The 288,358-nt window shown below is 44.9% G+C and overlaps 1 protein-coding gene across 5 annotated transcripts; it reads right to left on the reverse strand.

Moving 5' to 3' along the window:
• Positions 1-59,708: 59,708 nt before the first annotated feature.
• On the reverse strand, positions 59,709-179,559 carry LPIN1 (lipin 1). Of its 5 annotated transcripts, none has more exons than XM_073674145.1 (22): positions 179,172-179,559; positions 177,664-177,844; positions 170,292-170,373; positions 155,467-155,667; positions 150,470-150,565; positions 145,396-145,712; positions 131,931-132,050; positions 126,131-126,260; positions 122,976-123,282; positions 119,092-119,185; positions 117,871-118,061; positions 109,725-109,818; positions 106,299-106,368; positions 100,597-100,689; positions 97,559-97,641; positions 94,047-94,188; positions 86,849-86,997; positions 85,281-85,367; positions 81,702-81,854; positions 79,982-80,096; positions 78,561-78,664; positions 59,709-66,430 (listed from the first exon to the last, which is right to left on the reverse strand). In XM_073674145.1, exons 3-22 carry the CDS (start codon positions 170,331-170,333, stop codon positions 66,271-66,273), a joined length of 2,748 nt encoding a protein of 915 aa, XP_073530246.1. In that variant the 5' UTR covers positions 170,334-170,373; positions 177,664-177,844; positions 179,172-179,559; the 3' UTR covers positions 59,709-66,270. The 5 variants fall into 5 exon arrangements, with proteins under 5 accessions (XP_073530246.1, XP_073530244.1, XP_073530247.1 ...); XM_073674143.1 differs by lacking the exon at positions 179,172-179,559 and adding an exon at positions 178,293-178,417; XM_073674146.1 differs by lacking the exons at positions 170,292-170,373; positions 177,664-177,844.
• Positions 179,560-288,358: the final 108,799 nt, after the last annotated feature.

Consider the following 288,358-nt stretch of genomic DNA (forward strand, 5'->3'; position numbering starts at 1 on the left):
CACACAGCGTCCCAAGCCAGTGGCCGCGGGCCTTGTTGAGCGATGTCCTGTCTGTCCCCTTTGTCCTATATGGCCACCTTTTCAGCGAGTGTGTGTGGATTTTGGCTATGGCACATGAAGATACCGCAACCTCCGGTTTTCTAGCTGAGTCTTGCAGTCCTCCACTAGTCTGGGGCCGGTCCCCTACTGCGGCCTGATCCCTTCACGGTCAGCGTGAACTCGAGTGCACGGGTGGACTCCGCACTTCCCGTGCCCCTAGGATCCTTTCTCTCTCTGGAGCCTTTCTCACTGCTCCGGTGTTCACTCCTCACTCTCCTACTGGGCCCCTTTTACTGGGCCCTACTCCTCCATGGTCCTAACTTACTGAACTCCTGCTCCAAGGACTGGAACCAGGAATGGACCAGACTGTTTCTAGATGTTTCTACCCTTCTTTTTATACTCTTCCTTCAGTGCTCCCCTAAACTACTTCCTTCACCCACCATCTCTACTTAGTTCCATCCCCCTGACAGGGACTAGGTCTGTGCTCTCCCTTAGGAGCTATCTGGACCTTCCCTAATGGAGTGATGTAGTGTTGGATGTGAGTAGTTGGGTCCCGGGTAGTGTTCCCTCCTTATCTGAGAGTGGGGTACCACACCTCTGGCTGAGATGCAGTACCTTTGTGGCAACTGGACCTGCAGGGGCGCCACATATGCCCATATTATAGGTCAGATAAGTGCCAGGGGGTGACAGATTCCCTTTAGCAATGGTAAAGATATACTGGGAGTTGTTGTTAACAGACACCATCAGACTGTGGACCATACAGTAACCATAGTACTGATGAGATGTTGTAAATATCACAAATAAACATTTACATCCAGATACCTTATACAGTGCCTACAAGTAGTATTCAACCCCCTGCAGATTTAGCTGGTTTGATAAGATGCAAATAAGTTAGAGCCTTCAAACTGCAAACGAGAGTAGGTTTTATGAACAGAAGCATCAATCTTACAAACCAAAAAGTTAGGTTGCTCAGTTGAATTTTATTAAATTTTAAACATAAAAGTGTGGGTCAATTATTATACAACCCCTATGTTTAATATTTTGTGGAATAACCCTTGTTTGCAATTACAGCTAATAATCGTCTTTTATAAGACCTGATCAGGCCGGCACAGGTCTGTGGAGTTATCTTGGCCCACTCCTCCATGCAGATCTTCTCCAAGTTATCTAGGTTCTTTGGGTGTCTCATGTGGACTTTATTCTTGAGCTCCTTCCACAAGTTTTCAATTGGGTTAAGGTCAGGAGACTGACTAGGCCACTCCAACACCTTGACTTTTTCCCTCTTGAACCAGGCCTTGGTTTTCTTGGCTGTGTGCTTTGGGTCGTAGTCTTGTTGGAAGATGAAATTACGACCCATCTTAAGATCCTTGATGGAGGAGCGGAGGTTCTTGGCCAAAATCTCCAGGTAGGCCGTGCTATCCATCTTCCCATGGATGCGGACCAGATGGCCAGGCCCATTGGCAGAGAAACAGCCCCACAGCATGATGCTGCCACCACCATGCTTGACTGTAGGGATGGTATTCTTGGGGTCGTATGCAGTGCAATCCAGTCTCCAAACGTCACGTGTGTGGTTGGCACCAAAGATCTCGATCTTGGTCTCATCAGACCATAGAACCTTGAACCAGTCTGTCTCAGAGTCCTCCAAGTGATCATGAGCAAACTGTAGACGAGCCTTGACATGACGCTTTGATAGTAAAGGTACCTTACGGGCTCGTCAGGAACGGAGACCATTGCGGTGGAGTACGTTACTTATGGTATTGACTGAAACCAATGTCCCCACTGCCATGAGATCTTCCCGGAGCTCCTTCCTTGTTGTCCTTGGGTTAGCCTTGACTCTTCGGACAAGCCTGGCCTCGGCACGGGAGGACACTTTCAAAGGCTGTCCAGGCCGTGGAAGGCTAACAGTAGTTCCATAAGCCTTCCACTTACGGATGATGCTCCCAACAGTGGAGACAGGTAGGCCCAACTCCTTGGAAAGGGTTTTGTACCCCTTGCCAGCCTTGTGACCCTCCACGATCTTGTCTCTGATGGCCTTGGAATGCTCCTTTGTCTTTCCCATGTTGACCATGTCTGAGTGCTGTTCACAAGTTTGGGGAGGGTCTTAAATAGTCAGAAAAGGCTGGCAAAAGAGATCTTTAATCCACACATGTGAAGCTCATTATTCTTGGTGCCTGAACTACTTCTTAATACTTTAGGGGGACCAAACAGAATTCTTGTGGTTTGAGGGGTTGAATAATAAATGACACTCTGTATTAACTTTTAACGTTTTAAAAAAATAAATAAATAAAATAAAAAAAAAATATTTGCTGCAGTGCATTTCCCACTTTCAGGCTAATCTACAGTACAAATGTCACAATGCCAAGTTAATTCCGCATGTGTCAACCAGCTAAATCTGCAGGGGGTTGAATACTACTTGTAGGCACTGTATGTGACACCTTCGCTGATGGTAGTCGTTATCTTTTTTTTCTTCTCCATGTTGTGCAGACATCATGATAATAATAATTTTATTTATATAGCGCCACCATATTCCACAGCACTTACAATTAAGCAGGTACATGTACAGACAATAAGTATAATACAAAGTAACACATAGTTCAACAGTTACAGGAGGAGCGAGAGCCCTGCTCGCAAGCTTTCAATCTATAAGAAATTAATGATGACTTTTCATATCCACAGCTTGTCTTTGCAGACTTCCATATTCTTCATCTTCTGCAGCACATCCTGACATAGTTAAAAATAACAGTGTCATTATAATGCTACTAAACAAAAATATCTGCCCTATATTTTGTCTGTGCCCCTGACTAATTGCCCCTCGCTGTGTTGCTTGCACAAAATATGACCCCTACACTGTCTCTCCTATGGTACCTAGCCTACATACTATCCTCTATGTTGATTTTCGAGCCCCCTCTTCACACTGTTTCCTCACACTGTGTCTTCTCCATACTGCCCTGTCTCTATACTGTTCCCCCTCCTCACATCCCCACCCTCCCTCTATACTGTTCCCCATGGTGCCACCTCTCTATACTATTCCCCACACTACCCATTCTCTATACTGTGCCCCTTCGCACTTTTCTCTCTCCATATAGTCCCCTCACACATCCCCCATAATGACCCCTCAGCCCTCCCAAACTATCTGCTCACATATCCCCCAACCCATACTGTCTCCGCACACATTCCCCTCTCCCCATAGTATCTCCTCACACATTTATACCTCCTCACAGTGTTCTCTCCCTGTATTGTCATGTCACAAATTCTCACCCTCCACATATTGTCTCCCCACACATTCCCACCTCCCCATACTATCCCCGTAAACATTTTACCCCTGTTCCCCTTACTGTCTCCTCACACTCCTCTCCTTCCGATACTGTCTCCTCACACATCCAACTCCACTTCCCATACTGTCTCCTCACACATTCCTCCTCCTCATACTGTCTCTTCACACACTACCCCCTTCTCATACTGTCTTCTCACGCATTCACCCCTCCCCATACTATCTCCTCACACATGTCTTCCACCTGCCCCTAAATATGCTGCTGCTTCTATGGATGCACATACATATGAGTCCAGTGAATCCATACGAGTTCAATCCTGCTCAGTGATTAACTGCTCTCTCTTCATGGGAAGTCTGTCAATCCCTGAGTAGGACCACCCACTGGACTCATATCTATACAAACACCAGGGATTTCAATAAATAAAATACAAAAATTGCTGAAACTTTTACTATAAAAATGTATATCGATCTGATCAGCTCCTCCTGCTCTACAATATCCTGCCTGCAATTTGGATATCATTTTCAACATGCTAGATTCCTTTTAAGAGAGCTGTGCATAAATGAATGCCCACAACCTTCAATGATCTTAAAAGGAATCTGTCACAAGGTTTTTGGCAACTAATCTAAGAGCAGCATAAGGTAGAAGCAGAGACCCTGATTCCTGCTATGTGTTATTTACTGAGTAGATTGATGAAGCTTTGATAAAATCAATGATTTGCCAGCAGGAGATCATCTCTAGATGATTAGTAAACTTGCTGCCATGTAATTATTCATATTCATGAGCTCTGTATAACCCTGCCCCCACCGCTGATTGCACAGTGTACACAGAAAGTAGCCAATCAATGGTGTGGACGGGGTTATACAGGGCTCAGCAGTCAGAGAACTGCTAGATTTGCAGCAGATAAAGCAGTGATTTTATCAAAACTACAACAAGCAGCCCAGTAAGTGACACATCACTGGAATCAGGGTCTCTGCCACCAAGTCATACAAAATATGATTACTTCAAATTATTGCTACTAAAGGCGGTTATGCCAGCTATTGATTCAAAGGGTGTACTTAATTTTTCACACACTACTTCTTCATTTTGTTCTATTTTTTGTTAAATAAATAATGACATGGTGAGATGTGTCGTGTTATTGCTCATCAGAGGATGTATTAGACCTTTAAAATGCGAGATGTTTTTGGATTGTGTCCTCCTGATATGTAAACCATAGACTTCAAAGGGACTGTACTTAGTTTTTCTCATTGACGCGCCCCCTGGGCCGTGGGGTACCCGGAGCCGGGCCTGTAGATGCTGGGGGTTGTAGTCACCGTGGCGGTGACCCTGTCCGTGACCCAGGTAGTCAATCTAAGGGTAGTTTATGTATATCTGTTATGTATAGTCTGACTACGCCACCTGTGGAATGCGGTTATTGGGAACTGCCACTGCGGAGCAGTCCGCTGAAGCTGGTGGTACGTGCAGCAAGGTGATGTAACTCCCCACAGGAAGAGTGGAGCTTCAGGGCAGCGTGTATGGATGATGGTGGTGGTAGTGCAAGGTATCAGTAATGACAACACGGAGTCTTTGCAGTGCAGTCCCAGGGTCTTTACTGTTGGCAATTATATGGGCCCCAACGGGAGTACCGGCTAGTGATGAGGGCCTGATCAGTCTGGGAACAATCCTAGAGTCCTCCTGGCCAGGTGAAGTTGTAGGCCTGCCGTTCTGACTATACTCCTTGGCTATCCCGCTTATAGTCGTGTTGTAGCCCACGTTCCTGAGTGTAACGTGCTGTGCTCACCCGTATGGCTGGCGACTCAGGCCTTGTGTATTCCTCGCTCCTCTGTGGCGGTACGGGTCCTTTCGAGTGGCTGAGCCTCCGGGCTTCTGTTGGGCCAGGAGACCTGCAATCCCCTGCCCTGCGGTATCTGCTGCTGGGTATGCAATCCACACAGCCTCGGACTCCGGCGTCCGGTCCTCTGTGGATACTATCCAGGACGAGCTACCTCCAGCTCCAGTCCCTGGCTCTTTACTCCTTCGTGTCCTACTTGACTCCACACACTGAGCTCTAGACTCAGACTCCGACTTAGACTGACTAACCCCGCCTCCAGATCCAGTTATAAAGGGCAGGATCCTCCCCTTTCTGGTCTGGGGCAGGAGGTGTTGCATGTAATGTGTTCCTGACCAGGAAACTCCTGTTTTGCTCCCAGACATGGTATTACTACCACTGTGGCAACCAGACCCTCTGGGGTGCCACATCATGACTGTAGATAGATGGATATCTGAAAGACCCTGACATTATATGTCTGCATGTGTGGCACCCCAGGGGTCTGGTTTCCACAGTAACGGCAATGTTATGTCTGAGAGCAGGTGGGAGGTCTCTTGGTCAGGGATCCTGTGCATGCCACACCTCCTGCCCAGTCCTGGGAGGGGAAGAACTTCCCCTATATAAACCTAGGGCTGAGACAGGGTTAGTGAGTAGAGAAGAAGTAGAGACAGAGAAGAGAAGCAGCATAGGAAGAAACAACAGGAGCTCTGTGGGAGCAGTACTACAAAGAGTCAGGGGCTGGCAGCTGCAGAGCTCGCCCTGACTGAGAAGCTATCACCGGACCCGGAGTCCGAGGCTGTGGGGACTAACTCCTATCCAGCAGCAGAAACCGACCGGCAGGGGATTTCAGGTCCTCTGGCCAAGAAACCCGAAGGCACGGTTGCACGCGTGGGACCAGCACCGCCGTCGTGGAGCGGAAGCTACTAGAAGGCCCCGAGTCACCGGCCATACGGGTGAGCACCACACGGTACACTCAGGGACGTGGGCTACTTATACCCGCCTCTAGCAAGGTAGCCAAAAGAGTACAGTTAGTTTGGGAGGCCTACAACTCCGCCTGGCTAGGGGAGATCCCATCTGCTCAAGGACTGACCAGGCCCCAATCGCTAGCCAGTACTCCGGGAGGGTCTATCTTTGTCACCAGTAAAGACCCTGAACTACACCGTACCGTCTCCGAGTGGTTCCTGCTACCCCCATCATCCACGTCGGCTGCCCTGAGGCCATACCCTTCCCGTTGGGGGTGATACTATCACGCTGCACAATCCTACCACCGGCCTCAGCGGTCTGCCCTGCAGCGGCAGCTCCTTCGCTGCATTCAACGGGTGGCGTAGTCGTACAACATCTACCACTAATACAGCGCCACTTAGTCTGACTCCCTGGGCACGGACCGGGTCACCGCCACGAGACTACAACCCTCAACAGATCCGGCTCCGGGTAAGCTCCCGCGTGCGCAACGCTGCGCGACACAGGCCCAGGGGTGCGTCAACTTTTGGCGTAGTCAGCAGGATTTCGTGCCCGCAACCACCGGGTACTGCGTGCCTGAAAAAGACTGTTCAAACTTACCAGTGGTGAAGATTCCCGCCATCCGGCGCCATCTTCAGCCTTCTTCCCGCCATCGGTGAAGATTCCCGCCATCCGGCGCCATTTTCAGACTTCCTCCCGCCTTCCGTGGAGTTTTCCCGCCGTTGGACGCCATCTTGAAGACGCCGCGCGGGAAGAAGAGGGGCGTGGACTCCAAAAGCGCGCGAGAACTGAAACCCCGCCTCACGTCCAGACGTCGCGTAAGGTCCTGGAAGGAGCCCAGCAGACGCTGACGTCACAGGAGCGCGACGGAAGGTCCTCAACCCTAACGATCCACTGCGGAGCCGCGGCCTACGGAAGAGGATCATCGCAAGGTAGGCCACAGTCCACTAGGGGGGAGAAGGATGTCGGATACGGAGGAGAGCTTCACCGCTTCAACCCCCGCCAGCGCCACCGCCGTTGCGGTCATGCCTTTCACCATGCCCTATATCCTGGGGGCAGCCTGGCTACCCCAGTACTCAGGGGAGTCACATACCCTGCATGACTTTAGAGAAAAGTTGGATAGCCTCTTCCAGGTGTATCCCCTCACAGAGGAGCAAAAAGTGAGCATCCTGGTGGCCCAATTAACCGGGGCAGCCCAAAGGGAGGTAAAGTCCTGGCAACCTGGGAGGAGGACTGTCGCAGAGATACTAACCCGGCTGAGGGACACCTTTGATACCCGCACCTCAGCCGAGATCAAGCTTAGATTCTACGGGTGCAAACAGCGGGCACATGAGAGTATAAGGGACTATGCCCTGAACCTACAAGAGGCCCTGAGAGCCATTAAGCAGACCGACCCTGACGGCGTGGGAAACGAGGACAGGCTGTTGACTGAACAATTTATAGAGGGTTTATATTGCAATGCCCACCGAACCCAGTTGCGGGCAATGGCCTTACAGGACCCTCATCTGGGATTTGCACAGTTCAAGGACAGAGCCATCCGGGTGCTCCGAGAACCAGCACCAGGTGGCGTTGTGACCCACAGACGCCCCACTACCACTTACCACCACGAGGCGGCGCCCTTGTCGGCAGGGCCTGTGGGAGCTGATGCGCAGGCTTTGAACAATGACCCGGCTCCAGACCTGCACCATCAGGTCCAAGAGCTAGCTAAAAGCGTTGCTGCGCTAACCCGAACTGTGCAGTCTTTACAGGTTTCCACTCCAGGGAAGATCCAGCTGGCATCCGGACCGGAGGACATCCCGTGGCGTCGACCAAGGAGGACCCCACCGGCCAGAGGAAGACCCAGCGACCGATACAACGAGGACGGACGACCCATCTGCCGCCGCTGCAATCAACCCGGACATATGGCAAGCTACTGTCCTTTAAACTGGCACAACCTGGGGTAGAGGGCCAACCCCCAGGAAAAAGATCATCAGGCCCATCGAACTGGCGCGACAGATATGTGGGAGGACGTCCAGTCTTGCCTGTGGTACTGGATGGCATCCCTATGAGTGCCCTATTGGACACCGGGTCACAGGTCACCACTATCCCGTACGTGCTCTTCAAGCAGTACTGGAATGACTCGGATATCACCCGCTACCCTGACGACGACTTGAGTATCATCGCCAGCAATGGTCAGCCCGTGCCACAGATTGGATTTAAAGAGGTGACCATTAAAATCGGTAGAGTCGAACTGGCAGCACAGGGACTGATCATTGTAGACATTGACAAACATGAGAGTCACCCAAAGATAACTCTAGGAACTAATGTAATTGAAAATTGTCTTGCAGAGGTGATTTTCCTTTTACAACAGGTTGCCAAGAACGCCAGCTCTGGCCAGCAGCGAGTGCTCCAGAAAGAGATCCGGGCACTGATGCGACGGCAACAGATAGAACTCTCCGGTGGTGAGATTGGTAGCGTAAGAATGTGTGACCCTTTCCCTATTGTCATGCCCCCAAAAAGTGAAATGATGATTTGGTGCCGGGCAGCTATTGGTCTGAGAGGTAGAGATTACCAGGCAATGGTAGAACCAGTTTACTCAGACAGTAGGCCCACCATTTTGACAGCACGGGGGGTGGTCAATGTACGCCATGGGAGGGTGCCCGTTCGCATAATAAATATCGGGAAGAGGGAAGTGTACCTGCCCCGGTATGCCACGCTAGCCAAATTGTATACCATCAATCAAAATTCCATACAGTCCGTAGAACCCTTGCCTCCATCTTCCCCGAAGGAAGGTAACGGCTCTAAGGAAACAATGGAGGACTGGTGTCAGCAACTACATTTGGGTACTGACTCCACTCCCTCACACCAGAAACAGGGAGTCTATCGGGTGGTTCAAGAGTACGAGAGAGTGTTTAGTAAACACCCGTTAGACTTCGGGCGAGTCAAAGGGGTGGAACACCACATCCCCACGGGAGACCATCTTCCCATAAAAGAGAGGTATCGACCCGTACCCCCTGCACACTACCAACACGCCAAGGGGATGCTTAGGGACATGAAGGAGGCTGGGGTGATCAGGGATAGCTGTAGCCCCTGGGCAGCTCCACTAGTCTTAGTCAAAAAGAAAGACAACACCATGAGGATGTGTGTAGATTACCGGAAAATTAACCGTATCACACACAAGGATGCGTACCCCTTACCAAGGATAGAGGAGTCTTTGGCTGCTTTAAGATCTGCTAACTTCTTCTCTACCTTGGATCTCACTAGCGGGTACTGGCAGGTTCCTGTAGCAGAGGCGGACCGGGAGAAGACCGCATTCACCACCCCGATGGGACTTAGCGAGTTTACCTGTATGCCGTTCGGACTCTGCAACGCACCGGGAACCTTCCAACGATTAATGGAGTGCTGTCTGTGCCACAGAAACTTCGAGACGGTCCTGTTGTACCTGGACGATGTCATCGTATATTCCAAGACTTATGAGGACCAAATGAAACACCTGGCGGAAGTGTTCGAAGCTCTGGCAAGCTACGGCTTAAAGGTAAAACCCTCCAAGTGTCACCTCTTGAAACCAAAGGTGCAGTACCTGGGACACGTGGTGAGCGCTGACGGAGTGGCTCCCGACCCTGATAAGATCACCGCAATTAAGGAATGGCCAAGTCCCTCCAGTGTAAAGGAAGTGCGGCAGTTCCTCGGGTTGGTAGGCTATTACCGCAGATTCATCCCCGGTTTCACCAAAAAGGCAGCTCCTATGCAGGACCTCCTGATAGGCCAGTCCCGGAAGGCCAAGAACCAGAAGCCGCCCTTCAAATGGGAGAAGTTAGAAAAAGAGTCCTTCTGCCAGCTGAAGATGGCCCTCACGGGGGATGAAATCCTGGCGTACCCTGATTACAGCCAGCCCTTTATCCTCTACACCGACTCAAGTAACATCGGGCTAGGAGCCGTACTGTCCCAGGTCCAGCAGGGGAAAGAACGAGTAATCGCTTACGCTGGCCGAAAACTGCGACCCACCGAAAGAAACCCTTAGAATTACAGCTCATTTAAGCTAGAGTTCCTGGCAGTGGTGTGGGCAGTCACCGAACGCTTTAAGCACTACCTCGCTTCTTCCCGGTTCACCGTGTACACGGATAACAACCCGTTGACACACCTGGACACGGCAAGACTCGGTGCCCTAGAGCAGAGATGGATGGCCCGTCTGTCCAACTACGAGTTCACAATCAAATACCGGGCAGGACGCTCCAATACCAACGCGGACGCCCTGTCCAGGATGCCAAACCTACCGGACGTAGGAGAAGATCCAGAGGGACTGGAAGAAGTCGAACTCCCCGCGTTCCACCGTCATGGGACTATCCAGTATTCCCATCGGATAAGGAGTAAGCAAGCCGCTACGTTTAACCCCTTGCCTCACTACAACTGGGAGGAAACGCAAGACAGTGACCCTGCCGTCCGGCTGGTAAAGGAGATGCTGACTCGGCCAGAGGCTCGCCTTGACCCAGACGCTCCGGAGGAAGCCAAGCAACTGTGGGCTGAGAAGAGTCGACTGTTCCTTTACAAGGGGAAGTTGTGCCGCAGAATGGTTAACTCCCGGACGCATGAACTAATCTGGCAAGTAGTGGTGCCACGGAGAGACGCAGCCATGGTGATGGAGGCATACCACGACGGGGCTGGACACTTCGGATAGAAGAAGCTGGAGTTCCTGCTGCGTGGGCGGTTCCACTGGGTAGGCATGAGGGGAACCATCGAGAGGTGGTGCAGAGACTGTGGCCCGTGCAACCTAAGAAGGAAGGACCGTGCCAGCCAGAAGACTCCCCTGCAGTCCATCGTCACCCGGCAGCCGTTGGAACTGGTAGCCTTGGATCATGTAAAACTGACCCCAAGCAGAAGTGGCTACGTCTACGCGTTAACCATTGTGGATCATTACTCCCGGTTCTTGGTTGTCGTCCCCGTTAAGGACTTAACGGCTCAAACAGCAGCTAGAGCCTTCCAGCAGCACTTCTGCCGTCCAAACGGGTACCCGGACCAAGTGCTGACGGACCAGGGACCTACCTTTGAAGCGGAGGTCTTCCAGGAATTCTGCAATCTGTATGGCTGCCGGAAGATAAGGACGACACCCTATCATCCGCAAACTAATGGACTTTGTGAGAAAATGAACCAGGTGGTAATGGATCTCCTGAAAACGTTGCCCCTGGAAGAACGCAGTCTGTGGCCTGAGAAGCTGCCCAATCTGGTGGACCTATACAACCACATCCCGGTAGGTTCCACCAACTGTACCCCGGCTTACCTAATGAGGGCGAGACCTGGTAAGTTACCTGTTGACCCGGAAATGGGAGTCCTGACACCCGAGGACACTTCACCAGAAGCAGACTGGGACACAGAGAGGCAGCAGCAGTACCGGAAAGTACAGGAGAGCGTGGAGCGAAGTCTCTGTCAGGCTAGGGAAAGACAAGAGAAAACTTACAACCAGTATGCTCCCGCTGTTCCCCTGGTACCCGGAGAGCAGGTCTTGAAGAGGAAAAGACGGCTCCACAAGTTGGACGACCAGTGGGAGAAGGACCCGTACACCGTACTGCCCTCAAGCCACGAGAACCCGAAAGTCTGTACCATCAGTAAAGACGGAGGGGAGACCATAGCCATTGTATCCCGGGATCACCTGAAGAAGTGTCCTGAACAGCTACGGAACCCTGAAGAGGAACAAGAAGACCATCGACCCGTAGAGGAAAGGGAGGATATGGTTAGTACTGTGCTCGGAGACTTCCCTCGGTCCTGGACTCAAGTCAATGGTGCAGTTGCGGTACCCGTCCTCACGTTCCTCCAACCAGCATCCCAAGTGCCTACGGAGCAACAGGTAGAGCTGGAAGAGCAGCCGGTCCAGGAGGCAGAAGACTCCACACAAGCAGAACAGGAGGATCAACCCTCTGCTTATAGTGAGCCTGCCGTACCCCTAGTGAGCCAAAGAGCCGGTAGACAGCTGCCCAGTTTACCCTTGACAGCTCCTACACCCTGTAGTTCAGGGCTAGACAGTCAGCTCCGTAGGTCCACTAGGGCCACTAGAGGCCAGTTACCCGCACGTTGGAGGATTTGAAGTGTATAAATTGTTTTATTTGTGGTTACCTGTTTTTCTTGTTGCTTGTGTATAATTATGTGTTTCTAGTTATTTATAGGAGTCCTTGGTGGATTTACCGGGAATCCTTGTACATGGTTGGAGCGTAACCTAGGAATGGACTAAAGACTGTTAAGGACTCGGGGCAGGACAGACCCCTACCTGGTTACGTCTCCCTGTTTTGGTGAAATGAACACCTTGCTTTTCTTCAAAGACTGCACCCGGTTGCGGACACGCCGTAACCATCTTTATGTGTTTTTCTTATTGTATTATTATTGTTTATACCTTGTTATGTTTTTCTAAAAAATATGTTTAGTCCCGGAGTACTAAATTTCACTAGGGGGGAATGTGGCACCCCAGGGGTCTGGTTTCCACAGTAACGGCAATGTTATGTCTGAGAGCAGGTGGGAGGTCTCTTGGTCAGGGATCCTGTGCATGCCACACCTCCTGCCCAGTCCTGGGAGGGGAAGAACTTCCCCTATATAAACCTAGGGCTGAGGCAGGGTTAGTGAGTAGAGAAGAAGTAGAGACAGAGAAGAGAAGCAGCATAGGAAGAAACAACAGGAGCTCTGTGGGAGCAGTACTACAAAGAGTCAGGGGCTGGCAGCTGCAGAGCTCGCCCTGACTGAGAAGCTATCACCGGACCCGGAGTCCGAGGCTGTGGGGACTAACTCCTATCCAGCAGCAGAAACCGACCGGCAGGGGATTTCAGGTCCTCTGGCCAAGAAACCCGAAGGCACGGTTGGACGCGTGGGACCAGCACCGCCGTTGTGGAGCGGAAGCTACTAGAAGGCCCCGAGTCACCGGCCATACGGGTGAGCACCACACGGTACACTCAGGGACGTGGGCTACTTATACCCGCCTCTAGCAAGGTAGCCAGAAGAGTACAGTTAGTTTGGGAGGCCTACAACTCCGCCTGGCTAGGGGAGATCCCATCTGCTCAAGGACTGACCAGGCCCCAATCGCTAGCCAGTACTCCGGGAGGGTCTATCTTTGTCACCAGTAAAGACCCTGAACTACACCGTACCGTCTCCGAGTGGTTCCTGCTACCCCCATCATCCACGTCGGCTGCCCTGAGGCCATACCCTTCCCGTTGGGGGTGATACTATCACGCTGCACAATCCTACCACCGGCCTCAGCGGTCTGCCCTGCAGCGGCAGCTCCTTCGCTGCATTCAATGGGTGGCGTAGTCGTACAACATCTACCACTAATACAGCGCCACTTAGTCTGACTCCCTGGGCACGGACCGAGTCACCGCCACGAGACTACAACCCTCAACAGATCCGGCTCCGGGTAAGCTCCCGCGTGCGCAACGCTGCGCGACACAGGCCCAGGGGTGCGTCACATGTAACATAAATTACCTGCAAAAATCATAATTTTTGTACTTCATGGTGAAAACCCTGGAAGACATTTTTTGCTTGAACTTTTCCTTCTAATGAACTTTTCCTTCTATAAATTGGCAGGGCAGGATACAAATTTACATTGTGAGCTGTTGACCAGTCTTGCTGCTTTGTTAAAATAATTGTACTTTACAGCTTATCGATTCTTCAATTAATGTCCCCGTCAATCTGAATGAAGACTGGACTCCCAGGGAATATGGCCAGGCATGAGCACTAAATATCCTGTATACATGAGACAAAGGACAAGATGGCATTACTGCTCTGCTGCCAAAATAGAGCTCCAACAGGAACAATAATGATATTTAAATTGTGTTTTTCTCCGAGGGATCCAGGCTGGATGCCGTCATTTACAGGCAATGTCATGAAGAACATTGCATTCAGTCATCGAAACATAAAATGGAAGAAAATCAACCCGGGGAAACATGTCACATCGAATTTTCTAAATCTGCATCAAAGTAAACTCATGCATTTTGTCTTTTTTATTATTATATGTCAGACAAAGTATCCATACAATAATACTAGTTACAGTAGTGTCAGTCACACAATGCCTAATAATAAGGGCAAGTACAGTGTGTGCATAATGGTGAAAGCCATCCTGACCATGTTGTACGATCAACCATATAACAGTGCTAGCTCCAGGGGTCCTGTCCTGTCACTATAATAGTGCCGAGCTCCACAGTGCCTCTGTAGCACTTACAACTATGGTATCCATCTATTAAAGTTAGCCATAGTGTCCTAAAGGGAACCTGTCAGCAGGATTTTGCTAAGTAAACTACAGGCATTGTCATGTTGGGGCTGCTGCACTGATTAATATGATACCTGAGGTGAAGAAATCCGTCTTGTGGTTCTTATGTAATCAGTGTTGGAAGTTTTGCGTTAATGATATGCTCGTGCTCTGGGGCGGGACTGTCGGCAGGGTCTTATCCTGGTGCTCTAGGCCAAATCAGCAAGAAAAGACCTGTCCCTGCCGCCCGGAGCACAAGTGTGTTCCTCATCATAGAGACAGACAGAGAGTGAGACAGACAGAGAGAGACAGCCAGAGAAGGAGAGCCAGAGAGGGAGAGAGTCAGCCAGCGATAGACAGCCAGCCAGAGAGAGAGAGACAGAAAGGGAGAGAGACAGTTAGACAGAGAGAGAGAGACAGCTAGCAATAGAGAGAGACAGCTAGAGAAAGATAGAGAAATAGACAGCCAGCCAGAGAGAGAGAACCAGAGAGGGAGAGAGACAGCCAGCCAGAGAGAGACAGATAGCCATAGAGAGAGACAGCTAGATATAGATAGAAAGAGACAGCCAGAGAGAGACAGTCAGAGAGAGACAGCCAACCAGCCAGAGAGAGAGAGAGAGCCAGCCAGAGAGAGAGCAAAACAGCCAGAGAGAGACAGCCAAAGAGAGACAGACAGCCATAGATAGAGACAGCCAGAGAGAGACAGTCAGAGAGAGACAGCCAGCCAGAGAGAGAGAGACAGCCAGCCAGAGAGATCCAGCCAGAGAGAGACAGCCAGCCAGAGAGAGACAGACAGCCAGAGAGAGAGAGCCAGAGAAAGAGACAGCCAGCCAGAGTGAGACCGCCAGCTAGAGAGAGAGAGACAGCCAGAGAGAGACAGCCAGAGAGAGACAGCCAGCCAGAGTCTGTCTGTCTCTATGTCTGTTTTTCTCTCTGTCTCTGTCTGTCTCTGGCTTGCTCTCTCTATCTGGGTGCCTGTCTCTCTCTGGGTACCTGTCTCTCTCTTTCTCACTGGCAGGTTGTCTCTGGCTGCCTCTCTCTCTCTCTGGCTGTATCTCTCTCTTTGGCTGTCTCTTTCTCTCTCTGGCTGTCTCTCTCTCTGGCTGGCTCTCTTTCTCTCTGGCTTGCTATCTCTCTGGGTGCCTGTCTGTCTCTCTGGTTGGCTCTCTTGCTGGCTGGCTGTCTCTGGCTGTCTCTTTCTCTCTGTCTGGCTCTCTCTCTCTGTCTGGCTGTCTCTCTCTCTGGCTGTCTCTATGATGAGGAACACACTTGTGCTCCGGGCGGCAGGGGCAGGTCTTTTCTTGCTGATTTGGCCTAGAGCACCAGGATAAGACCCTGCCGACAGTCTGGCCCCGGAGCACGAGCATATCATTAACCCAAAACTTCCAACACTGATTACACAAGAATCACAAGACGTATTTCTTCACCTCAGGTATCATATTAATCAGTGCAGCAGCTCCAACATGACACTGTCTGTAGTTTACTTAGCAAAATCCTGGTGACAGGTTCCCTTTAATTCATTATCAGCCTCAGAGCTCCTCTACAGTGAGAGCTACATAACTCTTGTAATAGTGACATCCACAGAGCTCCTGTATTAGTGACGGCCTCAGAGCTCCTGTAATAGTGACAGCCCCAGAGCTCCTGTAATAGTGACGGCCACAGAGCTCCTGTAATAGTGACGGCCCCAGAGCTCCTGTTATAGTGACGGCCTCATAGCTCCTGTAATAGTGACGGCCTCAGAGCTCCTGTAATAGTGACAGCCCCAGAGCTCCTGTAATAGTGACGGCCCCAGAGCTCCTGTTATAGTGACGGCCCCAGAGCTCCTGTTATAGTGACGGCCTCAGAGCTCCTGTAATAGTGACGGCCCCAGAGCTCCTGTAATACTGTAATAGTGACGGCCCCAGAGCTCCTGTTATAGTGACGGCCCCAGAGCTCCTGTAATAGTGATGGCCCCAGAGCTCCTGTAATAGTGACGGCCCAGAGCTCCTGTTATAGTGGCGGCCCCAGAGCTCCTGTAATAGTGACGGCCCCAGAGCTCCTGTTATAGTGACGGCCCCAGAGCTCCTGTAATAGTGACGGCCCCAGAGCTCCTGTAATAGTGACAGCCTCAGAGCTCCTGTAAAAGTGACGGCCCCAGAGCTCCTGTAATAGTGACGGCCCCAGAGCTCCTGTAATAGTGACGGCCCCAGAGCTTCTGTAATAGTGACGGCCCCAGAGCTCCTGTAAAAGTGACGGCCCCAGAGCTCCTGTAATAGTGACGGCCCCAGAGCTCCTGTAATAGTGACAGCCTCAGAGCTCCTGTAAAAGTGACGGCCCCGAGCTCCTGTAATAGTGACGGCCCCAGAACTCCTGTAATAGTGATGGCCCCAGAGCTCCTGTAATAGTGACAGCCTCAGAGCTCCTGTAAAAGTGACGGCCCCAGAGCTCCTGTAATAGTGACGGGCCCAGAACTCTTGTAATAGTGACGGCCCCAGAGCTCCTGTAATAGTGACGGCCCCAGAGCTTCTCTATTAGTGACAGCCCCAGAGCTCCTGTAATAGTGACGGCCCCAGAACTCCTGTAATAGTGATGGCCCCAGAGCTCCTGTAATAGTGACAGCCTCAGAGCTCCTGTAAAAGTGACGTCCCCAGAGCTCCTGTAATAGTGACGGCCCCAGAACTCTTGTAATAGTGACGGCCCCAGAGCTCCTGTAATAGTGACGGCCCCAGAGCTTCTCTATTAGTGACAGCCCCAGAGCTCCTGTAATAGTGACGGCCCCAGAACTCCTGTAATAGTGATGGCCCCAGAGCTCCTGTAACAGCGACAGCCTCAGAGCTCCTGTAAAAGTGACGGCCCCAGAGCTCCTGTAATAGTGACGGCCCCAGAACTCTTGTAATAGTGACGGCCCCAGAGCTCCTGTTATAGTGACGGCCCCAGAGCTTCTGTATTAGTGACAGCCCCAGAGCTCCTGTAATAGTGACAGCCCCAGAGCTCCTGTAATAGTGACAGCCTCAGAGCTCCTGTAATAGTGATGTCCCCAGAGCTCCTGTAATAGTGACAGCCCCAGAGCTCCTGTATTAGTGGCAGCCTCAGAGCTCCTGTAATAGTGATGTCCTCAGAGCTCCTAGAATAGTTTCGGCCCCAGAGGTCCTGTAATAATGACGTCCCCAGAGCTCCTGTAATAGTGACATCCCCAGAGCTCCTGTAACACTGATGGCCACAGAGCTCCTGTAATAGTGACGTCCCCAGAGCTCCTGTAATAGTGACGTCCCCAGAGCTCCTGTAATAGTGACATCCCCAGAGCTCCTGCAACACTGATGGCCACAGAGCTCCTGTAATAGTGACGTCCCCAGAGCTCCTGTAATAGTGACGTCCCCAGAGCTCCTGTAATAGTGACAGCCCCAGAGCTCAAATAATGGTGTCAGTCACAGAGGATATATTATAGTGGTAAGCACACCTGTCCGGTGTTACTACAATAATATCATGCCATTGCAATGGTATATGTTTTGTGTATTTATTGTATGTATTGTGGCATTGTTTTGGCTCAAGGTCCTGGTGGGCACACGAGCCACGGCCATCGGTGCAGAAGGTAGATGAGGCACGCAGGAAACAGGTAGGAGAGTTGCTGGAAGCTGCAGGCAGACAGGACTCAGGAACAGTAACAATCCTAATACAAAGACACAGGTGTGTTTTTGGAGGACCTCACATAGGTCCAGGCAGATGATCACACAGGAGTATGCCGGGCCACTTGCAAAGCCCGACATGCAGCACAACAGAGTTCAGCGGACCAGGGTGAGGGGAGCAAAGCCCAGATCAGGTGTATAACAGGTGCATGCAGATTTTGTTGTAGACCTTTGATTTGCTTAGAATGTGATCCTATTTCATTTAGCAAAGGGTGAAATTTGTAGTGGACATCTAGGGTTTTTCCATACAAGAATGAGCATGATGCAAATTATTAAATCAGCACAACAAATCCACAGAAAATCTGGCGTGTCTGCATTCACCATAAAGGGAACGTTTATGTTTCACTTTGAAATGCTGAAGTGTTTTACATAAAATGTATTTTTAAAAGCTGATTAATCTGAGACAGTTTCTCCCTGCGCTTCTCCCCTAGGCTAACTGGTCTCTACCTCCAAACATACATAGTGCTGGGAGAAGCCGCGGGGACCTGCCTCTCGGACCTGTCATCCTAGTCGCATCGTCCTTGGCTGCCGTTTCAAACATACATCGATGAAATAACGGAGCCAGTCTGATTCATGCTGCCTGTGGTTCGGGAAACTTAAACCAGCTGACAGGTTTCGTTTAATGGGGCCAACCTCAAGGTAAGGTCCCAAAACAAGCGCCAGTCACATTGTCTCTGTCTATGTTATACAGATTCTTTATACTAGTGCCAGTTACTGTGTGCTTCTACAGTGGGGAAAATAAGTATTCGATACACTGTCGATTTTGCAAGTTTTCCCACCTAATAAGAATGGAGAGGTCTGTAATTTTTATCGTAGGTCCACTTTACCTGCGGTGTGTGCAAACTTGGTCAAGAACTACAGGAAACGTCTGACCTCTGTAATTGCAAACAAAGGTTTCTGTACCAAATATTAAGATCTGTTTTTCTATTGTATCAAATACTTATTTCATGCAATAAAATGCAAATTAATTATGTAAAAATCATACAATGTGATTTTCTGGATTTCATTTTTAGATTCTGTCTCACAGTTGAAGTGTACCTACGATAAAAACTACAGAGCTCTCCATTCTTTGTAGGTGAGAAAACTTGTAAAATCAACAGTGTATCAAATACTTATTCTCCCCCTGTATATTAAAGCCATCCATAGTGCCCATACGTCACTGCTCTTACTGCCTCTACCACCCATAATTTTAAATTGAGCGGGCTGCCCATCACTATATACGTGCACCCACCAAGACAGACACCCCAATACACCCACCCAACAGTAAAGGGCCCAGCTACACACTGCAAAAATTGGAAAAATTATGGGCATCATTAATAGCTTGTAAGCCAGACACTGTGCATCACACCTATCTGTGTGACTGGCGTCCTATACAGGCTGCAGTTTTGTGCATTTATAATTAGAGATGAGCGTTGTTCGACTCGAACTGTTCGCCAATCTCAAATTCGAGCTGTTTTGGGCGGTGTTCGAGCCGTTCGGCGAACACGAACGATTTGAGAAAAATTCGGCTGTTCGAGGTTATGTTCGATAACTGTTCGTGCACCAAAATCATAACTGGATTTTTTCTCAGTAATGATGAAAATTAATGTTAATACGCAGTTTGAGTGTACAGCGGGGTGGGGGGAGGGGCAGGGGATGGATCTCTGCAGGAATAATGAAGATCTCCATTTTTTTTTCTCTTTCCCGCATTTACAGTGGGGAGGTGCAATCTGTCAGCCTATCAGCAGCGCACACACGGAGCGAAGTGCTTTTTTTCACACAAGCAAGGGCATGTGTCATTGGCAGTGTATGTCACATGTCCTTGCCCTATAAGACCAACCCATTTTCCCCATCGCCACCATTTTCTCACTGCTGCAGCTGCGTGTTAGACGGCACCGATGTTGCTGTGTGCGCTATACCTTGTTAATTTCAAGCCAATTTTCGCACAAATCTACAGATAGCTTTGGAGTAGGGAATAGTTGTGATTGCAGTCCTTTTAAGGACTAGGTTACAGCATTTCCTACGACTTTTATCAGGCAGGTCTGTGCTCTTAAATAGATAGATTGTGGGAGTAAAGACTAATTGTAATTGCAGTCCTTTTCAGGACTAGGTTACATCAGTTCCTATCAGTTTTTGCCAGGCAGGTCTGTGCCAGTGCTGTGCAAGTTTTTTTCACAGCATTTAGCTGAATCTAGCAAAGCTAATCCTTTTTGGCCTATTGCAGAGTGTGTTAGTCAGTGGAGTAGCCTATCTGTGTTGCAAGATATACCACCTGTGTATAGAATACCAATTTTTTTACTGCACCTAGTGAAGTAAAATCTTTTGGGCATAGCATCATTCTATTAGTCCATCTATACTGACCTCCATCAGGTTGCAAATTGAATATAATTTTTTTCTGCATCTAGCTCTGAAAAAATATTTGGGCTTCTAGCAGTGTGTGGGACTTGTTCTATTAGTCCATCTATACTGACCTCCATCAGGTTGCAAACTGAATATAATTTTTTTCTGCATCTAGCTCTGAAAAAATATTTGGCCTTCTAGCAGTGTGTGGGACTTTCTCTATTAGTCCATCTATACTGACCTCCATCAGGTTGCAAATTAAAAATAATTTTTTGTCTGCATCTAGCTCTGAAAAAATATTTGGCCTTCTAGCAGTGTGTGGGACTTTCTCTATTAGTCCATCTATACTGACCTCCATCAGGTTGCAAACTGAATATATTTTTTTTCTGCATCTACCTCTGAAAAAATATTGGGCTTCTAGCTGTGTGTGGGACTTGTTCTATTAATCCATCTATACAGACCTCCATCAGGTTGCAAACTGAATATAATTTTTTTCTGCATCTACCTCTGAAAAAATATTTGGGCTTCTAGCTGTGTGTGGGACTTGTTCTATTAGTCTATCTATACTGACCTCCATCAGGTTGCAAACTGAATATAATTTTTTTCTGCATCTAGCTCTGAAAAAATATTTGGCCTTCTAGCAGTGTGTGGGATTTTCTCTATTAGTCCATCTATACTGACCTCCATCAGGTTGCAAATTAAAAATAATTTTTATCTGCATCTAGCTCTGAAAAAATATTTGGCCTTCTAGCAGTGTGTGGGACTTTCTCTATTAGTCCATCTATACTGACCTCCATCAGGTTGCAAATTAAAAATATTTTTTTGTCTGCATCTAGCTCTGAAAAAATATTTGGCCTTCTAGCAGTGTGTGGGACTTTCTCTATTAGTCCATCTATACTGACCTCCATCAGGTTGCAAATTCAAAATAATTTTTTGTCTGCATCTAGCTCTGAAAAAATATTTGGCCTTTTAGAAGTGTGTGGGACTTTCTCTATTAGTCCATCTATACTGACCTCCATCAGGCTGCAAATTAAAAATAATTTTTATCTGCATCTACCTCTGAAAAAATATTTAGCCTTCTAGCTGTGTGTGGGACTTGTTCTATTAGTCCATCTATACTGACCTCCATCAGGTTGCAAACTGAATATAATTTTTTTCTGCATCTAGCTCTGAAAAAATATTTGGCCTTCTAGCAGTGTGTGGGACTTTCTCTATTAGTCCATCTATACTGACCTCCATCAGGTTGCAAATTAAAAATAATTTATATCTGCATCTAGCTCTGAAAAAATATTTGGCCTTCTAGCAGTGTGTGGGACTTTCTCTATTAATCCATCTATACTGACCTCCATCAGGTTGCAAATTAAAAATAATTTTTGTCTGCATCTAGCTCTGAAAAAATATTTGGCCTTCTAGCAGTGTGTGGGACTTTCTCTATTAGTCCATCTATACTGACCTCCATCAGGTTGCAAACTGAATATATTTTTTTTCTGCATCTACCTCTGAAAAAATATTTGGGCTTCTAGCTGTGTGTAGGACTTGTTCTATTAGTCCATCTATACTGACCTCCATCAGGTTGCAAACTGAATACAATTTTTTTCTGCATCTAACCCACCCAATAGTTTTGGCCTAATACCACAGTTTGGCCACTCAGCTCTGCTCGGTTCCCATCCATTGTTTTTTTGTGCAAACAACTCCAGAGTTGTAAATTAGCTAACCACCAAAATGAGTGGAAAAAGGCCTGCTGGTGGTGGAAAGGGGAATAGGCGTGTTGGGAAGGGGAAAAAAGGTTGTGTCCGTGGGGTAGGTGTTAAAGCAAGAGTAACATCTGCAGAAGAAAGACCATCTTCCAGCCAAACTAAAATGTCTACTTCTTTTAGCGGACAATGTGATAAGATCCCTTTCTTACGGCCACGCCAATCGCTACAAATTCCAGATGAGGCACAAAAACAGCAGGTGCTTCAACGGATATCAAGTGCTCCTTTAAGTGGGCTCTCCTCCACATCAACTTCAACATCACAAATACTCCAGTCCTCAAAGGTGTCACCCCAATCGCACTTGCTTTCTCACAGCTCCCAAATCTCCAGCTGCCCGTCTGAGTATGAGGTAGAAAAGATGGTTGAGTCTGCAGAGCTGTTTACTCATACTATAGCCTGGGAATCAGAGGTCGACTCCAGCGCTTCTGTGAATCCAGACGAGGAAATGATCTGCACTGATGCCCAGAATCTTTATGAGTCGGATCCAGGACCAGACGCAGAAGGTTCTGACCATAATGTAGACCCTCATTCCCAAACTGTAACTCCTGTTGGTGGAGACAATGAGGAAGACGATGATGAGACTCAAATACCTGATTGGAGCGACAACTTTAGTTTTTTGTCAGGGCAGGAACAGGTTGGCTCTGAGGACGACGGGTGTGATAACGCACAGGGTGATGATGATGAGGTTGGAGATCCCACTTACTGTCAACCCACAGTCAGCCAAGAGATGAGGTCAGCAGAGGAGGTGGAGGAAGATGCTAGTGACGACGAGGTCAGGTTGCGCCTTCCTGGACAGAGACGTAGTACTGGAAGAACGTCAACAACTGCATCCTCAAACACAACTCTGCCTCTCACTACAAGCCGTGGTGGCTCTTCAGGTCGCATGGGTGCTAAGCCTTGCATAGCCTGGGCATTTTTTCAGATCGATAAAGATGACCCAACTCGTGTTATCTGTAACATTTGTCAGCAAAAGCTAAGTAGAGGCCAAAAAATACATAGTTTGAGTACTTCATGCATGAACCGGCACATGGACATGAAGCATAAGTTGCAGTGGGAAGCTCAGTGTGCTACAATGCAGCCTAGCCGGCCGGGCCAACCACCGTCTGCCATATCTTGTGCATCCGCGGCCTCTTCATCCTCTGTGACTGGGGGGACAGCAGTCACACCTGTTTTGGGGCGCAGACCTGCCACCTCTTTACCCGCAACAGCCAGCGTGATTGGCAGGTCATCATTTTCTTTGGAGGTGGTAACACCAGCTGGTGTTGAGCGCTGTCCGACATCGATAGCACCACCTTTGGATCAAGGCAACCTAACATGTCCGCCTGCATCTTCCTCACAGACCGGCAGTTTGCCGGGGACACCCTTATCAACCCCGTCTAAGCACAATAGCCAGCCCTCGGTCCCTCAGATGTGGACAAGTAAAAGACCATTTCCTCCTAGCCATGAGAAAGCTAAGAGGTTGAATTTCACCATCTGCAAGCTCTTGGCTACAGAAATGCTGCCTTTCCGCCTGGTGGACACAGAGGATTTTCGAGACCTTATGTCCGTCGCAGTGCCCCAGTACCAGGTGCCCAGTCGGCACTACTTCTCAAAGAAAGGTGTGCCTGCGCTCCACCAGCATGTCGCACACAACATCACCGCTTCTTTGAGAAACTCTGTGTGTGACAGGGTGCATTTCACCACAGACACTTGGACGAGTAGGCATGGACAGGGGCGTTACATGTCGCTGACTGGGCACTGGGTAACTATGGTGACAGCAGGACAAGGGGCTGCTGTCCAAGTCTTGCCGTCCCCACGAGTTGTGCGTCAATCCTCTTTATGTCAAAGTTCCTCCACTGCTTCTGCCTCCTCAACCTCCTCTCGGTCTTCCACCTGCACCCAAAGCCTGTCTGGTCATGCCACAAGCTTTCTAACTGCGTAGAAGGGATCCTGCACACCTCCTTACTATGCTGGCAGTAGGGCTCAACGTCATCAGGCGGTTTTTACTTTGAAATGTCTGGGAAATGTGAGTCACACAGCTGAGGAGTTGTGGTCAGCTCTGCAGAACCAATTTCATGAATGGTTGTCTCCACTGGACCTGAAACCAGGGAAGGCCGTGTGCGACAATGCTGCAAACCTGGGTGCGGCCCTTCGCCGGGGCAATGTCACACACGTGCCTTGTATGGCTCACGTGTTGAACCTGGTTGTCCAGCAATTTTTAGCCCACTATCCCAGACTAGATGGCCTTCTGCAGAGGGCACGGTCGCTGTGTGCTCACTTCCGCCGTTCGCATCCCGCAGCTCAGCGACTTACATCTCTACAGAAGTCGTTGGGCCTGCCACTTCACCGGCTAAAATGCGATGTGCCTACCCGGTGGAATTCAACTCTGCACATGTTGCAGCGACTGTGGCAGCACCGACAAGCCCTGGTGCAATACGTTCTGATGTATAACCTGGGCCAACGAGATCCAGAGGTGGGGCAAATCACGCTGGAGGAGTGGTCTCAGATCAGGGACCTATGCACCCTTCTGCACAGTTTTGAAATGGCGACGAAGATGTTTAGTGCTGACGATGCCATTATCAGCATGACTATTCCGGTGATTTACATGCTGGAGCACATGTTAAACAGAATTCGGAGTCACGTGGTGGCACAAGAGGAGGTGGAGGAAGTAGAGGAGGAGGAGTTGTATGCGGAAGGGCTAACATCTGCAAGGTCCAGACGGTCGGCAGCACCAAGGCGGCAGGCATGTGAGGGTGGGGGAGATGGTTTTACCAGGGTGCATGGTAGCAGCCAAACTAGTGAGGAAGGTGCAGGAGCCCAGGAAGAAGTGGAGGACGAACTGATGGAAGACTCATCAGATGAGGGAGACCTTGATCACATTTCTGTTGTGCGAGGTTGGGGGGAGAGGACAGAGGAAGGAAGCATGATTGTTACCTCGCCACCAACACAACAGGGACTTGGTGCTCCTGGATGCGCAACACACATGAGTGCCTTCTTGCTGTACTACCTGCAACATGACCCTCGAATTGTGAGAATTAGAAATAATCCTGACTACTGGGTTGCCACACTGTTAGATCCCCGGTACAAAAGTAAATTTGCAGAAATTATTCCTGCCATAGAAAGGGATGCATGCATGCAGGAGTATCAGCAGAGACTGTTGCAGAATCTTACATGTGCTTTTCCACAAAACACCAGTGGTGCACGTAGTGAATCTCACAGTTCCAACTTGCCAACCATGGGACCGTCAAGTGTTCAGCACTCAAACCGTAACAGAACCACAGTATCTGCTGGTAACATCAATTTTGCGGAATCATTTCACCACATTTTTAGCCCATCCTTTGCAAGGCCACAGGAGACAAGAAGTCTGACACATAGTCAACGCCTAGAGACGATGGTACAGGAGTATCTCCAAGTAAACATTGAAGCCATGACTGTGTCACTGGACCCTTGCTCTTTTTGGGCTTCCAATCTGGATAAATGGCCGGAGCTAGCCACTTACGCCTTGGAGATCTTGTCATGCCCCGCAGCCAGCGTTCTGTCTGAACGTGTGTTCAGCGCTGCTGGTGGTGTGCTGACAGATAAGCGCACGCGGCTCTCCACTGATAATGTAGACAGACTCACGTTCATAAAGATGAACAAATCATGGATCCGAAACGACTTTTTTACCCCTGTGTCATCCTGGGGAGAGTAAAAGCTTGATGATTGGTTAAAATCACCCTACCAACCGTTTTAAGCTTTCAAATTACTAATCATGTTTATCTGTATCTTGGCTGGAAAATAATTTGGGCTTTGTAGCAGTGTGCAGCACTGATTCTATTAGGCCATCTATAATAAGCTCCACCAGATTTAAAATTACTAATCATGTTTATCTGTATCTTGACTGGAAAATAATTTGGGCTTTGTAGCAGTGTGCAGCACTGATCCTATTAGGCCATCTATACTAAGCTCCACAAGATTTAAAATTAATAATAATTTTTAGCTGCATCTAGCCCGGAAAATAATTTTGGGGCTCCGAGATGCGCAAGACACATAAGTGCCTTCTTGCTGCACTACCTGCAACATGACCCTCATATTGTCAGAATTCGAAGTAATCATGACTACTGGGTTGCCACACTCTTAGATCCCCCAAACTTTTCGATCAACCTTTTAATTTTAATAAAGACCAAAAAAATGGTCATTTTTGAAATTATAAGCATTAGCAGGTTATTAGAAACTGAAATCAAACAGTTTTCAACTCAAAACTTTATTCTAGGTGATGTTACATTTTCACATAGGACCCCTTGTTCGAAAGGAGCTTCTGAACTCTCTCGTCCATTTAATTTGTCAGGTTTTGGATGGTTTCTGCTTCAATTGTTTTGCATGAGGACAGAATACCCTCCCAGAGCTGTTGCTTAGATGTGAACTGCCTCCCGCCATCATAGACACTCCTTTTGATGATGCTCCAGAGGTTCTGAATGGGGTAGAGGTCAGGGGAGCATGGGGGTCACACCATAAGTTTGTCCCCTTTTATGCCCATATCAGCCAGAGATGCAGATGTTTTATGTGCAGCATGAGATGGTGCATTATCATGCAAAAAAATGATCTTGCTGTGAAATACACGGTTCTTCTTCTTGAACCATGACAGGAAGTGCTGTTTGAGAAAATCCACATACATTATGGAGTTCATCTTTAGCGCCTTCAGGGATCCTAAAGGGGCGGACAATCTCTCTCCCCATGATTCCAGCCCAAAACATTACTCCACCTCCTCCTTGTTGGCGCTGTAGCCGTGTTTGCGTGGGGTGTCCATCAACCAGCCATCCTCCACTCCATCCATCTGGACCATCGAGCGCTGCATGGCACTCATCCGTGAACAAAACAGTTTTGAAATCAGTCTTCATGTAATGTTTGGCCCACTGGAGCCGTTTCTGCTTGTGTGAAGTGGATAGAGGAGGTCGACAGGATGGCGTATGCACAGCTGCAAACCTCTGAAGGACCCTGCATCTTGTTGTTCGGGGGACGTTGGAGGCACCAGCAGCTTCAAAAACTTGTCTGCTGCTATGACAAGGCTTTTTTGCCGCTGCTCTTTTAACCTGACGCAATTGCCTGTAGGAAAGAGTCCTCAATTTGCCCTTATCAGCACGCACACGTGTGTACTGTGAATCAGCTACATACTTCTTGATTGCCAAGACACTTCATCTTGATCATCGCACAATGTTGATTGTAGTCATGCCTTGACCTAAACACTCCACAATTTGTTGCTTCTCAGCAGCCGACACATCCTTTTTCTTTCCCATTTTGGCAGAAAATGTAGGCTGCTTAATAATGTGAGACAGCCTTCTTAAGTAGTCTTGCCTTTCATTGGACACACCTTCCAAACTAATTATCACAGGTGTCTGCAATTGCTTACAGTGATATAAAGAGCCCTGACACACATCACCATCAATGAGTTTAACAGACAAACAAACAAATTCTTCCCTTATCACTCCTAAACACTTTTTGCATAATAATTTGGAACACAGTGTACATGTGCTTTTCCACAAAACACCAGTGGTTCACGTAGTGAATCTTACAGTTCTAACTTGCCAACCGTGGTCTGTATGGAGTTGTTCAATAAAGGGCCCAAAATTAAGATAACATAGATGGGAGAGGTCTCTATGAATAGGAATTCCTAAGTATTTGATACCCTGTGAGGTCCAGGCAAAGGGAAAGTTGGACTGGATGGAATCCTATATGGATTTGGGGAGGGAGACATCGAGGGCCTCAGACTTCGCTGCATTGATTTTAAAATTTGACCATGTAACAAAGTGATCTATTGCAGCCATAACAGCATGGATGGATATATGTGATTGAGTGATATATACTAGGACATCATCAGCAAATAGAGAGCACTTGTACTCGGTGCCTCCCACCTCAATCCACCTAATATTGGGGTTATGGCGAATTGATGAGAGCAGGTGCTCCGTCACTAGGATGTATAAGAGAGGGGACAGAGGACATCCCTGCCTTGTCCCATTGGTGATTGTGAAAGGTGATGAAAATGTTCTGATGCACCCCCTGGGCCTTGGGACACCCAGAGCCGGACCCTTTTTGGTGGATGCTGGTGGTTGTAGTCTTCGTGGCGGCGACCCGGTTCCGTGGCTCAGGGTGGTCAAACCAGTGGCGGAACTATTTATGTGGTTTTGATGTTTAAATGTTCGACTACGCCACCCGTGGATTGCGGTCAGAGTGAACCGCCGCTGCAGGGCAGACCGCTGAGGCTGGTGTTGTGGGTGCAGCAGAGCGTAGCATAACTCCCCACGGGAGGAGTATAGCCTCAGGGCAGTGTATGCGGAGGATGGGGGTGATGGTGCAGGGCAGCAGCAGTAACGACACGGAGTCAGTGATGCAGTTCAGGGCCTTTACTCACAGTTCTTATTATCCAGACCACGTCTGCAGGTAACGGATGCCCACGTCGTACTGTGCTCACCAGGTGAGGGGCTCAGACAACTCCCAGATAACTTTGGAGCGCTTCACAGGACCCCCTTTGTGTGTCCTTTGTCTGGCCTTTCTTACCAACCCTTCTGTCCGGCTGCCTTGGGCCTCCTCTTGGTAAACTTGTCGCCAGTTTCCCTGACCCTATGTGGTGCCTTCCTAGCGGGTGTAGCGAGGGGCTGCGCCACATAAAATGTCACAGCCTCCGGTTTCTAGCTGAGGGTCGTTTCCTGCCTCCACTAGTTTCGGGGACCGGTCTCCCCCTTTGGCCTGACCCCTCCACGCAGGTGGATTCGGGCGTGCGGTGGCGACTCGCCCGTCCGCACCCCTGGGATCCCTTCATTCCTCGTTCCTGGAGCCTTCTCCGCTCCTCTTCCTTCCTTCTCCCTCTTCCAGGCCTGGGCCTCTGTTACTAGGCCCGCCTCCAGAGCAGAGCTCATGCAGAGCCCCTGCTCCCTGCCACTTCTGCTCAGACTTCTCTGCACTGAACTAAGATGGTGCCCACCTTTTATACTCCCTTCTCAATGCACCCAGGAACTGCTTCCTCCCTGCTCCTGCACTACAGGGTTCCCCTTCCTCAGTGTTCCCTCCCCCCACTCCAGCCAGGGACAGGGACTGTCGTGCCCATCTCAGAGGCATATTGGTCACCCTGCCCCACGGCAATGTGGTGTAATGCATGCAGGTGTCGGGTCCTGATCCACACTCCATCCTTACCTGAGAGTGAGATATCACACCTCTGGGTGAGGTGCAATACCTCTGTAGCAACCGAGCCCTCAGGGTGCTACAGTTCCATTTATCTTCAGCCTAGGTGACGTATTGTGATACAGGGCCGTGATTTTGGCTATAAAAGGGTCCCCTAGACCCCTACCCCAAGCTTTTTAAGAGAATCATATATGGCGTGCCAGGAGACTCTATGGAATGCTTTCTCAGCATCCAACGAGAGTATCTAATTACAAATTTTTAACTGCATCTAGCCCAGGAAATACTTTGCGCCTAGTAGCAGTGTCTGCTAGTCAGCGGATTATCCCGGCTGTTAAGCAAGCTACACCACCTGTAGTTTGGACACTTAATTTTTTCAAAGGAAATGCTTCGGGACCACGGGATACTCAGTGAAGAGCATCAGGAGGCACCCCAAGGCATAGGGGCTGGGACTGGCAGTAGGATGCCTTGCGGTGGACAGCCGAGCTCGATCCTTATAAAAGCTTTTTAACTGCAGCAGCTTTAGTGGACGCTACTGGAGCTGGAATTACGCGGCTGCTGGCATGAGACTTGCCCTCCAATAGATCCTTGTAAATGGATTTAAAGTGTATTCATTCAAATTAGAGAGACAATTTAAATGAAAAAGCTTAGAGCTGCCTCCACCACAGGGGGGCTCGCTCGACCCACCAGCGGACAGGCACCAGTATTGGGAGAGGGGGGCTGGCCGTCAGGGTTCACCGCGGCTCTGGCACAAACCCGGCGACACGGAGGTGGCACGGGCAGGAGCGGACTGAACGTGTCGGCTTCTCACTTTTTGGATTTTAGAAGGGCATGACATGCCTATATCTGTGTCTCCCCCTCCTTTTACTCCTCCACCTCTTTTCTTTTCGCATGACTATATGTACTTGTCACTTTTCCATGTGTTAGTTGTGTCTTCTGAGCAGTTTGTCAGCTTTTGGACACCTTTGAAGGTGTTTTCTATGTGTTTCTATGCGTTTTTGTTTGCCTGCCATTGGTTTTAACGGTGTTCGAAGGTGTTCGAAGAACAGTTCGGCGAACACACGGGTGTTCGACGAACCGAACCGAACTCGAACACTACGGGGGTGGCTCAACACTATTTATAATACTACACAGCCACTCACATATTTACCAATTCATGGAGCGGGTGGCTGTTGCATCAGTATTTTGCTCCTGTGCTGCCCCCGCCTTTATCATGGGGGTCTTCCGCATCCTGCAATGCATTGATAATTTGACCTGGTGTTGGTAAGGCTGTTTTTTTCTGTGATGATTTTTAAATTCATGTCCTTTTTCTGTGAGTCGTTTTTAATTTACTGCCTCTACCTCTATCATCTTCTCTCCTTATCTCAGCAATATTTTTCGTTTGATTATTTAAAGGGATATTTTAAAGTTTGGAAGTTATTTGCTATCCATAGGAAAGGGAATAACTTCTTGATCATTGGGAATATGACTGCTAGGACCGCCCCTGATGCGGAGAACCGGGGCACTAGTGCACAAGGCATTTTTGCATGCAAACAGCTAATTTTTTCATATGGTTGACGCCATGTACTTCCTTTTTTTTACCAAATGTTGCAATATTTTGATTAGTTATTCTCCCCATTTCCTTTCTAATATCACACACAGGTCTTATCTTGTCTTGTCTTTCTCCATTTCTTCCAGAGAAATAAATTTAGATGCTATGCGAAATGCAAATGACATGAAAAGAACCATCTGATTCTGGTGATTTCCCATTTGTCAGTGATTTGATTGAAAGAGATACTTCCCCGGTTACAGCAGCAAATTCATAGCCGTGTTTAGCCTCGGGCTCAGGCCTTGTCACATTACATGTACTTAAAAACAGTTTGATTTTTCTATATCTGTGCCAGAAATAGCTCTTCATTCAGCAGAAAGGAGGAGACCTGTAGGAAGCACTTATGGTACTTGGGAATTAAAACATTGTATTCTTCATCTCTGCTGTAGACATTTATTTAAAGGGCACCTGTCGGTAACATTTTCGAGGTAGTGCAGGGTAGAACAATGTGCAACAATTGTAACAATACAGATTTCCATGTGATTTCTTGCTCACCGGAAACAAAGTTGTCTTTTTATGCATATTACATTGAAAATGCAGTGGGGTCATATTGAATCATTTGCAGTCCATGTCTCCTCGTCACTTCTCCCAACCAAGCACCGCACAACGCTGTTTGATTGACAGATTAAGAAAGCCACTGCTGCTCTGATGTAATGAAATCCTATGCTGACGCTCTTTATTTGATCAATGAAGCACAATACGCTACCATGTGTTGTCCGAATTCTCAGGATCTGTGCACATGTTGCAGGATTGGCGCGTTTTGGTCTCTTTTTTTTTCTGCGCAGTTTTGTTACAAAACCTGAAAGGTTTCCTGATGCCCGCAAAGTGAATGAGATTCCTGAAGTCTCATGCACACGTTGCTTATTCCTTTCTTGCAGATTTAAATCTGCAGCATGTCAATTCTTTCAGCGTCTTTGCTGCAGATTTCACCTATACTAATGAGTGGGGAAAAATCTGCAACAAAAACATATGTAAAAATACGGCAAAAATGTACCTATTTTAGGAAGTGTTTTTCCTGCCAAGAGATACAAATGGTGCATAAATTTCTGCTGCAAACTATAAGGCTATGTTCACACATTACATTTTTGCTGCGTTTTTTTTCTGCACAAATCGTGATCTCTTCCCGGGAAGGTTTGCTCAGGATTTTTCTTGCTTATCTGCTTGTTTTTGGCTGCCTTTTTTCAGCATTTTTTGCTGTGTTTTTTTCACTGTCCTTTTGTCTATTTATGCATGTACATAAAGTTCAGTGAAAATAAAAAACTCTCATCAGGTTTTGGCACAGAAAATGCTGAAAAAACTGACACCTGTGTTTTTGGTGCGTTTTTTCACCACTCATTATTTCCAAGGGGTGAAAAACGCTGAAAAAACGCCAAATGAAGTAACATGCTCTATTCTGCAAAAAAAAAAACATGCAAAGCACAAAATACTGATGAAAAAAAAACCAAGATGTGTGCATGAGATTTCTGAAATCTCATAGGCTTTGCTGGTACTGTAAAACGCAGCAGAAAATTTGCATAAAAAAAGCTCAAAAAACACAATGTGTGAACATCGCCTAAGTTGCAAACTGAACATGCGCCAGCCAAAAGGAAAGAGGCACATGCGCAAGTTTCAGCCATAGCCCACGTTCACACTTTCAGCATTTAGTCAGCATTTGCTGACTGCTTGCTGCAAAATTCCTCTGCTTGCTGTATTTCTGCCATGCCATCTGTTGCATTCCATTCAATACTCACTGATACATGTCTGTCCCTCCCTCACTGCAGACATTATCTGATGACAGAAGGTGTTACTCTGTGAAGCCTACATGGTCTTTGCTCTGACTTTGACCATCGAGCCATCTCCTGGTGTGCTGATCAGCTGCTAATCTAGCCACAAGCAGTTCCCACAATGACCCTCACCTAATGCTATAGTCTGCCCTACAAAATCAGAAGTTGCCCAAGGGGTGCACACATGTGAGTTAGTGGCAAACGTCTTCTTGTGCAAAGTGTCTTCAGCGATAAGTGGCAGTTATTTCAGAGTCAGGGCAGGAGTCAGGTAACCCACATTTTGAATGCTTACTCTCTTTTAACTATGTTTTTGTTAGTTTCCACTCTTTACCCTATAGTCCTCCACTTTCTACTAACCCCCTTAATTCCTACACCTAGTAGTGAACTCTTCATCTCTCCATCCATCCTCCCCATCCATCTCACCTCCTCCCCAGAACTATTCCTCAACATTCAATTCTGTGTCTCCAAACACAGACAACCACCTCATGCCCTCTCATACTCCCACCTACTAACACTTTCTCTGCTCCTCCTCACTGCCAGCGACATCTCTCCAAATCCTGGTCCTCCTCACCACATCCCCACAGTCACTTGTACCTCCTATCCATGATCTACCACAAACTCTCGCAACCTTTCTAACCTCATACCCATCCACTCAGTCCCTGCTTCCCCTGTTGCCCTAACAGGATCTCTATGGAACACTCGCTTCGTCTGCAACAAACTTTCCTACATTTATGATCTTTTCATTACTAACAAACTTTCCTTCCTCGCCATCACCAAAACCTGGCTCACCACCTCTGACTTGGCCTCTCCAGCCGCACTTTCATATGGCGGATTCCACCTTTTCCACACCCCCAGGCAAACATGGTGGAGGCGTAGGTTTTCTCCTGTCCGATACCTGTACCCAGGAGTGGGATGGGCCAGGGGGCAGGGTGGCAAATGCCCCCCAGGCCAGTGTCCCAAGCAGCTGCTCAGGGCCGCTGGGAGACGGCCCTTTGAATTTGCTTAGCTGCGGTCCCGCTACATGGCAGAAATGCAGACTCGCCCCCTGCACGCTGTGTGGCTGCATCTGCTGAGGTGACGTCACACACAGCGTGCCAGGAGCTGCGGGATCGGAGACCTCAGTGACTCAGTCTGGGCTCAGGGTCTTTATAGCTCACCGGGGTCCTGCTGCTGCTGAAGATCCCATTGGGCCACAGAACCTGTCTCCCCTGCAGCTCTGCAATAAGCTCCACCTCTCCCAATGTGTGGGGCAGCACACCTTCGCAGAAATCTCAAACACCTCGACCTACACTCACTCTTTGAATCCCTCTTCCCTCTTACAGACATAAATTCCTTACACGACACAGATGGTGCTGCTGCTTTACATAATGCCACAACAGCTGCAGCTCTCTATTTGGTCACCCCACTCACACATACCAAAGCTCACACATTCAATAGGCAACCGTGGCACACCAACCTGACTAACTGCGACGGGTCTCCAGGGTTGCTGAGTTAAGATGGAAAAGGTCTCACTCCAACGAGCTCTTCATCGCATTCAAACAGTCCCTCACTATTTTCAAGTCCGCACTCACTGCAGCAAAACAAACCTACTTCTCAGCTCTCATATCCTCCCTGTTCCACAATCCCAAACAGCTATTCAACACTTTCAATTCTCTCCTCCATCCCCCAGCGCCTCCTCCCTCTCCTCTCATCCCAACTAAAGAGTTTGCCTCATCCTTCAAGCAGAAGATCTACAACATCAGACAAAGTTTTTGCCAAATGTCCCCTCAGCCCCTCCTCATATCTAATCAACCCTCCTCCTCCAAATCCAACTTCTCCACCATTAGAGAAGATTCCTCTGTATTCTCCAAATCACACCTCACCACCTGCGAACTTGACCCAATCCCGTCCCACCTCATTCCTAACCTTACCACAGTTTTCATCCCAATCCTAACCCACCTCTTCAACCTGTCATTAACAACCGGTGTCTTCCCCTCATGTTTCAAACATGCCTCAATCACACCTATCCTCAAAAAGCCCTCCCTCGACCAATCCTCTCTGACTAGCTATAGCCCCATATCACTTCTCTCCTATGCCTCAAAACTACTGAAACAACACGTCCATCTTGAACTGTCCTCCCACTTCCCCTCATGCTCCCTCTTCGATCGCTTACTGGCTTCCAACCACATCACTCCACTGAAACTGCCCTGACTAAAGACGCCAATGACCTACTAACCGCCAACTCCAAGAGACACTACTCCGTCCTCCTACTCCTGGACCTGTCACCTGTCTTCGACACAGTGAACCATTCCCTCTTACTACAGAATCTCTCATCTCTTGGCATCACAGACTTGGCCCTATCATGGATCTCTTCATACCTAACATACCGGACATTCAGCGTCTCCCACTCACACACCACCTCTTCATCTCGCCCCCTATCTGTCGGTGTCCCCCAAGGCTCAGTTCTAGGGCCCCTGCTCTTCTCAATCTACACCTTTGGCCTGGGACAGTTCATAAAGTCTCACGGCTTTCAGTATCACCTATATGCTGATGACACACAGATCTACCTCTCTGGACCCGATATCAACTCCTTACTATCCAGAATCCCACAATGTCTGCCCACTATTTCATCCTTCTTCACTGCTAGATTTCTAAAACTTAACATGCATAAAACTGAATTCATCATCTTTCCCCCACCTCACTCAACCCCCCCCATCTGACCTATCCATCAAAGTTAATGGCTGCCCACCCTCCCCAGTCCCACAAGCTCGCTGCCTCTGGACTCTGATCTCTCCTCAAACCTCATATCCAAACCATCTCCACTTCCTGCCGACTCCAACTCAAAAATATCTTCCGGATCCGCACATTCCTCAGAAAAGACTATGCAAAAACACTAATGCATGTCCTCATCATCTCCTGCCTCGACTTCTGCAACCTCCTGCTCTGTGGCCTCCCTTCTAACGCTCTCGCGCCCTTCCAATCTACCCTTAACTCTGCTGCCCGACTAATCCACTTGTCCCCCCGCTATTCCCTGGCATCTCCCCTCTGTCAATCTTTTCACTGGCTCCCCATTTCCCAGAGGCTCAAGTTGAAGACCCTGGCATACAAAGCCATCCACAACCTGTCTCCCCTATACATCTGTGACCTAGTCTTCCGATACTTACCTAGACGCAACCTACGATCTTTACACGATCTCCTTCTCTACTTCCCTCTTATCTCCTCTTCCCACAATCGTATGCAAGATTTCTCCCGAGCATCCCCCCTACTCTGGAATTCTCTATCCCAACACATCAGATTCTCGCCTACTATGGAAACCTTCAAAGGGAACCTGAAGACCTACCTCTTCCGACAAGCCTACAACCTGCAGTAACCACCACTCCACCACACCGCTGCATGACCAGCTCTACCCTCACCTACTGTATCCTCACCCATCCCTTGTAGATTGTGAGCAGTCGTGGGCAGGGTCCTCTCTCCTCCTGTACCTGCCGCTGACTTGTATTGTTCAAGATTACACTGTGTGCAGAATTATTAGGCAAATGCGTATTTTGATCACATGATACTTTTTATACATGTTGTCCTACTCCAAGCTGCATAGGCTTGAGAGCCAACTACCAATTAAGTAAATCTGGTGATGTGCATCTTTGTAATGAGGAGGGGTGTTGACTAATCACATCAACACTCTATATAAGGTGTGCTTAATTATTAGGCAACTTCCTTTCCTTTGGCAAAATGGGTCAGAAGAGAGATTTGACGGGCTTTGAAAAGTCCAAAATTGTGAGATGTCTTGCAGAGGGATGCAGCAGTCTTGAAATTTCCAAACTTTTGAAGCGTGATCACCGAGCAATCAAGCGTTTCATGGCAAATAGCCAACAGGGTCGCAAGAAGCGTGTTGGCCAAAAAAGGCGCAAAATAACTGCCCATGAATTGAGGAAAATCAAGCGTGAAGCTGCCAAGATGCCATTCGCCACCAGTTTTGCCATATTTCAGAGCTGCAACGTTACTGGAGTATCAAAAAGCACAAGGTGTGCGATACTCAGGGACATGGCCAAGGTAAGGAAGGCTGAAAAACGACCACCTTTGAACAAGAAACATAAGATAAAACGTTAAGAATGGGCCAAGAAATGTCTTAAGACTGATTTTTCAAAGGTTTTATGGATTGATGAAATGAGAGTGACTCTTGATGGGCCAGATAGATGGGCCAGAGGCTGCATCAGTAAAGGGCAGAGAGCTCCACTCCGACTCAGACGCCAGCAAGGTGGAGGTGGGGTACTGGTATGGGCTGGTATCATCAAAGATGAACTTGTGGGACCTTTTCGGGTTGAGGATGGAGTGAAGCTCAACTCCCAGACCTACTGACAGTTTCTGGAAGACAACTTCTTCAAGCAGTGGTGCAGGAAGAAGTCGGTATCGTTCAAGAAAAACATGATTATCATGCAGGACAATGCTCCATCACATACATCCAACTACTCCACAGCGTGGCTGGCCAGTAAAGGTCTAAAAGAAGAAAAAATAATGACATGGCCCCCTTGTTCACCTGATCTGAACCCCATAGAGGACCTGTGGTCCATCATAAAATGTGAGATCTACAGGGAGGGAAAACAGTACACCTCTGGGAACAGTGTCTGGGAGGCTGTGGTGGCTGCTGCACACAATGTTGATCGAAAACAGATCAAGCAACTGACAGAATCTATGGATGGAAGACTGTTGAGTGTCATCATAAAGAAAGGTGGTTATATTGATCACTAATTTTTTTGGTTTTTGTTTTTGCATGTCAGAAATGTTTATTTCTAAATTTTGTGCACTGATATTGGTTTACCTGGTGAAAATAAACAAGTGAGATGGGATTATATTTGGTTTTTATTAAGTTGCTTAATAATTCGGCACAGTAATAGTTACCTGCACAAGCAGATATCCTCCTAAAATAGCCAAATCTAAAAAAAAAACACTCCAACTTCCAAAAATATTAAGCTTGGATACTTATGAGTCTTTTGGGTTGATGATCATAGTTGTTGATCAATAATTAAAATAATCCTTGAAAATACAACTTGCCTAATAATTCAGAACACAGTGTATTGTAATTGTTTTTGCTATGCATACCCCTTTTTCACATGTAAAGCGCCATGGAATAAATGTTGCTATAATAATAATAATATTTCACATTAGTATTTGTACGCCTAAACTAGGAGTGGGTGATAAATACTGAAGTGGGGATGTGTTTCTATTATACTTTTCCTCTGTTCCACTCGTGGTTTTGGCTTACAAATATTGGTGTAAAATACTGACCAAATAGTTAATATGTGAATGTGGTCATAGGCAAAGACTCTGTCTCCACTGTTAGTCAAGCAGCGGAGGACTGCTCTGGGTGAGGAGAAGTGAAGGGCAACCATGGACAGCACTTGTATCAATACCACCCCCTGTGCACTTGCAGTCTAATTTGCATATGGATACAAAGATGAATTTCACAACAGTGTAACTGGTATTGTTGCAATTATTGTACGTTGCCTTATCCTGCACTACAGAAAATGTTGCAGACAGGTTCCCTTTAGGTAGTAGCTTACACTTTGCAGTTGTCTGTAGCGATCTAGTTATCTAATGTTTGTGTTAGGGCTCGCTCTCACTTGAGATTAAATTGGACGAATGCAATCTGATTAAAAATCGGATTGCATTCGTACCAATTTAATCCTATGCTTGTGTTCTCAATAGAATTATTTTTTACAGCTCTGATGAAATCGCATCAAATGTGATATGCTAGTGTGTATCCGGCCGTACCAGAACTGGTCCTCTATATAACGTATTGACTGTCATTTTTTTAGGTTAGGGTGATCAGTAGCAGCAGCTACACCTGGACCCTGGTAAACAAGGACGGCTGAGACATACGACATGCGATCCAATTGCAATGCGATTTTAACATGAGCTTTTACAGAAATACTCTATGTCATTTAAAGATTGTTTTAAATATTCTTAAAAACAGATAGATAGAAATATGTGAGATATATAATCAGTGCTTTGCATGTATAGCTTACTGTACATGTATTTCAGTAATAAATAAATTAATGAAAAAAAATGTCATGGTGTACCACATAATTTTTATTAACCAGCTGAGGGAAAGCTGACAGCTGTGGGCTGATGTTTATAGCCTGGGAATGGGGTAATACCCAAGGAGCTTCCCAGGCTATTAATATCAGCTCACAGCTGTATACTTAGCCTTTACTGGTTATTAAAATGGGAGATCCCCCCAAAATATAACATGAGGTCCCCCCCATAATTATTAACCAGCAAAGACTAGGCAGACAGCTGTGGGCTGACATTAATGGGCTAGGAAGGGGCGCCAATTTTAATGCTTAGCCTCCGCTCTTCCCACTTGCCCTGGTGCATGGTCAAGTGGGGTAATAGGGTTGGGGTTGATATCAGCTTTGTAATGGCAGCTGACATCAAGCCCAGGGGTTAGTAATGGGGAGGCGTCTATAAGATGCCCCAATTACTAACCCTATAGTCATATTGTAAATAAAAAAACGCCCAGATTCAAGTTCTTTATTTGAAATAATGACACTGACTCCTTTATTGAAATAAATACTCCCTGTCTCTCTTTTACCCATTTATTATGGAAAAAGGAAAAATAATAAGCACCCATATTCTTCACCAGTCCTACTCGAAGATAATCCACTGAAGCTCATGTCCCCTGTGAAAGACAAAAAATAAAAAAACACCATATTTCACACCTTTCAGAAGAGAAGATAATCCATTTGTCCCACGACGAGTCTAGCTCTGCTACACCTAGGTGCCTTGCTGAATGGTTGCATGATGCGCGAATCAGATGACAGGTTCCCTTTAATTATAGTGAGCTCCTATAGCTACAATTTAACCATGTGAATGCTGTTGGCAATCATTGATACTGAAATTGAAATCATGTCATTACCGATGCAATGAGATCATGGGGAGTTGATGGGTTTACATGGGAGCCTGCTAAACTTCCCCCTCATGTGAAGCACAGCCACAGACTGAGCTTCATAGAAGAATCGCGATTTTACCATTTACGGCTATACTGTAGTATGGCAGTGTATAGAACAAGCGATCAAATGATTACAGGTTCAGATCCTCTAAGCCTAAGGGGACCAAAAAATGAAGTAAAAACTAATAAAAATGTTTAAAAAAATATATAAAGATTTAAATCACCCTTATTAGAAAAATAAAGAAATTATTCTTTTAATAAGCATATTTGGCATCATTGGGTCCTAAAGAGTCCAATCTACCAAATTAGAAAATTATTTAAACCATATTGAAAACGTACAAAAGGAAGTAAACTCAAAACTCCAGCATTGCCAATTTTTTGGGTTGCCATACGTCCCCCAAAAATGTACAAAAAAGTGATAAAAATTTCTCATGTACCCCAAAATTGTATCAATAAAAACATCAGCTTAGCATGCCAAAAACAAGCTCTCACCCAGCTCCAAAAACAGAAAAATATTAAGAAATGGTGACAAAAAGTCACAATTTTTTTAATTAAAATATTTTAAAAAATCCTTGCAAGTTTAGTATTATTGCAGTAGTTCTGTGCTGCCCAATAATATTATTAACTGATGAATGAACGTCATAAAAAGAAAAAGAAAAACAATTTTTTCACAATTTTACCCTACTTAAAGTTTTTTCCCATTTTTCAGTACATTATATGATGAAATGGATCATGCCATTCAAAAACTAAACTCATCCCGGAATAAAAAACAGCCCTCATAAGTCTAGGTCGATGGAAAAATGCAATAAAAAGGGGAGGAGAAAGCAAAAGCGCAAACACCAAAAATGTCTGGGTCCTTCAACAGTTAAATGTAATATAGTTTTAGGTCTGAACTTTGACCACCACGGCCTCGTTTTTTGCCTTGTTTTACTAGTATCTGCATTGTGCCACACTTTGTTATTTTCCTATAGAAATAAAATATCAGGATTTGGAATTCCAGGCACATCGAGATACAAAACCTCAGAATTGCGTTTCCAGTAGCAGCATGAAACATTTACTAAATGAGTTCTTCCATTCTGGCATTTCAGACTATGTGCTGGAGTACTGTTGGGATTATAATATTTTGGCAATTAGATGCTGTATGCTGTTAGCGCTCACAAATTATTTAAAATGTTTCACCGATGTGTTCACTGGAGCAAGCAGAAGCTCATGCAGTGGAAAATACTCTGGGAGAAAAGTAGGCTTTTATCTGCACTCTTCTCATACTGAGTTATGGCGCTGGTAATAAATCTTAAAAATCACACTTTGTTCTTATTTATATAATACTGATGTAGTTAAATGATAATGTAGGTTGTCAGCCCAGGAAAATGGACAACCTGAAATAAAATTCTTATACCATTAGACACGCACTGAAAATCAGAGGCTAGTTACATTGTGTTTAAAAGAAATGTCCACCTACAAATATTACATAACTGTAGAATTTAACATCTGAATATATAAGAAGTCATAATTTTATTATAGAGTCCACTGTATGCAAATTAGTTCTATCCTGGAAGAAAATGAATCTTTCTAACTCAATTTAATATAGGTACAGTAGTGTTCAAAATAATAGCAGTGTGTTCAAAAACATGAATTAAGCACAAAATCTTTATATTAGTTTTTATTTCCATGCATTGGGAACATTGTGCACTGTTTTTCTAATTCAAAACATGAAGAGAAATGTATATAATTTTGAACTACTTTACAGAAAATAACAAAAAATGAACATTGGGATGTTCTAGCATTCCCTGTGAATCACTAGCCTAATATTTAGCTGTATACCCACAGTTGTTTAGAACCGCTTCACATCTATGTTGCATAGAGTCAACCAACTTCTGGTACCTGTCACCTGTTAGTCTAGCTCAGGATGCTTTGACTACATCCCACAATTTTTTGGTATTTGTTGGCTTTGCCTCAGAAACGACATTTTTGATGTCACCCCACAAATGTATCGGATTAAGGTCCGGAGAATGGGCTGGCCACTCCATAACCTCAATTTTGTTGGACTGCAACCAGGATTTTGTTTGTTTACTGGTGTGTTTAGGGTCGTGGTCTTGTTGAAACACCCATTTCAAGGGTATATCCTCTTCAGCTTAAGACAACATGACCTCTTCAAGTATCTTTAATATAATCATACAAGCGTCCCTCTGTCTGAAGCCTCTATAGCCTGTGCAAGCGCAATGCACCTAGGCAGTCTGGACCCCACAGAGGAACGCAACCACATCCTAAATGAGGAGTTTGGGATGAGGATTGTGGCCCCGGAGATCGCGGTATGCGTAAGCACTGAACGCATACCGCGATCTCCGGACGCCTAACTACTCATCTATCCAGGAGACAGCGCTTTGTCTTTGGGCCGGTGGCCGGGAGATAAATGCGCCGTCGGAATCGGTGCATGCACATAAACTATCCGGCGCCATTTTACTGAAGACACATTTGCAGTGTGTATTCTGCAAAATAGCGCCGGACAGCACTGTATGGGTACGCGTGTACTCCGGTGCCACACTCCTCCCCGGCCTCTGGCAGAACAGGACACAGCAGCACTGGAGCACAGTGAAAAAAAATGAGTATAAGTGTTTTTTTTTGTATGTGTGCAGCGTGAAAGGGATGAGTGGGCCACACATACCAGAATTGTGGGATGAGGGGGTCACACATACCAGGAATGCGGGGTAAGGGAGTCACACATACCAGGATTGGGGGATGAGGGGGCCCACACAGACCAGGATTTGGGGATGAGGGGGCCACACAGACCAGGATTGGGGATGAGGGGGCCACACATACTAGGATTGGGGGATGAGGGGTACCATACATACCAGGATTGGGGGTGAGGACTACCATGCATACCAGGATTGGGGGATGAGGGGTACCATGCATGCCAGGATTGGGGATGAGGGGTGCCATGCATACCAGGATTGGGGGTGAGGGGTGCCATGCATACCAGGATTGGGGATGAGGGGTGCCATGCATACCAGGATTGGGGATGAGGGGTGCCATGCATACCAGGATTGGGGATGGGGGGTACCATGCATACCAGGATGAGGAGTACCATGCATACTAGGATAGGGATGAGGGATGGGGTACCATGCATACCAGGATTGGGGGATGAGGGGTACCATGCATGCTAGGATTGGGGATGAGGGGTGCCATGCATACCAGGATTGGGGGTGAGGGGTGCCATGCATACCAGGATTGGGGATGAGGGGTGCCATGCATACCAGGATTGGAGATGGGGGGTACCATGCATACCAGGATAGGGATGAGGGATGGGGTACCATGCATTCCATGATTGGGTGTGAGGGAGCCATGCATACCAGGATTGGGGATGAGGGGTGCCATGCATACCAGGATTGGGGGTGAGGGGTGCCATGCATACCAGGATTGGGAGTGAGGGGTGCCATGCATACCAGGATAGGGATGAGGCGTGCATTGCATACCAGGATAGGGATGAGGGGTGCCATGCATACCAGGATTAGTGGTGAGGGATGCCATGCATACCAGGATTGGTGGTGAGGGGTGCCATGCATACCAGGATAGGGATGAGGGCAGCACATAACAGGATGGGGGAACAGAATTGGGGAGTACAAATACCAAGATGGGGGCAGCACAAATACCAGGATGGGGACAGCACAAATACCAAGATGGGGACAGCACATACCAGTATGGGAGACCAATAAAAATGCTCGCCACCAGGGCATAGAACGGGCTCAATAGCTAGTTTTAATATATGCAAACTATTCCATGATCCCTGGTATGCGATAAATAGGTCCGGCACCATAGTAAGAGAAACATGCCCATATCATGATGCTTACACCACCATGCTTCACTGTCTTCAGAGTATACTGTACTATGGCTTGAATGCAGAGTCTGGGGGTCGTCTGACGAACTGTCTGTGGACCTTGGACCCAAAAAGAACAATTTTACTTTCATCAGCCCACAAAATGTTTCTCAATTTCTCTTTAGGCCAGTTGATGTGTTCTTTGGCAAATTGTATCCGCTTCAGTACATGTCTTTTTTTTTAACAATGGGACTTTGCGGGGACTTCTTGCTAAGAGATTAGCTTCACACAGGCGTCTTCTAACTGTCACAGTACTCACAGGTAACTTGAGACTGTCTTTGATCATCCTGGAGCTAATCATTGGCTGAGCCTTTGCCATTCTGGCTATTCTTTGATCCATTCGAATGCTAGTTTTCCGTTTTCTTCCACATCTCTCTGGTTTTTCTTTCCATTTTAAAGCATTGGATATCATTTTAGCTGAACAGCCTATCATTGTCTCCACTTCTTTATAAGTTTTACCCTCTCCAATCAATGTTTTAGTCAAAGTACGCTGTTCTTCTGAACAATGTCTCGAACGACCCATATTTCTCAGGCTTTAAAGGAGAAATGCATGTACAACATGTGCTGACTTCACCCTTAAATAAGGGCCACCTGATTCACACCTATTTCTTCACAGAATGATTGACCTCACTAATTTGACTCCACACTGCTATTATTTTGATTTCAATTAATTATTCAAATACACAGACTCAAAAACATGCTGATCATGAATGCGGAGTCTGTTGGTTTTCTTAGAATCTACTGCACCAACTGGTAAAATGTTTGACACATGGTAATATAATGTATACCAAAAACAGTGATTAATCTGGTTAGTCATATTGGACTGCTATTATTTTGAACACTACTGTATTGAGATCTGAAATCTGATTAATGGTTCCCAAGAAATTCATGGGAATTAGGAACCGATCATCGAATTGCAGATCTCAAGGAATAAATTGATTCAGCTCCCTATGACTTTCATGCCCATATAGACAGTTTTGTAGGGTTCATCGTACTGACAGATGCCCTTTAATTACTATACAGAGGTCTGGACTTACGCAGGGTCCTCATGGGTTACATCCACGGAGTGGCAGTTGGCCAGAGATCAGAGAGAAGGGTCATCAAGCCAGATCAAATCCAGAAGGTCAAAGTAAGAAACAAAATCAAGAAATAGTTGAGTGATCAAAATACAAACTGAGGGCAGGAACTAAAAAATGGGAAAATAAAAGATACAAGGGATAGATAAAACAACACTCTAAGGTAGGTACTAAATATAACTGGTGTGGCGCCCCTGCAGGTCCAGTAGCCACAGAGGTACTGCATCTCACTCAGAGGTGTGGTACCCCACTCTCAGGTAAGGACGGAGTACTACCCGGGACCCACACATCCACATCCAATACACTCCACTTCAGTAGGGAAGGGCGAGATTGCTCCTAAGGGAGAGCACAGTCCCTGGTCCCTAGCTGGAGGGTGGAACTAGGTAGAGGAGGTGGGTGGAGGAAGTAGATCAGTGGAGCTCAGACAGTAGGAGTATAAGAAGAAGGGGAACCATCTAGAAGCAGACAGTTCAGAGGAGAGACAGCTGGGAGTGGGAGCTCAGGAGGAGCTCCGCTCAGGAGAGCAAGTAAGGAGAGAGTGGAGTCGGGCCTAGTAAGAGAGGCCCAGGAGGAGAGGAGAGAGGAGCAGTGGGAAAGGCTCCAGAGACAGAAGGGATCCCAGGGGCACGGTGAGTGCAGGAAGCCACCCGTGCGTCCGAATTCACACTGACGTGGAGGGATCAGACCGCAGAAGGGGACCGACTCCAAACTAGTGGAGAACAACCAGGCTCAGCTAGCCAACCGGAGGCTGCAGCATTTTCAAGGTGTTGCAGCCAAAACCCACAATTAGATCACTGAAAAGGTGGCCACATAGGGTCCAGGGGACAAGGCCCGACAAGGCCCAAGGCCACTGGCTTGGGACACTGATTGTGAGGCACAGGGCAGGAGAGTGAGAGCCAGCTCAGTGGGACGACCAGGAATGGTACATAGAATGGGGTCCAAGTGCTCCTGAAATACCTGAGAGTTTGCTTGATCACTACCCTGGAGGACACAGGACGACTTGGGCGGTTGCACACGGGTGACTGTAACTTGGAGAACTTAAGAACTGTGAGTAAAACCTGAAGACTGCACCCCACTGTGTCTTTGAATAATTGCTGCGCCATCACCAACAACATCTACCTCATAAAATCACCATCTAATGCCCTGGAGTTAAGCTCTGCCTGTGGAGAGCTGAACCAAGTCTGCTGCATCACCATCAGCTCCAGTGGATCTGCACTGCAGCGGCGGCCCCATATAGCCGCATACCACAGGTGGCGTCATGAACATTATCTCTAAAAACTTTATTCCCTTTTACTTTCCCTTTAATTGACCGCCCTGGGTCATGGATTGGGTCACTGCCACCGTGACATCCCCGGCACCGACCGGCCCAGCTACCGAGTACCCCACGACCCAAGGGTCGCATCATACTGGCAATTCTAAGTTAGCTTCTGAAAGTTTAAATAGGGAGTGGCGCTGCCCAAAGCTTACAGCAGTGAGCTGATTACAAGAGATAATCAGCACCCTGCAGCAAGATATAGATACTCCAGACTAATGTAAAACAGGACTGCGCCTGCATCACTCAAATCTGTCAGCAATGCAAGTGCGGTGCTGCCTAGTGGTAGGGCCAGTGGACATAGGACTGGTTTCCTACACAGTTGTAACAGCTATTATTCCTAGTCATTTAAGTGTTGGACACTAACATGGAGGGTGGCTACCTTAACAAGGTGGCACGAGTGAAATAGTTTTTTTTCCTTCCAGGACAGAGCCAATGTGCATATTTTTCCCATGGGGTATTGCCAGTAAGAGTCTATATTTAGCTGGTTTCCTTAAGAAGAACCAACCCCTCCCTAAAGCACAATTTAGTGAGTAAATAGTATAGTAAGCTCCTTAGCTCCCCCTACTGGTAGCTGCAAGCATCCAGAATGTAGTAATTCTGATAATGCGTTGTTGAATTAAGTGGGTATATTTAGTGACAATTTGTGCAGAAAACTTCAAAAGTTCTCTTCATAAACCTTACCTTGCCCCTACTCAAAAAAAAAAAATATCCAAGTGTGAATTTCTCAGATTCCCACACAAAAATGTGAATTCCGTAAGACACCACTTCCAGGATATAAAAATCTCATCAGTAAATCTCCATAATGTGTGCAATCCTCATTAACAGTCTAGAACAGCCATTACAGGGGACAACCCATGTGTTGTAGGCACCATTATTTTATGGATGCACAAGGATTTCCATGTGCTAATGAAGCTCTTGTTGATGGCAGCTAAATGAGAACCAGCTACAGGTCAAGAGGAATCAATTAATTAAGAAGTTCTGGGTTTCCATGGGAGCTCTGTAAGACAATCCTCACAATGTATCTCCAGCCGTCAAAGCCTTGACAGATCCCTCATCTGTTCACAATAAGGACAATTACGAGACCCAGATCTGGATGCGTCTCAGCCATTGTTGAGCATACACAATTAATTTCTGCAATTACAGAATATAAAAAGATCTCAGCTATGAGGAATGTGTAAGCATAAGGCCTAGGTGATAAATAAAGTGGATGGTGTGACATTTAGCGGTTGGATTTCGCTGCTCATGTATGACCCGTCTAATTATACCATGTGCAGTGAGGCGCGCAGGAACGTGGGGCTGTGTCATCGGCTCCGAGGTTTCTATATTGGCTCTGGCCACAGCTTTCGAAATAAGACGAAAAACAGCTGGCCATTTTACCAGGTGTGTGTGGGGGAGGAAGTCATGTTTCCTGTTTTGAAATATTGGAGAAGTAGACCACCGACACAAATACTGGAAAAAAAAAACTTAAAATCAGCTGTTAAGCAAATGTTTTTTTTTTTTTTTTTTTTTACTTTTCATCTTTTTTCTTTCTATATTTGATGTTGCATTACAGCTTGTACACGTGAAATGTTCAGACGTCTGTTGGGACATGCCTAAGGTATGGCCTATCTCGCACATGCAGGAAGCTCTAAGGCCACCATGAACAGTAGGTAAAAGTTGGTCGGGCATACAGATTTCAATGGAACCAACCGACCATCTGTTGTGTGTGGGCCTTGGCTGACACATGATGGAGAGAAGACTGGGGCCATTAGAATTTCAACAGACGATCCTTTTGTTTTCTCCTCACTCCCTGTGGAAGACACATGAACGCTCGCCCACCGAGTTCTCATGTGTATAGGAGGTCAAGAGAGGTAACTGTTTAGTGAATGAATACTAGTCGACAGCTACAGTATCTTATGGGTTTCGCTAACTTTAGGCCCTAGGCTGATCGAATCAAATGTCAGCCCAAGTGATTACAATACTGACTATGAGATGGCCAATAAAGCCCCTTCTCTTTGATAGCACCACAATCTGCATTGATCGTGGTACAAAAAGCATAGTTAGCAACAGTCCCAAAATTGCCAGCAATGTCTGGAATTGTCAGAAGCCATAACGACAAATGTCCAGGTAAGAAAAAGGCAACGTTTATGTATATCCCTCCAAAAAAAGTGGGTGTTTCCATCCAGTTTTGGGCATTATAAGGGCAAATATGAGGATGGTACTTAAAATTCCCTTTTTTACTATTCAGTATGTGAGTATGAGAAAGGGTTTAAGTTGCTAGAATCTGAGAATCTCACAAGACTGCAAATGCATTAGAGACGTTTGCCCCTTTGAGGATTTAAAAAAAATCTCAAGTTCTTTATTATTTATGCCATGAGACACTGGCATTCTGATAGGGCCTCTATTTTATATAGATGTAGCATACCACGTAAAGTTACAGAACGGGGTCACCGAGTGCTGAAAAGCAGAATGCATAAAATTCACCAACACTCTGCTGACTCCATAATTGCAAAGTTCAAACCTCCTCTGATATTAGCATTAGCACAAACCCTGCGCCCCCGCCGGGAGCTTCATGGCATTGATTTCCATGGCTAAGCAGCTAAATGGAGCCTTACATCACCAAAGCACAATGCCAAGTATTGGATGTAGTGGTGTAAAGCCGCGGCCAATGGATCCTGATGCAGAGGAAATGTGTTGTGTCAAGTGACGGGTCACACTTCTCTATCTGGCATATGATGGTCTGGGTTTGGCAAATTCCAGGAGAACGTTACCTGTGTGACTGCATTGTGCCGGCTGTAAAGTTTGGTGGAGGAGGGATGATGCCATGGAGTTGTTTTTCAGGGTCGGCTTTGGCTCCTTTATTCCAGGGAAGAGAAATCTTAATGCTTACCAATACATTTTGGACAATTGTAGCTTCCAACTTTATAGGAACAGTTTGGTAAAGGCTCTTTTCTGTTCCCCATGACTGTGCCCAGGGCACAAAGCAAGGTCTAAAAAGGCATGGTTGGGGGAATTAGGGTTGAAAGAACATGACTGGCCGCACAGAACCCGGATCCCAACCTTGCCCAACATATTTGGGATGAATTAGGAAGGAGATTGTGAACCTCGACATCAGTGTCTGACCTCACACATGATTTTCTGGATAAAGAGGTGAAAATGATGTATGGATAAAAGGTTGTAAATAAAAAAATCTCTAATACTGGACCAACACAAAAAGCATAGAAAGCTGAACAAATTTTTCCACTTTTTTTTTTATATAAAAGAGCGTTTAAACAATGTTTTATTAAATATACATTTTTAAAAGTTATATTTAAAGGTGTTTTGTAATAAATACCCGGAACTGTAAAAACAATGTACATAAGTCACAACAGAGGAATTTTTTTTATTTACAATCTGCATAATAAAAAAATAACTATATTCAGTTACTGCATATAAAATGAGAAAAATATCTAAAAATGACTTTAAAAGTGTCGCATCAACATAATCTGCCTGCATCATGAATTGCAGAGTTAATTAAACGAATAAAAAAAAAAAAGGTCAGCAAAAAACTATAAAAAAGATAATAAAAAAGCGTCTTCTTAACCAAACGAATGCAAATCTGCTCCAGGTGTTATCCACAAACATTGTATATCTCGGTTTTGTGAGTCATAAATTCAAGAAATGTTTAATGAAATGTATCAGAGTCATTTGGTGCAGAGTGAGCTCTGAGCCCGAGCAAACGCCAATAAATTCATACATGCACTTGTGAATATTTCATAGAGCAGCAGAAGATGGAACGACTTAATCATTTTTTTTTCTATATCAACTCAATTTATATTGAAGACTGAAATCCAGGAATATATAGTTATATCTTCAGGAATCACCAGGGAATGGTTTAAGGGATTTCCACCTCCTTTGTATTAAAAGGGTCCCAGATAATATGACAATTACAAGTTGTTCTGCTGCTGAGATCCCTAGTAAAAAAACATTTTTTAAGAAGTTTTATAACGAGTGTCCATTTTGCCTGCACCACCCCCACAGGGGAAATAAAGTATTACACTGTACCCACTTGAAATGCATGGAGGTGCTGGTTCCTCCAAAGCAACTGGCCTTTCTCAGCTTTGACTATTAGATAAAAGTCCTGAACAGGTAACCGGTCTATTAAAATGTGTTTTCAGAACTAAACAGTCCTTTTAAATAAAAGGGCTGTGTGCCACAGAGGCAGAAACTGTGGAGGACTGAGTCTTCAGCTCAGAGCAGATTTCAAGCCACAAGCAAAGTGCCAGCTACAGATTTATGCCCAACTGTGGCGGCTCCCAGTGGGCCCTTTTTTGCTTTCGATTTTTCCTCCTTCCGTTATTTTTTGGTCAATAGAGTTGTATGAAGGCTTGTTTTTTGTGGAAGGAGCTGTAGTGTTTATTTTTACCATTTTGGGGAACATACAACTTTCTGCATCGGCAGAGTGGGGCTTCAGAGAGTGTGTGTGGGGGGGACTGCAGGGCTATGAAATGGTTTGTGGTGGTCCCTATACTGTGCTGGAGGCTGTAGGGGCCCTTATACTGAGTGGAGGGCTAAGGGGGCCATCATATGGTGTGTGGGGTTCCTCATACTGTGTTTGGGTCCTCAAACTGCATGTTGGGGCTGTATGGGACATCTTAATGTGTGTTGGGCTGTGGGTGATATAGTGTGTGAGGGGTCCCTCATACTGCCTGTCAGATCTATGGGGGACAACATTTTGTATGTGGAAGCCCTCATACTATGTAGAGTGTTGTGGGGACCCTCTTACTTTGTGAGGGGCGGCGGGTGATATAGTGTGTGAGGGGTCCCTCATACTGCCTGTCGGATCTGTGGGGGACATCATTTTGTGTGTGGGAGCCCTCATACTATGTAGAGTGTTGTGGGGGCCCTCTTATTGCATGTTGGGGCTGTAGGTGACATCATATTTCATGTGGAGGCTGTGGGGACCATCATACTGTGCATAGGAGGCCTTCAGGCCTCCATGCTATAAATAGGGGAGCTGTGGTGCCATAATATTGTGTGGGGGCACTTTAGGGGCATCATGCTGTGGGAGGAATACTACTGTATTACAGTTACTGTGGCAGCATCATACTTTGCTGAAGGCACTGTGGTGTCATCATAAAGTGCATGAAGTGGGGCTTTGGGGGGAATTCACTGTGGGCTATCCTGCAGTATGCGGGGCATTTTTTAGTGCATTATACTCTATAAGGGCCACAGAAGAGGTACAGTAATGGGTGAAAACACTAAGGGGCTTCAGTATTGGCATAATTAATGTACTTTGCATAGGCTGCAATACATGTCCCTCTCCCTGATTTTAAAAGTTGGGAGGTATGACCTCGCCTACTCTGCCAAATTTATTTTTTGAATAGGGCATGTGGAAGGGGAGTGCAATTAGGACTTTTGCTATGGAGCCCTAATATTTCTATGTACGCCACTGCATGCCATGCACACAAGATCCATGTGGGGCTCTTGGGTACAGGAAGCCCTGCATTTGATTTGGTTCATTGGGTTCTGCCACAGGCCTTGTGTACCATCATCATGCCTTGGCAGGTCAAAGCTTTTTCTCTGGTTTAATGCCATAGCTCACTGGTGTATGTTGTATTTTGAAAAAAAAACAGTAGTACAAATTTTCCATTAATATGCCACCTCTCCTTGTAACAAATTCTGGCTTGATTACATATAATAAGTGACACAGATGAAAGCTGCAACCCGCCACTATGTCTGTCCTTATGAATAAAGAGGCTGGAACTTTGACCTTGAATCTTCGGAGAATGGTGCACGGGGAAATGCATAGACGCAATAATCATGTGTTTATCTAAAATCTCCCTGACGAGGAGATGGATTTTTATTTTCAGCTCTCTGTGCCTGATTACTGCAGAGAGGGAAGAAAAATAATACAGACGTAGTGGTTGATTTCCAATGTGAAACTTAAAACCACAATCTCCGGTTCAGAAAACAGAATGAGTCACAGGAAGAGACCACTTGCTTGTAAAACTCATTAAAGGCAACGCAAGGCACATTGGATTTCCTACGTCGATAAATAGATTCTGGCATTCCATGGATTGTTTTGTGTGTCTCGTATTTGAATAATATATACATACTCCATTGACGTGTGCCATATTAAGGAACACACACTATACGTCTTGGTTGTACTCTTATATTAGCAAATATTTCCCATTTTGATATCAGAGTTTCAACTTTGGTCTTACATAGGACAAAATACTGCGCTAATATAACTCTCAAGACTATCACAATGCACAAAAGATGCTGCTGTTAAGACTCAAAGAGGTTGTCTACTTTTAAAAACCCTTTCCACCCTGTGCCATATATACATTGTATATGACATGCGTGAAGCTTAAAGTTGTCTGCTGTCCATGTGCAGCACTTGAACGCGACCTCTCAAACTGACACCCTGCAAAAATGGTCGATATCAGACTCTTCTTCAATTCTAATAATTCAACCCCTTAGATGCTGCAGTTAATAGTGACCACAGCATGTTGGCGGTTAGACATATATGGGTTTCAATGGCCACTGTAGACTTAAAGGGTTATTCCCATCTCCATTCCCATCTCCAAGATTCTATCCCAATATGTAGTTGGTGTAATAATAATAATATTAGCAAATACCTCCAATTAGAAATGTAGTATAGTTTTTCTGATTCACTATGTCTCTTTCTTCGTGTGCAGGCATTGCAGAACCTTAGGTATCCATACCGCCGCAGGGTACTGCACATCCGCCTCCCATTGATTTGAATAGGAGGCGGATGTGCAGTACCCTGTGGTGGCCACAAACAGAAGACGGCCAGCTCAGCAAGTGAGTACTTCCAGCCGGCAGCCGGCGTTGACTCCATTAACAGCTGATTGTCGGGGTGCCTCACCCCTGCTGATCAGACATTGATGACCTATACTAAGGATGGGTCATCAATCAAAAAGTTATAGACAACTGCTTCAATACTGTATTGTGTAAGCTCTCAGTTCTGGTTCATGTCGGAGCTCCTCCTGTTATTCTCCATGTTGTGATGATGAATAAAATGGTTGATATACACTACTGTGCAAAGATTGTAGGTAGATGTGGAAGAAATGTGGCAAATCAAGAATGCTTTAAAAAATTGAAGCATTAATAGTTTATTTTTGATCAATTAACAAAATGCAAAGTGAATGAACAAAAGAAAAATCTAAATCAGATCAATATTTCATGTGATTGCCCTCTGCCTTCAAAACAGCATCAATTCTTCTAAGTACACTTGAACAATTTTTGAAGGATCCCAGCAGGAAGGTTGTTCCAAACATCTTGGAGAACTAACCACAGATCCTCTGTGAATGTCACTTGTGCAAATTCGTCTTTTCATGTACAGTAGCTCCACACAGACTGTATGATGCTGAGACCAGGGCTTTGTGGGGTGAAATCATCACTTCCAGGACTCCTTGTTCTTCTTTACGCTGAAGATCGTTATTAATGACCTTTGACTGTATGTTTAAGGTCGTTGTCCTGCTGCAGAATAAATTTGGAGCCAGACGCCTCCCTGATGAATAAACATCTGCCCGTATTTCTCAGCATTGAGGACTTTAATAATCCTAATGAAATCCCCAGCTCTACTTGCTAAAATGCAGTCCAAAATTTGCAAGGAGCCTACACCATGCCTCACTGTTGCCTGAAGACACTCATTATTGTACTGCTCTCCAGCCCTTTGAACTGCTTTTGTCAAAGCCAAATGTTTCACATTTCAGTCGAGATAACCTGCAGCCATTTTTCGGCACCCCAGTTTCTATGTTTTTCTGTATAGTTGAGTCACATGGCCGTTGAAGATACATCCTTTTGGCTACAATTTTTCCATTGAGACAAACTCTGGCCAGACTTCTCCCAACAGTATATGAGTGTAGCTGGGTCCCACTCGTTCCTGCTTGTTCTGAGCTGATGGCACTGCTGGATATCTCCCAATTTCAAAAGTAAGCATGATGTGTCAAGCATCTGCTGCACAAATCTCCTCCTAGATCTGGATCAGGGCATCAGTCAGCTCCTGGGCAGTCTGTTGCACAATATGGTGGCGTCCGATCCACTATTACATAATGTCTTAGAGGTTCTCAATTGGATTCAGGTCATTTTGGAGGGTTCTAACAGTTCCCCTGCTGTTCCTCCTCTCACAAAGGAGCAGATATTGGTTCTGCTGATGAATTGATGTCCTTCTATGTTCCTGTCCAGCTCTCCTTGTTTGATGAAATTTACTCCAGACTCTTCAGACTGGGAAACAACAGGAAACCATCCTGCAATGGCAAATATCGATGAACCACCCTGGATGAACTGGACTACCTTTGCAACCTGCGGGTATTGGCTCATGCTACCAGCAGTGACAAAGACACAAGCAAAACTATAGAAAAAGCAGTCAAGACGGAGAAAGGTATTGTCTGTAGCCAACAGCAGCAAAACCCTTCCCTATTTGGGGGTTGTCCTACTGTTGCCTCTTGATGGCACTTGTTGTCACTTTCATTTGAACCAAAACCAGTGAAGATGATTCGTAATCGCTTATGTTTCCTAAGGACAAATTCTGACATCCATGAAACATGATCCGTGTATGGACCGTGATATAAGGGCTGGCTGTCGGTCTCCCAACAGGCAATTATATGAAGCTGTAGAGTTCAAGATCGGAGACCCATGGCCAGCCTGTACATCCCGTTCCATACAGGGACCATGTTTCATGGACATCAGAATTTGGACTAACTGGACAGAATAGTATTCCTGAAGATTAATGGACTTGGGACTACATTGTGATGTGCAAGTGTTCGCTTAATGATTTTGAAGAGTGTATAAATATACACAAATGCAGAAGAGCCGAGTGGATCTTTTGGCACATTGTGATATATTTAACTATAGTGTATTTATAATATATATATGCATAAACCACACACAATCATGAATTATTCCTGACATCATCTGACAATTATTCCTATTTACAGTGATCAGCGCAACATTTATTTCTCATTCATCTCCTGCACAATCTATTTTTCATTGTCTTGCAATACGCCGCTGGGATGGAGAAGTAGCACAGATATGCAATTCTGCAAAATTCATATGACAGCACACAGGGGTAGAGACTTTAATTTTGCTTTGTAAATTATGTATATCCCTTTTCTACCATACTATATGAAGTCATTTGTCAGTGAAGCATTGAGGGTAATAAAACCATAGTGTGATTGGTGTTCTGTGCACTGAGCTCGGGTTGGAATATGCATCCACATTGCACTCATATAAGTACAGAATTTAGGCAATACAGGCCAGCATGATGGGTTTCGGAAGGACCGTAATAGAGATAGATCTCTTTAAAGGAGGTTGGGACTAGTTGAAGAGTAGGGTTTAAATGAGAAGGCAGGGGGTCAATGACAGCCAGTCGAGAGGAAAAGTGCAATTCACTCTCCTTAGGGAAGAGTCAGACGGCCGTGTAACTCGGATGAGAATCGCAATGCAATACTCGGACTGGCTGGCGGCTCTCCCGACCCAAGCGTGACTCCATGCATTTCTATGCGGCTGTCACACTCGGGTCGGGAGAGCCAACGGCCAGTCCGAGCATTGTGTTGTGATCCTCGTCCGAGTTATACAGTCATCTGACTCTTCCCTGATGCTGCGTAAAGATAATGAAGACTAGAATATTGGTAGCTTATTATGTGGGGGGATGTGCAATGGGTTGGATCATTTTGGGGTTTCACCCGACATGTCAAAAGATGCCAGAATATATGTGGGTGAAAAATGTACAGATTTGGTGTTTGGGATCTAGCCAATATGGCGTTGTACTCCGCAATTCAATGTTATAATGGAAAACTCTGTCAACTGCATTCTGCGGCTCTTTGCAACAATTGAGACCTCATTCCATGGTCGGTTTTTCCCACATGCAAGAAAAAAACGGAACAATTATTTTCATCAGCTTCTGATCAGTTTGATCAGCGTGCGGCCCTCAGTTTTTCTCATACATGGAGAAAAAAAAAAGTTTCTCCACCTTCTCATTTCTGACAGTCTGTGAAAATTGGAGCATATTCGGACATCATACGAGTCCAGTTCGATTTTTTTCACAGAGTCATAGACTTGCAATGCTGATTTTGATGCGACCCTCGGATCAAAATCAGACATGTCTCCGCGATTTTATTTTCAGAACTTTTTTCCACCTTTAATGTCACCCATAATCTGTAGAATCCAACTGAAATATAAACAAATCACTTTTTTTTGGAAAAAGAAAAAGAAAATTAAAATAATGGGATTGCGTATATCTGCAAATCCTTAAACTAACACTTTGAATTTATGGCAGCATTCAGTCTTTTTGGGTAGGAGTCTATCAGCATGGCACATCTAGAATTAGCAATCTTGGCCCAGTGTTCCTTGCAGTAACAATCCAAATCTGTCAGATTGCAAGGGCATCTTCTGTGTACATCACTGTCTTCAGGTCAACCAACAGATTTTCAATTCGATTCAGGTCTGGGCCATTCTAAAAATGTGATCTTCTTTTGGAGAAGCCATACTTTTGTTGATTTAGAGGTGTGCTTAGGGGTGTTGTCATACTGAAAGGTGAAAATCCTTTTCAGATTCAGCTTTTTAACAGAGGCCTGAAAGTTTCGATTCAAGATTGACTGATATTTGGAAATATTCATATTTCCTGCCATCTTGACTAATGCACCAGTGCCATCTGCTGAAAAATAGCCCCAAAGCATAATGCTGCCTCCACCATGCTTCACTCTGGGTATGGTGTTCTTATGGTGATGAGCAGTGTTGGCTTTGTTTGCACCAAACATACTATTTGAAAGTTTGGGCAAATAGTACAACCATGGTCTCACCAGACCATGTTTTCCCAAATGCTTTGGAAGACTTGATGTAGGTTTTGGCCTTGGATGTTTTCTCTGTAAGAAAAGGCTTGCCGCACTACACCAAAGGCTAGAAATATCAATAATACAGGAGATTGTGTTGATATGCAGTGCACAACTAGTATTTGCCAGACATTCCTGCAGCTCCTTTAATGTTGCAGTAGGCCTCTTAGATTAATTTTCTTATGTTTTTTCATAAATATTTGGGGAACATCCAGTTCTAAGCAGTATCAAAGTTGTGACAAATTTAAGATGCTTCTTGATGACGTCTTCACAGTGTTCCATGGTATATCTAATGCCTTGGAACTTTTTCTGTACCCTTCTCCTGACTTATAACTTTCAACAATGATAAATCCCTTTGCTGTGTTGTAAGCTGTTTACAGACCACGTATTTAGCAGAAAATGCAACTAAGAAAATGTCAGGAGAATCCAACCAGAACAGCAAAACTTTATATGGGGTTAGTCAGAATCATTAAAGCGTGACAGCTGTATACTGACTACTATTTAACATGAGTTTAAATGTGATTGTTTCTCAATGGATTTGTACAGATTATAGATAACATTATAGATGGAAAAAGTTCAGAAATTGTTCTTCTTGGTATGATTTTTTTTTACATTACAAAAACCTGGCATTTTAACAGAGGTGTGTATCATTTTTATTTCCATTGTACTCCCCTACTGGATCTCCACTGCTCCCACATGCTGTTGCTGGTGTGTATAACCTTTGAAGAATTTTCCATTAATTTTACTTAGTTTTAAAATGAGTCCATGGTGCTAAGATAAAAAAACAAATAAAAAAACAAAAACCACATGCAGTACATACCGAACCCCACCACTCCTCCACTAATTCGCTGCAGCAGTTATATGCCATCTGAGAGGGGAGGGCCAAGAGACTGTCTCTCCCCGCTCAGACGGAACATTAATGCTGCAGCCAATCAGTTCCACTGCCAGCAGAGGAGCCAGGAGACCACCGAAGAAAACAGCAGCAGTATGAAAGAGCACTGATATAGGTCCATTATCAAATTATGTAAAAGTAATGGACAATGCCTTCAAAGGCTATGGATGCCTTTCCATTGTCATTTTAGTACATAGTATGTATTATGTAATAAAACATTTCTGAAATTGATTTTAATTAAAAAAAAAGTTGCCATCTTTCTTCTGCAGGTATAACTGTTAGAACCCTCCTGTTTGTTTTTTTCCATCTTGTGTTTTGCGGTCACGTGACCATCTGCCTTTATATTCCAGCTCCACCCTTTTGGCTGTGCTGGACTTCAGTGTTTGACTGTTTCTCTAGCCAGGTGCTTCGGTGCCTTTCTCTGTCAGTTTGCTTGGTCCTTCTGGGACCTCTAGTACCTTTTTGTCAGTTTGTCTTTTTGTGTTCTGCAACAACTTCTCTGTTTAGGAGGTGTCCCAGTTTTGTCCCAGTCCGTAGTTCTTTTAGGGACCCCTCTCCTTATGCTATAGGTCTTCGTTCAGACTAGCTGAGGACAAATGCGGGTCTGTTCACTAGGAACAGGCAGCCCGCTACATCGTAGGGATTCAGCTTAGTCTTACTGTAGGGACAGCTCTCCCCTATCTTTCCTTAGTACTTGTTGCAGATCATAACAATAACAATACACTGCAAGCTGCTTGATTCTGCTCAGTATCAGCCAGCTCTGTTGGATTTGTCTCCATCTAATAAACTAAAAGATAATACAAATTTATCCTTCAAGAATTCAGAACAGTTTAGATGTGTTTTTTTAAAGAGAGGTAAGCTATAACCAAAAATCTGATTCATTAAAGGCTCCAGGAACAACACCAGTGCGAGTTGGGGCAAGGCTGCAATATCAGATATAGTCTGTGGAGTGGAGTGATGCAGTGATTGTGTTTTTCTAATCCAATACATAAGTGATCAGGTTACCTGCATAAGATTGAAGAAATAAGAAGAAAAACATCATTTTGCAACCAATTTCATTTATTGCATTATTATTCTCACACAGCCTACACACAAATGTGATCTGCACTGAATACTCCAAATACATAGTTACAACAATTGTAAAGTCAGCGACTTATTATTCAAAATAAACCACTACTCACATGGGGACTTTTTAAAGTCCAGGGGAACTATACAATGTTGCATCTATGAAGATTTTGCAGTCATTGAATTTGAGAATATTTAAATTAATGAGATTTTGGCTACCACTTTACTGATAAGATGGACAACCTTCACTGTTTTATATTATTAAAGGGTAGGTACACTTTTGAAATCAATGTTATTAATGCAAATAAAAAACATCCCATAAATTTGCGTATACAGCTCATATGCAGACATGCGTGTCTTAGTCTACAAACAATCCCTGATCCTAAAAATATGTTTTACTCCCTTTCATCTGCCCCAATCCTCCTTCTTGATAAGGCCGTTTTCACTCATGTATCACAGTCTGAGTATGGGCTAGCCGTGGGTCTCCTCTGAGCCCGTTAAGGTTAGGAGACTAGGTGGCCAGTCCATATCATCACTGTCCTAGAAATCAGCCTAAGGACTCATTCACACGTCAGTTTTCACCTGCCCCAATCCTCCTTCTTGATGAGGCAGTTTTCACTCATGCACCATAGTCTGAGTATGGGCTAGCTGTGGGTCTTCTGAGACTGTTCAATTAAGGTCAGGAGACCATATCATCATTGTCCTAGAAATCAGCCTAAGGGCTCCGTTTATCACATACAAGTGCTGTCCGTGTTTTTCACAGATGGCACTCATACCTATGATGGGCTATGATGGTTCACCTGTCCGTGACTTTTTTACGGACTGTGTGGTCTATATAAAATTGTGGAGACATGTCTGATGTTGATCTGAGTATTGGATCAAACTTGGCATAGTCTAGTACATCTGAGTGTCCGCCTCCAGTAAGCGTACAGTCCCGAAAATGATGCACAGCAGAGCGCATGTTCTCTCTGCCTGCACCATTACAGTCTATGGCCCTGTCGGCGCATACATCCGAATACTGTACGGGGGATCCGGACAGGAGCCCCGAAGGGGCCAAGTAACAGGTGCCTGAATGCAGTGTTACTGCTGTGCGAACAAACCCAAAACCTAATGAAACTGACCAAAATGTGATCAAAAATACTTGTTCATACAAGAAAATAACTGATGTGTGCATGAGTCCTAACTTACCAGAAGAAAGAGAAGATGTAGTGAAGCAGCAGAAGCTGTAGACAAGCTGCATACACAAAAAAATCGAATATTTTTGATTTTGCAAAGTTGTTTTATTATTGTATCTTTTTCATTCAGAATTGAAAAAAAAAAGGTGATTGCAGAAGTGTACATACCTTTCACATTGTATTTCATGGACGTTCAATTTCAAATTTAGCTGGAGTACAGATCTGCTAGAAGAACTTACGATTTACAGATATCTGTCGTCAGAGTCTAAAAATCACCATATTACCCTTATATTTTGCACTACAAGCATTTAGGTTCTGGTCAGAGGTGGGAGGAAATTTTTAATACATCACTCCTTGTATCCATATTACCTTCAATTAACATTTAGCAGTTTTGAGCTGTTTTTGACACAATTTTCCAAATGCAGTGCAAAATGCCAAAACAAGAACCTGCCTTTTGTCTCCCTCAAAAACTTCCACAATCAGGGATGTCCCACAATTTCATTTAATTCCTATTTACCCACCCTGTGTGAATATAAGAAAAACCCCTCCGCACTGCAGGCGTGCGGCGAGTAGAAACGGGAGGGCCTGTAGGGGTCCCAGAGACGAGGCCCCACCATCGATAGGACATGTATTACCCACTCTATGGATATGTAAGAAAAACCTTTTAAACAAATAGTTCAATTACATTCGAGATCTCTCCACTGCCACTTATGTCATTTCTCTCATTTTAGATTTCCCTATGATTTTGGCAGTCAGTATCACAAGGTGCATGGCTGGCTTTAAAGGAGCACAACCTAAATCAATCAAGTGCAGACCCAAAAACTCTACAGCAGCTTAGAGCCATAGAAAAGCTTCACTGGGTGAGTAGATAAGTGCATTTGTAACAAACTATAAACCTTAGAGCAAAAAGGTAAACTTAGAATACAAAAATTCAGAAACAAAGCACGCTCTGCATAGAAAAATACCCGGCTGTACTAACTGTGTAGAAATAATAAAAGTATTGAAAAGAATTTAAATAGGAAACTATATACAGTATTTAGATGCAGAAGAGCTGACTATCACTTGGCACACCTCATACCATCACTGGGCATATCCTATAATTTCACAGAAATGCAGTAGTAACTCCCGGTTGTTTTAGGCTGGGGTCATATATCCAACATTCATAGTCTGAGGGTCTCCTGACTGGGACTTAGCAGCCTCATAGACAAAGTTGGGGCCAGTCTATACTCGGACCATGAATGTCGGATGTGTGATGCCGGCAATAAAGAGTAACCATTAATAATTTTATTTATTTTTTCCTAAATTATTACTGAAAATAAGAAACTTTATAATATATAATATCAGAAAATTTGCTTCTTTCTCAACATGGACTGATCTTTCATTCTCAAAATTCTCAGTTCATGGGTAAAATCTGTCTTCAGTGAAGACAGATTTTCCCATTACGGAGAAAGGAGATAGCAGTTGATGCTCATAATATTCTATGGAGAACTGTAACTGTCAATTCAGGAGAACTTGCAGCAGAATGTCGGTGTTCCGCTAGCTCCTCCCCTACTCATAGATGACAGTTGGTGCTTTTAAAATTCTATCTCAGTAATAGGAAAATCTAACTTCACGGAATACAGATTTTACCCCTGAATTGACACGGATATATCAGTCCAGGAGGAGAAAGGAGCAAATTTCTCTGATAAGATGTATTACAAATTTGCTTAATTTTCATGCAAACTATTGACTTATGAAATGCAAATTAAAACAATGATTACTCTTTAAAGAGAATTTCCCGGGAAACCATAAGACTATGGGACCAAACAAAACTCTAACACAAAATGCGTCCAAATTCATATTAAGGTCTTTTCTATCAAATCAAACATTGTGTAAGAAAAAAACATAAGGCAACACGTGAAATGTCTGCGACTTCACAGTAGGGAGCAGCAGGGAAGCATGTACCTCTGTATGGTACAGTGCACTGGCAACCACAGACAGAGGAGGACCCCTGAGCAATAACAATTATTGGCCCTTTGCAGTCTCATCATCTCACAATTCCACCTGTTTTGGAGGTCAAAATGGGTTTCTAAGCTCTTGGGCCCCTGTGCAACTGCACAGGTTGTACCAATGATATGTCCGCCCTGGTGCAGTGAATACGAGAAGTTAGGCAAGTTACATATTTCCGACATTCTTGGTCCGAGCAGGGAACAAGATGTCCAGACTGGCATAGGCTGTGGAATTTAAATGGGTATTCCCATCTCCAAAATCCTATCCCAATATGTAGTAGGTGTAATAATAATATTAGCAAATACCTCCAATTAGAAATGATGTATAGTTTTTCTGATTCGCTATGTCTCTTTCCTCATGTGCAAGCACTGCAGGACCTTAGGTATCCATGGTTACGACCACTGATATACTGACAGTTAGCTAGTTGCTAGTGGTCATTACCATGGATACCTAAGGTCCTGCAATGCCCTGCACATGAGGAAATACAGAGCGAATCAGAAAAACTACATTTCTAATTGAAAGTATTTGCTAATATTATTATTATTACTACTACACCCAATACATATTGGGATAGGATCTTGGAGATTAAGTCAAGAGACACACGGCCCGTCTGAAGATCGTGGTCCGTTCTTGAACTGTGAATGTGACTGCACAGAAGAGTTATATGACATGTTCAACTCTCCTACATCTATAAATCCATATACTGCAGTTGATTGATAAGACGTTGGAAGGTGTGTAGATGGAGCAGTCATGGCTTCTTGTCTTAATACTCATAAAGCCGTAACCCTTTGTTCAAACCCATATTAAAAGGTCTATTACAATATAATTTTAGTGGAGAATTTTATCCATGGGCAAAATTGTGTCACAGACACCTGCAGTTCTACACACCCCAGCCTAATTCTAGATTATAAATTATATCACGTGTTTTAATACACCTTATAATCACATTTTCTCCCTATTATAGCAACAATCAATAAAATAAATCGGGCCTCAGTTATCAAAACTGTCTGACAAAATGGCTTTGTTGCCCATAGCAACCAATCAGGGCTCAGCTTATATTTCTAAAACTGCTCTGGAGTAATGAAAGCTGCGCTGTGGTTGGTTGCTATGGGCAACAAGCCTATTAAAGGAGGCCTAGTTGGTATTAAAAGCTAATGAGCTTTCATATACATGACTTAAAGGGAATCTGTCAGCAGGTTTTTGCTATGTAATCTGAAGACAGCAGGAGATAGGGGCTGCAACACAAAATTCAGGGATGTGTCACTTGTTAAAGTGTGTGCTGTAGTTTACTAACTGTGAAGGATTAATCAATAAGAGATCAACATTGCCGGACTAGTTCAGCAACTAAGCGCCTTACTGTCTATGGACTTTGTACATGGAGAGTCTGGTGTGGGCGGGGTTAGCTTTCTCAGCTCTGCTTCATTCTAAATCTAAAAGCTCTGATTGCATCAAATTGGCATCGCCCAGTAAACTAAGTAATACATCGTTAGATTCAGCTTCTTTTTGTCTACATCATGCTGCTGTTAAATAAGGTAGCAAAAACCTGCTGATAGATTCCCTTTAAGCCCAAATCTATCCGTAAGACACAAAAGTTTCTTCACTTTGTGCTTTAATACAGAGTACGTTAAGTACATCAAAACATCCAGTAATAATATAGATCATCACAGTAAACCCAGCGATTTCCCCCCTCCCCGAATTATTCAGATTCTGTCACAACACTGGTAGCACTCCCAATACATCCTCTTAGCAATTACACAATAAAAAAATAGATATGAGTATATAGGTGAATAAAAACCCTGCATTACTATGTAAGCGGCACATGGATTTCTTTCATAGAAAGAATAAATAGTCCACATAGCACTCCACACCGGTCCTATGGAATCCTGCATACTATGTCTGTCTAGGTAGTGTGTCAATGAGCGATGCCATCTGGCGACAGTGCGAGGTGGGGAAAATATTTTTGCACAAGAAAAAAAAATAAAGCAATGTTTCTAGAAAACTAAGATGGATTATGAACGCCTGAAGGAGGAGTTGAAAGTTTGGTTTGATAGGATTCTGAAAAGTGCTGACCGATGGGCCAGTGAGGTAAATGTCTATCAAATTAGCCCACCATCTGGATAGCAATATGTCTGCTCACTGAGGCAGAAGCTGTCAGCGCTTTCCTTTTCTTCACCTATGTTATATATTTTTTTCCTTATATGAGACATAAAATCCCTTTGGTGTGATCCATTTGAATGTACTGTTAAAAAAAAAAAAAAAAAAAAAGAACGGCGCCATCTTGCAGCTTCAGATGAATTGATGGCCTAAATGAGAGAGCTGCCAATACGATGATGTACCCTGTATGCCGTCATGCCATATAATAATGTGTTACTGCATTTAATACCAGTCTTGCTTTGTATTCTATGGTATTATTATATTCATACACACCACAATGAATGTCTTCTTCTGGGAGGCGATAAACCAAATGAAACTTAAATAGGTTTTCCCACGAACAAAGTTCATTTTAATCAATAGATCTTGGAATAATAATAAGTTCCACAATTGGATGTGTTTAAATAAAATGTCCCTGTGCTGAGATAATCTTATAAATGTGCCCCTGCTGTGTACTGTGTAATGGCTGTGTCTGACCGTGCAGGAACATGGTCTGATCATACCACAGCTCCTGGGAGGAAGCAAAAGAGTATACAGACAGGACAGCATGGGATCACAGCTGATTCTGTGAGGTAAAACATTTTTTAAAAACAGATGTTTTACCTCACAAAAAAAAATCAGCTGTGATCCCATGCTGTAATATCTGTATACTCTTTTGCTTCCTCCCCTGCCCAGGAGATGTGGTATGCTCAAATTACATCCCTGTACGGTCAGACACAGCCATTACACAGTACACAGCAGGGGCACATTTATAAGATTATCTCAGCACAGGGATATTTTTCTTAAACACATCCAATTGTGGAAATAATTATTATTCCAAGATCTATTGATTAAAATGAACTTTAAAATTAACTTTGTTCGTGGGGAAAAAACCCTTTAAGTGCATCGGGGACCTGTACGTGAAATATGTGCCGGTCACAACAATTTCATAGCGGGAAATGAAACTTCATTGATTACTGGTTTTGTAGGTCCACTAAGTGAAAAAATGTGATGTTGGTGGGGATACCAAGAGTTATTGCCGCCACTGACCACTAGTACAGTGGACCTTGGTCCCCTATCTTTTCACGACATGACAAGGAGTTTTACAGCACGCATGCCCACTCCGAACATGGCCACAAAAGGGTCGGGTTTATGCAGATTCATACCAAAAGTGGCACTTTTGGGGGCATTCCTGGGGGTTAGGTTTAAAGGAGTTATCGAGAAAAAAAAACAAGTCATCCTCTATCCTGCATCGATTGGCAGAAATTTTATCCCCGTTACAAAATGAAGTGGCAGATTGAATGCCCAACCAATTGCTCCATTCATTCTCTACGGGGCTTCCGAAAAAAAAAGCCGAACACAGTGCAAGGAAGCCCCATAGGGGTAAATGGAGCAATGGTTAAACATGCCCACTGCCACTCTGTGGATAAAAGATCCCTGTTCTACAAATCGGTGAGGGTTTCAGCGGTCGAACCCACACAATCGACAAGTTATCACCTGTGACTTTGATAGGTGATAACTAGTTTTCACCTGACAATACTTTCAACTATCCCAATTTTGGGGATTTCAATGTTGAGAAGAATAGCTACTGCTCCCTTCAAAGAGTGATGCAAAAAGCACATTGCTCTTGCACTTGGAGCGGATCAGAAACTTGGAACTCCCATTCTACCATTTAGTGTGGGTCTTAGTGGTCAGACCCCTATCAATCTTAGGGAACGCTCACAAATTGGCATCAAAAGCTGCTTCGAATACTCTTTGATGTGGATTTTAAAGCAGAACTGCTTCAAAATCCATGCAAAAAAAAAAAAAACTTGGTGTGAACATACCCCTACAGTTATTAATTATTGTATAGATATCAGATAAATCTTTGCCTATGGGAAGATCCAGTAATAAGTTTCTGCATGGCCAAGTCCTCAGAAATGTGCAGGACCAATATCTCCGCTAATCTGTTCATTAGGCAGAATTTCCCGAAGCGCACCAATTGTCCTTAGTTATATAAACTAAGCAATAAGATTTGATGTAAATTTGATTGACTAACATAGGTCTACTATACGCAACCATATAGAATTCAATGCATTATACCCAAGGACGTCAGTCCGATGACGGCCGTATATTGTAAATAAGCTTGTCGTTCCCCACATCGAAATAGAACAGGGGGAAAAACAATGGCCGGATGATATTAATTGCATCTCTCTTCACATTGCAGGATTTCATAGCCTAGATTCTTTTCCCAGTTGGGATCTGATGGCACAGAAGCCTCGTGTATTAGGAGGGGGGTGCAGTCTTGTATTACAGTGCAGCACACAGCCCTCCGGTCATGTACAAAGAAAGCGTATATTACTCATGTCAATCAATACATTTCTCTGAAGAACGTAATTCTATAGAAACCTCCCGGAAAAACAGGAGAAGCAATCCCAGCTGGAATATATCAAGTCAAAATAATTATTTTGCCACCCCCGACTTGTGCAGCCGATGAAGTTCAGGACGTTGAGAAGTATCAGATGTAGCACAGGTTTTTTATTTTCCTTAAGAAGCCGTAGGGTGTATATCTTGGTTCTCAAATGGGAGTAAAGGTTCTCTCCAATATGTGAAATTGCTGTAAGTGTCTGAGCAAGGGAAATCCGAGGAATGGCTTCTTCTTAACAGCGGGAAGACGTGATCCACCACCTCACAGAGCCGAACATAGCTGAAAAGACAAGAAATGTCAAGTGAATGGCAAGATGGCGAGCACTATAGTATATGCCGGCCAAAGTAGCTCTTGGTTATTGCAGGTAGTTGAGCAGCTTCTACAAAGATCTGGAATTTAGGAAAAGGCATAATTTTAGAAAAACATTGCAGTGTATTTTTTTTTTTTCTTAAGAAATTCCACTGTTCATTTTTGGGTCACCTAAATGTGTCTCAGCTGCAGTACCAGATCCCGCCAATGGACAAACCTGGCGCGGTTTCTGCAAGAAAATTGCGATGGTTTGAACCCTTAAAAAATTACAATTACTCCCAGCTTGACAAGTTAGTTTTTTGCACAGGATAGTGGATAACTTGCAAATCACTGTACTAGGCTATCTCAGTGTGGCTGTGCACACGCATGGCCAATGCTCCACTCTTGTGAGACATGTCACAGTTGCGTTTGTGGGATCAGTGGGGTTGTGAGTGGACAGACTCAACAGCAATCAGCAAGTTATCACTTATCTGATGGGTAGGTGTAACTAGCCAAGATAGGAATACCTCTTTACCCTCTGGCGACATCTGTCGTACATGTGTAATGTGGCGTGGGGAGGTAGCCATGGCCACTCGTCTTTTACGCCCTAGCACATTACATGAAGGTGGGTGTCCTGACCCTTGCAGGCTGCATGTTACCGATGACTTTGGTTGGCCAGGACCAGATGTTGAGGACTTCAATGAAGGAGACCACCAGTCAAAAATAATCTTTTTATTGAACGATAATTTTGAGGGAATTATGTACAGTAGACAGCGGGTATACAACTTTAGGAATGTTTCCTTCACAATATGGAGTATTTTCACACCATTTAAATTCCTTTCTCGTTATTCGTTTGGTCTCTATCTCCACTGTTTCACTTTCCTTCACCACAGCCTAGCTCAGTACTACAGTTCAGTTAGAAAGAGTCCTACCCTCAACCCGTGGTTTCGCCTCTTCTTTCCCCTCAAGGGAACTATGTTGCCAGTATGGCCGGTCTTTAGCTTCTCTGCTACTGACACCATGGAACCCCCGCCCGGGGCACTCTCTCCATCTCACATTCTCTGTCCCGTATTGGCCTGTTACCTCTGAGTTATAAACTCAAAGCAGCTGTTAGAGGCATCCTCCCCCAGGACCCGTCTCCGATTGTTCACGCAGTCCTTCTGTCAGTTTTCCTATTCTCCAGTTCACGCTAACTACCATCTCGGTCTTTCCTCACTTCGGGACACACACATCATGCGGTACTGCCTACTATCCAGATCTTAGGTCTGCTTCAGACACTCATTGGACCCTATCTGATGTCATGACAGAATACTGTCTCTGTCCCTTCACCTTTCCCCTCCCACTCTGGGCTAGTCCCAATCATTAACTCTAACTCTCCCTACTGTCGGGCAGAGCACAATACCAACACTATTAACACATGTCAGAGTTCACATTATACAATACAACAATACGAGTGTTCTTCAAGGGAGAAGATGGGCAGTATGTCCGTTTCCTTACACATGTACAGCGGATTTGCTCACCGATTGTATTGAGCGGGCTCAGGTGTTACATAGCCGTCAACGGAAAGTAACTGTTGCGCTTAGAGTTAGTTCTGATCGCAACAGACAGCTCACGCGTGACAACAGTATTTTTAAAATGGCTTCAACGTGGCTGCAATCAGTTCAGCTACTCGTGTGAGGTTATCAGCTTCCCACATGATGCTGTATTCATTGCCAAGAAAGCTGGGGGGACTACTGAAGACCTTCAGGTCTGCCACATTGTAACTCCTATAAAGGCCAGACTGTTACCAAGAAGTGTTGTAATTTAGTCATGCCATTTCCCACTACAAATGGAATAAAATAAAGTCAAACGGACCTCAAGATGGTACAAAAAAAAAGCAAACAAAAAAACCCAAAAAAATTACAGCTCGACCCGTAAAAAAGCAAGATACAACTATCGACTGAAAAAATAAATACATGGTTCTCAGAATATGGCAACTGAAGCCAATTTTTTTTCTATTGTAATATATCAAAAAATAAAGGGAACACTCAGATAACACATCCTAGATCTGAATGAATGAAATATTCTCATTGAATACTTTGTTCTGTACAATGTTGAATGTGCTGACAACAAAATCACACAAAAATAATCAATGGAAATCAAATTTATGAACCAATAAAGGCCTGGATTTGGAGTCACCCCCAAAATTAAAGTGGAAAAACACACTACAGGCTGATCCAACTTTGATGTAATGTCCTTAAAACAAGTCAAAATGAGGCTCAGCATTGTGTGTGGCCTCCACGTGCCTGTATGACCTCCCTACAACACCTGGGCATGCTCCTGATGAGGCTGAGTATTGTGTGTGGTCTCCATGTGCCTGTATGACCTCCCTACAACGCCTGGGCATGCTCCTGATGAGGTTGCGGATGATCGCCAGTGGGATCTCCTCCCAGACCTGGACTAAAGCATCCGCCAACTCCTGGACATTCTGTGGTGCAACGTGACGTTGGTGGATGGAGCGAGACATGATGTCCCAGATGTGCTCAATCGGATTCAGGTCTGGGGAACGGACGGGCCAGTCCATAGCTTCAATGCCTTCATCTTGCAGGAACTGCTGACACACTCCAGCCACATGAGGTCTGGTATTGTCCTGCATTAGGAGGAACCCAGGGCCAACCGCACCAGCATATGGTCTCACAAGGGGTCTGAGGATCTCATCTCGGTACCTAATGGCAGTCAGGCTACCTCTGGTGAGCACATGGAGGGCTGTGCGGCCCTCCAAAGAAATGCCACAGAACACCAGGATTGGCAAAGTCGCCACTGGCGCCCTGTGCTCTTCACAGATGAAAGCAGGTTCACACTGAGCACATGTGACAGACGTGACAGAGTCTGGAGACGCTGTGGAGAGGGATCTGCTGCCTGCAACATCCTTCAGCATGACTGGTTTGGCAGTGGGTCAGTAATGGTGTGGGGTGGCATTTCTTTGGAGGGCCGCACAGCCCTCCATGTGCTTCCTCACACGCTTACTAATATATAAGTATTACAGGTTCTCTTCCTTTCTCACAGACTTACCACTTACCAATATATAAGTATTACAGGTTATTCTCCTTCCTCAAAGACTTACTGATATATGAGTATTAGAGGTTCTCCTCCTTCCTCACACTGTGCACTCAACTCCTGTGAATAAAGTGGCAGTCTGTGACAAAGGAGGAGAAATTGCAAAATCATGTTCCTAACAAGTGTGAAAATAAGAATAAAGTGGCCAACTACTTTAAATAACCTGGATGCTTTGAAGGGGGTCTATTCACTTGGGCTACATTCATAATCCTATGTCAGGTTTTGGTTTTTTTTTTTTTAAAGCAAAAAAATCAGACCAATTTTCATCCGTTACTGGTCTGGTGTCTGTTTTTACCAATAGTGTATCCAACGGGAAAAAAAACTAATGGAGGTTTCCCAGTCACGAAAAGACAGATGGAACACGGATCGCATCAGCATGCAGTTTTTTCACGGATTCATTCAAATAAATGAGCAAGAGTTATTGGCTAATAAAATGGGCACGTGTTTTATCCTAAAAGAACACATACTCAAAAAATGGCACTTTAGCATTGATATGTTGGGTGGTCTCATATATGAAAATAAAATACTGCAGTTCTTTAATGCATATTTGGCCACACGTGACTCTGTTGCAGATATACGTAAGGATACCCATTTTTGAAACTAAAGGTTAAAGTGATATTCCTATCCTATACATTGATGGTATATCAAAAGGATATGCCATAAATGTATAGTATATGCGGGACCCTAAGCTAACTCAAGAATGGGGCTTCATTGTGTGCTCCCATCAGTCGATAGTTAGTTGTAATTCCCATGCCAATGAATGGGAATTATGACCAACTTTCCACTAACATCAGCATGTTTAAAGGGGTATTCTGACATTATTAAATTGCATTAAGTTGTTTAGACTGCAAAAAAATTAGCAATTTTGACTAGCTTTTTCTACCTGCTATCATTCTCCTGCAATGAGAGCTTTCATCTTTTGCAGTGTACAGCTGGTTTCCATGAAGCTCAGCCACAAGAGTCTGCCCAGACCCTGGCCCCTTAGTCATCAGTCTCCCCTTTCCAGCCTATTGACTTCTATGCAGAAATTAGCTGTTCGCTTCCCTCTTTCTTCCCTTCAGATCTTGACGAGCTGCTGTTATTAATCTTACTCTTATCAATCCTGTACAATAACAATCAGTTGCACCCAGCATCACAGCTCTCACTGTCCCCAGTGTATTGATAAAATGCCTTGTTATCTCTATGGGTAAATACAGAGATAACAGGACACTCCAGAACAAACCACTGATAGCAGAACATGTTACAGCAGATCTTGTGCCGAGCTTTATAGTTTTACTAATAACTACAGCTCTACTACTCACCAGAACTGTCACTCAAGGAGGAGAACGCCACCCCAGCGGAAACCAGGAAGTGAGGAGACTGTAAGGAGACTGGAGAAGCTCAGAGCTAACAATTTGAGAATAACCCTATTAGGGCCCTGTTCTTGAGATAGGTGCTGGTGCAATTAGTGGGACCCAAATCTACTATACATTTAGAGCACATTCCATGGATTTACCATGAAGGTAAACAATGGGAATAATACTTGAAATATAATGTCTACATACCATATGATCAACTCCATCACAGTCACTATGTTAATACAATCTTACAGCTGATGAAAGGCAGAGAGAAAAGCCCACAATAGGTTAAACATAGTGAAGCAATATTAAGTATACATTACCAGTGATTAACACATTATATTAAACTGCACATAGTTTTCAGAGGTGTATTATATATATATATATATATATATAATTATTAGGAGCACTGAGCGATATTATCAGCAGGTTTTCGCATCTTCTAATAACCTGGCAGAGATAATTACCGAGGAAAGATTCTTGTGAAAGTACAGTAATTAATGAATCTGTGTGCTAATTCGATTTCCACTATTTTTGCATTCCATTGACAATTGATCAAATCTTAGTATTAGGACAGATGATTAAATATATGATCAAAAACTCTCTTTTTATTGCATTTTATTTATGAAAGATTGAGTTTTTTTTTTCAGAATTTGCAGAAAAAAAAATCATGCGTTCATCTAAAATACCATTAATTTAAAAATGTAAATATAAACATGATATATTCCCCTTTAGTGGAATGTATATTTCAGTAGAGGTCTGTAGAGAAGAAAAAAGGGGATTTTTTTTTTACTTTTACAAACATTTTTTGTAGGAGGCCATAACACAGAGTGTACTTTATGATCTATATAAGGCTGTGTGTGCACGTTCAGGATTTGAAGCATAAATTTCCTGAGCGTTTCTGCATCTCCTTGGCAGGAAAAACGCTGCGGAAAATCAGCGTGGTTTTGACGTGCTTTTGATGCGTTTTTGTACATCAATGAATGCTTTTTGGAGCTAAATAAAGTTATTTGGTGGGACATTGCTTTTTGGATTACCGTCAGAACTGGGGTGAGTATATTGGTTAATTTAAATGATTAAAGAATGTGTCTGTTGAATTTCAAATAAAGTGTTTACTCTGTGTCTGTGTGTTAATTTAACTCTTTACTTTACTTTGGTGATAAAAGGGTCTGACTGACACATTGTCATCACCAAACAAAAGAGCTAGGTGTCAGCTGATCCCATTCACTCAATCTTCATTAGCATTTCCATTCATGTAATTTCTGTGGCAGCTGTGAGCTGCTATTTTTAGGCTAGGAAGGTGCCACTATGCAAACATGGTCCCTGGCCATTAATAACAGCTCACAGCTGTTTTGTTAGCCGCTACGTCCCCACGAACAGCAACAAGCAGCGCTTTGGACGCAGCATATTTTTGTTGCATCCAAAGTGCTGTGTTCTAATGCCGCAGTTTTGTTGTCGGTAAATGTGAATCCACAGCATATAATGACACTTCAATCGGTCAAAATCTGTAGTGTAGACAAGCGTGTCCGCTACAGAAATTGACATGGCCACTATCAGGAGCCGCTGCAGGTTTGATGCTGCATGTATATAGTGTGTCAAACCCGCAGTATCTAGATGTTACAGCATAGTGGATGCGATCTCTAGAAATCCCATATCCACTATGCGTGCATCAGAGGCTGCGGATCACCCGTGGACACTGACATGCAGTGCGTCTTTCAGGACCGCAGCATGTCAAATTCTCTTGTGGAGTCGCTAGTCTCCGCAACAGAAATTTGACCACTAGAAAGTATACAATGCAGTATATCCGCATGGTTCAGTGAGCACATGTGGATTTACCTGCGTTCAATAGAACGCAGCATTTTGGATTTTATGCGTTCAAATAGCTGCTACGTCCGGATCGTGGGCACAGAACCTAAAAATTAACGTAGGGTCCCCTATAAAATCTAACCAAAAAAAGCTAAACAGACAGCTGCGGGCTGATATTAATAGCCAGGGAAGGGCCCATGGATACTAGCCCCCTCTGCAGCTATTAATGTCACTCCTCAGCTGTCCCAGAAATGGCGCATCCATAAGATGCGCCAAATCTGGTGCTTAGCCTCCACTCTTCCCACTGCCCTGTACTGGTGGCGAGTGAGGTAATGGAGTTGGGGTTCACATCAGCTTCGTATTGGCGGCTGACGTGAAGCCTAGGTTAGTAATGGAGGGCGTCTATAAGACGCCCCCATTACTAACCGCATAGTAAAGTTGTCGGCACTTTTTAAATAAATACTTGACCAGAATAAAGTAAAATGAAATAAAAAACACATAGCCTTAAAAAAAAATTTTAAAACCATGTGCCCACGATGCAGAAATGCTCAGGATTTTTTCCTGAGCGTTTCTGCATCTCCCTGGCAGAAAAAACCGCATACGGATTGTACATGCGTTTTCCTGTCAGGGACATGCGGAAATGAAGCATTATTCACTGACATTTCCGCATGCGGATTTACAAGCGCTTTCCAAGCGATTAGCATCACTTGGAAAGTGCTTGTGACAACTAGGTCACACTATATAAATCCATGCAAACGGCATGGATTTATATAGTGTGACCCGAGAGAGTGGTTAAAAATAAAAAAATAAACTAACACTTACCTTCCGATGGCCCCCAAGACTTGCAGCGCTCATGTGCTGGCTGCCGTCAGACCGCGGTACTGAAAAGACCTGCCGTTACATGACTGTGACGTCAGCGCAGGTCCTTCAGTCCTGCGCGATCTGTGAGCAAGCGAAGAGAAGGAGTCCGGGGGCCGTCGGAAGGTGAATATAATCTTTATTTTTTATTTTATTCTTTTTTTTATGGTACCTGGGTGTGGAGGAGACTCTCCTCTCCTCTACACCCGGGTACCATCCACACATTAGAACGCGCCAATTACGCAAGTACAGATGCAGTCTTGCGGAATTGGCGCGTTCTAATGCAAGTCAATGGCAGCGAAAACGCAGCACTTCCGCAAAATAATTGGTAGTGCTGCGTTTTTTTCCGCAATGATAATCCGCAGCGGAAATTTCCGCAGCATGTGCACAGCACATGCGGATTATCATTGGGGGAACATTGCTGCCCTTCTACCATGCGTTTTTAATGCGTTTCCGCAGCTGCGGAAACGCATTAAAAACGCATCGTGGGCACACAGCCTTATTGTACGCCCAGTCCCTGAAGCCTTCGATCTTCTGAAAAAAAGTAAAATAACAAACAACCATATCCCTCACCTGTCCGCCGTCACGACTTAGCCCACGATTTCTGCCAACAATTGTCCCTTGACGATCCGTGTCACTTTTACAGCAGTGACATCAGCAATCACTGATGTCACTGCTGTAGAAGACAGCAATGTATACTGACAGGAGTGTAAAGGTCACTGGGATTCATCAGCTGATCAGCCCCGGTGAGCTCACCACCATGGGAACATTCTTCAGCTGATTGCTCACGTAATCGCAGGTCCTTGCAGCTCAGTACACTGCTGGGAGCGAGTGCGCTCCCAGCAGTGTGCCTCTGGCTGCCAGGAGCATCGCATCGCCGCTGGAGACCAGGAGGACACCGGGGAGTGCTGGACAGGTGAGTATAAGGCTTTTGTTTTTTTGTTTTTTTTTAACCGCAGGCATGCCAGCTGGGTAGAGCAGACTACTGCCCCACCAGACGCGCCGCTCTAATATAGATATCATACCTGCGGATTTGCTGTGGTTCAATTCAAGTCAATGGTCATGCTGCGTTTTTTCCGCAATGGTAATCCTGAGCGGAAATTTCCGCATCATGTGCACAGCACATCAGGATTACCATTGCTATAGGTGGCAGACCTATTAAGCGTTTTCGCAGCGGGAAAACCGCCGCAAAAATGCATCAGAAGCACTTCGTGTGCACATAGCCTTATAAAGTATTACGGTCTCCAGGAAGTGATGGGGCACAGAATCTGCACGAGACCAAGGAGCACTTCCACATCGGGATGTAATTATATGGCATCTGTCTACTCAAGAGGAACAAGCTCGCATTGTGAATGCCGAGCAAGTATTAGACACTCGGCCCATTTTCATTAATAGGATGGATGCATGATAACTGCTACATTTGCATAAAATCTGGTAAGCGGCTGATGGACACCACATCAGCAGCATTTCAACAGTAGTTTATAGGGTGTGGTGCATGTACAAAGGTTTGGGCCAGTTCCCTGATGTGAATAAGGTAAAGTGGATAATTTCAGCATCCGCAATTGAATAAAAAAAAAAAAAAAACATATTTATTTGGTTACTCTAAAATTCAAAGACAAAAAAATAAAAACAAACCTATCCTACGCGTTTCAAGCCCATACAGGGCCCTAAGTCAAGACTAAGACTTGTCTTTGAAATTTTAGCGTGACCAAATAAATATGCTTTGTTTTTTTTGTTTTAAATTCAACTGCAGATGCTGGAATTGTGAACTTTCTCTCACTTATTGATGCTGAAAGAGAGCCCCTGGAAAGTGCACACAGGAGTTTTTCAAGGAGTTTTTGCAGTAGAAACAGATGCAATGGAGCAGAAACTCAAAAAGACTCCCTGTGCACTTAGCCTAAGATGGACTTACACATCAGATAGCACTTGTAGATGGCCATTTATCTCAAGCCCCTATACACATGTACATTCTGGCTGTGGCTTATCTCCCATGGGATCAAATGGATTGGGTGTTGAAATTCAACATGCCAATCCTGGTTCCCCCCGACATTTGCCTGTCACGATTCTGTTGTCAGATATCCCGGGGCCAGGGGCTCCTTCCCTGTCCCTAACACTAGGGGCACCTAGTGATCCCCAGATTTCTTCTGATGGTGAAGATGCTGGGGCCACTTACCTTGCTGAATTCCTGAATCAGCCATTAGTGCTATATCTGTCACCCTCTCACATCCAGGGAAGTGGGGAGGAATAGTGTATGACAGACAAACAAGGAAGCACGTACAGGGCAGGGATAAATGAAAATATCAATCATACAAATATGCACTCACAGACAACAGAGGGGAACACCAGGGAGAAAAGGAAGGGCTAAATAGGAGAGGATGAGGATTTGCACACAGCCGAAACACCTACCAACAGTCAAATATAAACACTCCAAACACCTCTACCAACAACTGGCTTCTCCACTCCTCACCAAGCAGTACAAAACTTAACACTGGCAATCCAGATTGCCAGACACGAGTGTATATAGGAGAGGTGAGTGGCAAACACTCAACAGCTGAGATCATCCAAGCTGGAAAGCCTCAGACTCGAAGCTGAAAAGATTAACCCCTGTACTGCTAACAGAAACCGGCACCATTTAATATGTAGGAGAAGTGCTTCTGATCAGTGCAGGAGTACGTGAAATCAGATGGTGTGGTCTTCTGGCCTCTCTCCGTCGCGGTAAACCTGTGACACTGTCACAGGTTAGAAGCCTAGTTATGAGATCTAGGATTTACAAGGTAGCCCTTATTTAAGAAAAATGAAGGCTGGCCTTGCTGCTCATAGCAACATATCAAGTGTAGTATAGGCAGAGCTTTGCTTACTATAGGCAACTAGACCAGTTTGTTATACCCAGTTCTGATAAATGAGATCTACAGGGTAAGATTAACCAAAAGGTTGGCAACATGCAACGAGAATCAAATGTTAAATTGCCACCTACTAGTAATCGCTGTGCAACTCTCTAAGCACCGTAGTCACATGTCTTCCTTACGCCACACACTTGATAGTGTAGAGGTCATATGCAAATTGTCTCTTCAGAGAGGAAGCGGATTAGAACTCTAGCGCCACCTACTGGAAACAGTGATTCTAAAAGTCAATATCGAATCTTCAATGAGTTGTGCAATATGACTTAGGATAAAACCCAAACCAGAAGAATCTCAATTTGCAAACACTGAACTGATGCAAGGAAACACCCCAAAACACAAAGTATGAGATCTGATTTGGCTAGGTGAGAGGCTCTAGACTGGGTTCTAAGGGGTAACATTTCTCTTTGTGGAGACTGACAAGCCAAGCCTGGCATGTCAGAGTGAGGAGACTGCATGGCTTATAAAAGTCTCCTCACTCTGACATTCCAGGCCTGGCTTGTCACTCTCCACAAGGAGAAACATTACCCATTAGACCCCAGTCCAGAGCCTCTCACATAGCCAAATCAGATCTCATACTTTGCATGATGAGGACCAACACTCGAAAACAAATTGAGATTCCGGTTTGGTTTTTATCCTGAGTCATATTGCAAAGCTTGTCAAAGGGTCGATATTAACTTTTAGAATTGCTGCTTTCAATAGGTGGCACTAGAGTTCTAGCCTTCTTCCTCTCTAAAGAGACAATTTGCATATTTAATTTTCCAAAGGAGCATGCATGGCCTATAAGTCTCCTCATTCTGACATGCCAGGCTTGGCTTGTCACTCTCCACAAGGAGAAACTTTACCCCTTAGACCCTAGTGTAGGTGTCAAAATTCTTTGGCAAAAATATGCATTTTTAATCAATTTGGCATTTTTTTTTATCAATGCTTCTTTTTCTATTTCTCTTTAAGACAATTTTCGAAAGGTTTAAAAGTGAAGTAAATTTGTTGTCAAGCCGAAGTTTGCAGCAATACATGATAGCATTCCAATGCACTTCATTCAGTCTATCTACTTACTACTCTATTAGGGTATGTTCACATGTTGCGTTTTTGCAGCAGTTTTTTTTCTGCACCAAAAACTGTGGCGAAAGGAAAAACTGTAAAATATGCTGGTTTTTGTCACATTTTTATTTGCGTTGCGCTGCAAAATATGCTAAAAAAAATGGACATGCTGGATGTGGGAAAAGCACAACACTGTTCAAAATATGTGCGGAGAAAAAAAACGGTGTGGACATGGGATTTCAGAAATCTCATTTTATGCACCAAATACGCTGCGCAATTGAAAGTTATCGCATTGTCCTCGGCAGTCAAATAAGCAATGATTGGAGCGGAGTTGTGCATGTTCGACTTCCGCTCCATATCAACGGGGCTTTTCTGAAATCCGTTCTGCAGATGGGTGGGACACACAGCAAACAGATCCCCAGTGATCAAGAAGTTATGACAGGGGATAACATCCAATCATGGTAAAACTTCCTTATTACTTTTGTGTTTTCGGTATAGGATGCACTAAAAGGAGACGTTTCGGAACGTTCGAGTCAGACTGCGCATGCTTTGTTAAAGAGGTTGTCCACTACTTTTACATTGATGGCCTTGCCTTAGGATAGGTCATCAATGTCTGATCGGCCAGGGTCCGATACCTGGCACCACTGCCGGATCAGTTGTTACCGGTGTTGGCGACTGCAGCCACCAGCCGGAAGTACTTACTTGCAGATCTGGCCATCTACTTGTAGCGGCTGGTGGCTTGGTACTGCACATCCGCCTCCTATTCAAATCAATAGGAGGCAGATGTGTAGTACCATGCGGCAGCCACTACAAGTAGACGACCAGATCTGTAAGTAGGTACTTCTGATCAGCAGCTGCCATCGCCGACACCCATAACAGCTGGTTAGCAGGGGACCCGGGTCGATCAGACATTGATGGTCTAGCCTTAGGATAGGTCATCAATGTAAAAGTAGTGGACAACCTCTTCAACTCCAGAGAGGGTTGTATTTGTTGGGTTAGGAGCTTCATAAAACTGGTGTTCAACCTGAGTGATCCAATGTCCTACAACCTTCTACTCTGCCATGATACAATAGGACAGATACTCACGACGAGATGTTGGTCTTCGCATGCTCCTGAATCAGTTCTCCTTTGGGATTGACCGTAAATATTCGGTTTAAAGAAACTCCCACTTGCTTATATGAATAAACATCCTGTGTAAATCATAAAAAAAAAAACGCAGATTACTTTACAGCGCTGGCAGTTTTACGGAGCAATAATGGCATCAACTCCGGCAAGTTCAGAGCATTTCCATTGATTTATCATGTCATAAAGAGAAGTCCTCTGTGTAAGCAGATAAAAAACACAGAATGAGAGAAAGTCCAATAAAAAGGTTCCGTGTATGACTCAATAAATATCCTCTAAGTGTGCGCTAGTGCTTGGGTTTTATGTGGACACCATCGTAAATTCACAGACGCCTCTTATTGGATTAATACAAGTGTTTTAATCTCTGTCCTATTCAGTCAGATCTAATCCTGCCAAAACCCAGATCCTGTTACCGCGGGGAGCGATAAGCTGTGCGAATGTCGCAACGTTTTATAGGAGGTGGATACATAAAATATTAACAGGCACACGGACTCGTGACTTCACATGAGAAATACTGATTCATACTGGGAACAGCCCCCACTGTGCCGAGCTACGGACGACAAGGGGTAACCGCTCTACGGCTAGCAAAATTTCCAAACCAAAATTATAGTTTATTTCTACATGAAAGGAAAATGGAGGATTGTTGCATCAAAATTAACCATTTCAAATAAGGAAAAAAAAGAAAATTCTGTTTTAAAGGGGTTTTTTTTGTGTGAAAACAACCCCTTTCCACATTCCATAGTAGAACATGCGGACATCATATAAAGGGACACTGGCGATGATAGCTGCAGCATACCCGGTGATTCATACAGGTATGTGAAGCCAGCTGTACGATTATTACCGGTCAGGCTTCAGATTAAAAAGCGGTTGTCCAATAATAATGTAGAATATGGTTAATTCATAATAAGCAGATTGGAAGAGGTTTAAAAGAGAGAGGGAAAAGGAGACCGAGACCTCTACGACAGGGGGAGACCGAGACCTCTACGACAGGGGGAGACCGAGACCTCTACGACAGGGGGAGACCGAGACCTCTACGACAGGGGGAGACCGAGACCTCTACGACAGGGGGAGACCGAGACCTAATCAGAGGACCCGCGTGAGAGCACAAGAGAGTCGATTACAGCACATGGGGAATTGTGGCATATGTTGCCAATCAAAGGGGCAAGAGTCACATTCACAAAGCAAATTTAATGAGAATAATATGAATTTGGTTTTAGATGAGAAAACTGATGACAGGTACTGAGAAAATTTTTGAATATTTTCTTTGTAAAAATTAGGCTGTATTAGTAAACCTGTTAAGATCATGTCCATGCAGTCATGTAACTTTACTATAATACCACGCCACCCAATAACCATATTTTCATTGTTACATGTGCTGCACTCACCGTAGGTCGATTCCCAAACGCAGCGTAGAAGGGCTCAGTGTTTGGGTGAAACAGATTTTTAATATCTGTCAAGCACTCGATCTTGAATTTTTCCGGCTTCTTTTCTATTACTTCCCTGTAAAAAAAAAATATTCGATTAAAAGAGAAAATTATGAAACCATATGTGGTGGACAGAGGCAGTAATAATACAGAACTTATCCAAAACATCTAAGTCCTCTGTCATCAGATTCATGCTGCCTGAACCACGGGCTTCATGAATCAGAGCCCGGCTGCGCAATTGCAGTTTGGTATGTTTACTCCGCAATGTTGCTGCGTTTCAGAGTAAAACATATTTTGAGTCAGTGGGGGACTGTGTGTCTCGGCTGACTAATCCGATGAAGTTTTGGCCGCAGTCTCCCCGCCCCACTCTTGTTTTCACTTGGACCTTATCAAGCAGGCGACTCTCACGTTATCTCAGCGCCACCCTACTCACATTGTCCACCGCTCTGCTCCTCCCTGTGTCAGGCAGCTGCGCTGAGTTCTCATGCAGAACTTCCAAACTTTGCTGCATATCCCTGCTGTCTCCACCTGGGTATAGGGAGGCATGGCCAGATCCTGCAGGAATTTAACCCTTCTGTGTCCTGCAGGGTTTGTCTTCCCCAGCCAATCCCCTGCCAGGCAAGGGATATTTTAGGCAGCTCCTCCCTCCTCACCTTTGCCTGAGCTTAGGTTCTAGTTGCATTTGTCTCTTGCTTCCTGCCTCAGTTTAGTCTCCTCTGTTATCGAACCTGCTTGTCTACTGGTATTTTCGGATCTCTCCAATCCAGACCCCGGCTTGTATAGTGAACCGGTGCTCCCTGCCCTGACCCTGGACCGTCTGACTAAGCCCTCCTGTACTCCGCATACCTGGTCAGCTACTGCAGTTCTGGGGACTGCCCTGGAGCGACACTTGGCAACTACCTGCAGCCAAGCCTATCCTCACTATCAGAGGCTCTAGCGAAAACCAGGTAGTCACTTACGCCCCTCCAGGGTAAGTCTGGCCAATGATGAAGTGGGTCCACACCCATCACTGTTACAAACATGTTAGTCAACAGAAGCCGGGAGGGGAGAACATGGCCAGGGATCGCATTGGACTGGTCAACCAAGACACACAGTCCAAGGCCGGCTCTTCAAAATATCTTTACTCTGAAAATTTGCAGCATTTCAGAGTAAACATACCTGGCTTCAAGGCTCTGATTCATGGTGCCCATGTTTTGGGCAGCATGAAACTGTTGATAGGTTCCCTTTAACACAACTGTAAGCTGTAAATTCCTGCAACTTTCAAAAATTGCTCCATGACCGTCATGTATGTTATGCAAACCTCCATGTTTGAAGCCTGTTCTGTGTGCCACCATAAAGCGCCTCTGCATGGCACTTTATTTTACAGATATTCACCCCTACAAGCAATACTTCTAGGAGACTATATTGGCATAAAATGGCATCTAAATGGAGCATATGTATGAGATTTAAGCTATAGTCAGGTACAGTAATGCTCCACACATTTCTAATGGTACCGTATTACGACTTTCCACATCTCAGAGGTCCTTTGAATAATCCATATTTTTCCTGTGTGTATGAGTTCTTACACTCCACAATTTAAATTTAAACTTTGAAGCAAGAAAATATTTGAAAAATAAAACCTAAGAAAATACAAGGTTGTTTTTTGTTGTTAGTCATTATAAAGGTAAGAGGCTGCAAATACCTGTGCAACGCAGAGAATAAACTACTAGGACTCAAGAGGACGGGTCCTTGGGGTAAGACTGTGCCACGTTCATTAACCCAGTGCAGATATCCTCGGGTCATGTCTGCCATCCCGATGGCTCGTGCCGAGCAGTAGAGGAATTTATAACCATTTCTGTTCCATGAGAAGAAGAAGGGCATAGAATGTGAATTGGAACAACAATAACGGGAAGAAGAAAATCTATCAAAACTTCTGGGAGGTTAGAGTCAGACTCGGGGACCACTTATGGCTCAAGGGTCAGGTGAGAATCAGATATGGGCTAGGGCTGCAGGTAAAAAAAAAAAAAAAAAAAATATATATATATATATATATATATATATATATATATATATATATATATATATATATATATATATATATATATATATATATATATATATATATATATTATATTATATTATATTATATTATATTATATTATATTATATTATATTATATTATATTATATTATATTATATTATAATATATATATATATATATATATATATATATATATATACATACAGTACAGACCAAAAGTTTGGACACACCTTCTCATTTAAAGATTTTTCTGCATTTTCATGGCTATGACCATTGTACATTCACACTGAAGGCATCAAAACTATGAATGAACACATGTGGAATTATATACTTAACAAAAAAGTGTGAAACAACTGAAAATATGTCTTATGTTCTTGCTTTGATGACTGCTTTGCACACTCTTGGCATTCTCTTGATGAGCTTCAAGAGGCAGTCACCGGAAATGGTCTTCCAACAATCTTAAAGGAGTTCCCAGAGATGCTTAGCACTTGTTGGGCCTTTTGCCTTCACGCTGCGGTCCAGCTCACCCCAAACCATCTCGATTGGGTTCAGGTTAGGTGACTGTGGATGCCAGGTCATCTGGCGTACCACCCCATCACTCTACTTCTTGGTCAAATAGCCCTTACACAGCCTGGAGGTGTGTTTGGGGTCATTGTCCTGTTGAAAAATAAATGATGGTCCAACTAAACGCAAACCGGATGGAATAGCATGCCGCTGCAAGATGCTGTGGTAGCCATGCTGGTTCAGTATGCCTTCAATTTTGAATAAATCCCCAACAGTGTCACCAGCAAAGCACCCCCACACCATCACACCTCCTCCTCCATGCTTCACGGTGGGAACCAGGCATGTAGAGTCCATCCGTTCACCTTTTCTGCGTCGCACAAAGACACGGTGGTCGAAACCAAAGATCTCAAATTTGGACTCATTAGACCAAAGCACAGATTTCCAATTGTCTAATGTCCATTCCTTGTGTTCTTTAGCCCAAACAAGTCTCTTCTGCTTGTTGCCTGTCCTTAGCAGTGGTTTCCTAGCAGCTATTTTACCATGAAGGCCTGCTGCACAAAGTCTCCTCTTAACAGATGTTGAAGAGATGTGCCTTCTGCTAGAACTCTGTGTGGCATTGACCTGGTCTCTAATCTGAGCTGCTGTTAACCTGCGATTTCTGAGGCTGGTGACTCGGATAAACTTATCCTCGGAAGCAGAGGTGACTCTTGGTCTTCCTTTCCTGGGGCGGTCCTCATGTGAGCCAGTTTCTTTGTAGCGCTTGATGGTTTTTGCAACTGCACTTGGGGACACTTTCAAAGTTTTCCCAATTTTTCGCACTGACTGACCTTCATTTCTTAAAGTAATGATGGCCACTCGTTTTTCTTTACTTAGAATTTGTATTATGGCAAGAAAAAAGCAGCTAACAGTCTATTCAGTAGGACTATCAGCTGTGTATCCACCTGACTTCTGCACAACACAACTGATGGTCCCAACCCCATTTATAAGGCAAGAAATCCCACTTATTAAACCTGACAGGGCACACCTGTGAAGTGAAAGCCATTTCCGGTGACTACATCTTCAAGCTCATCAAGAGAATGACAAGAGTGTGCAAAGCAGTCATCAAAGCAAAAGATGCCTACTTTGAAGAACCTCGAATATAAGACATATTTTCAGTTGTTTCACACTTTTTTGTTAAGTATATAATTCCACATGTGTTAATTCATAGTTTTGATGCCTTCAGTGTGAATGTACAATTTTCATAGTCATGAAAATACAGAAAAATCTTTAAATGAGAAGGTGTGTCCAAACTTTTGGTCTGTAATGTATATATATATATATATATATATATATATATATATATATATATATATATATATATATATATATATATATATATATATATATATATATATATATATATATATATATATATACACATATACACACACACACACACACCTACTAGGGTGGGCAAATTGTACTATAGTAAGTCCTATAGAGACAGAAATCCCAAGAGCACGTCATAAATATGGCAGCTGTTTGGTTGTGCACATAAATCTTGTAACTTCACAGTCTTATTAATTACTAGATGGTGGACCGATTCTAACGCTCGGGTATTCTAGAATATGCATGCGTCCGACCGGGCGTGACTAATCAGCGAAGCAGTGTTTAAATGGGTTGTGCACTACTTTAAATTAACCCCCCAATGTATCCCCCCGGGGCCCCTAATGAATTTTGGAGGACCGGGGAGCGAGGCGGCCGGTCGGGGTACTTCTGCTGCGAGCAGCCGGGAGATGACCGGCTAGCACAGGGTGAGCGTGTGAGGGAGATGACCGGCTAGCACAGGGTGAGCGTGTGAGGGAGATGACCGGCTAGCACAGGGTGAGCGTGTGAGGGTGAGCGTGTGAGGGTGAGTGTGGGAGAGTGAGAATGTGAGCGTGAGAATGTGAGCGTGGGAGCGTGAGAATGTGAGCGTGGGAGCGTGAGAATGTGAGCGTGAGAATGTGAGCGTGGGAGCGTGAGAATGTGAGCGTGGGAGCGTGAGAATGTGAGCGTGAGAATGTGAGCGTGGGAGCGTGAGAATGGGAGCGTGGGAGCGTGAGCGTGGGAGCGTGAGAATGTGAGCGTGGGAGCGTGAGAATGTGAGCGTGGGAGCGTGAGAATGTGAGCGTGGGAGCGTGAGAATGTGAGCGTGGGAGCGTGAGAATGTGAGCGTGGGAGCGTGAGAATGTGAGCGTGGGAGCGTGAGAATGTGAGCGTGGGAGCGTGAGAATGTGAGCGTGGGAGCGTGAGAATGTGAGCGTGGGAGCGTGAGAATGTGAGCGTGGGAGCGTGAGAATGTGAGGGTGAGCGTAAGAATGTGAGGGTGAGCGTAAGAATGTGAGGGTGAGCGTAAGAATGTGAGGGTGAGCGTAAGAATGTGAGGGTGAGCGTGAGAATGTGAGGGTGAGCGTGAGAATGTGAGGGTGAGCGTGAGAATGTGAGGGTGAGCGTGAGAATGTGAGGGTGAGCGTGAGAATGTGAGGGTGAGCGTGGAAGCGTGAGAATGTGAGGGTGAGCGCCCGAGGGTGAGCCGCTAACGGCCGCCATCTTGTTCTGAAATCCCGCGTCGCTGATTGGCCGCAGCCTGACCAATCAGCGATGTGGGATTTCCTGGACAGACAGACAGATAGATAGACAGACAGACGGGATAAGACAATTATATATATTAGATAAGAAGGCAGGGCAAATACTTGGGGATAATGTAATACTCACTGGCTAACTTTATGGTACAGTTTTGCAATACCCTGGTGAGTCCAGTCTTTTCCTAGCGTTGGTAAAATGTGACCTAATGTATCTGATCTGAAAAAGAAAATCGAATATTTCACTTCAGATTAAAACCTGATTGTAGAAAGGTTATGGGCATGATCTATGAACTAGGCGGAGGTCATTTTGAAGGAAGGGGGTAGAGGTGAGCTGTGACCATCACTTGTGAATGCTGGATCTTATGTTATGTACTGTATATAAAGGTGTTACCGGTCACTGTATGTCTGTGATGATAATGAGATGACAGGGAAGAAGTGATCTCGACAGAACAGGAAGTATCGGCCAGAGGGAAAACTTCAAGATTTCAGGTTTATCTTTTATTTTACATGTGACAAGAAAAAAAAAAAATACTTAAAACATATATCAACACCACCTAATAGGTCATTTTATATATATTGCCTCTAAGTGTTAGGTGCCACTTTTAGTTTATTCTGGTTTTTAACTATCCCTGGAATTAATTATTTAAAAGGTAACCAGCCATGTTGGATAATGCTAATAACTTGCAGATTAATGGTTAATCTGCAGAATAATAGCGTTACAATGCTGCCCGGCCGCCATGCTGAAAGTGCGGCACCTGGGAGAAAGGACTTATTTCCCTCCCGGGAGGTGCCAGCTTTCAGTCATACACGGATAGGTTACAATCACTGCTCACAGCACTTTGACTGAAAGCTGGCTCGGCACTGATTGACTGACAGCCGGCTCTGCAGTGTATCAGTGCCGAGCCAGCTTACAGTCAAAGTGCTATGAACGGTGATTGTAATCGATTCATGTATGACTGAAAGCCGGCGCCTTGTTTTACTTCCATGGAATGTTTTGAACCCCCTTATGTAATCTATAAAGATTGTAGACTATGGAAAAAAATACATATATCTGCAAAGTAATATTACATCCATGGCTGGATGAAGGTCATTGGGTCAAACTTCTGCAGGGCCTCTAATTTATTTCCCATTCATTTTGGGAAGGAGTCAACTGTGGATGTGTAATACTTGTTCTATATCACCTTTGGCACAATATGGTGGTATTCTTTTGGCACTATAATAGTACTTTATTTACAATAGTGTAATATAACGAATTCATACCAGCACCAATATAAGAGTAGTAGTATCCATATAAGAAAACCATTACTCCATATCCAGAACAATGGACCGTAGGGCGGGAAGGGCGATTGATTCCCTAGGCCGACTGCATCCTTTACTTAGAAATAATACAATGAACCTCATACTGTCACAACACGTACAATAAAAAAATCTCTTTTCTTCTTCTCCGATAGAGAATGACCTTCTCACCAGCTAACTGGTCAAGTTTCTCCAAAGTTTCTATTATGACCATTAATGTGTATTTGTGTTTTGGAGCCGCAGAGAAGGAATTGTAAGATAGTTTCCATCAATTCTAGAAACGAATACAATCTGGCACAACACACTCTCTGAAAAGGCAATTAAAGGACGGTAATAGAAGCAGCACATTCTGCTCGCACCGCGTCCCCCCGCAAGTAACACCGAACTTCACAAAGAACTCACCTGGTAATTGTTCCATCAATATCAGAAATGATGATTTTATCATCCCAGTTCCACAAGTAAATGGTGCCCTCACAGCGACACGTCCCCTGGTATTGAGTGGTAACGCTGAACACAACATCATTTGGGCCGTTTTTCAGCTTCAGACTTTTCTGAAATAGAATATAATTACAGTCAGAACACAATCCACCATCAGCCCGGCGTCAACACAGGTTTGGATATAACAACGGATGAAAATAAGGTCTGGGCTGGATAACCTCTCGGCGGTGGAATAGATATCATTTAGAGGTTTTTATTAGACAATTTTTCGCATTGAGTACATGATCGTACACAGCAATTAGTTTTGCTCGGGCTATTGGGAATACAAGTTTTTGGAAAACAAGCCAACACTAGGAGAACATTATCGTAATTCTACAGAATATGTGACCTGAATGTCGTTCTTAGACATCAATACATCAATTATGTACAATTGATCACTAAAGATTCGACAGCCGAGTCCCCTATCGATCACAAGAACAGTCCCCCTTCAGAATAGAGCAGTGGTCTCACATGCGCACAACTGCGCTATTTAGCATCTAGGAGACTGAAGAAGATCCACCACGAGTGCGCGCTAGTGGCCAACGCTCTATTCAAATGAGGATGCAGGACCCCTGTTCTCATGATCCTCTGGAGAGGCAAGATATGTTGTTTATGGGCTAACCCCTTTAGGATCTCCAACATCCTATCCCAATATGTAATATGTGTAATATTATTAATATTACCAAATATGTCTGATTAGAAATGTAGTATAGTTCTGATTCGCTATGTCGCTTACCCCATGTGCAGGGCATTGCAGTAGCTTAGGTATCCATGGTTATGGCCACTTACAACTATCTAACTAACTAACTGTCACTATATGAGTGGTAGTAATAATAAGCCACCTAAGTTACTGCAATGCCCTGCACATGGGGTAAGCATCATAGCGAATCAGAAGAACTATACTACACTTCTAATTGGTGAGATTTGCTAATATTATTATTACACTTTCTACATATTGGGATAGGATCTTGGGGATGGGAACACCCCTTTAAGTTATGTGGCTCTGACGGCCTCCGTTACCCAAGTCAAATGGCACCTTAAAGCGAACCTGTCACCAAGTTTGACCGATATGAGCATTCTATAATGCTGTATATAAACCCCCGATCCGACATGCAAGAGAAGAAAAAAAAGCTTTTATTATACTCACCTGGGGGGGGGGGGGGTGGTCCAGTCCGAGGGGCGTCGCTGGTCTTGGTCCGGCGCCTACCTTCTTCTTGTGATGTCGTCCACCTTCTTGCTTTATGTGGATGACGCGTCCCTTCATTATCCCGCTGCTGAGCAGGCATACTTCTCTGCCCTTACAAGGGCTGAATAAAGTACTGCAGAGCGCATGCGTCGGGGCGCTTTGACTTTTGCAGAGAAGTACGCCTGCGCAGGAGCGTGATGTCGGGAGACTGTGTGAATGACGTAGGGACGCTTCATTCACACAAAACAAGAATGAGGACGGCATCGCAAGAAGGTAGGCGCCGGACCAAGACTAGCGACGCCCCTGGAACCGGACCGCCCCCCAGGTGACGTAAATAAAAGCTCTTTTTCTTCTCTTGCAGGTCGGATCGGGGGCTTATATACAGCATTATAGAATGCTATGTGAATATTTTTAAGCCTACTTAAAGAAGCATGCTCATCAATGTTTTCATCCTCTTAATATATTTTCATCATCATATTATATGGCACTGTGTACTTACAACTGCTCGTTTTGCCTTTCTACCCAGATAATTCTTCTGTTTTCCACTAGGTCGATGACATCACGTGATTAAGAACTGACTAGCTGAATCCTTCTAAGCTCTATGTAGAAGCAGGAAGTCTCTTTTCCCTGCATGAGTCATCACTGCAAAAGTCCCTGGTAGGGGGAGGAGTGTAGCAACTAGGTAAGGACTTAGTTAATAAGGAGGTGGAGCTGGGCTGCCATAACCTTTGCAGTTATGTAGAATTGTAGTTCTAATGATGACTCATGTAGGGAAAAGAGATTTCCTGTTTCTACATAGAGTTTAGAAGGAGTCAACCAGTCAGTTTTTAATCACGTGACGTCATAGACCTAATGAAACAGAGAAGAATTAACCGGGTAGAAGGGCAAAATGAGCAATTGTAAGTACACAGTGCCATATAATATGATGATTGCAATATATTAAGAGGAGAAAACTTTGATGGGAGTGATTCTTTCAGGCTGCATCCAACCGCATTGTGTTTTTTGTTTTTGAATAGCAGCAAAATGATAATTGAGGCAAAAAAATGCAGTGTGGCCACAAATCATGAATGAAGCCTAAAAATCATTGCATCCAACAAATGTGCATTTTATTCGTTAAAGGGATTGCTGTTTAGATGCTAGTTGTGAACGAGAGTTCATACGAAAGCCCATTTTTCAATTATTGGCCCATCTAAATGGCCAAGATACTATTATAAAATCAACGTGTCATTTTGTTTTTGCCTTGAATTCCTTTCTAATATCAACAGTCAATGAGAACTTTGGCAAAGGAGACCATGGCCACTCAGAGAGAGCATCTGCTCCACAGGAAGTGTAGTATGCCAGGGTGGCTGCGCCAATGGATCTTACAGAACAGCTATCGGCTCTGGATTATACATGGGGTCACCACCGCGAAGATGTATATATGGGCCTAATATGACAAGTAGCTAGAGGGGCTGACTATCAGACTACTTCTTCAAGACACTTTGAGTCAAACTGTAAAAACACTGATGTATGGCCAACATTAAGCCCTTTCACCCACCAAAATTCAGTCTTTGGGATACATCTGAACCCAAGTACCTAACTAAGGAAGTATAGTGCTGTGAAACCACAACATGTTATATCATAGGAGGTAGATAGCTTAGTATGGGAAGAACTCATAGAATGATAGAATGTTAGAGTTGGAGGGGACCTCCAGGGTCATCGTGTCCAACCCCCTGCTCAAAGCAGGATTCACTAAACCATCTCAGACAGATGTCTGTCCAGCCTCTGTTTGATGACTTCCATTGAAGGAGAACTCACCACCTCTCGTGGCAGCCTGTTCCACTCATTGATCACCCTAACTGTCAAAAAGTTTTTTCTAATATCTAATCTGTATCTTCTCCCATTCAGTTTCATCCCATTGCTTCTAATATTTCTTTGTGCAAATGAGAATAAAGCTGATCCCGCCATCTATGGAGTTTGGTAGTGTATGTAGACCAGTGGGCTCTCTTCTGGCCATGTAGGTGGAAGGGGCTGAAGGTGAACTGCACTTTTAAAAAGATTCATGTTTACTACACTTATTGGTACTACAGATACATTTTATATCCAACATCAATATTCATTAGAAAACATCATAGCAACCTTCTACATAACAAAAACATGTGAAAAAGAGCTAAGAAATGGAAGCTCATAGGATGTTCAATATGGCAACACATTAAGGCTACGATCACACGACAATTTTCTCCATATCCGAGAAAATCGGTCCAATTAAGTTGAGTGTGATCCCATTTTCTCGGAGGTGGAGAGAAAAGAAAAAAAAAAGTTTCTCTTCCTCCTTTATAATGTTATTTTGTCAAAATCAAACCACACTCAGATGTCATCCAAGTGCAGTCCGATGTTTTCCATGGATCCACAGACATGTATAGGCGAGTGCCATCTGATTTGGAGGCAAATCATGCGTGTTGCAAATTTTGACTCGCTTCGAGGAAAAAAACTGGACATGTGTACAGCCCTATAGCATAACATGGGGGATCAGTGCTATCCGTAAAAGCGACAGACAGCACTCGTCCGAGTTATACGGTCGTCTGCATGAGCCCTAAGGGAGGTTTATCAAGCTAAATGTGCCAGATTTCTTTATTTTAGGAATTGCACACAAGGGGGAACGTGAGGCGAAATGTGGCCTAAAGTGCAGCACCGTGTACCAAAAAATGAAGCAAAACTTAGACTAGACAGTGTAAAAAACGCACAAAGTTTCTCAAACAGCATAAGTCCTATGATGGATCTTACACATTTTTAAGACTATTGTCTAAGTTTACAGTGTGCAAAAATTAGACAGAATTGATAGAAATGCCCCATTGTGTGTGAACTTGAACCCTTCTTACATTTTTCATTGTCAATCACCCATTCATGTTTTTTGTGCTCCTCACGTCAAACATTTCTTGGAAATCTCCTTACTCCGAGGATACATTTTATTCGATTGTGACTCATTACTGGCTGCGGCCTCTTTCTCCAGACATAACCAATTTACTTCCTGTGTTGTGCATGGATACATCTAATGGACATCCCTAATGCACTCGCATCTAACATCAGACCAATTATACCTAGACTCCTCACGCTACTCACAAAGTGTGAGCCTTTGCTAACAAGTACCCACATTTCTCTGCGCTAGTCTTGCTCTTAATAATGCAGCTAATATTCACTCGGTGGATAATACCAAGTGCTCAAAACCAGGTTCACCATTTTTTATTTTAACACCAATTCTGGTATGCAATATTAGAAGTATTCCCGAAAACTAGGTCTTTCTGTCACGGGTGTGTCAGATGTAACAGACAGACACTCTGCAGCTGGATGCAGAAGGTCACTTCGTCTGGCATTGCAGACGCCTTCTTAATCCATCTGCTTTTAGGACCCAGCGACTACCTTCTTTCTGCTCTAATTGACACACCTGGGTGTTTAAATCCTCTCAGTTTGCTTCTGGGACTCGCTGGTGATATTTCTGTTTCTTGGCTCTGGCTGGAGTACTAGCAGCTTCCTCTCTGGTGCCCTTGGAAGACTGTTGGCGTTTCTTCTCTGGTTTCTGCTCAAGCTAAGTTTTCCCCCTTTGTCTCCCTTGTTGTCTTTAGTTTGTAGCGGAGACACCCCTTCCCTATCCAGGCCCTAGATTTAGGGATATACAGGGCTTAGGTTTCCTGTTCGGCGATTGGTGTGGAACCAATATAAGGACGGAAGGGTAAGCAGGGTGTTATTAGATCTGCCTAGGGGTCTCCACTCCCCCTTTCCCTAGTGTCTGGGCTTCTTTGGCCCATCCCTTCGTGTTGCACTTTGTCTTTCCCACACTGTGCATGACACTTTCTTTTCTAGTAATAGCTGAAATACTGCTGCCTAAGTATATTGTAAAACCAGCAATAGATGAACATGAGCCAGATTTCTCACACTTGATCATTTCACGAAAAATCAGTAATCATTTTATTAAAAAAATTATGCTGTACTACACCCAAAGAAATCATTCCAAAATGCCAATCACTAAGTGACTCCCTTCTGTCTAACCTTCTGTCTACTGCTTGTTGTCAAATGTAATCCATCTCCAGCAGAAGAGACCACAAGGTGAATTACATGTGGGGTCGGGAAGGATTAACTGTGAAACTGCACATGGGGGCAACAAAAAGACAAAGAATCCTTCCCCACCCCACCTGGAATCCGCCTCGGAGCGTCTGCGGCTGGAGATGGATTACGCTTGACAACAGGCAGTAGGCAGCAGTTCAGGGCACTCAAGTCATTGGACAATGGAAGGAGAAATAAAAACTGAGAAGTGAGGGAAAGGAAGTTTCCAGCACTTAAAAGTTCTGGTAGAATGATGGTAAAGAGGATCTGCTCACTGAAGAGTGGGTGCAAAGTAACAGAACATGAGAGAGAGTTTCTACACATATTAAGACTGGTAAACACCTTGATGAATCGCGGCCTTAGACTTTATTCTGCCTAGATCAGACATTGAATGGTTGATGCATGATACATAGATGTGCTCTTTCTTTATAGGCTATGTTTCTACGATGAGTATTTTATGTTGCAGATTTTCTGCACCTTTTAGCTAATTTCATTACGTTTTTTTCAGGCGTTTTTGTCGTGTCATGTTTTAAATTAAACTTTTTGATTTTTGATACTTCCTGATATTTGGCTTCGACAAAACAGTCATGTGCGGATTACACACATTTTTTTTTGCCTGTGCATTCTTGGCAACTAATAGAATTCTATACGGAAAGTCTGAACATAAGACTCAGCGTACCCGCAAAAGCACCTGACATGTTGCAGATTTTCAACACGCACCACAGGTCAATTTATTCATTGAAATCCCTGGTGTTTGAATGCATACGAGTCCAGTGGGCGGTTCTACTAATTGACTGACAGTCTTCCCAGTAACACGGTGCATGTAGAGATAATTGTCAATCATTAAATAAGACCACCCAATGGATTTGTATTTGATTTATTGAAATCCCTGGTGTCTGAATGCATGAGTCCAGTGGGCGGTCATCAGTAATTGCCAGCTATCTCTGCATTCACCATCTTACTGGGAAGACTGTCAATCACTGAGCAGGAACTGCCCACTGGACTTGTATTTTATACATTGAAATCTCTGGTGTTTGCATGTATGAGTCCAGTGAGCCGTCCTATTCAGCAATTGACAGTCTTCCCAATAAGACGGTGTACGCAGAGATACCTGCCAATCACTGAATGGGACCTCCTACTGGACTCACGCATACAAACACCAGGGATTTCTAAGTTTTACTGAAACTTTTCCAACAAGCCTATAGATCATTCTGCGTAGCTTCTCCTTCTCTACACTGTGCTGTCCAAAGATGCTACTGTATATACAATGTTCCCTTTCCGATTAATAATTTCTAGACTTTTTAATTGGTTCTAATTTCATTACGTAGATCCTATCATCACTTTTTCACATATGGAAGTAGTGAAACGTATATATTGACGCTTGGCCCCCAATAAAATGTATTTCTTTTTTTTTGTAGAGATCCGTTGTGATAACCATGAGAAATCGAATATAGAAGAGGTATGATAATCAGGTTGGAAGTGAACTGGGGGTGTGTCAATGCACTTAGCGTGAACAGTGACACACCCCCTGTGCACTTCCAGACTGTTTTTGGACATGTCTTTTATATAATTGGCACATTGTATCTCTACAAAAAAATCATCCTATTGGAGGGACATAGTCATACTACTACTTCCAAAATGTGCCAACGGGTTTCTTTTAAAGGGTCAACAAGACAAATCATAGGCTATAAATATACGGGACAGATTTCATACCTCAATCAGCCCAATGTTACACCTAGATTTGATCTGTCAGCATGCCCAAAGACATAATGACTGTTTACGGTGCACAGTCTAATAATACCGCATACCGCTGTCTATTCTCTATTACATGCTGGGAATAGAGGTGTATCTGGCACTCACAAGCTGGTCCGAGGTCAGCCGTAACGTCTTCTTATACGTAACACCAGATGATGAAAGGTGGCTTTGGTTCGATTGCATGGAGCCTATATTCTGCTTGGCTACTCTGGGGTCCTCGTCGCTGGACGACGATTCATCCTTTATTCTGGAACAAACACAGGAAGATGACGTGATGAACCGGAAAATGCATTTGGCCGCGGGCTGAAAAGAATACATTTGCTCTGACTCGTTGAGTGCATTAATTGATTGTCTATCGAAAGCGTCGTCTCCGGGGAAGATACCGAAAACCTGAATGTTAAACTGTCAATGTGCTGGTCGTGCTTGATCCTCCATTCATACCAGACTCCTTCCATTGAGAATAGGGTTTCCTATAATACCCAGCACTCAGATGTGATACGTTGTATGAATCATATGGAGTAAAAATAACCCTGTCTGAATGGTAATCAGATTACATAGCTTTACAGTCAAAGGATCCTGCCAACCTTAAAAGGCGGATACTGCAAAGCGGAGGGAGAAAAAAAAACAATTGATTGCACAGAAATTAACCCCTTAATGACAAACTCAACCTTGGCCTTAAAGTGAATAGTCAACATTTAACACCCAGATGTTTTTAGGTTCAACATTCTGTCCAGATTAATTTAAATAATATTAATTTTATAACATTTGGAGCCTAGTTTTTACTGATACAAAAAGTATGGACAATGCAAGCAGCTGCCACTAGAGGAGGTTACTACGTACTATGTTAAAGGAGTTATCCAGTATTCTTACAACGCTATTTCCCCTCAGTTTCATTTATATCCTCCGCGGGTCGGTGCCATTCCAGTGTTGTCGAAATTGGCTCTCCCGGGGATCGCATGACATTGTTATGTCATGCAATCTCTGCAGCCAATAAGCACTGGCTTCACTCTCCTATGGATGTAATTGATATCTTGAGGAGGTAGAGCTGCTGCTGCACTCTCATTTCCTTCGGATGTCTAGATTTGCCTTGAGGGGGGAGTGAAGTCAGCGTTGATTAGCCACAGAGATTGCATGACATAATGCTATGTGAGCCCTGAGAGAGCCAGCGCCAACACCACTGAAACAGTGCTGGCACCGGAAGTGAGTATAAGTGTTATTATTTTACTTCGGGAAAAGGGAAAAAGATGCACCTGATGAAGGGAACGGACTGTCCCTGAAACACATAGTGCCATTAAATGTCTCATCTTGTCAATAGGCTCCTTCATCGTAGTGCCCATAACATATCTGCCCCCTTCTTTTTCCTTTTTCCTCCTGATTTGTATAGCCAGCTCTTGCCCAGGAGGATGTGGAGCCGGCGGTCAGTGCGGTAGCTGATCGGGGAAGCCATCCATCACACAATTTCTCCAAGAGTGTGCTTATACAGTACAGCAGTGCAGCTCCTGCCCGGTGAGGGTGGGAAGATGATGAACGGTGCGATAGCTAATCAGAAGAATTCTCCATTTGCAGTGTTGTGCCTGTCCAGCACAAGTGAAGGTGAGCAATACTTACTTGGATCTTATCCTATGCGGTTGTCACAGGGAGAGCTTTTCTCTCTTGTTTCTTCCATTATTTTATTTGGGGGATGCATAAGGATTGACAAGGGGTTGCCCGAGTAGTGGACAACACCTTTAATATTGAGTTTAATGGACCAGTATGCAGTTTGCTCCATAGCTCCCTCTAATGGAGAAAGCAGGCTGTAGAATTCTATCATGTAATTCCATGTCTCTGCAGGGAATTTGGAGCTCTGAATCAGAAAAACAATTTTTTTGATGCCTATTAAGATATGTTATAGAATTAATTAGCAGATACATCTGAAGTGCATCAGCTTTACATGCATATGTCACATCACAGGACCATCCTAGGGGGCCTTAATGTGTAAGTCTGTAAACAGTGACAATCAGAATGCCAGTGTTCACTGGCTGTGGTACGAAGGAAGTCCTCCATACCCTGTTGTAGTGGCTGTCAATCACCAGAAAGTATACAAATGTGCCATGCAGCTCTCACTGAGAGCATGTAGTTAACAAATCCCTCATAGCTGTACAGGGTCAACTTGTCAATCACTCTTTTAGGACGTTGGAAGCAGGACTACCTGGCTTTCTTTAGGAGTCCTGGCAGCAATTGTAAAAAGATAGTAGTTGAATACAGAATTAAATCTTTAAAAAATAAAGTTTTATATCTCTACAGTTTTGACGTCTATTTGAGTCAGTCAAATAAATGAAAAAAAATTGTAAAAGCAGCTACCGGCCATTCTTGAAACATGCACTTTAAAGGGAATGCGTCCTCAGAAAATTACATTTTTTAAATAAGGTTTTTATGCTAAATATATATTTTTTGCTGTTTTTTTTTGCAATTTTGCACATCACTATATAAATTAAAAATAAATCAGAAATCTCACACACTGTTCATTAATCCTAATACTAGATACACACTTTCTGTAGGGTACAGAAGACTTTTCAGCAGTCTCATTATCATCACAGATAGGATTTTAGACAGTAGTAACACAAGATGAACCAATAGGTAATGTTACAGCTCACATCCTCCTCCTTCCTTCACGACGACTCTTTCCTAGAGCATATACAGTGTATAGTTCTATCATACAAACAGGGTCGGAATCAGCCTATTGCTGCTAATGTTCATGCACCCAACAGGAAAAAGAAGCCTTAAATTAAACCTAGTGGTGAGGGTGGAAATTTTATACATAGAAAGTGATATAAAAAAAAAAAAAAAAAAACACATTAGCAAAACATTAAAAAAACAAACATTTTATCTATATCTAAATTAAAGAATAGGTCATTTTCTGATAATACATAGCTGTTAAATGGGGTTGCTCACCATAAGTAAACTACTTTTTTCTTTGGAAGGTTTCCTAAAAATAGGCTGATCACAGGGTATATTGGTGTGGAGACCACTTGTGATTGGCAAGTGTTCAAATGACTGATGGGAATTTAAAAGGGTATTCCAAGATCCTATCCCAATATGTAGTAGGTGTAATATTAGCAAATACCTCCAATTAGAAATGTAGTATAGTTCTGCTGATTCGCTATGTCTCTTTCCTCATGTGTAGGCATTGCAGCACCTTAGGGTATCCATGGTTACAACCACTGATATAGTGACAGTTAGCTAGTTGCTAGTGGTGGTAACCATGGGTACCTATGTGCAGGCATTGCAAGATCTTAGGCATCCATGGTTACGACCACTAACAACTAGCTGTCACTATATCAGTGGTCGTAACCATGGATCCCTAAGGTCCTGCAATGCCTGCACATTACGAAAGAGACACAGTGAATCAGAAAAATTGTACTACATTTCTAATTGGAGGTATTTGCTAATATTATTATTATTACACCTGCTACATATTGGGATAGGATCTTGGAGAAGGGAATATTCCTTTAAAGCTCAAGACCCACATAAAGATATATGATGAAGTTAAACAGCACAGACCTGTGGAACTAAAAACTAATTGGTGTGACAATATATATTTGTTTTACCCATCAGTGCAACGTTTCTTGAGGACTTACCTCTGCTCAATGCCACTGCCGGCAGCTTGTTCTCCAGGGTAAGGGCTTTTTCCACTTAATCCTTGTTCTTCTGTCTTTGAATCCTAATAAAAATCAGATGTTAAGCCAGTCATTCTAAGGTTTGGGGAAGCTGTAAGGTACAGAAATATGGCACTTTGCTTACAATATGAAAAATCCAGATGTCCAAGGTTTTACCACTTATAACAAGTCATTAAATATCATGGCGTATGTAATATTTATAACCGAGATAATTAAAAACAAATCTGGAAGTCGGCTCCAGACTAAAATTCACTTTACCAAGAAGGGACCTGAAAGGTACAAAGTTGTCTGGCAAAGAAAGATATTTGATGGAAAATAAATCAGTTACCTTTCCTAATATTTGTCATCGTATAAATCCAATATATAAGCATGGTGCCTCCTTGTAGCCCAGTATGTCCCTCATTATTTAATTTATTTGATGGCTTTAGACCCCCCCTTAGGAACATTTTCCCTTTGAAATACAGCAAATCACAATCTTTAAAAATAATTCTTTCATTATCCGCCTTATGTCTCTTGTGACTATCTTATGCAAAATTTTCTGGCCTCCTAATCATTTTAAGTCCTTCCCTTTAAAGATGTTAGAAAGGTCCTTCAACAATAAACGTATCGCGGGATGTCCTGCAGCTTTGAATCTGTGGCCAAGTGTGTTTAGTTTCCCTGCAGTGCCTCCAGTGGAGAGATTAGGCATTACATTACTTATAGAACTCAGTAGGCTTCCCCTGCAATGCACGGGCATGTTTGGGTCTTAATGCCCATGTGAAGGAAATATATAATCAATAAGTGAAAAGCATAAGGGCAGCAGAGTTACATTTAGTTGACAAAAGGTCAAACATGGCACCTTAGCCCCTTGACCCTGAGCTTCAAAAGGGGTTAGCAAATGGTCTGTACTAGGCAGAATATTTCCTATTGACTGTATAGAGAGGAGTGTGGGAGACACAGGATATTTGAAATGCAAGACCATAAATTAGTCCATCGTCCAGTCACAAACAGCAACTTTTAAATGGGCCAATCCAGGTCACCCTGGAAATATGAGCCTATGGCCAGGACTATAAAAAGCTGGGTAACACAAAACAAGTTGTTCACATGTGGGATCTGCTTAGGATGCTAGTGTGATCTATAATTCATTTCTCCTTTCCTCAAGGAAGCAGAAGATAACTGTAGATGGAACCGTATTCTTCATTTTTATTTTAGAACTGTTTTGCATATTTGTGTGTGTCGTTTATCTTTACCTTTTTATGTCTTTTATTGTAAGCACTGTGTGTTTTTATATTAAAGCTTAAAATTTTTAATAAGTTGATCCTTGTATGCTCTAAAGAATCTATAGCCTTTCAGAGAGTGTGTGACCTTTTAATTGTCTGACAGTAACATATCTTGAGGACTCATCACCCCGTGTGTTTGATGAGTGGTGGCAGTGTGTTAAGAAATTGGGGTGTGGTGAATGTGTTGGGGTGTGATTTATGCTCACTTTATAGCCTAAAACAGAGGTTAAGAGCTGGATTGAGTGAGAGGAGATAAATTAACCCTTGCAGGCGCACCCCATGTCACATGCTGAGAAGTGTGTACGTGACAGCACTCATACAGATTAGATGGCTGTCGAACGTTCCTTCGACCAATTGGTTGGCCTACACCCATCTTGGCCTTCTCTCCCATGCACAGGAATGCTAGTTCGGCCAAGCACTCCTATGTTCTCTATGAGAGAGCAATTACCAGACATCTCTGCAATTGGCAGACTGAAATCAGACATGCCCTGGACAATCAGTTGGCCGATGCCCCTCATATACCATAAGAATGTTCGCCAAACCCATCAATAATCAGAAGGTATGGCAATCATTGGTCTAATGTGTATGGGGGGCTTAAGGCACATTAGACTATAGTTGGCTGAAGCTGTTGATATTGGTGAGATCAACCGACAATCTCAAGCAACTTCCTTACATTTTAGATACCATATTGGGCCGACAGTTCAGTTGGCAGCTATCTTGGCCGACTCTCCCTTACACAAAAGCACTTCTCTGCTCATGTGTTCTCCAAGAGAGCTACCAGACATCTCTGGTGGTAGATTATTGCTTAAGAGAACAAAAGGATCATCAATCCGAAATCGGACTTACTGGATCCATATGTTCCTCTACATCAGATGTCAGGCGAGACTCAGGTAGATTCCATACACATTAGACAGTCTCACAAAGCAGTGGATATAGACTAGTTCGGCCTTCATTATGCTAATGTTCATGGGGACCTTAAAGAAGCACTCCTCCTCTTCCCGTCAAAGTTTTTATCCTTAATATATTGCAGCCATCATATTATATAGCACTGTGTACTTACAATTGCTCATTTTGCCTTTCTACCCAGTAAAATCTCTTTTCTCCGCTCTATGCAGAAACAGGAAGTCTCTTTTCCCTACATAAATCATTCCCCTCTTCAACTCCTGACCCAGCTGCTCCCTCCACCCCCCTGCCAGGGAATCATAAAGGGAAAAGAGACTTCCTATTTCTACATAGAGCTTAGAAGGATTCAGCTACTCTGTTTTTAATCATGTGATGTCATAGACCTAATGGAAAAGAGAAGAATTAGCTGGGTAGAAAGGCAAAATAAGCAATTGTAAGTACACAGTGCTATAGAATATGATGACTGCAATATATTAAGAGGATAAAAATGTTGATAGGAGGAGTGCTTCTTTAATTCCAATGGCCAATCCATTGTTTAGGTGTGGAAATAAGCCGACGCCACAGTAGTCTGGCAGCGGCGCTTTCATAGAGAGCACAGGAGCTAAGCGTTCCCGCTTATGGGGGGAGTTCGAAGAGAACTGTTGGCCTTATCTACTCTAATAGAGAAGACCTGGATATGTTCACCACCCACCAATTTATTCTTTCTAGGGCAAGTAAAAATGAGTTTTCTAAACCAGAAATCTCTACATTTTTGAGTCACAAGCCACAAATTGTTAATTATATGGAAATTACTGTTCAGGAAGAAAGCAAAATGGGAGCCTGATGACAACTGCTTACCACTTTTATATTGTTGTTCCTTCCCCGCCAAGAGAACCACCATCTTCCACCCTTTTTGGGCATCTTGTCTCTCATCAGAGTATCCACAGTAACCTGTGATAAATGCACGGTGACCACAGTAACGTAAAAGAAAGCAAAAAACAGAAATATCTAAATAAATAAAAATGATAATGTGAAAGAAAACTGAAAAAGTAACACGTAAAAAAAGCAGTGAAGCAACGACAAGCAAGCAAGCAAGCACGTGTATGAGAAACATACATACTGTCTGCTGGCCACAGAGACTAGAAAAACAAAATCTAATGGAATCTACCACTGCACAGACGTAATCAAAGCACGAGTACTTGAAAGAAAATGAGAAGAAGAAAATATAAAAACATATAAGCCTGTTAGTATTTGGAGTGTGGGTAGAGCGAGCGTCGTTTTTTTTATTGCTTCCTCAGAATGTCTCACTAAAAATTTCATGACAATTTTTCATTCCATTGCTTCATCCAAACTTTTGATTTGGGCAAACCTTTAGAAATGATCTAGGTACGGTAAGATATCGATCTGCTTCATGTGTAGAATAGCAGGTGATAGTCCTAAGAATCCTGTCTCAAAACTGCAATGAACTGTGCCATAGCACCTTCTCACTTGGCAAACATTTCTCTTCTATGTCTATAACTATAGAGAATAAAATGGATAAGGAGACTGGGTCTAAAATAGAGGAGCACAACAATGCTCTGGTCAGAGGGCAAAATTGTCATATTAAATCACTCTCAAGGGTCGTAATAAATCTTAAAGGAATCTGTCAATAAGATCAAACCCCTACCCCATTCAAAAAAAAAAAAACACTTAGAAGATATAAAGGTGTAGATGAATTTACATTTCAATCTGTTTTTCAGGAATGCAGGCTTTGTGTTGTTTTTTTTTAATTCATATGCAAATGAGGCATTAAGTGCTTTGGAGGTGTGGCTAAGCACTTAAAGGGAACCTGTCACCATGTATTTGCCATGTAATATGAGACAAGGATGATGTAGGGGCTGATACCCTGATTCTAGCGATGTGTCACTTAATGGACTGTATTTTACTGTTTCAATAAAATCAATGTTTTATCAGCAGGAGATTATCACTTCACAACTAGGTGTCTCATGCCTCCTAGTCCAGCCACACTGTCATTTTAATACAATCACTGTGTTCTCTGGTGCAGAACTAGCAAAGTTTAAAATGCTGAGCTCCGTATAACCCCGCCCACACCACTGATTGGCAGCTTTCTGTGTCCACTGTTCATTGACAAAAAACTGATAATCAGTGGAGATTGTGGGGTTATACAGAGCAGTTGACTAGGAGGCACGAGACACCTTGTCCTGTAATGATAATCTCCTGCTGATCAAACACTGATTTTAATGAAACAATAAAACACAGTCCAGTAAGTGACACATCGCTGGAATCAGGGTCTCAACCCCTTCACCATGCTGCTCTCAGGTTACATAGCAAAAACCTGGTGAAAGATTCCCTTTAACAAGCCTCTGCCTGGCCAGGTTGTTTCCCGGCCCAGCATCTCATGGTCTGTGTGACGTCAGGCACCAGGCAAGGAAATCAGACAGTGAGCTATCAATCAAGCTAAAGTGGCTGGTGCTGGACCGGGAAACAACCTGGGAAGGCAGAGGCTTGTTAAAGGGAATCGGTCAGCAGGTTATTGCTATATAATCCGAAGACAGTAGACGATAGGGGCTGAGACACAGAATTCATGGATGTGTCACTTGTCAAAGTGTGTGCTGTTCTTTTCTAACTGTGAAGGATTTATCACTAAGATTAGCATTGCCAGATTACACTAGCCCAGCAAAGCCTCCTCCACCTGTGATACGCAGCTCACTATCTATAGACATTGTATATACAGAGCCTGGTGTGGGCGGGGTTAGCTTGCTCAGCTCTGCTTCATTGCTAAATCTAAAAACTGTGAGTGAGAACGGAAGCACACAGTAATCTAAGTGACACATCGTTGAATTCCGCTTCTCTTTGCCTACATTACACTGCTCTCAGATGAGGTAGCAAAAAACCTGCTGACAGATTCCCTTTAAGTGCTCTAGACATGATAGAGCACTTAGTGCCTTTTTTGCTTATGAATAAAAATGGTAATTTCTTGGAAATGCAGCAACAAATACAACATACAAAAGTTTAGATGAATTTATATTTCAAAGATCTGCATGCCCATGTATCCGGTTTGGGGAGTAGGGGGAAATTATTCTTACTGACAGATTCACCTTAAAGGTGTATTTCCATATTAGACATTTATGGCATATCTAAAAAGATGTGAGTCCTGTAAGTGGAATCTGTACCTATTGGGAGAATGGGAGGAGACCATACATACATTGTAGATTATGGGTTTAACAATTCCTATAAACTACAATCAGGAGCCCACATAGCCAACCATCTCTCTAAGGCCACGGCCCCACGATCAGTATTCAGTCAGTATTTTTTCTCAGGAGTGCCAGACAAAACCAGGAGTGGGTGATAAATGCAGAATTGGTGACTTGTTTCTATTATACTTTTTCTCTGATTGTTCCTCACCTGGTTTTAGCTCCCACTCCTGACAAAAAATACTGACCGAATACTGACCAAATACTGATAGTGGGGCCATGGCCTAACTAATATACTTCTTTCTGGAGTGCCAAATAGGGGTCAACGGACCTCATCTTCGTAACTTTATGGGATACCCAGAGATGGCTACACAGTGCATCCCCATCGCTCACATACAAACTCATATCCAGATGGTTAGGGGCCACATAGTATGGCATTATGGGCCACGCGTGGCTCCTGGGTCAGAGGTTGCTCATTTGTACTCTAAAACATGCCTTGGTCATATTCCATACATGAGAATAATGGTAAAATAATAAAATCCTTCATAAGTTTATTGAAAGCCTGGAGTCACATGACCATAGACAAGTGATGTCAACTGACCAACAGATGGGCATCCAATTGGTTTTCCCGAATATCTTAGAACTTTGCATTGTGCCGTACTCAGTGCAGGGACCGATAGAGCGTGTATGTCACAGAAAATCTCTCAGAGGCTGCATTCAAATGTCTGTCATTTCCATAGCAGTCGTGGTTATCCTGACCAAAACTCAACAGACTCATAAATGCCTTTAAAGGTTTTGTCCAGGCTTGGAGCACAAGTCTGCAATCACTCTACGTCACTGCAGATTCGTGATTCTGTGAGGATTCTCTGGTGCCGGCGTCAGAAGCACATGAACAGAAGTATGTGATTTGCATACACGTGGTCACATGCCAACTAGACGTACATGGTCTTGTTCAATGCAAGTGTATTGATCGCGGCTGGATAAGTCTAGTAGGAATGTGGTCGGAAGTATGCAAACTGCATATTCGTGGTCATAGGGCCGCCCACAGAATCCTCACAGCGCACACGATGTGAGGATTCAGAAGACTGCAGTCACATTAAGGGACTTCAGACTTGTATCCTAAGGCTAGACAACCTCTTTAAGGTTGAGATCAATTCAGGAGAACCGTGGCCGGTCAGGAAATCACTATCCATTCACGGACATGTGAGAGCAGCCTTAAAGAGGACCGTTCACGGCTCGTGACATTACCGCCTTAGTAAATACTTGTTCCAGAATTGCCATTTCGTGGTGAATGTATCTTTTCATATAATTGTGCACTGTACTGTCCATCACTCTGTAATTATTGATATGTGGGTGTTACCATTTGGCACTGACCAATCAGTGTCTGTTGTTGACAAAGGGAATGGTAACACCCAGGTCATTCCTTTCCCGGGGGAATAACGTAAGAATTGTACAATGCACAGTTCTATGACAAGACTCTAAAGAATTTCATTTCATGGAAAATACAAATATTTATTCCATCAGAATAGTCAGGAGAGGTTTCTGAAAGAGAGCGGTGCTTCATCGTCATATCAAGCCCGGAACACAATTTGCTCGTCATTACTTTAAACGCCCATTTATTTGCTGCTAGTTACTATTTTACATTCAATAAATGTAGTTAACATTTTTTTGCTCAAACTCTTGCAATATTTCAATAATTCAGATTATAATTTGCGATCATAAATAAACTCTGGGAGGGAGAGGCATGGTTGGGTAGGATCCATACTAAACTTGTTTGAATAGCCATAGCCTGAAGATTAGATAATCAACCATTGTGCTCTGGGAAAATGGAGCATTCGCAAACAAATAATTCTATTTCTAACCACCTTGAAAGAATAGCGCTCAGCCATAATGGGTAATTACATAATTCATGTCTTATTATTCTCCGCATAAACAAAACACGTTCTAATGGAAAATGTTGCTGCGCGACCAATCTCCTCTTATGAAAAAGCGCCTGACAATAGGACACCTCAATTATATTTATACGTGAATAATACGTTGCCAGTGGCAACCAAACGGCAAAAAGCTTTTCTTTCCGGCAATAATATTTTGTCTCTAACCTCATAAACCAAGCTCCCTTGCCATGAGTGGTACACGGCTCAAGACATTGCCGCAGTCAGGAAAACAACGAAAGTCTGCGGGCTCATTCCAGGGGTAAAGTTTAATTGAAAAGTGAAAATTCTCTATGGGACTGGAGAGAGGGGGTTATCGCTAAGAAGAGATTTCAAAATGGGTCATTGTTTTATAAAAATGTTTCTTCCCAGTGTAAAACAGGTCACCGATCAGCCAACAATCAAGAAAAACACTGATTGGATCAATAATGCCGGCATAAAAATCATCGCTATCGGCAGCACTTTGCCCGTCCGTATAAGAGGGGGATGTGCTGCTGAAAACCTACAGGTAGTATGGAGACAGATCGTACTAAAGATTGTTCCGTCTCCATAGGGTTGCATCAGCCTCTCTCTTTCTTGCTGTTAAGCAACCAGCTGCAGCACAAGTTTTCCCCCACTGCTCTGTCCACAATAGACCAGACATAATAAAGGTGTCCATTCCCTTAAAGGGGATTTCCCAAAAACAAAAAGTTGATTTTAATCAATTCATCTTGGAATAATAATAAGTTCCACAATTGAATGTATTTAAATAAAATGTTCCTGTGCTGAGATAATCTTATAAATGTGCCCCTACTGTGTAATAGCTGTGTCTGTCCGTGCAGGGACATGGTCTGATCATACCCTCTCCTTTGCAGGGGAGTAAGCAAAAGAGTATGCAGACATTTCAGCAGGGGGCTGTTGGGAAGTATGCACCCCAAACACTTTCCAGAAGGATCCAAAAACACGTGCCCAGCTCAGATCTTTCCTTTAGTTTATGTGCACACAGAATATTTTGAGGAGTTTTTGGAGCAGAATCTCCCCAAATCTTCCAAATAAAAACGGAGTTTCCGCTCCAAAAACTCAGCAAAAAGACTCAGTGGGCACAAAGCCTTAGGGTAATTTTACACAGAACTTTTTTTCTTTTTTTTTTAAAAATTGACTTTTTTGATCTAAAGCCCTTAAATAGAATATTTACACATCCATAAGAAAACGTTATATGGGTGAACGTGCCTTTTAAGTAGAATTGGTTGCCAAATGGAAAAGAGCTTTTACGGGCGGAGCTAAAAGAGGAAGTGCTTCTTGCTTTACGTTAGTGTTGGAAATGTGTTAGTTATGGTATTTTGCCAGGCGGACATTACCAATGATATTAGTACTTTAGCTGCACGCTTAATTGTCAGGACTAGTGATCAACCACACATAATATGCAGACAGGATCTGCGGTTTTGCTTATGCCTACCTTAGGCAAAGGTTTCTGGAAAGCCTGCATGGCCAGGAGAACGGGGGCGGCTGTTGGCCAATTGTAGTATCTGCGAAAGGAAATCGTGGGGTTAGATAATTTCTATAACTGAAGAATTAAAATGAATGGAAAAGAAATCAAGATTTGTGATGCATTAGGACGGAGGAAAATATATGTTAAAAAAAATGAAAAAATAAAATAAAAGATACCCAACTACACCTAAAATAAAGTTGCAAGGGTCATGTTAAGTAGTGAAGCATTGCCTCCGTCAGCAGAGTAAATGACAACAACGCTCGGTCCTGTAAATTATTCATCGCTAGTTTACATATATGCAAACTACACAGATCGCCGAGATGAAAAAAAGTCAAATGAGACTTTTTAGCATCAATTTTTTTTTTTTTTTTTTTTTACAAGAAGCGACAGCTCTAACTCAGCATTTTTATCCGGTCGCTCTGGAAACTGATGACTGCTAATATCTATAATTAAGTGAGGAATAAATTATAACAATCCGAACTTTCACACTGGGTGCACAGCTGTACGTCACTGGCCCCAGATATTATGGCTTTAGTGTGCACCTTACCTCTACAACTCTATCAAGGAAATCAGCAGCATAAATATTTTAGAAGGTTTTTACTAAGGCTGAGGAGTTCTATACACTTAGAACAAAGAACAATTCCTGTATCCCACCCCCCAAACACCGGAAAACTGAATAATCTGTCTGCAGCAGCTATTACAATCAATAAGAGTCATATATTGCACAACCGAATACACAACAGCCCCCTAGTGGTGGTAAACTTCCACCAGTTTGAGCATGCGGAGCTGGTCACATCATAGAATTGTGGCTGCAGAGCTGAGTAAAATTTATTTTTTCATTTCTCCTCTCAATTGCAGAGATATTCACTTATAAAATTATAGGTTCTAATTCATGTTAAATTCCAAAGGGACATTACTAAAAAATCCTTTGGGGGCGTGTACTTTTTCCCCTGTATAAAGCTGTCCAATCATAAGGAGGAGGCGTCATGCAGGGGGAAAAAAAAAGAACACGCCCCCAGAAGATCAAAAGAACATGCCTTCTCCTGTGAGACGTAGTGATAGACAGCCCTTATCTCTGCACCTACTGTGTAGTATGGAGCCGAGCTGAGTGTCATTACACCTTCTACTTTCATCCCACAGCAGTCAGTGAGGGAGGAAGAGGGAGTAGAGGTTTAGCTGAATGTGATTACAAACACCGCTGCAGCTCTCATCTTACAATACTGTGGGCTCTGCTGTATCCCCCTCTCCCAACCCTGACTGCTGGGAGATGAAAGATGAACGTGTTTGTAATCACACTCTGCTCCGCTGTACTCTATACAGTAGGTGCAAAGATCAGGGTTAGAGCAGGGTTGACCATCATTAAATCTCTCAGGAAAAAGCATGAGCTTCTGACCTTTTGGGAGGCGTGTTCTTTGCCTCCTCTCATGACACCCCCTGTTTGACACCTCCTGCTTATGATTGGTCAACCTCATAGAGGGGAAAAAGTCAAAGTTCTGGTAATGCCCACCTTGAGCTTATCACAACTTAGAATCTAAACTTTACAAGCTAATATCTCTGCAATGGAAATGAGAAGTTAAAAATATGATTTTATTCATTTCTGAACTCACTATTTCACGATGTGGCCAATTTAACATGCTCAAACTGGTGAAGGTCCTCTTTTAGCCATAATCAGTGTGTCCAATGACATCAGTCGCTGCAGAAAAAATTGTAGACAACTTTTGCAAAATACTGTTTCCATAGTAACCACAGAACGTCTATCTTTACTAGCAACATGAGAATGGTTTATATTGGTCACGGTCCATGGGTATATATTTGAGGTTGGCTCCAGAATACAGAGCCGTTTCCTCGGCTGATTATATTCCTTTGACGTTACAGCCAAGAAGGACCATTCATGGATGACAGAGCGGAGGCACTAATGTCGTGTTGTGAATGTATATAGGGTTGAAGCTTCTATTCTTCCTTTTCCATACCTCCTGACAACTGCATCCCCATATGTGAGACTTTTAAAAGATCCACTCATCGATTTATACTTGGGAACACCTACAAAACATCCCAGAAATGCCCAATTTCATGCACATTTGCTCGAATACTGTATACTTTTTTTTTTTTACATACTTTGTAGTTTCCTGCAAAAAATTTAATGTTTTTGTAGCTCTATATACAAATGCAAATGTCAAATCTGTATGTAGATCTTGTGCATCACGGACAAGACCTTCAATACGAGGACCACAGCGGTAATAAATGGTAGCACATCAAATTGGAAGAGTGTTTCAAGTGGGGTACCACAAGGCTCTGTCCTGGCCCCAGTGTTCAACATTTTTATAAATGATCTAGATAAGGGAACGGAAGGTATACTAATCAAATTTTCAGAAGATACAAAGCTAGCAGGGATAGCTAACACTAGAAAAGACAGAGAAAGGATTCTGAAGGTTCTAGAGAAGCTTGAACAATGGGCAAAGACTAATAGAATGGTATTTAACAGGGAGAAATGCAAAATTCTACATTTGCGCAAGAAAAACGAAAATTACATCTACAGAATGGGAGGAATAGAACTAAGCAACAGCATGTGTGAAAAAGACTTGGGTATACTAATAGATCACAGACTGCACATGAGTCAACAGTGTGATGCAGCAGCAAAAAAGTCAAACACAATTCTGGGATGTATTAAGAGAAGCAGAGAGTCTAGATCACGAGAAGTAATTATCCCCCTCTACTTCTCCTTGGTCAGATCTCATCTGGAATACTGTGTCCAGTTCTGGGCACCACATTTTAAAAAAAAGACATAGAAAAACTGAAGCAAGTTCAGAGAAGAGCTACCAGGATGGTGAGCGGTCTGCAAACTATGTCCTGCGAGGAACGGTTAAAGGATCTGGGAATGTTTAGCTTGCAAAAGAGAAGGCTAAGAGGAGACTTAATAGCGGTCTACAAATATCTGAAGGGTTGTCACACTGTAGAGGGATCATCCTTATTCTCATTCCCACATGGAAACATGAGAAGCAATGGGATGAAACTGAAAGAGAGAAGATACAGATTAGATATTAGAAAAAACTTTTTGACAGTGAGGGTCATCAATGAGTGGAACAGGCGGCCACAAGAGGTGGTGAGTTCTCCTTCAATGGAAGTCTTCAAACAGAGGCTGGACAGACATCTATCTGAGATGGTTTAGGGAATCCTGCATTGAGCAGGGGGTTGGACACGACGACCCTGGAGGTCCCTTCCAACTCTAACATTCTATCATTCTATGATTGGCCGATTGCCCCAGTTCCGCAGAGTGAGAGTACTTGTAGGTTAACGCTTATTATTTCTGATTTATTCATGGGGTAACACAGTTCAACCGCTTTTGATAATATACAGAACTACTAATAATTAAGTCCTAATCTGATCAATACTTACTTATTTCCAATTTTCACAACTAGGTTTGGATCATCAATGATTGCTGGATTATCCACAAACTGCTGATACGTCACTACTTGCTCTATAAACTGCTCTGTGGAGACAAAACGTGAAAAATGAAATGCAAGTTACAGACATAGAAATATTGATATTTTTCATGCACAGATTGCATTTTGTCAATACATTTCAGTAACAGCGCCACACTTTTCGATAGGAGGCTCATCTCTCTTTTTTCAATCTTAGTCAGCTCCTTTAAGTTTTTTTGTTAATGTGTTGTATTACTATTGAGGGCATTCCTTTTCTTCTTTCATAAATAGGCACTGTGGTGAAAATAGAAGGAAATATTTCAATCTCATTTTATTTTCTGAGGAAAAAAAAAATATGACCTTGTAAACAAGTAAGTATCTAAGGTTCTGACCTTATTATGACTTGTACTACATTTTATAGTCTGCAATTTTCATCCAGACCCCCTAATATTACATTTTCAGCCTGGTCAAAGTGTCTGATTTTTTTCTAGTGAGAGTGTCTCTCTCAGCAATATAGGCTGGATGTGAGCTCTATATCCAGGGTGCTGCTGTCTTCATTAGCTCATATATCAGCACAGCTTCTATCCTGCACTTTTTTACTCATGGGCATTTTTTTTTTTACAGCCTGTTTTCTCTGCTCATCCTGAGATACCATCTCTCCTCTCTCCTGTGGAAAATCTGTGTATAATCCACTGCCTGATTTATATCTGTAGCATTGAAAGAAGGGCAGGGGAGAGCAGAGACCAGTCAGGGCAAAGGAGTAGGAGTTTTTCCAGAATTGTAATATCTATTTTTGCAGATTGCTCAGCAGGATAAATGCAAGACTTTATAAAAAAAAAAAAAAAAAAAAAAAAAAAAAGGTATTTAGAAAGTTGTTCAACTTTTTTTTTCTATTGTTCATTTGCTTCCTTAATCCTGTCCAGAGGTGTACATAGCATATAATCCAATTTGGATAGTGCCTTGTGTGAATACGGAGAATATTAGAATATGACTTACATTAACAAATATAATAATAGTGACTAGCTAATACCTGCATTGGATAATCGTGTGGTAATGGGCAAGGCTGCAGGGAGTACGATAGTCAGGGCTGGATTATGGCAGGGTCCTGATTCCATGTAATCCCTTAATGCAGCAACATATAGGAGAGGTTGCCCACGTATTGCCCTGACCAAGAAATCCCCTTTAAAGAGGATCTGTCAATAGTCATCGATATTTTATCATTTTTTGTTTTACCTGGTGTAAATGCCACTGTTCTCCTGAATCCAGCGCTGTTTTACGTTTGTTCCTGCGCCTCTCCTTTCCCGAGATATGGCCCTTTCTTCCTGTATGTAATTCTAGGGGGGGGGGGGGGTTTATCCAAGTGGGTGTGATTTTCAAGTCTTCAGTGGGGGGAGCTCTTAAAGAACACACCCTCTTGGCTAATAATAAATAAAAAAACATACATGGAAGAGAGGGCCATATCTCAGCAATGGAGGGGCGCAGGAACGAAAGAAAAATGACGCCGGATTCAGGAGAACAGCGACATTCACACCAGATAAAAAAATAAACCTACATATTATGTTGAGTGACCGGCCCTCCTTAAGCAATAAATAAACAAAATATTCTTATAGTAGTGGACATTTACTGAAAAGCCTTTAAAAAAAAAAAGTGGAATCTCCTTCGCATTCTCTTTAACATGTTGCCGCTAATAAGGGAAAATATTTTTGGCTGAGTTGAGCACAATCAGCTCTATGGCAGGTGTCACCCAGAGCAAAACGTCCATAAATACAGCGTCTCCGTTACAGCATCGAGTCTGGGATATTAAAGCAGACATATCGAATGCAAACAGATGGCACACGAGCCTCTGGCTGCGGAGCTGTTTGTATTATTCCTGCATGTTTTAATGAAATTCGCAGAGTACGGTGGAGGATCCGGGAACAATTTAGCATAAATATTTAAGTCATACACTTATAGGGGAAAAAAAAAGAGGCTTAGATGTTTCTACAGCAACTAGTAGTTAATATTTATAATTATGACTGCTTGTAGAAGAGGCGGAGAGAGAGAGAGAGAGTACTCCGAGTCCCTGGTGACATCACAACACATCGGTGCTGACATCACTTAAAGAGGACACTTGACACAGTTCTGTCGTTTTATGGTATAAATGCTGCCGACCTCCTGGACCTGGTAATGTTTTTTTCTTTTGTTCCTGCACTTTTCCCTCCATGAGACATGACCCCTTCTTCCCTAAATAATTATCTAGTCATTTTAGCCAACCGATCATGGTCCTCAACTATTCTCTGTGGACATCTTGAGGATCACACCCAGTGAGCCAGGGCTAGATTTACATGCAGGGATGAGGAGGCCATATCTCATTTATACCATTAAAAAAACAAAACACCACAAAATGGCATTTATGGGAAGTGACAGGTCTTCTTCAAAGGGGATGTCCGACCATAGGCTACAAGTCTGCAGTCACTCTATGTGACTGCAGACTTGTGAATCCTCACAGCATGCACATTGCACACCATGAGGATTCTCCGTGTGTTGGGAGCTGGTGGTCACTTGACTGCAAGTAGGTGATTTGCATATTTCCGGCCACATTCCAACTAGACATGTCTGGCCTCGCTCAATACACTTGCATTGAGAGAGGCCTCGCACGTCTAGTCGAAATGTGACCGCATATAGGCAAACCCAGCACTGGAGAATCCTCACAGCGTGCAGTGTGTGCACTGTGAAGATACACAAGTCAGCAATCACAGAGTGACCGCAGACATGTTGCCTAAGGATGGATAATCCTTATAAGAGCAGTCCAGTGTGCATCAGGTTCCGCTACCCCCTGACCTCTGACTCTCCTCTTTCGGGAGAGGAGTCGACAGTTGAAGGTTCCCAGCTTTCGCTTGGGTGGAAGTCTGGGCAGAAGCTGGGAGCGCGACGGAGGCTCCCTTTGTTTCAGCTGAGGGAGGCGACTTAGTCCCTGACCCTCACTGTTGCCTTCTGGCTCAGAGGGACAGAAAATGGTTTTGGGGACCCTTCTCCAGTTGGAGATGGTTTTAAGAGACAAGCATCCAAGTGCACTTTTTTTGTGGAACTTTTAGTCATTTTTTTAGCGCACTCGGGTGGAGAGCATGATCTCGGGCAAAAAAAAAAAAAGCAGTCAAGATTGCAGATATTATCTGCTCCACTGACTTTCCAGGGTATAGGTTGAATCCACACACTGTCAGGTGGAAAAGGTGTCCACTGTCTCACTAGATGAAAGCCCTTAAGCTAACTCTTTGACTGACCACCCAGGATAGTTGGTCAGTGGAAAGACATGCCATTCATCGGTACACCTAGATTACAATTGGCTAGGCAACATTCAGGAGGTAACTTTTTGATCGAGCATGCGCATTGCTAGAGATTTACGAGCATGCTCGGACGAGCACCTATTATCTTCAGCGTGCTCGGGCGTTACGTTTTCGTCGCTCCCTGAACATGATTTGCGACTGTTTGACAGCTTTAATACATTTGAGGATTGCCTGTTTTTCCAGCATTCCTCACATGTATTAAAGCGGTCAAACAGTCGCAAATCAAGTTCACGGAGCGACGAAAAAGTAACCCTCGAGCACGCTGAAGATAATAGGTGCTCGCCCGAGCATGCTCATAAATCTCGAGCAACGAGTATGCCCGATCATCACCAGTAACTTTGCCATAGTATTACCATATAGTCATTGGCTTATATAGAAGAATTTGTATCTCCAAGGATAACTGCAATCAAAACACCTTAATATGGATCAATTACTAGATTTTCCAATACAAACTGTATATATTATTAAACAGATTTCTTAGACTTGATGAGGCTGGCGTATTTATATTGAAAATCTCTTCAAATATGGCCATGAAATGCTTTGTTAAAGTTTCCCTGCCTATTATTAAAATAAACATTTTAAGTGTCCAGAACATTTTATTATCATTAGTAAATAGCCATTTTGAATGGATTTTCAAAGTAAGTACACTAGCTTCATCAGATCTAAGATCTATTTCATAATCTATGATGTTATATTGTAAAATATTTCCATGGAATAAAAAACTGTAAAATAATAAAATTATCAATGTACTTAAAGAGAACCTGTCCTCAGGATTTTATACTCCCAACTAAGGGTATGTACAGTATGTAAAGGTGCTTTCATGCTGAGTAACTCCTTGTAGAAATCAGTTTTACTGTTTTAGAGAAATTCACAGTTGAAATTGCATGCTATTGAGTTGCAAGTGCAGTGGGCGGATGCTGCACTTACAGCTTTCCTGCGTCTCTGCCTGTCACTGGCTGACAGGTCATTGAATCACGAGTGACCTAGATAGGAGGCAGCGGGCAGGGAAAAAGGAAAGCGGTAGGAAAGCTGTGAGTGCAGCGCCAGCCCACTGCACTTGTAGCTCATTTGCATACAATTTCAACTGTGGATTTCTCTAAAACAGTAAAACGGATTTCTAGAAGAAAGTTGAGGAGTTACTCAGAATGAAAGCACCTTTACATACTGTACATACCCTTAGTTGGGAGTATAAAATCCTGATGACAGGTTCTCTTTAAAAAAAGTTCTTTAAGTGAGTTTTCAGAATAAGTTTAACATGAGGAAATAACACAATCTCTGGCCATTATATGACTTGTACACTGCAATATTCACCAGATTTTCATTCTGCAGATTCTCTCTATAATTTTTCAGTTGACACTGAGCTAGTGGGTGAAGACTAGCAGCAATGATGTTTTCCTTACACTGCACACACAGACATGAGGAATTCCTGCTCTCCGGTCTCTTTTGTATCACATCTTCAGAGCAGTAACAGTACGGAAGGCATTAGAAAATAACAAATTAAAAAAATAGAAAATAAGTGATCATAGCCATGTAACCTCTACTATTTGTATTCTAGTAATTTTATCTATACAGGAAGATATTTACTGCCGCAGCTGAAAACATAAAAAAAATTCCAAGAAACAAAATTAAATATTCATCGATAAAAATTAAAGCGTACTGTCACTTTCAGTTGATTTTTCAGAATAAGTTGTCAAGTGTGTGTGTATATTTGAGAAATTACACTATTTCTGACTATTTTAACCAGATTTCCCCTTTGCAGGCTTAGTCGCTAATTTTCAGTTGTCTCTGAGCTAGTGGGTGGAGAGTAGCTCCTATGATTTCTCCCATACACAGCACACACAATCGTGAGGGATTCCTGCTCTCCTAATAGATAGACAGATAGAGACGAGATATGCAGAAAGACAGACAGATACAGTCATGGCCGAAAGTGTTGGCACCCTTGAAATTGTTCCAGAAAATGAAGTATTTCTCCCAGAAAATTAATCAGCGCTTTGTTTCCATCCATTTCTAGGTGCTTCTTGAAGTATGCTTGGGGTCATTATCCTGTTGGAGGACCCAGCAGGACAAATGGCAAAACCCAGCTGTCTGACAATTGGAACTACCATGCAACCCAAATTCTGTTGGTAATCTTCAGACTTCATGGTGCTTTGCACACAGTCAAGGCACCTAGTGCCAGAGGCAGCAAAACAACCCCAAAACATCTTTGAATCTCCACCATATTTGACTGTAGGCACTGTGCTCTTTTCTTTGTAGGCCTCATTATGTCTTCGGTAAACAGTAGAATGATGTGCTTTACCAAAAAGCTCTATCTCGGTCTCATCTGTCCACAGCTTTCCCAGAAGGATTTTGGCTTATTCATGTACATTTTTGCAAACTGAAGTCTAGCTTTTTTTTATGTCTCTGTCAGCAGTGGGGTCCACCTGGGTCTCCTGTCATGACATTTATTTCATTCAAATGTCAACGGACAGTTCGCGCTGACACTGATGCACCCTGAGCCTGCAGAACAGATTGAATTTCCTTGGAACTTGATTGTGGCTGCTTATCCACCATCTACACTATCATGGCGTTGCAACCTTTCATCAATTTTTCTCTTCCGTCCACGTCCAGGGAGATTAGCTACAATATCATGGGTTGTAAACTTGTTCATTATGTTGTACATTGTGGAGAAAGGAACATCACAATTTCTGGTGATGGACTTATAACCTTGAGATTATTGATATTGTTCAACAATTTTGGTTCTCAAGTCCTCAGACAGTTCTCTTCTCCTCTTTCTGTTCTCCATGCTTATTGTGGCATACACAGACACACAATGCAAAGACAGAGTCAACTTCTCCCCTTTTTTATCTGTCTTCAGGTGTGATTTTCATATTGAACGAACATCACATGCTTGAAACAAAGTCGTTCACCAACAATTTTGAAAAGATGCAAACAATTTTGTCTGACCTTTTTTAGGGTTTTGTGTGAAATGATGTCCAATTTGCCTTTTTTTTTTTGCTCTGTTCTTTTCTGTTGTTCCAATACACACAATGGAAATAAACATGTGTATAACAAAACGTGTGTAATTGCAATAATTTTATGGGAGAAATACTATTTTCTGGAACAATTTCAAGGGTGCCAACACTTTCGGCCATGATAGATAGATAAGTATAAAATAACCCCTTTGGAATAAACGCATACAATAAAGTTGCCTTTCGGCTACGGGTATTATTGTATAGAATAAATGTTCGGTGTCTTAGATTTGGCAGCTCCCTGTAAATTGCAGATCATCTTGAATTTTTAAATTAATGCTGAGTTTTGTTTCTTCGGTAGAACAGGTTGTTCATTTCTCTGGCATTTTATTTTCTTTGTTCTCTGGAAGCCGCTTTTCCTCGAGGTCAGGATGACAAATCGCATATATACAAGGGACCGTTTTATGTTTGTGCAATCTAAAATAAAATAAAAATGCAGCTGGCTCTCTGCCGGCAAGGAACAGGATTTTATGAGCAACTATTCCAGGGTAGAACAAATAACGGCCGCTAGGGTAAACCTGTCAACAGCGAAAGGGGAACATTGCAAGGCAGAATGAGGGAAATCTTGGGTGATCGATACCCCCATGACCAATTACTGCTAGATTTAATGTATACATATGTACATTTTAGTGACCGGTAAGGCGAATGATAAAACTGACACCTAAATGCTGGTATACACATGAAAATCCCAAAACACAGCGATTAATAAGTGTGTACCTTACACCTGCATTCAGAGCAGTGTGCAAAAACATATCACATAAAAAGCAGTCAACAAGCAGGGTGTTTGCTGTTGACTGATCTTAAAAGGGAATCTGTCAGCAGATTTTTGCTATGTAATCGGAGAGCAGGATGATGTAGGGGGCTGCGATCCTGTCTCCAGCGATGTGTCACTTACTGGACACTGTTTTATTGTTTCAATAAAATCAGTGTTTTATCAGCAGGAGATTATCACTTCAGGACTAGGTATCTCGTGCCTCCTAGTCCAACCCCGCCTCCCTCACTGATTAGCAGCTTTCTGTCAATAAATACACAGAAAGCGGCCAATCAGGGGTGTGGGCGGGGTTATACACAGCTCAGCATTCTGAGTTCTGCTTGATCTGCAGCAGAGAAAACTGTGATTATATCACATCTTCTGCACCCAGTAAACTAAGTGATGCATCGCTGGAATCAGGGTCTCTGCCTCTACATCATACTGCTGACAGATTACATAGTAAAACCTGCTGATAGATTCCCTTTAAAAATCAATACTTTTTTTATGCATTGTGTAAATGCGCAGGGCATGATAAAACAAAAGCCTAATTGTTGGAAAACTTGTAAACTACCAAGTAGCATGATTAAATCTGGCCATACATATTTCATAGCTGTCAGCCGAAAAAAGTCTCCCAAATAATATACCTCCTCGGCCTTGCAGGGTTCTAAATAGGGACAGGAGAATTAACTGATAGCAAACACATCACCCTTCCTGCGAAACAAAATGATTGAGCATGTTGAAATACAATAGCCCGATCCTTCTCTCCCCGACATCTGCCAACAGGGAAGGGTCGGGATGCCCCTATATACATTTAATAGGGTTTTCCCCAAAAAAAAATAAATCGCAATTTACTCCCTATCCATACGATAGGGGAAAATGTGCTGATCTCTAGGGGTCTGACCAATGGGACCTCCAGTGATTGTGAGAACAAGGCACTGCAGGGCCCTATTAATAGGAGATATATGGAACCCCCTTTAAGATCTTAGCCAGCCTTTCCCAACATTTCACCATTACATTTGGAGGCGTTGAGTATTGTACCTTTTGTAAGCTCCTTGTTGTCATTGAGGCCTCCACAGAGCGATATAGCGATGGACGGTAGATCCCGCAAACCATCAGAGATACTTTCTACGCCACTGTCAGCCCCTGAGCTTCCTACAGACTGGGGGGACTGGTTAGCAGAGCGGACCCCGTTCTCTCCTGTGCCCTTCACAGCGGTGGCCGAGTCCCCACTGAAACAGAGCAATTATACAACCAATAAGACTACAGAAGACCATGACACATGTAATGTGGAGCGCCAATACACCAGGACAGGTATGAGGAAGGTTACCCATACATGCAAAGTCCCCGAAAGCTAAGGGGTCCGATGCCCTATAGTAGGTACAAGTAGGATGAAAATATAAAAATATGGCTGCCTCATTTCAAGTGAATGGGGCAAGCTGTAATACCACACATAGCCTATAGGCAACGGTGGCGCACCTTCTGTTAGCAAACCATGTTACTACCCCTTTAAAGTGCACTGCTTGCAAAAAGGGGGCAAGAACAATTCCAAAGAATACTCTGCTCATGGTGTGAGCACATAGAGCTGTCCAACTGTGGGGACTACTTTTTTTTTCCCTTTACTTAAGTACATGGAATTGGGGCTAAAAATCATTTTTGCAAATGGGTTTCATTAAAAATTTTGCACTGCTTGCCTTCTATAGCCTCCGTGTTGCACTGTCTATTGATGGCTGTAGAATGAGTTAACTGAGAATCCATCAGTCAACCCACTACTATAGTGTGACGGGGAGTTTGTAGCCCCTTTTTCTGTCTTTTTTTAGCTTCTCTCTGACCACAGACCACATCAAAGATAAATGTCCAAAGAAACTTAGAGACTGCACAAGCCAAAATGGTGCAACATTTTTAATGAAGCCCAATTGCAAAAATGATTTTTAGCCTTTAATAAATTAATTTAACTAAAAAAACTAAAAAAAAATCCCCGAAAGGCAAACAACGCTTTAAACGCCAATGAAAGTGAACGTAGTATATGAAGCCGCCTCTAAAAATCGGCACTAAACGAGGCCCAGAGGTGGGACCAGCAGCAGACAATTATGGCTTTTCCAATGGGTTTTCCATAAATATTTGATTAGAAAAAACCCAGGAAATCGGCGGGATGTGAATATTATTGTTGGCTACAAGATACAAAGTTACCTCCAATGAGGATAAACCGCCCCGGACATTATATAAAGCAAAATATAATGTAATAAAGATAAAACTACAAACCTTTTAGGAAAATATAAAGCCGCAATCTCCGGATCCATGCAGTTGATATCATCTAAATAAACACCATCAGTCCCGAGATGTCGGCTTCTCTTATCTGCAAACACAAGATGGGAAATAAGAAGATCACTACTCCAGCTGCTGTAATATTATTTTATATATATATATATATATATATATATTACACACACACTTTTTTTTTTTTTTTTTTTTGCATCGTATATTGTCGTTTCATAAGGGACTAAACCCAATTTACAAATTTGCAAGGAATGGTCTTCAGAATCAGCACTGGACCTGGTATACTGCAGCATGTGAGTGAAGCCAATATGGTAGAGCAGAGTTTGCACGGTCACAAGGGAGAAAAAAAAACACAATGAAAAACTGGCACATGCACAGCAACGAAAGCAGTGTTGTCGATGGAAGTAAATGATGTTTGGGTTTGGCTACATGCGCCTCCATCAGTGGCCACGTAGGGGGACAGACCACCACACAGACAGGGAAGACTATACTACATAGTGTGGCTGAGTCAGTGACGTAGCCTGGTCTGCCAGTGCCCGGAGGGAGCAAGTACTGATCCCCATAACTAGGGATGAGTGGACCCATGGAAGTTCGGGTTATGGTACCATATCTGTAACCGAACTTGAACCAGAACCAGAGCCCCATTGAAAACAATCGGACCCAAACTGAATCTGGAAAAAAACTCTCTCTGCAACAGAATTCCCCCAGAACTTTGCAACGAACTTCTGGGAGAAGTCCGTGTTCTGACGTTAACTGTTCGGTACGAACCCTGAACGTTTAAAGTTCAAGGTTCGCTCATCTCTACCCATAACCCATTAATATTGCTCCTTGAGTGCCCCCTAAAAGACAAAGAATGCACAATTTAGAATATATTAATGTCACGTTAAAATAGTAACAATGCCCCCCTTAGTGCCCCCTCTAAAAGTGATAATGCCACCTTGTGCCTTTGGCTCTCTGCTCCACAACCAGATCCAGCTGTATCACAGCCATATTGACGCCAATACAGTTCTATGACACCCGACCAGAAGTCTGGGATATGAGCACTGCTCTGAATCTCCGACACCAGCAATGTCGCTGCTACTGTCATTTTTTTCTCCCCCTTTTAAAATGTTGCACCCACAGCAACCGGCCCTACAAGCCGCCACTATACTGAGCCACCGCGCTGTGCTACTCCGAGCCCAATTTGGAAATAAAGACTCCACGTAGTTTACGTTGCTGCCATGTAAACCAAGCTTGGCTGACCATAGTCCGCATCATAAAACCATTGAAGAGGGCAGTTCCCTTTAAGAAAAAAAAAATTGTGTAAAGCTCCTTTAGTAGTAAAAAAGCCAAACTTACTTTTCTCACCCTTCCCCGGTCCATTACTGAGTCTCCACCGCTTCCCCCATCTCTGTTATTGTCTGCAGTGCTGACGACACGTTGCAGCCAATAACTGAGCTCAGTCGCTCTGTCGACACAAGCCCCACAGATTGGCTGCAGCGCTATTGATGTCATGTCAGCACTGCAGACAATGACACAGGAGCAGTGGAGCTCAGTGATGAACCCAGGGAGAGAAAGTTAAAGGGATATTCCCATCTCTAAGATCCTATCCCAATATGTAGTAGGTGTAATAATAATATTAGCAAATAACTCCAATTAGAAATGTAGTATAGTTCTTCTGATTAGCTATGTCTCCTTCCTCATGTGCAGAGCATTGCAGGACCTTAGGTATCCATGGTTACGACCACGAGCAACTAGCTGTCTGTCTCTATATCAGTGGTCGTAACCATGGATACCTAAGGTCCTGCAATGCCTGCACATGAGGAAGGAGACATAGCAAATCAGAAGAACTAAACTACATTTCTAATTGGAGGTATTTGCTATTATTATTATTGCATATTGTGATAGGGTATTGGAGATGGGAATACCCCTTTAAAAATAATTTGGATTTTTACTGCTAATGTAGGTTATAGAAAAACTTTTCTGGAAGGTGACAATATGCCATGTCTCCACTTATTTCCCGCACCGGTATTAGAGGACAGCTTGTACTAATATTTACCGCAGGACGACAGGAGATTTCAACTATCCCTAAACTTTGCATAACGCTCGCCGTCTATCACAGCAGTGCAGCTGGAACCCCCCAGAGAGCCGCGGACTGGAGTGTGTAGATAGGACTAGAAGCAACCAGCGCACAGCGACAGAGAATAATCCGGGAACACGACGGGCGCAGCTGAAACGACTTGGACGTGATCAACGCAAACAGCAGTGAGGTTTAGTAATATCAGCCAGGAGAGACTCCAGCAGCCGGCATTAGCCATGCATGAATACTTCCCATCACTTGGCACATCCGAAGTGTTTACTTGTTCTATCATTTGCATTGCTGTCTCTAGAATACAATTAGATTGTTCCAGGAGCTGACATTTGCATAACGCTTTGGTTTTCAGTGATTGCATATTTCCTGAACCCAGACATTCAGCAATCAACAGAACGGATCTCTACAGATATACAAAAGGGTTCCTTCAAGAGTAGGACCCCGAGGGGGCTCTTCTGTCAAGTCCACGACGGCAGAGCTATGATCCAACTACACGGTATAATCTCACCGGGCGGCTGACGTTTATAGATAACATGATTTGCAAATTTATAACATTATCTAAAGCTGATGTTGTCCCACTCTGAAAATAAAATCATCTTAACGTGCTGGAGAATAAATAATCTGTAACAGCAGAGCAAAGAGCGGGGGGCGGCCCTCAGCGGTCGCTCAGAGCAAAGCGCGGGGGGCGGCTCTCGGCGGTCGCTCAGAGCAAAGCGCGGGGGGCGGCCCTCGGCGGTCGCTCAGAGCAAAGCGCGGGGGGCGGCCCTCGGCGGTCGCTCAGAGCAAAGCGCGGGGGGCGGCCCTCGGCGGTCGCTCAGAGCAAAGCGCGGGGGGCGGCCCTCGGCGGTCGCTCAGAGCAAAGCGCGGGGGGCGGCCCTCGGCGGTCGCTCAGAGCAAAGCGCGGGGGGCGGCCCTCGGCGGTCGCTCAGAGCAAAGCGCGGGGGGGGCAGCCCTCGGCGGTCGCTCAGAGCAAAGCGTGGCGGTGGATCTCGGTCACTCAGAGCAAAATAGAGGCGAGTTTTGGCCTCTCGGCTCCTCTGAACCTGTCTTGTCAAGTTATATGGGACGTTGATCCAGCGAACTAGTCTGATTGCCATATGTGGAGTCGGGGAGGACTTTTTCCACTTAGATGGTGCAATTAGCATCTGCCTCATGGGGGTTTTCTCTTCTTTTCGACCAGCATGATAAGTTATAGGTTAAACATGATAAACTTGTGTCTTCTTTCAAACTAAAAACTATGACACATGTAGGCATAACAGACATGGTTCCAGTTCAAGAAGCCAATGAACAAAATCAGAAGCAATACATGCTGGAAACTTCCAGTACGTATAGTGCTGGCCGAATGCTGAATACATCAAACTACCACTGAAAATAAGTGAATGTCAAGTTACAAAGCATTACAATCAGGACAATTCCTGATTCGTATTACCAAATGCAGGTTTAACTTGTTGTTGGTGATGAGGGTAGTCAGGTTTTTACAGGTTTTAGTGTAGTCTCAAATCCACCTCTGCCCTAATTTGTGTCAGTGCCTGCTGTGTTGTGTACCCTTGCTTTACACTGCAGCTCCGCAATCAGCAGGGTACATGCACAAACAGCTGAATTCCAGGCTTATTTTGGTGTTATGGGACATTTCACTTTGACAGTACAATTTGTAATCTTAGGAATTACATAGGACTGCAAGCAAATCAAAAGCCCCAAATGATTCTTTAATAAATTCAGCACTACTGTACCCAGGAGCGCCCGGAGGAACTATAAGCCATCCATAAAATAAAATGTATTGTGACCAGAGTGGACGTACCTTTCTTCTTGGAAGGAGAGTCGGTCTTGCTGGCTGGTGGAGTAATAGGTGATGATGTAGGGATCACATCTTCACATGTGGGGAGCGCAGGGGCTGCAGCTCCCAAAGACTCAATATCAGGTTCGCTCATTTTTGGAGTGTCACATTCAGGACCAACTTCTTCTGCAATCAGTGGTGTTGGCTGCTCCCCTATGACCTCTGACGGAGGGACCTTCTCTTCCTCAGTTGTGTTCTGGATGATTCGGAAATGTGTGCTCTCTGAAGGGCTTATGGTCACCACACTTTGTTCTTTCACTTTATGTGGAGACTGGGGGAAAAATAACATCACACTATCATTAAAAAGGAGAAAGTATGCAAGTTATATGTATATAGACAGACAGACAGATGCACTACATGGACAGAAGTATATGGACACCTCTTAATCATTGAATTTATGTTTTTCATTAAGTCTCATTATTCCCGTTGTATAAAATCCAGCCCCTCACCCCATAGTGTATAACATCCGGCCCCTCGCCTTCCGCGCCGTATAACATCCGGCCCCTCACCTCCCCTGGTGTATAACATCCGGCCCCTCGCCTCCCCCCGGTTTATAACATCCGCCCCTCACCTCCCCTGGTGTATAACATCCGGCCCCTCACCTCCCCTGGTGTATAACATCCGGCCCCTCGCCTCCCCCCGGTTTATAACATCCGCCCCTCATCCCCTGGTGTATAACATCCGGCCCCTCACCACCCCACGGTGTATAACATCCGGCCCCTCACCACCCCGTGGTGTATAACATACAGCCCCTCACCACCCCACGGTGTATAACATACGGCCCCTCACCACCCCACGGTGTAAAACATCCGCCCCTGGTGTATAACATTCGACCTCTCACCACTCCAGGGTGTATAACATCCAGCCCCTTACCCCCTAGTGTATAACATCCACCCCTCACCCACTGGTGTATAACATCTGCCTTTTGCCCCCTGGTATATAACATTCGACCTCTCACCACTCCAGGGTGTATAACATCCAGTCCCTCACCACCCCCTGGTGTAAAACATCCGGCCCCTCACCACCCCCTGGTGTAAAACATCCGGCCCCTCACCACCCCCTGGTGTATAACATTTGGCCCCTCACGACCACGGTATATAACCTCCGGCCCGTCGCCCCCCACTGTGTATCACATCCAGCCCCTCAACCCCCAGTGTATAACCTTCGGCCCTCCCACCCTTGGTGTATAACACCCGGCCCCCCGCCATGCCGTCTGCCTTTACCAACATGTGACACAATGTCTGGTGGTGCAGAGCTCACTGATACCAGCACGGTCCTGTAGTAGGAGCCACCGGTGTAACAAGTCCGTTCATGACATTTCTTCCCCCATCACCTGTGAGTGATATTATTGAGAAGTGGAAAGAACCGCAGCAACTCAGCCACAAAGTGGAGACCCCGTAACGTTACAAAGCGGGGAACCAAGTGCTGAGGGCAGGAAAGTCACCAATGCTCTGCTGATTTCATAACTGCAGAGTCCAGACCTCCTCTGATATCAGCACAAACCCTGCGCCCCCACCAGGAGCTTCATGGCCGAGCAGCTGCATGCAGCCTTACATCATCAAGCACAATGCTGAACGTTGGATGGAGTGGAGTAAAACAGCCACCACTGGACTCTGGAGGAACCGTGTTCTGTGCAGTGACGGATCACACTACTCTATCTGACGTCTGATGGATGTATCTGGGTTTGGTGAATGCCTGACGCCAGGTGTGAAATTTGGTGCAGAAGGGATGTTTTTTTTAGAGGTCAGCCTCAGCCCTTTAGTTTCAGTGATGGGAAATCTTAAAGGGAATCTGACAGCTGATGCATGCTGACTGTGGAGCAGGCAGCATGTATTTGACATTGGCTGCTTCTCCTCACTCGCTGCCAATGATTGACATCTCTATATCTTTCACTTAAGAGGAGTAGGCGGGAAGAAGCCACTGGGGACATGGCTTTTCGTCTAGCCTTCCACATAGTCTTGTTCCTCGGTGGCTTTTAAAGTATATTTTTCCATGAAACACTTTGTGCAGTCAGGGACTGGTACTATACATACTGCCTGTGGTTTGGGCGGCATGTGTCAGCTGTCAGGTTCCCTTTAATGCTTCACCATAAAGACATTTTGGACACTTCTATCTTGGAACAATTTGGGGAAGGCCCTTTTCAGCTCCCCAACGCACAAAGCAAGGTCCATAAAGACATGGATTATGGAGTTTGTACGGCCAGTCAAGTTCTTCCATACCAGAGCCCCAGCCTTAACCCCATACAACACCTCTGAGATGAATTAGAAAGGAGATTATGAGCCTCAAAATCAAGACTCTGACCTCACAAATGTTCTTCTGGATGATTGGGCAACAATTCCCACAGACACCTCCAAAATCTGGTAGAAAGCCTTCCAAGAAGTGGAACATTCAAGACAAAACGTATTCCCAAGGGGACGAAACAAGACACACAGGAATTTCTCTTTGGAGATCTTTGAATCCATGTGTCCTCCCTCCGCTCCTCCAGACTCTGCATTAGAAATAACTCAGTGGATCGGTTTGGCCCAGAAATTTTACAGGATCTGATTGTCCATATATTCCTTTGGTTCGGCACCGATGGCAAAGTTTCTGCACCTAAAACCCTGTCACCTATTTAGAAAATGGGGCTGTATGTACAAGACACCTCCAACCGAAAGACTCACTGCACTTGAGAAACCAATTTTTAATTTGGAGGAGACTGATGGACAAGTCTGGACACCTGCTCCTCCACTAGTGGCCATCGTGTGGACAGAAGAGCGGAGCAGGAGATGAACCTCTAGTAATTGTGGCACTTATTATACACTAGTTGTGTAATTTAGTCACTGAATTAAGGGGGATTTGACACAAGATTATACTTTGTCTGAACTTATGTTTTCACAGGGGAATTAACCTCATCGAATATCCTGTATTTGGCTTTACAGTATGGATCCCCTTCTTCACCTCTATATGCTGACGCCTCAGAAGAGTCCTTTGGAATATGTGAACGGAGCTTGTATTTTCCTTGGGTTTTTCATCCACGCTACGGATGGAATCTCAGTCGTGCCCTGGTGTCTGGTGCCCCCTGGCTGTGCGTATATGAAATAGCGTATATGAGTATCCTTCTATAGACGTGACCGCTTTACCTTAGTAGCCTGAGGTAACTCTCCCCAAGCCCAGTGCATCGGGAGCTCACTGGGGGCCATTCCTCTCTCCAGAGATTTGCTGACTAATTCAGAGTCACTTTTGGGAGTTGCAGAACGGGAACTTGGCGGACTGAAAAAAAAAAAACAGTGGAAAAGTGAAATAATACAAATATTGCAGCAATTTAAGGAGTCCAGAACAATTAAACAAGTGCACAGAATTGGCATAACAGTCATCATGTAGATTTCACTACTACTATTGCACTGATAAGCAAAGATCAGGACAGGTCATCTACTGTACACCACATCACCTCCTATTCTCTGTACAGAGCTGTGGAACATTATGGCGCTATATACACGAGTAAAATCAATATTCTCTTCAATACGAAAAGAGCCGCACGACCCCGTAGCTGCCCCTATAGTGTACGGAACTGCTGAGTAAGTATCATCTCCACCAGCAGACGGATGTAAATGGTGAATGGAACAGGACAGCGCAGGGCACCACCTACGTCCGGTCCCTGGTGGAGGTGATAAAGTGGTGGTATAGGGGGTAGGACCCACACCAGAGGCGGACATAGCATTGGTGCAGTCGCCCAGGAGGTAAGGAGCTCATGTCCACCACCAATGCAGATGACGTTGTGCATTACAATGAGCTATTGGACTGTAAAGGGCCAATATACTGTTACTGTACAGGGGCCTCTACTATCTGTGTCCGCCAGTGATCGCACCGATCTGGTCATGTGATCATTATCAAACAAGTAAACAACCCCTTTAATGAAATTTTGTATTCCGCAATCTTAGATAGATAGATCAAAGCCCCCCAAGAAAGCACCACGCTCTGTACATAGTCCAAAGAAAATGGAGGCAGCATACCATTTCAAAAAGTAAAAAATAAAACTTTTTAATGGGCCATATTAGCAACGATTCGGCTCTAGGTGTGAGCCTTTCTCAAGCATCAACAAAGTGAACATAGTGAACCTTATATAGCAAATAGATCCTGATTAAGTGAAAACAGTAATCCTATAAATAAGAGCGTATCACAATATAAGCATATAATATACATAAAGTGCATGATGAATCAAGTACAGTCCAGTGCAATAGAGTGCATATAAGTGCTAGAGACATCACAGAAACATATAGAATATGTATAAATATTTAATTAATTCATAGAATATCAGCTGTATGCGACTGATCTTAAAGCGCACCTGTCAGCAGGATTGTGCTCAGTAAACCACATACACTGTCATGTGGGCAACATTACACTGATTGATACCTTGGTTCATGAAATCCATCCTGTGGTTCTTATGTAATCTTTACTTTCAGTTTGGAGATAATGATATGCTCGTGCTTCAGGGTGGCCTGTGGGAGGCGCTCTATCTGGTGCTCTGCTTACATATTCATCCGTATGCTCTTATGACAGCTCACTGTGCCTTCACTGACCTGCCTGCTATTTTACATAGAGCATCTGGTAGTGTGGAGCTAGGTAAAATAGGAGGCAGGTCAGTGAAGGCACAGTGAGCTGTCACAAGAGAATACAGGTGAATATGTAAGAAGCGCACCAGATAGAGCGCCCCCACAGGCCGCCCCAAAGCACGAGCAGATCATTATCTCCAAACTGAAAGTAAAGATTACACAACAACCACAGGATGGATTTCATCAACCAAGGCATCAGTTTAATCAGTATAACAGCACCCACCTGACAGTGTATGTGGTTTACTGAGCACAATCCTGAATCAATGAATAAAAAGTAGAAGAACATGTTCTTTATTGTTTTTTCTGATTGATTATAGAATGGATTGAATGTGTTTTATGGCAATATATTCATATTAAGCCCCATGCCATAAAACACATTCAATCCATTCTATAATCAAATCAGAAAAAACAATAATGAACATGTTCTTCTACTTTTTATTCATTATTTGTTATTTTAAAAGAGCATCTGTTTAAATCCTTCGATCCTGCACCTGAGATGGTGGTTGAACAGCACGAAGTCGTCTGCGTATATTGGCGCATGTGCAGTTGATGTTAAGTTTCTCCTTCACTAAGATGGCGCTTGAAACCCTCATGAGATTTCTGCGCTTGCGCGCAGGGTTAGCGCCCACTCCCTTGTTTTTTTGACATGTGCACGTTGCACAGCAGGTTGTCGATATCGACCCTTCTTTATAAACTATATGGGACGAGTCATCTTAAGATCAATCGCATACAGCTGATATTCTATGAATTAATTAAATATTTAGACATATTCTATATGTTTCTGTGATGTCGCTAGCACTAATATGCACTCTATTGCACTGGACTGTACTTGATTCATCATGCACTTTATGTATATCATATGCTTGTATTGTGATGCGCTCTTATTTATAGGATTACTGTTTTCACTTAATCAGGATCTATTTGCTATATAAGCTTCACTATGTTCACTTTCTTGATGCTTGAGAAAGGTTCACACCTAGAGCCGAAATGTTGCTAATATGGGCCATTAAAAAGTATTTTTTTCACTTTTTGAAATGGCGTGCTGCCTCCATTTTCTTTAGACTATATACAGAGCTTGGTGCTTGCTTAGGGGGCTTTGCACCCAAAAAGATATTGCTGGTGCTGTTGCTATTTTTTTTTGTATATAGATAGATATGGGATAGATATGGGAAAGATAGAACATAATCTAATGAGAGGCTCCACAACCTCTTTCTCTGAAGGCAATTACAGTGTGCAGTGTTGTTTTCCTCCAGAGCTGCGGTTCCATTACTTCTGGCCTCGGTGCCTGGGATGGGACGCGGCCATTGATAGATCTGTAGGGTATGTGATATTAATCTCTATAGTAGTGCAGAGTAAATCTCCCTGTAAGCCATTCACAGAGGCTTTGATAGATGTAGTGACCCTCAGTAATTCAATCCCAGGCTGATTTATCTTGGAGAATGTGCTCGGAATTCTCGATGAATCATGGGGATGGCGTCCGCCGCCGTTATTTTTCCAGGAAGAAGACAGAATCTCATTCATTAATGGGTTTTCGATGAGTTCCTGCGCGCAGTACATGTTCTCATCTTGTACATTACATCGAGACGGAGAAACAGATCTGCTCAAGTAAAAAGACAATGTGTCTCTTCATCCATGTCATAGGATGGAGCTGCCGAGATCAGTCAGCCCGGCCGTATGACGCATCGATAATGTGGGTGTACATTGGTATTTATGGGCTGGAAACGTGGCGTTAAGAACATCACAATATCTTCAAGTGTTGCATAGCTGTTAAACTCCACATCTGACATGTCCATTTTAGTGATGTTCCTCCATTACTCCTCCTGGAAATGTATGAATAAATTCCCCTTCTCAATAAGAGGGGGGGCAGTCTACTTCTTTTAGTAATGATTGGACACGACCAGAGTGCGTGAGGACAAGGAAAAACGACAAAGGGAATGGTAACGCCTAGTTCTGGATTTATGCATACTCCAGGAGGAACAGCAGAGGAATGTATAATTCTAAGAAAAGGTGCTTTAGAATTGTTATTACACATGAAATCCAAGTATTTGCTAAACCAGACAGGTCAAAGAGAGCAGATCATCTAAATCCATATGTGATGATACAGCTTATAATCTTAATCAGCCAGACGATTAGATTTGTTAAGCCAAGAGAAATACACTATTGTGCTTCTGTTGACTTATAAGTGTATGTGTATTTCTGTGGCTGGTCAAGAAGGACAGTGACTCAGAGTGGAACAATGAATGTTTGCTAAATATGTTGATTAACCTTTGTGTGGACCCTGTGGCTTGTTGGCTCACAAGACAGGAGGACAAACTATGTAAATTCATTAAATGCTCAAACAATGAGACTGAGCGCTGCCATTTCCCCCCAACCTGTGAATGATGACCTTAACCAGATGTAAATATAAACAGGGATGTCTGTAGTGCTGCAAGGAGAGAATCAAGGATAATCAGAAAGACTTTACAAGGAGAATGAGAGAGATCCTTCAGGACAGTAGACAGATAGCATGGCGGCTCCATCCAAAAGAGACACAGATTTGGATTCTACATGATTCCGGCCTAAGGGTATATGGCTCTTACTGGAAAGATATGGATTTGCTCCACTGACCATCAGAGAGCCCATGGATACATTTGGGGAGACCAGGTTGGGAAGATGAAGTCACCTGGCCCCAAGGATATGTTGTTTGGGGTATCCAGGTGGGACCCTCCAGTCGCCTGGAACCCATGGAGACATTCAGAGAAGCCAGATTGGGACCAGTCGGTCATCTGGCCCCATGGAAACTCTCGTAAAGGCCATGGTGGGACCCTCGGGTCTCCTGGCCTTGTACCTCGATGGATTGCTAGCTTAGTAAGCTACCTTCTCTCTGTGGGGGCCCGACAGAAGTGGGGAGCCACTGGTTGAGGTAGTTGGCCCTGGAAGTCCCAAAGTCACATCTGTTCTATCCCAGATGGGCCAGCGGAAGGGTGAAACTATGTAATGTTGTATCATCTTGGGTATTTGCTATGACTGTTCTATATGTTTATTGTCCGTTTGGTGGTTCAATACAGTATTGCCACGCTGTTTTATCCTCACCCTGTGTTGTCTGAGTAGTACTACGCCCACGGAAGACCCCGGGTCTTCACACCATACATATATTTCTGATTTACAGCTCGTCTTATACTCCAGTCATACAAAGCTGCATGTAAAAATCAGTACTACGCACTCACCTAATCAGCCCCGGCTGGTTCACAGTTTATACATCATGCATTGTGCAATGTGCAATGTGGCAAATGCTGCAGTTATTCTATCGATTAGAATATATACAGATAATGGAGAGCCGATATCTGCAGGATCGGACACAGTTTAAATAGTCTCTCCACTATCAGACAACGTTATCTCATGTGATAGATAGTGTGATAAATAGACAATATGCAAATCACATTATTTTTAGGGGTAAAGACAACATAATTTTGACATAATCACTCCAAAGGGGCGCTGGCTCAAGTGCTGCCCCTGCTGACTGACTGTCCGCTGCCTGCTGTTGAGTACAATCATTCTCCAGCAGAGAGATGCTGAGCCAGATAACAGGAAAATAAATGAGCTGCTAATGAGTATTAATTAATAAAAATATATATTTTTAAAAAAACTAAGCCATTATAGATATTGACAAAATTACATAATGGCGATGAGAAGTATGGATTCATTTTTCTAGCCATATATTTCTTCACAATATAATTTCCTCCTGTCTCTCTGCTCTTACTCTCCTGTCTGCCAAACTGAATACAGTCATAACAGAGCAGGCATGCCACTGGACAATAACTGAGCAATGAATGCTGGGAAATTAGGGAAAGGAAGTTCCAGCTCCAAAAGTGCTGGCAGAAATGCTAATGAAGAAGAATCAGCCAGTGGAAAAATAGTGGATCGCAAATTATAGAGCATGAGAATCGGGATGGATCCAGAGCATGCAAAACTGGCCATCAAATGAATAGTGATTGCAGCTCGGGGTGTGAATAGAGTATAGCGTTTTCTATGGTATCTGTCAATAATCTGATGCATATGGGCCGTAACAGACATCAGCCAGCCAACTTGGATCTTTTTGAGTAAACTTTCTTTAATTTTTCCTAGGGATGCATACACTGGATGCAATCACATCCACATTACAGCTAAGAGCAGGACTATGTTGAATATAAGGCAACACTGCATTCTGTTTTTGGTCTACAGCTCCTATGCAGAGCTATGTATCTCCCTAGTGACAGACTACAAACAATCTCTGTAGTCTGATCCTTCAATTACTCTCATTTGCTTTCTCTGCTTCATGAACAGTCTGATAATCGCAATGTGATGCACAAACCTTTGTCCTGGAGTCCACTCTCCGTCAGAGTGCCGGTAAGTGTCGGCTTTAGAGAAGGGTCCACCCGGTGCCTGGCTCAATTCATGGACTCTGTCAGTAAAGCTGTTCTGCACTGAAGATCTAGAAAAGAAAATGTAATAATTAAATATGTCGTCAAAAAGGAAACAAATTGCAGGCTAAATGTTTGTTAGAGAATCTGTCGCGATGTCAGGTGAGCATAACACCGATACGATGGCGTCACACTGGACCTTCTAACCAGAAGTAGCACAGAGGATGCCGGCAGGTAGGAGGACGTTCACAGGGCTTTGGTCCAATGGCCACGGACAATTGACCTGGCCGGAGAATATTTTTGCCCACCTCTATAGGAGTGGCGACCCTCCAGCCCAGGGACCATAAACAGTTCTCAATGTCATTTTGTCCATCCCTGAGCAGATTCTCAGAAATCGCATTGCTTGGGCGGCAGGCCCCATTCGCCAGCCGACCATTCCTTTAAATTCATCCATAGATTGCGAGCACGCAGCATTGACTACTATGTGTGTGGTCGGTACAAAGGACTTGCACTTATTCCTTCCAAAGACCATACTAAGAACCGGGTGGCACTCATTATGGGTGGAAGAAAGGCGATTCCGGCAGCTAAATATGAAAGGGTTCTTTACAGTCAGATGTAGAATGCCCGACCACAAGAGGTAGTGATGGCCGACACTATAACAGCTTTTATACAAGGGCTGGATGATTTCCTCAATACACAAAACATTGTGGGTTATAGTTAAATTAGTGAAACATTTTACAATTGGTGGAGGAAGTTTGAACTTGATGGACCAAGGTCTTTTTTCAACCTATTTAACTATGTAACTATGTACTGAAGGCTGTGGCACATGCAAGAACAGATTACGTTCTGACGCTGGCCAATGCAAGTGTCAGGTGTTCTTACTGCACAGAGTTAGCACGCTCTGCGCTCCCGTCCCCATGATGAAGGCAGCAGCTGGGTTTCCGGGTACTGCCCCTCGTCAGTGCAAAGTGTGAGATATGGTTCGGCGGCGCGAGACTTCTTATTGGTGGGACTAGATTTCTAGTTCTCTTCCTCTCTGAAGAGACAATTTGTAATATTTGGTTAGAATTTCATGTCAATATCACTTTTAGAAATAGATTTACTTAGAAAATTAGTGACATGTTCAATACTTATTTCAGCCACTGTATGTGATGTATATATAGAAGTCTCAGTGTCTCCTATATGATGCGTATACAGCAGTCTCAGTGTCTCCTATGTGGTGTAAACTACAGACTTCACATTGCTTGATTCTAAAAATTTTGCATGAGCAGTGATGAATTTCACATGTTGACAAGACCTGCAGTGTAACAAATATCTGCATTGTCGGACTGGGTTGCCAAGGGCCCACTAGTAACCATCGCCAGGGCCCCACTTTTCAGCTACATGTAAATGAGACATTATCCTCCATCACAAATTTATATAACTGGATAGATTGTTACATGAATAAGATGCTCGTTTGTCTGTACATAGTGATACAAGTATATAGTGCCAAGTACTGCTCATATAAAAGGGTGGTGGCCCACCGGAGGATTCTCCTGTTCTCCTGTGGGCCAATCCGAGCCTGCATATTTGTGTTTGGTACGACTTACTGCTGCAAGTTCTTTTCAAAACATCGCAAAGATTTGACTGCGCAACATCATCTATAGAAGCAGCTTCAGCTATCACGTTAGGAGCGAGTTAATTAAATGTTTAACCAAATATAGTAGGATAAATTTTAAGTGGACAATTTTGTGCAGCTTGCGAATTATGTTAAAAATATCCAAACGGTGTTAGGAGGGTGGTTGCAGACAACTTTATTATAATGGAACACAACCGACCCCGGGGTCCGCGATGCAGCCTGGTGGACTGCTGCCGAACACTTTCCCGGTGAAAAGGAAAAGCAACCAACTTAATTGATAAACCCTTCCGTGTTACAGCACACAGGAACGGGTATAGCAGTTCGCTCTATCTCCGTTAATTGCACGGGAGATGTGCGACCGGGGAAGTAGCTGTAGCCCTGTTAACTACACAGGGACTACACTGGTGGCGCTAGGATGCGTGTGTGACTACGCCGACGGGTACACGTGCCTCCAGCCGGCGTGCTACCGGACTGAAGGGTACTACTCCACGTGGCTGACAGGCGATAGCCGTGGATAGGACGTCTGCAGGCTGCTCGGGTGTTAGGCGACCCCGTTGGCAGAGCCAGACTGCTAGACGAAGCTACCTGCCCATTTCCACTAGCCTGCCTATTTCCACTACACCTGCCTATGGAAACTACGTGGAACACAGTCGTCCACACATCAGCATCACTGCTCAAAGATCAGAGCGCGCCGCCATGTTTGTAGGTGGGCCTTTTAAAGACTAAGCCCTGCCCACCGTCGCGCCATTGGTGATGCCACCCATGGACCAATCAGGCGGTGCCAGGTCACCGGGTCAGGTGGTTGCCAAACCACCAATCACGGTCCGCCAGGTCACGGGCATGCTCAGTACCGAGAATCCTGGACTTAGACTCCAACAGCCCTGTCTCCCTCCGCAACCTATGCTTAACATTGCTAGGCACAAATACCCAAGAGACAATCTGTACATCTCGTGGACCAGCTAGGCGTTGGGGCTGACGATGTCGAGCAGCATCAGCCCCGGCTGGACTGCAATGGGAGACCACAGAAGGTTCTGGACCCATTTCGAATCCAGCAACAGCCCGACGCCTAACAATGGTCCTTGGCAGAAAAAAAGTTCCTTGCCCCTTCTTTAGTCCAACATTTGGTGATAAATTTCTAATCCATGTTCACAGCGGTCAGATCTTTGTTTTCTGAATTTCTTGAGATATCCCATAGAATAGGGGTCTAACGGTTCTCCTTGTGGAGAGCGAAAAGCCAAGCCTGCTATGTCAGAGTGAGCAGACTTATAAGCCATGCATGCTCCTCTGGGAAATTAAATATGCAAATTGTCTCTTCAGAGAGGAAGAGGACGAGAATCAGATCTCATACTCTGCACTGATGAGGGGGAAACACCCCGAAACACTGTCTGCAAACTGATTTGTTTTTATCCTAAGTCATATTGCAAGAATGGTTAAATGGTCAATATTGACATTTTGGATTGCTGTTTGCTGCTAGAGTTCTGGTCCTCTTCCTATCAGGAGACAATTTGCATATTTGCGTTATAATAAAATGATAAAAATCTATATACCTACAGCCACCACTAGGGGAAGCATGAGAGCATACTGAATGTAATTTAAAGGGAAACCGTCACGTTATTCATGCAGTCCAATCGATGGACAGCATGATATAGAGAAGCTGAGACAACTGATATATAGGCTTGATGGAAAAGATTCAGTACAACTTATATACATACAAGCACCAACTCTAAGAATAAAATATGGGTCCAGTGAGCGACCCGACCCAGCAACTGACAGCCATTTCTGCAAGCACAGTCATAAATGGAAGACTGTCCATCACTGAATAGGACCCCCCCCCCCCCCCCCGTTTCCAAAAACGTAAACAGCAAAATGTAAAAAATAAAAATGTTACATAGTTAATATGGCTATTTGCATAATTGTCTTAAATAATAAAGCATTGACATAGCCATCCAATACGGTGAACCCAGAAAATAGAAGGAAAAAAAAAAGAAAAAAAAAGGCAGAATCACTGTTCTTTGGTTACTTTACTTACCCCCTCCTCCCCAAAAAAACAGAATAATAAAAAAAAAACAAAAAAAAAACAACACGCTTTTAGAATGGCGACAAACCAAATTTGGTATCAGCATGAGCATACTAACCCCTACAACAAAGCTACCACGTAAGTGAGTAGCTTGCGAGCAGGGACCTCACTCCTAATGTAATGGTTTAAACTGTCTTACCTTTTATTGAATTTATTGTTTGTACATGTCCCCACTTAATTGTAAAGTGCTGCGGAATATGTTGGCGCTATATAAATAAAAATTAGTATTATTATTATTATTATTATTATTATTATTAACTAGATGGTGGACCGATTCTAACGCATCAGGTATTCTAGAATATGTATGCGGCTGACCGGGCGCGACTAATCAGTGAAGCAGTATTTAAATGGGTTGTGCACTACTTTAAATTAACCCCCCAATGTATCCCCCCGGGGCCCCTAATGAATTTTGGAGGACCGGGAAGCGAGGCCGCTGGTCGGGGTACTTCTGCTGCGAGCAGCCGGGAGATGACCGGCAAGCACAGGGTGAGTGGGTGAGCGTCTGAGGGTGAGCGTCTGAGGGTGATCTCCCGGCTGCATCGCCGCTGACCTAAGTGCGGAAGATGAGCCGCTAACGGCCGCCATCTTGTTCTGAAATCCCGCGTCGCTGATTGGCCGCGGCCGGACCAATCAGCGACGCGGGATTTCCTGGACAGACAGACGGGATAAGACAATTATATATATTAGATGGAGGAATTTGTGGCGCCCATTACACTGTATGGAGGACTGTGTTGGACCCTTAATACTCTTTGGAGAACTATGTGGGGCCCATTATACTGTATGGAGAACTATGTGAGGCCCATTATTCTGTATGGAGAACTATGTGGGGCCCATTATACTGTATGGAGAACTATGTGGGACCCCATTATTCTGTATGGAGGACTATGTAGGGCACATTATTCTGTATGGAGGACTATGTGGGGCCATTATTCTGTATGGAGGACTATGTGGGGCCCATAATACTGTATGGAGGACTATGTAGGGCTCATTATTCTGTATGGAGAACTATGTGGGGCCCATTATACTGTATGGAGGACTATGTAGGGCTCATTATTCTGTATGGAGAACTATGTGGGGCCCATTATACTGTATGGAGAACTATGTGGGACCCCATTATTCTGTATGGAGGACTATGTAGGGCACATTATTCTGTATGGAGGACTATGTGGGGCCATTATTCTGTATGGAGGACTATGTGGGGCCATTATTCTGTATGGAGGACTATGTGGGGCCACTATTCTGTATGGAGGACTAAGTGGGGCCCATTCTACTGCATGGAGGACTATGTGGGGCCCATTATACTGTATGGAGCACTATGTGGGGCCATTATACTGTATGGAGCACTATGTGGGGCCATTATTCTGTATGGAGCACTATATGGGCCCATTATTCTGTATGGAGCACTATGTGGGCCCATTATTCTGTATGGAGGACTATGTGGGGCCCATTATTCTGTATGGAGGACTATGTGGGGCCATTATACTGTATGGAGGACTATGTGGGCCCCATTTTTCTTTTTGGAGGACTATGTGAGACTCATTTTTCTATATGGAGGACTATGGGCCCATTATACTGCATGGAGGAATTTGTGGCGCCCATTATACTGTATGGAGGAATTTGTGGTGCCCATTATACTGTATGGAGGACTATGTGAGCCCATTATTCTGTATGGAGGACTGTGTAGAGCCCATAATACTCTATGGAGAACTATGTGGAGCCCATTATACTGTATGGAGGACTATGTGAGGCCTATTATTCTGTATGGAGGACTATGTGGGGCCATTATACTGTATGGAGGACTATGTGAGCCCCTTATTCTGTACTAGATGGTGGCCCGATTCTAAAGTATCGGGTATTCTAGAATATGTATGCGGCTGACCGGGCGCGACTAATCAGCGAAGCAGTATTTAAATGGGTTGTGCACTACTTTAAATTTACCCCCCAATGTATCCCCCCGGGGCCCCTAATGAATTTTGGAGGCCCGGAGAGCGAGGCCGCCAGTCGGGGTACTTCTGCTGCGAGCAGCCGGGAGATGACCGGCTAGCACAGTGTGAGTGGGTGAGCGTGTGAGGGAGATGACCGGCTAGCACAGTGTGAGGGGGTGAGCGTCTGAGGGTGAGGGTGATCTCCCGGCTGCATCGCCGCTGACCTCCCTGCGGCAGATGAACCGCTAACGGCCGCCATCTTGTTATGAAATCCCGCGTCGCTGATTGGCCGCAGCCGGACCAATCAGCGACGCAGGATTTCCTGGACAGAAGGACAGACAGACGGGATAAGACAATTATATATATTAGATAAACAGATGTTAAAAATTCAAATCAATAACTCATGTCACATAAATAAGCCTTGGTAACCGCTTAATTGGTAGAAAAATAAAAAAATATGGCTCATTATGGATGGAAAAAAAGGAGATTCCGGCAGCTAAATAGGAAAGGGTTCTTTACGGTTAAAGCAGTCAGACTGTGGATGGCGACCACAAGAGGTAGTGATGGCCGACACTAACAGCTTTCAAAAAAGGGCTGGATGATTTCCTCAGTACATAACATTGTGGGTTATAGATAATTTAGTGACAAAACGTATAATAGGTTGAGAAAGGTTGAACATGATGGACCGAGGTTTTTTTTCAACCTATGAAACTACCGTATATTTAAAGGTAGAGAGGAAAATACAAAAGAAAAAAAAAGCTCCACATTTCCAAGGGAATAATAATAATACTAATTATTATTATCAACTATACAGTTATTATGCAGTATGCTCCCCCTAGTGGGGGATGCAGGCAACTAGAGTTACATATGGGGCCTCAAAAAAAAAAAAAGAGGAAAAAAAGCCATCATCGTCAGGCTCTGTTCACCAATGGATTTGCCATTTTTCATCCAGTTTCCATTGCCCTGTGACAGAATAGTGCAGTGTATTGTATGTAATTACAACTAACAGAAAAAAAAAATCTTGTTCACGTATGGAAGGGTTTTTACATTTTGGAACCTCAGTGTGGCTGATTGGTCAACGTTATTGCTATAGAATCATGGACGGGTTATAATAAGGGCAATCTGGGCGGCTGCCCTGGGGTCCGAAGCTCTGGGAAGGGGCGACATGGCCAGATTGCTCCCATTGTACTTGAACTTTTCACTGTTGGCACAGCGCAGGGCAGGGAGCCGAGATTGCAGCTTCCCACAGCTACACTGTCTGCAATAGTCAGTAGGGGCTTGCTCACACAGGAATTTGATGCTTTTTATCCATGTATGTTTTCCATTTCTCTTTAGTTTTCTAAAATGTCATTACACGGTACCTTTTTTTCCTAGCATTTTTTTTTTACCTGTGGTGCGTTCTTCTTGTTTGTTTGTTTTTTTAAAACACAACATGTCAATGACTTCAGATCACAATGGGGGGGGGTGGCACTAGAGAGCAGGGAGGAAATTTACAGGGAACAGAACACAGAGGACTGTGACTGATTAAATTTGGGGGAAGACAGGACATAGGATAGTGGGTAATGAATTGGGGCGTAATGAGGTAATTTTATACTTTTTTATTGGGTGGGTTTATTGTTTTATATTTTCAATGGAGCTTGCACAACGGCAATTTTATATCAAGGGTGTATGCTGCACATTTATATTCAGGGGCGCAGCAAGGGACATTTTTTTATTCCAGAGGCAAATACAAATATGTGACCTTGTAATTTTCAGTGAGACAATGATCAGTGTCAAAAACTCTGCAGTGAAAAGTCATGGCTGGAAAATGTCGACATGGAGGTTTGACCAGATGGAGAAGAGACAAATGTAAACGGGTATCAGATGAGAAGTCACCTGTAACACACTGGATGTAAATATTTAAGCTGTATGTATGCACTACAGTCTGCAGGGAGAGGATGGAAATAACAGTCTTGTCTTTAAAACAACCTCCCTCATTATGTATAGCACTGTCCCTTATTACACAGTGTCCGCTCTTATTATGTATAATGCGGTCCATTATTTCACTGTCCTCTATTATGTATTGTATAGGATTATCCCTTTTCACATGGTATCCTCTCTTATGATGAACTAGCTATTGAACCCGTTCTACGCCCGGGTGGCGAGTATTTTTATTGGTATACGGTCTCCCATGCTGGTATGTGCTGCCCCCCTCCTTGTATTTGTCCTGCCCCCATCCTGTCCCCACCATCCAATCCTGGTATGCGTGGCACCCCTCACCCCCAATCCTGGTATGCGTAGCACCCCTCACCCCCAATCCTGGTATGTGTAGCACCCCTCACCCCCAATCCTGGTATACGCGGCACCCCTCATCCCTATTCTGGTGTGTATGGTATCCCTCATCCTGGTATGCATGGCACCCTATCCCTCACTCCCAATCCCGGTATGCGTGGCACCCCTCACCCCCAATCCCGGTATGCGTGGCACCCCTCACCCCCAATCCCGGTATGCGTGGCACCCCTCATCCTTATCCTGGTGTGTATGGTATCCCTCATCCTGGTATGCATGGTACCCGATCCCTCATCCCTATCCTGGTGTGTATGGTATCCCTCATCCTGGTATGCATGGCACCCCATCCCTCATTCCCAATCCCGGTATGCGTGGCACCCCCCATCCCCAATCCCGGCATGCGTGGCACCCCTCATCCCCAATCCCGGCATGCGTGGCACCCCTCATCCCCAATCCCGGTATGCGTGGCACCCCTCACCCTCAATCCTGGTATGCATGGTCCCCTCACCCCCCAATCCTGGTATGCGTGGTACCCCTCACTCCCCAATCCTGGTATGCATGGCACCCTATCCCTCACTCCCAATCCCGGTATGCGTGGCACCCCTCACCCCCAATCCCGGTATGCGTGGCACCCCTCACCCTTATCCTGGTGTGTATGGTATCCCTCATCCTGGTATGCATGGTACCTGATCCCTCATCCCTATCCTGGTGTGTATGGTATCCCTCATCCTGGTATGCATGGCACCCCATCCCTCATCCCCAATCGCGGCATGCGTGGCACCCCTCATCCCCAATCCCGGCATGCGTGGCACCCCTCATCCCCAATCCCGGCATGCGTTGCACCCCTCATCCCCAATCCTGGTATGAGTGGCACCCCTCACCCCCCAATCCTGGTATGCGTGGTACCCCTCACCCCCCAATCCTTTTATGCGTGGTACCCCTCACCGCCCAATCCTGGTATGTGTGGTACCCCTCACCCCCCAATCCTGGTATGTGTGGTACCCCTCACCCCCCAATCCTGATATATGCATGGTCCCCTCACCCCACAATCCTGTTATGCGTAGCCCCCTCATCCCTTTCACACTGTACAAACATACAAAAAAAATAAACAGTTATACTTACCTTTCTTCTCTGTGCTCCAGCGCTGCTGCGTCCTCTTCTGCCGGAGGAAGGGGGAGGAGTGCGGCGCTAGAGCACCGCGCTGTCCGGCGCCATTTTGCTGAAGACACACTGTAAATGTGTCTTCAGTAAAATGGCGCCGGATAGCGCAATGCGCACGCGCCGATCCAACGCCTTCACTCCGTCCCCCGTCTCCAGCGGAGAGAGGCGCCGCGGCAACGCTCCTCCCGGTCAGGTAAGTATCTAAGTATGGCGCCGGAGATCGCGGTATGCGTTCAGTGTCTACACATACTGCGATCTCCGGCGCCATATACTCCTCTTACCTGTAACGGTTGGATACGTGCTTCTGTCTGGAGCCAGACTGCGCGTCACGCATGCGCAGTCTATCGAGGCTTCAGACAGAGACACGCATCCCCGGTTATATTATAGATAGCTCCGCTCCTTATTGTATAGTGTACCCATTATTTATAACCCAATTCATTATTACAGTGTCCTTCCTTATTATGTACAATGCCATCCATTACTAGTGTCCTCTCTTATTATGTATAGCGTAGCCCATTGATATATAATCTGTCCTCTTATAAAGTTTAACTCCATCCATTGTTACATCGGGACCTCTTACATTATGTATAGCTCTGGCTATTACCTAAAGTCCTTTCTTACTGTGTATAGTGCTGTCCCTTATTACATAGTGTCCTCTCTTATTATACGTAGCATTGTCCCATATTACATAGCGTATTCCCTTATTATTCATGGTGCTAAGAATTATGAGTGGTCCACTGCTTTCTAAATGCCTTATCATTGTTAACTAATTGTATACCATAGTGCGTGCGTATTCATCAATGACCTCAAATTATCCTCCATACCTTTCAACATGTCCAGTGATGGGGTGGCCCACACATGATAAACTGCCCTGGGTTCCTGCATGGAATCAGCCATATATGTGCATCCATTCATATGGGAACTATGTAAACATATGGGGACTATGCAACATTTATGTTTATCAAATCAATATACCGTTATGTCTTTTATGTGAAAAGTCCCTTTAAATGTTTTCTAAAGATATTTGGTTACAGGTACTTCTATGGTCCCAGCTACACCTTTGTGCATAGGGTGATTATGGCCTTTTTATTTTCGATATACCATTTCTTTTACCCATTTTTAGAACTATAGATTATGTTATATGAAGAAATATTCTTATTACAATTAGTGCAATGTTTCTCAATGTAGCCACATCATGTGCAATACCTCTTAATTCCACTAGAGGTCATCAGACACCGTTTAATACACCGAAACACAGTTTCCTCCCATACAAATACCCCTAGATACACAGACATAAGATTAAGACTATCAACACTTGAAGTGAATAAGCCTGATAGGGGCCATTGTCATGAGGCAATCACGGGGTGGGATATATTAGGCATGAAAGTGAACAAAATAAGATCCTGAAGTTGTGTTGGAAGCCAAAAACAAGCGTAATGATCTAAAGTAACTGATACGTCATGACTTTGTGATGGCTAAACGAGTGAGTAAGAGAGTCTTCACAATGGCAGGTGTTCCTGACACGCAGTGACTAGTATACACCAACCGTGGTCTATGTAAGTCCGACTGGTGGACCCGTGACTGTCATGGCTGCCGAGAACTTATTCTTGCAGATTGTGGCAAAACAACTTGTCTACCTGGCCCGATTCTCCAAGAAGTGATCCTGTATTACAAACTGCTGAAAAAGTTACTGCTGGCAACGATAGAAAAAGTCACAACACACCGAGCATTATAGAAGCTGTACATGGGGCTGCACATCCGCAAAATGGTGGGGGTACCCATGATGATCGCGGTCTACCACTGCCGATAATGGATGGGCAAGCATGAAATCTGGACCAGAAGAAGGCGGCTTGGTCTGATGAAGCACGTGCTCCCGTTATATTATGTAGTTGGCCAGTGGGTGTGCATTGCTTACCCGGGGAAGAGATGGCGCTACGGGAAGAAGTCAAGCCATGTTCTGCCATGTTCTGCTGGGAAACCTTGTGTCCGGGCATCATGTGGCTGTTACTTTAATACGCACCAACTACTTAAAATTGCACAGACCAAGTGCCCCCTTCATGGTAATAGTGTTCCCTAATGGCAATGCCCTCTGTCTGGATAATGCCTGTCTCACTGCAAAAAAAAAAAAACTGTCCAAGAATGGTTTGGGAAACATGATGAAAAGGTCAAGGTGAGGACTTGTCTCAGGAATCCCCAGATCTCATTCGGATCAATCATCTGTGGGATACGCTGCAAGAACAAGTCCGATCCATGGAGGCCGCACTGAGCAAAGCAAAGCATTTCGAGGATCTGCTGCTGACGTCTAGGCGCCAGATACCACAGGACACCATCGGGCATCTTGAAGAGTCTAGGCCTCGAGTCAGAGCTGTTTTGGAGGCTTGCGGGGAAAGTGCACAATATTACGTTACGCCAGTGGTTTTAACACTATTGGTGAATATGTATTCATGACAGTTATGTTATTTCCATCTTTTCTAACATTTTTCTAAGGCTATGTTCACACGTAGCTTTTTTGTTGCTTTTTTTTGAAACCCAAAACCTGATTTTGTGGCAGTAAAAAAGTAGTAGACAAAAAGCAGGTTTGCTTGCTTTTTTGCTGATATTCTTGCTGTCATTTTGCTGTTTTGTTTGCTGCATTTTTCAGGATCCCAAAGTTCAGCTTTGTTTCCACCACACAAGCACGAACAATACAAGGTGTTAGGTCACTAATACAAGACTTTTGTGACACCATAAGACATTTTTGGAAAAAAAGGTGCAATTTCATCAAATTATTTAGTGTAAAAAGTTTTTTATGTTAGAAAAAAATAGTGGCTTCTCTGAAAAAAACAGTTCATATGAGCTCATGAAAAAATACAAAATTGCAAATGTAAAAACAGCGGGGGGAGTTGAACTGGTCAGTCATTGCTTACCTAACACATTGGTAGGGCATTGAGTTAGTCGGGCATTATTAACTATCACGTTAGTAGGGCATGGAGTAGGTCGGGCGTTATTAACTATCACGTTGGTAGGGCATGGAGTTGGTCGGGCATTATTAACTATCACACGTTGGTAGGGCATTGAGTTGGTCGGGCATTATTAACTATTACATGTTCGTATTGCATTAAGTTGGTCAGGCATTATTAACTATCACAAATTGGTAGGGCATTGAGTTGGTAGGACATTGTTTACCTTCTCACTTTGGCCATTGAAATGGTCTGGCTTAGTTTACTTTACACATTTCACTAATTTAATTAAACTGTACTAATACTAACATCCATGCTCAGGTAAGGACATTTTGGTTTAAATTTGAAAAAAAAAAAAATCACAAGAATAAGTGGGTTTCACATCTGTTTGTTGCATTTTTCTGCATTTTTGCATTTATTGCTTTCTATGGGTGAAAAACACTGCAAAAACGCTGAAAGAATTGAAATGCTACAATTTTCAAATAAGCGCCAGTTTTTCAATTTGCATAAAAAAAAACGCAGCAAAAACGCAACGTGTGAACATAGTCTTAGACTGCAATGTGGGACAACTCAGGTCATAAAATCCAGCATTGAGAACTTCCATCATGATGCAAGTTATAATTCCGGGATGCCAGATTAGACATGTTTGATCAGCGATATAAACCCATCACATGCATTCCTATGCCAGGGGATATAGTCTATGAAACTGCTCACATGTCCTATTTTTTTCTTTTTAAAAAGAAAACTTGTTTGCTTTTCATCCAAGCTACGGATGTAACTCGCATATTCAAATCAATGGGACCTTGAAAAAAAAATGCACACAGACACAGATGCCTGTTTTTATGGGAAGGAGGAACTTGGAAAAATTAAATTATTATTATTTTTTTTTGCATATGAGAAAAACGTAAGCCACACTTATGGCAAAAACAGATACACGATGAAAATCAGATCCAGCAAACTAATGACAAATGGTCCATTATTTCCTTATGCAGAAACAAAATGGATTTCTGAATGAGGTGATACAAATAGAACGATAGTCTGCTATTTGCAGGAGCCACAATCTGGCGTACACTACACAGTATCTTATATTGTTATATATTGCTGGATTATTAAACATGTTCCGCTCTGAAAAAAAGACTTATTAGTATAAAAGAAAATGCATTTATACAGTTACATGCCTGCCTGTAAATAGTCAAGAGGGCGGATCGTGGGGTCTTTCAGAGTCATGCAGTTTGGACACTACAAGGCATCAGGTTCACCCGCAGTGAAGAGAGTACTGGTCTCATGTAATCCTAGGATGGCACGACTCCAGACCTCTTCCTTCTGGAAAGAAGTGCCAACTCATTTTGAAGGGATTAGGACTTTTTCCCATTTTAATTAAAGTTTTTTAATGTTTGCAAACATAGAAAAAAAAGCATAGAATCCTACCTGGCTGTTTCAAGTGGCTCAGTCTCCTCCTCGGAGCTCATCTCTATGGTAAACATATCTTCATCTTCTGTGGTGTCCCCATTATCTTCTCTCTTTAGGTTATCCAGCTTTGATTTTCTCCTCCGTTTCCGCCTCTTCTTACCGGAGCTGCCGTCTGTGCCCCCCTGGGTCAGGTGCATGTTGCCAGGGACCTGGGTCGAGCTGGACGGATCCAAACTTCTTGGCCATTCTATTGGGTTCCTCTTCAACTGCGCCTCCATAAGAGAAGCTCCGTCCAGCAGGATCGGAGATGTGGCCAGGTGGGACGGGACGTATTCCTGGGAGGACAATGGAATAATTAAGTATATTATTAATTACATAATATTCCTAGAAGATTCTATAGGAACACCAAAAAGTGCATCATGTCTCCCTGCATGAAATGCTCATGTCGTCACTCAGAGATGCCGGTAGGACACCCGCACCCACCAGTCAAAAATAAACTTTTTACTCAGCGATAACTTGGTGGGACTCATGTACAGGAGGTAGCGGGCACACAACTTGATTAACGGTTTCTTCACAATATGGAGCATTTTACCACACAGTTCCAATTCCTTCCTCGTTACTCGTTCGTTGACTATTTCCACTGTTTCACTACAGCCCAGCTCAGTACTACAGTCCAGCTAACAAGAGTCCTATTCTCAACTCGCGGTTCCGCGTCTTTCCCCTCAAGGGAACTATGTCGCCAGTTTGGCTGGTACTTAACTTCTCTGTCACTGACGCTCTGGAACTCCCGTTCGGGGCACTCTCTTTGTCTCAGGTACTCTGTCCCAACTTGGCTTGTTGTGGGCCACACTGCTAGGTGTATTCTTCTAGGATCCACCACCGTTCGATCCTTTCGTCCTCCTGTCGGTTTTCATTCTCTCTTTACTCAATTCACGCTAGTCACCGTCTCAGTCTCTCTTCAATTCAGGGACACCCACGGCACTGTTTCCTGGCGAGTTCTCCTTCAATGGAAGTCTTCACACAGAGGCTGGACAGACATCTGTCTGAGATGGTTTAGTGAATCCTGCATTGAGCAGGGGGTTGGACCAGAGGACCGTGAAGGTCCCCTCCAACTCTAACATTCTATCATTCTACTGTGCAGACCTTAGGTCTGCTTCAGACGCACACTAGGTCCTATCTGACAGGAAACTGTCTCTGTCCCTTCACCTTACCACCTCCCACTTTGGGCTAGTCCTAACCATTAACTCTATCTCTCCCTACTGTCGGGCAGAGCACAATACCAACACTATTAAAGCATTCACAGTTGACATTACACAATAAACTTGTTCTTCAAGGGGGAACGTGGGCATTTTTTTTAGAATGTTTCTATTTCGAGATAGTAAAATCAGAAATAGGAATATCAGACAAACTGAGAACTTTAAATAACGACTCAGGTCCATTTACATCTTGCTAGACAAAAAAAAATAAATAAATTCTCCCACCCAATACCTAAGAGTATAACTATAGGGGGTGCCGAGGAGGATACATTAGTACCTGTGGGTTGGTGCCTAAAGGGGGCACATAGTTTGCCTCTTACCCTGGGGTAAAGCAGCACCAGACCACTAGTATTATAAATGGAGAAGCCGGGGGCGGTTACATATTGGGTATTGGGGCTCGGGGGTTTCCAGTTGAGAGGTACCATAAAGGGTACGTGACATTTGGGGAGGGAGATTATTACAGATGTTGCATTGTTCAAGATGGAGACACTGCACCTCTGTGTACAGGCGATATTCCTGGCATCACACAGGATCTTTTATTAGTCGCAGCACGACACCGCAGATGGAGAAGACACTCGGGCTATATAAAGCTGAACTGCAAGGTGACTACAAGGTCAATGAGATCATTTACAGGAAAGCATTTAATAGACCTTCTTAAGAGGGGATCCGGAGACGACTGCAAGGCGAGCCCCACTAGAAGTAACAGACCAGTCATTAATCTGGCGTAATTCATTTAACGGGTTAATAGAAGGAGAACAACAAGAACAAGGCCGCTTATAGGTCAGAATTGCACAGCTCCTGCCAAGAAATTCTCCAGCAGCTCCAGACTGAATCGTGAAAGTAGCCAAGAGAAAACAAGACCGCGTCTGTCCATGGCCGAACCTGTCACTCTGGCATTACATGAATGCCGATCACTGGTGTCCCGTATAATGTCAGACAGCGGGGGGACATCATAAGAATAGGGTCCGAGGAAATTCTGCCATGTCACCTTCTCACAGGACAGAACATCCCGGACCTTCTCCGATCTGCCCGTGATCTAAAACCGGCTCTCCTGACACATTGGACAAAGGGGATGGGCCAGTAAACAGAGACCGGAACAATGGTGGAGAGCCGGCACTGGACCAGGAGAGGGAGAGTCTGAGTTTATTATTTTATCCCAGCACGGAGCTTCAGAGGCCAGAAATCTATAAGAAGAAAACATCTGTAATCCACTCACAATAATAACTTCTGGCACATGGAGGTCACAGACGAAGTCCCTGGTATGGAAATGTCCTCCAAGAGCCAGAGTGGAGAATTGATTTTTGTTGTGGTGTGGCCGGGCCAAGCCATCTACTATTTAGGCTAAGAGCACATAGTATTTTTGGCTACTGCCAGGGGAAGTATATGTTCCCCTGTGGAAGCATCCAGCATGGGGACCCATTGGGGTTTTCAGAAGCCATAACCATAGATGTGGGTATTATACGCGAGAGCAGCCATATCATGTGAAATGAAATGAACTTGGTCTCCTACAAAAGACTAAACATAAAACCTATCTCAATTCCAAAAAAGTCTGTAGTCTAATAAAATACATTTTACCCACTGCTGCCCTTTTTATTACCTCCACATCCCCCCTTGTATGTTCAAAAAACATCTTCTCACTAAGAGTTCATGACCATTGACCACCCGTATGAGAACCTGCCGTCTACAGAATAAAAGTAATAGATGCAATATCTTCTGTCACCAAAAGTTGGTGCGGTTTAGATTTTGGGTCGACTATAGTGAATTTCTCTCAAAAATGCATCGCTTTCCATTGTTACTAATATGTTTCTATCCGGGTAATTTTCTAAGCAGGAAAGCTTCTCCTTGTGAAGAGCGCCAAAATAGGCGTAAGGAGACTTTTAGGCCATGCAATGCACCTCCGGGGTTTTGTGTGATTCGCTTCTTTTGTCCTCTCTGAAAAGGGCATGTGCATATTTCCTATGTAGTCGCATGTAGATATTTAATCTGTTGCTTACTAACAAAGAAATCAGTAAATTATGTGCCGCCCATGCTACCTGTAGTGCTGTAGTGACAGGTAGAGGGGGGCCCTGATTCCAGTGATGTGTCACTTACTGGGCTGCTTGCTGTAGTTTTGATAAAACCACTGCTTTGCATGTTGCAGATAAAATCAAAACTACAGTAAGTAGCCCAGTAATTGACACATTGCTGGAATCAGGTTCTCTGTCCCTATAATATACTGCATTCGGATTAGGTGGCAAAAACGGTTGACAGATTCCTTTTAAGGAAGGTGCCATTTTTATTTTGAAGATTCTCCATAGGATGCTAACAGTGGTGTACAGAAATACGAAGTATAAATAAGGACCCAATTCTAGGGTCATACTTTATTCCTGGAAGCATTCGTGTAGAGCATAGGAGTCAACCTCAAGGACCGCGAGCCGAATCATGTCATTGTATGCAGCCCGCGAGGTCAGGACACACTTCAACACTGCTCCGACCTGCTATCCGTACAAGAAAAGTGGAGAGCCGGTCGGAGCAGTGTTGAAGTGTGCACCGGAGCTCAAAATCCAAGATAGCAGCCGCCCCCTGTGCTGTCGCCACTGCCTCTACTAAGTACTGGCTGCGTTCTAGGTCGACACAGCCAGTGCTTAGCAGAGGGAGCTGGCTACCCAGGGGACAGCTCCCATAGCCCCGCTACCCAGGGGACAGCTCCCTTAGCCCCGCTACCCAGGGGACAGCTCCCTTAGCCCCGCTACCCAGGGGACAGCTCCCTTAGCCCCGCTACCCAGGGGACAGCTCCCTTAGCCCCGCTACCCAGGGGACAGCTCCCTTAGCCCCGCTACCCAGGGGACAGCTCCCTTAGCCCCGCTACCCAGGGGACAGCTCCCTTAGCCCCGCTACCCAGGGGACAGCTCCCTTAGCCCCGCTACCCAGGGGACAGCTCCCTTAGCCCCGCTACCCAGGGGACAGCTCCCTTAGCCCCGCTACCCAGGGGACAGCTCCCTTAGCCCCGCTACCCAAGGGACAGCTCCCTTAGCCCCGCTACCCAAGGGACAGTTCCCTTAGCCCCGCTACCCAAGGGACAGCTCTCCTACCCAGAGAAAGAGGTCTTATAGCCCATAGCCAGTCTGTCATTGCAGTCAGTGCTTATACCATGTTGCAGGGACGTCTGCATGAACCCTTACAATTACAAGTGGCCCTTTGAACTCAACCATAATGTTGATGTGGCCGTTGGTGAAAATGAGTTTGACACCATCCGTGTAGAGGATGTAGATGGCAACCATCATAAAAGACAGACACCTCTCATCATAAGAGACAGACACTCCTTTAGTGTTGTGTTTCTTTCCTAAAGCAAGTTTAGACGATGGATGAGAGCTCATTCGGTGGTCAGCCATCTTTCCTGACTCCCCCATATTCATGTAAATTCTGGCTTGGCTGAGCACTCGTGTGTTTTCAAAGGGGAGAGGGGAAAAATCCGCTGACAAATGGCTTAAAACAAAAGTGTTGTGTGTTAAATTTCAAACTAACCAACCCAACTGTAAGAGAATCTGGAAACTACATCAAATGGTCTTCAGGTGTCACCAAAATCATTAGGTTCAGCCAAATTTTGTGTTTATAAGGGCCTTTACACTTATAACCTTGAATCTTTGGTTCTCCAGCTATTGCAGAATTACAATTCCCAAAATACCCTACCATGCTGGGAATTGCAGCTGGGAGCCACAAATTAATGACCATTGACTTAGACCATGCAGAGGACCACTCACGAAGAGCCATTCAGAATTAGGCCTTTGGTCACCTTTTTATACATATGTGTTAATAGAAGTACTGCATAATCAGAGTCTTGTTTGTTCTTCATTTACCTCATTATTCTCAGTTTCCTCCACGAAGAAAGCTTCTCCGTTGTCTCCAAGTTTCATGTGAAGGTCCACACATTCTCCATTGATTTCAATATCAACCTAGGACAGTAAAATATATTTTCATTAGTGAGCGTAAAGTGTTTGTGTAAAGTTTAGAAGTTACCCCCCCCTATTAATAGGAGTGGGGATAACATCTCAATCACTGAGGTCCAAGTCAAGCGATCCAGAGAACAGGGCTCTGAAGAGTCATGTCTGGATGGAACATGTGCTCCATCGCACCATTCTCAGAGAGCTCTACGCTCGGCTATGCTATGGATAGGAGGTAACTTCTGAACTTGGTACAACCTTTATGCTGAAATTGGACATTAGCACAAGTAGATTCATATGCCTGTATATACAAGAAACCAGAAATGTCCTTTTAGTAGAAGACAAGGAACCATAAGCATATGTGTCTGCACCAGCTTGGTGCTCTTGGGGCTCACTGCATCCAGCCTTTCCGCACTTTGCTGGAGATGACGACCACCAGGCGACAGTAATGGTGCACTAAGCCTAAGATTATATCTTTGATTTTGGGTTGTAAGAACAGGATATAGCCTTAGCTTTTACACTGGCCAAGAATAGGACGTGTGCACAGTTGTGTGTGCCACCATTACTGGACTCTACAGATAGTAAGACTGCAGAGAAATGTGTGATTTCTAGTGCACCTGTCTTGAGATTAAGGGCACCTCCAAGATTATCGAGCGCTGAAAAACCCCACCATACAAACCAAGGAACCAATCTGAATTGGCCAACTGTATCTTGCAGTCTAAAGGCCCGTATACACATTAGGTTAAAAGGATTTTCCCACTTTAAGAAAGGTGGACCCCAAATGCTTTTATAAATGTAACATACCATACAGAGCAGATCCAACGCCTGCTCTCCACTGTTGCTCCCATCTCAGTGTTTTGGCTACATCAGGACAAGTCACCGAATTCAGTGATTGGCTGCAGCGGTGATACGAGCTGTCAATGAAATATCACAACTGCAGTCAAAACATTGAGATTGGACCAGCCGTGCAGAACCTACGCCGGACCAGAGGAGGAAAACCCTTTAAAGTTGGACAAACCCAATGATTTTCTTACAGACTGGCCAACTGGCTAAAGTGTATGAGGGCTTATTGACTCTCCCTCGATGGGTCATGTTAAAGGAGAGACATATACGTTTTACTTTTTTCTTTTACGCAACTGCATGTATTTGGGGTTAAAAAGAATAGTCCCAATTCGGTTTAATTGAATATCTTGCACCTTGTGGCTTTTACAAACCTTAATTTCCTGCACGTTGCGTTCGTAAAATGAGTTAATTGAGAATCCATTGATGAGTTTCTTCTTACCGGAAGATTGTAACTCCTTTATCTGTGTTTTACTGAGCTCACTGATGGATTCACAGTTATCCGATTTTGCAGCAAGCAATGTGCAGAAAAAAAAAAAAAATGAGCCCGTAAAAGCCAAAGCACAGCAAAATTTTAATGTTTCCCAGTTGCCAAAATAGTTTTTGCCCAAATAACATGCATTTAAGTAGAAAAATAAATTGCACATATTTTTTAACTTAAAGGGATTATCCCACAAAAGTATTCAATACAGTAAGTGAAAAGAAGTTAAATAGCCATTCATTCAAATTGTATTTTTTGGTATTTTTTTAATACATTACCTTTTCATCTATAGTAGTGTCCCATGCGGTTTTCGCCTGGTCTACTTTTCATACTTCAACTTTTTCCTTTTATGCAGGTGCCCAAAACTACACACAATAATCTATGTGTGACCTGACTAGTTATTTATATAAGTGTAAAGCTCTCAGCAGGTACTGCACATTATGTGCCTTTGGCTGCAGCTTCCTGGCATTGGTTGCTTACTGTCAGGTTCGCAGTCCTCCAGCATTCCTGAATCTCTTTCCATTTCAGTCTTACCCAGTGTTTCACCATTTGAGAGTGGGCCATCAGTACCATTATAGCAAATGACATAGATCGTGGTATTATAATCATTTTATCAATTTACACCTATTACAAATAATGCTTATTTACAAAGTTATTCACCTTTTATGGTGTCCCCCCCTGCATTTATAGTGTTGCCCATAAATGTCAGATGGTGAAAGCATGCGTGGTTATTTTCAGTTTTTTCTATTGGGTAGAGTGGGATAATAGCGGCGCTCATCCAATGCATAAGCCACAGTTAACCAAGACCCCTCTGTCACAGTTAGATGGATGCAAGACCTGTGGCAAGCCGGGTATCTGAGCGCAGGTCCAAGCAAAGAGGAAGGAACGTAAAAAACAAAGGTTCATCAGCGCAATAAACCGAATTACGGTTCCTCTGTAGAGAAGAGAAAGTGACCATATGTTCGACCACTTGATCTGACCTTCATTCATGGACAACAAAGCAGTAATCAGTGTGAATATAAGTGGGCACCATGATTAGGAAAGGTGAATAACTTAATGGTAAACGTTGTGTTTTAGGGATAAAGAAGGAGAAAAAACAATTAATGAAAATGTCATTATGCATAAGTTCCTAAATACTTGTAATAACAAAAAATAAATAAAAAAAATCGCACTGATTTTGACTAGAGATGTAATCACTGAAGTACATTAAAATGGCAGCCATCTTGTTACACTGACAGAAATCTGTTCTAGAGTATTAATAAGACAGGAGCCTGTGAGCATGTGCAGTAAGAAGCTCCACTGTGTGACCTGGAGAGAACTACTGTCAAACTATCTACAGGTCAATGCAACCTCTCATATAGAAAGACAGAGTGGACAGGAGTGCGAGCAGCCTCTTCTTACCTCAGCACCCATAGTATCTCTAGTATGAGATCAGATAGATAGGGTGGACAGCAGTGTGAGCAGCCTCTTCTTACCACAGCATCACTGGAATCTCCAGTATTAGATCAGATAGACGGGGTGGACAGGAGTGTGAGCAGACTCTTCTTACCTCAGCACCCCTAGTATCTCCAGGATTAGATCAGGTAGACATGGTGGACAGCAATTTGAGCGACCGGATCTTACCTTAGCACACCTGGTATCTCCAGTATTAGAGCAGACTATCCATTGGAATCAGATCCTTAGGCCACGGCCCCACTATCAGTGTTTGGTCAGAATTTGGTCAGTATTTTTTTCAGGAGTGGGACTCAAAACCAGGAGTGGGTGATAAATGCAGAATTGGTGACTTGTTTCTATTATACCTTTTCTCTGATTGTTCCTCACCTGGTTTTGTCTCCCACTCCTGAGAAAAAATACTGACCGAATACTGACCCAATACTGATAGTGGGGCCGTGGTCTTATACTGATGAAGGGAGAGCTAAGAGCTTCTACTGCACATGCTCACAGGCTCCTGTCCTATTGACATTCTATTACAGGTACCTTTCAGTGTAACAACACAACTGCCATTTTAATGTATTATAGTGATTACCTCCCTAGACAAAACCAGTCTAATTTGCTAATTAAATATACGAGTTTATTTATAATGACATTTTCTTTATTTACTTTTTTTCTAATTACTGGAGAACCCCTTTAAGGATTAGGTGTAAACTGAAAATGATTACAATACTGTATTCTACATAATAAACTATAATGGAGATAGTGACACAACCCCCTTGATTTAAAGTGCTTTTTTCTTGTATTACTTCTATGTACAAGACCAGAGTTCTTCTACATCCCTCAGTAACACAATTTGATCCACTTCTACCTTAGTTGGTCTACAAGCCCATTTTAGTGTGCAAGGCCGGTTTCACACGTCCGTTTATCTCCAGTACCGGAAAAAACAGTACCGGAGATATCCATGTCCAGTGTGTCCCGAGTGTGTCACACGTGTGGCAGCCGTGTGCCGCATCAGGATCACACGTACCGGCGCCTGGAAATCAGCGCTACAGTTAGTGCTGTTCCCAAGCGCCGGGTGGTGAACGCTGCCCTCATTATGGTTCCCTGCCAGCGCTGCGATCAGCACCAGCAGCGACAGTGATGAGAGTAGTAGTAGTCTGCTACGCAGTGTTCCTGTGTAAAAATAAGAATAAAATAAAAAATCCATATACTCACCTGTCCGGAGATGTCCCCCGCTGTATTCCAAGCGACCAATCAGCAGAGGAGCCGGGGAGAATGAGCCGCTGCAGAGAGTGGCTCCGGATCCCTGCTGAGCTCAGGAGCGGTGTCCTGTCTCTCACTGAGCTCAGCTCCGGAGCCGCTCACTGCAGGAGTCACTCTCCCAGGCTCCTCTGCTGATTGGTCACATGGATTACAGCGGGGGGACACTCAGAACAGGTGAGTATATGGATTTTTTATTTTACTCTTATTTATATAGGTGGACACTGCGGGAGCAGACACTACTACCCTCATCATTGTCCCTGCTGGTGCTGATTGCAGCGCCGGCAGGGAACAATGATGAGGGCAGCGTTCAGCACCCGGCGCTTGGGAACAGCGCTAACTGTGGAGCACACGGACATACGGTCCGTGGAAACACACTGAGGTGTGCACAGACCCATTCATTTGAATGTGTCTACGTGTGTCAGTGTCTCCGGTACGTGTTGAAACTGTCACCACTCATACCAGAGATACGGACGTGTGAAAGAGCACTGAGTCATGAAGAAGGTCTCATGGTTTTCCTTAAAGAGACCAACAATATGAAGTCTTACAGTCAATGCTCTATGGGAGAAAATCTCTCTTGCATAACAAAAGAGAATATATTTAAAAAGCCTAATACCCCACATGTGTACTATTAATACTAATACTCATTTTTCCAGCTCCATCCTTTGTGGTCTCCTTGCTATCAGTTTCAGCATGAGGTGTGATATCGCAGGTGCAACCTCAAGTTATCCTGGCCATCCAGTGGTGCGAGCCAAAATGCCCTGCGGCACCACAGAGATGGCAGATCCCTATGGCCAGCCCTGCCAATGGTCTCGTAGTGTGTCTACGTGGAAATTATCCTATATACCTAAATGCTATTTCATGAATTCAAGACATTCGGAAAGCTGAAATCACTCACCACTTTCTCCCTGGAGCGCAGAACTCCCATCTTTCCAAAGCGCACGTGGAAGGGTGAACATTGCAGATTGCCGTTGGGCTGACGAACCACAATGACGTCTATACAGCCGGACAAAGTGGCCGGATTCAGTCCTCGGTACAGCTCCTTCACAGTAACAAATACCTGTCCAGCGAGCTGCCCCACGTAATTCATTGTTTGAGTCTGGGGAGAATAAGAGAAAAAAAATAGGGAAAATCAGGAGAAAAAAAATGTAATAATTCAGATTTCATATAGTACTGACTGAACTACAAATTCCAGCTTGTCCAGACATCAGGAGAGCTGTAGGAGCCCCATTTCTAATGTCAGATTATATACAGCTTCAAGACAGAATTCCCACAGTGACTTCCTTGTGTAATGTAAGGCGTTGGATGAAAAGCTCCTCAGGGATCCAAGTGTTGACGAGGAGAAGGCACATTCCCAGGCGGCCTTGTTCCTCATGCTAAATATAAACATCCTCAACCTTCCTGGCTCTTCTTTTTAGCTGAAGATCTCCATGTTCTACTTATAATGTACTGTAGTATCTTGTTCCATTCTGATGATCAGGGCAGGTCCCAATGCTCTGACACCACCGATCAACAAGTTCTCACCTATCCTGTGGATAACTTGCTTTCACTGGACAACCCTTTAAGCTGGCCATACACTAGAGATATCAGATGGCCATTTTCTGAAAGTGTGGTCATCCAGAGTTAATCTGTGAAGGCTGTTGTCTTACAAAGCCATGGGATAAAACGAGAATTCAGACAAAATGATCAATCTTTGTTGTGATCTTAGGCGCGGTCAGGACTTTTATTGTTGGGACACAGACCTATTATTGAGCATAAATGACTTATCAATGACAGCACCAGACAACGGATGAAAGAAATCCAACAAAGCAGATCAACTTTTCAATAGATATTGGTCCTCCAGCATCTGTCACAGCTTGCCCGAGACATGAAGGTTGGCACGCAAGTCTGAATCGGACTTTTCAGCCATGCAAAAAAAAACTGCGTGGCCAACTTTACAGCTTCTCACACTACAGACTGAAAAAGACATTTACCACCAAGTCCAAGAGTAGTTTTTTTCCGTCAAGTGTTAAAGATTTACTCCTATAACTCTGCAAGTTATCACTTATCAATGCTGATCACTTGGTGGACCAAGCAATCTCGTGAGCGGGGCTCTGAAATGTGCTGTTAGAAAGGAGCGGTGGCCACGCATGTGCCGCTCTGTGCACTGTGTATGGCCTGCGGAGGTAGCCAAATGCAGAGTTCCAGAGCCCGTACCAATTGGGTCCCAGTGGTCGGACTGGGACGCCAAGTGATTAACATGTTATCTCTATTTAGAGGATATGTAAGAACTTGCTAAAATGGAAATAACCCTTGAAATGTTTTACACTTCAGCTTCTTAGGTTCTGCATGTGCTGAATATATGATGTATTATACGTATACTATATGGACAGTAAAAGCATTGAGAAACCTACACATTACACCTACAGGAGCTGTTATGACCTGCCAAACTGAATATATACACACTGATATGGAACTGGTTCTTTGCAGCTATAGCAGCCTCCACTATTCTGAGATGGGTTTATACAAGATGTTGGAGGTATCTGCGGGAATTTATGTCCCTTCACCCAGAACAGCATTTGTGAGGTCAGACCCCGATGTTGGAGGAGAGGCTGGACTCACAATCTTTGCTCTAGTTCATCACAAAGATGTTGGATGGGGCTAAGGTCAGGAGTCTGTCCGGCCGGTCATGTTCTTCTAGACCAAGCTCAAAACTTCCCCAATCAGGTCTTTATAGACCTTACTTTGTGCACTGGGCACAGTCATGGGGAGCAGAAAAAGGCCTTCCCCAAACTGTTCCCACAAAGCTGGAAGCTATAATTGTCCAAAATGTCTTGTGCTGAAGAATTAAAATTTCTCTTCACTGAAACTATTGGGCCGGGGCCGACCCCTGAAAAACTACCCAATAGCGTTATCTGCCCTCCATCAAACTGTACAGCCGGCACAATGCAGTCAGGCAGGGAACGTTCTCCTGTCATTCACCAAACTCAGACTTGTCTATCAGACCCCAGATAGAGAAGTGTAACCGTCACTGCACAGAACACATTTCCTTCAGAGTCCAGTGTCGGCGGCTTTACACCACTCCATCCGACGCTTGGCATTGTGCTTGGTGATGTAAGGCTGCAGGCAGATGCCAAGCTATGAAATCCAATCTCATGAAGCTTTTGGTTTCACTACAAAGTGAGCTGAGCTGTTCTGTTCCAGCTCTGTTCAGCGCATACATCCATCTGCGGCAACAGCTGAACAAAGCAGATTAGTGGGGGTACCAGGTGTCGAGCTGAAACCAATCTGATATCAATGACCAATAAGAATTGATCATCAATATCTTGAGCCTAGAAATCCCCTTTAAGTTCTTTGCCAATTAATTTATTAATAGACAACTAGAGCTTTGTATCAGAAAACAGAAGCAGTAACTCTGCACAAAGATTCAAAAGAAATCATGCAGGAAGTCCTCTCGTCACTAGAGGGAGCTTAGTGTTTTCATCAAGTTCAGTGTATAACTGTATGCAGAAAGCTCTGACACTCCCCCTAGTGGTGACTGAAGAGAGCTACAATGTTATCTTTTACAGATATGTTTATTCAGGGAGATTGGAAAGAAGAGGAAAGAAAGGTTTTGACTTCTGAAAGTTATGTGAAGAAAATTTTGAATCAATTTAGGTATAAAAATACATGAGTAAAATGGCACTTGCATATCGAGATTCACTTTAAAGGGTTAATACAGTGTGAAAATGTTCTTCTGGAGAAAACCCGAAAGAAACAGTCAAGGAAGTGTCTGCTTGCGGCACATCACCACGTCTGCTTGAGTCGCTGGGACGGGGCCATAAATACACAGGAAAAGAAGCATCTGCCTAAAGATAAGTACTCGGAGCCACAGAAGGAGCACTTAACTGTACACGGCACATAAAAGTTAATGACCTGCCAATCAATATCAAAAACCTACAGGACACATATAGATTTCATCCGGATATTAAACAAGAACAATGCACTGTACCAGGTCTTCTTAAAGGGAATCTGTCACCCTTTTGAGCTTTTTGAGTTATTAATACGAGCTTCGAAGTTGTATACAGGTGAAATTAGTCCTAGCTGTGTGCCTCCTGGGTGATTCCTCGTTCAGTAAAAATCATCTTTTATAGCTTCGATCTTCCAGGCAATGGGGCGTATGCGGCCCGGAAGGTAAGACTGCCACCGGTCTTCATTATACAAGATTTTCTCCTCCCCGTCTCTTTTGGAAAACCCGCGCCTGTGCATTCTACCTGCCGTCGCTCCCCTGCATCGCGGGAATTAATTTTTACTGTACGCCGGAGATCACTGGGACCGGAAGTTAGTGACTCTCCGGAGCCTGCGCACATCAAAATTGAAGACAGCGCCCACAGAAGGGCGAACCGAGCAGAGGAGCGATGGCGGACAGAATGCGCAGGCGCGGGATTTCCGGCTGGTGAAGAGAAGGGGGAGGAGAAATATTGTATGATGAAGACCGGAGACAGTCAGCAGGATTTTACATTTGGAAGTAGGTCTGTGGATATGAGAAAAACTCACACAACACCCCCCAACAAGAAAAAAAAAAAAAAAAAAAAAAGAAGAAAATGATACCTTGTTTTTGTTGAGGGAACGGGGACTCCAGCTCAGGCTTGCAGTATAATTCCCATACAGGTTCACAGGCACATAAGCTTGTCAGACGTTAATAGTTAAAAAAAATATCCGCCACTCCATGAGTGGACTACAATCTTCAAATTAATTTCAGCAACATAAATATAGACAATTCATTAAGCAAAAAACGCGTTTCAGCCAGAAGGTCTTAATTTATCCTTCTGGTTGAAACGCGTTGGTTTTCTTGACTGCGTTGTCCGGTCTACATTTATGTTCCTGAAATAAGTCTGAAGATTGCAGTCCACTCACGGAGTGTCGGATGTTTTTTCACCGTTTTTTTTTTTTTTGTAGAGATTTGAAGTGCCAGTCATGAGAAATCTACAGTAGATGCCATACGCAAATCAGCCTGGGATAGCAATGTACCAGGAGGAAGAAGTCCAGATACACCAACACCCCTCAGTGCATTTCCAGTCCGATATGCATACGGCTTCTTCAATATATTTCTTAAAAAAAAGAAAGTTCTTTTTTTAGGGTAAGGAGGGGGGCGGAAAAGGGAAGTAAGCCTGTATACCGCCATACCACTACTTCAATATGTAAAAAGGTAGGCAGGTGCCCTTTAAAGAAATTGGATCATATTGGTCACGAGACAAGCACTTTAAAGGGGAATCTGGCTAGGGGTCTGTATTAAGTGGGTCTGGTCTGGAGGTTTGAGATCTGTATTATTTAGGGGATCTGGTCCGTTACCTGAATATATATTGGAGTTCAGTGACGCGTGGGATTTATATGCCGTAAATTGGCGACCAATCCAATATAAATGAGAGAGGCGAAGGTCAAACTTTTTTCACCCCATTTCAAAATCTCTTCTCTGAAATTCAGTTTCCCAGTGATCATCTACAGGTGTGCGGCGCAGCGGAGCTATACATTACTAAGCCCAGCGAAGTAATACAAGAGAGTCTTGTCTGAAACACCCTTGTTTACATTCATCGCCAGCACTTCAGGGCTCGCCTTTGTTATTACACTGCATGAAAAGCCGTCATTGAAAAACCCGGCTCACGCGCTTCACAGACAGAGCAAACAAACAACTTGTTCCACTCTCCGAGAACACAGAAGTAAAAGCACTGAGCGGGCAGAGAATGGAGTCCGAGGAGCACAGACCGGTCTGTCCTTACTGACGGAACAGGGTTCTTCTAATGAAATGATGATGCAATAGGATAAGCAAAACATGTATTCCTTGGGTTGTCAGGCATAGAAGAAATGAACGTTTTCAAAAACAGGAGAAATCAGCAGTGAAAAGTCAGATCAGGAATTGACATGTTGCAGACATACAATATGTGAATTTCCATGCGGAAAGAGTCTGAATGACGTAAAAAAAAAATCACTTGCCCGATGCTGTAGTCCGCTCCAGATGTGACTTGTGCGCACCTGCAGCAATTCTGTCCACAGGATAGTCCATAAATGTATGATCAGTAGTGTTTCCCTCACTGGGAAGACCATGTAACAGGAGCATGGGGGTTCTGGGTTCAAATCTAACCAAAGGCAACATGGGGTTTGTATGGATTTCCTCCTAGGACTCGGGTTTCCTGATTGGCCTCCTATGAAATTGGCCCTTCTGTGGGTGTCTGCCTGCAATAGGGAGAGTAAATTGTGAGTCCAGTTGGGCACCAGGACTGATGTGAATGGTGACAATCTCTGCACAGAGATGTGAAATATGTTGCCGGTACAACATGAAACGGACAAATTTTTTAGTTTTGTGTCTAAGGGGTAACGTTTCTTCTTGTGGAGAGTGACAAGCCAAGCCTGGCATGTCAGAGAGAGGAGACTTATAAGCCACGCATGCTCCTTTGGGAAATTAAAGATGCAAAATATCTCGTCAAAAGGGAAAGAGGACTAGAACTCTAGAGCCACTTGTTGCGCTAGAGTTCTAGTCCTCATCCTCTCTGAAGAGACAATTTGCATACATAGTTTTGTTACATAACTTTCATAAACTACAATGGAGAAATCCAAAAACTTGTCAAACGGGAGCATGGAACCTCCATTCAGTACAGAGACATTTACGATGGGAACAACCATTAAATGGGTGGTCCAACATAGAGAGGGATTTAGGATGACAATTAATTTGAATGTCAGACTACCCTTTAAGTTTTATTGTGGCCCTTCCACATGACATTGTTTTGTGGTATATTAATGTATACAGCCCAGAAAGAAACTAAAATAGCCCTTTTAGCCTCTGTCCCATAATGTAAGTCTCTCCATGCTTAGCATGTACATTGGGAGCTTTATGTACACATTAGACACATACAGTTATATGAAAAAGTTTGGGCACCCCTATTAATCTTAAGCTTAATGTTTTATAAAAATTGGTGTTTTTGCAACAGCTATTTCAGTTTGATATATGTAATAACTGTTGGACACAGTAATGTTTCTGCCTTGAAATGAGGTTTATTGTACTAACAGAAAATGTGCAATCTGCATTCAAACAAAATTTGACAGGTGCATAAGTATGGGCACCCTTATCATTTTCTTGTTTTAAATACTCCTACCTACTTTTTACTGACTTACTAAAGCACTTTTTTTGGTTTTGCAACCTCATTGAGCTTTGAACTTCATAGCCAGGTGTATGCAATCATGAGAAAAGCTACTTAAAGTGGCCACTTGCAAGTTGTTCTCCTGTTTGAATCTCCTCTGAAGAGTGTCATCATGGGCTCCTCAAAACAACTGTCAAATGATCAGAAAACAAAGATTATAGTTGTTCAGGGGAAGGATACAAAAAGCTGTCTCAGAGATTTAACCTGTCAGTTTCCACTGTGAGGAACATAGTAAGGAAATGGAAGAACACAGGGACAGTTCTTGTTAAGGCCAGAAGTGGCAGGGCAAGAAAAACATCAGAAAGGCAGAGAAGAAGAATGGTGAGATCAGTCAAGGACAATCCTCAGACCACCTCCAGAGAGCTGCAGCATCAACTTGCTGCAGATGGTGTCACTGTGCATCGGTCAACTATACAACGCACTTTGCACAAGGAGAAGCTGTATGGGAGAGTGATGCGAAAGAAGCAGTTTCTGCAAGCACCCCACAAACAGAGTCGGCTGAGGTATGCAAAAGCACATTTGGAGAAGCCAACTTCTTTTTGGAAGAAGGTCCTGTGGACTGATGAGAAAACTATATTGAGTTGTTTGGTCATACAAAAAGGTGTTATGCATGGCGGCAAAAAAACACAGCATTCCAAGAAAAACACTTGCTACCCACAGTAAAATTTGGTGGAGGTTCCATCATGCTTTCGGGCTGTGTGGCCAATGCCGGCACTGGGAATCTTGTTAAAGTTGAGGGACACATGGATTCCACTCAGTATCAGCAGATTCTTGACAATAATGTTCAAGAATCAGTGATAAAGTTGAAGTTACGCAGGGGATGGATCTTTCAGCAAGACAATGATCCAAAACACCGCTCCAAATCTACTCAGGCATTCATGCAGAGGAACAATTACAATGTTCTGGAATGGCCATCCCAGTCCCCAGACCTGAATATCATTGAACATCTGTGGGATCATTTGAAGAGGGCTGTCCATGCACGGCGACCATCAAACTTAACTGAACTGGAATTGTTTTGTAAAGAGGAATGGTCAAAAATACCTTCATCCAGGATCCAGGAAATCATTAAAAGCTACAGGAAGCGACTAGAGGCTGTTATTTTTGCATAAGGAGGATCTACTAAATATTAATGTCACTTTTCTGGTGAGGTGCCCATACTTATGCACCTGTCAAATTTTGTTTGAATGCAGATTGCACATTTTCTGTTAGTACAATAAACCTCATTTCAAGGCAGAAACATTACTGTGTCCAACAGCTATTACATAGATCAAACTGAAATAGCTGTTGCAAAAACACCAATTTTTATAAAACATTAAGCTTAAGATTAATAGGGGTGCCCAAACTTTCATATAACTGTATCATAATCATAATGTGAATAGGGCACTTTACACAGTGTCAGTTTTTGCCCAAGTGTCCAATTTATCAAAGCGACAGTGGTTTGCCTTCTTTACTGGAGTAAGAGTGTGTTAACACATGGAGATATTTTTCGAATCAGTCAAAAACAAGTATTCTAGTGGAAACTACTTCAAGAATCCTTCCTCCTTTGGGGAGTTTTTCCATTTCCTAAAGTGATTTTTAAGAGTTTTTCAAGTGTTTCTGGAGAGTTTTTTTTCCTGAAGAGTTTGTTTTTGTAGCCTTCTGTTTGGACAGTGCCTAGTCCGACACGTTTTCCATCCGAAGATGCTTCAAAGAAGTGACATTTCGGTTAAGATATGTTCAAGATGTTCAGTTTGGAGGGAATCATTGGAACGGTTGTTCTGTACATGGACGTTGTTTGAACTTTGTGTTCACTTCAGATTTCATATAAATCGTGAGTTTTATGAAACATTCAGGATTCTTAGCGCTGCAGAGTAAGGTTAATGATCAGACATACTGCACCATCAGAGAACACTATCTCAGGCTCTCACATTAGCAACTAAAATAGATGTACTCTGGCAATAATTGTCACCGCCTCCAGCCCTTGATCCAAGATCGTACTACAGTCGACAAGTCAACTGCTTGTCCTTAAAAATCCTTATACTACTTATGTGTTCCAGCACATTGCCTGAAACACACCCATCTACTAAGTGCATATACCTGAAGGAACACACATAATGCATGCAAACATTAAGACTGCCAATGCCCATGCTGCCAGTACACTAGTCTCAGACTTGCCAAATCTCCCCGAATGGACACATTGGACTTTTGAATGAGTTGGCACATTTCCTAACGCACGCACTTTTGTAAACTTTCTTACAGAGAGGGTGCGGGAAAGAAGTGTAGTATGAAAAGCTGTAAAGAAGGCAAAGTTATCGGGACTTTTCAGAGTCTGTTGGGAGGATCCTCCATCTCTCCACTCCTGGTTCAGCTTGACTGATTGGTGTCTCTCTATGTGCAAATCAAGAGAGACCTATTAAGTGAGCCAAGCCAAGGAAGACGGAAGGAGCCCTTTTCCTGTGCCCGGTTCACCATTCACGTCATGATTTCTCTAAAACTCTGTAGCTATTCAGAGTAAAAAAAGTAGTATGAAAAGCTGTAAAGAAAGCGAAGTTATTGGGACTTTTCAGAGTCTGCTGGGAGGATCCTCCACTCCTCGTTCAGCTTGATTGATTGGTGTCTCTCTATGTGTAAAATCGAGAGAGACCTGTCAAGTCAACCAAGGCAAGGAAGACAGAAGGAGCCCCTTTTCCCGTGCCTGGTTCAACATTTACGCCATGATTTCTCTAAAACTCCATAGCTATTCAGAGTAAAACATAGGAAGCCTTTCAGGATTTCATGTGACCTAGGTCAATTGAGGGAACTATTTTTCTGAACTTTTTACAGAACTGTAATTCTGACTTCTATACAATACTGTAGATTAAGGGTATGTGCACACGATGCAGAAATGCTCAGGATTTTTTCCTGAGCGTTTCTGCATCTCCCTGGCAGGAAAAAACGCATGCGGATTGTACATGCGTTTTCCTGCCAGGGACATGCGGAAATGAAGCGGTCTTCACTTTCATTTCCGCATGCGGGTTGACAAGCGCTTCCCAAGCGATTTTAGCATCACTTGGAAAGTGCTTGTCAACTTCACACTATATAAATCCATGCAACAGGCATGGATTTATATAGTGTGTGAAAGTCAAAAAATAAAAAAATAAATATATACTTACCCTCCGATGGCCCCCGGTTTCCAGCTTCCCTCCGTCCCGGCTGCCGGCAGTGTAATACTGAAGGACCTGCCGACGTCAGCGTCATGTGACCCGTCACATGACTCTGACGTCAGCGTAGGTCCTTCATTCAATCGCGAAGTGCCCGGGAAGCCATGAGGAAGCAGCGCGAGACGCCGGAAGGTAAGTATATATATATATTTTTTATTTTATTCTTTTTTTTTTTAATGGTACCTGTGTCTGGATGAGAGTCCTCTCATCCAGACACGGGTACCATCCGCACATTAGACCGCATGGAATGCGCATCTACATATACAGTGATGCGGATTCCATGCGTTCTAATGCAAGTCAATGGCGGCGAAAAAGCAGCGTTTCCGCAAAATTAATGGACATGTTGCGGATTTTTGATCGCAGCGTTTACGCTGCGGAAAAATCCGCATCATGGGCACAGCACATGCGGATTTCCATTGGGGAACATTGCTGCCCTTCTACCATGCGTTTTTAATGCGTTTCCGCAGCTGCAGAAACGCCGTGGAAAAGCATTAAAAACGCATCGTGTGCATTAATAAGGCTGTGTTGACGGAGGGAAGCTGGACACCGGGGGCCATCGGAGGGTAAGTATATATTTATTTTTTTATTTTTTGACTTTCACACACTATATAAATCCATGCCGGTTGCATGGATTTATATAGTGTGAAGTTGACAAGCACTTTCCAAGTGATGCTAAAATCGCTTGGGAAGCGCTTGTCAACCCGCATGCGGAAATGAAAGTGAAGACCGCTTCATTTCCGCATGTCCCTGGCAGGAAAACGCATGTACAATCCGCATGTACAATCCGCATGCGTTTTTTCCTGCCAGGGAGATGCAGAAACGCTCAGGAAAAAATCCTGAGCATTTCTGCATCGTGTGCACATACCCTAAAGGTGTTTTCTAAGATTAATTTTCTTTATTACAATGGCTTTCCCAGTTTAAAAATAACAAAACTTGGTTAGCAAGATGACCGGTGAGCCCAGAGATTGGCTGCAGAGGTCATGAGCACTGTAGTCGTGATGTCACCACTGCAGCCTATCAGCACAGACTGTAAGTGTTGGCAGAGAGGCCGAACTGGACTTGTAGAGGGAGAGTTTGGAAAAAAAGTTATAGTAAAAAAAACTAATCCCAAAAAGACTCTAACTAACTTAGCACTGGTTTCTCCTAAACCATGGAGATCAAAGTTCACAATGCACCTTGAATGGTTATTCCCAACTTAGTGGACTTGATGTAACCAAAAGAGAAGGGATAATTTGCTGACTGCTGGGGTTTGTCTGCTGGGACCTCCATGGATCCTGAGAATAGGTCTTTGAAATGCCAATGAGAACATGTGTACCTGTCGCTCCATACATTGTTTATGGAATTGCAGAAAATAGTGGAGAGCTGTACTGAAAGAACCTGTGCTCGGCCTGTGCGAAAATAGCTTGATTCTTATAGTAACTCAGCTCTTTAGGATCAAGGGCAGAGCGCTGCTTCCTCCTTCTGCTGACAGTTGTTGGCAATTTAACATGCACCTTTGGCTTTAGAGGCCAACTCAGGCAGCGGATTAGATACTCAACTCTGCTACATCACTGGGCACTGCAATACTACTCCATTCTTCTACTCTGTGGTGCTTCCAGTCCTACCAGACTATGCTACCTCACAACAGCAAGTCTGCTAACCTACTTTACTATGCTACATTTCCACAATAAGTGTTTATACACATGATAGATTATCTCGGGCAAGTGATATCCGTGTTTTTTATGGATAGCACTCCAACACATGATATTCTATGGTGCTGTGCAATGTCTGAGGAAAAAAAATAAGTAAAAATCAGAGACATGTTTTATTTTGATCCGCACTCGGATGACAGAAGTGTGGTCAGTGTCATGCATCTGGGTTCCAACCCGTGAGCCCGTGCTTTGTGGTTGGCTACCGAATCACAGCAAATACACCTTTTCTCTAGATGATTAGTTTCTGTTATCCTTGCTTCAGTCTTTTTATTTACTTATTTGCCTGCCCTATCACCTTTCGGGTGCGGCTTTATACACTTTCCCCTGCTGGTATTTCCTGCTGTAATAGTTTCATTTGGATGTCCTGCCATACTGCTGTAGTTTAAGCCGGTCAGTGAAAGACAAGCTAGGGTTTATCTCTTTGCTGTTTATGTTCTTTACCTTGCAACTATCTTCGGGTTTCTTTTTAGGAAATAGGCGGCATATTTTCTAACAGTACATACTTAATCCTTTATTATGTATTTCGTGGTTTGTTTTACTCACTCTGGGATCTCTTTCTATTTCTTTCCCTTTGCAGGTAATTCACACTCTGCTCTGCCCTCTGGTTCTTTAGGAGGAACGTGGAACATTCGACAGCCTTTCATATATTATTATAGGTTCAAGTTGCCATTGTCTAGTCTGTGGTTAGGGCTATCTCAGCTCACACAGGAACCACTAGGGACTGCGGGGTCAGGATCTCTAGTCTGTACAGGAACCGACAGGGTCAGTGGCAGTTTTAGTGTGTTACCTATTTTCCCCAGTGAGTTGCTACACTATCACAACAGTCTGATTTTCATGAACTGACAGAATGGAGTAAAAAAAAAAAATAAATAAATTCTCTTCAGTTCTGAGACAATCTGATGCAACTCGGATCACGCTCGGGTCAGAGCCTGATCACGCTCGGGTCAGAGCCGGATCACGCTCGGGTCAGAGCCGGATCACGCTCGGGTCAGAGCCGGATCACGCTCGGGTCAGAGCCGGATCACGCTCGGGTCAGAGCCGGATCACGCTCGGGTCAGAGCCGGATCACGCTCGGGTCAGAGCCGGATCACGCTCGGGTCAGAGCCGGATCAGAATAGTCGGACTGCTTTTTTCGGATGGAGAGAAAAAGGTAGTGTGAACCTACTTGAAGTCTCCTGTTATACACAGCTGTCACATAACCAATTCTTTTCTCATGTTCTTCATCAGCCTGCTTACACTGAATCTCCGGCTTCTTTGTGGTCTACTATCCTACTCCATTAATTGCCGTCCAGCCTTTACAGCTGCAGCCCATTAGGCAGCATCAACGTCATCTGTCCGTGCCACACAACAGAGAAAAGATGGTAACGCAAGAGTAAGAAAGAAGAAATCTGGCAATAATTATCCCGCCACATCTCTGAATGACTGGATTCTTTCTAACAGCCGCGAAATGAACATAGCCAAAACTTAGCATGACTAAATGCCCAGAGAAAAATGACTGCCGTCATCAGAAAGTCTGAAGAAAGCACATTACACAGTCGGAGCTCTTCAGATTCTTCCTGAATACGATGAAAGATCTGACTTGACCCCAGAGGACAGGACGACATTCTGAGGAACAGTAATAGAGCCACATAGAGGTACAGGACTATATTTAGGAAGGCTGCAGATTTTTTTTGAGGAGAAAAAAAAAATTCCACATGAAATATTCATCTGCTCCAGATCGAGCATTAAATATGCAGAAGAAAAAAAATGTAGACTAATTTCCATCTTAAAGGTGACCTATAGACATCCAATCCTTGTTACCCCTTCACCACCACTTGTCACTAGATATCTGGTGCATTGTTATGAAAACATCAACATGGAGGACAAATATCTTTGTCTGTCCACCCTAACCGGCCACCACCAGTAGACAAGTGCGACATGGTTTGTGGAAGCCTCATCATGCCAGCAGCCTCATCATGTGTTCCCCTTCACCACGTCCACCAAATGCCAGAAGTCTCAACCTGTGTTCCCCCCACTTCAAGCAGCTTCACTCCATGTTGCTCATCACCCCATATACCCCAACTGCCACTAGTCTCATCACATGTTCCCCTTCACCCCATGTCCCCCCACTGCCAGTAGCTTCACTTAATGTTTCTTCTCACCACGAGTCCCCCTACTGCCTCCAGCGTTCTCACATGCCCCCCACTGCCACCACCCTCACCTCATCTCCTCTCTCACCCCATGCCCCCCACTGCCAGCACCCTCACCTCATCTCCTCTCACCCCATGCCCCCCACTGCCAGCACCCTCACCTCATCTCCTCTCACCCCATGCCCCCCACTGCCAGCATCCTTACCTCATCTCTCTCATCCCATGCCCCCCACTGCCAGCACCCTCACCTCATCTCCTCTCTCACCCCATGCCCCCCACTGCCAGCATCCTCACCTCATCTCCTCTCTCACCCTATGCCCCCACTGCCAGCACCCTCACCTCCTCTCATCCCATGCCCCCCACTGCCAGCACCCTCACCTCCTCTCTCACCCCATGCCCCCCACTGCCAGCACCCTCACCTCATCTCCTCTCTCATCCCATGCCCCCCACTGCCAGCACCCTCACCTCATCTCCTCTCTCATCCCATGCCCTCAACTGCCAGCACCCTCACCTCATCTCCTCTCTCATCCCATGCCCCCCACTGCCAGCACCCTCACCTCATCTCCTCTCTCACCCCATGCCCTCAACTGCCAGCACCCTCACCTCATCTCCTCTCTCACCCCATGCCCCCCACTGCCACCAGTCTCATGATGTGCTCCCCTACACCCCATGTCCCCCCTACTGCCGGCAGCCTCACCACATCTCCTCTCTCACCCCATGTCCCCCACTGCCTGTATCCTCACCTCCTCTCTCACCCCATGTCCCCCACTGCCTGTATCCTCACCATCTCCTCTCTCACCCAATATCCCCCACGGCCACCAGTCTCATGATGTGTTCCCCCTAAACCACATGCCCCCTCCCCCACTGCAAGTAGCTTCACTCCATGTACTCTTACAGCCCTCAGCCTGAACCCATAGCCTCTCTCACCTCATGTCCCCCACTGCCAGCAGCCTCACCTTGCGTATCCCCTTTCAAGGTCCACTAAACAATAGTTGACATACCTTAAAATGCTTAAAGTCCCGATTAAGATAAAGACAAACACGAAGACACAACAGCCATTCCTAGTAAACAGGATCTTGGCATTGTTTCCTTCAGACTCCCACCCATCTGGGGTAACAATACCATACTCATGCCCAAGAAATCTGCTAGTAAACATGCAACATGTTAAAATCCTCTGAAAGTCCTGAGTCCGAACATTGCACATATATCACTTCATCAGTAGGTTAGGAGCGGATATCAGGAGTCCTGGATATGTTAGGGATGAGTTTCTGTAAAACTTCTACTAATGGATATCTATGACGTGAAGGACTTCGTTGGTGGACGAGCATCTTATATTCTGGGCTGCAGTGGTTGCTCCATTCATTACGATGTATGGAAATGTTCACGGCTCCAGCTTGGAGCCATAACATTGCCTGCAGTTTTCACTTTGACTGCTGAGTCTCATAGGCTGAACGTTCCTGTAGAGATCACTTCTCAGCACATTATCATTACAGACAGGATCGATGAATGATAACACAGGTTATATTATACACACAGGAGCCCATATTCACAATAGATGATGGGCACAGCTCACCTCCTCCTCTTCCCTCCACAGCATGCACACAGACTCTCTCATAGAAGTCAATGAGTCACCTCCAGGAACCAGTTTCTTCTAACTGCAGAAAGATGGCAGCCCAAATTGTAATTTACAAAAAAAAAATAGAACTAAAAAAAAAGAAACATTGCAAAAATAATATTTATAAGTGTCTGGTTTTACTTAATAAATATATGTTGTACATTCTTGAAAGATTATGTAGGTGATCGCTGAAATTCACCATGCCTGATATCACTTGCTCCCAACATTTTCCACCAAGACAGTTTGAATATACAGTCATAGCCGAAAGTGTTGGCACCCTTGAAATTGTTCCAGATTTCTCCTAATAAAAAATTATTGCAATTACACAAAAAAGGCAAATTGGATATAATTTCACACAAAACATCAACAATGGGTCAGACAAAATTGTTAGCACCTTTCCAAAATTGTGGGAAAAGAACTTTGTTTCAAGAATGTGATACTTGTTCAAAAGCACATGTGGTAAGTAAGAGGTGTGGGAAATATGAAAATAACACCTGAAACCAGATATAAAGGGGAGAAGTTGACTCAATCTTCGCATTGTGTGCCACACTAAGCATGGAGAACAGAAAGAGGAGAAAAGAACTGAGGACTTGAAACCCAAAATTGTTGAATAATTGTGGAGAAAAGAACTGAGGACTTGAAACCCAAAATTGTTGAATAATATCAACAATCTTAAGGTTTCAAGTCCATCTCCAGAGATCTTGATGTTCCTTTGTCCACGGTGCCCAACATAATCAAGAAATTTACAACTCATGGAACTGTAGGTAATCTCCCCGGACATGGACGGCAGAGAAAAATTGATGAAAGGTTGCAACGCAGGATAGTCCGGATGGTGAATAAGCAGCCACAATCAAGTTCCAAAGAAATTCAAGCTGTCCTGCAGGCTTATTGCGCATCAGTGTCAGCGCAAACTACAGTGCATTGTGAAAGTATTTTGCCCCCTTGAACTTTTCTACCTTTTGCCACATTTCTGGCTTCAAACAAAGATATAAAATTCGAATTTTTTGGGGAAGAATCAACAACAAGTGGGACACAATCGTGAAGTGGAATGAAATTTATTGGATATTTTAAACTTTTTTAATAAATTAAAAACTGAAAAGTGGGGCGTGCAATATTATTCGGCCCCCTTGAGTTAATACTTTGTAGCGCCTTCTTTTGCTGCGATTACAGCTGCAAGTCGCTTGGGGTATGTCTCTATCAGTTTTACACATCGAGAAGCTGAAATTCTTGCCCATTCTTCCTCGCAAAACAGCTCGAGCTCATTGAGGTTGGTTGGAGGGCGTTTGTGAACAGCAGTTTTCAGCTCTTTCCACAGATTCTCAATTGGATTCAGGTCTGGACTTTGATTTGGCCATTCTAACACCTGGATACGTTTATTTTTGAACCATTCCATTGTAGATTTTGCTTTATGTTTGGGATCATTGTCTTGTTGGAAGATAAATCTCCGTCCCAGTCTCAGGTCTTTTGCAGACTCCAACAGGTTTTCTTCCAGAATGGTCCTGTATTTGGCTCCGTCCATCTTCCCATCAATTTTAACCATTTTCCCTGTCCCTGTTGAAGAAAATCAGGCCCAAACCATGATGCTGCCACCACCATGTTTGACAGTGGGGATGGTGTTTTGAGGGTGATGAGCTGTGTTGCTTTTACGCAAAACATATCATTTTGTATTGTGGCCAAAAAGTTTGATTTTGGTTTCATCTGACCAGAGCACCTTATTCCACATGTTTGGTGTGTCTCCCAGGTGGCTTGTGGCAAACTTCAAACGAGACTTTTTATGAATATCTTTGCGAAATGGCCTTCTTCTTGCCACTTTTCCATAAAGGCCAGATTTGTGCAGTGTAAGACTGATTGTTGTCCTATGGACAGACTCTCCCACCTCAGCTGTAGATCTCAGCAGTTCAACCAGAGTGATCATGGGCCTTTTGGCTGCATCTCTGATCAGTCTTCTCCTTGTTCGAGATGAAAGTTTAGAGGGACGGCCGGGTCTTGGTAGATTTGCAGTGGTCTGATACTCCTTCCATTTCAATATGATCGCTTGCACAGTGCTCCTTGAGATGTTTAAAACTTGGGAAATCTTTTTGTATCAAAATAAGGCTTTGAACTTCGCCACAACAGTATCTCGGACCTGCCTGGTGTGTTCCTTGGTCTTCATGATGCTCTCTGCAGTTGAAACAGAACCCTGAGACTATCACAGAGCAGGTGCATTTATACGGAGACTTGATTACACACAGGTGGATTCTATTCATCATTACCAGTCATTTAGGACAACATTGGATCATGCAGAGATCCTCACTGAACTGAAAGTAAAAGGGGTCGAATAATATTGCACATTCCACTTTTCAGTGTTTAATTTGTTAAAAAAAAAAGTTTAAAATAACCAATAAATTTCGTTCCACTTCACGATTGTGTCCCACTTGTTGTTCATTCTTCCCATAAAAATTAGAATTTTATATCTTTATGTTTAAAGCCAGAAATGTGGCAAAAGGTGAAAAGTTCAAGGGGGCCAAATACTTTCACAATGCACTGTATTTGTTGACATTTGAATGAAATGAAATGCTATGGCAGGAGACCCAGGAGGACCCCACTGCTGACACAGAGACATAAAAACGTTAGACTGCAGTTTGCCAAAATCCTTCTGGTAAAGTGTCTTGTGGACAGATAAGACCAAGATGGAGCTGTTTGATAAAGCACATCATTCTACTGTTTACCGAAAACTGAATGAGGACTACAAAGAAAAGAACATATTACCTACCGTCAAATATGGTGGAGGTTCAAAGATGTTTTGGGGATGTTTTGGTGCCTCTGGCACTGGGTGACTTGACTGTGTGCAAGATATCATGAAATCTGAAGATTACCAAGTATTTTGGGTGGCAATATAGTGCCTAGTGTCAGAAACCTGGAATGTGTCCTAGGTCATTGGTCTTCCAGCAGGACAATGACCCCAAACATACTTCAAGAAGCACCTAGAAATGGATGGAAATAAAGCGCTGGATAGTACTGAAGTGGCAGCAATGAGTCCGGATCTAAATCCCATTGATCACCTGTAGAGAGAACTTAAAATTGCTGAGAGACCTGGGGCAGTTTGCAAAATAAGATTGATCCAAAATTCCAGCTGAGAGGGATAAGAAGGTTGTATATGGTTATAGGAAGCGATTGATTGCAGTCATTTATTCCAAAGAGTGTGAAACCAAATATTAAGTTGAGGGTGCCAACAATTTTGTCCAGCCCATTTTTGGGGTTTTGTGTGAAATTATGTCCAATTTGTCTTTTTTTCTGTTTTTTGTGTTGTTCTAATACACACAAAGGAAATAAACATGTGTATAACAAAAGATGTTTAATTGCAATAATTTTCTGGAACAATTTCAAGGGTGCCAACACTTTTGGCCATGACTGTATATACAGGTGCATCTCACTAAATTAGAATATCATCAAAAAGTTTATTTATTTCAGATCTTCAATACAAAAAGTGAAACTCATATATTATATAGAGTCATTACAAACAGAGTGATCTATTTCAAGTGTTTATTTCTGTTAATGTTGATGATTATGGCTTACAGCCAATGAAAACACAAAAGCGATTATCTCAGAAAATTAGAATACTTTATAACAACAGCTTGAAAAATTATTTTAAAATCTGAAATGTCTACTGAAATGTATGTTCAGTAAATGCACTCAGTACTTGGTCGGGGCTCCTTTTGCATCAATTACTGCATCAATGCGGCAATGTGGCATGGAGGCGATCAGCCTGTGGCACTGCTGAGGTGTTATGGAAGCCCAGGTGGCTTTGATAGCAGCCTTCAGCTCGTCTGCATTGTTGGGTCTGGTGTCTCTCATCTTCCTCTTGACAATACCCCATAGATTCTCTATAATAGATTCTCTATGGGGTTAAGGTCATGCGAGTTTGCTGGCCAATCAAGCACAGTGATACTGTTGTGTGTAAACCAGGTATTGGTACTTTTGGCAGTGTGGACAGAGGCCAAGTCCTGCTGGAGAATGAAATTTCCATCTAAAAAAAAAAAACTTGTCGGCAGAAGGAAGCATGAAGTGCTCTAAAATTTCCTGGTAGACGGCTGCGCGGACTTTGGTCTTGATAAAACACAGTGGACCTACACCAGCAGATGACATCGCTCCCCAAACCATCACTGATTGTGGAAACTTCACACTAGACCTCCAGCAGCTTGGATTATGGCCTCTCCACTCTTCCTCCAGACTCTGAGACCTTGTGGAGTGTGTCAATGACTGCTTTCTGGACATCTGTCAAGTCAGCAGTCTTCCACATGAGTGTGGAGCCTACCGAAACAGACTAAGGAACCTTTTTAAATGCTTATGAAGCCTTTGCAGGTGTTTGTTAATTATTTTAATTTACTGAGATAATGACTTTTGTGTTTTCATTGGCTGTAAGCCATAATCGTCAACATTAACAGAAATAAACACTTGAAATAGATCACTCTGTGTGTAATGACTCTATATAATATACGAGCTTCACTTTTTGTATTGAAGAACTGAAATAAATTAACTTTTAGATGATATTCTAATTTAGTGAGATGCACCTGTATATATTACACATACATACACGACATTGTTAGCCGATTCTGACAGCTAGCGTGCAGCCAGCAGCTTTACACATGTAAACTCTATTTCTATTACATGCTTAAATAACAGAAAAGAAAGTGAAACTAAGAAGGTATCATCTCCCATTAGGACTGTACCATGAACCACAAACCATTCACAGAAAATCTTCTTCAACTAATGACCTAATTTTTTTTTTTTTTTTTAAAAGGAGACTTATCACCAGGTCAGAAGTGACCAATTTTTGCTCTCATTTTATTCCCGCTGCTCCAGAGTATTCTATTTTTTTCCTTTTTTAAATGGCCCAACAGGTTAAGTTCCCATGATGAGTTTTTGATGCTACATATGTCTCTTGTGCGAATAACGCAGCTTCTGACATTTCCAGCAAATCTATTTTTTTTTTTAAACGCAGAGTAAAACTGACCTGCGGTGCATTTTTGAAATCCGCAAAAAGTCAATTTTTTCTTGCTTTTTGTGCGGATTTTCCCCATAGGATTGCATTAGATGTGGAAAACCTGCAGGTAAAAAAAACGCACATGCATTTTTTTTTGTGCATTTGTGCTGCACATGTAAACCACACACGACTGTATCAATAAAGTTTTGTCAAAGCCTAATAGCAAGAAGTATCAGCAACCCAATTTAAAAAGTAACATACTAAAAAAATTAAAAAAAAATAAAAAAATAAAAAGAAACAAAACCTGCAGCGCCAAAAATGCAATAAATAACGTATGTACAAAAACGCTCTAAAAAAAAAAAAAAAAAAAAGGCAAGTAACCTAATTTAGCTAATAGGCGCAAAAATGCTGAAAATAAAATCTGCAACATCAAAAAGTCACTAAATACTAATCATAGTAAACTTAAAGAAGCACTCCTCCTCCTCTCCTATCTAAATTTTTTTCCTCTTAATATATTGCAGTCATCATTACTATATAGCACTGTGTACTTACAATTGCTCATTTTACCTTTCTTCCCAGCTAATTCTTCTCTTTTCTATTAGAGAATAAAAACTGATTAGCTGGGATCCTTCTAAGCTCTCTGTAGAAACAGGAGGTCAATTTTTCCTGTATGAGTCATAAATCACTGCAAAAGTCCCTGGCTAGAGGGAGGAGGGAGCAGCTGGGTCAGGAGTTGAAGAGGGGGATGATAAATGCAGGGACAAGAGACTTCCTGTTTCTACATACAGCAGAGAAAAGAGAAGAATTAACCGGGTAAAAGGGCAAAATGAGCAATTGTAAGTACACAGTGCTATATAATATGATGGCTGCAATATATTAAGAAGATAAAAACTTTGATGGGAGGAGGAGGAGTGCTTCTTTAATAAAAAAAGGTCTATAGCTCTGGAACCCTATGACGGATGAAAAAAAGTGAAGCATTTAGGGAGTCAACGCAAGTAAAATAAAAGCAAAAACGGGCCACTCTCGATTTGGTGACAGGTCCTCTAATTACATCTGTAATCACTGAGCCTTGGTGTATCTGAAGCCCATCAAATATTCATATCATGTGGTTAAATGGACTTTCCGATACCGCACAATTAGTGCAGGGCACCAGGCAGCGATGCTCTAGATAAAACATGTCCTAACAGGAAAACAGAACATTTGTCTCTCCCCTCCTACACTATAAAGTCATATTCACATGTGGCAGATTTCCTGATTACAGGTTTTTGGTTTGTTTTTTTTAATCGTGGGAAGGAAGTGGATTTCTGCAAGTCACATCTAGGTTAACAGAAGTTTCTGCAACAAAACTGCCCATACAGAGAACATATTGTGCTACTCGTAGCATCAAGAAAAAGAAAGTTACAGGGAACTCTAATGAACACTTGTCCCTCTTCATAACTAGAGGATGATATATTTGTATTATATTAAAAGGTGGGGGGGAGGTTTCCATACCAGACATTTATATTATATCCATCCCTGAGACCTATTCTCCACCTAGCAGGAGAACAAGGGACACATAAGTTATACAACGCCAGGTGGAGGGGAAATGGAGACTGCACCAGGTATCTCTGCCGCTTTCTCCATTCCCTTTATTTTTTTAGCAGTGTATAATAGAAGCATGTCACCACTTCTGCATTTTTTACCCACTCCTGGTTTTGACTTACAAATACTGATGTAAAATACTGAACGTGTGAACAGGACCCAAGGGAAAAGTGGATCTAGCACTTATAGTGCTGGCAGAATGCTGATAAAGTTGTGACAAAAGGTGAGAGTCAGGGCAGTTCCTATACATATTAAACTGATATGGATGAGGGGAACAAGATCGTACTTTTCTAAAAATTTGGTTGAAAAGGACAGGCATTTATGCCAAATAATTTTCAGTGCATCTAACGTATCCTACTGTTTACAAAGAAACTCAAGTTTTATAAATCACTTCTATCCTAAAGAAACTGATGTAATCCTACAGTAACGCAGAACAATACTGCCCCTAATCTGAGCCTATGGGGGTGCATGAGGTTATACATGTATGTTCTTATGCAAATTGCCTCTTCAGAAAGGAAGAGGATTTGATCTCTAGTGCCACCAACTGGAAGTAGCAATTCTAAAAGTCATAGTTCGATATTGACTTTTAAAGACTGCTACTTCCATTAGGTGGCAGTAGAGTTCAAGTCCACATCCTCTCTCAGAGGAGCATTGCATTGCCTATAAATCTCCTTACACTGGCATGTCACTCATCACAAGGAGAAACGTTACGCCTTAGATCCTTGTGTATGTTCAGGTTATTCATCCACAATATCCTACTTTAAAAAACAGTGTTGTATTTCTTACGGTTATTGAAAGTCTCAATGGATTTTCCTCTTCTCAATTGGAACCATTGTGTAGGATATCCCATCACAGATCCCAAATCTAAAGGGGTTTTCAGATTGCCCTTATTGAATTCCTTCCAGACTTGCTACAGATTTCGTCCACCACGATGCAGAGAATGAATCTACACCTTTGGCAGAATCACCTTGAGGAGCAGAAGGCCATTATCACATTCTCCATTTTTTCATCCTTTTACTATCACAGAATTAAAATGCGTAAAGTCCAAATCATTTAGGGCCAAAGAAATCAGCCTTTAATCAAGTCCCAGGTCCCTTATTATTCATGCCATCTAAAAGGGGTCCCAGCACAAAACCCCAGTATAATGTCCCAACGTCTCTGCTACTTTGTGGATTTCTTTACTTCATTAAAAAGAATAAAATAGGCATAAAAGTCATAAACACCAAACAAATGTACAATATGATATAAGAAACAAACTCCGGAGCTGGAAATCCTCACAGCAATCAATATTAGTATCACACAGAAGAACTAGGTCAGCTATGAGAAGATATGAAGGATCTGGGTTAAAAAAAAAAAAAAAAGCGACAGAGCCGGGAGCAAAAGATAAAATAAGATCTAGACTTGCAATAACTTACAAAGTCTTGGAGGAAGATATTAGAAGTGCACAGGACCCCAGGGCCATGTACAGCTCCAGATCATCAGCTGTCAGTGCACCCAAAATACACCAGGAGCGCCCTCCCCACCATCAGCAGGTACCAGCCTCTCACTACACCCAGCCAATGACATCCAGCCCTGGGAAACAAATCTCAGTTTGAAGGAAAATATACAAATTACAAAAAAGGTTGAGAACAACCACCTCTCCACCCCCAGGAAGCCATGACAGCTGGGTCCTACAGAGCCAACACCAGAACCTACTGGACCTGTAGTGACTGGAATAACCAGAAGCAGCAGATGTCCTGATCCAAGTCACCAGGCCATGGCCATACTGTACATAGTATCAGACTGGGCTCATAATGATCAGATATACAATGCAACAATGTATCAACCACATACAGAACCCATGTCCTGACCAGCAGCTGCCACCAGGTCCCTGCTCGGGGCACCATCATTGGAAGGACATTAGATATTGATAGGTTTTCATATATTTCTAAAATAACATTTCTATATTTATGTACTAAAACATTGTACTGGCAATGCAACAATGTATCAGAATACTGTCCTTGTTTGTAAATATATACAATTGTCAAGGCTGGATTAAAGGGCCATAGATACTGAGAGACAATATGGGATAGATAGATATGGGGTAGAGAGATAGAGAGATAGAGACATATGGGATAGAGAGATAGCTATGGGATAGATAGATAGATGAATGAATGGCATACACTGGATACACAGAATCCCCAGAGACAGAACAGCAGAGATAACAGATAGATGAGGAATAGTTTGCCTTTCTCTCCAGCCCATCACATTACTTCTCTTACACATGAAATGAATGTAAATGCAGAATTACTTACAGCTGCTGATCAGAACATAGAGAAATGATCCAATTAAGACGGTGCCCGGCAGCCCCCCAGCCCTGCAGTGAGGCCCCTCTCAGGCTGCAGAGCAGGCAGCAGTGGGGGGAACCAGGGGGGACTCCGACCTCAGCAGTCACCGCGCAGAGGACACGTCTCTGGCCTGCATTGCAATGGAGGCTCCTCCAGCTCTCACTTGGAGCAGACCCCCAGTGCAGCCTCCTGGAGGTCCCAGCACTGGCTGCAGGTTATAGGCTGGGGGTGCTGGTGTGCAGAGCTAGGAGCTGCGGGCAGCAGCAGGGCATCATGTGGGTGTGTGGCAGTGAGTGGAGGAGCTGAATGTCTGCACCCATGCTGGAAATGACTTGTGACTGAGCTGTGGGGAGGAGGCTGGGGTGATCCCTGCAGCCTATCACAGGCCTGCACACACTCAGCCCAATACATCAGCAGCTTCACAGGCTTCTCCAGTGTGTCCAGAGCTGTCATGCTACACCCTAGGCTGTCACTAATCCTCCCCAGTATGCAGGGAATGAATAGGTGCTGCTGCTGGGTTTAGAAACCTGTCACCCTGCTCTATAGTTCAGGTATCCCTGCCAGGTGAAAGCCATTGTTATATGAGACGAACAGCAGTAACTAAATTTCATTGTACAATAAAACAGCAACCCAACCCCCAAATCACTGCAAAGTTCATACAAGTTTTTGTTCAATCTTAAAAAGTTGTGTGAAGACCGTTATGGCTGCCATTAGTGTTACTACAGAATATTGGTGCAGCTGCTATTCAGGTGGATGGGAAAGCTGGGTAATGACCAATATTGCTGCCCAGGGCAGGGACAAGGTATGGTATGGTGCCCAAGGCAGATAAAGCAAATTGTGCCCCCAGCCACTTTGCCCTAAAACAAAGGAGTGGGTCAGAGACTAAGGTAACAGGGCCCTAACCCCCCTTGATGAGTCAGGTAACAAGCTCTGACAACCACTTCCACAAGAATTGTTACTTTTTCACTAAAAAATGCCAGCAAAGTAAAAAAAAAAAAGTGGTGTATTTTAGGAATGTGCAATTCAGAGGGAGTGCAATTTCAAAGTTAGATATGTAATAATTCATTGTTTGCAGACCATTTACACAATGCCAGGGGCAAATAGTGATATTTATCCCTGACCCCATTATAAATAAAGGGATACATATGATGGTTTTTGCATCTGTCATGCAACAAATACAGCTTGCCATAAAACTGATGGTGGTTCTGGTGCCATTTTCATGTACTGATGGTGTTTCTGGTTATGTATTCCTTTATTGATGGTGGTTCTGGTGATATATTCATGAACTCGTGTCGGTTGTGGTGACATATTCATGTACTAACAGTGGCTCTGATGACGTATTCCTGTTCTGGTGACATAATTATATAGTGGTGTTTGCTCTGGTGCTGTATTCATGTACTTCTGATGGCTCTGATGATGCATTCATGTAGTGCTGATGATTCTAGTGATATATTCATCACCAGAACCAGCATAAGTACATGAATACAAAACTAAAATCATCATCAGTACATAAATAGAGCACCAGAGCCATCAATTGTACATGAATATGGCACTAAAACCATCATCAATAAATAAATACGTATTTTGCAACTGTGTTACCGCCATTTTTATTATATGGGTTTGCTGCTTCCTGGTAGTTCATTAGTTCTGAGACCTGGGCAGGTAAACACTGTTTCCCTGTTTTGCTGTGTTTTTTTCTTGAATTCTGGACGGATTTTAAGTCCTCTTATTGTGGCTTTGCTTTTAGTTTAGTGTTAGGACTCGCAAGTATGAGGACCCTTGACGCGAGTTGCGTGCTTGCTCATTTTGGACAAAATATTAACCAATACCTCATATATATATATTTTTTGCACTTTTTTATTACAGGCTGCAGCTAAGGCCATCCGTGTGGGTATTGTAAACTAGGGTGTCTGTCCTCGTGGGGTCCGCTTAGATAGTACTGGACTGCCCACTTAATCTAATAGTATGGGCGCCACTAATAGGCTTGTAAGCCAGGTACCGTACACTACCCATGTGTGAACGGCACCCTATACAGGCCTTTTTTTGTGTGCAATTTTTAATGCTAAGCAATCACCCCCTCCATGAACTGGTAGGTTGTGAGTGGTTGTCTCATCAGTATTTTGCACCTGTGTTGCGGCCATCTTTATTATATGGGTTTGCTGCACTCTGGTAGTGCATTAGTTCTGGGACCTGGGCAGGTAAACACTGTTGCCCTTTTTTGCTGTGTTTTTAAATAAATATGTCACCAGAACCACCATCAGTACACAACAGCATTACCAGAACTAACATCAGTACATGACTACATCACCAGAACCACCATCAATACATGATTTCATCAACAGACCCATCATAAGTACATGAATAAAGCACCAGAACCATAATAAGTACATGAATACATCACCAGAACAACTAACAGTACATGAGTACATCACCAGAACCACCATCGCTACATGAATACATCAAAAGACCCACTCTCAGTAAATGAATACAGCACCAGAACCACTATAAGTACATGAATACATTAACAGAACGACAATAAGTACATAAATACATCACCAGAAGCACCATCACTATGTGAATGCATCACTAGAAACACCATCAGTACATGAATACATCACCACAACCACCATCACTACATGACTGCTTCACCATAATCACCATCAGTACATAAATATGTTACTAGATCCACCATCAGTACATAAATACATCACCAGAATCACCAATAGTACATGAATGCATCACCTGAACTACCATCAGTACTGACAGTAATGTCAATTTTAATGTCAAATAAAATATAAAATAAATATAACAATCAATAACTATTTAAAAAAATGTTATTTCTAATTTCAGGAAAAAAAGCAGGAAAAAAAACTAGAGGGCCAAAAGGGCAAACTATTACGTTACATCAGTGTTTTCCTCAAAGTACAATACTTTTGCTTTTGGGATAAGGGATTCAGTGCTGGACTGGTGGAAGGATCTCAGGGAGTGCTAATGGCTAACAGGCTAGGAGGCGCAAACTGCTTCACTTTTTCCACTACACTTATATTGATGGCACCCCCATCAATCAGCTGCTACCAGCTCTGGCAGCACATGGATGTAAACTGTGTACAGAGCAGAGCTTCACAGCTCCATCACACTGTTCAATGGCCACTGCCGGGTATTGCAGATCAATTCCTATTCATTTGACTCTGGTGCTCTCCTGCAGTGATTGACTGCAGTGGTCATACACCTTCCAGTCATCTGAGCACGTCACATCACAGGCCTCATCATCAGGTGACCGCAGAAAGAGGCGGCATGTCCTGGAGCCGCAAGGGTTAGACTAGGTGAGTACACGTGATTTTAGTATTTTTTTACCCATTATAGCTCTTGTAAATTTTATTTCTAAGTTGGACAATCCCTTTAGGAATAAGATTGGGGATATATGCCATGTACCACATTCATTAAAGGGATGCTAACCTGTCCCCCATGCCCTCCAACCCACCATTTGTATGTTTCTTGCTAATTACCCCTCCTAACCAGCCCTTGATCATAGAAAGAAGCGGATTACTCTGATAAGATATATTACAAAGTTGCTAATAAGAGGGTGGTGGCCCGCTCTTGCACGGTGGCCCACCGGAGGATTCTCCTGTTCTCCAGTGGGCCAGTCCAAGTCTGCGTATACTATTAATTTATGAAATAAAAATTAAACCTATGGTTACTCTATAATTTTAATGTTTCCATATTGGGTAAAAGTTTGCACAACAGTATTATTATCGGTATAAATTCCAATGTCATCACCATGTAGTAGTGTGTAATGTGTAAAAGTAAAGACAATAATTTCCTTACCAAGTTACATCTTTATTTTTGCTGATGGAGCAGTGATCTAATTGTTAGTACTTGGACAGTAGGAATACTGCACCCAGTTTTAATCGATTTTGTGCGCTCACTTCCAAGGTGACAAGCACTTATCTCAGCTGTACCTAAACACAACAGCTGCCACTTTGTGGATCAGCAACGTATGTACCTTATTACGTAAGGATATATTATGTCGGTTATTATCCATTGTGACCGTGTATAAAGGGAAAGTGTATAAGAGGATTAGGATCGGACAGCTCTGCCGCGCTCGATGTGTTCTGTACACGGACACCTGGGAATACAAGAGACGTTCCTGCACAAGGACGATTTTGGTATTTTGATGACATCAGTGTTATCTTATAGAAAATTGGGATCAAGGCGAAATGCAGCGTGGGGGGAATGGGATCTGATAAAAGCATCCAGCCTGGCTGACACCTACATAGAGAGATAAGAAAAGGTGCAGGATCTATCTTCAAGGTGACCTGAACAGCCATTCCTTTTTCCTTAAGTGTTAACTGCGGTAATATATTATTACTGTGCTCTGTTATAAATAAAACCTTTCTAGAAGGTGCAGGAAAAGCAATGGCATGCTGCATGCCAATGTACGCTGTGTATTAGTGGAATTATAATGACGGCAAGATAGATTTTACTAAGATTAAAGAGAACCACGTGAGCCACAGTCAGCAAGAATCAGTCACTGGTTGCTCAACTGCAGTAATGTAGGTCGTACTCTGAAACGCTGCAGCGTTTCAGAAAGGAACACACTTTGAAAAGCCTATGCATCTCAGCGGACAAGGTGGAGGCAGGTCCCGGGCGGATTCTCCCCGCCACGCCAGAGTTGATTGATAGGTCTCTCCCTGTCAGGCAAAAAGATTGAGGCTGGGAATAGCATCCAGTGATTGGATTCAGACTAGTTAGCCGAGACCCATAGGCCAGAATTCTGGCGTATATCGCTTTATAAAGTCGCAAAACGGGGTTGTTCAAAAATTCTGCAACTGTTGGCATTTTCACACTAGTTTCGTCAATGTTTCGACACCAGTTTTCATCTGCCTATCTAATTCATGATGAGCTGTGTGCGTATCTTACACCAGAAATCTTACTGGAGTAAGATATATGGCGAGGCGCACCAAGACGCGCGCCACTTTTCAAATGTGCCTCTTAATGAATCTGGTGCCTTTGACTCCAGTATGCCTCCTCATCAAGACTTATTCAAACCAATTAGGAAGAAGAGCGGTGATTCCTCAGCACTTCCACAGCGTGAAGACAAGGCTGTACAGTCATGGCCAAAAGTTTTGAGAATGACACCAAAATTATATTTTCACACGATCTGCTGGCCTCTGGTTTTTATTAGTGTTTGTCTGATGTTTATATCACATACAGAAATAGAATTGCAATCATATTATGAGTACCAATAGGTCCACTCCCTGTACCTTTTGCAGAATATCAGTCGGTTCCTGATGTTTTTTCTGGAGAGAAGTGGCTTCTTTGCTGCCCTCCTTGAAACCAGCCCTTGCTCAAAGAGTCTCCGCCTCACAATGCATGCAGAAGCACTCACACCAGCCTGCTGCCATTCCTGAGCAAGCTGAAACAGTTTTAAGATACGGTCCTGGCGCTTGCTGGTCTTTCTTGGGCGCCCTGGAGCCTTTTTGACAACAATGGAAGCTCTCTCCTTGAAGTTCTTGATGATGCGATAGATTGTTGACTGAGGTGCAATCTTTGTAGCTGCGATACTCTTCCCTGTTAGGCCATTTTTGTGCAGTGCAATGATGGCTGCACGTGTTTCTTTAGAAATAACCATGGTTAACTGAAGAGAAACAATGATACCAAGAACCAGCCTCCTTTTAAAGTGTCCAGTGATGTCATTCTTACTTAATCATGACTGATTGATCGCCAGCCCTGTTCTCATCAACACCCACACCTGTGTTAATGGATCAATCACTAAAACGATGTTAGCTGCTCCTTTTAAGGCAGGACTGCAATGATGTTGAAATGTGTTTTGGGGGTTAAAGTTCATTTTCTGGGCAAATATTGACTTTGCAAGTACAGTAATTGCTGTTAAGCTGATCACTCTTTGACATTCAGGAGTATATGCAAATTGCCATTACAAAAAATGAAGCAGTAAACTTTGGAAAAATTACTGTTTGTCTCATTCTCAATACTTTTGGCCATGACTGTATGTTCTCTGGATCTTTATTCATTCATACAACGCGTTTGAAGTCAGGTTGACTTCTCCCTCAGATTCTTGATGAAGCAGTCAACTTGACTTCGAAATGCGTTGTATGAATGACTAAAGATCCAGAGAACATACAGCCTTGTCTTCACTCTGTGGCAGCCCCTGGGAATCACCGCTCTTTTTCCTGTTTGGTTTGAATACGTTTCTTTCCACCGGCATGTGAGTCAGCGTTCGGAGCAGCAGCCTTTCATTCTTACAAATACGGAGTTGAGCCAGGTTGCCACCCAGGCAGGTGGGCATATACAATCCTTTGCTCACTGTGTCCTATATTAAAGCTAACGCACTTGGAGCACATTGTCTCTTTTATATTTCCCCTCATCAAGACTGGCGTGAACAATGGCGGTCTTGCTGAATCGGGGCCATATCCCTCGGACAGCTTTTCAAAATTTGTACCCTGAAATGCTGCAGTGTATCAGAGTAAATCATGTCTCGCTGCAATCGTGCTGTCAGTGTCTGAATCAGACGGCCCGCCGCTCAGACAGCAAGATTTGATGACAGATTTCCTTTAAAGCGAACCTAGATATTACAACCATAATGATTGGCATATCAGTAAAGATCCTTTAAGCCTTATTAAATCCATACCTTGCTTGTAGAATTTTATTTTGACGTCTTAGAGAAATCCAGTGTTCTAGTTGCAAGTATCGGGGGCGGACACTGCACTTCTAGCTCTTCTGCCTCTCTCCCTTTTCTCCGCACACCCTCGGCCTTTGACGGACAAGTCATTCTTCTCCCAGGTACTTGTATCCACTGCCCGAGATTCTGTGCAGGTGTAGTATCCTCAGAGGGGAAGGCACATGCGCAGTAAGCTCCTGATGATGTTGCGAGAGTCGGATTATTGATCTGCGCATGTGTCGCCCCCTCTGAGGAGATGGCCCTGGGACAATGACGGCACCTGCAAAAAAATCTTAGGCAGGGGAGGCAGGTCACTGAGACAAGAGTGACCTTCCCTGATGGGCAGATATTATGCAATGTCCTGTTCATTAAAATAGGAGACAATACCTGCCGATAGTGCCCATGTCTCTGTAGGTGTTAGGTCATAATGTCATTGGCACTACTCGCTTCCCTTTGCAGAAGTGAGTGGCTCTGGATGTTGCCGGATAACCCCTTTAAATGCCAATAATTGTTAAGGTGGAACAAGTTTTTCCAAAACTTGCAAGTTACCCTCTACCCAAAGTATATAGATTTAACCTGATCAGTGAGCGTCTGACCTATGGGAACCTCAGTGATCCTGAGAATGTGACTTTGGCACCTTGATTAAGGGGATCTGCAAAGTCCCATCTGGAATGGAGCAGACGTGCGCATGCTCGTCCTCCAGTGCATTAATTGTCTATGTGACTTTATTGAACTTGGCTTTTTCCAGCATGCACACCTCTGCTCAAAATGGGATTCGAACAAACTGAAAACTTAGTTTTACCATTCCCCTTGTCAAAGGCATGTGTGTCCCTATTGTTAGCACTGATTGGACAACGCCAAACTGTTAAAGCATAAGTCCCCCAAACATTAACGCCTAGTTGACAATTTTTGATATAAATTTCCAAAAATAAAAACCAGAGGAACATAGCCATTTAGAATTCTAGGAAAGGATGTTCTAGAATCTTTATTTTATGGGGACTAAAACTGATTACTGGTCCTGTTCAAGATGTCAATGGCGTTTTCCAGCATAAAGCCAGTCTGACAGTGGCATCATGCTAGGAATGGCACCATCCCCTTTGACTCCTCAATTCTACTTTTTCCGGAAGCCACATGGTGCGCCATCTACTATAATTGGTTAATGAGGACTTAACATGCATGGAACTAATACAAAGGCTCTCGGTGCAGGAAGGTCATGCATGTCTATTGAAAACATCAGATTTCCCAATGCTTGTTGTAGATTATATGTTATAGCTTATTTCTGGGCATCAACATTTAAAGAGGTTTTCTCATATCAGAAATTGAGCAAAACCAAAGAAATTAGTTTGATCATAAGTTGGTACATGTGTAATGTGTAAGAGCATGTTCACACTGTGGCCATTTCAAAGACAAAACCCAACAAAAAAACAAAATGAGCAAATCCCTATAGTAAGTAAATAAGTAAACAGTACATGTAAATAACAAAGGGTAAAAGCCATCACACCACGACAAGGTGTACCCAATCGGGATGGTCCTATCCTGTCGTGCTTTTAACACTAGAGACAGGATAGTACCGTCCCGATTGGGTACACCTTGTCGTGGTGGGATGTCTTTTATCCTATGTTATTTACATGTACTATTACTATTTACTTATTAAAGGGTATTTGCTCATTTTGTTGTTTTTTTTATTGGGCTTTGTCTGTGAAATAGCCACAGAGTGAACTTGCTCTTACAAATTGTACGTATGCAAGCATATACTCTGGCTCATTTCTTTGGTTTTACTCAATTTCGGATATGAGAAAACCTCTTTAAATGTTGATGCCAAGAAATAAGCTATCACATACAAGCTACAGCAAGTAATGGGAAATCTATAGTTTTCAATAGACATGCATGACCTTCCAGCACAAAAAGTGTGAAGGTGCTCTTACACATTGCACGTATACCAACTTTTGCTCCAGATTATTTCTTTGGTTTTGCTGTAGTTTCTTGTACTTTGTACAAACAGTGGCGTGGTTCCTCCATTTTTAGCTAGACATTTCATCTATATAGCTTCCCATGGGCAGGTGCTGTCCTGCTCTGCTCTTATCTATACTGAGTTCGGCGGACACATGGTGAAGTTTTAATGCTTGAGACAGGATTGGACTATCCTGATTGGGTTCACCTTGTTGCAGTGGGATGGCTTTTACACATTTTTGATCAAAATAGTGTTAACTAAGTCTCCTATGTTATTTACATGTACTATTACTATTTACTTATTATAGGGTGTATGCTCATTTATTTTTCTTTTTTTTTTATTGGATTTATTCATATCAGAAATTGGTAGTATATTGCTAGCTAAGGCCCTTGCTTTTGATCGCTGCTGGTCTGAGTGCTATGATCCCTGGTGGTCTGAGTGCTATGATCCCTGGTGGTCTGCGTGCTATGATCCCTGGTGGTCTGAGTGCTATGGACTGTCAAATGCAACATTTGAGAAATATATACCCAACTCTATAAAGACAGAGATGTCAATCAAAAAAGGGGTGGGGGAGGAGATAGAGGGAAACAAGTAGGTGGAAAGGTGCACTTGAAAGCTTGGTTTGAACAGTCATTCTGTGCTGACAGAGTCCCTTTAAGCACCAGTTTTGAGGAACACTTGTATTTAAAAAAAAAATCCAAATATTGTTACAATTCTTCCCCTGTATAACGAATGCATAAAAAGAAAACTAAAACAATGTATCCAATCTAGATCAGTCAGTGTAACATAAAGCAATAACATGTGTAATCTATCAGTCGCCGATGTGTTGCGTACAGATATTATCAGCTTATAATTTAAGGGAAGATGTTACAAACCGTCGTCCTTTTCACTTCACATTCGGACAAGAAGCTGTTGTACTTCAGGGAGTGGAGGATTTGTTTGACTCTTCCCATATTTTGGTGGCCACAGATCTGAAACTTTCATTGGATTCATAGAGGGCTCCAGAAATGCCAAGATGCCAGCCTTTCCCTGGTTCCTTACAGACGTAGTATCTGGATCTACTGGAGCAGGTGGCTGCCCGGCTCGAATATCCAGCATTCTTTGTTATATGGCAGGACAGCACTTTCTAGTAGATGTGCGCTGCCTGTTAATGATGCTGTAAGCTCATTCTCTGTCCATAGAAGAATAGGCAAGAGAGAAGAGCGTGCAGTACACAGGGCAGGACAGGGACCGGGCAGGGGAACGTGGAAGATTTGTTTACTCCTCATATCGCACAAATATATGTCTAAAATCCCAGGTTACTAAAGCCTTGGATCGTTCACCTAATTAAAAAAAGGTTCATCATGGGAAGAGCCAGGAAAAGATAGAGACTGTGTGTTTGTAAGGAGGGGGAAAAAAGGGGAAAAGGGCATTTTGGTGGAGTCGGAGTTGGAGTCGGTATAAAATGGACCAACTCCGACTCCTAAAAGATATAATAATTTAGGCACAATGCAAAAGAATTTGGAAAAGTTCTTAAATGTCCTATAAATGTCTGTTCTGTTCCTGATCTGAGGATCTCGGCTTTTAGTTGAGATGAATCTGTGCTGCATTTTATGTACATGCTTAGTAGTGAGGCAATGCTGTGGAGTAAGAGTTTGAGTCTCCATAGCCCTGAACACAAGATGAATGGACAAATCACAAAAACTTGAATGATATCATTGAGATGTCAGGAGACCTTAGAGAAGGTGTTTTCTCTATCAAGCCATCCCTCTAACACTAGAGTCATACGAGCGTGGATTCTTTCAGCAGAGAGAATCGGGCCGATTAATATCGGATCAAACTCAGGCCTGCTGCGATTTTTATCTCAGACCGGCTCTGTCCGAGGAAAATATCAGACATGTGCAGGGTCCCATAGACCAACATTGGTCCAAGTGGGATCTGATGTTTTGTCGGGATCGAAAATATGGCCATCTGTACGAGCCCTAAGGACAGATGCCCAAGCAATGCAAGTCGCATTGATCACCTGCTTGGAGAATGGTGTTAGTTGCCCTGTGGCGCCCCTGAGGGTCCAGTTGCCACAGAGGTACTGCATCTCAGCCAGAGGTGTGGTAGTCCACTCTTGGTAAGGGGGCAGCACTACCTGGGACCCAACCACTCACATCCAACACTACACCGCTCCATGAGGGAGGGTCCAGATTGCTCCTAAGGGAGAGCACAGACCCGGTCCCTGTTTGGAAGGTGGAACTAAGTAGAGGAGGTGGGTGGAGGAAGTAGTTTAGGGGAGCACTGAAAGAAGAGTATAAAAGAAAGGGTAGAAACATCTAGAAGTTAGTTAGTGGAAGGACGGAGGCTCGTGAGAAGTAAGGTCCAGACAGCGAGGGGGCCCAGTAAAAGGGGCCCAGCAGTAGGAGAGTGAGGAGAAAACACCGGAGTAGTGAGAAAGGCTCCAGAGAGAGAAAGGATCCTAGGGGCACGGGAAGTGCGGAGTCCACCCGTGCGCCCTAGTTCACGCTGACCATGAAGGGATCAGGCCGCAGTAGGGGACCAGCCCCAGACTAGTGGAGGACTGCAAGGCTCAGCTAGCAAACCAGAGGTTGCGTTATCTTCATGGGCCGTAGCCAAAATCCACACACAATCGCTGAAAAGGTGGCCATATAGGACAAAGGGGACAGAAAGGACGTCGCCCAACAAGGCCCGCGGCCACTGGCTCGGGACACTGTGTGTGAGGCGCAGGGCAGGAGGGCGAGAGCCAGCGCAGAGAGACGACCCGGGAAGGTACATAAGAAAGGAGTCCCGTTCAAGTGCACCCAAGTTATCTGAGAGTTGGCAGGATCACTTCCCCGGAGGACACAGGACTCGGTGGGCTGTTACAATCTGGCCATTATAACCTGGAACTCCATAAGAACTGTGAGTAAACGCTTGAAGACTGCACCCCACTGTGTCTTTTACTTAATTGCTGCGTCACCGGCCCTGCACTACACTGTCCCTGTCAACAACATCTACCTCATCAAGTCCTATATACTGCCCTGAGGCCTAGCTCTACCCGTGGAGAGCTGAACCATCTTTGCTGCGTCACCAACAGCCCCAGTGGAGCTGAATAGCAGCGGCGGCCGCATATAGCCGCATACCACGGGTGGCGTCACAAATCTTTATTCCCCAATTGACTTTCCTTTATTGACCGCCCTGGGCCACGGACCGGGTCACTGCCACCGTGACTACCCCAAAGTGCACCGGCCCAGCTACCGAGCAACCCACGGCCCCAGGGGGCGTGTCAGCCCAATTAGGGATCCCCCTCCTTGATGTCCATATGCAGATTGGCAATGGTTGTTCTGGTGAGATAGTCCCTGTAAAATTAGTAGCCGACCATGTAATACATGAATAAGACAGGTCCGCTATAGTGAGAGGTGTTCTTGACGCGCCCCCCCTGGGCCGTGGGGGATACCCAGAGCCGGGCCTAGTAGATGCTGGGGGTTGTAGTCACCGTGGCGGCGACCCGGTCCGTGACCCAGGGCGGTCAAACCAGGGTAGCCTATGTGTATCTAGCTTAAATAGTCCGACTATGCCACCTGTGGAAGCTAGTGATACGTGCAGCAAGGTAGTGTAACTCCCCACAGGAAGAGTGTAGCTTCAGGGCAGCGTGAGTGGATGATGGGGGTGATGGTGCAGGGAATCAGTAGTGACAACGCGGAGTCTTTGCAATGCAGTCTCAGGGTCTTTACTGACAGTTCTTTCGCTCCAAGTTATTACTGCAGGTTTATAACTTCCCGCGTCGTCCTGTGTTTACCAAGTGAGGGGCTCAGTCGACTCCCAGGTAGCTCCGGAGCATTTAACAGGACCCCCTTCTGTGTGTCCTCTCTGGCCTCTCTCCTTGTACCTCACACCTAGCGGCACCTCTGTCCAGTGTCCTCGGGCCTTGGCGGGCGACGTGTGTTCCGTCCCCTGGCCCTATGTGGCTACTTTCCTGGTGGCTGGTGTGGGCGGCCTGCTGTATTTGAAGTGCTGCAGCCTCCAGTTCCCAGTTAAGCCCTGAAGTCTCTGCTGGTTGGGGGACCCGGTTCCCCTTCTTGGCCTGACCCCCTTACTCTTCTAGTAACGGCGGGCGTACGGGTGGCCTGCTGCACGGCTCGTACCCCTAGGATCCCTTCTCTCCTCGTCCTGCTCCCTCTCCTTTTTAGGCTCAGGCCTCTTGGCAGGGCCCGCCTGTGGAGCAGAGCTCATACAGAGCCTCTGCCCCCTGTCAGCACCTCAGTCTGACTGACTACTGCTTCTCCCCCTGAACCAAAATGGTTCCTTACTTTTATACCTCCTACTACAGTGCTCCCAGGATCTACGTCCTCCACCCATCCACTACATAGTTCCCCCTCTCTAAGTGGTTCCTCCCCACTCCAGCCAGGGATCAAGGACTGTGCTCTCCCGTAGGAGCAATCTCGCCCTGTCCCTCGGAAATGTGGTGTAGTGATTGCAGGTGTTAGGGTCCTGAGCCATACTCCTTCTTTACCTGAGAGTGAGATACCACACCTCTGGGTGAGATGCAATACCTCTGTGGCGACCGAACCCTCAGGGGCGCCACATTCTTACTTGGCAAGTCTTTGTTCATTAAGGATGGTCCTAGGTGACCTGCTCCTCCTTTATCACCTCCACATGCCCCTTAGAGCAGAAAAAAAATATAGAAATGAGTTTCAATAAGTTCTATAACTTACTACTATAGTGCTTTTAAGCCAGATGCCTCAATCTACCAGTAACTGCTCCATCTTGGATCCTACAATCTTGGCTTCCAGTCCTTTGCTTAACAGACTACAGTGTTTCAGGAGCGGTATGTGAAGGGGTCTGTCTGCTTATTCCATCTGCTGAGCCTGCACCCATCTCTAGCTTACTTTTTGAAGAAACTGACTCTAGTTATACCAACGACTGGAAAAAACCCTCTAACAGAGTCCATTTGTAGAAACACCACCCTTAGGGCTACCAAGAGTGAAGACCAATATGTCAGCGATGCAGATTACAACTGTGCCAACACATGGTGCACCCTACAGGTTCCTACTGCCTTTTGTAGTCATTTGTAGATTGGAAGATGTTACTTTATACCTAGGTTGCAACGTTTCATCAGGACTTCGCCTAATAGGGCCAAGTATGCCACCTTATAGAAATATATGGAATCTACATGAAACTTTGCCATCCTCCATCAGATGCTGTGTATAAGGACTCATCATGTACGGTACATTGGATCCATGTGTTGTATAGACTTCCATGCAACTGCTTTACAGCTCTACTAGATTAATCCAATAGGGAAAAAAATGTAGCCTTACCTACAGAATGTATTCTCCTTGAGAAACAACCATCAGTGAGATTGGCTACATACATTAGGGACCACATGTATCATGAGCCAATCAGCTGATAAGAGAAAAGTGCTCATCTTTTGATGTCAGCAGCACATTGGCCAATGCATAAAGGGAATGTGCTGCCGACAATTTGCACATTGTGTAGGGATATGACGATCGTCCTAATAATTGTTAGTAAATGAGGCCATAAATGAGGACTGGTCGTCTTGTATATAGTCCATCAGCGCTTGTTTATGGTCAGATATTATTATAATATCTTAGCTTTTATTTTATGGTATTTTACTTCCTTGTCACTTTAAGTCCCTACTAATCATGTATGATGTTTAACTTGCACAACACAGATCCTTTTTATTCTGAGTGTATAGGAATTAACAATTTAATAGCAGGAAGAAGGGAGGTGACGAGTTTTCTTGATCTTTAAAGTGAATATGATTAATAGTCATTGTGCAAACTGCGTATGTTGTGTATGGTAATAAATGTCGTTCTGGATCATCTGCAATGCTGCCATCTAAACCCTAATGATTGTGAATAGATATCAGAAGTAATATTCATCATGGCTGACCTAAACGAGAGCTAGTAATAGCCAGGGATGGAATATTGTTAGGACGTGCCACTGATTTGCTATAATAAAGGAGTAGCAGCGCTCTGCGGAGCATGATGGCTGATTTGTGCTCCAGGCGACGCCAAGGCAAATTATTCCTATTCCAAATATTCAAAATGTAATAAGTAAAAATATTATGGGGAATTCCAAATATGTAGTTATTGTAGTCCAATACTAATAAAATAACCAAAACTTGTGCCCAGATAAATATTGCACTATATAACCCAGATAAGTGATGCCCGTCCAAAAATGCACAATACTGGCATGCAGTGCTCAAAATATAAAAAGCACCATAGTTTGCCCAAAGATGTCCAGGTAAAGCGTCATACAGTGAACATACTAACAGAGCCATTACATGCCCATGAGTGCCACACAGAGCCACGGTGCCCACTTAATGGATGTGTAAGAGTAGGCAGAAAGTGTTGTACAGAGGCTGATAAGTACTGGCCTGTAGACAGTGCATGGTACTACAAAGTATTGCTTCTTTCCTGTAAATTGCTTAATGTGTACTGACTCAGGTCTGACACTTACAGGGAATCTGTCAGCACAAAATGTCTTTTCAGACCAAACACAGGCGCTCAGTGCACCCTTAGTGTGCTCGAGCAATTCGGTGCACCCGCCCGCCCACTTCTTTTCCATTTATCTCCACCCTCCTCTTTTTAATTGACAGTTTGGGCTTTACAGGAGCCGGAAGAGGGTGGAGATAAATGGGGAAAACAAATAGGTGGGGAGATGACCTGAATTGTTTGGCCACACTAAGGCCGGGGTCACACCACTGTATTTTTTCTCACCCGAGAGAATCAGGCCGATTATGCTAATCACACTGGTCAGAGTTTGATCAGAGTCTGATCCAATTCTCTTGGATGAGAAGAAGATGAAAAAAAAAAAGGTCTCCATCCTCTCCATTATGTCAGTCCATGGAAATCGGACTGCACTCAGATGTCAAACGAGTGCACTCATTGACTTGCATGGTCAAGTGTGATCTGAATGATGCCGCTTGGCTATGCTGCAATTTTTTTTCTTGGACTTACTGTCTCCTATAAAAAAAAATCATACATGTGCACGACCTCATAGGCTAACATTGGTCCGAGTGGAATCCGATGTTTTGACAGATCGCTCTCTAAAACTTTTGTCAGCTCGCTCTCTAAAAATTGACGGTTGTCTGCACAAGCCTTAAGTGTGCACCGGGCAGCTATGTTTGGTCAGATTCTGACTCCCTTTAATCCCTTTCTGACGTATGTGGTAATAGTACGTCCTTGTGCCCTGGGCCTGTTGGATCAGGTACGTACTATTACTGCATATTGTGATCGCGCCCGCACACAAGCTGTGCGGGGCGATCGGCGCCGGGTGTCAGCTGATTGTCACAGCTGACACCTGGTGCTATGTGCCAGGAGTGGTCCCGCACTGCTCCCTGCACATTAACACCTGAAATGCTGCGATCAAAGTCGATCGCAGCATTCCGGGAGCAAGGGCAGGTAAGTGCCAATACTTACCTCCTCTCCGGCGTCCAACAAAAAACGATGCTTTATCATCATACCGACAAACAAAAAGTGCAATAAAACGCAATCAAAAAGACAAATGGAAATAAAAATGGTACAACTGAGAATGTCATCTTGTCCCGCAAAAAACAAGCTACCATACAGCTCCATCAGCCGAAAAATAAAAAACCTATAGCTCTCAGAATACAGATACAGTGATACAGAAAAATTATCTTTTCTATAAAATTGTTTTTATTGTGTAAAAGCGCCAAAACATAAAAAAATATATAATGTGGTACCGCTGTAAAGATACTAACTTCAACAATTCCTGAATTGTTGGTTTTTGTTTATTCTGCCTCCCAAAAATTGGAATAGAAAGCAATCAAAAAATGTCATGTGCCAGAAAATGGCACCAATAGACGTCAACTTGCCCGCAAAAAAACAAGCCGTCACATGACTCTGTCAGCCTAAATATGGAAAAATTATAGCTCTCAAAATATGGCGATGCAAAAACTAGTCTTTGCAAAAAAAAACGTCTTTTAGTGTGTGACAGCTGTCAATCATAAAAACAGATATGAATCTGGTATCGCTGTAATCGCACCGACCCGAAGAATAAAGTCATCTAATGACTTATACCGCACTAGGAACAGCGTAAAAGATAAACTCTAGGGTTAGGGTTGGGCTAGGCTTAGGGTTGGGCTAGGCTTAGGGTTGGGCTAGGCTTAGGGTATGGTTAGGGTTGTGCTAGGGTTAGGGTATGGTTAGGGTTGGGCTAGGGTTAGGGTTGGGCTAGGGTTAGCGTATGGTTAGGGTTGGGCTAGGTTAGGGTTGAGGTTGTTCCCCGTTGGGGTTGTATTAGGGTTGGGCTTTTTTTCAAAAGTAAAGAAAGAAAAATGATGACGATATGGCGACTAGTGTTGAGTGCAAGTGCTCGCTACTTGAATTTGCATCGGGTGCTCAAGTATGCACCGAGTATCGCGGGTGCTCGAGTGACATGCTCGAGTCTCTGCCTCATATATTTTGCAGCTGTTATACAGCCAAAAAAACCTTGCGGGGATTGAATGACATGCGATCCCCACATGTTTTTCTTGGGTGTCTAATAACCGTGAAACATGCGGGGCAGGGACTCGAGCATGTAACTTGAGCACCCGCGATACATGGTGCATACTGTAACACGGGTACTTTAGATGCAGCGACACAAAAACACAGAGCAGCCAATACAGGGTTAATAAACAGGGGAGGTTTATAATAACAGGGTAAATCTCCACGCAGGGAGTATCAGGGGAAAATATGGGGGAAAACAAGGAAAGAAGCAGGTAAAAGTCTTTAACTGACAGTTCACAGTTTAACTAGATATAGCAGAGTCGAACCGGTTGTAAACGACAGTTTTTACACTTAGCTGACTCTTTTCCTCCACAAGGCAGTTGCCAGCTGGGGCCAGTGTTAATTTCTTCAGGCTTCCCCGCCCAAACAATGCTCCGTCTTCTGGCAGCAGCGGGCGGTCTCCGGTTTTAGACGCTGAGCCCCTAGTCCATAACACGGCACCTCACGTGCCGGCTCCACTGACCCTGCGTCTCTTTTCTAGTCGGCTTGACTCCTCCGGTCCACTGCACTCGGCTCTTGCTCCCAGTCCTGGAACCAGGAGCCTGGACCCTCTCACACTGCTCTGCTGAGTAGGACCCAGCTCTGCTTTCCCGCGCAAATGTCCTCGTCTCTTCCTCTCTCTACCCACGTCATCAGTCTCTCGGTCACCTGACCTCCCAGCTCTCACTCTGGAAACGCCCCCAGCTTCCCAGTCACCTGACTCCTGTGCTCGCAGTCTGTCTTCCCCCTGCAACCAGAGGCACGGCCCCGGCAGTTCCGGATCCCTTGCTCTGAAAGTACTTACACCCCGGTCTTCCCCCTTACACTCCCGCTCTCCTTTAACTCGCCATTCCACGGGCGGGAGTTCCTTCATCAAACGTTCACATTCTTGGACTTCCTGGACGATATGGTACCATATGAATTGATCTTGTTCGTAACGGTGAGGAGACACTCCTGCTGTTGTCCGTTCTGACCGGCGTCACTCAGTCTGCTGGGTCACTCGGATTTCCAATCTCCGCCTGCCCGTTGGCTTCAACCGATGTTGTTCCCTCGCAGCCTGCACTGGGGACTGCAGGTAATCGAGTGCTGGGGCTCGGAGGTAGAATCAACAACTCTTCTTCGTCCACATCGTGGCTTGGGGCAACTGTGACAGGACCCTCTCTAGAAGCAGATGATTCTTCTCCATCCTCGTCATCTTTAGACAGACAGGGTCGCAGCATACTACAATGAACCTCTCTGGTAGGGGCTCCTTCATCCCCCTCGGGTTGAACTTCATACACAGGTCCTTCAGCGCCAATCCTGCGCTTCACTCGGTGCGGGGTCCGTTCCCACCGCCTACTCAATTTGCCCCGGGGCCGCCTGTCCCGAACCAACATCCGCTCCCCGGGCCTCAGAGCTGTCCCTCGAAGAGGCAATGTCCGATTAAAGCGTTCACAGGGCCCATTTCCTTGAGGGTGGTAAGGAGTAGTCCGTGACTTCTCAATCTTGTACAACCGGTGCAGCTCTTTCATCACCCGGCCTTGGAAGCAGGCGCCTTGATCGTAATGAATCCTCTTTGGGCAGCCGTACACCCGAATGAAGTCTCGGCAGATGGCCTGCGCAGTGGACTCGGCGGTCTGGTCTCTGGTCGGTGTCACTACCGCAAACTTTGTGAAGCGGTCTGTCGTTACCAGGCAATGTTCATACCCAAGATGCGCCGGTCCAACAGTCAAATAGTCGATCATCGGCACCTCCAAGGGGGCAGAAGTCACAATAGTTTGTATGGGGACCCGCTGCTCTGGGGGCTTAACCAGCTCACAGCTCTGACATCTTCGACAATTGTCTTCTATTGTTGCTCGCAGTCAGGGATGATACACCAGCCTCTGCAACCACTGAAATGTCTTCTCTGGTCTGAAGTGAACCCCTCGTTCATGAGCCTCCTTAGCCACTACTCCGACCAACTTCTCTGGGATCACAACTTGTCAGGTGGTCCCGAACTCTCGTAGTACAGCAGCCCGTCTCGCAAGCACAGTCTCTCCCATTGTCCCAGCATCTTCAATGCTCCCGGGGACAGGGTACGCCTCTCTTCTCGACAGGGGACTTGCCGCAAAGCCACCCATTGACGTAATTGAGCAACTTCTCTGTCAGTCTGTTGAAGTTGGATCCAGTCATCTCATGGCCGCCCTAGCACTTGTTCTTCCGACGTCTCTCCGATCTGTCCCTGCGCCGCGGCCAGCGGTCCCATGAAACTTCGGAAGCTAGGAGTCTTATCCGCCTCCAAATCTTCATCACGGTCATGATCAGGCCGTTCATATGTCACTCTGGAGAGGGCGTCGGCGTGAGTATTCTCTGCCTTAGGCCGGTAGGCGATCTTATACTGGTACCTGACCATGCGGGCCACCCACCGCTGCTCCAGGGCCCCCAATTTCACATTCTCCAGGTGGGCCAGCGGGTTGTTATCTGTTCTCACCAGTACTTCGGACCCGGACAAATACTCTGCAAACTTCTCGGTCATTGCCCAAACCAGAGCCAGCAACTCTAATTTGAAAGAGCTATAATTATCCGGGTTCCTCTCGGAGTTGTGAAGGGAGCAGCTGGCTTACGCAATCACGCGGTCTTTCCCCTCCTGTACTTGGGATAACACGGCTCCCAGACCATGTAGGCTCCCATCAGTGTGGAGTATGAAGGGTTGGGAGAAATCTGCATAGGCAAGTATTGGGGCCTCGGTCAGGGCCATTTTTAGGGCATGGAAGGCCTCTTCCTGGCTGCTTCCCCACCAAATCACCTGATTCTTGGAGCCCGCCGACACTCCCTTAAGTAGCTCCAGCAATGGGTTGGCTATGCGGGTGAAGTTCTTCACGAATCTTCGGTAGTACCCTGCAAGTCCCAGGAAGGCCCGAACGTCCTTCACTGTCTTCGGGGTAGGCAACTCCTGTACAGCGGCCACCTTTTCCTGGGTGGGCCTGACTCCTTCATCGGACACAGTATGACCGAGATATTCGATCTGTTTGCGAAACAGGTGGCACTTCTGGGGCTTCACCTTTAGGCCATGACTCTGTAGGCGACTCAGTACTTGCTCCAGTTGCTGGAGGTGCTTCTCGAAGGTGGCGGCATAGACAATTATGTCGTCAAGGTAAATCAGTGTCGCCTCGAAGTTTAAATCGCCCAGGCACCTCTCCATCAGACACTGGAACGTCCCGGGGGCTTTAGTCAGGCCGAAGGGCATCCGATTGAACTCAAACAGTGCCATGGGTAATATAAACGCTGTCTTCGCACGGTCATGTTTGGCCACGGGCACCTGCCTGTACCCACTGGCCAGATCCAAGGAGGAGAAGTATCTTGCCTTCCCTAAGGCCGACAGGGACTCTTTGATTCGGGGTAGTGGGTAAGAGTCCCGTACTGTACAGACATTCACTCGTCTATAGTACACAGAACCGCAGGGTCCCATCTTTCTTCCGGACCAGGACAATCGGGGCTGCCCTCGGACTCTGACTCTCCCGTATCACACCATTCTGTAACATATGGGCTAGCATCTCCTTAACCTCTTTATACATCTAGGGAGGTATCTGCCGGTATCTCTCCTGCACTGGGGCAGCGCTTCCCGTGGGAATCTCGTGGGTAATGGCTTCAGTGCAACCAAAATCATCCTCATGGCGAGCAAAGACTTCCTGGTACCACTCCAGCACCTCTTCAACCTGCTGCACCTGTCGAGGTGTAAGTCCTGTCAATTCAGCCTGCATTCGTTCTAAGATTCTTCGTCCCCCCTTTGCACTAGTTCGGTGGGATTCCAGCGGCACGGTGACCGCCAGAGTTCAGGGGTCTCCTCGTACAGCGGACAGCTGTACCACAACAGGTTGCACCAACTTCTCTGCCATTCCCAGAATCTGGGCTATTTCCGCCCTGGGAGGGAGTGTGAGATCATCTTCGCCCAGATTAACACACCACACTATAACATTGCCACCCCGAACGGTGGCCAGTGTCCGAGCCACCAAGAGTCCGGGGGGTACTTTGTCCATCAATGTTGGTTCTATCTGAACTGAGTACAGTTTGTCCGGGCGGTAAGGTGATCACCGTAGCTGCTGGCACTATTATTTTCCCCAGGATCTTCCCTTCACTCGACGTCTTCTGAGCCTGGGCAGTTCGGTTTAGATGTTGAAAGACCCTCCTTTGGGGGGTTCGCGGGTCCCACTGGTCTAGAGGAATCTCCTTCGGCTCACTAATCAGGATTTTCCCAATCTCTTTCAGCACATTCATTCTGAGGGTCACCGGGGGTCCACTTCCGGTTCTCCCTGCGACCAGGACGACTCCTTTTTTTCCCACATCTTTTCCACAAACTCGGATCTTCATCCACACCACCCCTGCGACCGGGATGGGTAATTGATTTGCTGCCGTGAGTCTAATTACTGGTCCCCATTCAGGCCACGCTATCTCTGGAAATCGCTGTTGGAAGTAGGCTTCTGTCATCGTAGTCACCTGGGATCCCGTGTCAATCAGGCAGTGAACAGCTCGACCGCTTATTTCGGCCCAGACAGTTGGGCTGGTGGAAACCAGGTCCTTGGGGCTTCCTCTTTTTATTTCCTCTTCCTCAGGCTCTGGGCTGTGTCCCCCAAACACGGAGCCCGCTAGTTTAACGGCTGCCGCGACAGGGGCCTCCCTCAGCTAGCACAGCCCCTGGCCTAATGTCCTGCGCCTCCACACTTCCAGCAGGTCGTGTCTCTGTCTGTGTAGGGCTGCCGATGTTACGTATGCATCGGATGCATACGTAACATACTCCTAACTCTCTCAATCCAGTCCCACAGCATCATATTGTCCCCGGTGAACTTTGGGAGATTGCTGAGCATGGCCCCCAGTGGCAAGCTAGATTTAGGGGCTCCCAGGATGGACTGCTCTGCAGTGTCTGTGTTTAACGACTGCATCCTGCCGACTACGCCAAATGTGACACGGGTACTTTAGATGCAGCAACACAGAAACACAGAGCAGCCAATACAGGGTTAATAAACAGGGGAAGTTTATAATAACAGGGTAAATCTCCACGCAGGGAGTATCAGGGGAAAATATGGTGGAAAACAAGGAAAGTAGCAGGTAAAAGTCTTTAACTGACAGTTCACAGTTTAACTAGATATAGCGGAGTCGAGCCGGTTGTAAACGACAGTTTTTACACTTAGCTGACTCTTTTCCTCCACAAGGCAGTTGCCAGCTGGGGCCAGTGTTGATTTCTTCAGGCTTCCGCGCCCAAACAATGCTCCATCTTCTGGCAGCAGCGGGTGGTCTCCGGTTTTACCCGCTGAGCCCCTAGTCCATAACACGGCACCTCACGTGCCCGGCTCCACCGACCCTGCGTCTCTTCTCTAGTCGGCTTGACTCCTCCGGTCCACTGCACTCAGCTCTTGCTCCCAGTCCTGGAGCCAGGAGCATGGACCCTCTCACACTGTTCTGCTGAGCAGGACCCAGCTCCGCTTTCCCACCCAAATGTCATCATCTCTTCCTCTCTCTACCCATGTCACCAGTCTCTCGGTCACCTGACCTCCCAGCTCTCACTCTGGACAAGCCCCCAGCTTCCCTGTCACCTGACTCCTGTGCTCGCAGTCTGTCTTCCCCCTGCAACCAGAGGCACGGCCCCGGCAGTTCCGGATCCCTTGCTCTGAAAGTACTTACACCCCGATCTTCCCCCTTACAATACCCAAGTACCCGATGCAAACTCAAGAAGCGAGCACTTGCGCTCAAGACTAATGACAACTTATTCAATATGATGACCTAATGTTATCAAATTCTGTGTTGTACCTCTGGGTTCAAAATGTTCACTATACCCCTTGATAAAAATCCTTGAGGGGTGTAGTTTCCAAAATGGTGTTACTTGTGGGGGGTTTCCACTGTTTAGGCACATCAGGGGCTCTCCAAACACAACATGGCGTCCGCTAATTATTCAAGGAAATTTTACATTCAAAATATCCTGTGCGCTCAAACAGTGGTTTTCTCCCACATATGGGATATCAGCTTACTCAGGAGAAATTGCACATCAAATTGTATGGTGCAATTTCTCCTGTTACCCTTATGAAAATGCAAAATTGGGGGCTGAAAAACATTTTTGTTGGAAAAATGTGAAAATTTAATTTTTACTGCTCAATATTATAAACTTCTGCGAAGCACCTGGGGGTTCAAGGTGCTCATCACACATCTAGATAAATTCCCTGAGGGGTCTAGTTTCCAAAATGGTGTCACTTGTGGGGTGTCTCCACTGTTTAGGCACATCAGGGGCTCTCCACACGCAACATGGCATCCGCTAATTATTCAAGCAAATTTTACATTCAAAAAGTCAAATGGTGCTCCTTCCCTTCCAAACCCTGCCGTGTGCCCAAACAGTGGTTTTCAGGAGGAATTGCACAACAAATTTTGCGGTACATTTTTTCTGATACCCTTGCGAAAATAAAAAAATTGGGGTCTAAAGTAACATTTTTGTGAAAAAAGTTAAATGTTCATTTTTTTCTTCCACACTCCAAAAATTCCTGTAAAGCACCTGAAGGGTACCAAACTTCTTAAATGTGGTTTTGAGCACCTTGAGGGGTGCAGTTTTTAGAATGGTGTCACTTTTGGGTATTTTCTGTTATAAAGGCCCCTCAAAGTGACTTCAAATGTGATGTGGTCCCTAAAAATTGGTTTTGTAAATTTTGTTGGAAAAATGAGAAATCGCTGGTAAACTTTTAACCCTTATAACTTCCTAACAAAAAAAAATTTTGGCTCCAAAATTGTGCTGATGTAAAGTAGACATGTGGGAAATGTTATTTAACTATTTTGTGTGACATATCTCTCAGATTTAAGGGTATGGAAATTGCGCAATTTTCGAAATTTTTAACAAATTTCAGATTTTTTCACAAATAAACGCAAGTCATATCGAAGAAATTTTACCACTATCATGAACTATAATAAAAAACAATCTCAGAATCAGGGGGATCCATTGAAGCGTTCCAGAGTTATTACCTCATAAAGTGACAGTGGTCAGAATTGTAAAAATTGGCCTGGTCATTAACGTGCAAACCACCCTCGGGGGTAAATTGGTTAATATCCTTATATAGTCTGTTTTTAGAAAAATTAGACTACAAAAAGACCGAAAGAAGCTTGCACCAATGGATAGTGGGAAGGAAAGCACATAATCGAGGGCTCTCTAAGACCTGTCAATCAATAAAGTTCCCTTTACATTAGTTGCAAAAAACAGAGTCAATTTTAATTTCCCCTTTTTCATGCTTTGGGGTGCCACACTGGGTGGCTGATCGCTTTTATAGTGTCCCATCTGTATTTTCAGCTTCTTAGATCCGTGGGCATGCCACATAACCGAACATTTCCACCTATACACAAAAAACATAATGGAGATCCCATAAAGTATTTTCCACAGATATCCACAGGGTCTGTACCGAACCCCACAAAAAAAACAGAATCAAAACTTAAAGTCTGTATAGAATTTTTTAAATCTCAAAAATGTGTTCTAGCAAAGTATAAACCAGTTTACAGCTGTAGTTTGGGTGGAGTTGAGCACTTATTAATTACCGTATATCCACTTCCGTCTGAAATACCTTAGACAATGCAGTACACCATGGTAATTAACGTGTCACTTATAACAGTATTGCAGTCGGTTGGGTGACCCAATGACACAGTGACTACGGAAGGGACGTTTCAAGAAAAACAGGTTCTCATGAAGAATAACCTCTGACTAGATGCATAATGCAAAGTAAAAAGGAAATGAAATGTGCATCCGACGGGATGATTCTGCTTCTACTCTGCCTGATAAAGTCAGGATTCGCCTTCAATTACCTCGTATTTTGGCCCACCACCAAAAATCTATTCACCCTTGGACTTCTTTTTAGATTTAACATTTTGTATACTGGACTTGAGGTTCCCGTGGACCATGGATCAATCTGTGGAGTCTGTACCACATGTTTGGTGGGTGGGTGACTGAAAATTTTTTGGGGCTTGTGCACTTATAATTGCATTTAAAATTGTCCCCAGCTGCCTAAAAAGGATTGTCCCATAAGCATCACAAGGTAGACATATCATTGGTACAACCTGTGCGCAGTGGTCCAAGAGGTATTCAAACCTATTTCCACCTCAAAAGTAGTGACCAGGTCCTGTTGCATACACAATACACAAGGAGGGGCCCATACATTGTTCTTCCACAGGAAACGTCTTCCATCTGTGTCCACCACTGAAACAAGAGATATCTCCCACAGTTTAGTCGAAAGTGTTTGATCACTGGAGGTCTGTATATGTTTCCATACAGTACCAAACTATATCTGTCAAATGCCCTAATAACTTATTTATGCAGGTTACAGGGACTGGCTCTGAGCAAGACAAGGCTGTAATGGGGTAGGAAAGGAGCCTGAACAGATCAACCGTTATACATGGTAAAATAATGCACTGAATAGAGCAAATGTTGGGAGTAACAACCATTAAGTGTGTTATATAATGTCTTTTTTATGTATTTCTGTTTCCATTTTTTGTCAGAACTAAATTACATATGATTACTAAAAGGGTATGTGCACACATTCAGTGTTCACCGCGGATTGGAGGCAGCGCAATTGCGCTACGTACAATCCACAGCGGCCAGATGTTACAGCATAGTGGATGGGATTTATACAAATCCCATGCCCACTATGCGTCTGCGGCACACCCGCGGAAACTGACATGTGGCGCGTCTTTCCAGACCGCAGCATGTCTATTTCCTCCTGCAGGTCCGCATGCGGGCTTTCCCCATAGACCTAACTTCTATGGGGAAAGCCCACCTGTGACAAAAAAAAAAAGTCCGCCGCCCATTTGCATAATGAGCAGAAGCCGGAGGCCGCTTCTCCGCAGCCTCGGGGCCGCAGCTGGCTCCGGAACATCTGCACATACCCAAAGGGTTAATGGGAATGATGAACTGTCTGTGAATGACAGACAGGAAAGAGCGCCATTTAGGAGCGTGTTAGTTGGGGAAATTATCACCTTTTGGCATCCAGTGGTTTGGTAAGAGAAAGTTTTCCATTCCAAGAGGTCAGACCTGCAGTAAAGTGAGCGAGTAGAGCTAATGCGACATTGGTGCTGACTATAGTGAAGATTCAGCAATTAGTTATCTGCTTCAGCAAATCGTTTTCGGCTGGAACGCTGCCTTGGGCGCGGGACTAGGAAGATCCACCCCTGAGCAACATTGTAAATCTGCCCCAGTATGACAGTGTAGGGTGAGTGAGAGTCCCTGTGAGTGGCGGGTGACGAGCCGGAAACGCCAAAAGACACTACTATTGATGTGTGATTCAATGTCAGGCCGTGAATCGAAGAACATCGCCTGCCGGTGAGACTATCCAGTGATGAGAATTAGGTCAGAATATCCATGTGACTGTAAGACCTAGTGAAAGGCCTAGTGAAAAGTCCATTAAGACACAGTGAATCTTTAGTGCCGGGTCTGGTCTGTTCTTTTGGCAATGTTTTGTTCAAGAATTGTGCCATTAAAGACAATCTTTCCCTGGATTTTTAAGTTTAAACTGAGTACCTCCCCCAATTCCCACTGTCCCACTGATTCTGGAACAGTTTACCTTTTCCTTCCATGTCCTTTCGTTTCAAAGTTGTGCCCCCGGTAATAAAGATGCTTTACTTTTTCTCCTCTGACATTGGCCAATCAAAACACATCCATGTGCACAGAGAAGTTGTGTGGTACATGCCCAGTTGGTTGAAAGGAACATCTTCATCTTTGAGGGCCATAACTTTGGAATGAAGGGTCACAGAAAAAAAGAAAAACTGTTCTAGAATTAGTGGGACAGCAGCAATTAGAGGAGGTACTCAGCAAAAATTACAAAAATCTAGTGAAAATTTTTCTTTTAGTGTAAAGGATCAAAAAAAGGGACCATCTCTAGTGGTCTACTCCATCACCGCGTAAGGAAATCTCCAATGGAGGCCGGTCCTGAAATGTTTTTCTAGCGTGGTGTTGTCCATCTTGGCTCACATTACAAGCCTGATTTTATCTAAAGATAAAGGAGACACTATAATATACTGTGTAGTACAAGGATAATGCAGGAGCGTCATACATTGTTACAGTAGGATCAGGAGAGGACATGTACTTGGCTGAAACATCACACATTGCCGCTCCACCTAACTATTGCATAGAAGCCATAAAAGATTGAAAACAAGATAAGACGTATAATCGGGAGCACTTTGTCACTGTTTAGCAATGATCTTTTCGAGTTACTGAAGCTTATATAATTGCCAATACAGTCACATGTCGGCTCGGGCTCATTGCCAAGGACGGGAAGTAAACAAAAGGTCTGCAGCTACAATGAGTATAAAGGCAGGGAAAACTTTCCAGTGCCTTACATAAGAATTGATGTAAAAAGTAACTGTGCCAGAGGTTGTATGGTATGTTGCGAATGGAGAGTGCGGTATATAGCCATGGGTGCGAGGGATTGTCAGCACAAAGTAAAATCGCACAAATAGATTCAGTAATTTTACTCACTTTTGTATCTAAAGCACCACTCCAGAGATTTTTTTTAATTTCAGCTCTGGAGTGGTGCCACTAACTTAAAAAGGTTGTTCAGGACTTTAACATTGATGGCCTATCCTTCAGAAAGGTCATCAATGTCTGATCGGTGGCACCACCACCTATCATCTGTTCCCAGTGTCGGCCGTGGTTGGAACTACTCAGTTGCGGAGGTCCACAGCACACCTCCATCGATGGATGACTGGCCGCAGCCGGGTACTGCACATCCGCCCCCAATTGATTTGAATAAGTGACAGACATGCAAATATCCCAGTCGGGGCCACTAGAAAGTCAATGTAGCAACTCCGCAACTGAGCAGTCATAACTTATCGGCTGGGGTGCAGGGTGTCGCACCCCCACTGATCAGACACTGATGACCTATCCTAAGCGTATGCCATCAATGTTAAAGTCCTGGACAATCCCTTTAAGTTCACTGAACCTAGAATTATATTCACCAGCCGCTGTCTTCAGCTGTTCGCGGCACCGCTCTGGTCCCGTGCTGCCATCTTCTGACCGCAATTTATGACTCACCGGAAGACACAGCTAATGGGCATAACCTCTCAGTGTAAGTCTATGAGAGCCGTGTTCTGGCCTCATTCTGGCTCTCATAGACTTACATTGAGTTGTGACTTTCGGCTCGCCCAGCAAACACTGGAGAGATCCGTCAGGTCACAACCTGCAGAGGACGACTGGAGCGGTGCCAATAACAGATGAAGACGGCGACTGGTAAGTATGAGACTATGTGCAGGGAACTTACATTAGTGGCACCACTCCAGCGGGAAAACTAAAAAGAAAACGCTGGAGTGGTGCTTTAATATTTCTTCTTATTTAATATTAAAACCTTACCGTTTGTCACTTGACAAATGAAAAGGTTTTAATATTAGAGGTTAGGACCGTCCCAATTAGGGTCACCGTGACGTGGTGGGATGGCTTTTGCATTTTTTTTTAACAAAATTATGTTAACTAAGTACCCATTATGATTTTTATACACTATTGTTGTTAATTTATTTACTGCAGGGTATTTGCTTATTATGTTTCTATCTTTGTTTTTTTCTGTTTAGTGGCCAGTGTGAACATGCACTTACATGTTGCATGCACACCAACTTATATCCCAGTTCATTTCTTCAGGGGTTTTTTTAAACTGAAAATTCAGTCTGATCTTTAAAGCAGGAGGTGCTTAGCAGATTGATATAAGAAATTTTTTTTGCCACAAACCTATTTATGACTTGTATTTTATTACCTTCACCTGCTCTTTCTACATTAGGAGTCCAGTGGGCAGTTCTAATCAGTGATTGACAGCTATCTGTGGATTTACAGGAAAGGCCTCCATACACATGAAACTAATGTTGACTGAATCCTCTGATATCAACAGGTTTAGTTGACAGTCTAATGTGTATCGAGGTACCCAAATTATGACTGTCGGGGAGTAAATGAGGATCTGGCATGTCCAATTTTGGACTGTCAGTCCTTTTGTTCTCTAGAGATAAGTCTTCTACCAGAGATGTCTGCCAGCAGCTCCCTTATAGAGAACACAGGAGCACTCGGCAAGTTCTCGAGAGTCAGACAAGATAACGGTCAGCCAAATAATGGGCTGAAATATCGTTTGGCCGACCACTATCGGTACTTTATACAGAGAAGGCTGTTCATTACTGATTCAGTTAAAAGCTACAGCAGAAGCCCCCCCCCCCTGTGACTTGTTTACAGTAGGACAAAAGTTAGCAAAGTCCCACCCTTCGTCAAGATGGTGGGGCTTCAGTTAAAATTAGAACTGATCAAAAGGAGATTTAGCCTTGTAGGTGTTTTTGTTTTTTTGCAGGAGTTTTTAGGATCATACAAAATAATGTTGTTAACTAACAAACAATGATGGCAACTAGATTTAATTTCATTCATTTCTATATTTAGGCTTTATTAATGAGAAATCATATTGTGTATCGCCAACCTCAGTGCTTCAGAAGTGAAGTCATGGCATTCGCTGGTTTCTCTTAGGTTCATTTTACTGACTTGTTTATGCATATGACTTGTGATGAAGAACAAAGTGTTCCACGGTAATTCTCAGAGTCATGAGTTCCAAACTCAGTCCACCCACTCTTTTCTGATAGCTCTGCTTAGCATAGGTGCTGGTACTCCACACTATGCCAGAGTAATAACTGGCCCCTCCAAAAGCAACAATACCACCTTTGTGCCACCCTCAACAAAAAAATAATGTTCATACTCGCCTAATCCAAGCAACCCTCAGGGCATTGGGATCTTGTAGATGGTAGGAATACAGCAGTCCATGGCCTGCAGAATGGAGAGTGATGGTGTAGCGTGGCGTGGGGCGGTAGCCATGGGAGAGGTACTCTTACATGCTACATGCTACTCATACATGGCATGTTACATGAAAGTGGAGGTCCTGGCTGGGTGTATGGATATGTGGTATGGGGGCGCTAGCCGCATGTTACCGATGACTTTGGTTGGCCAGGACCAAATGTTGAGGACTTCAATGAGGGAGACTACCAGTCAAAAATAAACTTTTTACTGTACGATAACCTAGTGGGAATTATTAGCAGTAGGTAGCATGTACACAACTTTAGGAACGTTTCCTTCACAATACAAAACATCTTCACACACAGTCTCTATTCCTTTCTCGTTACTCGTTTGGTCTCTATCTCCACTGTTTCACTCACCTTCACCATAACCTAGCTCAGTACTACAGTCCAGTTAAGCAAGAGCCCTATTCTCAACCCGCATCCTCTTTCCCCTCAAGGGAACTATGTTGCCAGTATGGCCGGTCCTTAGCTTCTCTGCTATTGATGCCTTGGAACTCCCTCCCAGGGCACTCTCATCGTCCCGTCCTGGCCCGTTACCTCTCTGAGCTATAAACTCTCGGCCGTACTGCTAGTCATCCTCTGACTAGACCCGTCTCCGATTGACCACTCTGTTCTTCTGTCGGTTCTCCTTTCTTTTTACTCCGGTTCTTTCTAAACACTGTCTTGGTCTCCTCTCACTTCAGGACATCCATGTCATGCGGCTCTGCCTGCTATTCAGAACTTAGGTCCATTTCTTATGCATATTGGGCCCTAACTAACGTCCTGACAGCAAACTGTCTCTGTCCCATCTCCTTATCCCCTCCCACTCTTGGCTAGTCTCAAACATTAATAAACTCTCCCTACAGTTTGGCAGAACACAACAACCTATCACTAATAACGCATGCCACAATACATATTACACTTTACAACCATTTGTGTGTTCTTCAAGGGGGAATGTGGGCAGTATGTCCATCTCCTTACAGTGGGACCTAGGGCTCCCTGCCCCACCACAGCATCAAACTGTTTTGGTGTCATGTTGACAACGATTAAATGGAAAGTGACGCATGTGCACTGGCTCGGATCTTTGACACTAGTGACACTACTGATATATTCCTTTTTTTTTCTTTTTCGCTTGATATTTTACACCCCCCTAAAGGTATATATATACGTTAAGTATTTGCAGCAGAATTGTCTGCAGCAAAAAAAGTGTTGGCAGGAAAAATTATGTGTAAAATCCGCACGTTTTTGCCTCTTTTTTTGCACGCCTTGTTACTTGCATTTTTCCCATTCATTTGGATGAAAATGTTGAAAGAATTAACACGCTCTGACAGTTCAAGTCCACAAGGAAAAACAATCAGCATGTGGACAAGATTTCTCATTCATTTTGCTGGTATTGTAAAACGTGGCAAAACTGCGCAGAAAAAAACGCACCGTGTGAACAAGTCCTAAGACTTGTGCACCCAGTGTCCTCCCCAGGCTATGCCATGGAGTAACTGGTACACTCAGCTATTATCAGACCACATAGCGTAAGGCTGTGTGCCCACGTAGCGTTTTTCAAGAGTTTATGCTGCGGAATTTCCGCAGCATAAACGCTTGTGAAACGCTAGGTAATCCGCACCCCATGGTCCCCAAGGGGATTCCGCATGTTCTATGCACATGCTGCGGATTTTTCCGCAGTGTTTATGCTGCGTACAAAAATCCGCAGTATGTCATTTAATTTTGCGGAAGCGCAGCGGAACTCCCGCCATTGACTTGCATTGAAACGCATAGAAACCGCGACTGTACATTTGTACAAGCGGCTTCTATGCGTCTCTATGTGCGGATGGTACCCAGTTCTGGAGGAGAGGAGACTCTCATCCAGACCTGGGTACCATTGTACCTGTAAAAAAAAAATAAAATAACAAATAAAGTTATATTCACCTGTCCGGCGGCTTCTCTCTGAATGCCGGCATCGCTTGAGGACCTGCGGTGACGTCACAGTCATGTGACCGCAGGCCCTTTACCGCTCTGTCTCGCGATATGCCGGCAGCCGGGAACCAGACAGGAACGAGCGCTGCTGCACACACCGGGGCCTCGGGGGTAAGTATAGCTTTATTTGTTTTAATTTTTACGGTCACACTGTATAAATCCATGCCGTTTGCATGGATTTATACAGTGTGACCTAGTTGTCAAGCACTTTCCAAGTGATGCTATCGCCTGGAAAGCGCTTGTCAATCTGCATGCGGAAACGCATGTGGATCCGCATGTATTCTGCAGGAAAAACGCATGCACAATCTGCATGCGTTTTTTCTGCCAGGGAGATGCAGAAATGCTGCAGAAATTTTCTGCTTCATTTCTGCATCGTGGGCACATAGCCTTATGCTATATTAGTTTGCATACACCGTAGCTATAATATCAGGGTTTTTGGAGGGTTTGAAGGTAAAATTGTTCTAGAAAAAGCTCTGCACATATAAAATAGCTAATTCATCAGTCAGCCATAGGTCTAAACCTGCCTATTATCCATCACACATAATGCCCCCAGCTTTACCCAGGGCCACAATAATACTCATGCAAAGGTTTTGCGTGCTTTGCTTTTGGCAGCTTTACTCCTCAGTGAGACACAGAAAGGATCGCAGAGCCCAAAAACAGCGACTGATCGCTACCATCAATGCGCACCATCCAGCGTCACGTCTGCTATACTACTCTTTATTGGATGCTTTGGGCTAACATTAACCCTGTAGCTCTGGAGATATCACCTGGCCTAACCAAAGTTATTTTGTTGCTATTAAAATGTCCCATTGACGCCATTCTATGTCCCATTATATTGTGTTATGTTTTGGTGCTGCATGCTGTCAGCAATAGACGGCGACTGGGTAATTACGCTCTTTCTGCATATTTTTTCATTCTGCCAAAGAATAATATATGTGATTCGTCATATTTGCAACCAATGAGTGACATGTAGGTGTGGTACACTGTATGAGAGATATTCATGACAGTAGTCACGTTAGATTTTTGAAAAATTGCTCAGCCTGAGAAATCCCTGTTGCGATTTTTTCTGAGTAGGAGTACAAGAGTATTACTCACATCTCTTAGATCCAGCACCAGGTGCTGCATCCTCCATCTTCTGCTCATTTCTCTGCCCTTCAGGTCGCAACAGCAACCAGATGCATCTTTATGGCATCACTTTCCTGGGCCACATAGCTTTGCTGTGGTGGCATGAGTATTCAGGTAGTTGGCGTCCTCCGTGTTGAGAATCTGCTCTGCTGCATAGTGCTTGCATTGTCTGAGCTCTGCCACATGTACAGTCTGTTTATTTCTTCATGGACCCATTCATTTGAACAATCGAGTTTGATCAGTGACATAATAAAAAATGGAAATTTGTTTTTTTTGCAGACACACCATCTGCAAAAAAAGTTTGTTCCTTCCTTATGAGTAAAATTGTTGAGCCGTCATCTATGTACAGTTGGAGCGTCTCGTCTTCACTCTCTCTGTTGTGCCAATTCCTCTTTTATACTTCTTAATTTATGACTAAATTAACTACAGGGCGTTACCAGTTGGGAGCGTGTCCCTACACAGTCTCAGGATGCAGTCAGATGGACATACAAATTGGACCGGGATCGGAACACAGTGCACGGACTGGCTGGCGGCTCTACCGACCCAAGTGTGATAGCTGCATAGAAATACATGAAGCTGTCATGTTTTGGTCAGGAGAGCCGCCGGCCAGTCTGTGCATTGCGTTCCGATCTCGATCCAATTTATACGGTCGTGTGACTGCGCTCTTACTCTGACCGATCCAAGCTGACATTTTCTGAATTTATGGGAACACTTTGAAAAGGGAAACAATAATACTGAATTTATTTATACAGCCGAGCTCCTGCTGTGAGAGCCGGGGCGGTGCTGGAACAGGCAGGGACGTGCTGAGCACCGCCCTTGACTGATTAACCCTCAAGATGCTGCGATCATGAGCGATCGCGGCATTTGAAAGGCAGTGAAGAGAAGCAGGGACCAATGACAGCGTCCCTGCATCTCTGTTGGCTGTGATTGGATAGTAACTGGAACTACCCAATCACAGCAATGTATCCAATGAGGGGAAACAGCAGCACAGCTCCATCTTGTCACTTTGTCTGTGACATTGATAGAGATCGGAGCTGTGCTGCTGTTAGAAAGTGAAATCTAGAATAAATTTTTTTAACCCACTCCCAGTGTGACCCCAGTCTCCCGGTCCGTCCTCCCATCCCCTGTTTCTTTTATATATATATATATATATATATATATATATATATATATATATATACATATATATTTTATATTCAATTTTTTTTGTCCGTCTGTCCATCATCTAGCGTTAGATATCTTTAGTTCATGGACAGCTTGCGCTACTTACGTTGTAAGCGATTGGGTGCCCACGGAATCCTACATTCCGTGCGTGCCAGAATTCATTTCTGCCACGGGCGTCCATGTGGACACTGCTGGATTTAGGGAGGTTGATTATTTTTACATTTTCTTCCCTGAAGAATTAATAAATTCAATGATTGAGCAGACCAATTCTTATGCTGCTCAATTCATTGCCGGCCACCCCACATCCCGCTACTCCAAAAGTAATAACTGGAGCCCTATTGATGTGGCGGATATTTTAAAAATTTTTGGCCTTTTACTCAATATGAGTCTGATAAAAAAAAACACGATCAGATCATATTGGTCAACTGATGCCCTGTACGACACCCCTATGTACAGAGGTAATTCCCCGGCAAAGATTTCTACGTTTTCTGTGATTTCTACATTTCGCAGAAAACGCAAATTGCCCCCCTCCCAATGACTGCAGCCATGACCGACTTTACAAAGTAAGGCCCCTAATAAATTATTTTAATAATAAATTTTCCCAGACGTATATGTGGCGCCCCGAGGGTTCGGTTGCCACCGGGGTATTGCTCCCATTTATGCAGGCACAACTGACCATGTCCCTGGCTGGAGTGGGGAGGGGGGAGAGAACCCAGTGATGTAGGGGACGGTTTCTGGAGCATAGGAAGGAGCTCATTGGGTGCAGGTCACCTGAGCTCAGACACAGAGAAGCAGATAAAAGGTGGGAGCCATCTTAGAAGTTCAGTTCAGGGAAAGAGAGCAGAAGTTCAGTCAGAGCTGACAGGGAGCCGAGGCTCAGCCTGAGCTCAGCTCCACGAGGCAGGCCTGGAGAGAAGGTCGGGGACAGAGAGGAGAAGAGGAGAAGGAGAAGGAAGGAAAGAGGAGAGACAGAGGAGTAGAAAGGCTCCAGAAACAAGAAGGCAGAAGGGACCCTAAGAGAGCAGAACGGACAGCAACCGTTGCAAGCCTGCGTTATATCGGGTGAAGGGTCAGGCCGTGGAAGGGTACCGGATTCCCAAGTTGGTGGAGGTAAATCATCCCTCAGCCAAGAACCGGAGGTCGTGATCATTTATTGGTGCGACCCCTTGCTACACCAGCTAGGAAGGCACCACATAGGGTCAGGGAAACTGGCGCCAAGTTTTACCAGAGAAGGCCCGATGCAGCCGGACAGAAGCGTGGTCACTGGTGGGGCACGAGAGGCCAGATAAAGGATAGAAGGGGGTCCTGTGCCACACTCCTGAGTTGCCTGGGGGTTGACCGAGCCCCTCACCTGGTGGACGCAGCACGGCTTGGGCAGTCATTGCTGACAGAGGTGACTTGGATATCAACTGTGAGTAAAAGGCCTGAACTGCACCATTGCACTCTGTGTGATTTATGCTGCGCCTGCACCATCACCCCCAGCATCCACCTATATTGCCCTGAGGCTACACTCTTCCCGTGGGGAGTTATCCTATCCCTGTGCTGCACACCAACACCAGCCTCAGTGGTCTGCCTTGCAGCGGCGGTCATCCCTGACCGCAATCCACGGGTGGCGTAGTCGGACATTCAAAACACTGATAAATAGATTGCCACAGCATTTGGTCTGACCACCCTGAGCCACGGGATCGGGTTGCCACTACTACCCCAAACATCGCACAGAAGCCCGGTCCCGAGTGCCCCACGGCCCAGGGGGCGAGTCATATACCCCCGAAAAAAAACATCTGTGTAGATGAGTTGCTGGTCCTTTTCAAGGGCAGGCTGCATTTCAAGCTGTGCTTGCCGAAAAAAAGGTCCCGATTTAAAAATATATAAATTGTGTGAAAGCGACACTGGCTATACACGCAAATTCTGGGTGTATGAGTGGAAAGATAGCCAGATTGTTCCTCCCAAATGCCCACCCTCCCTAAACATAGCTGGGAAAATTGTCTGGGAATTAGTCCATCCTCTTTTAGATAAGGGGTACAACTTACACGTAAATAACTACTATACGAGTGTACCCCTGTTCAGGTGCCTGTCTGCCAAAAAAACGTGGCCTGTGGAACTATACGCCGGAACCAAAGAGCGTTGCCCAAGACTCTTGTCACCTAAAAATTAAAGGCAGGCGAAATTAAGGCGCTCTGTAATGAGGACATGCTGCTTGTCAAATTTCATGACAAAAAAGATGTCCTCATGCTGTCATCAATACATGCTGACGGAAGCAGCCAAGTCTCTGTACGCAGGGCAAGTTCTACTGTCCGGAAGCCCGTCTGCATACAGGACTACAATAAATTCACGGGTGGCATGGACCTTGAAGACCAGATGCTGCAGCCCTACAGCTCCGTTCGCAAGTCTCGTGTATCGTATAAAAAACTTGCCGTACACCTTATCCAAGTGGCCCTATACAATTCATTTGTAGTATACCGAAAAACTGGGAACCAAGGAAAATATCTTTAGTTCCAAGAAGAAATAATTCAAAATTTGATATTTGGAGACCAAGGGAGGGTGGGGGGAGAATCATCTAGAGATGCCAGCAGAATTGTCCCCGGGCAGCATTTTCCCTCACAAGTGCTACCAACTACCAAAAAAGGCCGACCCCAAATAAATGCCGGGTGTGTTATAAAGATGGCGTTAGGACGGTGGGAAACTATTTACCAGTGTGACACTTGTCCTGATAAGCCTGGCCTCTGCATTAGGGAATGTTTTCGTCGCTACCACACATCCCTAGAATAAGTGGATTTATTTTTTTTTTGTTTTTACCCTTGCCACCTTCTGCCATTTTATGTTTATTCTTTTTATTTCTTCATCGCCAATTAATAAATTGGAGTAAAAAAAAAAAAAAAACTAAATTAAAAAGTTAATGCTCGCTATACCCCTAGATGAATACTGCAGAATGAACATAAACCCTGCTGTAAATAAATAAAAAGCAAGTGCATTTAAATAAAATAGGGTTCTTAGTAACACTGTTTTTGATCAAAAATAGTATGAAAGCTATCCCACCCTTATTCACACAGAGGTCAACTTTCACACATGGTAAGGTTTTTAATATTACACAGAGTAGGTTCTAACCCGAACGGGTTCACCTTGTCGCTGGTGGGATAGCTTTCATACTATTTTTGATCAAAAACCAGAGTTACTAAGAACCCTATTTTATTTAAATGCATTTGCTTTTTATTTATTTACAGCAGGGTTTATGTTCATTTTGCTTCTTGTAGGTTTTTCTGATTCATGGCCATTGTGAAACATGCACTTATGTGCTGCATGTATACCATTTTAAACCAAGCTCAAATTTTGTGTTTTTTTCCCTAGATGAATACTGTAAAGGGAATTTACTGAAATAGCATACATTTTATTTTTTTTGCCAGTTTGACTTATGCCGTGTCATCTAAAGCAGTCATTCTGAACCTTTCTACTGTTTGGTGTTATAGACATGGCGGTTTTTCATGGAGGATATCTAGTACACGAGCTGTTCCTGGTCTATAAAGAATGGGTTTTCTTATTATTTTATTCGGGCATTATAACACCTGCTACAACTGCCCTCATGTACTGTGGCATACTGCCTCCTCATATACTCTGTAAAAGGATGGGTTGTTCTGCGAGCATGGCTGTCCCTATCTTGCCGGGCAGGGACCTGCTATAGTGTGCCAGCGTCACATGGCACATCCGTCCCTCATATAGGGATTGATTGTGCTATAGAGACATTGTACAACTAGTCCCTTTTTTTGAAAGAGTGGCAGTAGCCCTGGAAGTTCCGTTGTCCTGTGAAGGTGCTCAGCTTTGCAACATTGTTACACATTGTAACTGTGGTATTCCCTGTGAGCAGGGTATAGTCGTATTTACTGGCAAATGTGATGCTGGAGACATTATACCCCAGAAATATGATTTTATGACCTAAAAGACAAAGCGTGCTCCATCCCTTTTGGGCCCGATCGTTCAGTCAAACTTTACTAACTCTTTAACAAAACTTGGGCTCAAAAGACTCATTACACCCATATATGAATAATTTCGAAGGTGTAGTTTAGGAAATGGGGTCAGTTGTGGAGATTCTGCTGCTTTGGCATGTCAAGAACTCTATTTCAGCCAAATTTGTGTTCCAAAATTCAAATAGTGCTTCTTCCATTCAGAGTCCTGCCGTTTGTCCAAACAGTGTTTTTTGACCACATGTGGAGTATCGCCACACTCAGAAGAAAGTGTGTAACAAACTGAGTCCATTTTTTCATGTTATCTCTTGCTAAAGTGAAAAAAATTGTTGCTTTAGCCTTATTTTCGTGAAAAAATTGAAATATTTCTATATGACGACCTAATGTTATCAGATTGTGTGTAGTACCTGTGGGTTCATAATACTTACCCTACCCCTGTATAAAATCTGTGAGAGGTGTAGTTTCCAAAATGGGGTCACTTGTGGGGGGTTTCCACTGTTTAGGCACATCAGGGGCTCTCCAAATGCAACATGACGTCCGCTAATTATTCAAGCAAATTTTACATTCAAAAAGTCAAATGGCGCTCCTTCCCTTCCGAACCCTGCCGTGCACCCAAACAGTGGTTTTCCCCCACATATGGGGTATCAGCATGCTCAGGAGAAATTGCACAACAAATTGTATGGTGCATTTTCTCTTTTTACCTTTTTGAAAATGTAAAATGCAAAATTTTAGTGGTAAAAATATGATTTTTTATTTTCTCAGCTCAACCTCATAAACTTCTGTGACGCACCTGGGGGTTCAAGGTGCTGACCACATACTAAATAAATTCCCTGAGGTGTCTAGTTTCCAAAATGGGGTCACTTGTGGGGGGGGGTTTCCACTGTTTAGGCACATCAGGGGCTCTCCAAATGCGACATGGCGTCCGCTAATTATGCAAGCAAATTTTACATTCAAAAAGTCAAATAGCGCAAATAGTAAATTTTGTTGGAAAAATTAGAAATCGCTGGTCAACTTTTAACCCTTTTAACTTCCTAACAAAAAAAAAATTTAGTTCCAAAACTGTGCTGAAGTAAAGTAGACATGTGGGAAATGCTATTTATTAACTATTTTGTGTGACATATCTCTCTGATTTAAGGGCATGAAAATTCAAAGTTTGAAAATTGCAAAATTTTCAAAATTTTGCCAAATTTCCGTTTTTTTTCCACAAATAAATGCAAGTCATGTTTAAGAAATTTTACCCCTATCATGAACTACAATACGTCACAAAAAAAAACTATCTCAGAAGCAGGGGGATCCATTGAAGCGTTCCAGAGTAATTACCTCATAAAGTGACAGTGGTCAGAATTCAAAAATTAGGCCTGGTCATTAACCTGCAAAGTGGCTCGGTCCTTAAGGGGTTAATGATCCAGAATAGTTTTTTTCTTAATGGAGAATACAAGTATTCACAAAAAAACGGACATGGTAGGAGAGCTGTCAGGTTCCCTTAACTTTTAGAGTTATCACACTGCACAACGTTCTTCCAAATTCTGATCTCTATGTGATAAATCTGCATATAAAATACAACTGTTCCTTCTGTTATATCCCTATAGCACAATGAAATCACACATAATCGTATCTGCCAGAGGGAGGTCAGTGTAGGAATGCAAACAGTCTGGAAGAAAACAAGAGTTTCCTGGAAAGCACTGGCTGTTCTCAAGATGTTGTGCTAAGAGGCGGTGGTCCTTATTGCCCAATCAGTGGTCACAACACAAGTCCTAACATCATGTGACCGGCCGAGCCTCTGCCATGGAGTCACTAATCACTTTAATACAACAGACCTGTGGGATTAGCACATACTGGCAGACAATTTATGGAACTGTTTATATAAAATGTATTGTGCTCCAATATGGGGCTGTGCAGTAATACTCCCCCTAATAGACCTCTTCTGCCTGCTCCAACTCCCAATATCAAGCAGAAAATACTCCCGATATCTGCGCTGATAATTTGTTTACTTATTCGACCCCCCGGCCTGAACACGTTTTTGGAATACCCAAGTCTACAACCACAACCGTAACGATGACCATCAAAAAACAAACTAAAGATCAAAGTAGAACCCCATCATGGTGACCAGTGTTGATAGAAAGTCCTATGTTTCCTCTCTTTCCATGAACTTTAAAGTTGTTATAAATATGTAATTTCATAACTGATGCAAAATCCGCTGTTTTCCCGGCGGTGTTTTTCTTTTTTTTTCCTGCACTTCTCCATCCTTGAAATATTGGCCCTTCTTCCGTGTATATAAATCTAGCCTTTGTAGACAATTGGTGTGGTCATCAGAAGAGGAAAATGTCACACCCGCTTGGCTAAAATACTAGACTGGGAAGAGAAGGCTTCAGATCCTGGGCAAAAAAAAGCAGCATTTACACAAGGTAAAAATATATATTTTTATAATATGTGACAGGTCTTCTTTAAAGGGGTTTCCACTACTTTAAAAGTTTTTCTTTTAAAATAAAAATTGACTATACTTACCTCTTGATCCAATGACACTCTTCTGCACTTGCTACTATGTCCCCCACCGGTCTCTGGACATCAACACCAGGAGGGGGTGTGACGCTCACAGCCCACCCTGGGAGATGGGGGTACTCGGAGCCGGGTCTGATGTTTGGGGGGGGGTTGCAGTCGTGGCCTGGACCCGTTCCGTGCCCAGGGCCGTCACATGAAAGATTTAATGGGCTATCAGGGTTTGGTGTTAATCGAGTGGATTTGATGACTACGCCACCTGTGGTGCCTGGTGATTCACCACCAGCGCTGCGGCAGTCCTCTGAGGCGGGATGTAGTGGCAGCAGAAGATAGTACTACTCCCCACAGGAGGAGCAGGGCCTCAGGGCAGAGAAGACGGGTCAGGGGAGTAGTAGTAGGAGATGTGGTGGGGTGTAGTGCGGTGCTGCGTTGCAATAAGGAACCGGAGGCAATAGATGCAGTCTTCCAAGCTTTACTCACGTTGTTAGGTGTCAGCTGCAAGGCTTCTCCTTGCTCCTCACGGCGTGCTGCGGCCACCAGGAAGGGGTTCAGCACACTCCGGGTAGTTCGGGTGCATCAATCAGGACCCCCTACACCAGAGTGGTCCTAGACTTTCCCACTAGGTCCTCTCCTGTCCGTAAGTGGTGCGTGTTACAAGGCTGGGTCTCCCTCTGGACGATGCACAGAACAAGGGTACGGGTGGCGACTCCGCTCTGTCCGTTACCCGGTGGGATCCACTGAGCCTCCGGGCTTTTCTGACTAGGACATGAAGTGACAGAGTCAGATATCGGGGGCCGGTACCCCTTTTGCAGCAGGAATCCCTCTGACTAGGCCAGAATAGTGAGGACAGGTGGCGTATACCGCTCCGTCTGCATCCCCCTGGAATCCTTTTGCCTGTGGAGCTTGTCTCCTCTGCTCCCCTCCAGGCCTTCTTAGGTAGGGACCTTGACCGGGTAGAGACAACCGTTAACTCTAGCCCGCTCCTCGCCTCAAGGCCAGAGCACGAGGACCGTGTATCCTCAATCAGCTGCAGGTTCACACAGAAAGCCACGTTCAGCGATGAAGATCACAATCAAAGACCATAAGCCCAAGATGGCTGTTTATTAAATATGAATTTTGTGGTGTAACCTAAAGTGCGTCCTCCACCCTCACCCACTACATGGTTCCCCCTATCTTTTGGTTCCCCCCATCTCATCTTATCCCGTCTGGGGTAGCACTATGGTGCCTTAAAAGCCCCCCTCAGGTGGGAGAGGTGTAGTGTTGAATGGATGGCTGAATCCTGAGAAGTGCTCTTTTCTTACCTCGGAGAGGAGATACCACACCTCGGTCTGAGGTGCAGTACCCCTGTGGCGACTGAACTCTCAGGGGCGCCACATTCCCCCCTGGTGAAACACAGCACGTCCGCGGGCTGGAATAGAGCAAAACATGGTACAGCCTTTTTAAATTTTTGCATAACAATATAACAATCTTCCCATTATGGGAGGCACTTTCTCTTGAACGTTACAAACTTTAAATAGTACAAAAGTATAAAACATCACATAGACATTATGCATATAGACAGACTGTTAGAAAATACAGTAGAAAAAGAGTCAGTTCAGCAGCTTGAGGGAGGTGTCCCAAACCCTCAACGTGGGCCCTGGGGTGGCTGCAGGGTATGAAGATCCCGAGTTGGACGTCCAGTAGAGCCACTCCAGACAGGTTTTGCTTCTGAGGTCTGAAGTAGTAGTAAAGCGGTTTTGCATAAAACCAAGAGGGAGCACCTAAAAAGATGCAAACTATATACAAGTGGTAGAAGAGTCTGCCTACTGCCAGTCCACAGGGACAAATGTCTCTCTAAGCAGGGAGGAAAAACAACATAATAACGTGCAACAGGTAACTATACAACAGGGATGTGCAACCTCCAGGGCTGCTTAGTCCAGGTATCCCCACCGGGGAAAAGGCTCGTTTCTCCCTACGGAGCCAGACCGATCCTCTACTGGCAGGCGCGTGGGGGCGTCACCGCTGAACATCTTGTGGACGTCCAGGGCGTACCAGCCACGCACTCCATGATGGCGAGTGTACGATACCAAATCGCCCGGGTAGAGGTTCCGACCAGGGTGTCCCTCCTTCAGTTGTGGCTCGACGTCCCGCCGGTTGACGAAGACGTCTTTCTCAAACTGGGGACTCCGTATGAAGCCCCATCCCGCCTCCTGGTGGAAGCGGACTATCAGCCCTTCCTCCTGAGGGCTTGGACGGGCGGCCTCTGCTTGGCGGGCCTTGGACTTCGCGTCTTTGGAGCGTACCTCCAGGCGCTCGCAGCAAATCCTCCTCTCCTGACGCTCCTTGTCGTACTGGAGGAGCTGCTTTCTACAGAACTCCTTCCTCCGCACATCAGCCCGGGTCTCCTGGGGGAAGCCCATCAGGTCCCCACCCTGGTAGTCCCAGGCCATCTCTTCCGCTGCCGGGCAGGCAACCGGGGGCGCAGGAAGCGGCAACATCAGGGGTTGCTGCAGGTCCTCTGTAAGCACGGACCAGTCCGGGTTGGGGCAGGTGGATTCCCCGTGAAACTCAGGACTCCCTGGGACAGGAGTCGGGAGGCACAGCAGGTCTCCGGTGACAGTGGTGGCTGGGGCCTCAGCCTCCAGAGCCGATAGCTGCTCCCATATGATGGCGGCCGGGGACGGGGGTGCTGGCAGGACACCAACGAGGGATACGGTGCGTTCCACGTGCGGGCTGGGGACTTCCATCTTACCCGCTCCTGTGTCACACACGGCCTCCTGGGTCTCCTCTGCCTGGGCTGCGGCCTCCACTGACCGACATGAGGAGCTTTGGTGGCGGGCCTGGATCCTCTGCAGCACCGACTCCCTCCACTCCGCGGCGACCAATCTCTGGACCTCCTCAACCCTCCGGGTCAAGTCTGGGGTTTCTCCTCGGAGGAACTCGACCTCCTCCTGAGTTAGACATATTCCCTTCACTCTTAGGAAGTTGGCAGCTCGTGGACCAGCTCCAGAGGACTCGGTGGAACTCTCTTCGGAGGCGTCCATTGCTGCTACAGGTTGCGGAGTGTCTAGGATTGATGCGGCCACACCTTGTTGTTGCTTTCGTCTCCTCCTCTTTTCGGGGCGGCTCCAGGGCGGCTGGCTGACGGGCACTCCCAGGGACATCCCATCCGCTTTGACGGACATTACCTTGCGGAGTGTCTCTGCTGGAGAGGGCAGTCTGCATTTTTGGTGCCATTGGGGAGCCAGGCCCACGATGGGAGGTGCTGGGTTGCTGTCCTTTTTGCACACAATGGCGTCCGTTCTTCTTAGGCGGGCGCCACATGGAATGTGAAACAACAGTCTTTTGGTAAAGGCACACAGTACCCAGTAGCAATGGGGACAATTTCTTCCGTTGCTGCGGGCACGCAATCCTGCCGACTACGCCAAGTTGTGACACTCACAGCCCACCCTGGGAGATGGGGGTACTCGGAGCCGGGTCAGATGTTTGGGGGGGGGGGTTGCAGTCATGGCCTGGACCAGTTCCGTGCCCAGGGCCGTCACATGAAAGATTTAATGGGCTATCAGGGTTTGGTGTTAATCGAGTGGATTTGATGACTACGCCACCTGTGGTGCCTGGTGATTCACCACCAGCGCTGCGGCAGTCCTCTGAGGCGGGATGTAGTGGCAGCAGAAGATAGTACTGCTCCCCACAGGCAGAGCAGGGCCTCAGGGCAGAGAAGATGGATCAGGGACGTAGTAGTAGGAGATGTAGTGCGGTGTAGTGCGGTGCCGCGTTGCAATAAGGAACCGGAGGCAATAGATGCAGTCTTCCAAGCTTTACTCACGTTGTTAGGTGTCAGCTGCAAGGCTTCTCCTTGCTCCTCACGGCGTGCTGCGGCCACCAGGAAGGGGTTCAGCACACTCCGGGTAGTTCGGGTGCATCAATCAGGACCCCCTACACCAGAGTGGTCCTAGACTTTCCCACTAGGTCCCCTCCTGTCCGTAAGTGGTGCGTGTTACAAGGCTGGGTCTCCCTCTGGACTATGCACAGAACAAGGGTACGGGTGGCGACTCCGCTCCGTCCGTTACCCGGTGGAATCCACTGAGCCTCCGGGCTTTTCTGACTAGGACATGAAGTGACAGAGTCAGATATCGGGGGCCGGTACCCCTTTTGCAGCAGGAATCCCTCTGACTAGGCCAGAATAGTGAGGACAGGTGGCGTATACCACTCCGTCTGCATCCCCCTGGAATCCTTTTGCCTGTGGAGCTTGTCTCCTCTGCTCCCCTCCAGGCCTTCTTAGGTAGGGACCTTGACCGGGTAGAGACAACCGTTAACTCTAGCCCGCTCCTCACCTCAAGGCCAGAGTACGAGGACCGTGTATCCTCAATCAGCTGCAGGTTCACACAGAAAGCCACGTTCAGCGATGAAGATCACAATCAAAGACCATAAGCCCAAGATGGCTGTTTATTAAATATGAATTTTGTGGTGTAACCTAAAGTCCGTCCTCCACCCTCACCCACTACATGGTTCCCCCTATCTTTTGGTTCCCCCCATCTCCTCTTATCCCGGCTGGGGCAACACTATGGTGCCTTAAAAGCCCCCCTCAGGTGGGAGAGGTGTAGTGTTGAATGGATGGCTGAGTCCTGAGAAGTGCTCCTTCCTTACCTCGGAGAGGAGATACCACATCTCGGTCTGAGGTGCAATACCCCTGTGGCGACTGAACCCTCAGGGGCGCCACAGGGGCATCACGCGACTTCTGTGTGGAGCACAGTAGCAAGAGCAGAGGAACAGCGCCAATCCAGCTGGTAAGTATAGGATCCTGTTTATTCTTTCTATTACCCCACCCTTGGTCTATTGAGAATAACTTTTAAGTTTATTTGTCTGTTCTTTTCTTTCTTGTTTGCTTACAATGCACCTCCTATATAAAGAATAAACCTTCATTTTCTTCTTCTTTTTGACTCCAAGTAGCTCTTGCCTTTCCAAGAGCCCTATTGAAGCTACATGGTCTGCCTGTAAGATATGTACACCCTTGCCTGTTTTAGACTCACCTGGTGAGGTGCATCCTCAAAGCCTCAGGTTCAGGTGGACGTTGGTCAAGCTTCATAGAGGACATGTAGAACCACGAGGGCTTGGACAATCGGGAATTTTAGGAGCAGCAGGACAAATGAAGTGGAACCCAGCAGGGATAAATGCAAGTTGAAGCACAATAGGCACAGATGAGGGAGCTCACCAAACATAGGACTCCATAGTCTCAATCCTAAAATCCAGGTGTGTGCTTTAGGTGGCCTTAAATAGGTCTAGGGAGATGATGTCATTAAACTACGCTGGGCAACTTGCAAAACCTGATGTGGAGCACAACAGAGGGCAGCGGACTAAGGGGATGGAAGCAGAACCCGGGATACCCAGAACAGGTGGGTAATAGTCGTCGCCTCCCATGCCTCTCATGGGCTTATCAGCTTTTAATCAGGGGTTGATTTAAGTTGTTGCTAAAGTAAAATGAGGGCAGTGTAACATACCTGGCGGCGTCCTTGCATGGTGGTCCATCTCCCACTGTGCAAGAGGGCGCACTTGATCTCCTGTCCAGAATGTCTCTCTGGCTTCCCTCCATGCTGTCTGTTTGTGTCTGTTTCTGCTGCTTAAGGGCGGCGCCCGATCACTTCCTGCCTTTTGTACCTGCTGTGGGTCACACCCCTTGTGCGTCCTCAGCCTATTGCTGTCTGTCACTTGGTATATAGCTCAGCAGCTCCCTTCTATCCCTGCCTGAGCATAGTGTTTCCTTCAGTGTGTGCTTGCACTCTGAAGGTGCCAGGTCCCGTCTCTTGTCTCCTGCTTTTTGTATCAGTTCCCGTGTCTGAACTGAGTCCTGTATGTCTCCTGCTTTGCGGTATCAGCTTCCGTGTCTGAACTGAGTCCTGTATGTCTCCTGCTTTGCGGTATCAGCTCCCGTGTCTGAACTGACTCCTTCCTGTGTCTGGTCTGTCCTGTCTGAACACGCTCCTTGCCTGTTCGTTCCGCCTCTCTGGGGGCCGTATTCCCAGACCCGCTCCTGTATCCCTCTGCAGTGTCGGTCTCCTCCGTACACTCAGTTCCAGTCTGAACTCTCTCCTGTCCTTTACCTGTTTTGCCTCTATGTCCGTTCCCTTCCTTTTTCTGCAGAGTCTGAACTCGTACCTAACTCCTGCTTGTTGTCTCTGCAAGTACTGTGTGAGTATCTGGCTCTGTCTTTCCCTTCCTGTCTGTTCCGTGTGAACAGAGCCCTGTCCTCCCTGCTCAGCCTTGTCTGCACTCTAGCTGTGCTTGCCTGTAACCCTCTGCCTGTATTGTTCCTGAGTCCCGGTGTGTACTGGGTCCTATCCCGCCTGTGTTCCTACCTGCTAGTGCCTCCCTGTCTGCACTCTAGCTGTGCTTGCCTTTACCCCCCTGCCTGCATACCCGCCTGCCTGCATACCAGTCGTGCCTGCCTATACCCTCCAGTCTGTGTGCCAGCCTACCAGCCTGTTCCTGTATTCCCCTGTGTGGGTCAACAGCCGTGTCCGGGGTCTGTCCTGGAGTAGCACCTGGTCCCTCTGCTCGGTTCCTCCTTGGTGCACTGGCGTCGTATGCCGTCGTGCGACCCTGGTCGGATCGGGTGAATACTTAGTCACGCCCCTCCAGGCATTCACTCTCCGGCACGGTCCAGTGGAATCACTACCAATCACACGCACACGCCGCTTAGCCCGGGCGTGTGCATAACAGGCAGGACTAGGTGTGGTGCTTACATCTGTTCCTTAATGATGATTGCTTATCATTACGGCTCCCAAGTTAAGATGAATTGAATATCCTTGTCTATAATATCAGTGGTATAGTTATAGGGGCTGCAAGGCTTGTAGGTTCTGGGACCCAATGGTCATTCTATCTTTTTGATTTTTAGGTATGAACTAGTAGAAGGAAGGTGGCCCAATTTGACTTTTACTATAGGACCCCCACTTCTATATTCTTGCCTAAAGCAATTGTAGACAATCCTAGAAAATATGGCTTTGATAACATTGGGTAAATCCTTCTGCCTATTAAAAATGTATCAGGTCAAGTAGTCAAGCAGGCATAAAAGAAGCTGGCTTTCAGTTTAATGTAGACAAGCCAGTGGATAATGTTAGTCATAATGCATGCTGGGAAGTGAAAATTCCAGCACCTTTAGTGCCGGCAGAATCCAACACTTGTAATGCTGACAAAAGAGGTGGGCTTTCAGCTTAATGCAGGCGAGCCATTGGACGATGGTAAGTGCAATGCATGCTGTGAAGTGAGAGAAAGTTCCAGCACATTTAGTGCTGGCAGAATTCTTAATGAGAGGAATCTTCAGCTGATTCGTTGTCAAGTTACAGAGGACAAAAATCAGGATGGTTCCTGGACATATTAGACTGGTATGTGCAGAACAGTAAGAGCATGGCCTTCTGTGTAAGAAGATGAATGGCTTGAGGGTTGATTAGTAGTGGGGCTGTGTGGATTGTGGTGGAAAAACATTTCAGTAATGTAATTCAATTAAAATAAGAGATTATCTAAGAAGTGACGCACTGAATTTGCATTTGCTTGTAACAAATTAAAATAAAATCTTGGAGAGCGTCATCAGGAGGAAATGTTGTTACATGCCCGGCGTGCCGTGATAATCATCTGATGCATGCAATGTCCAAATATGTGCTGAAGCTTATATGCAAAGTGCTATTAACTTACAAGCTATCTGTGAGGGCTGCGCGCCATGATACGTTACTGCGGTCATATAATACCCTGCAGCGCAGTACATGGCAGATGCTTGTGATAACTGCCACTTCATTCACTGCCAGGGCCTGAATAGCTGGCACCTGTAGAGGATCTCTACGTCATTCATGAGTTTCAAGCCTAAATATTTCTCAGGGGTTTAATGCAGAGACAGGCTGAGAGGTGTTTTTGTTTTCAACAGTTGAAGGACAATGATCTGAATGATGCCCAAAATGTGCCCTAAATGGGCAATTTGGAAAAGCATATAGTACAGTTTGGAATCCAGCCTACATCACTAACCTATGAGGACAAGTCAGTGAGATCGGATATCCATCTCATTTGTATTGGATGTTTGGCTAAAGTTTGTTTAGCAGATTTCGAGTAGATAAAGGATTGGGCATGTTGAAGTTCAACATGCTCCATCCTTTATTATCAAGGAAGATTATTCCTCTCTCCCCATTGAGAACACATGCAAGCTTGGTCGCACCGAACGTTCATGTTGGTGGAGGAGTCTGTAGGAACAGCTTTCATCCTCATGGCCACTTTACACCCTTTGATCATTAATCTGGTGGGCCCAAAGACCTCCAGCCCCAAAAACTTGCTATCGGTCTCGATTTTTTTTCCTGAACAATCCAAGCAATATGACACAGGGTTTGTGCAAATCCATGCCCAAAAATGGCCATTCCTGAATATTTGGTGGCCAGTCTTGGCTTAAATCTCCTAGTTTGAGACATAATGTAGAAACATTGGAAAGTGGTAAAATGGAGAATTAAAGGGCATGAGTATAACTATAGTAGATGCAGAGGCCCAAGGAGCTGAGGGGGCCCAAAAAGTTTCTTTAGCCCTTAGGAGAAGTCTAGGACAATTGAAGATACTTGATGGTTGGGGTCCAGGTTGGAGATTTTATATTGAGGTACAACAATGAAATGATGCCACTTCTACTGGGTACTGATTTAAGGGGCACTCATTTTTCTTTTTTGGAGGAGGCATTAATTCACCTTAATATTAATGTTGATATACAGTACAAATCTTTTCTGCTGTTGTTTTCCCTTTTTGTTTTTTGGTCACCTTATTTGGGCCGATGCATCCCGTGACCTTCACTCTGACTATGCAGCAGCTCAATCAATCTTAGTATATTGGAGCACTGCGTCAGGAAGCAACCAAGTGGAGGTGTGGGATGTTCCCTGTTACAGTAAAGGCCTAGTCTCTTACAATGGGAGGAGGCCACCATGACAATGGTTTGGAGGGAAGTGGGGAGGAGTAGTCTTTATAAAGCTAGTGTGGGAGCGGAGTTCTTCATTATCCCACTTTTAGGGAGTCGATTCATTTTAGGAGTGACCCCCTTAATTTTGGGGGGATTAAGAATTTGATGAATGGTTATCAGGTCATGGTGGCTAACTGCGCTTGGCGAGCTCCTTGGAATTAGTTTTAAATTGGTCTGGGGCATTCATCAGGATATAGATTCCCCAATTGTAAGTGATTTTGGAGGACTTACGGCAGGGGAATGTCGGGTCCCTGGTTATCTGTTATTTCTAACAGAAATTACGGTGGGTTACGGCTGGGAGAATTACGGTTTTATTGGGTTGTTTTTTGGAATCACCAGATTTTGTAGCTATAGAATCGTACCAAGTTTACTATATGGCTAACTTTTTTTAAAAGTTGTTGCATTTGTTGTAATAAAGACTTCTGTGGCCAAAATTATCCAACTTAAAGAGTCAAGAGTTTTACTGAAGGGGTTGACTGGTCAGGAAGAAGGGACCCTAAAATAAAAAGACGGTGTAGTTAGTCTTTGACCACTGAGGGATCTACAATACCAGAGTCATGAATGTAGCAGAAAGACGGGCCAAGATGGCACGCGGAATTTGAGAAGAAAGTAAACAGCTGTTATGGGTGTAGTAAACAGCGATCAATACGGATACAGCTCACACAGCAGTCTAGCTTTAAAGAAAAAAATTAGAGAACTTCTTTAAAATCAGTAGATGACCATTAATTTGAGTTAGTACCACCATGTTTTCTGAACATTGCATTTATTTCTCATCTCCCAGAATATCTCAGGCGATGGCTGAGATGAAAGTTGTGCCCATAGTAAAGCCACAATAGCTGTTAAGAATTACAAAGTAATTGAGAAAATGTATCCCCTATACAAAATGCATATTTTCATACATAGCAAACGCATAAAGAAAATAAAAAGTGAATTTCATAGTGAATACCAGCTAACTGAACGCCTTTCCTTCACATGCGGGTCGTAAACGGAGAATCTATTTCAAGACTACAAAAAAAAAATCTGAACCGCTGCAGGGAGGAAACCGGTAACAAGAATGTAATTCAGTCCATAAAGTGACGTCACTGTTACCGGTCCGGGGGGTGGAACCTCTGTGCCGCGGTGCAAGGAGGGACCCAGAGGGGCGTAACTAAGTATCAACTCAGACCGACCCTGGTCATACGGCGGCTAACGACTCCGTGACGAGGGAGGGACCAAGCAGAGGGACCAGGTGCTACTCTGGGGACGACCTTGTAAGAGAGCAGGTGGCTCCCACGGGTCAGATGACTGGGACTGACCGGTATAGCGGATGGGCACAATAAGCAGGCAGAAGTCTCTGGGTTAGCTGACAGGTGGTCACGGCACGTGACGGCAGAGCAGGCTGAAGTCTCTAGGTTAGCAGACAGGTGGTCACGGCAAGTGACAGCAGGAGCCTCCAGGTAGGCTATCAGGTGGTCACGGCAAGTGACGGCTGAGCCTCCAGGTAGGCTAGCAGGTAACAAGCAGGTAACAGGCGAGTGCTCCCAGGTGAGCGGGCTAGCAGGCACGGCAGGTAGCAGGCAGGTAACAGGCGAGTGCTCCCAGGTGAGCGGGCTAGCAGGCACGGCAGGTAGCAGGCAGGTAACTAGCAGGTGCTTCCTGGTAAGCAGGCGGACTTGTCCATAGACAGACTGGCGGGTTGAACGGAAGACAGACTGTCGGGCTGGAGAGTAGTCAGGCTGGCGGACTGGAACAGTAGTCAGGCTGGAAACTGGACCTGAGGGCTGAAGCAGAGGTAAGTATACTGTGCAACAACTATTGCTCGGGCACCTCCATTTTGGAGGAGGTGCCTTATATATGGGAGGTCCTCCGGCTATTGGCCGGGGACTCCTTAGGACGGCGCACACGGCCCCTTTAAGAGAGAGGTAGCGCGCGCGCCCTAAGCACAGTGCCCGGGAAGCAGCGCGCTCCGACAGCAGCAGCAGGAAGAGGAGTGCTGGAGGACGCCGCGCGGGGAGCGAGGAGGTGAGAGGGACGGCGTCTCTGCCTGGCAGGGAGCAGAGACGCCGATGCTACAGTACCCCCACCTTTATGCCCCCTCTTTTTTAGGCCAGAAAGAAATCTTTCAAGGAGAAGCGGGGCGTGGATGTTCTCCTTGGGTTCCCAAGTTCTCTCCTCTGGGCCAAACCCCTTCCAATCCACCAGAAAAAAGGTTTTTCCTCTTACCCTCTTGGTGGCCAGAATATTCTCTACCTCCAAAACGTCCTCAGCGGAAACCGGGGCAGGGGAAGTACCTGGATTGTTGGAAAAAGAATTAAAGACAACTGGTTTGAGGAGAGATACGTGGAAGGAGTTGGGAATCCGTAAAGTGGCTGGAAGCTTTAACTTGTAGGCCACTGGATTGATTTGTTTAAGGACTTCAAATGGACCAATGAACCGAGGACCCAACTTGTAGGAGGGTATTTTGAGCCGAACATGTTTGGAGGAGAGCCAAATCTTGTCTCCTGGACGGAATTGAGGCGGATCCAGACGTCTTTTGTCAGCAAATCTCTTCATCCGCTCGGAGGACTGAAAAAGTGCGGACCTAGTAATCTCCCAAATGGTGGAAAATTCGCTGACCAGAGACTCCGCGGCAGGGTTGTCCACAGAAGCGGAGACGGGAAAAAGAATCTGGGGATGTTGACCATAGACTATAAAGAATGGGGACTTGGAAGTCGATTCGCTCTCATGGTTGTTGTAGGAGTATTCGGCCCATGATAGGAGGTCCACCCAATCAGTATGGTGAGCATTAACAAAGTGCCGGAGGTAGCCGGTAAGGATCTGGTTGATCCGCTCCACTTGACCATTGGACTGTGGATGGTAAGCGGAGGAGAAATCCAGGGTGACATCCAGCAGCTTACACATAGCTCTCCAGAAACGTTAGGTGAACTGAACCCCTCGATCTGACACGATGTGGAGGGGTAGACCATGGAGATGGAAGATGTGAAGGAAGTCCTTAGCTAGCTCAGATGCAGATGGGAGACCAGGCAGAGAGATGAAGTGGGCCATTTTAGAAAAGCGGTCGGCGACCACCCAAATGACTGTACAACCGGCAGAGACAGGGATATCTGTAATAAAGTCCATAGCAATGTGTTGCCATGGGGCATCAGGTACGGGAAGAGGTAGGAGATGACCGGCTGGTAGATGTCTGGGAACTTTGTTGCGGGCACAAGACGAACAGGCTGAGATTAAGTCTACCACATCCTTGCGCAGGGTAGGCCACAAGTAATGTCGGGTAATGAGCAGGAAAGTCTTTTTCTGGCCAGCATGGCCGGCTAGTTTAGGTGAATGACCCCAGTGAAGAACGTTCTTCCGATCTGGTACTGCTACAAACGTCTTACCGGGTGGAAGACGAGTCAGATCCAAAGGGACCACATTCATAACCTTGGAGGGATCGATGATGTGCATAGGCTCCTCCTCTTGGTCGAAGGACAGGAAGGATCGGGACAAGGCGTCGGCTTTGACATTTTTGTCCGCCGGGCGGAAATGTAGGACGAAGGCGAAGCGGGCAAAGAACAAAGACCACCGGGCCTGATGCGGATTGAGTCTCTGGCCATTTTGGAGATATGCCAGATTTTTGTGATCTGTATAGATGATCACCGGGTATAGAGCCCCTTCAAGCAGGTAACGCCACTCCTCCAGTGCCAACTTGATGGCTAACAATTCTCGGTCTCCAATGGAGTAGTTGCGCTCAGACGAGGAGAAGAGTTTGGAGAAGAAGCCGCAGGTTACCATTCTCCCGGATGAAGATTTTTGGGTGAGCACCGCTCCGGCTCCAGAGGAGGAAGCATCTACTGTACCTCCAGGAAGAACTGTTTGTTGCAGTCCGGACGGTGCAGTACTGGGGCAGAGGAGAAGGCTTGCTTTAAGGAAAGAAAGGCCTCCTTAGCTTCGGGCGACCATACCTTGGGATTTGCTCCCTTACAGGTGAGCGCAGATATGGGGGCAGTCCGGGAAGAGAAGTGTGGAATGAAGAGACGATAGTAGTTGGCGAAGCCCAGGAATCGCTGAATCGCCTTCAACCCCTCCGGACGGGGCCACTTTAGGACAGCAGAGAGCTTCTCAGGATCCATTCGTAAGCCTGTCTGGGAGATGACATAGCCCAGAAATGGAAGAGAGGTCTGCTCGAAGAGGCACTTCTCGTATTTTGTATAGAGGTGGTTCTGCCTGAGCCTAAGCAGGAGCTGACGAACATCCCTCCGGTGTGTGGGAAGATCCGGAGAGAAGACCAAGATATCGTCCAGGTATACCACCACGCAGGAGTAGAGAAGATCACGGAAGATGTCATTGACCAATTCTTGGAAGACGGCGGGAGCATTGCAGAGACCGAAGGGCATCACACGGTATTCATAGTGACCGTCCCGGGTATTGAATGCCGTCTTCCACTCGTCTCCTTGATGGATACGGACCAGGTTATACGCTCCACGTAGATCCAACTTGGAAAAGATCCTGGCGCCCTTAAGGTGATCAAACAACTCGGAGATGAGCGGCAGGGGGTATTTGTTTTTTACCGTGATCTGATTGAGTCCTCTATAATCAATACAGGGGCGTAGCTAGCCATCCTTCTTCTTGACAAAGAAGAATCCGGCTCCAGCCGGGGAGGTAGATTTCCGGATGAATCCCCTAGTCAGATTCTCCTCAATGTATTCGGACATGGCCCGGGTTTCGGCCGCCGACAACGGATAAATACGTCCACGGGGTGGAGTGGCGCCAGGTACCAGGTCGATCGGGCAATCATATGGCCTATGGGGTGGCAGTGTCTCTGCTTCCTTTTTACCGAAGACATCCGCATAGGACCAGTAAGGAGCCGGAAGACCGGGTAAATTAGCTGGGGTAGGTGGTGGACGAGCCGGGCGAACCGGAACCAGGCAGGTCCTGTGGCAGTCCTGACCCCACCGGAGTACTTCACCGGATTGCCAGTTCTGCACGGGTTCATGTGTCTGGAGCCAGGGTAGACCTAGCAATAGGGAGTGGGAGAGTCCGGGTAGCACATGGAAGGAGATTTTCTCAGAGTGCAGCATTCCCACCTGCAGGGTTATGGGTTCAGTGACGAGCAGGATGGTCATCGAAAGAAGGATTCCATCCACGGAGGCGACAGACAATGGTTCAGCCAGAGGTTTGGTGGGAATCCGGTATCTCTCTACCTGGGACTGGGAAATGAGGTTTCCAGCAGCTCCAGAATCCAGGTGAGCAATTTCAAAGTGACGGTTTTCACCCCAGGAGATAGAAACGGACAAAGTCAGGGTTGGAGAGGGCTTACTTTTGCCTAGGACGACCTCTCCGAGCGGTCCTAGACACTGGCGTTTCCCGGCTTCTCCGGGCAGGAACGGATGAAGTGCTCCTTACAGCCACAATAGAAACAGCTTCCCTCGGCTCGGCGTGACTCTTGGCGAGATTTGACCATCTTGGTCTGGTCGATCTGCATAGGTTCGGGCGAGTATGCCCGGGGAGTGACTGGTTGAGAGGCAGGTCTCTGGAAAGTAGGAGCAAGGAGGGAAAACTCTCTGTCCCGAGTAGTCTCTTTGCTACGTTCTTGGAACCGGATGACGATCCGGGTAGCTAGTGACACCCGGTCATCCGGGGTGGTAGGAATGTCCCGACCGGCTAACTCGTCCTTAATCTGACCGGAAAGACCCTCCCAGAAGACAGACACCAGGGCCTCGTTCTCCCAGGCAAGCTCAGAAGCGAGGGTACGGAACCGTATGGCATATTGGCCCACGGTGAGACTCCCTTGGCGGAGACGTAGCAGAGAGGAGGCAGAAGAGGTTTTCCGTCCTGGTTCAGCGAAGACTTTCCGGAAAGCAGCGAGGAAAGACGACAGGTCGTACACCAGGGAATCCCCTCTTTCCCACAGGGGATTTAGCCATGCCAGTGCCTCCCCAGTGAGATGGGACATGATGAAGGCCACCTTGGCCCGGTCGGAGATGAACTGGTATGCCAAGAGTTCAAAGTGCAGGGTGCACTGGTTTATGAAACTCCGGGCTAAAGCGGGGTCGCCAGCAAAACGTGGAGGTGCCAGGAGCCGTGGTCCATAGCCGGGTGCCATAGTGGGACTGGATTGAGGTGCCGCAGGAACAGGCACCACTGGACCGGAGATAGACACAGACGACTCAGACAATGCGCCTAGGCGAGAGTTAACAGACCGTAGAAAGGACAGGACCGATTCCTGTTGAGCTCTCTGACGTAAGACTTCCTGGTGCAGGTTGAAGATTGCGGGGGTCTGGGGGCCACCGGGTTCCTTGGCCCGAGCAAACTGTTACGCGTCTGGGGGGTGGAACCTCTGTGCCGCGGTGCAAGGAGGGACCCAGAGGGGCATAACTAAGTATCAACTCAGACCGACCCTGGTCGTACGGCGGCTAACGACTCCGTGACCAGGGAGGGATCAAGCAGAGGGACCAGGTGCTACTCTGGAACAGTAGTCAGGCTGGAAACTGGACCTGAGGGCTGAAGCAGAGGTAAGTATACTGTGCAACAACTATTGCTCGGGCACCTCCATTTTGGAGGAGGTGCCTTATATATGGGAGGTCCTCCGGCTATTGGCCGGGTACTCCTTAGGACGGTGCGCGCGGCCCCTTTAAGAGAGAGGGAGCATGCGCGCGCTGCTTCCCGGGCACTGTGCTTAGGGCGCGCGCGCGCGCGCTCCCTCTCTCTTAAAGAGACAGCAGCAGCAGGAAGAGGAGCACTGGAGGGCGCCGCGCGGGGAGCGAGGAGGTGAGAGGGACGGCGTCTCTGCCTGGCAGGGAGCAGAGTCGCCGATGCTACAGTCACGTATCATGTGAACTGTTCATATAGTCATAAGGTAGATGCTCTCACTACCACGAGCATTATAGGATCGTATCACGTTACTTTGTATCTCAGTGGACTGTGCCACGCGGGTACAAATCCACATTGTCATCCAAGGAAATGAAGCTTGAAGCATTTGCGCAGTCCTGGAGTCAAAATCATAATGGCCCATCTATTATCACAACCCCATGGTCTTCAGAATATGTTACCCTAGTTTACAGAATGAGTTACTCAAGTGCAATGGGCACTGGGGTCTACCCAGATCTACATCTGGACTTCATTGCAAAAGTTACACCATCCCAAAAAAAAAAAGTTGCTTCAAAACCCAAAAGTCCAACCTACTAAGTTCACAGTAGTCTCCGTCCCCTTAGATGACACTTGTCAGAAGGTCCCTCATTGTATTACATTGGAATGCTGTAAATAATAGCACTGCGTAATACTTAATATCACCTGTGGTGGCGCTGCAGCCTAGGATATAACACATTCTGTAAGGTCCCTCCACAATGGAGGGAAATGAGTTATCATTTAGGAGAACAATCTAAGGAAGGTTTTTTTTGCTGAGTTTTCCCACTAGACACTCTCCAACTCTCCATTCAAGTCTCACATTCTTTGGACTATTTGTGGTTTCTGGAGAGTTGCTGCTATGAAAACGCAGTAAAAAAAAACTCAGTGTGAACACAGCCTAGTAGAGACTGTCAATCTGTAGAACTCTTTTAAAGATCAGCAGGTTTTATGGATATCTAGTATGAACACTACAGTTACACCAGGGATAGTCACTTTATAAAATCTTATATCTAAAAGTTCAATGACTTTATAGAATATATTTACATGTCGCCTGTTAAAAAAAAAATATCCCATTCAAATATTACAGGGCTGTTGCCCTATAATCAAGGTGCCCAGTGACCTAAAGGGGTAGTGCCACACATGATTATATAAAGAGTACCCAAAACAGGTTACAACAGCAGGACCGAAGTAAAAACACCATGACATGGTATGACTCAACTTGGTCAGCTACAACAGTTCAGAGATATACCAGTGCTGCTCCCTTATTATCAACCTTACATGTACTTTACATCCCGATTTCATTGTCCGGACTCATTGCATTACGGTTATGGGGTCTCGGGTTTGTATAAATTTGTACAGTTAACCATCTATATTGAGGTCAGCTGACACTAGGTGAAATTTTAATACCAGACAGGATCATCCTGGTTGGGTACACCTTGTCGCAGTGGGATGGCTTTTACACTTTATTTTTTTAAATCAAAATAGTGTTAACCAAGTCCCCTATGTTATTTACATTTACTATGTACTTATTTACTTACTACAGGGTATTTGCGCTTTTTGTTTTTTGCCCTGGGCTTTGTCTCTTACATTGCCACAGTGTGAACGTGATCCTACACATTGCACGTATACCAACTTATGCTTCAACTTATTTCTTTGGTTTTGTTGTATAAATTTGTGGTATGATCCAGGGTCTATATTATTCTTGTCTAGGATCTGTATTTTTCATGGGGTCTTGTACCCAGCCTATATAATTTTGAGGTCTCATGTCTGCATTCTTTTTGGTATCTGTTCTGGGGTCTGCATCAATTTTAGGATCCTATCTTAGGTCCTTATTAAATTCGTGGTCTTTTCTGTGTCCCGAGTAAAGTTTTGAGCTCTAGTCTTGGATCTGATTAGATTTTGGGGTCTGGTCTGGGGTCTATATTAACTTTAGGATCTTACGTTGAATCTATCTATCTATATAAATAAAAATGTAAATGTTCATTTATTCAAAATCATAAATCTCTGAAAGTTCTTCTATTGCTTTGAAATTTTGACACAATGTTGCATTTGAATACACTCATGTTTTTATATACCTACTATGTTTTTATATACCAGCTGATGGACGTAAATGCAACAAGGAGAGGGGGGTGTTACGAGCTCAGTCCCAGGCTGACTCTACCTGGCCACCCGGCATTCTCCCCCTTAGTGACATCTCATTCAAAACCCTTCTCCCTCTCCTTCATTCACCCCAGCCGCTGCCTGTGCTATGCTCCTTTCGTGTCCCAGGTAGGGGTTGGGTGGAAGGGGAATGACGAGACCATCTGTTTTAGGCCGAAAGATGTTGCTGCTCATCACCACCATCGCCTGAGAGGCGGTCGCCTCTGCTCTTCGGCACCACTGCTGCTGCGGCTTCTTCTTCTTCCTCAGGTGAGTCTTATTTCCGACTGCGTAACAACAAGCAGGGGAGAGAGGGAGGCTGCACGGAGAGGCGCAGGCCGCGGCCTCCGCTCTGGGTGGATAGCGAGAGAGTGCAAATTCCACTGTACCACCAGCGGGAGTGGTGCTGTGATGTGGCCAGTACCGGCCGGGGACATGTCAAGCGGATCACCCCCTCCTCTTCTGCCTCCGCCTGCCTTCATCTCTGCGCCCCCTCCTGTCACATTCCCTCAATACTAGTGAATTGCATAACTAGAAATCCCTGACATGACCGGCTCCATTGTGACACCTGACAGCAAGTACCAACCTCTTTAGTGACCCGTGCAGAGTAGAGGCCTGCAGGGGTCACAGGATACAGGCTGCCACCATGCCTGCCTGATGGGCACAACTATCAACAGCATCAGCATTGCCCCATCTGATATGGAACAACAAAAAATATTGTATACCCACATGCATTGTGAAATTAAATATTTTAGAAACGTGCACTTTCTCTTTTCTTTCTTTTCCATTTAACCAGACTGAACCACAGCAACGCGTGGCCGGGTAAAGCTAGTTGTAAATAATAATTTTGCAGTCTTGAATGGCTTTGAATCTAATCTGGGGTTTGTATTAAGTTAACATATGGTCTGGGGTGCCACAGATTCATTTTAGGGTCTTACCTGGGGTCTGGTTTATGGTTGGTATTAAGTTGGGGTCTACTCTGGGGTCCTTTATTAATTTTTTACTTTACCTGGGGTCTGTATAAATTGTTGGTCTGGTGTTGGGTCTAGATTAATTTTGGGGTCTGGCCTGGGGTTTAAATTAATTCTGGGATCTGGTCTTGAGTTTGATGTTTCTTTTACCCAAGTTATGTTTATGTCTTAAGATTTTCTTTCGTCTTCATCCGCTTACTCGGACGCTTACATTTTGGTAGTTGAGTATTTGGGGGCATTGGGCAGCGCTGTGGACCCAGTTGGTTTAGAGAGTGATGATGTGATACAGAAGCAAGGACACAAAGTTAGAGCTGTTATATTAATGGTCTACTCTATGTGGCCCTTCAACCCCTGCAGGTGCCAGGGTCTGGTTGTGAGTGCTACCTCTGCATCACCTACACCTGCACCCATGGTCAAAGGTCGGGGAAGCAAACTGCAGTTTTTGGGATAAGTCATCAATTTGCCTAACACCTTGCCTAGCACCAAAACACCTTGTCCTGACCTTGCCGGCGGTTGATCTCCGTCAGGTTTCTACAACCTTTCTAATGGATGTTCACTATTGTGCTGTAGCCACGTTGAACTTACAGTTTCTGCTGAAATCTGCAGGAAATCAAGAAGAAACTTGAAATAAAACACACACAATCTCCAATCACCCCAGGAAATAGTCAGCCGGCCGTGTAAGCATTGCTCGTAGGAATGTAGTGACAGAGTCAGTGCATAGCTCGCAGCGCACATGACCCGGAGAACATACCAATATCTGGCTTTTGCTGATTCGCTGCCAAATGTTGTGACTAATTATAGACGATTTCTTTTCTGTCAGCAATTTACATACGAGTGTCCATTCCTCATGGTCGGCCCATTCCCGAGGCCTCTTCTCGCCGTAGAAGATGTAAACATGTTATTTTCAGACTGTCCTGCAGCTACTTGTTTCTTTTCCTTGATCGCGATTTGTTCACAGGGGAAAATGAAACTTGGATTTTATGCCTGGATGTTCCGGGAAATTTGCAGTGTGTTCTAGTAGCAGAAAAGTTTTTTGACAAATCTTGTTCACACACGCCAGGAAAAAAAATCAATCCACGATCTGGGTGAAAATTGACCTCCAGAGATGATTTTAATTCCAAAACATGTCAATTTATGTTGTGGATTTTCACAGCAAATTTTACCCCTTTTCAAAGAGAGATCTGAATCTGTAGTAAAATCCACAATAAAATCTCCACAATGGAGTTTTACCATTCGGTTATGTTTTGTGTGGACGTCGCCTTAAAAAAGTTTTGGGCATTTAAAGTAAATGCTGATTATTTACTGTATGATAGAAAAGTCTCAAATTTACAACATTATGTCCCCAAATTCATCATCTATTTCTAATATCACAAAATTGTGTGACTTTTAGCAGCTGTGCCCGCTTTTCAAAAACTTTCTATTGTAGCAGCAAGGTCAAACAATTTGTCAAAATTTACACCACAAAAGTGGCCAAAATAATGACAGTAATGTACACCGGCCGTGCCTCCAGTTCAGTTCTTAAAGTGACGCAGCTGAAAAAGGCACCAAATTCATTAAGGGGAATCTGTCAGTAGGATTAACCCTTCTAAGCCGTCTATATGGACATGTAGGTCATAGGAAGAGGAATAAAATGATATCTTGATATCTGCGATCCGATGTTTCATTCCAGAGAAATCCATGTTTTTTCTTAATATGTAAATGAGCTGTGAAGATCTATGGGCCGAACATAGATCTCCCACAGAATTTGCCTCCAGAGATTATTGTAAATGAAAGGTGGCATTACCAGTGTGAGAAATGTAGATCAGGAGAGCTGTCAGTCATTACATGTCTCACGCTGGTGACACGCCCCCTGGGCAGTGGGGTACTCGGTAGCCGGGCCGGTCCTTTTCTATTGGGGTTGTCATGGTGGCATTGACCTGGTCCGTGGCCCAGGGCTGTCAATAAAATAAAGTGAAGAGTCAATTGGGGCAATAAAGATTTGGGGATAATGTTCGTGACGCCACCCGTGGTATGCGGCTATAGGGGGCCACCTCTGTGGTGCTGATCCTCTGGAGCTGATGATGACACAGCAGAGATAGTGCAGCTCTCCACGGGCAGAGCTAGGCCCCAGGGCAGTATATAGGACTTGATGAGGTAGATGTTGTTGGCAGGGACAGTGTAGTGCAGGGCCGGTGACGTAGCAATAAATCAAGGACACAGTGGGGTGCAGTCTTCAGGCTTTACTCACAGTTCTTAGGCAGTTCCAGGTTATCATTGCTGCCGGTTATAACCGCCCACGTCGTCCTGTGTTCTCCAAGGAAGGGACCCAGCCAACTCCCAGGCAGTTCAGGCATACTTAGTCGGGATCCCCTTCTTATGTGCCTCTCTGGCCATCTCCCTGCGCTGGCTCTTGCCCTCCTGCCCCGCGCCTCACAATCTGTGTCCCAAACCAGTAGCCTCGGGCCTTCTCGGGCGACTTACTCTCAGTCCCCTGGACCCTATGTGGCCACCTTTTCGGCGATGTAATTGTGGATTTTGGCTGCAACACCTTGAAAATGCTGCGGCCTCCGGTTGGCTAGCTGAGCCTGGTTGTTCTCCACTAGTCTGGGGCCGGTCCCCTTCTGCGGCCTGGTCCCTCCACTCGATGGCGGTCAGGTGGATGCGGGTCCCACGGAGAGCGTCCGCGCTCCTGTTCCCCTGAGACCCCCTCTGTCTCTTCTTCCTTTTTCTGGGCCCCTTACTCTGGGCCCCCTCCTGTCTGGACCTGTCACAAGCAAGACCTCCTTCCTGGGCTTACAGCCCTGACTGAACCCCTTTTAGAAGGTTCCCCTTCTTCTTATACCCTCTGCTAGGGTGCTCCTCTTCGCTGCTTCCTCCACTCACACCCACTACATGGTTCCCTCTCCTTTGCCCCCCCCCTCCAGCCAGGGACAGGGCTCAGCTGTGACCAAGTGCATCTTGCCCCGTCTGCTGGTCTGGAGTGGTGTAGTGCTGGATGCAGGTGTGTGGGTCCCGGGTAGTGTTCCTTCCTTACCTGGGAGTGGGGTATCACACCTCTGGGTAAGGTGCAGTACCTCTGTGGCAATTGGACCTACAGGGGCGCCACACTGGTAATGACCCTTTTCATTTACAATAAGCTTTGGGCTGATTCTTGGGTAGATCAGACTTTGCTGCTATACAGGAGAATTGGGGCGATGATGGCATAGAAGATTTTTATCTAGACCCTCACTGATGGCTTCAAATGGTAGACTTTCCTTTGGATGCTATAGAAGGTCTTGCAGGTCTTGTCCTCCTGGGTCTCTATGGCTTGTCTGAAGCTCCCTCACTGGTGAATTTCCAGGCTCAGGTAGGTATATTTGTCTGTCCTGTAAGAGCACAGTTGATTAGCACAAATGAAGGGTGCTGGTCCGATCTTGTCTTTCTCCTCTGGAACACCATGATGTTGCTTTTCTTTGGGTTGACGGGTAGGACCCACGTACAGCTGAATTTCTCTTAGATTTGCAGGTTTTCTTGGAAATCTTTCTCGGTTGGTGACTGCAGCCGTAGGTCATCTGCATACAGCAGAAATTTCACCTGGACGTCATGGAGTGTGAGACCTGGTGCTGTGGAGGATTCCAGAGTGGTGGCCAGCTCATTGATGTAGATATTGAAGAGCGTTGGACTTAGGCCATGTTCAGACGTTCAGTATGTGGTCAGTATTTTACACAGTATTTGTAAGCCAAAGTCAGGAGTCGAACAATCAGAGGAAAAGTATAATAGAAACACGTCACCACTTCTGTATTTATCACCCACTCCTGGTTTTTACTTACATATATGACGCGCCCCCAGGGCCGTGGGGTACTCGGCAACCGGGCCTAGGGATGCCGATATGGGGGATATCACGGTGGCTGGCCCGGTCCGTGACCCAGGGCGGTCAATCAAAAAGGGGGAATTATTTATAGGGGATTTGGAAAGTGTTTGTGATGCCACCTGTGGATTGCGGCAAAAGGGTGCTGCCGCTGTGGAGCAGTCCTCTGGAGCTGGTGTTACGGCAGCAGGGATGGTGTGTCTCTCCACAGGTAGAGCTAGCTCTAGGGCAGTGTAGGTTGTGAATGGTGGATGCTGGTGAGAGACGGCAGGACAGTCCCGGAGGAAAGACGGACACTCACACGGGGGTAAGCTTCAGTACCTTTACTGGTGATGATGCCGGCACGGTCCAGGGTACTACGGACGAAGGGCGCACTTTTGGACTCTCCCCAGTGAGCGGGTATAGGGCCTCCTGATTCGTGGCTTTACTCGCTAAGCTTCTGACCTGCCTGGAGCAAGGCCTAGCTTGGTTACTGTCTCTCTCTCTCCCTTGCACCTGCTGACCTGGTGGTAGGGCCTTCTCTTGGAGATCACTCTCCCTGGACGCTGGGGCCTCCGTGACTCCTAGCCCTGGTACTGTAGTCAGCGTTTGGTAAACCTGGGACTTTTAGTCCTCCAGGGGTTCCGGTGGTCCCTACTGGGTGTGAAGGTCCCTGTAGGCACGGACCCGGTGTCCGGTATTTATCTTGGGGTGAGCCTGGTATGCTCCTCTGCCCCCTCGTTACTTCTTCCTTCTCCTCTCGCCTTTGGCCACACTCAGTGCGTGCTGTAGGCCTCAACTTGCCGCACACAGCAGCCTGCATGCTGCTCTCTCACTGAGCACACTCTAAACTCTAACTAGAACTGAGCTGCCTGGCTCCACCCTCCCTATTTATATCCCTATCGGGCTCCCTCTGCTGGTCTGAGGTGGTAGGGTGGAAGTGTGTGAATGTGTGAGGGCCTCTTGTGGAGAAGTCCATCCATGCACCCTTCTGGGTTCTGTGGCACCAATGCACAGCAGGGCGCCACATCTACTGAGGTAAAATACTGACCAAATACTGAACGTGTGAACGTGGCTTTAGGCTGCAGCCCTGTCTGACTCTGCGACTCTGCTGGAAATAAGACGTTCTTCTCCCATACACCCACACGCTGCAGCGGCTCTCGGTGTAGGTCTTTCTTCCTATTCCGCTCTCCAGCAGTTTCAGGAACAGGCCCAGGTACCCCACTGAATCAAACGCCTTTTTAAAGTCCATAAAACATGCTTCCCGTGCTTTGTGTTGTGGATGTGGCTCTGAATGAGGCTGTGCAGGATGTAGATGTGGTTGACGGTACGGTGGTTTGACATGAACCCTGTCTGGCTTTTGCCGAGGATGTTCTGCTCAGTGAGGAAATTGAGTATAATCTTGTTGAGGATGCTGTTGAACAGTTTTCCCAGTTTTTCCTATGTTGCCATTGACACATACAGTGGTGGCCAAAAGTATTGGCACCCCTGCAATTCTGTCAGATAATACTCAGTTTCTTCCAGAAAATGATTGCAATTTTTTCATTGAAGACAAATTAAATGAAGATAACAATACCAAAGAATTTGTGATTGCAATAATTTTCAGGGAGAAACTGAGTATTATCTGACAGAATTGCAGGGGTGCCAATACTTTTGGCCAGCACTGTATGCCTCTGTAGTTGGCAGGGTTATACCTGTCCACACTCTTGTGGGTGGGTGCTATGAGGCCTTGAGGGAAGTAGCTGGCACTCAGCACAATATTAAACAGTTTAGCCATTGTAGCCTGTATTTCTGGTGGGCCGTACTTCAGTATTTCTGGTGGGATTCCATCCAGGCCACTTGCTTTTCTACACCTTATGGAAGAGATTCTCTCTGTAACTTCCTGTAGTGTGATTGGTGTCTCCAGAGGGTTTTGGAAATGTATGACTTTTTCCTCCAGTGCCTTTAATTTTGCCATTATGTTTTTCTGTTCTTGACTTTGTCCTTCCGTCTTTGTAGAGGTCTCTGAAGTACTGGAGCCAGATGTTGCCATTTTGGATATGGATGTTTGGATGTTGCCTTTCTTGTTTTTTGTGCCCATGTGATTACATAGTTCCCAGAAGGAGTTGTCTTGGAGGGCGTCCTGTAGTTGGTTAAGTTTGATGGAGATGTAACTCTGCTTCTTTCTCCTGAGAATGGTTTTGTATTGCCTTTGTATGGTGTCCCAGGCATCTCTGAGATCCGGTTGGTTGAGGTCTCTGTGTATCTTGTTTGCGGCTGTTTTCAGGGTCATCCGTATGGCTTTACATTCTCTGTCAAACCTACCGTTGATCTGTTTTTCTTTTGGCCTCTTGTAGTTGACTTTTTTAAGGTCAGACAATTTGTCCATGGTGTAGAATATATCATTGAGGTCTTTTGCAGCTTGGCTCACTCTTTCTGGGTTAAACTTGTACTCATAGTTGTAGAAGTGGTGGAGCATCTCCAGTATTTCAGGTCTGCTGGGAACCTCTTTATATTTTATTGCTGATGTCTTAGACCATTTATAGAATGGAGGCAGGTTGAAGAGGCCGCTCTGCTGAAGCTTTTCTGTGGATGATTTATTTGTAGATTTTATGTACTGAAGAAGTTGGCTGTGATCTGACAGGTGCGTTTGTGGGGTGACTATGAAAGTGGCAATAATTGCTTGGTCCATATCTGTAATGTCATAGTCTACTACACTCCTTCCTACATGGGAGATTAGTGTACACCTTCCTAGAGAGTCTCCTTTGGTGCAGCCATTAAGTATATGAAGTCCTAAACATCTACATAAGTTCAGAAGCTGCTCAAGAGACAACTTGAGAATACTCCTTTAAGGAATTGGGCCCAAAGTGTATTATAAATTTGCAGAACCTTTTCATACAGTGTATGGTCAATTCGTTCCATTCAAAATCTTCCCCCATTAACTCACTTTCCAGCACTGTACCTTTTAAACTATATTAGTAAAACACAGGAGACTTTCTTTTAGATAAATTGGCCATAGCGGCCATATATTAATGTAGCACCCTGAGGATTCGGCTGCTACAGGGGTATTGCACCTCCAGCCAGAGGTGTGGTATTCCACTCCCGGGTAAGGATGGAGTGTGGAACTGAGCTCAGTAGGCTGCATGCACTACATACATCCCATTTCCGGGGGACAGACCAATGGTACTCCCACTAGAGAAATGTGCAGGTACGACAGCGTCTGTCCCTGGCTGGAGTGGGAGGGGGGGTGGAACATCCCAGTAGTGTAGGGGCAGATAGGGGGAGCAGTCTGGGTAATGCTAGGAGCTCATTGGGTGCTGGTCACCTGAGCTCACACATAGAGGGAGTATATAAGGTGGGAACCATCTTAGAACAGGGTCTTTTGTAGAGGTTTGGTCCGACAAGCAGAGCAGCTCAGCCAGCTCCAAGGCCAAGAGAGTGAGAGAGAGGAGAAAAGAAGGACCCAGAGGGGGAGAAGAGGGAACTCCAAGAACCCAAAATTAGACCAGAGGGTGAAGAGTTGGCACAAGGGTACCGGATCCCAAGCTGGTGGAGGGCACTAATCCTTAGCCAGAGACCGGAGGTCGTGGGCAGGATCTGCCACGACCACCCACCAAATCCACCCGGAAGGCAAACCAAGAATAGGGTCAGGGAACCCAGAGACAAGGGTTTTACCAACAAGAGGCCCGAGGGAGCCGGACTTAGGTGGATCCCTGGTGGGGAAGGCCAGAGAGAAGGACAAGTCAGAAAGGGAGCTCAGGAACACGCTCCAGAATCACCTGGGGGTTGGCCGAGTCCAGGACCTGGTGGACGCAGCACGGCTCGGGTGGTCACTCAAGGCCGGAGTGACCAACACAAAAGCAGTAAGTAAAAACCCTGAACTGCACAGCCCGACTCTGAGTTTCATTACCATCCTCACTGCACATCCACAACCACCATCCTCTGCAACTGACCCCCTGAGGCTATACCCCTCCCGTTGGGGGTTATACTACCTGAGCTGCACACACACCACCAGCCTCAGCGGACCCTGCTGCAGCGGCGGCCGTAGTGACCGCAAATCAACGGGTGGCGTAGTCGACACTAAAGAACATCCAGTAACATCTGTAGGACTGCCACACACTGAGCTTGACACCCTGGGCACGGACCGGGTCACCGCCACTCGGAGACTACAACCCCCATCTGATCCGGCTCCGGGTATCCCCCAAACAACACTGGCCCAGGGGGTGCGTCAACTTTGGCGTAGTCGGCAGGATCACGTGCCCGCAACAACCGGGTACTGCGTGCCTGAAGAAAAGTTCACCGTTACCTTAAAAAGAAGTCTCCTGCCGGTTCCGGAGGGTCCCCGCCAACGGACCCCATCACAGGTCGTTTCCCGCCGGTTGTCCGCCATTTGCAGCTTTTTCCCGCCATCCATGGAGTTTCCCGCCACTGGGAGACGATTCCCGCCATTTCCAAAGATTTCCCGCCTTGGAAGAGCGGACGCCATTATGGGCGTGCCAGAGGGTGGCAAGAGGCCACCTCCCATCGTGGGCCAGGTCGAAGAATGGCGCCAAAAGCAGAAACCGCGCCCACCAACAGAGACTGTGATGCTGGAAGTGTCCATCAGCGTGAGAGAACTGCCCCTGGAACTGACAATCACAAAGTTGCCCCGGGACCACCCTCAATGTGGGCGGAGACAGAACAAGAGAACGAAGATGGGTGTCGCCTGGAGCAGTCTGGAGAGAGCGCACCCGGAGACAAGGAGTCTGGAGAGAGCGCACCCGGAGACAAGAAGTCTGGAGAGCAGTCCAGAGAAAGCCTACCCGGAGATGGAGGGAGAGTCAGGCAGCACCCACCCAGTGGTCAGGAGCCTGCTACAAGCCACAACCCCACTAGGCCTAGTGGAGGTCCTGGCACAGCTCCCCCGAGACCGGGAGTGTGCACAGACTGCGCTGGAGGGCCTCGCACGGAGGATGGCCCGGGTGCAGCGAGAGACGTTGGCGGAGTGGAGCCGAGAGATGGCCCAGCGGACCGAAACCCGTCAGCGGAGCACGCCACCCGAGACGAGGAGACAGACCGCCTCTGAGGATGGTGCAGGAGGACTCAAGGCCGGAGACGGCGCCGAGAAGGGAGCTGAACGAATGGAGGCAGGTAAAGGGGACGTCTCTACCCCGAGCCGGGAAACCGCGTGCCTGCCCCAGCTCCCCGTCGCAGAGCCCGAAATTCCCCCTGCCGTGCCCGTCGCTGCATCGTCACCGCCGCAGACTAGGCCTCAACCGGAAACCGCGGCCGCGACCCCTGTGACGTCACGCGCTTCGACCCTGAGCGCGGCAAAGCAGGAAATACCATCGGCCTGGTCGCAAGGCCTAGTACACCCGGGCGCCGCCATTCCAACAGCGCCCCCTACCTCCGCGGAGCCACCAGCCTGGTCGCAGGGCCGAGTAACCACGGGCGCCGCCGTTCTTACGGTGCCCTTTTCCTTTAGCGTGCCCCAAGCCTGGTCGCAAGGCCTGGTCAACCCGGGTGCCGCTACCACCACAGCGCCCATAACACCTAAAGTACCGCACCTGGGTGAGGACCTGTTCGCCCAGCATACGTGCCCGGATGGGCAGCCCTTCATATGGCCCCAGGAGTACTACCAACTGGAACTCCAAAGGGCGAGGCCCCTGTGTGAGCCCCTGATTCCGGCTCCGAAGCCCGTCAGGAGGACCCAGCCCCCGCTAGAGGAGGCACAGTTTGAGTGGGACCCCACCGGAGGAGACCTCATGGGGTTCACTCAGGAGACTCGGGCGGCCGCAGCGGAGCGTGCAGAGTGCTGCCGCCAGCAGCTCGAGGTCTTCGAGAAGGAGCGGAGAGAGAGGCGGGTCCGGGAACAGCAAGCACAGATAAGGAGCGCGGAGCAGAAGAGCCGGACCAGGAGGAACCCCCGTGCAGCTCATGGTCCCCGTACCACCGGGACTGTGATTAAATTCAACCTGCAGCATGGGTGGGGCTTCATAAAAGACCATCATACCCCCGGCGACGTCTTTGTCACCCGCAGAGACGTGGAGTCCCATCTGCCGGAGGGACACAGAATCGGGACCTGTATGTAGGGGACGAGGTCACCTTCACCCGGCACAAGTGTGCCAAAGGACCCTACGCCCTCCATGTACATCGCCTGACGGAGGAGGAGCTGCGGTGTGAGGAGGAGCAGGAGGACCCGGACGGGTCTGAATCCAAAGAAGGAGCAGCAGGACGCCGTCATTAAAGTACGGTAAAGAGACTGTAAATAGTTACCCATCGGGGTACAGTGAACTGTTGCTGCTTTAAATATGTCCCCGTTGGGACAAGAGGAACTGTTAACCCGTGTGTCCCTATTCCCATTACCTGGCCGAGGACTGAGAGCGGCCACTTTCCCCCTGTATATAGTTGCGCTTTCTAAGGCGCCCCCTACCGGTTTTATAGGAAACTGTTGTTTTTCTTGAAGAGACTGTCGCACTTTACCCGGTCACAAGTTGCACCGTGGCCGGAGGAACAAGAATGTTATTTATGAAAAGTTTATGCTGATATATATATTGTTTTATATGTTTATGTTTATGAAAAAAAAATTGTATGTTTTGGATGTTTTTTATATCTTACAGCCCGAGGACGTGCTGTGATTTACCAGGGGGGAATGTAGCACCCTGAGGATTCGGCTGCTACAGGGGTATTGCACCTCAAGCCAGAGGTGTGGTATTCCACTCCCGGGTAAGGATGGAGTGTGGAACTGAGCTCAGTAGGCTGCATGCACTACATACATCCCATTTCCGGGGGACAGACCAATGGTACTCCCACTAGAGAAATGTGCAGGTACGACAGCGTCTGTCCCTGGCTGGAGTGGGAGGGGGGGTGGAACATCCCAGTAGTGTAGGGGCAGATAGGGGGAGCAGTCTGGGTAATGCTAGGAGCTCATTGGGTGCTGGTCACCTGAGCTCACACATAGAGGGAGTATATAAGGTGGGAACCATCTTAGAACAGGGTCTTTTGTAGAGGTTTGGTCCGACAAGCAGAGCAGCTCAGCCAGCTCCAAGGCCAAGAGAGTGAGAGAGAGGAGAAAAGAAGGACCCAGAGGGGGAGAAGAGGGAACTCCAAGAACCCAAAATTAGACCAGAGGGTGAAGAGTTGGCACAAGGGTACCGGATCCCAAGCTGGTGGAGGGCACTAATCCTTAGCCAGAAACCGGAGGTCGTGGGCAGGATCTGCCACGACCACCCACCAAATCCACCCGGAAGGCAAACCAAGAATAGGGTCAGGGAACCCAGAGACAAGGGTTTTACCAACAAGAGGTCTGAGGGAGCCGGACTTAGGTGGATCCCTGGTGGGGAAGGCCAGAGAGAAGGACAAGTCAGAAAGGGAGCTCAGGAACACGCTCCAGAATCACCTGGGGGTTGGCCGAGTCCAGGACCTGGTGGACGCAGCACGGCTCGGGTGGTCACTCAAGGCCGGAGTGACCAACACAAAAGCAGTAAGTAAAAACCCTGAACTGCACAGCCCGACTCTGAGTTTCATTACCATCCTCACTGCACCTCCACAACCACCATCCTCTGCAACTGACCCCCTGAGGCTATACCCCTCCCGTTGGGGGTTATACTACCTGAGCTGCACACACACCACCAGCCTCAGCGGACCCTGCTGCAGCGGCGGCCGTAGTGACCGCAAATCAACGGGTGGCGTAGTCGACACTAAAGAACATCCAGTAACATCTGTAGGACTGCCACACACTGAGCTTGACACCCTGGGCACGGACCGGGTCACCGCCACTCGGAGACTACAACCCCCATCTGATCCGGCTCCGGGTATCCCCCAAACAACACTGGCCCAGGGGGCGCGTCATTAACAAACATTAACAAATATAGATTATCAAAATGTTGGAGGTCCTTGGAGCTACCAGATCTGACACATGTAAACCAAAGTATATAAAATAAAATTATTTTACCATCAGCCCTAAAACCCAGCACAAGGGCACCACACCACCATCAGTGGTAAAATGAACACCACCACTGGCTCCCAGGGTGCACCCCCATCCAGAGCCCCACTAAGTGCCAGATCAACCATTCTCATTTCCATCCTGAAGGGAACCATCCATATAAATTCCCCCCACAAGAAATTTCACCAACTCCAAGGACTCCCTACTGCCCCGGCCACCACAACCCAAAGTTAGAAGAAAAATCCTAAATGTGCAAAACAAACATTTTTTAAAATTTACCATTATAATTAAAACATGCCATTTGCAAGGTGAGAGGGTGGGACTTTGTGGTCCCGTAAAATGGCCTCTTCCCAGCACTTTTCTTTTATATACTCCCCTTTTTGTGCCTTTCCCACCCCCTACTTTCTCTATCCAATAACCACCTATCATTAATCATTTTAATCCCTGTCACGTGGGCCTATGCTTAATCCGTTCCGCTCTGACCCATTGTTTTTTAATCTATTCCCTGAAAGAGAGGGGTCCTCAACATCCTTATCTCATGGCCACAGTAGAGAGCGGAGTTTCTCTTGCTCTCAATGATTACCTCTGTCCTGTAGAGCACAGACAATCCATTAATATAAATAGGCATTAAATATTTCTTAAAGGGTTTGTCGCACCTTATTAAATGGGTAAAACGGCAAAGTCCTTGCAAAAATAATTAATTTTGCAAATTATCTCTTAGTAAAAGTCTTATCCATTCTCAAGAACACGAGATTTTTAATACTAAACTTCACTGCCTGTTGCAAAAGTTTCCTAGCGAAGGAGAGTAGCCCTTACAAGCTATTTGTTTTAGAACTTGCAAGGGCTGCTCTGAAGCTGGCCGGATTGTTAGATTTGGCCATCCTCAGTACTGTTGCGCTCCTCTGATCCTGCAGAGGTGAAGCTTTTTTTGCTAAGAGCATTGGAGAGCTGACAGTTTAGGACTGTGGCTTATCCATGCTGCTGACCCAAACTGTCAATCTTCATGAGCACAGGTTGGTAGGTTGATTGACAGCTGGCTCTGCAGAGCACCTGTGAACAGCGAACTGTCAATCAAAGTGTCGGAGCATGCTTACAGCCACTGCATACAGTATAGTGAAGGCAGAATATAGCTGCATGACTGAAAGTCAGCAGCTACCGGGAGGAAATAAATTCATTTTCTCCCAGTAGCCGCACATTCAGTTTGGCGACAGGCAGCATTTTCAACACTATTTACTTGCAGATTATCCCTATATCTGCAAGTAAATGGTGTAATCTGAGATGACAGGCTCCCTTTAAAAAAACAAACTGCAGCCGGGATACAGGGTTTTCTAATGACGGAAATCCCTTTAAAGTCAATTCCTTACATGTCATTGGGGTTGTTTCTGCAGTATGTGCATAGATTTTTACAAAGATACAGTCATAGAAATGTTAGCAACAAATTTGCTGAATGTTAAAATACTCCGTGTGTGAATCCGATTTTCATCCCTTTTTGGTTGGTGTTTCAGTTTTTACCATCCGTAGTTCCCGTTTTTCTCATATGAAAAAAAACAAAAACTATAAGAGGTTTCCCCAAGCTTCTCCTAGCAGTCAGTGAAAAACGGACAGCACATAGATGCAACACAGATAGCATCCGTGTGCTGTCTCTTTTCTGTCGCAGACCCTAGGGAGACTAAAAAAGATAAAAAATCGAAATATATATATATGAAGAAATAACATAAGTTTAAATCGCCTCTATTTTCCCAATCTAAAAATAATGAAAGGAAAAAGATAAAAAATGAAGGAAGAGTATTTGCTATTCCCGGGTGCAATCTATCAAACTATCAAATTATACGATGCATATGTGGCGCCCCTGAGGGTTCGGTCGCCACAGAGGTATTGCATCTCAACCAGAGGTGTGGTATCTCACTCTCAGGTAAGGAAGGAGTATGGCTCAGGACCCTAACACTACATCCACTACACCACATTTCCGGGGGACAGGGCGAGATTGCTCCTACGGGAGAGCACAGTCCCTGGCTGGAGTGGGGAGGAACCACCTAGAGAGGGGGAACCATGTAGTGGGTGGGTGGAGGACGTAGATCCTGGGAGCACTGGAGTAGGAGTATAAAACAGTACACCATCTTAGATCAGGGTGGAGTTCAGTCGGAGGAGTAGTGAGGAGGAGACAGGGGGCAGAGGCTCTGTACGAGCTCTGCTCCACGGGCAGGCCTAGTCAGTAGGCCTGAACCTGAAAGGAAACAGGGAGCAGGAAAGGCTCCAGGAACGAGAAGAGAAGGGACCCTAGGGGTACGGGCCGTGCAGAAGGCCACCCGTACGCCCGCTGCTACCAGGAGGTAGAGGGGTCAGGCCAGAGAAGGGGAACCGGGTCCCCCAACCAGCAGAGACTACAGGGCTCAACTGGGAACCGGAGGCTGCAGGACTTTAAGTGCAGCAGGCCGCCCACACCAGCCACTAGGAAAGTAGACACATAGGACCCAGGGGACGGAACATACGTCGCCCGCTAAGGCCCGAGGACACTGGACAGAGGTGCCGCTAGGTGTGAGGTACAAGGAAAGAGGCCAGAGAGGACACACAGAAGGGGGTCCTGATAAATACTCTGGAGATATCTGAGGGTCGTCCGAGCCCCTCACTGCGTGAACACAGGACGCCGTGGACCTTGCATTGGCGCCTGTAACTGGAACCGCTTTGACCGTGAGTAAAGGATCTGGGACTGCATCGTTTGGGTGATTATTCTTGCACTGCGACACCTTGCACCATCACCACCATCATCCATATACGCTTCCTGTGGGGAGTTACATCACCTTGCTGCACACACCATCAGCTTCAGTGGACTGCTCCGCAGCGGCGGTTCCCAATAACCGCAATCCACAGGTGGCGTAGTCGGACTATATATAACAGACACCCATAGACTACCCTGGTTTGACCGCCCTGGGTCACGGACCGGGACACCGCCACGGTGACTACAACCCCCAGCATCTACAAGGCCCGGCTCCGAGTACCCCCACGGCCCAGGGGGCGCGTCACATACATTGGCCACAGAAAATAAAAATACCAAAAAGCCATAATTGTCTCATACAGTTCTATTGAAAAAAAAAAAAAGTAAAAAGAGTCTGAGAAAATGGTGACACAAACCAGAATTTTTATTTTTACAAAGTTCTGATTTTTTTTTAAAACCAACAAAACATTAAAAAAAAGTTTGGTACTGTAGAGCAACATAAAGACTAATCCCCTAAAAAGTAATGGAATTGTGTGTTTTTTTTTTCTATTTAATCACACTTTGATTTTTTTTTCACTTAGTACATTATATGGTAAAGTGAATGGTATCATTCAAAGCAACATCTCATCCTGCAATAAACAAGCCCTCATATGACTACTTTGATGGGAAAATGAAAAAGTATGGCTCTTTGAAGAAGGGGGATTAAAAAAAAACTAAAATATGAGCGGAAAAGGGTTAATTAAAAGCGTCTTGACGGTTAAGTTGTGCACTTCCTCTATCTGCCACATGGTGTCACTCTTTCCTTGTACATTAGATATTCTAGTTCATGTAAGTCCAAAGAAAGCAGTGAGAAGTGCATCATTAGTAATAAGGATGATGTGTTATATCAGTGCTTCTTGTTTTATTGATTATATCGTCACTATTTACAATAATTTCTACAGCACAGAATGTCGTAGATCAGTTCCTGCATCTTGTAGGGTTTACAATCTATTCTCTGGTGCTCTCTCTAGGGACAATTTCCAAGCGAGGCATTTAAATTAATTATTATGATTTTGAAGGGTAAAACCACCACTAGGGGAGTAGTTTATAATTTTGTATGAGCACCACTACGATAAGCTTTTCTAAAGGTGTCTATACACATTAGGGTTCAGCCAAACCTTCCAGCTATTTAATGTTTCGACAGGTTCGGCTAACTTTTTCTTAACGGCAGCAAAAGAATGATCACTTGTGTCCACAGTAGATATTCCACCAGTGTCAGGATACGGCCTCATCTTTCTTCCCATTGAAAACGTATGCTCAGCAGGCTGAGTGTGCATGAGTGATTTGGGAAAGACTGCTGTCAGCCAAACAATATTTAGTCAACTATTGCTTAAGATTTGCCCAACTCTTGGAAAAACCTTTAGAACACTTTTAACTACTAAGAATATTAACTGATAATACAGTTGTTGTCAATAATATTGGCAACCCTGAACATTAAGGGGGATTGTCTGGGCTTATAATATTGATAACCTATCCATAGGATAAGTCTTCAATATTAAATCGGTGGAGGTCTGACACTCTCACCAGTCAGCCATTTTGAGCTCCAGAAGCTACCATCCAGGGAGTAGTGCTAATAAAAGCAGGTTACATATGGCCTCCTTTGAGTCCGACAAGTGTATTAGTGGAGTGTAAGCAGAGGGCATTATGGAATTTATGGTACATCAGTTGTCTCAGTCACAGCAGATTGATGTTACCTCTGTCAGCGACACCATCGGTGATATGTATATGTAAAGTGGCCAAAAGCGGTATTCATGACTGTCCGGTTACACTCTGGCACTTTACAGGAAAACGGTGTACCAGTCCGAGTGTGCTGTCAGGGGTGAGGTGCATCAGGTGACGCTTTCTCCAGGTGACGCGCCCAGGGGATGGGGATGACTCTGTATCCGGGCCTTTGCCTGGTTTGGGGATGTCACGGTGGTCGGCTCCCGGGCCCGTACCCTGGGGTCACTCTTGAAAAAGGGGATTGGAACTTGGATAAAATAAATAAACAGTTTGTGACGCCACCTGTGGTACCTGGTAATGATTACTAGCGCTGCTTCAGACCTCCGGGGGTGTTGGGATGGCAGCTGAGGTGTTTCTGCTCCCCACAGGTGCAGCGGGCCCCCGGGGCAGGGATGGTGTAAAGGGATGCAGGAGAGAGGGGACCCAGCCGGGTCAGAGGAGGAACAGACACACACACCGGGGCTAGTTTCAGTACCTTTACTGCAGATGGTAGTCAGGTACGGTCCGGGGTACTTGTAGGTGGTGTGCACTTCTTGCAAAAGCAAGAAACAAATTGAATAAAATACAAACACATGGACCTGTGGACAAAAAATAGTGGACAGCCCCTTTAATACAACTAGTAATCTATAATGTGTGGTCAACATTATTGAAATACTTAAATGGAATACAAACACATGGGCCATGCACACAGTGAACAAGTCTGTAGGACAATGTTCACACCACCAAAAGACTGAAACACACAAGGACACAGTAAAACAAACTTATAAACCTATATTCAATTCAATTTGTTTCTTGCTTTTGCAAGATTAGGGAGGTCTCCACCCCTCCCTTGTGGGCCATGCAAATAAAATGCAGTCCTCTGCAGCGTGTCCACATGGACATTACCTGTTAGATCTGCTCATATAGGTACTATACACATGATCAGTTTTTAAATACATCAGATAGGGACTGCTCTGATCTGGGTTACCTTGACGTTGGTAGAGCGGTTTAGTATACATTTTTTGCAAAAAACGTGTCAACTAAATACCCTGTTTATTACCTTTTTATTAGCACTTCCTGTTTACTGTTACTTTTTTACAACAGAGTATTTTTATACATTTGTTTTATTGTGTCCTTGTGTGTTTCAGTCTTTTGGTGGTGTGAACACTGTCCTACAGACTTGTTCACTGTGTGCATGGCCCATGTGTTTGTATTCCATTTAAGTATTTCAATAATGTTGACCACACATTATAGATTACTAGTTGTATTAAAGGGGCTGTCCACTATTTTTACAATGAGGACCTATCTTTGGGATAGGCCATAAATATCAGGGGGTCTGACACCCAGCACCTCCTCCGATCAACTGTTGACTGCTTCAATTGAATTGGAGATGATATGCAAAAACTGTTACTGTCGTACCCGGTCCCGGTGTCACATCAACAGTGCGCGATACCACTCTAGCCAGTCACTGAGCTCAGCGCCGTGTGTCGGTAATCTCAGTGCGTGAGCAAACAGGTCAGAGAGCGGCTAGAGCGGTGGTGTAATGTCACTGCTGTAGTCAAATCACCGGGACAACAGCAGCGGCAGGAAACCAGTACTGAACCCAAGGGAGGGAGAAGACCTGATGAGTTTGGTATTTTGTGTATTTTACACAGTTTGGGATTAACTTTCCTGAAAATGGACAACCCCTTTAAACTGCGAAGTTATGTCTTCCTCTGTTATGTCTCTGAATTGTAAAGTGCTGCACAATAAGTTGGCCCTATAGAAATAAAATTATTACTATTATTATTATTCTTGGCGGTGGCTAAATCACTGTGTACAGAGCTGTGCTGGTCCGTGCCGTACACTGTTTACATCCAACCACTGGCGGCGGCGATAACAGTTGGGGGTGTTCGGTGTCAGTCCACCACTGATGTGATAGTGTTGACCTATCCCAAAATAGGTCATTAATATAAAACTAGTGGAAAACTCCTTTAATGGGAACCTGTCAGCAGGATTTTAGGATGTTACTGAAGGAACGAGTAGTAGGGCTGTAAAGTAGGGCTAACACAGCTGAGAGTGGCACTCACCTGTGCAGACAGCTACGAGCCATTGCTCCATGACATTGATGGGCACCTACAGAAGTTATGCACAGAGTACCTACCACATTAGAAAACTAGGGGCCGACAAAAACCTAACCATCATCCTACCGACTGCAGATTTTTAAGGTAAGCGACCACTTTATGCTGAGGGCGACTGCCGTCCATATTTAGCTATCGAGACCGTAACCTTGGTCTTGTAAAAACATATAGCAGCTCAGGCGTCATTTCTGCACCACAATCTGCACTTCTTAGTGCGTCAGATGGTGGCATGTGACGCTGGGAGGTGGCGGTGCTGGTGCTTTACTAGCTTCCGAGTGTCCATTTAGCTTCTATTCTGGAGACCAGGCTATTTCTGGTGCACGTTCTCTGCATGTTGTGCGCGGTGCTGATGACTTACATACTGTACCGTGACTAAAAGATTTCCTTTCTTATCTCCAAAACAACACTCAAGAAATGTGAATGCAGGCGTGTTTCAGTGTACAATATGAAGAAGGTCAACTTGACCGAAACATTATTTTTAGCTGTACACACTACTAGAATCTGAATAAAATCATGCAAAGAGTGCCGGATTCCATTTTTATTTGAAGTTTGAGGAGTGGGACCCTATCCGTGCACCTATTACATCTGAGTGCTGTTCTTCCCTTTTATACATAGAACAGATATTTAGATAGGTAGATACATAAATACAGACATAGACTATATAGGAAAAAGTTTATGGACGCGTCCTAATCATTGAATTCAGGTTTTCATCCAGCCCCTCGACCCCTGGTGTATAACATCCGGCCCTTCGTCCCCCCAACCTCCCGCCTGTGTATAATAGCCGACCCCAGGCTGTGTGCCTTAACTAATGTGACAGAATGGCCGGTGGTGCAGAGTTCACTGATACCAGCGCGGTCTTGTAATAGGAGCCACTGGTGTAACAAGTTCAACAACTCTGGAGCAGTGGAAACGTGTTCTGTGCAGTGACGGATCTCACTCTCTGATGGAGGATTCTGGGTTTGGTGACACCAGTAGAACGTTACCGGCCTGACTACATTGTGCCCGCTGTACAGTTTGATGGAGGAGGGATAATAGTATGGGCTGGTTTTTCAGGGAAATCTTAATGCTTCAGCACAAGACATTTTAGACAATTGTAGCATCCACTATAAGGAGGTAAACAAGTGAGAAGATGCACACAGTTAATGCCTAACAGAGTGACTGCAATCGAACATCTGCTGGTGAAAGCTCATAGTGAAAGTGAAAACAGAGTGAATTGCATCAGTAGGCACTCAAGAGTGAAGGGCATGTTCCCTCAGGAAGAGATTGGAGGAGACACCAGGTCAAGTGATAGCTGTGGCACAGTTAGTTATAAAAGGCCCAGGAGGCCAGTGAAGGGGAGGAGTTGGCTCCCAAACCAGTAGCAGGACGGATGTGAGGTACAGCAAGCTGGCTTATAGCCGCCATTACGAGAGACCAGATCTGAGTACAAGAGCTGAGAGACCAGATCCAAGTAAAGGAGTTGAGAAACCAGATCCAAGTACAGGAGTTGAGAGACAAGATCCAAGTAAAGGAGACGAGAAACCAAATCCGAGTACAGGAGCTGAGAGACAAGATCCAAGTAAAGGAGTAGAGTGACCAGATCCGAGTAAAAACCCGAGAGAGAGTTGAGCCAAATGTGCAGAACCAGGGCAAAGTGCAGACGACTAGGCCACAGTGGAGGGAATCTTGTGTGAACCGGTGCAGGCCTACGTTACAAAGTTGGGACTGGGGTCATAATTCTGGGAACTAAGGTGGCCAGTGTGATGTGTGTACCAATTTGGGACTTGCGGCCTAGCGGGTCCTTTGGGTTGGGGTATTAGGACTAAGACCTTACTGTCGATAACAGTTATGTAATGGTAATAATAGAGCGATAGTGTGTAAATAGCATTGTGTTAATATCATGTTCATCTGAATTACTGTATTCTTCTTTTAACATAATTTGTCTCATTTTCCCCAATTGCGCTATCCCCTGATATTTAGCCGAAGGCACCCCTTTGATTGTATTAATCGAATAAATAGTTGTTAGTTTAAGTACCACAGTCTCCTCATGGTCTGTGCTTTTGCAACCGCGTACCTGTTAACACCAAACTTTGTGGGAACAGTTTGGGGAGTCCATTTTCTGTTCACCGTGACTATGCCCAGTTCACAAGGTCCATAAAAACATAGTTGAGGGAGTTTACTGTAAAAGAACATGACCGGTCGCCCCAGCAAACACCTTTGAATTAACTAGTCTGGAGATTGAGAGCCCGGCCTCTCCTCCAACATGAGTGTCTGACCTCACAAATATTGTTTTGGATGAATGGGCAACAATTCCCACAGACACCTCCAAAGTTTTGTAGAAGTCCTTCCCAGAAGAGTGGAGGCTGTTATGGCTGCATAGGGACCAACTTCATATTAATGTCTATGGATTTAGACTGGGATATTGTAAATACTGGATAAATATGAGATTGATAGATAGCTAGATAGATAGATAAATAAATAGATAGATAATAGATAGATAGATAATAGATAGATAGAAAATATATACAACCCCTGGCAAAAATTATGGAATCACCGGGCTCGGAGGATGTTCATTCAGTTGTTTAATGTTGTTGAAAAAAAGCAGATCACAGACATGGCACAAAGCTAAAGTCATTTCAAATGACAACTTTAGGGCTTTAAGAAACACTAAAATAAATCAAGATTAAAAATGTGGTACTCAGTAAGGGTAATTTTTTTCAGACCAAGCAGAGGTAAAAAATTATGGAATCACTCAATTCTGAGAAAAAAATTATGGAATTATGAAAAACAAACACACAAAAGAACCCTCCAATACATCACTAGTATTTTGTTGCACCACCTCTGGCTTTAATAACAGCTTGCAGTCTCTGAGGCATGGACTTAATGAGTGACAAACAGTATTCTTCATCAATCTGGCTCCAACTTTCTCTGATTGCTGTTGCCAGATCAGCTTTGCAGGTTGGAGCCTTGTCATTGACCATTTTCTTCAACTTCCACCAAAGATTTTCAATTGGATTGAGATCCGGTCTATTTGCAAGCCATGACATTGACTTTATGTGTCTTCTTTCAAGGGATGTTTTCATAGTTTTTGCTCTATGGCAGGATGCATTATCATCTTGAAAAATGATGTCATCCTCCCCAAACATCCTTTCAATTGATGGGATAAGAAAACTGTCCAAAATATCAATGTAAACTTGGGCATTTATTGAAGATGTAATGACAGTCATCTCCCCAGTGCCTTTTCCTGACAGCTAATAGAGAGATAATAGATAGATAAATAGATAATAGATAGCTATACGGATAGATAGATAATAGATAGATAGATAGAATGTTCTCTATTTGTTTCTTGCCCTGGGCCCCATTTTCTACAAAACGGGCTGATCAGTTCGCTCATCATACTGGGTAATAGAATCTGGTCATTGACAACATAACTGCTATATCTTGTAATGATCAGCAGGGGTCACTGCCATTAAATTTAATGGAGATGAAGAACTTCATATATAAATAATTATCCAGTCACCTTTCTATTTGGATAGGGAATAATTAAAGCTTGCCTGAGTATACTCAGATGGATTTGCTGGCAGTTACGGCTCTTGGAATACATGCCCTTTAAATCTCAATGTCGTGTGAATCGCTCCAGTTAGAAATTCATCATTCTTACTCCTGCGGTGTTTGCATCACTATCTGGACTATATTAATAAATTGAAATATAAGAAGCAGATTTTTTCCAGCCTCTTTGTAAACATCCAACAGAATCAATAACAACAACTCTTCCTAGGTGGCCGCCCGGCAGCACCGCGGACAGCTGGGGGTGGGTGGCAAGCATTGAAATTCTAGGCTATCTGGCTAGGAAAATACACAGATCTAGTCCAGCGACCAGACCAATTTTATATATTTTTTATAAATAACAGCATAGACATTGGCATAGTCTACTAAGAACCTGAGAATTTTTGAGCTAATTTTTCTTTTTTTTTGCAATGATGCATTGGACGTGAAATCTTGTTACAGCGGAATATTGAATGTAATCTCTTGAGCAGATCTACCATATTCATTTTATTTTTTGGCCCATATACCATGTTGGTGGCCTTTTTATAGTTTAATTTTATTTAACCATTTCACCGCCAGTCGAAATAATAATATATATTTTTTTTTCGTTTCTTTTCTCCTTTTCTTCCAAGAGCCACAGGTTTTTTTTTCATTTTTCCGTCAATATGGACATATGAGGGCTTGTTGTTTTTTGCAGGATCTGTTGCACTTTTGAATGACACCATTCATTTTACCATATAGTGTACTGGAAAACAGGAAAAAAAAATTCCAAGTGTGGTGAAATTGCAAAAAAAAGTGCAATTCCGCAATGTTTTTTTTGTTTTTTTATTTACCATGTTCACTATATGGTAAAACTGACTGGGAAATATGATTTTCCAGGTTAGTACAAGTACACAGATACCAAACATGTATAGTTTTTTTTTTTATTTAAGGAGTGAAAAAAAATTCCGAAATTTGTATGAAAAGTTTTTTTCGCTTTTGTTGCTATTTTCCTGAGACCCGTAACTTTTTCATTTTTTGGGCTCTGGGGCTGTGTGAGGGCTTATTTTTTGCGCCCTGAGCTGATGTTTTTATTGATACCATTTTGGGGTAGATATGATGTTTTGATCGCCTCTTTAGGCATTTTATTGCAATGTTGCGGTGGCTTTTGATTTTTTTTTTGTTACGCCATTTACAGATCAGATTAACTTATTTTATATTTTGAAAGATCAGACTTTTCAATGGGGTGAAAAGGGGATGATTTGAACGTTTATGTTTTTAAACATTTTTTTCATATTTTTCAAAACTTTTTTCCACCTTTAATAGTCCCCTTAGGGGACTTGAAGCTGCAATTGTCCTTTCACCTGAGCTGTACATATCAGTGCATCAGCATCAGTACTGCTGTGTATAGCACAAATCACAATCTCCTATGAACGCCGGCCTCGCGCCACAGGCACTCTGATGGGCTCTTAGAATGTTTTTATTCCATTCACTGTTGTCGATGGTCATTTGTAAAATTGTAATAAAGATTTTGATATATTCTCTTTATATTTTTGTGGGTGTGCACAGTTTTTATACCCTGAGTCTTGTTCTTCTACTATTGCATCTTAGTTATACCAGGTTACTGTAGCACCCCACCACGCTTATTTGTAACAGTGCCCACCTTCCTTTTTCGTTGTTTGAAATGTATCTACTGTCAGCTTTCTGACATTTATGGGTGGCTGCACGCAAACTTGATTTTTGAGACCTCCTGTCTCCATTATATGGTTATTATTGGATTATCATATTTGCTTTTGTTGATTGTCTTAGTTTGTCTAATTTCTGTTGTGACTCTCTCTTAAGGATAATGGCGTTTGATTTTGAGGCCAGGGAAGCAGCCTGGAGCAAACAGAGCTTGACTGCCTTTCCTCTCCCTACACTGGCAGAGGATAATGATTTTAATCGTCTTGCACGAGACCTGACGGATTTGTGACGCGCCCCCTGGGACATATTCCGTTTTGAGGGGAATACCCGGCACCGGATCAGATGGGGGGGGGGTTGTAGTCTCCGAGCGGCTGTGACCCGGTCCCGTGCCCAGGGCGTCAAGCTCAGGGTTATGTGGCAGTCTTTACTGATGTTATTAAAGTTCGTTGTGTCGACTACGCCACCCGTTGTGATGCGGTCACTGTGGCCGCCGCTGCAGCAGGGTCCGCTGAGGCTGATGGTGGATGCGCAGCTTGGTGGGATAACCCCCAACGGGAGGGGTATAGCCTCAGAGGGGACAGGCGCAGAGGATGGGGGTTGTGGTGGTGCGGTGCAGCCGGTAATGATGACAGACTCGGGTAGTGCAGTTAAGGGTCTTTACTTACTGCAGATGTTCCTGGTCACTCTAGCTCCAAGTGACCTCCCGAGCCGTGCTGCGTCCACCAGGTCCTGGATCCGGCCAACCCCCAAACAAGTCCGGAGCGTGGCCCTGAGCTCTCCCTCTGTCCTTCCTTCAGCCGTCCCCACCAGTGATTCACCTAAATCCAGCTCCCTCGGGCCTTCTGTTGGGCAACCTTTGGCCTCAGGTTCCCTGACCCTCCATGTGGTGTGCCTTCAGGGTGAATGTAGTGGGTGACCGTGACAGACTCTGCCCACGGTCTCCGGTCTCTGGCTGGGGAATGTCTTTACCCCCACCAGCTTGGGTTCCGGTACCCTTCTGCTGACTCCTCACCCGGTGTTCTTATTTGGGTTCTTGGGTCCCTTCTTTGTCCCCCTCTGGGTCTCCTTCTTTACTCCACTCTCTCTCCAGGGCTGTTGTTTCTTTCTGCAGGCTTGTCCTCTGCATCTGACTTACTCTCTGCGTCTGACCCTGATCCTAGTTGGTGCCCTCCTTATATATCCCTCTATGTGTGAGCTCAGGTGACCAGCACCCAATGAGCTCCTACCACTACCCAGACTGCTCCCCCTATCTGCCCCTACACTACATGGGATGTTCCTCCCCCCTCCCACTCCAGCCAGGAACAGGCTCGGTCGCACCTGCACATTTCTAAGTGGGAGTGCCGTCGGCCTGCTCCTCTGGAATGGGATGTATGTAGTGCATGCAGTCTATCTGAGCTCAGTTCCACACTCCATCCTTACCCGGGAGTGGAATATCACACCTCTGGTTGAGGTGCAATACCCCTGTAGCAGCCGAATCCTCAGGGTGCTACATTCCCCCCTGGTAAATCACAGCACGTCCTCGGGCTGCAAAGACAAAAACACCAAACATACAAATTTTTTATAAACATATAAAACATATAAAATATTATATACATATAAACTTTTTCATATAAACATCATCATAACATTCTCGTCGTCTCTTTCTTTCTTCCTCCTCTGGTCACCGTGCAACTCGTGACCAGGTAAGGTGCGACAGTCTTTTGAAAAACAGTTTCTCATATAAAACCGGTAGGGGGCGCCTTAGGAAGCGCAACTATGTACAGGGAAGTTTTGGCCGTTCTCAGTCCCCGGCCAGGTAAGGGAAAGGGATGGCTGCTCACAGTCCTCAGCCTGGTTTGGGTAAGGGACACACGGGATAAACTGTTCACTGGTCCCAACGGGGACTAAACGTTAAAGCAGCCACGGTTTCTTGTGTACCCCGACGGGTAACTATATACAGTTTTTCTTTACTACTGTTCTTAATCGTAGTACCTCCTAGCCTTGAACCCGTCCGGGTCTTCTGGCTCTTCCTCCCTACACCGCAACTCCTCCTCTGTCAGGCGATGCACGTGGAGGGCGTAAGGTCCCTTGGCACACTTGTGCCGGGTGAACGTTACCTCGTCACCGACGTAGAGGTCACGGCCTTTGTGACCCTCTGGCAGGTGAGACTCGACATCCCGTCGGGTAACGAAGACGTCACCCATGGTGCTCTGGTCCTTTATGAAGCCCCACCCATGCTGCGCATTAAACTTTATTACCGTCCCGATGGTACGGGGACGATCTGCTGCACGGGGGTCCCTTCTGGTCCGGCTCTTTTGCTCCGCGCTGCGGGTCCGGGCCCATTGCTCTCTGGCCCGCCTCTCCTCCCGCTCTCTCTTGAACTCTGCCAGCTGTTGACGGCAACACTCGGTACGCTCTGCTGCAGCTGCCCGAGTCTCTCCGGTGAACCCCATCAAATCTTCTCCCGTGGGGTCCCACACGAACTGGGCTTCCTCGAGTGGAGGCGAGACCCGAGTCACGGGCTTTGGAGCCGGGATCAGGGGCTCACACAAGGGCCCTAGTCTTTGCTGCCGCTCTAGCTCAGGGTACCCTTCGGGCCAGATGAAGGGCCGCCCGTCCGGCCATGTGAGCTGGCCGAAGAGGTCCTCCCCCAGGTGTGGCACCCTTGGTATTACGGGCGCGGGCGCGGTGGTGATGGCGCCCGGGTTGCCCAGGCCTTGCGGCCAGGCCTGGGGCACCTGGAAGGTGAAGGGCACCGTTAGGACGGCGGCGCCCTGGGTTACCTGGCCTTGCGACCAGGCCGGAGGCTCCGCGGAGGTAGACGGCTCTGCTTTGGATGCGGCGCCCGGAAACGCTAGGCCCTGTGACCAGGCCGGAGGCTCTTCTTCCTGCGCCACGCTCCGGGTCACGACGCGTGACGTCACTGGGGTCGCGACGGCGGCTTCCGGTCGGGGCCTAGTCGGTGGCGGTGTCATGGCGGTCTCGGGTACGGCAGGGGGACTTTCGGGCTCTGCGACGGGGAGCTGGGGCAGGTGGGTGGTCTTCCGGTATGGGGTATAGGCATCCCCCTTACCTGCTGCCATACGTCTCGCTCCCTCTTCTGCGCCGTCTCCGGCCTTGGGTCCTCCCGCGTCATCCGCAGAGGTAGTCGGTGTCTTCTTCCAAGGGAGCGGGTTCCGTGGGCGGATTCCAGCTTGCTGGGCCATCTCCCGGCCCCACTCCGCCAGGATCTCCCTCTGCACTCGGGCCATCCTTCCCGCGAGGCCCTCCAGGGCACTCCGCGCGCACTCCCGATCTCGGGGAAGCTGCGCCAGGATCTCCGCTAAGCCTAGCGGGGTTGTTGACTCTAGCAGGCTCCTGACCATCGGGTCGGTGCTGCTCTGCTCTTCTTCCGGCAGGCTCCTGGCCAGCGGGCCGGTGCTGCTCTGCTCTCCTCCTTCTTCCTTCTGCAGGCTCCTGGCCAGCGGGCCGGTGCTGCTCTGCTCTGGACACCTCGCCTCCGGGTGCGCTCGTTCTAGACTGCTCCAAGCGACACCCATCTTTGCTCTTTTCTTTCGTCTCCTCCTACTTCGAGGGCGGTCCCGGGGCAACTCGGTGACTGTCAGCTCCAGGGGTAGTTCTTTCACGCTGACAGACACCTCCAGCATCACAGTCTCTGTTGGTGGGGGCGGTTTCCACTTTTGGCGCCATTTTCTGTCCCGGCCCACGATGGGAGGTGGCCTCTTGCCCTCCTTTGGCACGCCCATAATGGCGTCCGCTGCTCTTCCAAGGCGGGAAATCTGCGGTTTTGGCGGGAAGCGTCGCCCAGTGGCGGGAAACTCTGCAGATGGCGGGAACAAGCTGGAAATGGCGGACAATCGGCGGGAAACGACTGGTGATGGAGTCCGATGGCGTGGACCCTCCGGAACCGACGGGAGACTTCTTTCTGAGGTAAACTTGCACTTTTCTTCAGGCACGCAGTACCCGGGTGTTGCGGGCACGTAATCCTGCCGACTACGCCAAAGTTGACGCGCCCCCTGGGACATATTCCGTTTTGAGGGGAATACCCGGCACCGGATCAGATGGGGGGGGGGTTGTAGTCTCCGAGCGGCTGTGACCCGGTCCCGTGCCCAGGGCGTCAAGCTCAGGGTTATGTGGCAGTCTTTACTGATGTTATTAAAGTTCGTTGTGTCGACTACGCCACCCGTTGTGATGCGGTCACTGTGGCCGCCGCTGCAGCAGGGTCCGCTGAGGCTGATGGTGGATGCGCAGCTTGGTGGGATAACCCCCAACGGGAGGGGTATAGCCTCAGAGGGGACAGGCGCAGAGGATGGGGGTTGTGGTGGTGCGGTGCAGCCGGTAATGATGACAGACTCGGGTAGTGCAGTTAAGGGTCTTTACTTACTGCAGATGTTCCTGGTCACTCTAGCTCCAAGTGACCTCCCGAGCCGTGCTGCGTCCACCAGGTCCTGGATCCGGCCAACCCCCAAACAAGTCCGGAGCGTGGCCCTGAGCTCTCCCTCTGTCCTTCCTTCAGCCGTCCCCACCAGTGATTCACCTAAATCCAGCTCCCTCGGGCCTTCTGTTGGGCAACCTTTGGCCTCAGGTTCCCTGACCCTCCATGTGGTGTGCCTTCAGGGTGAATGTAGTGGGTGACCGTGACAGACTCTGCCCACGGTCTCCGGTCTCTGGCTGGGGAATGTCTTTACCCCCACCAGCTTGGGTTCCGGTACCCTTCTGCTGACTCCTCACCCGGTGTTCTTATTTGGGTTCTTGGGTCCCTTCTTTGTCCCCCTCTGGGTCTCCTTCTTTACTCCACTCTCTCTCCAGGGCTGTTGTTTCTTTCTGCAGGCTTGTCCTCTGCATCTGACTTACTCTCTGCGTCTGACCCTGATCCTAGTTGGTGCCCTCCTTATATATCCCTCTATGTGTGAGCTCAGGTGACCAGCACCCAATGAGCTCCTACCACTACCCAGACTGCTCCCCCTATCTGCCCCTACACTACATGGGATGTTCCTCCCCCCTCCCACTCCAGCCAGGAACAGGCTCGGTCGCACCTGCACATTTCTAAGTGGGAGTGCCGTCGGCCTGCTCCTCTGGAATGGGATGTATGTAGTGCATGCAGTCTATCTGAGCTCAGTTCCACACTCCATCCTTACCCGGGAGTGGAATATCACACCTCTGGTTGAGGTGCAATACCCCTGTAGCAGCCGAATCCTCAGGGTGCTACATTTGCACAAGTTGGTTACACAAGTATGGTGGAACATATCCAGTCTTGAGGAATATCAGAGACTCTCCATTTTTCCCCGTGGGCTGAGAGTCCAGATTTTCCCGGCTTGGGAAGCAACCCCCGAATTGGGAAGCTTCTACAGTACAACCAGGCATACCAAGGTAGGCAAAAATTTCCACATCGACTACCCTCCAAAACCCTAACGTCTCTGTCCATAGTCCCTGCTGTCTCAACCTTTTTTGAGGTCATGAAAGATGAGATCAGGAGGTTACCTGTTAATAATATTTCCCATCAAAATCTAACTATTATGGAGAAGCGTGCCCTCTTTAGTCTGCAGAAAAATCAGGAATTTTTAATCAAAAAGGCAGATAAAGGGGGGAATGTTGTCCTATGGCCCAGAAGTATGTATACTGATGACTTGAGACTCCCTTCGGATCCGACTCAGGTTTTTTTCAGCTAAACTTGAACGTTTGATATTGAGGGCCTTTTCCATGGGAATTATTAATAGACAGAAGAAGGAATTTATGATAGTGAAGAAACCGACAATACCCACGTTTTATGTTCTGCCCAAAGTCCACAAAAACCTGGAGTGCCCTCCTGGAAGGCCTATCGTATCGGGCATAGGGAGCATTTGTGAAAAAGCGTGTGTTTATATAGACTTTTTCTTGCAGCCGCTTGTCACTAGTTTGCCCTCTTATCTTAGAGATTTGTCCCATCTGATACAGATTCTGAACTCTTTGCAACTACCTGACCAGTTCCTGCTGATAAGTGTTGACATTGAATCGTTATACTCGAACATAGCACATAAAGATGGCATAACAGCGGTCCTGCATTTTCTTGACGCCACGAGTGGAGGTAATCACTTACACAATTCTTTTATTGTGGAACTTTTGAATTTTGTTCTTACCCACAATTATTTTGTATTTGATCACGTATTTTACCGTCAAGTTTCTGGGACTGCCATGGGTGCACGGTGTGCGCCCTCCTTTGCCAACCTATTCCTGGGTTGGTGGGAGGGCGCACACATGTATCCCTCACTTGAGTATGGTCAGTGTGTCTTTAAGTGGTTCCGTTTTATAGATGACATACTGATTATTTGGACAGGCATGGAAACAGAGGCACTTGACTTTATTGATAGATTAAATGCTAATGATCTCAATATTCATCTTACTCATTGCATATCTTCCTTTGCAGTTAATTTTCTGGATTTGGAAATCAAGGTAGTGGGTGGATCACTTGTGACCAAACTATACAGAAAAACGACTGCTACAAACAGCCTTCTTCATTACCTAAGCTTTCATCCCAGAAACCTAAGAAATGGTATACCGGTGAGACAATTCTCAAGGGCCAAAAGGAACTGCTCAACACCGGAGGACTATAAAATTGAGGCCAGAAATTTAACTTCTCATTTTCGTGAGCATGGATACCCAAAATTGGTCATTTCTAAGGCTCATCAGAAGGTTCTAGCCAAGGTGTTGTTGCAATCACGGGTTAATGTGGAGGACTCACAGATTAGGTTTATCACCAGGTTTAACAGCCAGTGGAATGAATTGGGTAGTCTGTTTCGCAAACAATGGAGTATATTGAAGACGGACAACCATCTAATATACTACCAGAAAGACCACTCTTGACGGCCAGACGTGCCTCAAACCTAAGGGACAAACTTGTGCGTAGCCATTACACACGTCCTACGTATAACACCACTGGTGGAAGTAGGTTTAAGGGCTCATATCCCTGTGGTGATTGTTCTGCTTTCCGTACCTCCCACCAGGAAAAACTTTTACAAATCCCATTGATAATCATCAGTATTTTTTGAGGGATTTCATTAATTGTAGGTCTACCAATGTTGTATATGCACTGACATGCCCTTGTTTGAAAGTTTATGTGGGGCAAACGTCCCAGGAGCTTTGCAGGAGAGTGCAGCTACACATATCCAATATAAATTTGGCTGATCAGGATTTGAAGAAAGGCAGAGCAATCTTTTCCGTAGCCTTATAGTTTCTTCAGTTCCACTCTGGTAGTCCAAAAAATTTGCTTGTGATGGGTTTACAAAAAATGAAGCCTAACACGCAAATCAGATTACACCAGTGATCTATTGAGATCAGAATCTAGGTGGATCTTTATTCTTGATTCGGTGGTCCCTAGGGGTATTAATGAGGACTTTTCATTCACTGGCTATTTGGCCTAATATTTTATTCATATTGTACTCCTCAATTATTTGGTACCCTGTGTAGTCCAGTATATGGCTCCTCCACTCCCTGTGACCGACTTGTGCATTTCTGTCCGATTCTCTTTAACTAATGAATTTTTTACATATCTTCTTTGAACTGCTCTTATTAGCAGATGGAAAATTGGTAAGTATGGTTAGTTGCGAGCATCTCCCTCAGATACACGCATGTAGTTGAATTTACATCTATATTGGCACGTGTTCATGTTCTATACATGTCCACATCTATTCCATTGTGGTGGCTCTTATATATATTTAGGTGGTCCTGTTTGTTTGTCTTCTGTCTGTTGTTGTTATTTGTTGCTTGTTTATTGTCTGTTTCATGTTTGTCCCATGTGGCCACATGTCTATGTATATATGGTGGGACGCAGCTTTGCACTGGACTATACATTACTGTTCTCTTGACCTGGACCTCCTCTATCTCATCAGCGCATTCATGCAGCTAGTGCTTTATTTGATTCTTCCTTCACCGGTATTTCTGTAGCGGACATGCTACTTCCGGTTTTTGCATTCCACCAAAAGATGGAACGCGAGACTTCCCTCTGTTGCGACTGCGCGTTGGGGGTGTTTTTGCTGGCGATATATGACCACATGATGGGGGCATTTTTCTACCAGCCGGATATGACGTATTGCCTACTTCTGGTTGCGTTCCACTGCTTGACTTAGAAGGAACGCATCTGAAACAGGAAGCGGCTGACTGGCGTCTCATGCTGGCGCCAAAATCATACGATGCCATGGATTTTCACCTGCAAAGGGTCACATCAAATTGGACACAGTATTTAAAAGCACATGTGCCCACTGACAACCTACCCCTGATGAAGCAGCAGTCTCGCAGCGTAATGCGTAGGGTCTTCAGTGCCGGCAGGTAACTATCCCAATTCATTCCTTTAGCACACATTTATTTATGACATGATTATTCAGGGAGACCTGTTTCATTATTCATACTTTTGTATGTCATGTTACTCATAACTTAGATATCATGGTATGTTTGACAATTATGTCTTGTACTGTGGGATATGAAAAATGATGTTCAGTATACCTGCGGCTTAAAGGGGACTTATTGTTTTGGGTTACCACACTGATACCCCCCCTTTTCTTCTGATATTGTGTAGTGCAATGCTTTGCCTACTTTTAAATGTTTTTATCCCATTCACTGTTGTCGATGGTCATTTGTAAAATTGTAATAAAGATTTTGATATATTCTCGTTATATTTTTGTGGGTGTGCACAGTTTTTATACCCTGAGTCTTGTTATTCTACTATTGCAAGAACTGGGGTATGTGAACTTTTGAGGTCATTTGGATGTTTTTGGTTGTCATTAAGATTTAAATAGAGAAAACACAGTAGTTTGACAATAAATGGCTTCACCCAACCAATAACCATGAGTGGAGAAAAAGTTTTTTGGTTATCATTCATATTCTCTGAAACAAGGCCAAGAAAGGAAAAATTCTTCCGGGGTACGTAAACTTTTGAGCACAACTGTATATACCACAGTATTGCTGCATATAGTAAAAATCACTTTCTCCTTTGAATCCCAGCCACAGGTAGGGTTTCAAGGGAGCTCCGTAATGACAAAGATCAGTGACTTCTACAGACCTTCGCCTGTCACAGCAATCCATCGGTGACCCACGACCTTTTCACGGGTGTGTCAATGGGTGCATGTAATGACACACCCCCATGTCATCAGGAGAACCCGCGATTAGCTGGGGTCCACACTGCATGAATGGCATATTCTGTAATGGCTTGTACATGTGTAACAGCCGAGTAGTATGGTGTTATTTTCTCAGCATACACCAGGCGGTTGTTTATGAGGATTTCCAGTTCATATGTTATTCTATACTGATCACATTATGAATCTGCTACAATAAAACTGACATTCCTCAGACTGCGATGGGCGAGGGGGCACAGAGGGTAATTGGAGCCAGATGAGATGATTGTTCTTAAGTGACATCTAAACATATTGACTGCAGTAAATTGTGCAGCACCCGAACCCCGTAACCCTGACACTGAAAACCTGTGATCAAATCCTAAGAGAAATTCTCAGTTCTATATGGCCACAGTGTAAAAGCCTCACCCCGCTGTAACACGCTCCTCAAAAACACATCGTTTCCTTTATGTCACCATCACCCTCCCTTTAGATAGGGCTTATCCACAATGGCCATGCTTGGAGGCAAAAGTATTAATATTGGTTGGAAAGTATACAAAGTAAGACCTGACTTGGCAGTGAAACTGTCGGGAATGTATAGTTTTCTATAATCCGAGTGAATATTTTGTGAAAAAAGCTTTTTTAAATGCAGCCAGGATTCATCAAAGAAGTCTGTGAGTCCTGCTAGATCTGCCCATATAGAGTGATTGGCAGATTTTCCTGTAAGATATTAAATACAGGGAGAACTGTCAATCACTGCATGTGGGCGGGGCATACAGAACTCTCAGGATTCTCTTTGAAAACTTGTAGCTTTTTACAGATGAAATATTGAATAAAATCATAGGGAATTTTATTCCCCCAAACTCGTGATCCCCCCTCTATCCTAGATCATTAGTTGTACTGTGGATAAGGTAAAAAGTTATACTGTGCATGAGTAATAAGCTGTACTGTGCATAAGGTAGGGGACTGTCCTGTGTATAAGGTAATAGGTGGTACAGTGTATAAAGTAATATGTTGTACTATGGATAAAGTAATAAGTTATACTGTGCATAAGGTAATAAGTTGTACTGTTCATGATCCATTAGTTATACTGTGTATACAGTATTAGGTTGTACTGTGTAAAAGGTAAATAGGTTGGATAAGGTAGGATGTTGTATTGTGTATAAGATAATACATTGTACTATGTACAGTGGGGAGAAAAGGTATTTAGTCAGCCACCAATTGTGCACGTTCTCCCACTTAAAAAGATGAGCGAGGCCTGTAATTGACATCATAGGTAGACCTCAACTATGAGAGACAGAATGAGAAAACAAATCCTGAAAATCACATTGTCTGATTTGGAAAGAAATTTTTTTCAAATTTTGGTGGAAAATAAGTATTTGGTCAATTACAAAAGTTCATCTCAATACTTTGTTATATATCCTTTCTTGGCAATGACAGAGATCAAACGTTTTCTGTAAGTCTTCACAAGGTTGGCACACTGTTGCTGGTATGTTGGCCCATTCCTCCATGCAGATCTCCTCTAGAGCAGTGATGTTTTGGAGCTGTCGCTGGGCAACACGGACTTTCAACTCCCTCCAAAGGTTTTTCTATAGGGTTTAGATCTGGAGACTGGCTAGGCCACTCCAGGACCTTGAAATGACTCTTACGAAGCCACTCCTTCGTTGTCCTGGCGGTGTGCTTGGGATCATTGTCATGCTGAAAGACCCAGCCATGTTTCATCTTCAATGCCCTTGCTGATGGAAGGAGGTTTGTACTCAAAATCTCACGATACATGGCCCCATTCATTCTTTCATGTGCACGGATCAGTCGTCCTGGTCCCTTGGCAGAGAAACAGCCCCAAAGCATGATGTTGCCACCCCCATGCTTCACAGTAGGTATGGTGTTCTTTGGATGCAACTCAGCATTCTTTCTCCTCCAAACACGACGAGTTGTGTTTCTACCAAACAGTTCTACTTTGGTTTCATCTGACCATATGACATTCTCCCAATACTCTTCTGGATCATCCAAATGCTCTCTAGCAAACTTCAGATGGGCCCGGACATGTAATGGCTTAAGCAGGGGGACACGTTTGGCACTGCAGGATCTGAGTCCCTGGCGGCGTAATGTGTTACTGATGGTAGCCTGTGTAACGTTGGTCCCAGCTCTCTGGAGGTCATTCACTAGGTCCCCCCGTGTGGTTCTGTGATTTTTGTTCACCGTTCTTGAGATCATTTTGACCCCACGATATGAGATCTTGTGTGGAGCCCCAGATCGAGAGAGATTATCAGTGGTTTTGTATGTCTTCCATTTTCTAATTATTGCTCCCACAATTGATTTCTTCACACCAAGCTGCTTGCCTATTGCAGATTCAGTCTTCCCAGCCTGGTGCAGGGCTACAATTTTGTTTCTGGTGTCCTTCGACAGCTCTTTGGTCTTCACCATAGTGGAGTTTGGAGTGTGACTGTTTGAGGTTGCGGACAGGTGTCTTTTATACTGATAACAAGTTCAAACAGGTGCCAGTACTACAGGTAATGAGTGGAGGACAGAGGAGCCTCTTAAAGAAGAAGTTAAAGGGTCTGTGAGAGCCAGAAATCTTGCTTGTTTGTAATAGACCAAATACTTATTTTCCACCAAAATTTGAAAAAAATTTCTTTCTAAATCAGACAATGTGATTTTCAGGATTTGTTTTCTCATTTTGTCTCTTATACCTCCAAGATTTCTCATTCTCTGGAATTTTGCACCCCAACACGTCTGATTCCACCACACTCGTAACTTTCAGACGGAACTTGAAAACCCATCTCCTCAAGAAAGCTTACAGCCTACAATGACCCCACTGCATCCTCACCCCCACCGGAGCTGCCATCTCACCACCACTGGAGCTGCTGCAACCCCCGAACCTACTGTCTCCTTCCCCATCATCCTGTAGAATGTAAGCCCGCAAGAGCAGGGTCCTCTCCCCTCTGTACCAGTCTGTCACTGTTAGTTTGTTCTCTGTCATTTATATTTGTATTTTGTATTTAACCCCTTCTCATGTTCATCACCATGGAGTCAATGGTGCTGTAAAAATAAATAATAATAAGTTAGACTGTGTATAAGGTAGCAAGTTGTACTGTGTATAAGGCACCAGGGACGTGTAGTCGTCCGCCAGCAGAAAAGTAAAACACTAACCTGTATTATGATGAGGTAAAAATAGGTTTGAGATATGATCCCATATTTGGTAACAGGATCAGGACCGATCTCCAATCCATCTCTGCCACATGCAGTTTATTCGTCATCTCCCTCCTCCTGATATCAGTGGGGTGAGGGCAGGTGACTCTGTGTGACCAGTGCAGGTAATAGCTACACACACAGGCCTTCCATGGAGAGTTTAGTTCACTACCATCCGTGGGGCAAAGGGTCCGGGCTGTAATATGGACATTGATGTGAAATCGGCCAAGGAACTTCCAATGTACTTTAAATCTACCAGAAGATCTTGACTGTTAAAGGACATTGTGTCGGAAGTAGCCGAGCTGATACTCTCACGCTGTAGCCAAGCTAAGACTGTCAGCTGTAGCCGAGCTGAGATAATCATTTTGCTCAACATATGTTTACGACATAAATTGTATCTGTGCTTTTCCATCAGATCTACTACATTATCTAAGCCAAGTGCTGTGCCTCCTTCTCAAATTCACTGAAGTAACCCAAGACTATGACCATCACTGTGCTGACCCTATTAAAAGCACAGCATGAAGCCCGTGTGTGCACCCGATGTGGTACGTACACCTAGTATACACATGCCACCAGTTAGAACCTTCTCTGTAAAGCATGGCACAATGCACAGATCCTGGAACATCCAGGAAGTTATAAAACGGGAGACATCCTAGACTCCTGGAAGAGTTAGTAAATCTCCAAGACGTCACAGTAGCCTCATAGGACAGCCGGAAAGGCTTCCTGTGTGTATTCCCAGGCCTCCTAACCATCCTGGATCCAGGGGGACAGTCCCAGATTTGGGGAGCTGTCTTGGCAGATCACCAACATGTCTGCTTTCAACTATAACCTGCATCTTTAAGACGTAGATCGGGTTGGATACAATAGTAAAGCAGGGAGTTGCCCGGCACTGTGAGGATATCATACTATGTGGAAAGGACAATTTAAGGGTATTGTTTTGAGTGGGGTCCACTCTGGGGTCATCATAGTGTATAGAGGATCATCTTTGGGGCAACATACTATGTGTAGGGGTGTTGTGGGGGCATCATACTGAAAATAGCCATAAAAGCCGTATCGAACTATGTGAGTACACTAACGGGTTTCACGGGGGGCACTATTTTTGTGTGGGTACACAAAAAGAACTAGGCTGGGTTAGTGGTGTAGCTTTGCTGTAAAACAAAATTGTGGAGATTTGTGTCCTATTTTTTCTGTCTTTCAAAGTTGAGAGATTAGTATTATTGGGAGACTTCATCATCAGTCCATTTCAGTCAAGAAGAGTAACAGTAAGGTACTGCCACATCACAACAAAGTCACAATGAGATGGCCAACACAATAACTTGGCTTATTGGAGAAATCGCAACAGCTGCTGCTATGGTGGAGGGGCACAACTTGTTGATAAGTGTAGTAATCCCTCTAGATTGTAAGCTATGACTTCTCTAGTTGTTTATGTGTCTTCTTCTTCCTTTATTACTCCTTGTTGATGATGAGGAATAGAGATGAGCGAAAGTTTCAATGTTCGGTTCCGATTACGATTGTCGAATTTGCAATATTCGCCGATTTATTAGTCGAATATTCGCCAAACATTACCGAACGCCATAGGATTCAATGGGGGGAAAAACAAACGCATACACAACACCAAACGGGCCCAAAAGCTGCCAAAACACATCAAATTAGGGGCAGACACCAGGAAAGTGCAAACAATTGACGCAGAGTACAAGTACTATAATTATTATTATTATTACAGCGACATTTATTCTGTGGTGCTTTACATGTGAAAAGGGTTCACCAACTGGTACAAAATGAGAGAGGACCCTGCCCACGAGGGTGCACAAACAATCTACAAGGGATGGGTGAGTAGGTACCCATACAGTAAGTCAGGGTACAGCTGGTTGTGCAACGGTATGCTGGAGCGAGGGTTACCGGAGATTGTATGCTTGTCAGAAGAAGTGGGTCTTCAGATTCCTTTTCAAGGTTTCCACTGTAGGCGAGAGTCTGATTTGTTGGGGTATAGAGTTACACAGAAGGGGGATGCACGGGACAAATCTTGTATGCGATTGTGGCAAGAAAAGATAAGAGGGAAGTAGAGAAGGAGATCTTGGAAGGATGGGAGGTTGCGTGCAGGTAAGTACAGGGAGACTAGGTCACACATGTATGAAGGAGACAGGTTTTCGATGGCTTGGTATACCAAAGTTAGACTTTTCAACTGGAGTGTCTGGGCAACAGGGAGTCAGTGCAGGGATTGACAGAGGGGAGAAGCCTGGGAATAGTGGGGTGACAGGTGGATTAGTCGGCCAGCACAGTTTAGGATAGATTGGAGGGGCGCGAGAGTGGTAGAAGTGAGGCGACAGAGCAAGAGCTTGCAGTAGTCGAGATGGGAGGAATGTGCGGATCCCCGAGATATTTTGGAGCTGGAGTCAGCAACAAGTGGAAAGGGCTTGAATCTGACATTTGAAGAACAGATCAGAGTGAAGCTTGCGGGACTGGGGAGAGTGGGCAGCCATTCACTTTGATGGATAGGTCAGTTGGGGGGGGTGAATGAGATGGTGAAAAGATGATGAATTTGGTTTTATCCATGTTAAGTTTTACAAATCTAGCAGAGAAGAAAGATGAAATAGAGGACACATATTGTGGGATTCTGGTTAGTGAGGAGGTGATATCAGGTCCAGAGAGGTCGATCTGTGTGTCTTCAGCATAGAGGTGATACTGAAAGCCATGAGACTATGAGCTGTCCCAGGCTGAAGGTGTAGACGGAGAAGAGCAGGGATCTTAGAACTGAACCTTGGGTGACACTGACACATAGGGGGCGAGATGAGGAGGTGGTGTGTGAGTGGGAGACACTGAATGTCCTGTGGGTTAGTTATGAAAAGTCCAAGATAGGGCCAAGTCTGTGATGCCGAGAGATGAGAGTCTGTAGTAAGAGGGAATGGTTTACTGTGTTGAAGGCAGATGACAGGTCTAGAAGGAGTAGGACAGAGTAGTGTCGCTTGGATTTGGCAGTTAGTAGGTTGTTGGTGACTTTAATCAGGACAGTTTCAGTGGAATGGTGTGGACCGAAGCCAGATTGAAGCGGTCAAAGAGGGAGCAGGAGGAGAGGTGGGAGGACAGTTCAAAATGAACATGTTGTTCCAGTAGTTTGGAGGCATAGGGGAGAAGTGAGATGGGGCGATAGCTAGACAGAGAGGATCGGTCAGCTTTTTGAGAATGGGTGTGATCGAGGAATGTTTGAATCATGAAGGGAAGACACCAGTTGTTAGTGACAGGTTGAAGAGGAGGGTTAGGCTTGGGATGAAGACTGTGGTACGGTTTGGAATGAGTTGGGACGGTATTGTGTTAAGTTCACAGGTGGTGAGATGTGATTTGGTGAGTAAAGATGATCTTCCGTGATGGCTGAGAAGCTGGTTTTGGAGGAGCAGAGTTGAGTAGCTATGAGGAGGGTCTGTGGGGACTTTAAGCAAAAGCTTTGCCCTATGTGGTCAATCTTCTGCTTGAAGAATGAGTCTAAGTCTTCAGCTGAGATGAGAGAAGAGGGAGGGGAGCTGGTGGACAGAAGAGAGACTTGAAAGTACTGAATAGCTGTTTAGGGTTGTGAGACACATATGATATCAGAGATGAGAAGTAGTTTTTTTTGCTGCAGTGAGCAATTGTGCAGCATTTTGACAACTTCTGTTACTGGACTCCACTCCCTTTCCTTGGCAGCCACACAGCGGTACACCTTGTAGATAAGGGCCAGGAAGAACATGTGCTCCAGTAGATGACAAGCGCTGCATCATGTGGCCTCTGCTCCTCTTCCTCCACCTTAACATCACACACAGTACAGTCCTCAGAGGTGGCACTCCAATTACCCTGTATAACATACAAGATATTCTCCAAACTATTTCAAACTAAGATGTACCCTGCTGTATAACGCTAGTAACAGAAGAAAGTATTTTTTTAGTGTGAATGAGGCCTGCATAACATACAAGATATTCTCCAAACTATTTCAAACTGAGATTTCCCCTGCTGTATAACGTTAGGAACAGAAGAAAGTATTTTTTTAGCGTGGATGAGGCCTATATAACATAGAATATATGCTTCAAGATATTTCAAACTCAGATCTAGCCAGTTGTATCACGTTAGTCACAGCAAAAAAATGGATTTTTTACTCCGCATAAGCTCTGCATACAGCTGAATTTCACCACCACAAAAGGACTAGGTGACTTATGGCTGACTCTATCATGCTTGTCACAGAAATTTTTTTTTTTTACTATGGTTAGCAACAGAAAAAAAAATATTTTTTTACTCTGAAAACAGCTGAAGTTCAACGCCACAAAAGGACTAGGTGGCTTATAGTAGACTGTATCACGTTTGCGACAGAAAACAATATTCTTTGGACTGTGGGTAGCAACACAAAAAATATGTTTTTTTTACTCTGAAAACAGCTGAAGTTCAACGCCACAAAAGGACTAGTTGGCTTATAGCAGACTGTATCACGTTTGCGACAGAAAAAAATTATTTTTGGACTCAGTGTAGCAACAGAAAAAAATCTATTTTTTTTTTGCTGTGCATACAGCTGAATTTAACTCCCAAAAAATGACAAGGTGGGCTTCTATAGCTTGTGCTATCACATTACCAAAGGAAAAAAATAGATTTTTGTACTCTGCACTCAGGAGCTCTGCATACAGCTGAATTTCAACCTCACAAAATGCAAAGGTGGGCTAGTAGGGCTTGCTTGCTGTATCACATTAGCAAGTGAAAAAATAGATTGAAGGGATACTCGTGCATAGAGCACAATACAAGCAGTGCACAACACAGTTCTATGACATGGGCCCTACTGTTTTTGTTTGGACCTCAGTAATAGCACAAAAAAAAAATCTACTGGAAGGTCGATTTCACAGACACACAGCACACTAGTTATCTAAACTATTTGAGTTCCAAGCAACCGCCTATCTAGCTAAAATTTCTCAGTACACAGGAGCAGGGTGCAGCAGTGTCTGTGACCAGTTACATGCATAATATGGCACTCAGAGAACATGACCTCTCTTTATATAGAGAGAACATGTGATTTCAGCAGCCAATGGCACAAGCACTTGTGTCTGGACAGTGTGGATGCTTCCTGCGCTCTGATTAGCTAGCAGCGATTTGCACACCTAAAGTTAGAGAAAAAAAAATTAGAAGCACGGCGCTGCTCTCAGCTTGTTTTCTGTGTATCCCAAGTAAAATGGTTCATTATCACAAAATGTCTGCGTCCTGAATGATTCTGCTGAAAGCTGAAATCTGCAACAGTCTTCTGGGATAATATGACATGGATGTGCCCCCCCCCCCCCCCACCACCGTCTTGGTTATTTGCAGATAAGTGGCGTCATGCTGATGTTAGGAATCATTTTTTTCTCCTCTCTTGTAATGAGTGTCTTGCTTTTCTGAAAAGCACTTAGCCTTCCTTAGCGGATGGGTCACTGACAGGGCTCCAAGTTATCGCTAGATTTCATCTTTGTGTATTTGACCACTTGTTATCCAGTGCAAACCTCCTGTTACACAGTAAATAATCTTTTAATCCACAGGTGAATTTTTCATATATATTTTTAAGATGGGAGATTGGTTAAGAATATATTTTCTTACAGATATAGTAGAGCTGAGTTTGTCATAAATCAAAAAAGCTCAACCTACTGATTTATTGTTAGGCTATGTGCCCACGATGTAGAAATGCTCTGGATTTTTCCTGAGCGTTTCTGCATCTCCCTGGCAGAAAAAAACGCATGCGGATTGTACATGCGGATTGTACATGCGTTTTCCTGCCAGGGACAAGCATTTATCACGCTTTTTGCACATGCGATTTCGCTTGCGGGTTGTCAAGTTCTTTCCAAGCAATTTTAGAACAACTTGGAAAAGTGCTTGACAACTTGGTCACACTATATAAATCCATGCAACTGGCATGGATTTTATATAGTGTGACCAAGTTAGTTAAAAAAAGAATAAAAATGGTAAAAAATAAAAAAAAAACATTATGCTCACCTTCCGATGGCCGCCGGTCTCCTTCTCCGATGCGTCCGTTCTCCCCGGTGTCTCGCGGTGGTGTAAAAGGACCTTCCATAACGTCATTTAGTCATGTGACAGGTCACACAACCGCCGACGTCAGCGGTCGCGTGACCTGTCACATGACTGAATGACATCACGGAAGGTCCTTTTACTCTATCGCGAGCAGCCGTGGAACCAAGACGTACGGGATAGAAGGCCAGGGGCCATCAGAAGGTAAGTATAATGTTTTTTTTTATTTTAAATTCTTTTTTTGAACAGGTACTATGGTACCCGGGTCTGGATGAGAGTCTCCTCTTCTCCAGACCCGGGTACCATCTGCACATTCAATCGCTTAATATCCGCATGTGCACATGTAGTCATGCGGATATTAAGCGATTCAATGCAAGTCAATGGCGGCGAAAACGCCGCAAAATAATTGGTAGTGCTGCGGATTTTTCCGCAATGATAATCCGCAGTGGAAATTTCCGCAGCATGTGCACAGCACATGGGAATTATCATTGGGGAACATAGCAGACCTACTAACAAGCGTTTTTTAAGCATTTCTGTGAAAGAATTGCTGCTGCGGAAACGCTTAAAAACCCCATAGTGGGCACACAGCCTTATCGAGATTGAGAACCAGTGCGATAATCACAAAATGAGCTCTTCTATGTATTACACAGTATTCTCTGTAGTTTTAATCAGCGGCATAGTGTGGGGGACCCATAGAGGCGTTTGCCCCAGGTGCCGAATTCTATAGGAAACAAAATTCTGCCTTTTCATCCACACTGCTAAATGAATGCCATCAACAAGGGCAGAGCATAGCAATCGAGATGAGTTTGTTATCGGCTGCTGCAACCAAGATGACAAAGCTCTCATTACAGTGGAGTGAAGTTTATCATCTTGGTTGTTGCCCATGCAGAGCACAGCAATCAATGATTAACTCATCTCTATTGCTGCATTCTGCATAAGCAGCAACCAAAATGACAGAAACTGACTTTATGCACTGTAAAAGATTCAGGACTGTCTTCACTCATCACCAAGAACCTGCTTTCACATTTTTACACTTTTTCTAACCCAAACTAAAGTTAAGGAAATGGTAGGCTTAAGGCAACAGTTAGATTTAGGGCTAAGTTTAGGGATAATAATAATAATCTTTATATTTATATAGCGCTAACATATTCTGCAGCACTTTACATACATTATCATCACTGTCCCTATTGGGGCTCACTATATAAATTCCTTATCAATAATTATTTGGAGTGTGGGAGGAAACCGGAGAACCCGGAGGAAACCCACGCAAACACGGGGAGAACATACAAACTCCTTGCAGATGTTGGATAAGTTTAAGTCTAGGGTTAAGGATAGGGCTAAGATAAAATAGTTACATAAAAAAAATGAAAAATGTAAAAAAAAAACTTTTAACAATGCTGAATGTTTTATTTATACATTTTATGCCTGATTTCAGCACTAATCAGAAAAAAATAGAGGGTTAAAAAACAAACTGTAATTACATCAGTATTTTCCTCAAAATACAATATATGTATTTGGGGAATAAGAGCTTCAATACCGGACTGGTGGAAGGGACTAAGGGAGTGCTAACGGTTCTTGGATTAAGGGGAAGCAAAGTTTGCAAGAAGAACAAACAAATAAATTTTGGAACAAATCAAGCCAGACAGGTCACTAGAAGCAAGCATCACCAAGCTATTACTTGCCTATTTTTGACACATCATACGAAGAGAGCAATCACTGGAGAAGAACATCATGGTCTGAAGAACAGAAGGAACATGGCGACGAGGAAGACCAGCAAACGGATGGCTTGATAATATAATAATGGCGGAGAAGACCCTGGTGGACCTATATAGCCTTGAACAAGATCGATCTTCCTACAGATTGTTCATCCATCAAATAGCCATGGCTCGAGATTGAGCCAAAGGCCATTAAAAAAAAAAGTAGTTGCCTAGCCCCAAGTGCTGACAACCTACACCATCATGTCAATGTTTTCACTAAACTCAAGACTCAAAAGCAACAAAGTAGATGTAGCACTATATATCACTTATCTATGCACAAAAATAAAGTTCCTGTGCTGATCTCGAGGATTGAGGCTGTAGGGGGAGAAGGATTGCATGGTCTTATTAAACTTGTCCATATGGCGGAGATACATTCTTAGATTTCTATGGAGATATCCTATGTCCTAGGGAATTTTAATACAGACCACACTAGCAGTCTAGGGCGGTGTATATGCCATATAATCAGTCAAAAGAAAATGATTTGGCAGGAAGTGAGCCGGGCCCCTGCTTGTCCCCCTGTCCAATTTCTACACCTGCTGCCTCTAACAACTCTTTAGTGGTATGGCTGATGGCAATTCGGGAGTCCCTAAGATTATCCAGAAATGTCACTCATTGAATGTGGTAAATCAATAAGTATTAAGAGGTGTCAAGGAATAGCACTCTGCTGCCTCCAATTGTCAGGACAATACGCAGTTGGCCAACAATTGATGGATGAAGTGACGACTGCTTTAACTACTGAGCCAATTATTGGGAAACTCACTGTGACCGTATAGTAAATACACCACCGATTCCAATGCATGGAATACATATACACTGCTCAAAAAAATAAAGGGAACACTCAAATAACACATCCTAGATCTGAATGAATGAATGTGCTGACAACAAAATCACACAAAAATCATCAATGGAAATCAAATGTATTAAAGAATGGAGGCCTGGATTTGGAGTCATCCCCAAAATTCAAGTGGAAAAACATACTACAGGTTGAACCAACTTTGATGTGATGTCCTTAAAACAAGTCAAAATGAGGCTCAGTATTGTGTGTGGCCTCCACGTGCCTGTATGACCTCCCTACAATGCATGGGAATTCTCCTGATGAGGTTAAGGATAGTCTCCTGTGGGATCTCCTCCCAGACCTGGACTAAAGGACCCGCCAACTCCTGGACAGTCTGTGGTGCAACGTGACATTGGTGGATGGAGCGAGACATGATGTCCCAGATGTGCTCAATCGGATTCAGGTCTGGGGAACGGACGGGCCAGTCCATAGCTTCAATGCCTTCATGTTGCAGGAACTGAGGTCTGGCATTGTCCTGCATTAGGAGGAACCCAGGGCCAACCGTACCAGCATATGGTCTCACAAGGGGTCTGAGGATCTCATCTCGGTACCTAATGGCAGTCAGGCTACCTCTGGCGAGCACATGGAGGGCTGTGCGGTCCTCCAAAGAAATGCCACCCCACACCATTACTGACCCAATGCCAAACCGGTCATGCTGAAGGATGTTGCAGGCAGCAGATCGCTGTTCACGGCGTCTCCAGACTCTGTCACGTCTGTCACATGTACTCAATGTGAACCTGCTTTCATCTGTGAAGAGCACAGGGCGCCAGTGGCGACTTTGCCAATCCTGGTGTTCTGTGTCAAATGCCAAGCGTCCTGCACGGTGTTGGGCTGTGAGCACAACCCCCATCTGTGGACGTCGGGACCTCATAACACCCTTATAGAGTCGGTTTCTAACCGTTTGTGCAGACACATGCATATTTGTGGCCTGCTGGAGGTCATTTTGCAGGGTTCTGGCAGTGCTCCTCCTGTTCCTCCTTGCACAAAGGCGGAGGTAGCGGTCCTGCTGCTGGGTTGTTGCCCTCCTACGGCCCCCACCATGTCTCCTGGTGTACTGACCTGTCTTCTGGTAGCGCCTCCAGCCTCTAGACACTATGCTGACAGACACAGCAAACCTTCTTGCCACAGCTCGCATTGATGTGCCATCCTGGATGAGCTGCACTACCTGAGCAACTTCTGTGGGTTGTAGAGTCCGTCTCATGCTACCACGAGTGTGAAAGCACAACCAGCATTCAAAAGTGACCAAAACATCAGCCAGAAAGCATTGGTACTGAGATGTGGTCTGTGCTCCCCACCTGCAGAACCACTCCTTTATTGAGTGTATCTTGATAATTGCCAATAATTTCCATCTATTGTCTATTCCATTTGCACAACAGCATGTGAAATTGATTGTCAATCAGTGTTGCTTCCTAAGTGGACAGTTTGATCTCACAGAAGTTTGATTTACTTGGAGTTATATTCTGTTGTTTGTGTTCCCTTTATTTTTTTGAGCAGTGTATATATATATACCCCAGTGCGGTCACTGCCAAGCTCCACAATAATCCAAGAAAAACTACTAGCTGCCACCACCAATTGCTTTACAGGGCAATTGGACACCCATTACAGATAGCACATGGCTTTGGGGATGTGGTTTAAAGATGAAGAGAAATTAAGCTACTAAATTTTATATATATTTAATCCGAAAGTAGGTAATGTTTATAAAAAAAAAAAAAAAAAAAGATTTTACAAGGGGGACAAAGCAATACAGCACATACAATTACATACAGTAAAAAGGAATACCAAAAGAAAATTGCTAAACCAGGGTAACGGAATCGACGGCTCAGATTTATGGAAGGAAGAACTCCAGTGAAAGATAGATAGATAGATAGATAGATACAGTAGATAGAAAGATAGGTAGATAGATAGACATATGGTATAGATAAATAGATAGATACATCTGTTATAAATGCGGGATGTCTGCAGATAGATAGACAGACATCCTGCATTTATTACATGTATCTATTTATTTATTCATCTATCTACTCTATTTATCTATCTATCTATCTATCTATCTATCTATCTATCTATCTATCTATCTATGCCATATCTATCTATCTATCTATCTATCTATCTATCTATCTATCTATCTATCTATCTATCTATCCCATATCTATCTATCTGTCTATCTATCTATCTATCTATCTATCTATCTATCTATCTATCTATCTATATATCCCATATCTATCTATTTATCTATCTATCTATTACTATCTATCTAACTATCTATTATGTATCTAGAATAGAAAATTGGAACAGCAACCCCTCTACAACCTGTGACGTATTAGTACGCACAGGCTGTAACCCCATGGTTCAGTGAGGGCTCCGGCGCTGAGCCCGCACTGAACCGAGCACATGTCAGCTGATTATTATAGCTGACATGTGCCCGCAACAGCCGCGGGTGGAATCGCGATCCACCCGCGGCTGTTAACATGTTAAATGCCGCTGTCAATCTCTGACAGGTGCATTTAACGCACGCTTCCGGGAAGCGTGTTCTAAGCCCCGCCCATCGGTGATCGCGGGTCACCGATGGGTGGGCATGACTACCCAGGGTCTGCAACAGACGCCTGTGGATGTCATGAGCTGGTCGCCATGAGCGCCACCTAGTGGTCAGCGCTCATAGCACAGCAGCATTTCTGCTGCATACAGGGGATCTACTCATCCCCTGTATGTAGCAGAAGCGATCGGACAGTTGCTGCTTCTAGTCTTCTAGAAGCATGCAAAAAGTGAAAAATTTTTTTTAAAAAAAAGTTAAAAAAAGTTAAAAAAATATAAAAGTTTAAATCACCCCCCTTTCGCCCCATTCAAAATAAAATAATAAAAAAAAACCCTACATACACATATTTGGTATCGCCGCGTTCAGAATCGCCCAATCTATCAATATAAAAAAAGAATTAATCCAATCGGTAAATGACGTAATGAGAAAAAAATTCTAAACGCCAGAATTACGTTTTTTGGTCGCCACAAAATTGCAATAAAATGCAATAACGGGGGATCAAAACATTGGATCTACCCAAAAATAGTATTAATAAAAACATCAGCTTGGTGCGCAAAAAATAAGCCCTCACCCAGCCCCAGATCCCGAAAAATGGAGACGCTACAGGTCTTAGAAAATGGCGTGATTTTTTTTTATTTTTTTTTACCAAACTTTGGAATTTTTATTCACCACTTAAATAAAAAAGAACCTGTACATGTTTGGTGTCTACGAACTCGTAATGACTTGGAGAATAATAAGGGCAGGTCAGTTTTAGCATTCAGTAAACGTGGTAAAAAAAAACAAACAACTGTGGTATTGCACTTTTTTTGCAATTTCACCGCACTTGGAATTTTTTTCCTGTTTTCCCGTACACGATATGGTAAAACTAGTAATGGCGTTGAAAAGTACAACTCGTCCCGCAAAAAATAAGCCCTCACACGGCCATATTGACCAAAAAATAAAAACGCTATGGCTCTGGGAACAAGGGGAGCAAATAACGAAAAAGCAAAAACGCAAAATCCCAGGGTTGCGAAAGGGTTAACACATAGGTGATGGGTGCAAGGTCTCCCAAGCAAAATATCCAATTTTTGCAAAATATATAAAAACTGAAAAAAGCAGGCGGCACTCCAATGTTACCAAAGATAAAGTGGACTTTATCTTGTGGTGTGGCGACGTTTCGGTTGCAGTGAATCTTTTCTATCTATCTATCATCTCATATTACAGTGCTTGAATTTGGAGTTACATAATTATAAGAACTGGTGATGAGTATTCCTGACATGCAGAAATTACAGTTCAAGTATGAAACGTATTTTTATAGTCTAGATTAGACACTTAGATAGCCAAACAGGGAAGGATTCTTTATAGTTAGAGCAGTCAGACTGCGGAATTCCCTATCGCAAAATGTAGTAATTGCAAATACTAAAAATAAAATGTCTGGATGCTTTTCTCACAACAATTGGCATTGTGGGTTATAAATAGTCTAGCCATAGAGAATGAACAACTCGTGGAGAAAGGGTTATCTTATGGATCTGTGCCTTTTTTCAACCGATGTACGATATGAGATATGAAATAGATCTAGGTAATGGAATAGGTAGATGAAATTATAAATAGGTATAAGATTAATAGATATGACCCCAATAGATGGAGAGATAGATATTTTTTCCCCCTCGTTTAGTGAGCAAGGTTAGGAATCCCTCAGAAACTTGTGACAACTTTAACTTTCTAACATTTCCACCAGTTACATGGAGTAAAGCCGATTACACCAGAGATTACATTACCCAAGACCAGTTGTACTCCAGGCCCAGGGGAATCCCAGCAAGCGTCAGTCTTTTCTCTAGGTGGTCTTCTGGTAGACTGTTTCCTTCCTCTAGGTGGTCTTCACACACGTCTTCTTCAGGAATAACATCCATTTTTGGTGGGCTACAATCTCCCCTGTTTTTCACTATGGTCCAGCATTCTGCACTGAAGGAATTGACAATGAAGCCTCGGGGTGAACGTATTTACGCTGATGATGTTTGCCGGCTAATTTTACCTGCACAAGTTCTTGGAATGGCAGCTAACACAGAAATCTGAGACAGACGGCCAGCACACTCTTTCCTTACAACTGACTCTTAAAGTATTCCACTTCACTATCCGGGTCGGGTTCATACACAATGCCCAGGCCGGGTGGTAGACAACACTCCTGACTTTTCTTCTCTAGTATTTTCAATGAGGTCTCTAAAACGCCTGAGGTCAAATAAATATCACTTGTCACCTCTCTATATATCATAGGTTCAGGAAGCGGCCATCACCTGTGATATATTGCAAGCCAATATAAAAATACATGTAGACTTTGGTGGACTGTTCGTACTAAGCTATGGAGAGCTGGTGGGTGACATGTCCCAAGTGGTGGGTGCATGAGCGGCAACAGCAAGCCAGCCTGAGCAGCATCTATGCCCACGGTGAAGGAAAGCCTCGCTACACGTCAGGTTACATGTACCCCTCACCTTTTTTGCTGACTTATAAAATGATTTAATTTTGTTTTTCTCTCTACAGGTCCCTCTATACACCGGGCCGGCTCCAGGATTTTTCTGGCCCTTGGATGTCACTGTCCCAGTCTTCTTTTAGCAAGAGCTATAACTTTTTTATATTTTGGTCAGTACAAGCTGTCCTTTTCATGATTACCATGTTTGGGTTAAATGGACTTTCTAATCTCTTTTTATTCTATTTTTTTTTTGATGGGAAGGTGAAGTGACCAATAAAAAGCAATTTTTTTTTCCGCCCTCATTTTGACGTTCACAATATAGGACAAATACACTCCTGAAAATTGAAATTGCAGCGCCAAGAAGGAAAAGTGGAAAGGAATTTTGGAAATCACAGGATGAATAGATGCAGATATAATAATAAAAAAAAATGGAAACTAAATATTTGAATCATCTTAATTTATTCAGTATCGCATTTTTGGCGTACTATGTGCAGAAATTACCTCACCTATGCGCCTTAGGTGCTATCAATGAGGTAATCATAGTTTTAAGGTTGACCACTAACCCTGCCCATCGGTGACCCCGTCACTTGATCATTGGTCACCGATGGGTTGGAGATCACTGCGGTTGTCATTGCCAGATTGATTGCCCA

Source organism: Phyllobates terribilis, unplaced genomic scaffold (genome assembly GCF_046119375.1).
Source record: "Phyllobates terribilis strain yellow unplaced genomic scaffold, ASM4611937v1 Scaffold_3__8_contigs__length_932513732, whole genome shotgun sequence".
NCBI classification, from domain to species: Eukaryota; Metazoa; Chordata; class Amphibia; order Anura; family Dendrobatidae; genus Phyllobates; species Phyllobates terribilis.

Excerpts from the sequence above, each read along its gene's own strand:
- LPIN1 (XM_073674145.1), bottom strand. The coding sequence starts at position 170,333 with ATGAGAGAGTCTGTGTGCATGCTGTGGAGGGAAGAGGAGGAG. Across the intron at positions 150,566-155,466 it reads TGCGCTCCAGGGAGAAAGTG|GTTGATATTGAAATCAATGG; the intron begins GTGAGTGATTTC and ends TTACTGTCCTAG. Across the intron at positions 81,855-85,280 it reads CTGTACCATAAAGTTAGCCA|AAATGGTTATAAATTCCTCT; the intron begins GTGAGTATTACA and ends CTCATGGAACAG.